At 36.2% G+C, this 283,483-nt stretch overlaps 9 protein-coding genes and 2 long non-coding RNA genes across 19 annotated transcripts; 5 read left to right on the plus strand and 6 right to left on the minus strand.

The window, feature by feature from the left end:
* Positions 1 to 1,186: 1,186 nt before the first annotated feature.
* On the minus strand, positions 1,187 to 28,561 carry LOC126829994 (U2 snRNP-associated SURP motif-containing protein). Of its 5 annotated transcripts, XM_050560195.1 has the most exons (24): positions 28,453 to 28,561; positions 26,909 to 27,010; positions 26,346 to 26,463; positions 24,741 to 24,847; positions 24,197 to 24,270; positions 23,409 to 23,545; positions 23,100 to 23,188; positions 22,353 to 22,518; positions 20,918 to 21,144; positions 20,540 to 20,583; positions 17,926 to 18,030; positions 13,719 to 13,785; positions 13,026 to 13,213; positions 11,155 to 11,317; positions 10,826 to 10,905; positions 10,566 to 10,653; positions 8,868 to 8,969; positions 8,127 to 8,265; positions 7,414 to 7,497; positions 4,592 to 4,676; positions 3,846 to 3,981; positions 3,162 to 3,272; positions 2,779 to 2,870; positions 1,187 to 2,449 (listed from the first exon to the last, which is right to left on the minus strand). In XM_050560195.1, the coding sequence occupies exons 1-24, from the start codon at positions 28,510 to 28,512 to the stop codon at positions 2,350 to 2,352; spliced, it is 2,664 nt and encodes an 887-aa protein (XP_050416152.1). In that variant the 5' UTR covers positions 28,513 to 28,561; the 3' UTR covers positions 1,187 to 2,349. The 5 variants fall into 5 exon arrangements, with proteins under 5 accessions (XP_050416152.1, XP_050416163.1, XP_050416153.1 ...); XM_050560206.2 differs by lacking the exons at positions 20,540 to 20,583; positions 22,353 to 22,518; positions 23,100 to 23,188; ... (4 more) ...; positions 26,909 to 27,010; positions 28,453 to 28,561 and having other exon boundaries at positions 20,918 to 21,055; XM_050560196.2 differs by lacking the exons at positions 20,918 to 21,144; positions 22,353 to 22,518; positions 23,100 to 23,188; ... (4 more) ...; positions 26,909 to 27,010; positions 28,453 to 28,561 and having other exon boundaries at positions 17,926 to 20,862.
* Positions 28,562 to 28,619: 58 nt separating this feature from the next.
* LOC126830022 (ornithine transcarbamylase, mitochondrial) lies at positions 28,620 to 37,908 on the plus strand. The gene is made up of 2 exons (XM_050560235.2): positions 28,620 to 29,282; positions 34,658 to 37,908. Exons 1-2 carry the CDS (start codon positions 28,737 to 28,739, stop codon positions 35,192 to 35,194), a joined length of 1,083 nt encoding a protein of 360 aa, XP_050416192.1. The 5' UTR covers positions 28,620 to 28,736; the 3' UTR covers positions 35,195 to 37,908.
* Positions 37,909 to 39,476: 1,568 nt separating this feature from the next.
* LOC126811392 (prostatic spermine-binding protein-like) lies at positions 39,477 to 43,062 on the minus strand. The gene is made up of 3 exons (XM_050536982.1): positions 43,056 to 43,062; positions 40,704 to 40,916; positions 39,477 to 39,763 (listed from the first exon to the last, which is right to left on the minus strand). The coding sequence occupies exons 1-3, from the start codon at positions 43,060 to 43,062 to the stop codon at positions 39,477 to 39,479; spliced, it is 507 nt and encodes a 168-aa protein (XP_050392939.1).
* On the minus strand, positions 42,711 to 53,718 carry LOC126814429 (monocarboxylate transporter 12). 2 transcript variants are annotated; one of them, XM_050539537.2, is made up of 6 exons: positions 52,510 to 53,718; positions 51,747 to 52,098; positions 48,359 to 48,502; positions 47,240 to 48,028; positions 46,082 to 46,132; positions 42,711 to 43,700 (listed from the first exon to the last, which is right to left on the minus strand). In XM_050539537.2, the coding sequence occupies exons 2-6, from the start codon at positions 51,931 to 51,933 to the stop codon at positions 43,567 to 43,569; spliced, it is 1,305 nt and encodes a 434-aa protein (XP_050395494.1). In that variant the 5' UTR covers positions 51,934 to 52,098; positions 52,510 to 53,718; the 3' UTR covers positions 42,711 to 43,566. The 2 variants fall into 2 exon arrangements, with proteins under 2 accessions (XP_050395494.1, XP_050395485.1); XM_050539528.2 differs by having other exon boundaries at positions 51,747 to 53,718.
* A 5,340-nt stretch (positions 53,719 to 59,058) lies between these two features.
* Positions 59,059 to 80,036, minus strand: LOC130010398 (monocarboxylate transporter 12-like). The gene is made up of 6 exons (XM_050539577.2): positions 79,742 to 80,036; positions 68,523 to 68,816; positions 65,621 to 65,764; positions 64,265 to 65,053; positions 63,810 to 63,860; positions 59,059 to 62,169 (listed from the first exon to the last, which is right to left on the minus strand). The coding sequence occupies exons 2-6, from the start codon at positions 68,707 to 68,709 to the stop codon at positions 62,048 to 62,050; spliced, it is 1,293 nt and encodes a 430-aa protein (XP_050395534.1). The 5' UTR covers positions 68,710 to 68,816; positions 79,742 to 80,036; the 3' UTR covers positions 59,059 to 62,047.
* A 7,580-nt stretch (positions 80,037 to 87,616) lies between these two features.
* LOC126819544 (uncharacterized) lies at positions 87,617 to 106,127 on the plus strand. The gene is made up of 7 exons (XR_007679650.2): positions 87,617 to 87,734; positions 87,909 to 88,008; positions 99,506 to 99,620; positions 100,180 to 102,540; positions 103,047 to 103,146; positions 105,260 to 105,374; positions 105,898 to 106,127. It is a non-coding gene; the product is annotated as an uncharacterized LOC126819544 (long non-coding RNA).
* A 3,963-nt stretch (positions 106,128 to 110,090) lies between these two features.
* On the plus strand, positions 110,091 to 116,662 carry LOC130014005 (uncharacterized). Its single transcript, XR_008789000.1, has 4 exons — positions 110,091 to 110,147; positions 110,570 to 110,669; positions 114,371 to 114,485; positions 116,425 to 116,662. It is a non-coding gene; the product is annotated as an uncharacterized LOC130014005 (long non-coding RNA).
* A 2,623-nt stretch (positions 116,663 to 119,285) lies between these two features.
* LOC126812043 (monocarboxylate transporter 9) lies at positions 119,286 to 129,000 on the plus strand. Its single transcript, XM_050538218.2, has 5 exons — positions 119,286 to 119,741; positions 125,184 to 125,327; positions 125,718 to 126,494; positions 127,577 to 127,627; positions 128,631 to 129,000. Exons 1-5 carry the CDS (start codon positions 119,567 to 119,569, stop codon positions 128,783 to 128,785), a joined length of 1,302 nt encoding a protein of 433 aa, XP_050394175.1. The 5' UTR covers positions 119,286 to 119,566; the 3' UTR covers positions 128,786 to 129,000.
* A 2,533-nt stretch (positions 129,001 to 131,533) lies between these two features.
* LOC126821943 (monocarboxylate transporter 9) lies at positions 131,534 to 150,208 on the minus strand. 4 transcript variants are annotated; one of them, XM_050550633.2, is made up of 7 exons: positions 149,581 to 150,208; positions 137,590 to 137,796; positions 136,732 to 136,886; positions 135,543 to 135,686; positions 132,945 to 134,021; positions 132,513 to 132,563; positions 131,534 to 131,807 (listed from the first exon to the last, which is right to left on the minus strand). In XM_050550633.2, the coding sequence occupies exons 3-7, from the start codon at positions 136,778 to 136,780 to the stop codon at positions 131,614 to 131,616; spliced, it is 1,515 nt and encodes a 504-aa protein (XP_050406590.1). In that variant the 5' UTR covers positions 136,781 to 136,886; positions 137,590 to 137,796; positions 149,581 to 150,208; the 3' UTR covers positions 131,534 to 131,613. The 4 variants fall into 4 exon arrangements, with proteins under 4 accessions (XP_050406590.1, XP_050406565.1, XP_050406574.1 ...); XM_050550608.2 differs by lacking the exon at positions 136,732 to 136,886; XM_050550617.2 differs by lacking the exons at positions 136,732 to 136,886; positions 149,581 to 150,208 and adding an exon at positions 143,074 to 143,205.
* Positions 150,209 to 150,348: 140 nt separating this feature from the next.
* LOC126821961 (vitelline envelope sperm lysin receptor) lies at positions 150,349 to 159,803 on the minus strand. Its single transcript, XM_050550641.2, has 10 exons — positions 159,712 to 159,803; positions 158,765 to 158,811; positions 158,157 to 158,205; positions 157,190 to 157,368; positions 156,218 to 156,366; positions 155,437 to 155,594; positions 154,675 to 154,762; positions 152,706 to 152,859; positions 151,179 to 151,271; positions 150,349 to 150,390 (listed from the first exon to the last, which is right to left on the minus strand). Exons 1-9 carry the CDS (start codon positions 159,776 to 159,778, stop codon positions 151,251 to 151,253), a joined length of 912 nt encoding a protein of 303 aa, XP_050406598.1. The 5' UTR covers positions 159,779 to 159,803; the 3' UTR covers positions 150,349 to 150,390; positions 151,179 to 151,250.
* Positions 159,804 to 192,484: 32,681 nt separating this feature from the next.
* LOC126821319 (transcription factor Sox-14) lies at positions 192,485 to 194,941 on the plus strand. Its single transcript, XM_050549726.2, has one exon. The coding sequence runs from the start codon at positions 192,771 to 192,773 to the stop codon at positions 193,659 to 193,661; it is 891 nt and encodes a 296-aa protein (XP_050405683.1). The 5' UTR covers positions 192,485 to 192,770; the 3' UTR covers positions 193,662 to 194,941.
* Positions 194,942 to 283,483: the final 88,542 nt, after the last annotated feature.

Genomic DNA, 283,483 nt, shown 5'->3' on the forward strand with positions numbered 1-283,483 from the left:
CAAACCAGGGACCTCTTTTTTTGTGAACCAGCGTCACACTCCCTAATCCACCTTGGCTTGGATGCTTACATATAACCACAGTAAACAATTGTTATTTTTTGTTTTTTTTGGGGTCGATTTTTATACACCCACATTTAAATGTGGCCGTATATTGTCGTCTCCCCCGTCTGTCGGTCCGGCGTCCACAATTGCTTGTGGACGCTCTAGAGGCTAAAGTTAATATCTGATTGAATTTAAATTTATACACAGTGTTACAGGTCTTGAGACAAAGAATCCTATTGATTTTCAGCGATTTCCGATAATTACTGCCAGATTTATGACCCTTGATAACTTTGAAAAAGCTTGTGGACGCTCTATAGGCCAAAGTTAATATCCGATTGACTTTAAATTTATACACAGTGTTTAAGGTCATGCGACTAAGAAGCCTGTTGATTTTCAGCGATTTCCGATATTATAAATGTTTCATTACCGAAAAAAGTAAAAATATGCGACAACTCTTGTTGACTGCTAGGACGATTTAGCTGCTGTGGGCGTATGTTTCGTTGCCTGGCAACCTATCTTTGTTTGTGAGGGAAAATAATTTGCAATTCAGCATTACTGATGATATACTTAACAGGTGACGAAAATATGTCCATGTGTACAAATCCTGTTGCTTTTTTTTTTTTACCTTGCAACCTAGATAAAGAAGTATATACTGTATTTCGTTATACTTTTACATAATTTGTATCAGGCCTAATTCAGTTAAAGATATTGGATTGGCAAATATTATTGATTTTTACTATGCCCTTATAGTGACATCTAGTTTGTTGGATTCTTAAATTTGGTTTCTTCCTCTCTACAAAACCAGATCTATCCTGCATTACTCTATTAGTAGTTGAGTGCAAATTGATTAACTGGGGGTTTGAGACAGAAATAGGATTTAACTCGACACAATCAAGGTTATTCTGGGACTAACATATGGTTTAATTTTATTTCAATAATTCCCTTGCATGCACTGGGAGGAAACCGGAGAGCTTGGTCATGTGATACTATTCCTGGTCAAATAAAAGTGTAGAGCATGAACCATGCTACTTGATTCGATGATGGACCGTATGACCTAACATGCAGACATTTGACTTTTGAGCCCCCCACAGAAATCTGCTTAGAGGTTCTTTTACCTGCAGACAGCTAAATATTGAAACGCAACTTTTAAATAATATTCTTTATTTACAAAGATGTAACAATGTATTAAATTTATACATGAAGGATACATTTATATATACAAGTTGTTAACTAGGATTCTGTTTCAGTGCCACAGTATATTATCAAAACATTAACATTTCATTCTGAAGTCTCTGATCTTCATTTGGTGGAAGTTTTTAAATCCTTTTAATATTGTGAAAGTTGAATCTCTACGATCAGTCAAAAATTGGTTCAATTCTATTCAGTATTTACTAAAAATATGATGAAGCTAAAATTTGGCATCCCTGCAGACAATATAGACGGGGGGGGGGGGGGGGGGGGGGGGGGTGTGTTAAACTGTGAATATCACAGTTGTAAAAGAGTAAAATAAATCTGAAAGCCAATATATTTGAAGAATTCCAGAAATTATTTCAAAGCAATAATTGATCATCTTAAATCAAAGAGTAGACATGCATAAAATTGAAGAAAGACTAATACTGTAAGAATGCTCAGAAAGTTATCTTGCTGCAGGATAATCATAGAAATCCACGAGCACCTGATCGTATCATTAAATTAATGCTGTAGAACATCATAAAAATTTGAAGAATATTGCAAACCATGCAAACTGCAATATCTTGAAATCTGAAAGGAATTTCAGTATTTACAGAGATTAAATGAATTGAAATCTTGCCACATTCATCACTTTTTGTCCACGATATAAAAAAGTCAGCTCCACCTGTAACTGTTGGGTAAAATTATTTGATATGCCTCTTTTATTAAATTCTGATTGAGATTATCTACAGATGATATTTTGGTTTTGTTTCCCTAAATTCAATAATCAATTTGAGTACATTTTAGCATAGATTACTTACTTATTGTCCTAAAAATTCCAATTACACATTAATTTCATGCATACAACAATAAATGTATAATTCCTTCTGCATCTGGATTATCACAAATATTATCAGGTAACATGAACATTTCAATTTCACTTCTCTAACCCATTCTTGAATAAAATCTCAAGTAATAATTTATGAACTGAGAAGAGAAATGATTTATTTGTGGTATATAAACATATGAATTTAATGGTTCAGCGATATCATTCTATCAATCACTCGGACACTTTCAAAATATACATAATGAAATAAACATTGACACAAATTATAAACACTCAATAAACAGAATTCATCATCTTCTATTTTTCTTATGTTTGTGACGATGACGACTAGGGCTTCTTGATGTTTTTCTCTGTGGTGATCGTGATAATGAATGACGTGATCTTCTGGGACTAAAATAAAGGGAAGAAAATAAATAGAATTTATCAGTCGTAAACTTCATCAACATCAACAGCGTTAAATCATCAGCACCCTGTGTCCTTGCATCCCAAAAGTCACATTTATTTTTATGGAACACAAAAATAATTAAATCTGATAGATTAGAAAACTACTGTAAAACATTAATGTGTATACAAAATTTCAAGATGTCTTGAACAGTTTATGAGATATGGTTCAGAAACAAAACAGAGCCCATATCAATATCTCTCACATAGCTTTATTCATAAGTACAAGAAAGTTCACAAAACCCAGGCATTTAGCAGCTGACAAAATAGTAACTAACCTTTTAGTACGCTTTGTTCTTTTGGGTGAACTTGACCTGGATCTTGACCTTCTTCTTCGTCTTGGTGATCGATTTGGTGAATCTGTACTCTCCTGTAAATCAAAGAGAAAAAAAATCAAGAAAAAAACAAGGAGAGAAATGTTATGCAAACTTAATGTTATGAAATTTCTCAAATTTAATTTTTAGCTGTAATTAAATATAACGGGGATGGGGTGTTCAGTGCCCTTGCTGTATGACTTCTGTTACCCCCCAACACATGTTTGAACTTAGATTTAAAAAGCATAATTTCGCTTCCTATTTGTGATATAAGCCAGATCAATCAACACCAGCAATAGTCGTAAACCACATCAATAGCTGATTTTCAGTTGCTATAACTACCATACCTTGTTTAGCAGTTTATTTCTGTATTGTTGTATCTGATCCAACATTGATAGGTTCGGTTTCCTCGATCTCCTACCAGCTTCAAGTTCATCTTGATATTTCATAACCTTCAACTAGAAAACAATATCAGTAATTTGTAACCAAAATAATAACTAATGTTGTTAATAATATGCTTAAATCTAGTACATACAGAATACAATTATATGACATAGACAGTTAGCAAAGTGTTAACTAGAATTCTCTAGCCATTGGCTCTGGTACCCATGCCCTCTTGAATTAACCCAATGGTGCGTGCTTGGTATTCGCATTCAAAATTGGCATATCGTTGCATCTTCCATAGTGTTCTACGCCCCAAGTTTTTTTAATAGCTAGATTTTATACAAATGTTTGCAGTGCACCATGTTGCATTCAAATGTTTGTGTTTGAGAGAAGAAATCTGTGGTGTGTTTACCATCATTCTGACATGTTACCATCGGGATCTAATGTTGTTATATTCATCGCATCTCTCAAACTAGATTTACAAGTGGTGCTTTTTCATTGCGTCTAGGTATAAATACTTTTCAAAAGAAGTGTAGACCACAACATACAATATTCCACAATAAGAGAACCACCAAATCAAACGAAATACAAATTCTTACCAAGAGAATTCAAACCACTGACTGAATATTCCTGACAAAATCAATTACCTCAATTTCTCTTAATTTAGCTCTTCTCCCTTCTGACATTTCTTGCCGACCCTGAGAACTTCTGGGAGGAGGGATATCATCTTCACTGTCACTGACATCAGATACTTGTGATCTGCTATTTTCATCTTCAATAGGTCTAAATTACAAAACATGAATATAAACTGAAATACATACCTTTATTGCCCAGTGTGAAACAAATCATTTTTCAAATGTCAGTGGGAAATTCTGTGATGGCTTCATTCCTACAATTTTTTGGGGTGTTTTTACCATTTTTTTCTGTTTGAAAATTTCAATCAAGCTCTTTGGAAAGAGGAACTATCGATATTCTGAGAATGGGTGTGTAAATGGAGGTGTGGCTACAGTATGACAATAGGTGTATTAGTTAGAAACGTAGTCATTAGTCCATACATAAAAAAAACCCCATTGATTATTAAATATTTGCCAAACATAGTCATTAGTCCATACATAAAAAAAACATTGATTAGTAAATGATTGCCAAATCCCAAGCCTTTAGAAATGGCAGTAGGTTCAATAGATCACCGAATTTTATCTATACGTAGACAACTGAAAACCAGTTTACAGTGTAAACTTTACACATTCTACGATAAGGCATTGAAGACAGATTTCCACTAACTATTGACATTTAAAATCAAAATAGAAACTAAATGAACATGGTAACAGGTACACAAGCAAACACTAATTAGTTGAAATTACCATGCACACTATATTTTAAATTAAGAACTTACTGTCCATCTAGTTCTTGTTCTAAATCTTCTGTTTTATTTCGTTCATCGGTTGGATCTAATTGATCCCACTTAGATGTTGTCATTGCTGTAAAAACACATCAACATATCATATAACAGTACAATAGAATTTGTTTTCCATGTGATATACCACAATAGATAAACAGTTCTCATCTATAGTGTTAAGCAGGGCTCAAACTAGGGACAAATTTTAAGGAGAAGTGACTTCTCCCTACAGACAGAACAGGGAGAAGTGAGGGAGACATGGGGAGACTTGAAGGAGAGGTCATATTTCATGCATTGACGCCACCAATTTTATTAAGTTACACAATATGCTAAATAAAATAACAAACATCTTTTAGCTGCAAACATATATATTTATCAGTAAATACGACAGTAGTGTGCGTAACTCCTGGTCACTCAGTAAGACATTATTTTTTGACACCCCACTCACACACTCGTAGTCATTTACCTTGTTTGTTATACGTTTAAGTGTTTAGATTAGTGGAACTACTAATATTGACGTAAATTTAATTATCAACCTGACATTATGCTTATCAACACATTCTAAATACATGTTGTAATCATTCTGATAAAAATTGTTTTACTATCGCCACCCGTCTACATAAATGTACGCCAACGCTATTTTCACTTGTCACACGTGTTGTTCTTTATTGACTGTACCATGTTGACACAACAATGTACACCTTTCGTCACCTTTCAATCACAAGTTTTATGTTTATTATTCTCTTTATTATTAAATTATTTCAAAGAAAGCGGACGAATTCAGTATTTTGTCTTCAGTATTGTATCCGCCGCCATATTGGCCATGATAGCTTTTGATTGGCTGTTCTTTCTGGACGAAGCCAGAGGTTCTAGCGGAGATTTATGGTTCGATTTCTTCGCTTTATTTTTAAAGAATTGTATTTCCTGTTGACATAAATTACAATTTTTACCATTGAAACTATTAAACATTGTCACAGCCAACAGAGAGAGAGTCGAAAAACAAAAAATTAATTCATGTTTTGCTTTTCACAACTTGTTTAATTTTCAGTTTTCCTTTCGATGCTCACAATGAGAACACGTGTGTTGTTTTGAAAATGCTTTGTTTACCGTTGATATCGATGCCTGTTAAATTACTACTTCGCCCTTGCACAAATGTACGGCGAAGTGTTTTGCTTTTCACAACTTGTTTAATTTTCAGTTTTCCTTTCGATGCTCACAATGAGAACACGTGTGTTGTTTTGAAAATGCTTTGTTTACCGTTGATATCGATGCCTGTTAAATTACTACTTCGCCCTTGCACAAATGTACGGCGAAGTGAGGGCGACTTCAACTTCGCCCTATTGCCTTTTAGGGCGAAGTCATCAATGGGTTATGCGACTATTTCGCCCACGTCGCCCGCTAATTCGAGCCCTGGTGTTAAGTGGTAACAGGTGTTCTTGAAAGAATAAGGATATAAAAAAATCTGGTTCTAGAATACTGACATGTCAATTAAAAAGTGTGGCATGATCAATTAAATGTTATCATTGATATTGCCATTTAGTAAATAATATCAATCTGTATAAATTTACCTTAAGGGCATTGAGTACTCTAAAATGCACATTTTATTTTAGCATAGATGATAGCTGCTCGGAATAGCTGGGCCAGCTCTGATCAATTTCAATCAACACCCTCTTTAACAACCCCCTTATTTCTGTACGTTGGCTTCAATTTCCTTCCCAAATATGGAATAAACATCCCCATTCTCCCAAGACCAGGGGGGAGAATATTACCTTATTTGGTCTACCAACCATATGTCATAAACAGATAGAATTTGATGGATATTTTGATAATGGTAAGGATTTTACCAAAATATCACAGTTTTTTTATATATAAACACGTCATACACTTTCATTAGTACGTGTGATTTGACTCTATAGACAGTATTATCCAATAATTAGTTAAAGATACACTATGGTTTTAAGGACCAAAGTACTACACTACACATTAACTACCAAAAGGATACCAATTTTATTTACCAACAATGTTCCAAACTTGGCCCAAAAGCATGATAATAAAGGGTGCTAAATTCAAGTCCAAGCAACCTACGGTGCATGTTTTGGCTTTAGTCCGTGTTTGTCTGATATCCATTAAAATGCCAAAAAATGATGAATTTTCTTGGAAATTCTATAAGTTCAGACCAAAAGGAGATGTTGATAATCCCAACCGTAGATCAAAAGTAGAGGTTATAAGCGACATTTCAACACCAAAAACATTGAAAAACATCAACTCAAGACTTCAAACCAGATTTGGTTATTTTGGGTAAATTCTTTGAATACGTCCACAACAAGTTTAAAAATACAACAATTCGGATGTAAAAAGTAAATATTTACTTTAGTGCATACTGCCGCACTCAAAATCATGCATTCAAAAATGGCAGTCTTTGACCATCCAAAAAAGAAATTCAGCGATGTTCCAGTCGCGATGGCTGGAGGAAGCCATGATTGTTTACTGCGGATAACGTGACCAATGTGCACGACATCACAATTTATTCAACAACTGATCTGGGTCAGGGGAAACCTTATCACTTGCTAGAAATAAGTCGGGGTTTTTTTTTCCGCTTGTATCTCCATTATTACACAACAAACAGTCGTAATTTTTATGTGTCTTCTGGGTATTTCACACTTGGAACAAGTATGCTAAGTTTCAATAAGATTGGCGCTGAAACGTTAGTGTGTATCTTCGACTACTTAATGCCCTTAAATCTAATATCATTTTATGGAAGTTTTATAATATGAAAGTTACCTCTCAGTCTAATTATTTAACATTTACAAAATCCATACCTTGTGCTTCTAAATCTGCCTCATCAACTGTCTCCCATTTTGAAGGTATAAAAGCTGCCATAGGTTTTGATTTCGGCTTTTCTACTGCAAATAAACATTGAATATATAGCGTATATTTAGTATGAAATTGTAACTACCAGTCAAGCTGAAATTTGCTACATTACATAAGCTGATCACACTTTATAGTAATGTATCAATAAAAACTACAGTTGACTGGTTCAGGTTTTAATATAAATGGTGGGTGGTTTATTAAAATATAATATAATAGTGGGTTTTGGCATAAAATACTGACTGACAATATACAAATGAAATAAATAAAGTTTAATGCGTTATGTTTCTTTCCCAACTGGGTTATAGAAGATGTGCATAAACCATGCAGTGTGCTATGATGAGGCAAATGTTGCTCAGAAAGCATCATATCCAAACAAACAGACGCTGTTCCTTGCCAGCTCATACATCCTACAGCACTGACAACCACACAGTATCATTCATAGGAACATTCTCAGTCAACAGAGGGATTGAACCAGGAACTTCCTTATTAGTTAGCCAGCATCAGGCACACACACACTGTATCTCAACAACAACACTTGTATTTCCATGTAGCAAAATTTATTGAATTTAATCAAATTGATGATTTATTGTTCACCCAAATTGCAGAGATCAGGTTCTCTTAAAGATAATTCATGAGAAAAATATAAAGTTTAAATTCTTACGTGGTTCACCATCTATATCATCTTTTAGTGGTTCACCATCGTAATCTTCAATTAAAGGTTTACCATCTATTTCAGATATAGATACTTCATGTACTAGAGGTGCGCCATCTAAATCATCTTTAATAATATCTACATCACCCTACATAAGCATACATGAATTATATCATTATTTATCATTTTAATCTTCTAAAACTTGCATGAATTGAAGGTGAATACTTTCAAAGGCTAATTGTCAGTTTCCTTTTAAATTTAAGTAAAATAAGGTACGAAAGGTGTACTTAGATAATTATCTTGGTGATTAGATGCTATTATGACTTCACTGTTCAAACATAGAAACAAATAACACTTCAGTGACTGGTTAACATCCTATAGTAAGTGCAGGAGGATCACAATACACGCACACAAAATCAATGGCATTAAACAAACCTGCGCTCCTGCAGACAATTGCTCACTGCGCTCTTGTAGACAATTGCCCACTGCGCTGATGAAATCAATAGAAAATAATAGGAGATTTAGACGGTTGGACTTTGTGATGTATGGACCAATACTCTTTTATATACATTTAAGACTAATTTTAAAATGTGTAGGGAATGAAAATTTACATTTGGCTTTTAGCCTGGAATATTGTGCCTCCAGTGTATTGTAATAGGGAATGTAACAAAAACAGATTGTATGAAATATGAGATTAATGTGTTGCTTAGTGGCATTATTATATTTATAAAATCTACTAGGTTGTTTTACCTTTGGAACAAGCCCAAGGAATATATTCTGTAGTTTAATCAAAAAGTCGTTAGGATAAATGGTCCAATCTTCCCATGCACGGAAACATAACATTATTTTTTGCTGAAAAATAAAATAAAGACTATTTTGAATAAATCTGTGCAATTCTACTAAAACTATAAAAATTCTAACTATCTGTCTTCATAGTTTTACTTTCTTTAGATGAACATGAAAGTTAAAATTAGCAAAAAGTTCAACTTTTGTCAAATATAACTACATGTTGACATAGTATTAAAACAATGAAGTTTTTAAACTATTCTATCTCTTTGCATTTAGATGGGAAGTAAAATATTAAAAAGTTCAACTCTGGTCAAATACCATAACAAGGTATACATGAAAAGACTTGACCATCAATTATTTGTTTTGGAAGGAACAGGATTTGCATACCAAAAACTAAGTCAATTTTGAATCCATATAAAGACAAAAATTGCAACCCTGAGAAGTGGTTCCAGAGATAGTCTCTGGGAAAAAAACCCAGGGATGGATGCAGGCCACGAAATTTCACACGAATGATACCAAGCTGTTACCTGCGATCGCGCCAGCCCAAAAACATGCGACCGATATCCTGGTTACGCAAATTGAAATATCAGTTACGTTAACAAATTTATTCACATTTGATAAATTTTTATACAGGATAACTTTGTGACACAGGTATAAATTACTAGTATTATAGCTTTTAAATTAAGGGTCAGCACAAACTCCTTTCATTCATTCATACTTGGCATTTCATTTTTCCATCTTACCGGTACTTAAAAGATCAGGTATTTTGACAGATCACATATTCTGACATCACCTTTTGACCAGTTGCAAGCAGGTTAATTTAAAAATGCCCTCCCATCCCTAATTCTTTAAATGATTAGTTATGCCATAAATATTTGAAAGTGTAACTTTGGATTTTCAAATATAAAAAAAGAGTTTGACTATTTAACATGTAAGCTATATTTCCAAAGAATTTACTACACGTTCCTTTCACTATAGCCATGCTGTAGGGTGGTACCAATGACCCGTATGTATGTCGTCAACTTTGACACCCACCTGCACATGGCAAAGTTGAGTGATAATGTAAACAGTTTTAGTGTCCTGTCTATTTTAATATTATTTCATCACAGGCTATTCGGTTTCCTTTTGAGATTTTGTTTATAGAGTGCCGAGGTTAGTAAATATTATTTGTCAATCAGTCGGTACCTGAGGTTGTATCTACTTTCTGATCAATAACAACAGACATAAGAAGTCAATCAGCTAGCTTACTAAGTTACTTAAAATATAGGGATTTAGTGAAGTGGAACAAATTTTTCTAGTGTTTAAATGGGGTCATCGTGGGGTTAAAGTCATAAACACTTAAATTCAAAATATAATATTAAATATAATACAATATAAATTAGTAAAAAAAAATACATTCACTGCAAGCGGAAATGAATAATAGCACCATATAAATCTGGATAAAACATGAAAATAGCGCAACCATTTTATGTAACCAATTGGTTACGCAATGGTCATCTGGCGTAACCCACAACCATTTTTCTAGTTATGCCAAAATTTGAAATTTCGACGCCTGTGGATGGGTGGATGGAATAAGTTCATTTTAATATCCCTCTCTTAATCTACTAATTTAAAACCACTGTCATATAAACATAGGATATTTTATCAACTAAAACATACCTTAAACTGTTCAGCTTTCAGACGACCTTCAATACTTTCATAGGTTTCTCGAATATCTTTAAATATGTCCATTAATTTTGATTGGAAACTGGAAATATAAAATATGTACACATTACAATTTGGTGGATGTTGGGAGTAGGTTTTCAAACATAAAGATAAACCCAATCTTATTTAGAAATATTATCAACTTTTTACAGATCAATAAAAAGCAATTAATTTGGTGAAGGTATGCAAAGACCAGAGAAGATTTGAGTACTTACAATTTTCGGAAAAAAGAAGCATTAGGAACTTTAGCACTACTGTTAAATAAAATATCTGACACTAGGAATATACGAGCAATCTGAAAAATACAACATAAAAAAAATACCAAATTACAAAATTTCACAGTGTAAAGAGTAGGTTCTCTCTAATAACTTCAAATTTTGCGGTAAAATAAATCAACAGTACAAAATTATAACTTGACATTTTGCCATAAAATACATGTACAATACAAAGAGTATCTCTAGTAACTTGACATTTTGCCATATAAAGTACAAAGTACAGTACAAAGTTATATATAGTAACTGTACAAAACAGAACATTAACTTACCTTTTTAGGCATAGGTGTTTGTAAAATTGACAAAGATTCTGACAAGCATTCTACTATTTCTTCTGCTGACTCTGCATGATCTAGACACCATACCATAGCATCACCAACTTTACATCTCTCTGGTGTTAGTTCTCTTAACATATCTTCTAAACGATCTCGTTGACTATATTAAAACAAAAACATTAACACATTTCTCAACAACAGAACTAAGCTGAGCTGAAAACTCCTGAGGATCTGGGATCTCATTAAAATTACAATCTAACAGTTATAACCACTTTCTTAACACTTTACTACTACAGCACTACTTCTATTGTAAAATGTTTGCAAGTGAATACACTTTTTTATAAAACAAATATATATATACTGACATACCTGTCTTAAAGTATATGGAAAATAATCAAATGTAAATACTTATATGCGAAATATTTTCTGCACCAAGTTGATTTAAGACATTCCTCTATCAAATATTTACAGTAAGTTTGAACATTCTACTTCAGTTTAGAAGCAAAGTTATTGTGCCTCAAAAAGTGTGAGACAGAAAGATGGACAGCTGTTTAGTAAACACAAACGAACATTTACAACCAATGAATATTCTGTCTCAATTAGAAGTACAGTGGACTCTTGCCACTTCCGACATCGTATGGGATCGATACAACATGCCAGATTATACAGCATGACGGAATACTTAAATTGTCTCAATTCTGGAAGTATTATTGTACCTCAAATAGCGGAAGAATTATTTCAATACACCTTCGAATACCCAGAACTTAAAATATGATAAATCTTTCTGTACATTCAAAACTTTATCACATAAAATTATTACGTTTTTACTTCGGAAGCGTACAAACCCCTCGTGCATCATTCTGTTGATGTCTTCATATTTAGAGTTCAAGTAAAATCATTTCTTACCCTTTCTTATATCACGATATTCATATACATCAAGAGTGACATGTCAGTTGCTGAAGTGACGAGTATTGAAATAAGAAGTGGTACCGACATCGCTAGCCATTTTGTAATTTAGTACACACGATATGATTGAAGTGACAAATAAGACAGGTTTCAGCCAATGTAAAAATTGATTACTGGGTGGCCACAGTATGATAGCGCCTGCCTACATGTATTATAATATGGTTTCTTATATTTTTTAGTGGTTTTTAACAAGTTTTTGGGGGGGCTTTCAAAAAGTAATTTGTGTTGTATATTGTGCTGCACTAATACAAGGAGAGTGTACATAGTTACCGTGAGTTGCCATATAAGATCGCGACAGGCCAAAAAAGCATCTACTGAATACTTAACGGCTAATTTCTTCTGTGTAGGTCGTGGAACTTTCTCAACATCTTCTTTAATTAGGTGCTGGACATCCAATGTCCATTCTGTACGGACACGCTTTTCTGGACAATCCAGTCTTCATTAGCCCAGGTTAGGAGCAGAACAGTAGGACGTTAAACCCCATTTCATTTCATTTCTGGACGATCACACATTATGAACACAATATTATAACGAGAGATTATAAAATTATTAAGCAATTAACACCCACTGATTGAAGGTCGGATTATTCAATGTTAATTTAGCACAAATCGTGTGACGGAACTGCTGATTGGTGTCGCAATTAAGAATATTCAAAATACCGGGTACTCAAAATTGTTTGGTCGAGGTAATAAGGACATGAAAATGAGGATTGATTTCACAGAATGTCATAGTATTCAGATGTCGGAAGTGACAGTCCATTGTAGTTATTGTTTTCCAGAGTCTTAAACAATCAAATTGCTGACCTCTGCTTAGCCTAAGAAACAAATGTTCATCATCGAAATCAGTCAAAACCTTCATCCAATGAACATCTACACCAAGTTTGAACACTCCATTTTACTCACCTATCAGTTAATTGTCCTTTCTGTATTTCTACTGGTTCTTCTTTAACTCTTGGTGGAGGTTTTCTTTCACTAACTACTAGATCTTCTGGCATACCTTGAGTGTAAGGATTCATTGGTGGTGGTCTCCACATAGATCCTCCATCAAACATACGGAACTCTTTAGTATTCCATCTGTAAGGTGTATCACCCTTGAACAACACATTGAAATAAATATTCTAGATTTCTATTTATATTTTTAATGTCAAATGTTTTGGATAATATTGAGTTAGAGCTACATAAATCCTACTAGTTAATCTCATATCTGTTAAAGGAGAACTTCAATTATTGCTGTTTGTTTACATTTCATTTATTATCTAATATCCAAATAATTTTAATAATACACACAGGATTATAGTGTAGCAACTTACTGAACAACCGCAGCTGTTAGTCCATGTAAATAAACAAATAAATGCTGATGTACATGTAAGGCTTGCCACCATATGTTTGTGTCAAGACAAATTAAGTATGTGTGCAAGTTCAAAAACAATTTCTAGGAGAAGCAATATGTAATACATGTATATCCTTATAAAAATGCCCTCAAAATTTTTCTATCCGAACATTGAGCTCATTATGGTATCATCTAAAACAGAGCATATTAGAAGTGAAGCAAAAGTTACTACGCATGAAATGACATACGCAAATGAAATCACTTACTTGTAATATTGAAAACATTTTCCATCTGTAGTAAGTATGAGCTGGTGTCTGGTTGTCAAATAAAAACCTGAAAATATTACAGTTAAAATATGTCATATATAAGTAATCATATTGATTAAAATATGATATATGTTGTATGTACATTGAATGAAATCTAATAATAAAATATCAATGCTTGATGATGGTGAGAGTATAAACCTAGTCAAGGTTATCATTAAAGCTGTTATTTATATAAATAGTTTCAGTACACACAATCATTTACAATTTATATTCTAGTACATTGTACAATCTTGTTTTTCAAATATTTAGAATTTTACAAAAACTATTTAAAATTGAATACGAATATCTTGACTAAATCTAAACATGTCTCTTTATAATAATTAATTAAATAAGTACACTGTTAATTAAGGATGTAACGAGTCAAAAAAAATTGAACCGGTTAACCGATGAGCAAAAAACCGACCGTGACCGGTCAACCGATTCACTTTTTAGTTGCGAAGTTATTAATCACCGGTACCGTACGCAGGATTAAAGTTTACTTTTTCACACTGTTTAACTTCGTTTTGAATATAAACTATTAGACCCTAAGTCCTAAGAAGAGTTTATTTATTGCAGCTTATTTTGTTTTTCATTCAAATTTCTCGGAAGGAAACATTGCGTCGTCTAACAATCAAAAAGGTCATGGTCTCACGTGGTCGTCACTCGCCGGGTACCAGCACATGCCGTTGTGTGACAGATCGGAAAATTGATACAATATTATTAGTGTTCGACCAGTTATAATTATAGGAATATTCTATGGCCCAACCTACCTCCATCTCAATGTGCAATGTTAAAATGTAATCCATTAATAAAATATTTAATTCGGCGTCTTTATTCGCGCGCACGGCATTACTTTCATTTTCATACGTAGTCAAGATTACCCAGCCCGAAGATACAACGCAATAAGTCGCTCTTTTCTGGAGAGTCTAATTAGATCACGGTCAAAACATTATTATAACTGTAGGCTTATAGTCCATGCCATTTTCTTAAATTTATATTTATAAATATTGCCGTATTAAAAGCTAATACTATAAAATTTGTATGTTTACCACACGTGACTGAACATGTGACCCCATCGAGCCAATGAAAGGACGAAAAGATTATACCATTTGGCCACGTGCCAGAGGGACGAAAGATACTTTGTTTATGGCATAATTTTTCTACTACGTTTTCGAGCAGCGAATACAACCGTTTTATTACCGGGAAAGTTTTGTATCAACGTGTAATATGAACAAGAGAGCCTGGGCTAATGCTAGTTTACTACTAGGTCGATATACACTGACATTTTTATATAGAACGAATAACGGTCACGGGAATATCGAACCGGTCAGGTTGCAGAACCGAACCGTAACCGGTCAACCGAGTAACCGTTTACATCCTTACTGTTAATAGATTGTTTATCACTATAAACTGTATTTTATGACCTCAGTAATAATTTATTTTCATTACAGATGTAAAGGATAAATCCCAGATATCTGTCAACAAAACTTGTGTGAAAACTCCCAGCTTATAATAGAATCTGAAGGTTACTGCCACGTTTAATAAATTATTTCTTGGAAGATGATACAAAAATTATTGAATAGTGGAACTTATTGTGTGATTAGAATGGAGGAAAGAGTGTATGTGTGTCTATAGTGAGATTTATGTTGACTTTGCAACTGGGAGCAACTAGGCTTATATCGATCAATTCAGCAACTGAGAGCAACCGAATTATGTTGACTTGGAACTGACAGTGATTACACATAACATGTGACTGTTAATTTATTCATCATGTGTGCAACAAAAATGGTCAGTCTTGCCACAATTCTATCATTACATTATTCTCGACATTGTTTGCTTCCATTTTGCCTATTTACGAGGTCACATGACAAATGACGCCAGTTTGTAAGAGCCCTTATGTCGACGGTAACTAGTTGCCACTAGTTGAAGCGAGTTGCAGAAAGTGAATCATGGTCACTTCAACTGAATGGAACTAGTTGCATTAAGTTGTGGAAGACGCTCATTCAGTTGAAAGTTGAAGCAGTTGTAAGGTCTATAGGAGACCCACTTAAAAAAAAAACCTAACAGTTATTTAACTAAAAAACCAGCGGCTGCCAGGCAGGATATGCCCACATTTTCGAGAGATGGATAGAGAACAAGCTAAAAAGAAAGTGATTTTTCCTACAATCAAGGGCCATAATTCAGGAAATTACAATTCGATATGCACAAATATGGAAAGGAACCGAGATCTTTGTGTAATAAACTTACATTTCAAGTTTCAACAAAATCGGATTAAAATTGTGACCTCTATAGAATCCACAGCCTTGATATACCATATTTTTACGCTATTTGAGAACGAAGGGCGGCCATTTTGTCTGTCAGTTTTGGGTGGATTTTCACGAAATTCGAACTCAGCCGTCCTTAGGGTGTAACGGTGATATAATAATTCATTTTTTTAAATCGGATAAAAATTATGACCTCTATAGGGTCCACAAGCTAAAAACGCGATTTTTCGTACAATCAGAGGCCATAATTCAGGAAGTTACAGTCCGATATGCGCAAATATAGGAAGGAACCGAGATCTTTGGGTTATAAACTTACATTTCAAGTTTCAACAAAATGGGATAAAAATTGTGACCTCTATAGGGTCCACAACCTTGATATACCATATTATTTGAGAACGAACGGCGGCCATTTTGTCTGTCAATTTTGGGCCGATTTTCACGAAATTCGAACTCAGCCACCATTAGGGTGTAACGGTGATATAATAATACGTTTTTTTAAATCGGATAAAAATTATGACCTCTATAGGGTCCACAAGCTAAAAACGCGATTTTTCGTACAATCAGGGGCCATAATTCAGGAAGTTAAGGTCCGACATGCGCAAATATCGAAAGGAACCGAGATCTTTAGGTTATAAACTTACATTTCAAGTTTCAACAAAATCGGATAAAAATTGTGACCTCTATAGGGTCCACATCCTTGATATACCATATTTTTACACTATTTGAGAACGAACGGCGGCCATTTTGTCTGTCAATTTTGGGCCGAATTTCACAAAATTCAAACACAGCCGTCCTTAGAGTGTAACGGTGATATAATAATACGGTTTTTTTAAATCGGATAAAAATTATGACCTCTATAGGGTCCACAAGCTAAAAACGTGATTTTTCGTACAATCAGGGGCCATAATTCAGGAAGTTACGGTCCGATATGCGCAAATATCGCAAGGAACCGAGATCTTTGGGTTATAAACTTACATTTCAATTTTCAACAAAATCGGAAAAAAGTTGTGACCTCTTTAGGGTCCACAAGCTAAAAACGTGATTTTTCGTACAATCAGGGGCCATGATCCATGAATTTTCGATCCGATACATGCCAATATCGAAAGCAGCTGAGATCTTTTGGGGATAAACCTATATTTCAAGTTTCGTCAAAATCGGATAATAATTGTGACCTGTAGAGAGTCCACAAACAATTGTGGACGGGCGGACAGGGGCGACGGCATAATACGTCCACATGAAAATGTGGGCGTATAAAAATGTTCAGAGTTCAATCATTTCCAAATGGATAATTAACTTAAGCTGAAGCTTTCAGACAAGGCATTTAAATTGCTATGTGAAACTTTTGGTTTTAGAATTCTTGGACTTCTTCTTTAATGATATGTTCCTTTGAAGCCATTGAGATTATCGATAGCCAGCTAAAATAAATAAATTTATTGACAGTTGTGGACTGAAAAGCGATGACAGTTAGTTAGCTTTAAAAAAAAAAGGTAAAGAGAGATCTAACAAGTATGAAATCATTTGCACAAGTGCTGCTCTTTCATTCAAATGTATGTAAATTATACATTAGTTGTAATGGTAGTGTTTTTAATATTGTCATAGAAAACACTCCCAAGACATATCTTTATACAAAAGTGACATAAATAAACCAATTCTTTTTAAGAAATTACTGAATTTCATAACAACAAGAGTATTACTGTAAAAACAATGCTCCTATTAAATTCAGTAATTGTATTCCATAATTTTTTTGTGTTTTACATATCCTGTTCATGTATATTTTCTAAGTAATAGGTACATGTACAGAATTAGAACCTTGGACAACAAGGGAACATAATTTTATATTTTATACTTACAATGGTATGATGTTTACATCTGATTTGATTTACGATAAAACTAATTTACTATACCTGAATACTGGATTACTAAGTTCTCGATTCATTATCATTGCTTCAAACATTGGTCCTTCACGAACAACAAATTCAACCATTCGATGTATTACGGCTAAAAGACTTCTGAAACAAGAAACATGGACATGGCAACACCTAAGGGGAACCCCCATCTAACCACAAAGACTACATACAAGCACATCTAAATTTATGATGTTTAAAACAAGTTTGTAGTAACTTGGACACAGATCAACACACATACCTAAACCCCCACAAAACTACAGTTTGTTAGTAATGAAATTTTGTTTAAGAAATGTACAGTGATCTAGGCTTTAACTTAATGTAATACCTTAATGTAATAGCATCAATTAGTTTTTAAATAGTTATCCCCCAAACAATCAACCTTGATTTTAAATAATAAAAGCTGTATTTGGAAATCCTTAATTACACAGACAGTTTAGAGAATAGTATTTGTATATAATATTGTATAAAAGTTTGAAGTTTAAATTATTTTCAAGACACAAGAATGAAAATTACAATGCAGTTTTATCCCCTCCTACTTTGATTCATCATAATTTAAAGAGTACAACAACAAAAGGCTAAATCGCTGCTGTATCTCCTGAAACAAATAATTTTGTTTTTTCTAAGTGCTACATGCTGTAACACAATTATTTTAAAGAAATACAGCAGACACCTATATGCAACATGCAATTTCTCTTCAATTCTTTAAAATGTTAGTAATAAAACCCCATAGTTAATTTTCCATAAGATTAAGAGAAAGGTATGAATTTACAAATTGATAGATACTAGCTTTAAAATTAGGCATTTCTAATTGGCAAAGGGTCATTGCTCACACAAAAACAAAACATGCAAATGTGATCTTAGAATTAATTCAATAAAATAATAATCATTACGAATCAATAATAATTAATTATACTAAATCCATTTAAAATGAATTTTTCAATAAATCAATTTTAAGTTTTAACTCTTAACAATAAAAGCCTAATAAAATCTTCTTGCATTCCCAAAGAATCCATCCATATTCTTGTCCAACCATTTCCGTCCACCATCCTTCTCCACTGGCTTCTTTCTTCATTACATTGGTATATTTTAGTCTTATAAGATTTTTTGATTTTTCAAACACCCATTCAGATATCAGACAAGTTAACATTGGCAATAGATCAAAATTGAGACAATGACCTATCTATTGGTGAATATTTCATGATTTTTGTGATAAAACAATTAGTAGATATTTTGTTTCAATTTTTTACAGCATAGAAAGGAAACTTTTATCTTATAAATGGTCACTCATGCCTCGTCAGTTATTTATAAACCTAATGTTTAGATTACATTCTCAAAACTTTATGAGTAACAGAAATCATATTTCTACGAATTTTTAAATTTTGTCTGACATGGTGACTTGTTGAGTTATAAACATACTTTTCAAGTGTCATCAAAATCGGATAAAAACTGTGACTTCTAGAGGGTCCACAACCTCGGTAATACCTTGACAGTTTAGGTCTGAAATTGGAACTCAACCGACATTATGGTGTAACGGTGATATATTCGAATGGTTCTTTAAATCAGATAATAATTGTGACCTGTATAGGGATCACAAGTTAAAAAGGTGATTTTTGTACAATCAGGGGCCATAATTCAGGAAGTTACATCTGAAATGCACGAATATCGAAAGAACCCAAGATCTTTTGGTTATAATCATGCATATCAAGTTTCATCAAAATCAGATGAAAATTGTGACCTCTAGATTGTCCACAAGCTAAAAACGTGATTTTCCATACAATCAGGGGCCATAATCCATAAAGTTATGGTCCAATACATGCCAATATCGAAAGGAATCGAGATGTTTGGGAGATAGACCAATATTTTAAGTTTCGTCAAAATTGGATAAAAATTGTGAACTGTAGAGTGTCCTCACACAACTTGTGGACGGAATGGGGTGACAGCATAATACGTCCACATGAAAATGTGGTTGTATAAAAAAGTATTCCATCTAAAATGGTGCCGTATTTGCAATAAACAGCAATAGCCATGCTTCATTAGCGTGTAATGCTTCATTTTGAATTAAATTTGAATACAAATTTGACTGCCATATCTACTGGTATGTTAACACCACCAAACTGGTTATAACTTTCACTTATTTTAATCCTGCTATTATGTTTTACTAGTATTAAGGATTTATCCTACTTCCAAATGTGTAGTTTGGTAGCAAATTGTTTGTGTGTAAATTTTTAATTCATTAAAATACATGTTTGGTAGTTTAAAATCACTTATTTGAGGGATATATAATCCCTTGTCAACTACATGTACAATCAAGTGCAAGTTGAATCTAAAAAGAATATTGGCCTAAGAATGGTTCAATTCCCTTAAGATAAAGATATGATCAACAGCAAATTCATAAGATTTTACAATCAATTGCAGATGACAAAGACAATATTCCCTGTAAATGTTGGTTTAAATTTTTGGTAGGCCTATTTTTAGGGTATTTTAGTGTGAATTTAGATATTTAAAATTTAGATATTGTCTGAAAATTGTGTCGACTTTAAATGTCATGCCAACTTGTCTGATGATCATTGGGGGATGAAATATAGAAAATAAAAGAAATAAGGCTGTATACCTGTCTGCCGGAATTACGACTTTCACTACAGCATTGGCTAAGGTCTGTAGAAATGGCAGTTAAAAACATGGTCAGCTCAATTTTTGATCAAAACTTACACATAAAAAAGCATAAATTCTACACCCCACCCTATCAGACCCTTTTTGCACATCAAATATAGTATTTATACATAATATTCCTCTTTCTGTATTTACATCATTGAAATATTTTCACTATCTTACTTACCAGTGAAAAAACACAATTAAAAATAAATTAAGAAAAATTGGAGATAAATTGAGAAATATTTGAATGTAGCTAGTGAAGCAATGTTATATTTTTTTTATCTAATAGGGAACATATTAAAACAAAGTTCATGTTGTCATGTTCTTTGAAAATTACCTTCTGAAGATCATCGGGAATCTTGCTGCCATCCATCATATCGTAGTTGAGTGGTGGAAATTTATCTCGATCACCTGGTTTTGGTGGTTGTGCATTAAATGGCAATCCAGAAGCAGGTGGTGGCTGAGTTAATTCTGCTAGTTTGGGTGGAATGTAAACTGGGTGTGGTGGGATTTGGACAGCTTTTCCCCATCCTAATTTCATCTCATATCCCATTATATCAGTACCTAATAAATATTAACGGAAATTTAAATAGGGTTACAACAAAAATCATCAAATGTATTCAATCTGTTTCCTAGAAATATCTTAAAGAAACATTATGGGAGATTTTTATAGAAAGTTGGCCATTCTTGCTATAACAGTTCAAAAGTAGATGATGAAAGAAGAATATATTGAAAATTTCAGTCAAATTACTTTATTCTGAACATAGTTATCATCGTTGTAATATTTGACTAAAAATGGTATTGAAATGTGCCTTCACCTTGGCCGATCGTTTGATTGACAGGCGTTAACTCCACCTACATATCTCGATTATCAAGTAAAGTTTTCAATGGCATGCGGAAACGCTCTACAGCGGCCTCGCTAAGTACACTCTATCATTTAGCCTCGATCTAACTGACGTATTCTCATCAGGGTGCGCCATATTTGAATTAATTAATCAAGTGAAATCCTATTTAAATCCGAGCTGTAGCCGAGCCATCCGGGGGTCTACAGAGTTGATTTTGGGCTTGTTGTTTAAATAAAGATCTAATTTATAATTTCTATAACATCTGAAGCCTAAATTAAGACTTGCAATAATCAGATTTTGCTCTTGCATAATGTATGTTTAAGTCTTTGTCTAGTTAAAGGAATAAAACTTGATTTAGGTCAAAATAAAGTATTGAATTGGGTTGATTTGATACAATATATTGGATTAAAATAAAATCAAGTACGAACAATCCAAACCATTAGACAAAATTCGAAGTCCTAAAAAAACGGTATAGGCAAAATAGTGTAATAAGGCAAAATAGTGTAATCAGCATATGGATTGTTCACAGTGTACAAAATACATGACAAACAGTGGTAACAGGTGTCCGGAAGAGTAAGCTTACCCTGCCTAGCGCAACACCCGCCATAGCTGCATCCAAACTATTAGGCGAAGTCTTGGTATTTAGTTTGTTTACTTATTTTAGTTTTTGGCTTCTCCCCAAAAACATTATTGAAGTTTGCAAAGTGTAAGGTGATCACATTTTTGTTCTAGGATAGGTCATTTGATTTCAATTTTGTTTCATTAATTACCAATTTAATATTTGGTAGTCGAATATTTGAAATGGAGGAGGAATTGAGATCTCTAACTACTCTAAGATTCACAGATGTAGAGCAAGTCTCACTGTATCAATGGCATTTTAAATATACTGCTGTTCACAATTATGGATTTGGAATTAAATTTTCATACCATTTAGACCACTAAGGGCTCTGTCACCATCTTTACGATTCATAAATGCTACAAATCCACAATTTCTAGCTCTTGATCTCTCCTCATCTGTACGTGGCCACATTATCTTCACACTTGCTAATGGACCATATCTCCCGAATATTTCACAAAGTTGTGGTTCAGACATCTACAAATAGAATTAAATAACCTCAAAAAAATATAAAGCATTTTTGATGAAATCTTTTTGACATGACCTGTTACGAAATATGATCAAGACCCAATTTCTTCTACTCTTATAAAAGAAGGTATATTTCGAGTAAAAGATACATTATGGGAGATAAGATAAAGAGATGGCAGTTCTCGCTATAATAGTTAAAAACTAGATAGTGTAAAGGTAATTTGCTGAAAATTTCAGTCAAATTGATCCACTATGAGCCGAGAAAGAAGAGGGTGAAATTTTTGCATAGTCTCGGTCATCATTACTAAAATCATTAATATAAACAGCATAGTCTCGATTATATTATCCACTTTTTTTGATTTAATTATCAATGGCCGTTGGCGGCATATAGGAATCTAATCCAGCCAACATCGAAGGCTAGCCTTGACATCGAGAGTTAATTAATGTCTAATTGATAATTTAGATAACATTTCAGGCCTAAAGAAAGACTTGTAATAAGCAGATTTTGCTCTTGCATAATGCATGTTTAAGAGGTTGACATCACTGCTCTTAAAAAGAAATATGCAGCAGACAATAAAAATATTACTTGCCTTAGGATTAATATTGCCAACATATAAATTTGTTGTTGATTCATCGTTTGTCTCTAATGGACCTAATGCCATCAAATCTATATCACTCGCTGAAACAAAATTATTCACAGTAAGTACATTTACACAATCGGTCTGTCCAGATTTAACTTTAACTAACCAGTTGAATAGAGCAAAGTAAGTTTGATGTATGAAAATTTTGTACATCACTAGGGTGCTCCACCATAAATAAACATCTCCAAATATTTCAACAACCATACCGCAATATAATTATAATAAAATGGCAAATCAAGAAGAATAATTTAAGCATACCAGATACTCTAACAGGCGAGTCTGATTGTTCCTCTTCAAATCTTGGCATTTTATTTTCAGGAGAATCAGGTTCGTTAATGTTATCATTGTTCATACTTCTCTTTAATCTATGTCTTTCTTGTCTTTCAATCTGCATTCTATAAAATACAATATCATTTGAATCAATATATCTATTTTATCTAAAAACCTGTCCAACTGGAATATTTTATCTGTCAAAAATGTATGATTATGATTAAAAAACAATATAGCAACAAACGTGTTTCTCAGGTAACATATAGAACAATTATAGAGGAGCTTACATCCGACACACTGACTTTTGTTTCTTAGGCATAGTGATAGTATAATATGAAATAATAATGCTCGGATAGTCATGTTAATATATTTACGCATGCCATATGAAGCCACAGTAATCGAAATTCAAATATCAGAACATTTAATTCTCTTCGAAAAGAACTGAGTGCCATGGTGACCAAGAAAGATTCTCTGGATTTTTCAGAATGGTTCCCTTTTGTTACTGGTGCAGGACAGAGTGTCTGGCAAGGAACACCATCTAGCTGATCAGATGGGACAAAAAACTGGCCATAGAGTCGATGTCCGGACAAGATTTACTGACTTTGTGTTTTTACACTGCGTGCCCACTTTTCACTGGAAAGTTCTTAGGATCTCCATTAGCTGTATTTGACTTTCTTGTGTTGATAAATGTCTAGCCTACAAATATGCCAATTTATGGATAGGGTACAATTTTCTTGTAAACTGGATGGCACAAAAAATCTCCCTTCTATACTTACTGTTTTAATTCTTCCTTAAATAATTCTAAATTACTTTTCTTCTTTTCATCAGCTTTCTTCTTTTTAAAATTTGTCTGAAGTTAAGTAATCAATGAAAATACATAATAATTAATATTCGATGGGACTTTTAGCACTGTTACTCCAGCTATTTTTTCCAAAGGCCCTTCTGTGAAACTTTACTATTCTTGCAGTGAATTGCATTGGCTATAAAATAATCTCATTTATTAATATATAAAACATGTTACATGTTTCCATTCTATTAAGATATCTTGAACATGGAAATCCCCCCACCCACCCACAAAAGCGCTATTCATCTTGTTCTTCATGTTGTTTTTTGGGGGTATTGATCACAAAATGCCTAAGGGTCAGCCACTTCAAGTACGATCGACATGACACTGGGTATGTTTGTTTCTTGGACAACTTATGCATTGACTAACAGACTTCACTTTTTTATATGATGTCTCAATTCCAAGATGGCTGTGATGACGTCATACTCGGTTCCTGGTCCATAACTAATTCATGTATTGATTTCAAATTACATTACCTTATAAACATCGTCAACAAGTTTAGGGTCTTTTTTAGAGGAAAAAGTTTGAGATAGTTTGGATGTTGGTTTATAGATTCGGTTCTTTTCAACTTTAGTTACTTTGGCTAAAAAAAAAAATGTGACTTTATAAGATTTTTTATGTACATGTTTGAAAATGTTTCAAATAATAACTACCATAATCAATAAAACATGGCTTGCGAGGCAGGCACGGCAACATTTGCACTTTATAATAACCTCCAATAACCTTTTGCAGGCACATTTTTAAAGATGTAGCCACGCCGGGCGGCGCCTGCGATCGGCACTATTTTTTGCCACCCAGCACAAAGACAAAATCGAAGAAAGCCGCCCAGTCGTATTTAAACCCCTTCGTTCCTCTCTGTATACAAACTCGGCGCTCGAAATTTACCACGGTAATTAAACGGCAGAGCCATGGTAAAAGCCGACGTACGCAAACCATGCCTGTCACGGCATAATTTATTTTTGTGTGCCGTAGTAGACCCTATCATCCCAAATTAGTTTAAAGAAAGATGTATAGGTATTTTGTTTATCTATACTTAGAAGATGTGTAGGCCTAGGTCTATTCGTTTTACAATTAATCTACGGTCTTTATATTTGTTTATTTGCCGTAAATAGGTCACCCAGACCAATTTACGGCACTCCAATGACAAAGGTTTGAATGTCGTAATTGTCCAACACGTGCCTGCAAATTTTCACGATGTTTCTTATTTTATTTCTTACCTGTGTTGACCGTGGATTTGCTACGGCCCGAGAGTAGGACTAGGAGGACGATGAGAGCTTTCTTAGTTTCTGCCTGACCTGACTCTCATTCCACCGTAATAATAATAATAGACACGTACAACAACTTTACAAACAAGTCAAATAATACAACGTATTTTAATCATCAATATCTACCTGTTGTCATAATTCGTTGCACTCAAATAAAACACAAACGCCGTTTTAAGAATCGTTTTAATTTTTAATCTCAAAGTAATAAAGTAATATTTGAAAAAAAAAGCAACAAAACAACAAATACCGAAAGGTTCTCAACTTATCTATCCAGAGAAACAGAGTGGGGCGGGACAATTTTATGCTCGGTCGGGTGGTGTCAAAAAGTTTTTAGATCGCTGTATCATTGATGAAAATTAAGTGAATTTGGTAAAATTTGAATATATAAATGGAAATTTGATTTGCACTGAACCAAATACAAAAGGCAGCAGATGCTCTGAAAATACACCAAGAAGGGTTTAATTTTCATAAAAGACGACGCCCCCCTCCCAAAATTTTGGGGGGGTCTCGCTCCGCTCGCCCAATATATTTTTACACCACTCACCAAATCCTGGCTACATCCCTGTGTTTCAGTATGACCCTGCAGGCACATTTTCAAGTGTGTGCACAGGCACACTCAACTTTTATAGAGCCCTGCCTCCATCTCATGATTTTTCCGTAGGTTTTTATCAAGGTACAGAAGGATTTAGAATTATGAGGTGTGTATAGCAAATATTAATTGTGATCCAAGGTTCGTGACAACTGGTCAAGATATCAAGTACTTCATGCCGATGATGGTAATTTGTACAATTTTGTACAATATATGTTTACATATACCTGTTTTGCCAGCATTTACTACTTCTCCTTTAACCCATGTTTTTTGTAATGAACCTTTACTATCTTCAAATGATTCCACAAATTCTTCATAAACCTGTGCTGCTGCAGCCTCATCTTCCTAATTTACAAAAACAAAAAATTACACAGAGATTTGAGTTTTAAAACAATATATGATTAACATGGTGCAACCATTACTGGATAATATCAAATTACCATGTCTTAAATAATATTTTACAAGGTTTTCGTAAGATTTTAACAATATCTTCAGTTCTAATCTGCAAAATGACAAGTATCTGCATGCATATGCCAAGAGATTTTGTCATTCAAAAGCATAAATTGACAAATATCGTTTTGGTGGAAACAGACATTAAATATGTATTTCACAAATCTGGTGTCAAAATCTGTGGATGACAGGATGGCTTTTCCAGACTTGTATATAAAGGTGAAGCCTTAATCTAATTGTCCTCAAAGGAATGAATTTCCTAAGCTATTTAGAATTTTGTTTAAAATCTAAATGCACATGTACATGTAGGACTACTATAATATATCAATTATCACTTTACCTTTTTCTTCAATTCTTCTTGCTCCTTTTTTGACAATGTTTTCTTTTTACCAATATTCATACTTCCAATTTCAAATGCCTTCAACTTATTTTCTGATATGGTCTGGAAAACAAAAAATGTCTAAAGGACATGTCTAATGCAAATTTTTGTAAGTTTATAAAACCTGAAGCAAAATGTTCTACTCTGCAATCAGTTTCCATACGATATCAGTAATTGACAAATTTTTGAAAATTAGATTTGGTATCCATGAAAATTGACATATAGGAAAGAATAAAGCACTAGTCGTATTTTCCATCCACTTTTACAAGATACTTAACATGCTATCTTCTGAATTGTGATTTCAGTCTAGATAAAGTTTCCTATAGAAATAATCCTGATAATCCAGGAATGTCAATGAGTCAGGAAACATTCACAATACCGGTTTATGAAATGAAATGATATGGGCTTTAACGACAACGTCCTACTGTTCTGCACCGACTAGGCTAATGAACATAGGCAGTCATAGGCATACGCCATACAATGTGCTATGAGGGAAATTTTGCTTGGACATTCTAACTGCTAAGAGTTCTTTTATGTGCACAATAATAATTAAGCTTGTATAAATTAATTTTGAATTTGTTGGTGACTCAGAGAGATAATATATAATAAAAATAATGCAGTGGCTGGCTATTGTTACGACGATGCTCTCAGAGCCCTCCATCTGCAAAGTTTAGGGTTAACAGGCCCGGATCCAGGATTTTGTCGGGGGGGGGGGGGGCATACATTGGAGCAAAGGGTTATCATCAGAGTGCCACTAGCATTAGTGGTTTGCATTAGTGGCGTGGGCTGAGGGGGGGGGGCACGGTCCCCTAGATCCGGGCCTGGAATAAAGTTGAAATCCATTGAGTAATAGAAATCATCGATGGTCATAATTGAATAGCCACTAGGACTATTTTTACAACTATTCAGTTTGTAACTTCGCCGATGGAGGGCTCTGAAAGCATCATCGTAACAATAGTCTGAGAAATATTTTCACGACTCGTCGTAACAATAACCACTACGTAAAAATAATGCCAAGACTTTCTTTTTTTAAGATAAAAACTTCACATCTCATCTTTTTTTTTAAAGTTTTTATCTTAAAAAAATCCATCTACCGAGGAAGGCATGGCAAAAGATGTCCTAATAATATCTAAATATGATAAATGAAATAAATCAGATGCATTCAACATGACAAATGAAATGAAATGGGGTTTAACGTCCTACTGTTTTGCTCCGAACTGGGCTAATGATGACGGATTCAACATGACACAAAATCAATCACATTTTAGTCTGACTCAGTAGTACTTGTAACTAACGAATGTGACAATCTGAATTAGGCCTAGCCGCCTATTCGACATACTAATAGTAATACTGTCTAATATTAATAACTATAGCACTGACTTAGTACGCGATTTGAATATATGCGATATAGTTGAAGTTATTACTTATCATAATGTCTGCAAGGGGTGCTATATACATTTAGCTAGAATAATATCACTATAAATAGTTCTATATTTAATAATTACCGTGGCAGAACCCGGAAGAACGCCGTGAACATTCAATCCCCATGGCATTTTATCCGCCATTTTGTTATTTCTACGGAATAAAAACCGAAGAATAACGAAGTTTCCCGAAACACGGTGTGGGGATTAGAGTTATTTCCCTTGAATTAGAAAAACAGGTGCTCGTAGTCTTGATTAACACAGAAAGGACTGCGTATTGCTGACTGGGTATATTTCTAATTGCATCATCAAAACAACCACTGTGCCGTCATCAGGCATCGAGACAAGTGGAGAAAAATAATACTAAGATGTTGACTAACATATGTCGCCAAGCACGATTTGTGGCATCACCAAGAGGATTCGCAAAGACTACCACTTTTCACAGATGCAAAGAGGACTATTCGACAGAGAAACCCGTTTCGCTTGTCGGACGTGATTTTTTGACTTTGCGAGACTTTACTAAGACTGAGATACAACAGCTACTATGGACATCGCTTTGCTTGAAAGATCGTATCAAGAATAAAAAGGAGATTTTCCAACCATTGATAGGAAAATCGGTGTCCATGATTTTTCAAAAGAGGAGCACCAGGACTAGACTGTCGACGGAGTCGGGAATGGTATTATTGGGTGGTCATGCTGCTTTTCTCGGCCCATCCGATGTACATCTGGGAGTGAATGAAACCATCAGAGACAGTGCCAGAGTGTTGTCAAGAATGACAGATATTATTTTGGCCAGAGTCTATGCACATTCTGACGTGGAGGAATTGGCAGATGAGGCCAGTGTTCCTGTAATCAGTGGCCTGTCAGACATGTTTCATCCACTGCAGTGTTTAGCCGACTTCGTAACACTTCAGGTAAAATTTTTCAACTCTTAATTTAATTTTTTTTAAATACCAATATGATTTCATAAATCATAGTTACATAAAAAAATAAATACATAAACAATGGTCAAGCGTGTCAAACATGTAAAATATAAAACCGTATGTGTAGCCCCACCCACCCCCCTCAAAAAAATGAAAACAAAAAATAATAAAAGATATCACCATTTGAAGTATACTGTATTATATATCTATTACCCGGTATATAAAAAAAAATATAGAGAGGATATTTGTCGTTTTAGAGTGAATAACATATTTTATTTCATCGAGAAGCAAGAAAACTTATATTTTCACGAATGCTACGCATTCGTGAAAATATAAACGTTTTCTTGCTTAGAGATGAAATAAAATATGTTATTCACGACAAAACGACAAATGTTCTATTTATTTTATGATTTTACAATCATTTTAGGTAAAAACAACTAGCCAGTGGAATAACACTTTTATTTCACTGATAAAACGCGGTATTCCACTACTGATCATAAAATAAAAATTCACATTCGCCACGGTTGCTTGGGCCATATTAGCCAAGGATACTGACACTGTGAATAAGAAACGATATGAACTCGGTCTACTACGTTTCAAAATAATAACCCTATTGTTGAACGTTATATTTTTTCGTTACATGAATTGAATTGTAGTCAGTATAGTTTAGAGTATGAATATGATAAAAAAAATTATAAGCACTTGTTAAACTCCTTGATCATAATACCTATTTAAAGGGCACATGACTCTATTTTTGGAACCATAAATGGGTCTAAAAGCACATACTGTATTAAAGATACATTATGTAAGATTTAGATAAAAAAAACCTAGCCATTCTTGCTATAATAGTTCGAAAGTAGATGATGTAAAATAAATAATTTGAAAATTTCATTCAAATTACTCTATTGCAATCCGTCTTCATTAGCCCAGGTTAGGAGCAGAACAGTAGGACGTTAAACTCCATTTCATTTCTCTATTGCAAGCGAAGATATTAGCCTTTGAAGGTTTGATAGACGTGTGCAATAATTTCAACCACCGTACTGGTTGATCGAAGCTAAGTCTCGGTCCTCAATATTTGATTAAATCAAAGTATCGCTGAACCATTTTAATCTGTTTAATATCGGAGAAATCTGATGCCATCGAGAGTTGATTAAGGCCTGGATCAATTAATTAATGTCTAATTAATACTTTAGAAAACATATCAGGCCTAAAGAAAGACCTGCATAATGCATGTTTAATATAAAGTGTTTTATATTCAATTTTTAATCAGTTATGTTCGATGAAAAACGCGTAGGCCGTACAGTCTAAACTGAACGACAATCGTTTACGCCTAATTTTAGCCCATTCTTCAGGGGTTTTTTTATTATTGTTTTATCATTTGTGAATCAGCCATTACTTTTTACTACCACATTGTAATTTAGGATATGTTTTCTTTATTCATTCATTTTGCTTTCGAAACGATGTGAACGATTCGTGTACGGATTTTAAAATGTTAATTGTGTCTCAAATATAGGATCCCACATTTTCACGGTTACATAACAACAACAATATGGATTGAAATGTACCTCTATTGAATTCTAATTTGTGTTTTTAATTTCGAATATTATGGAAAATATTGAGTTAGAGACGTTAAAATCGAACCGGAAGCCTCTGAAAAATTATGTTAGTACATACACCTAATAACGTCGAGTCGGCACAAACCAGAAACTAGGTCATTTCGGGACTAATATAGGGTCTTTAGCCGTGCGAGGAAAACGCAGGACTCGCATAAAATCACGAGGTTAGACAGGCGACACAACTCTTTGTCACGAACAATCTGGAAATCTAAACCACGCCAGTTAAAACAGTGTCAAACCTTATGACCTAAAACATACGCGTAAGATCGTCTCACATATAATATTTGTGAAATTATACCACAAATTGACCATATACCGTTAGTACTTAGTAAATCGGTCTAAAAGTATATAGGTACGTGTAGTGTGATTATGAAATATGAGTTTTCTACAAAGAATACCGGCATTAATATTATTATTGAAAACAATATTATGACAAAATATATCATCATTTAAACCAAGATAAATGTTATTTTAGTTGATATCCACAACGGATTTTGTTTTATATTTCTTTGTTGTGATTTGATCATCTGGACACTCAATTGTTAATAAATTTGTAAATGGAATGAAATGGGGTTTAACGTCTTACTGTGCTGCTCCTACTGGGCTACTGAAGACGGGCAACTGTCAAAGGTTCTTTTACGTGCACGAGAATGTGTACGCGGGACCTCGATTTTTCGTCCCACCCGAACTACACCACTGACAAGGGGGAACCACTCCGAAAAACTTTTTCGGCAAACGCAGTAGGGACCTCCGGGTTAGCGATCCAACGTCCAACCTAGTAATGGCCTCGAATTATGTTGCATTATTTGAAAAATAAACTCGTGGATTTTGCACAGTAATACTTTGAACATAATTGAACACCCCGTACCATTCTCAATATCCCCAGGGCTAAATCTATTTGTTAAGGTCTGCTCAAGTTTCGTAAAGGTAGCTGAGATGAATATAAGGTTAGGGCACGTGATAGTTGGCGAGATTGTAGGTTAAGGTAAGCATTATGGCTAGGTCCAGGGTTAGGGTTGGGATTAGTGGTATCGTTCCGTTCTACTCCGCTAACCCCTGGGTCCATCCATTGTTTACTTATGGACGCTTTAGCGAAAATCATCATATTTGAATTTATATTCTTTGTTTCAAATAGTGATGAATAAAAATTACACCAATTGCTCATAGAGTTTTGGCGCTTCATAAAATTTCCATAAAATGCAGTTATATGTACCTAAAATTCACAATGCAACAACCTTTATAGGGTTGATGGAATGACTTGACTACCGTATGTGCACCCGTCATGCCCTGGCAACCTAATTATGAGTTTTATATTCGTATGCTCAATATGCTTAGTTAGCATATTCATTGCCATTTCCCACACAAGTCTCAACTGCAGGGGAAGACAACTCTGTTTGGGTGATCGATTCATTGCGTCATAACAGCTGTTCGGAAGTTATACACAAAATCCTTGCTTATTATAATTCTATTAAAGATGCATTAAGTAAGAGCTAATCTGCATATTGTATTATTTCCGTTGCCATTAAATATTATATAAATTATTAATTAGAAATTTTTTCAAATGACATGCCCATAATCAACTCCTTAGATCTACTTTGCTGCACTGACTGGGTTAATGAAGACGGGCGTATGACATACAGTGTGCTATGAGGGATATTTTGCCCGGACAGCGGCGCTACGGCCTACTATTATATCGAATTCTAACCGTCAAGTATCATTTTACGTGCACGTCAACGTGTACGCGGAACATAGGTTGTTCGTTCCATCCGAACAGATTGACACTGTCCTTGCCATGTCCTACGTCATGCACCAATGCTAAGGGGAAAACACAATGGAAAATCCCGGGGAACTTTCTCGACTAACACCAGGATCGAACCCCTGACCTCCTGACCCCCTGGTTAGTGAGCAGTGAATTTTCGCTGGGCCGCTACAATCACTGATAAGGATGACATCGATGCGACTTAATGAGCCAGAAATATTAACTTTCTTCCTGCGCCAAATTAAATTCTAAAACATTTTTTTTATGTATTGGAAAAGTAAATAAAGGCGTTTGACGTATTTCTAGGTAAAAATTATTTCCTATTTAGTGTAAATGGGTATTAAAATGACTAAAAGGCAGCATTCCGCACAAAGCAGTAACGTCTTATGTAAACAATGCACGCGCCATTCAGCCAATGGTTGACGCCGCGTGCTGTGACGGCACGTGTTAAGGCAGCCATCTTTGACAGAGATATTACTAGACTCGTAATTCTCTGTGAAACAGATTGAGTGAGCCAGCGCGTTACACTCCGAGCCAATGCTGCTCCCTATGGAAGGATAACGTTGCCAACATTATTTCAATGTTCACGGTGCAAAATGCATATTTCAGCAGTTCAAAATACGTATGTTAGTTTTACAATTTGAAATTTCCATTACAATACCAATGTCACAGTGTTAAAATACAGAATACCTATTTAATTATACAAAATACAATATGATAGTTATTTTGCATATTAAACTTTTCCATTCTGCATAATAGATGAATGCATTATATAACATAACATATTATATACCTTATGGGATCTACGACGAACTCATTTGCATACGGAAAAAAGTCCGGGCTAGGATGGAAAGCCCTGAATAGGACGTAAATTAAAAATTTACGTCATCAATCTACAAGGCCAATTTCAGTAGAAGGGAGTGGTACATATATTTACAGACCTTCGGAAAACGATCATTCAAATGAAATGAAATGGGGTTTAACATCCTATTGTTCTGCTCCGACTGGGCTAATGAAAACGGGCATAGTCATGCAGTGTGCTATAGCGGCGCTATATACGACATGTATCGAATTCCAACTGCCAAGGGATATTTTACGTGCACGCTAATGTATACACGGAACCTCGTTTTTCACCCCATCCGAACGATTAGAAAGTTGCCCTTGTCAGGCCCTGTGAGGTATCTAAAGTAAACATACCTGTCTTAATACGAATTCCAAATATCATTTTACGTATCAATAAACAAAACACATTCATTAATTATTCTTTTCAAATATTTTTCTGGCACATTTTTATTTTCATACTTCGAAAAAAAATGAAATGAAATAGCGTTTAACGCCCTATTGTTCTGCCATACGCCATACAGTGTGCTATGGTGGAAATTTTGCCCGAACAGCAGCGCCACGGTCGACTCTTATATCGAATCCAACTAAAAAGGGATCTTTTACGAGAACGCCAATGTATACACGGGACCTCGGCTTTTGGTAACATGATTTCACAGAAATCAGGGTCATCCAGTGATTTCCCTATTGCATGATATCTTGATTCGCCGTTATTGCATGGTAAGCCGACTTATTGTATGGTGACTTATTTTATGCCAGCTTGACCTCTGCCCATTGACCTTGTAAATAATTAAATTCCGTTTTTTCCGTATGCAAATGAGCGTCGTCGTAGATCGCATATAAGGTATATGTTCTTATATGCGAAGTTCTATCATGCATTTGTCTATAATGCAAACTGCAGAATTGAGAGGATGTGCAAAATAACTATTATACTGTATTTTGTATTATTGAAAATTGTATTCTGTATTTTAACCCTGTGACAATGGTATTGTGGAGCAATGAAAATTGCAGATAGTAAAACTAAAATACGTATTTTGAACTACTGACATATGCAGTTTGTACAGTGAACATTGGAGTAATATTGGCAACGTTATCCTTCCATAGCTCCCAAGTAACAGACTAACATAATTTTGTTTTCTTTATATATTCAGGAGCACTATGGATACTTATATGGCCTGAAGATCGCATACGTTGGTGACGGTAACAACATTCTCCACTCTCTAATGTATGGGTGTGCCAAATTAGGTATTGATCTCAGCATTGCTACACCAACAGGCTATGAACCCGATCCAGACGTCACCCAAGAGGTCATTAAGATGTATAAGCAAAAGAAGACACAGTTTTGTATGACGTCAGACCCACTAGAAGCAGTTTACAGAGCCGACGTCATTGTGACAGACACGTGGGTTTCCATGGGACAAGAAGAAGAAAAAACGAAAAGATTGAAAGATTTTGCAGGATATCAAATAGATCGAAACATGCTGAAAGAGGCCAACGCCAATTGGACATTCCTTCATTGCCTTCCCCGAAAACAAGAAGAGGTCACAGACGACATTTTTAACGATAAAAATTCTCTTGTTTGGCAGGAAGCTGAGAATAGAAAATGGACGGTCATGGCTGTTATGCTTCATGTGTTACAAGATTACTCCCCACTTTTGCCAAAACCCAAATTTGTACGAGGAGAATGATATTAGTCTGTTGGTCATTATCAAATTTCGGGAAATAATCGATATCCGCCCCCAAAGCACACGTCCCAAACATATTTCTATCACCCTCATACAAACTGGATATTGTTGTCGTTGGAGCGCTTTGCATGTTTTCTTGGGTAACATTCTTAAATATGCATTTGATCTGTTTTAGTCAGGGTTTGGAGAAAATAATGAACCTATTTCATGAAATATAACTGATCTCATTAATATCGTGGATGTACTAAGCTCTTGTCTTATAAGAATCTCACGCTTCTATAAATTGCTTTAGAAATAGGCCTCAGCGCGACCATCATAGGTTTATATTTATATTTATATATTATGATGTTAACATAAACACTATATATAATATATATACAATATATTTCTTAAAATGTACGTGCTTCACTTGTATATTGTAAAGCAAACCATTGTGTCTAACTCGTACGTTTCGTGAAATATGAAGCGTTGTAAATAAAAGCCCACTGTATGTCTTTTTTTAGAACGGTAAAATTGTACTTATACATAAGCAACAATGATGAAAACAAAGAGGATTAGACCCTACACATTTTTACATGTAACAAGCAAACGGCACAACTACAAGTATAAGTTGGTGTGTGTACACACGTTGATAAAGAGATCTCAACGGTTTATGAGATGTGCTCAGGAAAGAAACATAATTGGACACGACTAGAGCGCATATCAATATCTCACCCTCCCAACTAACAATCCCAACAAGTTTTGTATCTCATTTGTATACGCCGACATTTATATCCGTTAAAAAGGTGTGAAAAACGAAAGCGATTAATTTCTTGAAGCCAGATCTTTATCAAGGTTGGTCAACATCCAAGTTTTCCTTTTGAATAAGCTGCTGCATTTCAGCGCTTTTTGTGGCTATCTTTGTTAAAGATACATTATGGGAGATTAGATACTGGTAGTTCTCACTATAAAAGTTAAAAGTTTGATACTGTAAAGGGAATTTGCTGAAAATTTCAGTCAAATTGATCCACTATGAACTGAAATTTTAGCGATTGAATTTTCGGCCTTGCCTGGATCATCATTACTAAAGTCGGTAGGATAAAAAAAAACATAGTCTCGATTATCCATTTCATGATTTTATTATATGAATGGATGTCGAACATCACAGGCTAGCGATGCCATCGAGAGTTGATTATGGTCTGGATAAGTTAATTAATGTCGTCTAATTAATAATTTAGATAACATTTCAGGCCTAAAGAAAGACCTGTAATAGGCAGATTTAGCTCTTGCATAATGTATGTTTAACTTTAATTTTCGGCTAGAATCGAGTGGTTGAATGTACATTTTCTGCCCAGTTTGTATTACATTGACATGATGTTGAGGCGTAAGCCAGAGCCTATAGAATATTTTAACCGGTTATACCAAAATATCAACACATTTCAATCATTTTTATACCCTCACATTTTCCATACTCCTGCAGTGTGTCGTTTGATTGGCACTTATCCGACTAAACACTGCAGGACTCCCCCCAAATTTCTGTTCCAAATTATGACTAGTTAACAGTCCGGTCAATAACCGATACATTACAGCGTAATAAATCAATCGGGATCAATAAAAGCTCTATTATGTTAACATAATAGTATATAATGACAATCTTGGCTACCATACGTCATTACGCGAGAAATTTATTATGTTCAATTAAACAGTGCATAGGAAACTAGTGCAGAAATACTAATTGTGGGACAAACGAGGCTATTCAAAATAGCTAAAACCGTAAACATTTTATAATCACCACAAATTATTAATTAATATAACTATTATAATATCATATCTTGGGGAACTATGAACAAGATAAAATCTATTAACAAATTTAGGCCTAGATGTTTTGTGCAAAATTGTCGTAAGTGCAGGAAGTAACCAAAAAGGCACATTGACCCAATAAATAAAAGATAAATAGACTCAACCAAATATATTTTATTATTAAGAATTAATATAACTATTATAATGATTATGACATCATACTGTTGATGACCTCATAGCCTATGTGACATTGATGTTCTATCATGAAATCAAATTCAGCTTATAACAATCTGGTAATGAAAAATGTCACTTACGAAATTTTTGCTCCAAGAATTTGGTCAACTTTTCACTTACGACAATTTTGCACAGACAAGATTTCCGGTTTCCATGACAACATAACGGGCAAAACCATGCTCATCTGAAAAGTTGGTCATCCACTATCAATAATATATCGTAACATGGAAATCACTTACAATATTCTTGCTCCAACCCAACGACATGTGGAATCTGTTTATCATATTCGTTGGATCACACAGCAGACAAACAATATTTTCACCATCACCATGTTCCGTAGCCTATTGTATTTCAACGAACTGGACAGAAATACGGCTTCCAACAGTTTTTCTTACTTGTGCTTTTTTGATAAAATAATAATATTTCATGGATTTTCTTCAGAAAAATGGATTATTATTGTTTTCATAACAAAGGTACGTGAGCAGTAATTAATCCAAACTCAGTGTTTGTTAGTAGGCTTACTGATTCAAGTACAATTGTACGGCTGGATGCATCGGGAGCAAACATCGATACTCGCATCGGTAAATTGTGCCGTCGCGGAAGTTCGCTACTGGAACAAATTCTTTGACTCAAATCCCCGATATAAATTTTGTTAACATGAATATTTGTACCAACATTAAAGGACAATATTGGTGCCAGTCATTATCACATATGTGATAGAGCTGGTTAAACACATTCCAAATATAATTTTATGTCAGAGATCTTTGCTACGATAGCTGAGTAATACAGTTTTTCTGAATCGGAAGTGACGAACGCCAAAGGAAAACACGAGTCGCCTCTCTATATAACTGACTGATGTGACTAATGATAACGGATATAAGGAATTATTGGTGAGCAGAAATTCGCCCGTATATCCGTTATCATTCGTCACATCAGTCTGTTATATAGAGAGGCGACTCGTGTTTTCCTTTGGCGTTCGTCACTTCCGATTCAGAAAAACTGTATTACTCAGCTATCGTAGCAATGATCTCTGAGATAAAATTATATTTGGACTGTGTTTAACCAGCTCTATCACATATGTGGTAATGACTGGCACCAAAATTGTCCTTTAACAGGCCACCCCCGTTAAGCGGACAGGAGAGATTCTATATCAGGAGAGATTTGTTTGGACAATCAAAAACACAAGATTTTGCTCTCAGTACAGCAGTGGCTAGAGAGGGATTTCTCGGACCATTGCTTCAGGAATATGACATTTCCACGTGGACGTATATTGTCGTCGCCCATGTCCGTCCGTCTGCCCACAATTTGTGGACACTCTACAGGTCACAATTTTTTATACGCCCACATTTTCATGTGGTCTTATGCATATTGTCGTCGCTCCTGTCCACCCGGACGTCCACAATTTGTTTCTGGACACTCTACAGGTCACAAATTTTATCCAATTTTGGCAATACTTGAAATATAGGTTTATCTCCAAAACATCTTGGTCGCCTTCCATATTGGCATGTATTGGACCGTAACTTCATGAATTATGGCCACTGAGTGTACGCACAAAATCACGTTTTAGTTTGTGGACACTCTAGAGGTCACAATTCTTATCCGATTTTGATAAAACTGGAAATCTGAAGGATTTTTTCAAACTCGGATTTTCCGCTTTGATGTTAATGCTCTTGTCTTTCTGAAATCGCGATAGAGATCCAAGTTTTTATGGATCTTTTTAGGGGTGAAGGGTGAAAACTCAAAACAGACCCGGGGCGAGCATTTGGAATGTCTTTTTCCAAATCTCTTTACCGGAAATATTAGGTGTTTTACGCGCTATTGACACCAAGCCGATATGTGAATAAGAATATCACAAACTATTTTAATGCAACATGGAATAAATTGCACCTTTTAGAGGAGGGGTGCATAGTGACCTAGGGCGCAGCCCGGAAAAGGCGCAGAAGGTGTATTTGCTACCTTGATAAATCCCCCTTTCAGCGCCCGCCCACGTTCTGAACACAGGAAGAGAGTCGCGAAATTTGACGCAAAACCAACTCGGCACGCCACTGACACTACAAAGTTCACCAAATTTTCATTAATATTTTGGGAATAATTCGTATTGGGGTAACGATGTTGCTGATCAGCCTGACTATACTTGCGAAAGTTTCTTTTCATGATAATCAGTAGATGGTGCACTATCTTTATTATCATAATCAGTAGCTACTTTGTTATATTGTACAAACTGTAGGTTGTGGAAATATTGTACTTATATGTATACTGATGAGTTTTATATTCAAAGTAAATAAAGAAATTGAACTTGAGCTGAGGTATTATCTTGATCACCATTATCAGTAGCTAAATCATTACCCTTTTCACCATTATCAGTAGCTAAATCATTATCAGTAGCTAAATCATTACCCTTTTCACCATTATCAGTAGCTAAATCATTATCTTTATCGTCATTATCAGTAGTTAAATCATTATCACCATTATTAGTAGCTAAATCATTATCTGTATCATCGTAATCAAAAGTTAAATCATTATCTTTATCATCATACTCAGTAGGTAAATAATCAGCATCTTGATCACAATCAGAAAAAAAACAACTTTTGGTTGCAGACGTTTGTAGTTCCTGATAAAGGTAAACCCCCAAAATAATACTACCGGAACAATTACATGTATTTCAAAATATGAAAATCATGACAAAAACCCAACACAGATAAGGGTATAAAATGCATTACAAGAATAAGCATATTCCCGCCATTGTTTTTTCATTACTAATGTAACGAAACAAGATAAACGAGATGTTGAACATCAGAGTCGTGATTTTCTTTTAATGAGGGAGAGGGAGAAAACAACTTTGCAATCTTAAGAAAACTTTTGAAAGACTGTGTGGTGATATTATATATACTAAGCAGCAAAAGAAACGTCAGGTTTGTATGTTACTCTGAATAGACGTATCGCATAAAACTTGCCAAATGTTTTTATTGTATATTTGTGACCACATCTCCAACTTTACCTGAGCATGGGGACCCTTCCCAAACACAGAATTGAACCCAGAAAATGTTCTCAAAAACGCAACCTGACTTCTGAGATGGCATTGTGTTCTCTATGATTTTCATGTAACTCATGCTGGGACCAGCCTTATAAAGTGCACACCCATACCTGGTTGAATCCTTCACGCTACAACGTCAGCAGCATGCCACGACTCACGACAGCTCAAAGGAACCAGGCGTTTGGAAGACTCGACGCTGGCCACACTGTTGCCAATCACTTCCGGGTCCATGTTCGGACCATCTACGGGCTTCAGCAACGCTTTCGGGCCAGCAATACCACGGATGATCGCCCCCGAACTGGTAGACCTTCACACGGGCATCTGAGACGGCACGCCATACAGTGGGAACACACGGAAGACCCATGTATATGTATACTGATGAGTTTTATATTCAAAGTAAATAAAGAAATTGAACTTGAGCTGAGGTATTATCTTGATCACCATTATCAGTAGCTAAATCATTACCCTTTTCACCATTATCAGTAGCTAAATCATTATCAGTAGCTAAATCATTACCCTTTTCACCATTATCAGTAGCTAAATCATTATCTTTATCGTCATTATCAGTAGTTAAATCATTATCACCATTATTAGTAGCTAAATCATTATCTGTATCATCGTAATCAAAAGTTAAATCATTATCTTTATCATCATACTCAGTAGGTAAATAATCAGCATCTTGATCACAATCAGAAAAAAAACAACTTTTGGTTGCAGACGTTTGTAGTTCCTGATAAAGGTAAACCCCCAAAATAATACTACCGGAACAATTACATGTATTTCAAAATATGAAAATCATGACAAAAACCCAACACAGATAAGGGTATAAAATGCATTACAAGAATAAGCATATTCCCGCCATTGTTTTTTCATTACTAATGTAACGAAACAAGATAAACGAGATGTTGAACATCAGAGTCGTGATTTTCTTTTAATGAGGGAGAGGGAGAAAACAACTTTGCAATCTTAAGAAAACTTTTGAAAGACTGTGTGGTGATATTATATATACTAAGCAGCAAAAGAAACGTCAGGTTTGTATGTTACTCTGAATAGACGTATCGCATAAAACTTGCCAAATGTTTTTATTGTATATTTGTGACCACATCTCCAACTTTACCTGAGCATGGGGACCCTTCCCAAACACAGAATTGAACCCAGAAAATGTTCTCAAAAACGCAACCTGACTTCTGAGATGGCATTGTGTTCTCTATGATTTTCATGTAACTCATGCTGGGACCAGCCTTATAAAGTGCACACCCATACCTGGTTGAATCCTTCACGCTACAACGTCAGCAGCATGCCACGACTCACGACAGCTCAAAGGAACCAGGCGTTTGGAAGACTCGACGCTGGCCACACTGTTGCCAATCACTTCCGGGTCCATGTTCGGACCATCTACGGGCTTCAGCAACGCTTTCGGGCCAGCAATACCACGGATGATCGCCCCCGAACTGGTAGACCTTCACACGGGCATCTGAGACGGCACGCCATACAGTGGGAACACACGGAAGACCCATCAGTACCGATACAGTGCGCCGACGTCTCAGTTATATAAATATTATGCGTAGCTCGATTCCATTATATCGTCATTCTTCTACTCCTGATCTATGGTCTTAAACTCTCTAATCACTATCATATTAGTAGTAGGACTAGTGAGTGGGTCGTGGGGCGACAGGCTGTACAAATTGTCTGTCAACTCTCACAAAGCAGACAAAATTAACATGCCGCCCTCGAGGTTCGGTCCCATTTCTTATTCTCTCGTTCACAAGAATTTGCTCACATCAATGAACTCAGTTAGTAGTACCACTAGTGCGTGGGCCATGGGGCGACAGATTGTACTACTGTTCTGTCAACTTGCTTCCAGCAATGACCTCAAAAGACAGAATATTGACTTAGATTTTTAAAATTTTCTCAGATCGAGAACACTTGAAAATAGTGTGTAATTATTATAAATTTGTGTCAGATGTTGCCAGAAATGATTCCTTTTGGTGAAAAATAAATAATCACGGTGAAAAATAGAAGGTAGGGATTCCAAAATAGCCGTACAACAGAGGTAGGGAACCGGAAGAGTGGTATTTTCATATTGCAGCTTAATAGGGGAAGACGGAATGAGACCACTGGGGAAACCGAGGATGAATAGTGAAGTGTAGGAACGATCTGCGGACAGCGTCCAATCAGAGACCGTTCCTAAAGGAACTAGACTCAGATATGCTACAAAATACCCCCCCCCCCCCCCACCATTCCCACCGCGCTTCATTGACCTCAGATACATGAACGCATTATCTTCAACCCTAATGCACATCACTTGCATACAGTCCCTTTATTGTATGGCGATGCCAAAGTGGCTCACAAAATTAATGTCCGCTCACTGGATTGCTAGTTCTGGTGTTCATATTATTCATGTTCTGTTCAATAAGAATGAATCATCGTTAAGAACCAGTCTTATAAAAGAACTTATAAAAGAACTACAAATTAGGATGAAAATATTTACTTGAAATACACAAATTAATCATACTCAAACGAACGACCATCTGACCACTGTTCGGTTATAAACCGAGGCTTGATTACAAGATCGGTTGCCAAAAACTAAGCAATTCCCACAACTAAATTGTTCTTGGTACATGAAGATAGCATTGTGGGTGTTAGGTAAACGAAAAGTAAATGGGATTTGGCGTATATGCCATTTCGAGACTAACATAATAATATGGTATATTTCGCTTTCGCGTAGGCGTCTATAGCAATGGGTCAACGACGCGGTCAAAATGGCGACCCTACTCTTTGGCAATTTCAATCTTCCGGTCGCAACAACACCCCTACCCTCCATATAATTGTTACATAAGGCATTACTCGATACAACATTAATTTGATTAAGGTCATATGATGACTCACCCTATAACACTTGTGAGCAAGGACAAAAACGCTAGGAGTTTATACACGGGAAATGTTGAAATTTGATAAAAGGAAGAATTGAGCAAAATAAATTTTAAGCAGATAATTTTGTTACTAGATCCTCAATCAGATTTTACAAAGTAAACAAGGGCATTAACCCTGGAGTAAATAATGGACATAGTTGACATTTAATAGGATTCTTCATTTCCCTAAAACCATTCCATGATTTGTAGAGTGCTAACAAGAAATTGTAGGCTACGGACGGTGCGACGGAAGTGTGTGGTCATATTTCAATGGAGCGTAAAAACTATACAATAGCGATAGTAAAGCTACGACTTCGATGCCATCGTTCAATATAAACCAAACTCGACTTGACTCATACAGATAATATGTTACAGTTATATAAAATACAATCCAATTTCTAACGATAAGTTAACCATCATCTTTCTCCATCAATGTTTGCGATCATACAAGTTTGTATTTCTTCATCTATTTCAACTTCCAAAACGTCAATCTTTTTCGGGCAGGCCTTCATTGCAAATCCAGTTATTGACGCCAACATGAATAGGGCAGCTATAATAGAGAGAACGCAACATGGTTAAATACATTCACGCAAAGCGTATGAAAATGTGTCCATACAACAGCTATGTCACGACAGCAGCTTATCCGAAAGGATATCTTGGATGTAGACCAAATTTGTTACGGATACTTTATGCATACAAGGGGGTGGGTGTTTGTTGGTGGGGTCGGGGAGTAACATCTGAAACGGAACGTCAGAGAACGCTGAATATTTATGGATTTCGTACACTCGTGACCCCAGTGCTCCATAGCAATTTTAAAAGATATCCATTACAAACTGTAACCTTTATCGGGTACATAAGGTTTTCGAAAAAGGGGCATAACTCTGGAATGGCAGCCGGGGAATGCTGAATATTGACAGTTTCCGGAAGGGTTGGGCGGGGGCGCTGGCGTAACTCTTGTACGGAAGATCGCGAAACGGTGATTATCAATAGGATTCATCCTCTCATGATCAAAATGCTTACCGCTAAATTAGAAAAAAGATCCACCCTCTATCGCGTTCACAAGGGCCATAACCGGAACGGAAAGTCGTCGAACACTAAATATCAATAGGGCTGACCACATTTTCTTTCATTTACATTTTTCTCATGTTTACCTATTATTATTAGATCATCTTAGGTCAGTTGATTACTCCATTAAATGTTTATCTTTTAAAATGTCAAGGCTTACGTCTTCCTAAAGAATTCCCAATCTAAATAAATACAGACATATTCGAATATGTGGACAATGTTGACACAGATACTTGTGTATCCTCTTGTAGTTTGTGAATACATTAACTATATACTAATATTTGAGGAATTTTGTACAACGTACAATTTATTATTGTAGTCAAAGGAGTATGTGATGCAGACAGCCCGTGACAGTCTTACCTAGTCTAGCGTAAATGTTTCTATTCATCAATACATTCCAGTCCATTACAATGGTCGATCTGGGGAAGAAGGGGCAGTAGACCAACCCTCTCCAACTAGATAAGTTAAATTTTCCTTTTATATCCGAAGGTGGTAAATATAAATGTTGCTAAACAATAAAAAAGTAAGCGAAGAGAAAATGTCCTTTTTAGTTCATTTTGTTACAGTCCAACATTAGCAGCGAAGATGGATCACGGTGTCAGCCCTCCTCTATGTCTGTCCAAGCGTATCGTGTCAAAATAAATCTAGATGAACAACATTACAAAAATAAGAAGAGAAAATAGACCTTTCCCAGTGAGTTTTAATAGTCTAAAGGAAGGGGTGGGGGCACCGAAACAAAGTCAAAATCGACCCTAAAATTAACACCCTCGACCCCACCACTATTCTTTTGCACCTTTTCTATAAAAATAAATTCTTGGGTTTGATTAACATAGATATGTGGAGGATTCGACATTCTCTTAAGACAATATATAAAGGAGACATGGTGACAACAAGCCGTTTTTTATCCAATGAGATTATCTAAATAGTGAATTTGTTTTCTTATTTAAATGTGAAACAAGCCAACAGTGCGGCTGATGTCCCCGCCGAAATTCCACAATAAAGCCCGTCGTACACGAGCAAATTTTCTTTGACAAATCTCCATTTGTCAAAGAAAATTTTCTCGTGTACGAGAGGAAATTTGCCTCATTTTCATTTGCCATATGAGATTTGACAAAAACAGGCATGCATAGCTTTCCGTCAAATAAATGTGTTAAAGATTTGGAACTTATGTTCGTGTACGATAGGCCGTCAAATAAATTGCTGGCTTCGTACACGGTCAAAGAAAATTTGAAGAGACCGTCAAAGAAATTTGTCAAATTTTCTTTGCTCGTGTACGACGGGCTTAAATAGATGACATATTAATTAATCGCACGTTCATGTTTTTCAAACGTATCAAGCAATCAAACTGATTATCAACTATACACTAAGTTTCATCACTCTCTATGGGATAGAATCAAAGTTATCTTGTCCCAAAGCATCGACCAATGAGATTTCTTAGGTCTGCTTAGCTTTAGCACGAATTGTTAATCACTGAACTCAGTCAAGACATTCACCTAATGAACATCTACATCAAGTTTAACCATTCTACCTTAATTAAAAGCAGAGTTCCAAAGGCTTGAACAATCAAATTACTTATCGCATTATCCGGTTTCCTCCCATTGCTCAAGACCGCTACGCGCAAGCGAATTATTGAAATAAAATTGAACCATATGTCAGTCACGAAATGACCTAGTTTGTGTCGAGTGGACGTTAAACCCCATCTCTCTCTCTCTCTCTCTCTCTCTCTCTCTCTCTCTCTCTCGTATCGCATTAAGGCGTACAAAATAAGATATTCCCCGAAAGGTGCAAACGACGACCAGCGGCTGTTGGAGTATCCAGACATGTTGAACTAAATTAGAATATAATATATATAGATCCATGACTGACCTGTAAAAGCAAATGCGTAGTAATAATCACCAAATTTCAGCACAAACATTTCTAGGAAAAAAGGAAAATCAATCAGATCATATGTTATCTATATATATATTTGTGACTGTCGTTTGTCTGTCTGTCTTTCTGTCTGTCTGTCTGTCTCTGTTCGGGGTTGGCGGCTACACTAGGTCTGCCCGAGTCTGAAATTTGGGGTATAGGGGTAGCTCGGACCAGGGAGTAACATAGGCCAGGTGGCGTTAGTCTACCACTTCCGGTTTCGGAGTTATGACCCCCGAGCGAAGTCTGTCTGTTCGGGATTGGCGGCTACACTAGGTCTGCCCCGAGTCTGAAATTTGGGGTATAGGAGTAGCTCGGACCAGGGAGTAACATAGGCCAGGTGGCGTTAGTCTACCACTTCCGGTTTCGGAGTTTTGACCCTCGAGCGAAGCCGGTCTGTTCGGGGTTCGCGGCTACCCTAGGTCTGCCCCGAGTCTGAAATTTGAGGTATAAGGGTAGCTCGGACCGGGGAGTAACATAGACCAGGTGGCGTTAGTCTACCACTTCCGGAGTTATGACCCCCGAGCGAAGCCGGGATTCCTGCTAGTACATGTATATTCCACCAAGAGTTCGACAGACAAGGAGACACCCCCGGCTCAAACCAAAAAATTACAGTCGTCCTAAATTAACTCCCGAAACATGGATTTAAAATACATATGCTGCTATCCTGCCAATAGGACAAGCGTCCTAGTTTGTTTCTGAACCATTGCAAACCATCAATATTACTGAAACAAGGATATTATGTATCAACTAGACTTAAGACTTTATTTAAAATGCAACGATCATCATCACGATATCGGTGAACGCCTTTACAGTCTTGTTTGTCCTGTTTTGTTTCAGTTTTATTATACGCGGGTTTTAATTGACACAACAGCAGTTACATCTGGATGAATAGGATCAATGTCCTCCTTCGCTTTTATCACTATAACCTAAAATGTCATTGACAGCACACTAGAAATACAATCTAATTAAAATTATATTTGTGTGTCGTTTTGTCCGTTCGTAGGGTTTTACGTCCGCTTTCACCTTGGAATTAAAAATCAGAAAAAAATCAGAAAAAAAAGAAAAAAATTAGAAAAAAATGGAAAGACAAGCCAGGTAATTATATACAGGTACCTGCAATAGGCGGGCCGATAAGATATCCACCACCACACGCCATCATAGAAATTCCTAGAGCAGCGGGCACATCATATAATCCTACGATATCCACTAACAAAGTGTAATGTAAAGCCCAACAACCTCCCATATATATCCCAAACAGTGATGTATAGGTTAATTTACTACCTAAAGTCGTCATGTAATTTAAAAACACAGTGATAACACCAATTATTCCGAATGTACTACCATAAACTAGAGCAGTGTCCACTAATGTAACCATAAATCCCAATAAAACTCGAGATAATATTCCAGTAACACCCACTAATGATATAGCAAAAGCTGCTTCCTGGGGCGAGGACCCAGTATGTACAAAGTAATCCGGTATAAATAGATAAACTGTTGATTGAGCCATATTGAAAGACACCGAACTAATCAAAAATAAGAAGAAAGGTAACGATTTGCAAAATCTGAATTTTTCCCGCCAGTTACGTTTGTTGGTTTTTTTACCCGGTGTTGAAACAGTGTTTGAATTTTTATCGCAGCATATTTTTCTATTTGTGCGTACTTCATATTCTGTGGGTCTCATTAAGGCACCACACACCGACGCTTGGAAACCAAGAGCACCGAGCAGTAAAAATGCCCCATCTAAACCATAGGTCGCGATCAGAAATTGTGATAATGGGGGAAAAACGAAAGTACATAACCCACAGCCACTCAAGGCTATGCCAGATGCCATGCCGGTCTTCTCTTTAAAATAATACCCAAGCGTAACCAATGTTCCCGAATAACACATAGCTTGACCAATTCCTAAAATTAGAAATTATGTTTTAATATGACTGTTATACAATGAAAGAATAATGTCAATGAACGCAATTTCTAGAACAAATAATACACCTCACTGAATATTCAGAATCCATTAAAGTGTTACTATCTGCTGACGAAATGAGGCATGTTCCCGCGTATTTATATACGAAGGTCAGGAAATGTCTTTTATTATTCCTGACCCCTCCAAACTGGTTGACAGTCAGCAACGATCCAAAACGGTAAAGCCCCAAATATAGAAACAACCGAACAAACAAATGCGATTAAATTAATGCCACATAATCCAATTAATTCTATTACTTTAAACTAAGTCACCTGCAATTAGACTGTAGGTAATAAACAGATATTTCATGTTTACTACGAAACTGCTTAAAACAAATCCGATTAAAGTAACCAAACCACTCAGCATCACACATACTCTAGCATTAAACGTGCTTACAAGTATACTCCCCGTCCATCCTGAAATAGTAAAGATAAATTACCCCAAAGGTAACATAATTAGAGTGGGGTTGGCCGATACATAATAATGCGCTATGACATGCGGTAGTAGAACCCATCCCACGTCTTGTGAACAAGATACATGTACGAGGGCTAGCTGAAAAGCTATAAGCCTGAACAGAATAGATCAACTGGGTTGAAACAAACTTTTGCCACCAACAAGTAAAATGAATGAATCATAATTTGAAAACAAATTAATTACCTTTTTTAAAACAAGCGGTTGCCATGCAAGATACGCCCACATTTTGCAAGATATGGACAGAGAACAAGCTCAAAAAAAGAAGCGATTTTCGTACAATCAAGGGCCATAATGCAGGAAGTTACGATCCAATAATGCTTGAATATTGAAAGGATCTTTGGGTTATAAATAAGTTCCATCAAAATCGGATCAAAATTGTGGCCTCTAGATGGTCCACAACCTTGATATACCATATATTTACACTATTTGCGTGCGAGTTTTGTCCGGCAGTTTTGGTCCGATTTTCATGACATTCAAACCCAACCATCATAAGGGTGTAGCGGTGATATATTCAAACTTTTCTTTTAAATCGGATAAAAATTGTGACCTCTAGAGTGTCCACAACCTTGATATACCATATTTTTACACTGTTTGCGTACGAGGGGAGGCCATTTTGTCGGGGGGGGGGGGCAGCCATTTTGTCCGGCAGTTTTGGTCCGATTTTCACGAAGTTCGAACTCATCCATTATTACGATGTAACGGTGATATATTCAAACGTCTTTTTTAAAATCGGATAAGAATTGTTACCTCTAGAGGGACTACAAGCTAAAAACTCGATATTTCGTACAATCAAGGGCTATAATTCAGGAGGTTACGATCCGATATGCGCGCATATCGAAAGGAACCAAGATCTTTTTTTTATAAACATGCATTTCAAGTTTCAGCAGAATCAGGTGAAAATTGTGACCTCTAAAGTGTCCAGAAGCTAAAAACGTGATATTTGATACAATCAGGGGTCATAATCCGATACATGCCAATATCGAAAGAAACCGAGATCTTTTGGAGATAAACCTATATTTCAAGTTTCAAGTTTCAGCAGAATCAGGTGAAAATTGTGACCTCTAAAGTGTCCAGAAGCTAAAAACGTGATATTTGATACAATCAGGGGCCATAATCCGATACATGTCAATACCGAGATCTTTTGGAGATAAACCTATATTTCAAGTTTCGTCAAAATCGGATAAGAATTGTGACCTGTAGAGTGTCCACAAACAAATTGTGGATGGGCAGACGGACGGACAAGGGCAACGACAATATACGTCCACATGAAAATGTTGGCGTAAGAATTCTGTTATGCTGTGTAGTTATGGCTGTATATTAGATTCAAAATTCTACCATGCTCTCGTCTAACTTCTATTCATGTAATTTCTAATCAAAGACAATGTATAATATAATCTTTTTTATTTGTTTCGCGTAGATGTGGCTTCTAATCTTGCAATGCCTATTTTATTTCGTGTTATTGCTATTATTGTAAAGAAAATTTTCTTTTCAGCGACGCTTTACATCGAACAAGTTTAGAATTTTGATTATTCACCTAGCAACCATCATTATGACATCGTTTGGTGTCACCACTGCATGTGCATTTATCTGCGCAATTACAGAGAACGCGAGATAATTGACACAAGCGGCTTGTGCATTCGGAGTTCTTTGGTTGACCGAGTTGAACAAAGAAGCCTTTCGATTATCAATTATTTCCAAAACTATAAGCTTATAGTTTGTTGCTACATTATAAATCAGAAAGTTGTCTTTGAATATCATTAAAACTGTATGCAAAAAGTTCAAAGTCAGCTATTAAGTACGTGTCAAATTCTATTTATACAAAAACGGATTAGTTTAATAATAGTATGATTATTGTACCAGGAGAGCGAGGGCCTAGTAAGTGTGTGTTTCAAAACCTTCAGTAATTCGAAGCCTGAAAATCACGCAATTTCAAATTTGTACCTCAACCAATTAGAAAGAACCTCGTCCACACACACACATATGTATATATATATCCAAAATTATTAGCACAACCGCAAAGCTGCACTACTTTGTATATATATATATATATATATATATAAGACAAAAATATATAGATGAACAAGTAAAAAAATTAGAATTTTGAATCTCGTATACCGCCATATGTATAGCAATTTGTGTTATATCATTTTCTACTTATACACTTGAAATTTATAACAATACTAGCAGGATACCCGGCTTCGCTCGGGGGTCATAAGTTCAAAACCGGAAGTGGTAGACTAACGCCACCTGGCCTATGCTACTCCCCAGTCCGAGCTACCCCTATACCCCAAATTTCAGACTCGGGGCAGACCTAGTTAGCCGCCAACCCCGAACAGACCGGCTTCGCTCGGGGGTCATAACTCCGAAACCGGAAGTGGTAGACTAACGCCACCTGGCCTATGTTACTCCCCGGTCCGAGCTACCCCTATACCCCAAATTTCAGACTCGGGGCAGACCTAGTGTAGCCGCCAACCCCAAACAGACCGGCGTCGCTCGGGGGTCATAGCTCCGAAACCGGAAGTGGTAGACTAACGCCACCTGGCCTATGTTACTCCCCGATCCGAGTTACCCATATACCCCAAATTTCAGACTCGGGGCAGACCTAGTGTAGCCGCCAACCCCGAACAGACAGACAGACAGAAATTTTCCTAGGAACTGGGTGATCCAGACTGCACCTGCGGCCTCGCTTCGTAGGCGCGATCATTTACCGACCAAATTTCGAGTAAAGGATAGGTTTATGAGGGACTGGGTGATACAGACTGCTACAAACACAACTTATTTCCGGGCCGTTGAACATGAATTTCGGCAAGTAACAGCGCTTCACGTTTGATTTGTAATTAATAACGCTGTTAAATGGCCAATTTAATTACATCGGAAGCTGAATAATGATCAAATAAGGTCTCGTTGGCAATAAAAACGACGGGTAGTGTTAGAACTAGTGAGTATTGTGAGATGTTAGCAGACGTAATGCCTTGAAGACGTGAAAACAAAGATGGCGGCTGAAATACCTTTTATATACTATAATATATAGTCAAGCAATAGTAAGAAGTTTTATTTTAATCCCTTCAAGTGCCTGTGTCTCAAATATATATATATAGATGACAATATATATAGTTATATATAGTTATATATACAGCAATTTCTGATTTGACATTAGATTTAAATCATTAATAATATTCAACTTACCCGCTAAGGAAAACATACAGGAGAAAAGTGCTCCCAGCCATGATATCGTTGTGACGTTCTCTTCAGGGAATCTTTCTAATAAAGCTATATGTAGTACGCCAGCAGAATAGTTCAGTGAAGAGTTAAAAAAGAAAGCAAGAAAAGATGCTGTCAACACAACCCATGCCCATGGTTTTATTTTACTCATGATCAGCTGTTAGTTGTTCTGGAAACCACTTAATTTGTTGAAGTTCTTAATTCGTCTAGTATTTCACTATAGTTCAACCTCGGCAAGACCCTAACCTCACATATTCACACATTCGTGTGGTATGAAATGAGGTTGAACATTAGCCTATTACCACTGTGAAAGAAACTGGAGAGTAAATAAGAAACTGAATAGACGTGTGTACTTTTTATGTACTCACAAAAACCTTAATATTGTATTGAAGTAGACCCCGGGGTATACCTTAATAATACATTAAAGATGCATTATTCAAGAACTAAATCGGACTATTTAGGGGTTTTATTTTGGCTTCAAATGTTATATAAATTTAGACATTTATTCACAAGTCATGAATGAAATACGATCCCCATTTAATGATTTAATTTAAAAATGGAAAAGCGAGGCTGAATATCGATTAACAAGCACGTTGTTATATGATAACAAATAATCTAAATCTTACATAATGCAGCATTAAACTTATCATTTATTGGTAAACCGGTTTCTGTCCCAGGTTTGAAAGTGACAAGGGATTGACAGAGTAGGGTTGCCCCAGCTTCCTACCTTCGTGGTTTTTCTACGGGATTTTTCGGTTTCCTCTCACTGCTTAAGTACCCTTATCGAAAGAGATGTTTAGAAATAACGATTTTCCACAATTTAGTCTCACAATGACATAGTTTGTGTTGAGTGAACGTCAAACCTCATCTAAACCATAATTACGTAACCATTTTAAACAATTTTGACGACCATTCAGAGACGAAATCTGTTAATATAAGTAATTGTGTAAGTGGACAAAAATATATAAATTTAATATCACTTCATGCAGGTAACTTAAGGTGCAGCACTAGCGGAGTACAGTTTGTTCGTGTTGATTTAATATATCCGCTCGTTGCACCACATTAGGCGTCGCCGTAAAAGATGATCTTGCCTTTATTTTAGTATCACATTATGTCTGTATCAAAGATGTGTATCTTGAAGTGTAGTACTAGCTTGGTATAGTGTAACATTGTTGATATGATATTCACTCGTTCAATCACTTTTATCAGGGACATATGATGATGTTTAGTGTTCGACGGACGAAATAGTTCCCTATCGCTTGATATTTGTCACAATCATTATTAGTATTAATTTATTTATTTCGTATCTTATAGTCATTACAATATTGCCTGCGATATAATACAGGACTTATTGATAATCTTAGTATACTGAGAGCGCACATCGCCTTGTCCACAGAATAGTATTACTACGCCACCTCATTGGTGTGTTTATGAGTGTTAGCGTTCTACATAATCGCGATTTGACGGTCTTTGATTATCTTAATCGTCAAGTTAATCTCCACATCGATTACAACATAGTGGAAATTAGTACCACGTTTCTGTAATATTGATTTATGTAGTAAAACCTCATAGATCCAGATTAACTGCTCCACAGCGAAAGCTATTTTTCCGTCTGCCTTGAATCAGCGTCCAGTGTGAATGTTGACCCGATGGTTTACTGAGTCGTCTGGCATGTATAATTACTCATGCGCAGAAAAAATCGATTCAAGTATGTTATTTTCATTAAAGGCTTAACTTTCGGGCAATCTGACTTTTCGGGCAGACGGTTAAAGTGGAAACAAAAATTATTATTTCCTCTAGCTGGCAAAATAAAGTATCAAAAATCTAAGAACACAGTAATTTTACTTTTCTTTTAATTGAATGCCACGCATTTGTACTGAATTGACTATGGATTAAAGCATTTTGTCTAGAGTCACTCTACTTTGTGCGACATTTTTCGGGCATCGATTATTATTTGTGAATGCAGCTGCAACAGTCTGATTGGATGCTTGGAATTCAGTTCGGCATAGAGTCGGATTTCGGTTTCAAACCAATTGGAAACTTTGAAGTTGCTTAATTCACGGGCTAGAATAGCAAAAAAAACCTAATTTGCGGCGGTTAAATTTTCAAATTGTCTCGGTAAGAGGTCACCGGTGAAACGTGAAACACCCTTCATAACATAATATTATATTGCACCAACCATAGATTTATCGTTGATGTTATGCATGCGTCTACAATTTCACATACCGCCTTCTTTTATTTCATATAGTTGGGGCAGAACAATATATTATATATTATTATTGGCATACTTATTCAACAAGAACGTTACTCAAATATCTAATTCTTTATACATCTAGTCTAAATCATCTAGATTATCCGGTATTTTACATTATCATAAACAAAGTCTAAGGGAGGTAACTAGTCCTAAAACAAGAAGTTGACGCCCATGAAATTAATTTAAAGGAGATAAATCGTTAATATTTGGGACCCACAAATTGACACAAATGGGTCGCAACGTATATAATAATGTAATATGAATGTAAATAAACTGATTTACATTCAATCGTTTCCGTTTTTACTCTAATTTCAAAGCAGTTATGTTCGGCGAAATACGCCAGAAGTCTCAATCGAATGGCAATCTCTAGCGACTGGTTATTCCAGTCTATACCGATAATATTTATTGCGCATGCTCTCCAGATAAGAATATGAGGTCACCGTTTGACATGACTTGCTGAATATGTGTAACCTCGTTCTTCGGGGTCGCTTGTTACAAATTGCGCTGAAACGCATTATGGTACACGATTCGTGTACCAATCGTAAAATGTTTATTTTGTCTTAAATATTGGATATCAGAAGCCCATCTTTTCCCGGTAAGATCACAACATCAATGTTGATTAAAACTGACAAATAATTCGTGTTTTCTTTGTCGAAGATTTTGAAAGATATTGAGTTAGAGACTTAGCTACTTTAAATATGTATGTGAATGAATTGTGAAAAATAAACCGTGATTTGCTTATCGTGGCAGTATAAATATTTGCTGACATCTACAATAGAATGTCATCACAATGTAAAATTTTACAACTGAATTTAACGCAGCAAACTGTATTATATGACACGTTTAAAACATGATTAAGCCATTCGGACATGATAAATGATCAGAAAAAAAAATCCCTTCAACATCTCGGTGATAGTAACCGTATACACTATTATGGCACTACAACATTAATAGTCCGATTGGTGTAAAAAAGTAGGAAAATGAAATTAAATGGGGTTTAACGTCTTACTGTTCTGCTCCGACTGGGCTAATGAAGACGGGCATATATACGCTATACAGTGTGCTATGGGGGAAATTTTGCCCGGATGGCGGCGCTATGGCCTACTCTTCTATTGAATTCCAACTGCCAGGGGGTCTTTTACGTGCACGCCAATACTATTACTATTATTATTATTACATCATATTTATAGTGCGCCCTTTCTTATAACATGTTCAGGGGCACTTTACAAAGTGACAATATAAATAAACAACAAGATTATGGACATGTTAACGATTGTATAGAGCACTGGCCATTTGTACCATCGCTTTTCCCCTTGAAAACATTTTGAAGACAACCACCTGTAGAAGATAAATAGATATTATTACATATCCACAAGATTATTAGGGGCCACGGTGGCTAAGTGAGTAAGACGCTGGCTCACTAGACTGCAGGTCGTGGATTCGATCTCGGTACTGGCCGAGAAGGTTTATCGGCATTGTTTCTCCTTGTCGGTGGTGCAAGATGGGGGGGGGGGGCTGACAGCTATCGAGGTCCCGTGTACACATTGGCGTGCGCGTGAAAGATCCCTTGAAATTTCCCTCATATAGCACAGTCACACTGCAATGGCGTATGCATGTTTTCATTAACCAATAGTAAGACGTTAAACCATATTTGATTTCATTTCAGATTATTAGACCACGCTGTTTGATCATTAGGCTTATTAAATGACATCGGGAATTTTAAACAAACTTCTCTGTGTTTCGACCTTTATTTAAAAATTGTCGTAACTTTACATTCGGCAAGTTAAAACGTTTAACACAGTTAAAACATCATCAAAATGGATTTTTATCAACTAACGTATTATGTATTCGCAATACATTTGCACGACTGGGAAAAATATTTTAACTTTGATAGAGTCAACTATTGGTGATTGTTGCCGATCGAGCAGAACAAGTAGATAAAACTGCTATGACTTCAATGTGATTTTGATAATTATACATGCAAAACATCTTTGCATTGAATATATCTAAAATAAACAAACTTACTGAAATTCTTGATAAACACAGCTTAACGTTCACACACTCTTGTCAGATACACTATTTTAGTGTGACGACATCGGAAGGCGAGGACGTAAAATCTATCCATTTTGATCTTTCTCTATTGGTCTGTCTGTTCGTCAATGATGCATCCTATCGAAATCTGCATTCCACGACCTCTCGTTTCAACACGGAATGGAGGCTCAAAATTTGGCATCGCCCAAGGGTGCACCACTGGAATGTAGTTCCGGAGTAATGTATTGCCCCAGACCCACGTGATTTTTTTTATGAACATTGGGGAGTTGTTCAGGAATAGTTGGTATTGCGATATTTGAAATTGTAATTCCAGAGAGATGTTCAGATTTACACAATTTAGATTGTGACCATTACAGGTCACCGATCTTAACAACAGCTGGTGTATTGGAAAACAGGAGTCTCAAGAGTCGTATTACAGCTCGATTGACGAAGCTCCTGGTGGCCAGTGAGTGTACAATAAATCATGTTTTTGGCTTGTGGGCCCTTTAGAGGTCACAATTTCTGTCCGATTATACGTGTGTTTAGATCCAAACGATCTCGTGGTTATTGCCACGAGTTCGAATTTCATGAAAATCGGACTGAAATTTTCCGTGAAAATGGTCGCAACTAATTTAAAAGTATGTGATACCAAGGTTGTGGACCCTTTAGTGGTCACAACTTTTATCCCATTTTGACGATTCTTAAAATGTATCCCAGAGATATCAGTTCATGTATATATTGGCGGACCGTAATTTAATATATATAGCTTTTGGGCGCTCTTGGGCATCACAATTTTGATTTTAAAGACCGTTCAAGTATATCACCGTCAATATGACCGCTATCCTTTATGCAAATAGTGTAAAAGCATGTAATACCAAGGCTGTGTAACTTCTTTTTTCGATCAAACTTTAAATTTAAGGATCAAAAGTTCTTGAATGAGTGCGACTTTGGACCTTCAGTGCCGGAGTTGTGCCTCTGCCATTAATGCAAAATTTGCACCAAGTCTGTGAACCCTCTAAGTAAGGCGATAACTTGTATGAGTTTGAACTTACTGCGCAGGGGAACCTTTTGTTCTATAGTTATGGCCCCTGCTTTAACGCAAAATGTTAAACATGTAAGTTTGTGGACCAAAGTACATAAAATTTTTTGACTGATTCGGATATAACTTAACAAACATGTTAAGGATATAAAGATCTTGAATGATTTTGGTGCACCTCAAAATTCAACTTCTAATAATACTACCTATGTTTTTAATTCACATGTAATCATTTAGGCAATACACGTGTATTACACAACAAACAAATTTCTATTTGTGTTTATAACGAACACATTTGAAACACCGTATCGGGGTACTCCCACTGTGCCAGTTTTTAACCCCTGGATTATCCTGGATTATCGGATTTTAATTAACAGCCTTAATTGGCTTAATCAAGTGGGCCAATTTTATGGTGTAGAGAACTGTGTTCAACAGATTATTCGTTCAGCATATGGCATGTAAACTGTGTTCATCTTATTTTATCATGATGATAAGTAATTTTTTGTTAAAACTTACTTAAGTGGTGAACTCCGTTCAGAGGACACTATATATATGGAACCACTGTCATTTGTCAACAACATTGATCTGACAGATATCACAAGATGGCAAACGTTCAAGAAGATGTTAGTTTCATACCAAATGCTCAGGATGGCCAAAATCTGGTGTATAGAGGGCATAAATTTATAAAGATATTTCGTTTTATCCATCTAATCAAGCAAGAACAGGCATTCTTTGCTGTAACCCTGAAACAGCTTGCTGCTGGTGCCTCTAGCAAACCCAGAAAAAGGAAGTACCGGCAGTTGGAAAACAGACTGGTAACAGAAAAGCGGCGACTCCATGAAGGGCATTACACCTTCATCGAGTACGGGGATGCTGTCTCCCATTTAATTGGATTGTAAGATGTATTTTGTTGAAGATGTATTATTATAGGAAAATGTTTGATTAAATAAAATGTTTAAATGATAACTTGTACATTATATGCTTAAAATTTTTTAAATATTGTATTTTAGTATAATAATGTGTAAAAAAAGTAGATTTAAAATGGAATAAAATATTAAATTAAACTGTTAATCCTCTGGTAAACCCTTAATCCTAACTAATCCCCATTGTTGTATCGTTAATTATTTGATTAATCCCTAAACAATAAAACTGGCACAGTGGGAGTAAATCACCGTATCCTACAACATGAGTGTTATATATCATATATATTATTTGTTAATACACAGTAAACTGAAGAATAAGTTTAATCAGTTATTAAGCTTATTCGCCTGGCTAAGTATATATAAAAAATATTTAAATTCTGCAAAATAAAAACACGGTGAGTCAGACGGCATACAATTGTAGACAGAGACAGGTCACAGACACATAGAAAGACTCAAACTAAATAAAGAAAAACACAGCCATGAATACCAGCGCATACCCGAAATGGGATATCATGTGGTTTTTATAGCAATATCGTAGTGTGCCGTTCAAAGTTTCGAGACACACTTAGTAGTCCGGAGGCTGAAGGGGGGGGGGGGCAATCGCCACCCCAGCTGTGAATTTATGAGACCAAGTTTTTCTAGACCATTTTTTTGCGTAGATTCCGAATCTGGATGGTGATCAGGCGTTTGAGGGGGCGTTTTTGAGATGGGGGGGGGGCAGGGGCATCATAAACACTTATTTAGAGATGGATTATAGGAAGATTTCGCGGCACACTCGTTGAGAATCACTGCCTTAGTTGGTAATACTCAGTAAACTGGATAATATTAAACAATGTATATTTTGATCATTGTTCATTGTCCCCAATATACACAAGTTCCCTACAACTATGCAATAGCCATGGTCGATAAGGACACTATTTCTAAAACCGTGCCTTTACCAGCATGTGTATAACGATAAATCTCGAATCAGTTTTAACCGATATTTTTCAAATGTTGTTGTTTGTCACAAATTTAACGCCAATACCTTATGCATGATATTATGGACAGGTTTATTGAATTAAGATCATTGACATAATATGAAGGAGTAATAAAAAGATAGGTTGCCAGGCAACAAAACATACGCCCACAGCAGCTAAATCGCCCGTGCGGTCGACAAGGGTTGTCGCAAATTTATTCTTTTGTAGGTAATTAGGGGCATTTAAAGGGCCAATCCCGATAATATTTTGGAGAATAAAAATGCTTAATTTTGTGTTAAAATCCCTTAAAATCCTCTACCTTAGGGCCGAGAAACTAACTCAAGTTATCTGGAAATGGAAACCGGTGCCCCACCCTGTATAATGCAGTGTCTGGATAAAACCAGACTTTTGTTTTATAAAAATAATGTGTAGGTGAAATTTATCTTTCGTTATCAAGTACAGCACATGGGTCATTCATTGTATAGACTTTTGTTTAATAAAAATAATGTGTAGGTGAAATTTATCTTTCGTTATCAAGTACAGCACATGGGTCATTCATTGTATAGACCTCTAAAGGAACGGGAATGGATTATCAGGTCACTCAACGAACAATTTGACCTGAAATCTTAAAAGGGTTACGTGTCCGGATAAGCAGTTTTGACATTCACGTCCAAACGACTCAATATTTTGAGCCGAAAGTTTGAGACAAGGTAAATACACCATTCCTCTATATTTTGGCGTTTAAATTTCATACGTACTCAGATTTTTATTTTTGAGACTCTGTTTAAATCGGGATAGTCCCTTTAATAGACAATTTCATACAGATGACATTATAATTTTCGTCGTTTGAGGGTTCACATAGTTCTAAAAACTAAAATAAGGGCCATGACACTGGAAGTAATCTACAGAAATTGTTGAACTTCGACAGGCTTTTTCGTTTTACTAATTCAAAATCTAATGGAAGAGGTTCAGAGTGCTGACAGGAAGTTTCATAGCACCGAGACTGCTATTGTTCGGGTACACAATGATATCAACATGAGTTTAGATCGCCGTGAATGTGTGCTTCTAGTTCTCTTAGATTTATCCGCGGCTTTGACACTGTAGACCACGATATCTTGCTTCACATGCTACAATCTGATTTTGGTGTTACTGAAAACGCTCTGAGTCTGTTACGCTCTTATGTTACTAACCGTTCACAAAGTGTTGTAGTGAACGGATGATACACAGTTGTGCATTTCGTTTAAACCTATCAAAAGTGACTTCGATATTTCCAAGCGGAGTATTGAAACTTGTATTGCGGATATTAAAATCTAGATCAACAACAATGTTTTGAAACTTAATGCAGATAAGACTGAGTATTTGGTTATTGGGTGGTCTTACAACAGGAAAATGTTGAACTTTAATCTGTCAATACAAGCAGGAGATAGCTGCATTATTCCTTCTCAATCAGCCCGAAATATTGGTGTAATTTTTAACTCAAATTTTTCTTTGGAAAATCACATAAACAATATATGCAAAATAAGTTATTTTAATTTAAGAAACATAGCTAAAATACGTCAATATATGTCAGTGGATGCCACAAAAACACTAATAAATTCATTAGTTACTTCGCGTATTGATTCTTTTAATTCTGTCCTGTACGGTGCACACCTCAAACATCTTGAAAAACTGCAAAAATTACAAAACTCAGCTGCTCGCCTTATTTCTGGAACAGTATATAGGGATCATATTACACCTATTCTATATAAACTACACTGGCTTCCTATTATTTTCAGAATTGAATATAAGATTTTATTATTAGTTTTTAAATGTATAAATAACATGGCACCTATTTATCTTAGTAATCTTTTATGTTTTTATGAACCTCGTCGACAATTAAGGTCTTCCGGTGACAATCTGCTACTTATTGAGAAAAAAGCTAATCTCGTCAGTCTCGGCGAGAAGGCTTTTGGGGTAGCTGCCCCCAAACTATAGTATAAATTTCCTCATTCCATTCGGTCATGTACTTCTCTGTCATCATTTAAGATTTCTCTAAAAACCCACTTGTTTAATAGGGCTTTTAATTAATCATCTCTGTGATAATTATATCTATATTTTATACATTACTTCCTTTTACTCAACTTTTAGGTATATTATTTCACTTTTTTATGTTTTAATCTTATTTTTGTTTTGTCAATCATATTATCTTTATTGTAAAGCGTCATTGAGCACCTTTCTTTTGTGAAAATGACCTATACTATATAAACGCTTATAAATAAATAAATAAATAAATAATAATAATAATAACACTAGATGTAATTAACGGAAATTGCTGAAATTCAGTAGGATTCTTTTTGTTTTACTAATTTAAATGATGCATATAAATTTCATACAGATCGGTTGATAACTTTTGTCGTTAGAGCGTTTACAAGGTGCAACAAAGTGAAACAAGGGCAATAACTCCAGAAGAAATTAACGGAAGTTATTGAAATTAACTAGGCTTCTTCATCTCACTAATGCAAACAACATATATCAATTTCAAAACAATCAGATTGAGTGTTCAAAAGAAATTGTGGACGACGGACGGAATGACCGACAGACAGACGGACGGACCAACGGACGGACGGACGGGGGTGACGGCAATATACGACCACATTTCCATGTGGGCGTATAAAAAGGGTAAAAATATTTAAAAATATAGTACTCCCCAACTCTTAAGAAATACCACCAGGTGGCACTGTTCACATTTCGATTACTCTCACAAAACCTGTGTCAAAATTTTCTTTAGTATTCCCAATGACAGTATTGTAAATCCATATGAGTACTCATTTTTTGGGATTAACCCACTGCTGTGTCGATCAATGGTCGCCATTGTCATAAATGCATATCTTAGTACACATCTTCAGTACAAACACTATATCAAACTGTTTCTTGCGACCACTTGGGGAAATATAAATCCTATATGTTACAGTTATATAAAATACAACGAAATTTCTTACTACCATCTTTCTACATTACCTTTGTACGATCATACAAGTATGTATTTCTTTATGTACTTCAATTTTCAAAACTATGTCTTTGCATCATTAATATCTCTGTATTGCTTTATCTACATCGTTTATGTCTATTTCAATGTTTAAACCATCAACCTTTTTGGGCCAAGTCCTCACTGCAAATCCAGTTATTGACGCCAAAAGGAAAAGGGCAGCTGGAATAGAGAGAACATACCATGGTTACAAAAGTCCGCTACTTGCATTACCGGTTTCAAGGTCTGACCCAGTCACCGGCTTAACACTGTCCTTGAACACTGATACACTTCGCAGTGTTTAGTTTGATTAGACCATTGATTCTGAAATATGTTATTGGGTCCAGTCGTGTTCGTTGAGTACTGTATTGTGTATTATGCATGCCTAGTTTTATCAGATTGCATCCACTGATTCCAGAGTTATGTCCCCTTGGTCGATAACCTTGTAATCACGACATAGGCTAGACGTTTCAACATACTTTTGTTTAGAAGTTAGCGTGGCACATTATTAAGAGGAAGAACCCACCTTTGCCGAAAACATCTGAACATGACACAGCCTCCAGTTTTTAACGGATTTGGTGCGAAGGATTAGGCTTTTGAGACGACGAATCCTATCGAAATTCAGCCTTCCGTGGCCTTCCGTTCCAGAGCCATCCCCCATTTTTCGAAAACCTTGTAAGCACGCAAAATAATGCAATACAATAGCAACAAATAAAAGCAATACATTAATTTATCGTTTGAGAAACAGAATCCTTTCAAGGCCATATTTGAAATACTGAATCCCTTTCAAACTACAATATTGTGAAACTTGAACTTCAAAAGGGAATATTTGTTCAAAAATGGCTCAGTTCCCTTTATTATTTACAAGATACGATGAACTGCACACGATATAAATAAAATATGGTCAAAACGGACATAAACCAAATAGCCAAAATTCACTTACGGACATAAACCAAACGGCCAAAATTCACTTACGGACATAAACCAAACGGCCAAAATTCACTTTAGACAAAATATTAAAGAACACATATTTAACTGATAGTTTCCTAACCTATATAAACAATCAAGGGCAACCTACAATTTTAGCTCAAATACGTGAACAGTCCAAATGGAAAGGCAGCAGTTTAGGCCTTCTTGGTCCAGTCTACACATTTTGTATTATTATTATTCTGTTGTTTGTGAATAAGACGTTACTAATTACTTCAGCATTGTCTTGTACTAAGTTGTAGGATATATTTTTCTTTGTTCATTACAAATGCTCACTGTGTCTTAAATATTGGATATCAGAAATCCATATTTTTACAGTAAGATAACAACATCAATATGGATTGGAATGGATCAATATTGTCCAATATTGAATTCTAATTTGTGTTTTTAATTCTAATGTAATGGAGAGAGAGAGAGAGAGAGAGAGAGAGAGAGGGAGAGAGAGAGGGGGGGTTAAAGTCCACTCGACACAAACTAGGTAATTTCGGGACTAACATATTGTTCAATTTTATTTCAATAATTCGCTTGCGCGTAGGGAGGTTGGGCAGGCGACCCCACTCCTTGTCAAATACAACCGGGAAATCGAAACCTCACCAGTTGACTCAATGACAGACCTTTAGATACAGCGCGCACGCGCTAACCACTTAGCCGTCCACCCCATCCTCCCTCTAATATAATGGAGAATATGGAATAAGAGATTCATCTTCCTCTATGCATAAATTAATCAGTAAAACAATGGACAGTGTCCAAAAAATGAAAATGATGATCACCGGCTTTGAGGAATATCTATATCTTGATATAAATACAATCAAATTAAATATAGATTCGTAACTGACCTGTAAAAGCAAATGCGTAGTAATAATCACCAAATTCCAGCACAAACATTTCTAGGGAAAAACAGAAATCAATTCATATCATAAATATATGACAATCAAATTCTACACCGCTCTGCTTAACCGGGTCAGAAAATGTGCATTGTTGAACTTTGTTAAGAAATTGATGATGTGAACCATTACGCCCAATCCCCCTCAAATAGAAGCAGAGATTGGATGATAAAGGTTATTATTAGAACGTTCAAGAGATTCTACACCGTGAAACATGGGGCATAACTCTTAACAGTATTTAACGGGAATTTTGACTAATAATGCATATAAATTAAATACAGGCCCTATCTCTAACAGTAATTCAATAGGATTCTTCATGTCGCTAATTTAAATAATGCCGACCAATTTCATACAGTTTGGATGATAACGGTTGTCGTTAGAGAATCCAGATATTTTTACAAAGGTACCTGCAATAGGTGGACCGATAAGGTATCCTCCACCACACACCATCATGGAAATTCCTAGAGCAGCGGACACATCATATAATCCTACGATATCCACTAACAGTGTATAATGTAAAGCCCAACAAGCTCCCAGATAAAATCCAAACAGTGATGTATAGATGAATTTACTCCCTAAAGTTGTCATGTATTTTAAAAACACGGTGATTACACAAATTATTCCGAATGTACTACCATAAACTAGAGCAGTGTCCACTAATGTGACCAGAAATCCCAATAAAACTCGAGATAATATACCAGTAATTCCGGCCAAAGATAAAACCAAAGCTGCTTCCTGAGGCGAGGACCCAGAATGAACAAAGTAATCCGGGAGAAATAGATAAACTGTTGATTGAGCCATATTGAAGGACACCGAACTAATCAAAAATAAGAAGAAAGGTGCTGATTTACAAAATCTTAATCTATCCCGCCATTTACGTTTGTCAGGTTCATTACAAGGTGTTGAAACGTTGTTTAAATTTTTATCGCAGCATAATTTTCTATTTGTGCGTACTTCATATTCCGTGGGCCTCATTAAAGCACCACATACCGACGCTTGGAAACCCAGAGCCCCAAGTAGTAAAAACGCCCCATCTAAACCATAGGTCTCAATCAGAAATTGTGATAGTGGGGGAAAGACGAAAGTGCATAATCCACATCCACTTAATGCTACGCCAGATGCCATGCCGGTCTTCTCTTTAAAATAATATCCAAGACTAATCAATGTTCCCGAATAACACATAGCTTGACCAATTCCTGAAATTATAAAGTCTGTTTTAATATTGTTATAGTCTTACTCAAGTCTTTTAACTGTTTGAGTTTTATATTTAATGTGACGACATATATGATCAAATTCTAGTTAACATGCGTTATTGCTATGCCCATATCTTATCAAATATCATTATACAATTATGTTAATCTTACGTTTGTGTATTATGTTCGATATTATGATGCTTTCCCCTTTATTTGACTGGTTTAGGGCTAGCACATGGTTAAAACGATACAGCCTGTTTTTCAGAACCATGAAAAGCATGGATGTTTGGGTGATTTTTCACACGCATTTGGCACCCGTCATAGAGCAAACTCTACATAGGTTAAACTTTATAGCATTTACTGCCCCACCGTCATCAACCAACAGAACCAAAGAAAGATTCAGATATTTCGGACTAGAGTCATCCACTAATTGATTTTTTTACACCAACTGGTTTACTGATTAATGCGGTGTTGATATATAACTCTTACAATAAAATCACAAATATCTGAACAACCCGGTAAATTAATGCCACTTATTCGAATTCTTTCTATAAATTTAAACTAAGTCACCTGCAATTAGACTGTAGGTAATAAACAGGTATTTCATGTTTACTACCAAACTGCTTAAAACAAATCCGATTAAAGTAACCAAACCACTCAGCATCACACATACTCTAGCATTAAACGTGCTTACAAGTATACTCCCCGTCCATCCTGAAATAGTAAGGTTAAATTACTTAAGAGTGGGTTTGGCCGGTAAATAGATCGCTATGAAAAAAGTACCAGAATTCACTGCTACGTATTGATGACCCTTTCCGGAAATGATATGTGTTGCTTTAGTGGAACGAGGGCAACAGTTGACCGTTACATTAAAGTGTTATTGGCCAACTGCCTCATTTGACACCTCTACACAAAACAATACATATATTATATAATGATCCCTGGTCAAACACTGTGTGACCAACGATTCAGGGTTCGGGGTTCGATACGCGTAGTATGGTCGTCTGCCGAATCTTGTAAGTTTTCTCAGGGTCCTCCGATGGTCAGTGCTAAATGATAAGGCCAGCTCAATTGTTCGTCATAGGTCACGATATGTAAATAGGGCTAGCGCTAACCTTATTTGCATCTCAGCGACCTTGACAAAAATTGAGCTGGTCTTAACAAATAGTTCTAACCGTCTTCCGATATCCTCCCGCTGCACACAAGCGAATTAGTGGAATATAACTGTACCACGTGTTGGTCCCGAAATTACCTTGTTTGTGTAGTGCCGTGTAGCAGGTCAGTGCCACAATTAATTTGGAATCATTTATGACCATATTCTGTCATCTGGAACTTAATCATAAGCCTAAGTTGTTCACATGACAAGATATTATACAAAGATAGTTTGCCGAGCAACGAAACATGCGAGCGACCACAGTATTTTCAAAGTCACGGACCATAACTCTGGCAAGATTTATTGGAAAACGTTCAAAAGGCTTCTTTGTCTCATGACCTTAAAGTAGCTAAGTCTCTAACTCAATATCATCCAAAATCTTCGACATTGAAAACACGATTTATTTGCCGGTTTAAATCAACATTGATGTTGTGATTTTACCGGGAAAAGATGGATTTCTGATATCCAATATTTAAGACAAAATAAACATTTTACAATTGGTACACGAATCGTGTACCATCATGCGTTTCAGCGCTATTTGTAATAAGGGACTCGAAAAACAAGGTTAGGCATATTCCACAAGTCATGTCAAACGGTGACGCTATATTCTTATCTGGAGAGCAAGCCCAATAAATAATATCCGCGTAGACTATAATAACCAGACGCTAGAGATTAAAATTCGATCGAGAATACTGGCGTATTTCGCCGAACCTAACTGATTAAAAATTACAGTAAAAACAGAAACGATTGGATGTAAATCATTTTATATACATTCATATTACATTATTGTATGCGTGGCGACCCATTTGTGTCAATTTCTAGGTCCCAAATATTAGCGACTTAGCTCCTTTAAAAACTATGTATACAATGCAAGTTAATCTGACCACAGCAGACAACGTGCCAATTATTCATTTTATTACATGTATTTTTCTCGGATGAAAAGGGCACATAAAACCTACGAATTCTGCCAGACGGTGCAGTAAGAACAATACCGCATTCATACCGCGCACAGTTCCATGCTAGTATGCATGCTCACGGCGCTACAAAGTCTAGGTCCCATAATAGACCGTAAATATATTAATTTATCTCAAGATTTTCTGTTTATACACCTACCTGTCAATAGTCGCACAGTATTTTGGGTTTAGTGATTGGAAACTTTGCGACAAAAATGCTGTGTAAAGACTGCGAAAAATTCTCCCATAGTTTGCATGGAATCAACTCCATTTTTTTATATAAACAATATTTAACTGAAAGGATTGGGGAACAGGACAAGGCCTATATCACCCCTCTCCAAACAAAGTTATAACATATTTACATTGTAATAAGTGTTACATTTATAAATAAGTAAATGAGTAAAGTAAAGTACCCTATCATAAGTTTTATGAATTAATAATTCAATAATATGTACATGTATTGCTACCCTGTTATTATAATAAATATTACATAAATTAAAATTGATAATTAACATTATGGATTCAATTAATTAAAACGTTTCGAATATTCAATAAACCTATGCACCTGTTTAAAAATAGTAATATTTTCAGCATCTGAGAGTTCATTATTGCCAAAGAGTAAAGTAGTAATGTTAATGTTGGATTGGGTTACGCAATGAATCGTATTCTGTCTGATATCTGAATGTAAGGGGCAAATGAGAAAAAAGTGATAGACGCCTTCGAAATGATGTCCACAAGAACAAAAAGGCGAATCGGAGATATGGCGAATTAAGAATGAATAATTTGAAACTTACGTTTGCCGATAAAATAATAGGAAGGAACGGAGTTGTCAAATTTACATAGTTGTTTTTTAAATGTAGATAGAGATTTTGATGTTTTGATAGATGAATCTAAATTGTTCCAGAGTCTAGTTGCGTAAGGGAAATAAGAGTTGTAGTATAACGTTGTCCTACAATAGAATTCGGGAACATTATCTAATCTTAATGAATATCTTTGTGGTTTGTTTTTTAAGATGCTGGATAGGTATTCGGGAGTTTGAAGGTTTATTATTTTAAAAAACATTGCTAGTTTGTGTCGTTTGCGCCGCTCTTTGAGAGTTATAGTACCCGTATCTTTATAAATTAATGTATGGCTGGTTCCCTTCACAGCGCCACATATGGTGCGCAGTGCGTCTAAGTGAAGTTTTTTCTAGTTGGTTAGATAACTGATCAGTACACACGTCCCAGATAATGTCTGCATAATCAAAATGAGGTAAGATAAACGAGGAGTAGATAGTGTGAAGAGATTTTCTATTTAGACGATATTTGAAGGATCTAAAACAATTAATAAGTTTACTAACTTTCTTGCAAATGCCTGTTTAACTTACCCGCCAAAGCAAACATACAGGAGAAAAGTGCTCCCAGCCATGATATCGTCGTCACTTCCTCCTCTGGGAATCTTTCTAATAAAGCTATATGAAGAACGCCAGCAGAATAGTTCAGCGAAGAGTTAAAAAACAGTGCAAGAAAAGATGCTGCCAACACAACCCACGCCCATGGTTTTATTTTACTCATAATAAGCTGTGAGTTATTCTGGAAACCACATAATTTGGTGAAATTTTTATTCGTCTAGTCTTTCACTAAGAGTTTGGTCTCAGCAAGATCATATTCTCTTTTACATTCTGAAAAGGTTTAAAATGAGGTAGACGATAGTCTATTAATTACCACTATATAAACCGATAGAGCATAACAAATAAGCAATACAATAGATATAATAAGATGTGAGTTAATCTGGAAACCACCTAATTTGTCCAACCACTATATAAATCGATAGAGCATAATAAATAAGGACTGAAATAGAATATAATAAGCTGTGCGTTATTCTGGAAACCACTTTATTTGTTTAGGTTTTGTCTCGGCAAGATCATAATCTCTTATAATCTCTTAAATTATGAAAAGTTTTGAAATGAGGTATAACAAAGTGTACTACGACTATAAAATAAAAGACAGCATAATAAATAAGCAAAGGAAAAGATCTAGTTACACACCATCACAAACCGTACATAGAGCGATCTCAGGAAAAGCAAAGATATAGACAAGCCAACAGTGAGGCTGATGTCCCCCGCCGAAATCCTCAAATAAATAGATGACACATATTAATTAATCGCACATCTATTTTTTTCAAAAGTATCGAGCAATCAAACTGATTATCAACTATACACTAAGTTTCATCACTCTCTATCAGATGGAATCAAAGTTATCTTGTCCCAAAGCATCGACCAAGGAAATTGCTTATCTCTGCTTAGCTTTAGCTCGATATGTTAATCATTGAATTCGGTCAAGACGAACATCAACATCAAGTTAGAAGCAGAGTTGTTATGTTCCAAAGTCTTGACCAATCAAAATGCTTATTGCTCCTTAGCCTAAGCAGACAATTATCATCATCGAACTTAGGTAAGGTATTGATGTAATGAAACTATACACCAAGTTTCATCACTCTCACTTAATTAGAACTAAAGTTATCATGTCCCAAAGCACCAACCAATCAAATTGCTTATCTCTACTTACCATAAGCAGAAAATGCCCATCTTCGCACTCTATCAAGGCATTGACCTCATAAACACCTACACCAAGTTTGAACATTCTAGCTCAATTAGAAGGAGAGTTATTGTGTTCCAAAGTCTCGGCCAATCAAATTGCTTATCGTTCTGCTTACCCTCAGCAGAAAATGCTCAATATCGAACTTAGTCAAGGTATTGATGTAATGAAACTATACACCAAGTTTCATCACTCTCACTTAATTAGAACTAAAGTTATCGTGTCCCAAAGCATCAACCAATCAAATCGCTTATCTCTGCTTATCCTAAGCAGAAAATGCTCATCTTCGAACTCCATCAAGGCATTGACCTAATAAACACCTACGCCAAGTTTGAACATTCTAGGTCAATTAGAAGGAGAGTTATTGTGTCCCAAAAAGTGTGACGGACAGACAGACAGACAGACTAACCCATTTTAATAGTCCCCTGCTTTCTTCGAAAGGCGGGGGACAATAAAGTTGGGACAACTGTGAAGCCAGAAAATTCATATGACGTCAAGTGCAAAGCCCTGTATAGGGAAAGTTACGCACAACTCCACATTCTCCACGCAAGTCTCGCTATCCAGCATTCGATAGTGTGGACTGCAAGGGAAGACAACTCTGTTTTGGGAGATTGACAACTCATTACAGGCGTCATTTTGGGTCCCAACTATGACGCCACAAAAACTATGACGTCATATAGCTTTACTTAAAGATGGGTTCCCGCGTACAAACTGGGTGATTTAATGGTAGGCCTATATATGGACCAAAAACATATTCAAACTAATTAATTTGTCATAATTATGCTTCAAATCCTTCTCAAACATTATAATTGCGAAGGAATGCCCTGCTATTAAAATTCGATCAAACCAGGTCATGTTTACGTCACGTCTTGGGAGTTAGAGGAGAATTCATTGCATACATAAGACGATGTTGTCTTTAATCGCTTACTATTTATTACAAATATCGAATCCTAATTAAATTCTCGGATTATCCACAACCCGCGTCTTTTTCCGTCATTTTTATCTCAGAAAGTATTGTACGTCTAACTCTTCATAAAGTTTATCAACTTGTACATCAAACGCTCAATGTTCGCTTGTGACCTTTGACATTACGCGTGCAGAAGTTCCTAATCGTCGGGCTGTTGATTAGGGGAACCCTTACATTTTTGTCCTGTATACGCTCCATGAATGTTTTTCGGGGAATCCAGTATTTTTCTAGTAAGATTGGATATCTCTACTTTCCATATATACCAAAATTGCCATACTTTTATTGGAAATAACCACCCGATAAATACTTTTCTGGGAACCCATCTTTAACAAAACGTTTTAAGTTATCCTAAAAAAATTGCAAAAGAAACCAATGCAGTTTGGTTCAATGATAATATGTCAGACGAAATAATACTCAAAATCGGCCATGGCAAAATTACATGATTATCATAATTCAATTTGACGTTCTTCAGGAATTATCGAGAGCGCTATATCGTAATCAGTGTCTTTCAGTGGTGGTAGGATAAATAATTTATTTTTAAATTCCTCAAACACAGAGTGGTTATGCAAGCGAAGTGTGTCGAAAAATCGATGGCGGACATTTCTTTCAAAATGACTGCCAAATTTAAGAAAAAATTAAAAAACCCCATTAATTTGGTAATAAAAGGGCAGCGATAATCTCAAAAATTTAATTTCGAGAATTCTTGATGGTAGAAATTCAAAATGGTGGAATTTTCATTAACTGTCATTTCTTTCCGTTGGGTATGACTTGTAATATGTGGTATATCAATCCCGAAATGACATAGTTGCTCTTAAATGAATATATTGTTAAAGCGCTTTAAACATCTAGATGCAATAGACAAGGTGTAGAAAATTCAAGCTACATTGAAATGTTGGCAATAAAGATCGAATCATAGTCTTTAGTTATACACTGTTAACCACCCGTAGATGTTATAAATCACATAATTTATTCAGCTCGACGCAAGATTTAAAATGAATAGATGCGGTTCGTTTAACTTGAATGTAGATATTATATCATGCATACCTAGGACCTTTCGGTTGAATCATATCATAGGAATATCTTATTTGCATAGTTTTACGTGTTCTATTGTTCCATTTAGTAATTAATTTCCTTGTTTCACTTGACTAAACAAAACATTTTGTAGGAATGTAGGCTTTTATAGATTAAACAAAAGCTGATAAATGTTGAGATGTGTGGAACATGCTCGAGGCGATTTGTAACAAATCTCAGGCACGATATACTCTTCAAAAAAAGTAGGGGATATTAAAATGCAAATACCTATGCAGGTTGTAATATGATAAATAGTCATGGACACTAGACATAAGAACTTATCGCCCCAACAGAACCACTGAGCGGCACATGCAATAGCGCCATACACGTGGGTTCATTGTCAAATTTGACACTTCAAGGAAGGGTTGATGAAAACTGCCGCGTGCTGGTTTATCTATCCATGTTTGCTTTCCTAGCGGTTCTTGCACAAAATTTACTGTTTAGCGTATCTTGCTTTAGTGTATTACGTTTAATTTGATCGTCAACGTCAACCGACAACACTGCAAGAATTAGCCGTCGCACTGCAAGAGGAGTGGGTCAGATTGCCCCAAATCGTGACTGGATGGTTGATTAGGAGTATGCCACGACGAATTGCGGAATGCCTGAGGATTGGTGTATCTATTTGCGAGTGTAATGGGATCGTCAGATAAGCCGCCCATATGAAATATTTATATTCATGCGTAGGGAATTGGCCTGTTATTAACATACACTGGTTCCTCTAATAAAAACAGCAGTGCATTTCCGCAGTTTTGTATTGTTTCTGAATATCCCCTACTTTTTTTGAAGAGTATATATTTGATACTAGTTGAGCATCAGAACAACATGATTATTTCACTGGAAATGGGAGGCAAATACCCAAAGGTGTCGGACAAACTCTAAAGCAACTGCGTCTCCTTCACTAGGCCCCTTCGATGTATGTCTACCTGTGGAATAACATGTACATTATTTGTATCTGTTAAATTTGTGAGGTTTATATATTAGATTAATATTATTATTTACTATTGGGCGGGGAGAGATAACGTCTTACCCCAAACAAATTGCAAAAGACACCAGGAAGTTTCATTTGGGGTAAGACGTCATCACTCCCCGCCCAGTTGGTTTTGAGTTTGTCCGACTCCTTTTAGACCAGGAGCACAGAGGGTTGAGCCTAGACAAACGCGGTACCACTATATGACCATATAGGCATCCACATACTAATCTGGGATGTTTAGAAATGGGCGTCTGTCGGGGTCCTTTCCCTGGGTGTGGGCCTGGTGACCCCTAGAATGACCCCCCAAAATGGGTTAAACTCATACATTCGAGGTACCGGTCGAAATCAATTTTAAATATAAGAGTACATCTTACTGAGTTCGAAATTGCCCATAGCAGACGGTTTTGGCCATGGGACGGCCGAAATTGACACCCTAAATAAGTCCCTGCAATGACCCAAACTGACACCCCAAAGCCGAGGTGTGTGTGTGGGGGGGGGGGGCAAGAAAAGGTTATACTCATATATTTGAGGTACCGGTCAAAACCAATTTTAAATGGAAGAGTACATCTCACTGAGTACGAAACTTTTTTCCCCTTGATTCGCCTTGAATTTTAATGTAGGTGCAGTTGGGCTGGCAGAAAAGTTCTAAGCCTTTCTTTGAAAGACCTGTACAAAGTCGATGGTTTTCTACATAGTCCCATTCGAGGAAGAAATTTTCTTAAGCAACCCTAAAAAAAATTCTTTCACAGCTGACATGGCGTCATCATTACTAGGAAAATGACGACCGGCAAGTTCCTTTTTGAAATCGGGTCTCATCCATGGTTACAAATCTGGCCAAAAAATTATCAGGATCTGCTTCAAAACGGCGCAGATTGTCACGGGACGTCGGGAATCTGACACGTTTCTGATACACAGTCAAGAGCTTTGGCACCCATCTTGCAGAAACTTTTGTCATTCCTAACTCGTAGGCGATAATGTGCTCAACCCGCTCATGAGAGGTGCCCACAACACTGGCAATATGTCGAGTGGTCAATCTTCGACAGCCATGTCATGCACCCGGCTAATGTTTTCTTGAATGGTTGCTGTTGATCACCTTCCAGGACGCGCGTCATCGTCAAGGCTCTCACTGCCACGCTTAAATTCCGCAACCCACTTATTTACTGTGGAATAGGAAGGGACATCATTCCCCAAAATTGAGACCATGTCGGCCTGTATACTGTATCGGTGTTGGGGTTAGTTCGTTCAGTTGCAGGTACTTGATGACTGCCTTATAGCCAGTTTTGTCCTTTGCTGGTGATTTCAATGGGTAGGTTCATAAGATGTTTGGTACGAAGACAATAATAACACTACAGTTGTAGTTCTTATGTCTATGATTCATTCAATGATTGTACCTTTTGGTGGCAAAATTTTTGTTTCAATCTGGCCGCACAAGACCAATATGGCCTCACTTCATAAATACACTGACTGCCTCATGTTCAGGTGATACAGTGAAACTTGGAGGACATTTAGTTGTAGGTCATTTCGTACTCAGTTGGGTGTACTTATTTAAAATTAGTTTTAACTGGTACCTCCAAGCTCATTGCAACACGTGAACATGATGCAGTCAGTGTATTTAAGAACCGAGTCTTGTGAGGTAAGACTTCCTAAGGTTACCCTATTTCGGAAATACTTACATGATAATTACTCTTGCCAAATACGATATACACTGCACCTACATTCACATTCATGGCAAATGAAGGGGGAAAATTGTTTCAAAACTTCAGTATAACTTTTTTGAAACCTAGGGCGAGGTGGGAGGGGAGGGGCAAAATTTGGGGTGTCAGTTTGGACCATCCAAGGGCCAGAATCATCTATTATGGACAATTTCGTACTCGGTGGGATATACTCTTTCATTTAAAATTAATTTCAACTGGTACATTGGAAGTATGAATATAACCTTTTTTCAAGCCCCGGGGTCCATATTTAGGGCATGAGTTTGGGCCGTCCCATGGCCAAAACCGTCTGCTTTGGGCAATTTCGTACTCAGTGAGGGGTAGTCTTTCATTAAAATTGGTTTCGACTGGTACCTAGAATATGAGTTTAACCCATGTTTGGCCCATTTGGCTTTGGGGTGTCAGTTTGAGCCCACCCAGGGGCCTAATCGTCCGGCAAGGACAATTTCGTACTCAGCGGGATATACTCTTTCATTTAAAATTAATTTCAACTGGTACTTCGAATGTATCAATATAGCCTTTTTTAAGCCCCAGGGGTTCATATTTAGGGTGTCAGTCTGTTCTGGACAAAGTATATGAATTATTGTCATTAAAACATCTATTGGTGGTTAACAGTGTGTACCTAGAATTTTCTACACCAAGTCTCTTGCATCCAGATATTTTGAGCGCTTAACAATATATTCATTAAAGATAAACTATGTCATTTTGCAATTAACATATCGTAAGATTTATATTCATTTGACGATCGACCTCCTATTTACAAAACAATGGTGTTTATCCCAACTGCAGGGTAAACATGTTTAGAGATTATATCCGAACAACAGGGTACATGATTGTTTAGAGGGACTCTATACGAACGACATGATACATCATGGTTTAAAGACTCTCAACTACAGGGTACATCATGGTTTAGATATCCTCGACCACCGATCTGTCCCTGGTAGCATCAAGGCCGATAATTACCACGGGTTTATTTCTGTCTGTTATTCATTTCACGACAGGCTCTTGTGATTGCCACAGTAGTCATACGATTAATTAATAAAATTCCACCATTTTGGATTTCATTTTGCCGGCCATTTTGAATTTCTACCATCCGGAATTCTCGAAATTAAATTTTTGAGATTATCGCTGCCCTTTTATTACCAAATTAATGTTGTTTTTTTAAATGGTATTATATTACCAAATTTGGCAGTCAATTTGAATTCGACACATTCGATTTTTCGACACATTTGTATTACATAACCACTCGCTGTTTGAGGAATTTAAAAAGAAATTATTTATCTCCCCCCCCCCACCACTGAAAGACACTGATTACGAGATACTGCTTTCCGATAATTCCTGAAGAACGCCAAATTGAATTATGTTAATCATGACATTTTACTTTGGCCGATTTTGAGTATGATTTTGTTTGACATATTTATCATTGAACCAAACTGCATTGGTTTCTTTTGCAATTAATTTGTTTAGGATAAATTGTAGCCCGTAAAACGTTACACCAAGAAAAAAAATAAAACGTTTTGTTAAGTATAGCCATGGACGGTTGGTAGGTTTCTCTGCCGATCGCGCGAGACATGACGAGATCTAAATGTCAAGCGATGTGATTTTTGACATGGCAGGATTTTATACGGATTCATTTCTCGAACTCCTCCATAGAATTTACGGTATTCTTATAGTTACATGGTAATTTTTCAACCAGATAAGTATTCCTAAAAACCAGCTTCTGCCAGGCAGGATACGCCCACATTTTGCAAGAGATGGATAGAGAAGAAGTTAAGAACGTGATTTTTTGTACAATCAGGGGCAATAATCCAGAAAGTTATGGCCTGAAATGTGCAAATATCAAAAGGGACAGATCTTTGGGATATAAAGATATATTTTAAGTTTCATCAAAATCGGATAAAAATTGTGACCTCTAGAGTGTCCACAACTTCTACACAATTTGCGTACAAAGAAAGAGCGGTCATTTTGTCAGGCAGTTTCATTTCGATTTTCCCGAAATACGAATTCAACCTTTACTATGGTGGAATGATGATGTATTTAAACGTTTTTTAAAATCGGAAAAAAATTGTGAGCTCTAGAGAATCCACAAGCTAAAAATGCGATTTTTCGAACAATCAGTGGCCATAATCGCGGAAGTTAAGTTAAAGAACCAAGATATTATATAGACACGTTTTTCTTTTTTTAATCGGATAAAACTTGTGACCTCTACAGGAACCACAAGCTATAAACGTGATTTTCGGTTCAATCAAGGGCCATAATTCAGGAAGTTGTGATCCGATATGCGCGAATATCGAAAGGAACCAACGTATTTCAAGTTTCATCGAAATAGGATCAAAATTGTGACCTCTAGAGGGTCCACAACCTTGATTTACACTATTTGCGAACAAGGGGCGGCCATTTTGTCCGACAGTTTTGGCCTGATTTTCTCGAAATTCAAAATCAACAAACATTACGGTGTAACGGTGATATATCCGAACGTTTTTGTAAATCGAATAATAACTGTGACCTCGAGAGGGACAACAAACTAACAACGCGATTTTGCATACAATCAGGGGCCATAATTCAGGAAGTTATGGTCCGATATGCGCGAATATCAAAAGGAACTGAGATCTGTGGGTTATAAACATGCATTTCAAGTTTCATCAAAATCAGATGAAAATTGTGACCTCCAGAGGGTCAACAACCCTGATACACAAGATTGTGACACTATTTGCGAACGCGGCCTCGGTCCGATTTTTACGAAATTCGAACTCAACCATCCTTTAGGTGTAACGGTGATATATTCAAACGGTTTTTTAAATCGGATAAAATTGTGAGCTCTATGGGGTCCACAAGCTAAAAACGCGATATTTCGTACAATCAGGGGCCATAATTCAGGAAGCCATGGTCTGATATGCGCGAATATCGAAAGAAACCGAGATCTGCGGGTTATAAAGATGCATTTCAACAAACATTACGGTGTAACGGTGATATATTCGAACGTTTTTTTAAATCGAATAATAATTGTGACCTCTAGAGGGACCACAAGCTAAAAACGCGATTTTGCGTACAATCAGGGGCCAAAATTCAAGAAGTTATGGTCCGATATGCGCGATTATCGAAGAGAGCCGAGATCTGTGGGTTATAAACATACTTTTCAAGTTTAAACCAAATCGGATAAAAATTATGACCTCTACAGTGTTCACAGGCTCAAAACGTGATTTTTCGTACAATCAAGGGCCGTAATCCATGAAATTGCAGTCCGATACATGCGCATATCGAAAGGAGCCGAGATCTTAGGATGATAAACCAATATGTCAAGTTTCATTGAAATCGGATCAAAATTGTGATCTGTAGAGTGTTCACAAAGAATTGTGGATGGACGGACAGACGTACGGACATGGGCGACGGCAATATTAGTACAGTTCCATGCTTATCACTCTGCTTACCCTGAGCTGAAGATGCTCATTATTGAACTTTGTCAAGGTATTGATGTAATGAAACTATACACTAAATTTCATCACTCTCACTTAATTAGAACTAAAGTTATCGTGTCACAAAGCATCAACCAATCAAATTGCTTATCTTGGTTACCCAAAGCAGAAATTGCACATCTTCAAACTCCATCAAGGAATTGACCTATTAAACACCTACACCAAGTTTGAACATTCTGGCTCAATTAGAAGGAGAGTTATTGTGTCTTACAAAGTGTGACGAACAGACAGACGGAAGGACGAACCCATTTTAATAGGCCCCTTCTTTCTTCGAAAGGCGGGGAACAATAAATAGTTTCTATCCTTACAGGAATAAATATGCCAAGTTCCACGATGTTCCATTCTGAATTCCAGTCTGTAGACAAAAAACACAAAAATTGGGCGTGGCTCTGCCCTTGAGGATTGGACATGGACCAATATAAATAAGTGCAGCCATATGATGGATCATTCCGAATTAGATCCAAATCTGTTATTAATTGCAGCCTATATATCATAGACAAAATATTAACAAAAATGGGTGTGGCATCGCCCAAATGGAAGGGGGGGGGGGCATGCAACAACGCCAATAGTTGCCGTCCTTAGGGTATAAAGAATAAATATACCAAGTTCCAAGGTAATCCATTCAGAATTGTGGCCTTTGGGCTCCAAATACATACATTGGGCGTGGCTCTGTTAACAATTGCGGTCTGTTGGCGAAACACACACACAAAAATTGGGCGTGGATCTGTTCCTCGCGGGGTCGGGCATGCACCAAAAATAATAGAGGTTATCCTTAGGGCATAAGGAATAAGTACGAAAAGTTTTCAAGACCATCAATTAAGAATTGCGGCCTATAGGCGACACACAAACATAAAAAGAAAATGGGTGTGGGTCTTCCGCTGGGGGTAGGGCATGCACCACAAACACTAGGTATGTTCCTTAGGGTATAAGGAATAAGTATGCGAAGTTTCAAGACGACCAGTTAATAATTGCGGCATTTCGGCGAGACAGACACACACAGAGTCGGGGGAGACGGCAATATACGTCCACATTATGAATGTAGACGTATAAAAAGGGCTTCTTTATCCGAAATTAAATATATACAGCATAAGGGTCCAAAATATTTGGAATAGAATTGCCGATATGAGCGATGTTCTTCGCTCGTTACGAATGATTAATGAATTCTTAAATTTTCAATGTCGGATATCGGCTAGTTGTAGGGGATAGATTGAAGAGTTTTGTGTTATTTCTGCTCGGTAATTTCATACTCTTTATAATGGCCTCATCTTCTACCGTCACGATCTTTTTTTTATCCGCATAAAATCATCTTGACTTACAAAGGCAACCGAACAGACGGGCAGATTCCTGGCTTCACGGGGAGTTGGATGGCTGAATGGTTAGCGTGCGCGCGCTGTATCATAAAGTCTGTCATTGAGTCGACTGGCGTCGTTTCGAATCCCCGGTTGTACGTGGCAAGGAGTAGGGTCGCCTGTCCAACCTCGTGGGTTTTCTCCGGGTCCTCCGGTTTCCTCCCACTGCTAAAGACCCCTACGCGCAAGTGAATTATGTAAATAAAATTAAACCATATGTTAGTACCGAAATGACCTAGTTTGTGTCGAGTGGACGTTAAACCCCATTTCTCTCTCTCTCTCTCTCTCTCTCTCTCTCTCTCCTGGCTTCACCCACATAGCATTTGCACCCAATATGAATGTATATGGTTAGATTGTTCACACTCGTGACACCATCTAATATCTTAATTACATATTTAATGGTATATATCACGCTTGTAGCAATATATAATCAATGTACTCACATAGAAAAAACAAAAGTCACTCACCAAATCCTAATGCTTCAACTAACGGGGCTCATCCTTATCGAAATGAAATAGAGTATCGTGCGGTGACTGAGGTTAAAGCGAGTGTTGAACTCCATCAAAGTTCAACCAGCCGTGCTGTGAGTCTTCTACCGATAACAGTGTGTAATTCCATACATTTCAGTTCAGTCTACGTATGGTACTTAATGCATGACCAATTCTAACTCATTTTTGTGAGCGTATCATTATAATCACTGATGACTTAAGATTCACAGAAATGTATACTCCAGCATACTTACATACTGTTTTATTATTCAGCTTCTACGAATTTGCACTGTACGTTTTATATGTCAATTAATTGTGAGTGTATCATTATAATCACAGAAATGTATAATCCAGCTATACTCACAGAATGTTTTATTATTCAGTTTCTACGAATTTACACTGTAAGTTTTATATGCCAATCCTTCCAGACAGCTGGAAATATTATGTATTATTGTGTCTTGTAGAAAGATACCAATGGCATGCGATATTCGATAACCCGACGTTCAACAGTCACGTGATAGTATGTTAAGCTTAATTTGCCATGTGTGAACTCGGATTACCAACAAGGAGAGATTTTGCGTGGGAACTTTCAACCACCATAAATAAGAAACATTCTTTTTTATTTTTGAGTTATTACTGACACTAAAATTGAACGAAGATATAAGTACCATAAGAAAATTAATGTAATAATATTATGTGCAAACTTGATGATCTATGCCGACAATTTAATAACATATGATATTATGACATATACATATCAATATTTATATCATAATAATACATAATTTATACAGCCTGTCCTTTTCTATGGCTGTTCAGAAAAATAATTAAAGAGGCATTATGCTATAAAGTCCAAAAATAGTGGAGTGGAGGGTATGGTGGGCGGTTAACGCGTGTGCGTTGCATCATTAGGTCTGTCATTGAGTCAAGTGGCGTGGTCTCGATTTTCTGCTTGTACGTGACAAGGAGTAGGGTTGCCTGTCCAAGCTCGTGGGTTTTCTCCGGGTCCTCCGTTTTCCTCCCACTGCTAAAGAACCCTACGCGAAAACGAATTAATGAAATAAAATTGAACCATATATTAGTCCCGAAATGACTAGTTTATGTCGATTGAAACGTTATTTAGGCTTTCTATGTTAATAAATGTCCAAATAATAATTTGATGCGAGAAAAACGCTATCTATTAGGAAAATATGGGTCTTAGAAAATACCATGTTAAAACAAAAAGAAAAGAAAATATGTGGCAAGTATGCCCATCCTTTGCCGAGTTGCAATATTTTTAAGATTGAATTTACGTCATGTAGTGTTTCAGCGAACGTTGTTTTAAAATCTTTGCTCTAATAAGTAGACTAGTGCTATGATAATTACTCATAGGTGAGTCATTGCTAATTCTGAATGCGAAGGTATATTAATTTTTCCTGTTGACTGTTTAATACCTCATAGCCGATCCATAATTTATGAATCTATTCCAGCCGGTCCAGATTTTTTGATTTACATGCTTTACAAAAGAGCAACAATATATGGTATCTGTGTAAAATCTTTGTACATAAAAACAAAAAAATAATACCTACCCTGGTCACGAGATATACAGTGGACTCTGTTACATCCGACATCGTGCGGGATCGTTACACTAATTCGGATCACACAGCGTTTCGGAATACCGAGCTTTCTCCAAAACCGGAAATACTGTAACTTCGAAAACCGGAAGTATTTTTATATTGTAGCTTCAAATCACCAGAATGCTATTCTCTTTATAAATGATAAACTTTTCTGTACTTTCAAAATTTTATTATGTTAAATAATTAACAATAACAATGCATGCGTACAATATATTCATAAAATCGTTTACATGTAATATCAATGCATGCGTACAATATATTTATAAATATCAATGCATGTAATCGTTTAAAGTAGTTTGCTTAGTTAAGATTACCGGAAGCATATCGTAAGGCGGAGTCCTGGGCAACATCTTCTAACAAATGAATTGTTGCGATCGTCTTTTCGTCCTTAATCTGTGCGAAGTGTTTATTGTCGTTGAGCATGCGTAGGAATTTTGAATAGGTCAAGTCTGTCGTTAATGTATATTCTTCATCGTCCCCGTCTTCAGTCAATTGTCATTTATAATCTGTCGTTCTATGTCCAGTTTTTCAAGCCAATCAAAGTAAACGGCACCTGTCATCCAAGCTTTGCGATTGGCCGACCAATTGACTGGCAGGTAGATCTTGTCCACTCCCTTAAAACAACTCCGGTTCACTGCTTTACCGTTCAAAGTAATCAACACAGTTTTAATCTCACCGATAATTGATTGGTGATTACTTGTTAATCTTTTCTGGCTTCACACCCATTGAGTTTTAATCTCACCGATAATTGGATGCTCCACACCCACCGTTTGAAGTACGGATTATACGGTGTCGATTCAATGGAAATTATGTGAAGGGACGGCTGATTGATTTGGGAATCAGGAACATACAGAATTCGGATTTACCAGCGATTTTTTGGCTGAAGTAATAAGGAAATAAATCGGAACATGAAAATCATACCGGGTGTGACAGAGATCGGATGTGACAGAGTCCACTGTAACTGCTTAAAATGCAGCGCCTTGATGGAGGATAACACTGGAACCAAAGGTCACCAACCGTGTCACCACCTCATAGAAATGAAATGAAATGAAATGAAATGGGGTTTAACGTCCTACTGATCTGCCCCTACTGGGTTAATGAAGACGGGCATACGCCATACAGTGTGCTATGAGGGAAATTTTGCCCGGGTAGCGGCACTATGGCCTACTCTTATATCGAATTCCAACGCCAATGTATACACGAGACCACGGTTTTTCGTACCATCCCAACGACTAGACAGCTGTCCTGTACCATTGACAAGGGGAAACCATGTCGGAATATAACGACGAACTTTCTCGGCCAATGCAGGGATCGAACCCGCAACCTCCAGGCTAGCGAGCCTGCGTCTTACCCATTAGCCACCAACTCATAGGCCGGGAGCCCTGAGGGTCGAACCTAGACAAACGAGGTATTAATATCTAACCATATAGCCATCTACATGCAAACCTAGGGTGTACAGAAATGGGCGTCTGCCGAGGCTCGGTCCCTGGTGACCCCTGGAATGACGCCCAAAATGGGTTAAACTCATACATTTAAATGAAAGAGTACATATCACTGAATACGAAATTGCCCATAACAGACGATTTTCGCCGTAGGATGGCCCAAACTAACACCCTAAATATGGACCGTAGGATGGCCCAAACTAACACCCTAAATATGGACCCCAGCGGGTTTGAAAAAGGGTTGTAACTTGTATATATATATATATATATATATATTCGAGGTAACTTGAAAAATAATTTTAAATAAAAGTGTATATATATCCCATTGAGTACGAAATTTCCCATAACAGACGATTAGAACGCAGGGACAACCTAGACTAACACCCCAAAGTCGGAGGGCGCCAAAAATGGGGTATACTCATACATACCCGTCAAAACAAATTTTAAATAAAAGAGTAGGCCCTACATGATGACATCTCACGTCTACTCATGCTGAGTACGAAATTGCCCATGACAGACGTTTTCGGACCTGCGTGCGACCAGGTCCCTGTAACGGCCCAAAGTGACACCCAAGAGCCGAGGGGCAAAAACGGGTTAAGCTCATTGTTGAATATTACCACCTTAATTTAATCATTTATAAGGTTTATTCAATTTAGGAAAATACAGTATGGCAGCTTCCATATTATGCTTGTTATTCGATACAGTGGTCACGTGATATTAAGATAACTCTTAAGGTATTGTTTATGGAGTAGGAGTGAGACTACAATTGACTGTGTGATAATGTGATATCACTATATAGAGTCTAAATACACTGCACTCCTTCCTTATTTGAAAACATGATAAATGTTAAAGATTATGGGAGATTAGATAATGAGCTGATAGTTCCCGCTATACTAGATAATGTAAAGGGAATTTGTTGAAAATTTCAGTCAAATTGATCCACCCTGAACCGAGTATTTAGCTATTGAATTTCGAGCCTAGCCTCGATCATCATTACTAAAGTCGGTACGATAAAAACATGGTCTCGATTATCCATCTTTTGATTTAATCAGAAGCAGTAGATCGGGTTCTAATCCAGTAAATATCACAGGCTAACGATGCCATAGAGAATTTATTATGGTCTGGATAAATTAATCAATGTCTAATTAATAATTTAGCAACATCAATAATTCACATACAAACATAACATAACTATTTAACACAGCCGCATTGTTTGCACTTTAAATTGAAAACGTAATTAGTGTTTGTCCGAAATTTCAAATTCAGTCTATCAGGTGGTTTGGTAACTCTGGAAAAATGACGTAACATCTGGGATGACTGACTTAAGGGTTCGTTGTGTGATTATGTTCCAGTTATCTGGACTACTTTCTGTTGTCGTTGGTTTCATGAAGGTAAAGAGTGGTTTGGCGTCCTCGTTTGTATAGTTGGTTTAGATATGTCCATAGTATTAGAAATGTCAATATCTTGTTCAATATCATTATCACTGTCGTTCGCTGATGTTTCATATTGAGCGATATTTTGACGTTCATATCGACGTTGTGGTTGATTTCCATGTTGTACACGAGCGTCGAAACTTAACTCATATGCTTGTACTATACTCGCATCATATACTGGTTGAGTATTATAATAACTAGCTTTCAACAAATTGTCATTTGGAATGTCCACTGGATTTGACGATTTATAACTTTCATCACTACATGTATTACGCTTTGTTTTTTGATGCAAGTTTATGTTGTTATCTCCCTTGCGCATTTGGTCTCCATCAGGTTTCCAAACACGGCCATCATCTAACACGTTATATTTATAGCACGGCTTTCACGAGTTAGCAGGTTTAACCAGAGGCCGAAGGCCTAGGGGTTAAACCTGTTAACGAATGAAGCGTGCTATAAATGACTTGTAACATTGACAAATGCTCATCGTGCATATTGTTATTGCACAGAAAACCCATCCCACTTCTCTATATGATTTCTACTAAAACTAGTGTAAACCAGCAAAAGGGTGCAATAACATTGAACATGTCTAGTTATTGCACGGTTAAGCTCCACCCAATCTACTAGAGGGAAAACAGTCTGCTTATTCAACGAAAAGAACAAAGGAAGATTTCCTATCCATATTACAAGATAATATATGATTTCACCGCTGTCCTTTCTGTGACAGTTTCCGGCCACCATGTCTCTTTTTTCCTTAAATCTTTGACTAGAACAGGATCTCCAGGATAATATTCTCTTAAAGGAAGTCACTTGTTTAGAACATTTTCTTCCAAATTAGGTTTTCCAAGCGATAATCTTATCCTTAACTCACGTCCTAAAAACAGTTTGGAAGGAGTGCATCCTGTAGTGACGTGTAGTGTGAAACGATATGCAAGTAGGAGTGCGTCAATAATTTGTTGTAAGGTCCGGGCACTAGATTTAGTAGCAGTAAGTTCACGTTTGAATGACTGGACCATGCGTCCCGCTGCACCATTACTGACTGCATGATATGGTCCGACTCTTACGTGTTTGACACTGCTCTTCTTTAAAAATGTTTCAAACTCCTCACTAACAAACTGAAGTTTGTTATCACTCACAATTTGATACGGTATACCATATTTACTGAAGTTGTACTTTTCATATAAAACACTTCTGGCCATTTGGAATATGAGTCAACAATGATTAGAAAAATGTGTCCATTTTTTTCAGCGTAATCGATGTGAACTCTATACCACGATGCACCAGGGCATTAAGGGAGCAACTTATGGAGTGTTGTGTCGTGTGTTTGATGACAGCTTGAGCACTGATGTACTAAAGTTTCTATCTCTTGAGTGATGTTGGGCTACCATAGGTAGCTTCGTGACAACTCCTTCATATGAACCATACCTGGATGAGATGCGTGTAGCTCGTTTAGAAGATCTTGTTGATATTTCTCTGGAACAACTCCTCTTAATCCCCATAAAATACAATCTTGATCCACCATCAGTTCATGCTTTCGTTGAAAATAAGGTTTCAAACGTTCATCGTGAACCTCTATCGACCATTCATTCCGAATAAAATCTAAAACTCGAGAGACAACCTTATCATTGCGTGTGGAGGCAGACCACCATTAATTTCCCCATTGACTTCAATGTTAATTCTGGCCTCTTTGCCCACCTCCAACTTTTCCCCAAATTTTCGTTGGACTGAATGCTTTTCACTACAGACAGAGGAACAAATGGTCATGTCTTTGCACTAAGATTTGTATGAGGTTGACCACCCAAATTTTGAGATACACAAACTTGAAGAAGCATACTAAAAACATGTAACTAGTTGCCGTACATATCACCGTAGCCAACCTGATAACCCCGTTATCCTTCCGCCTCAAAATCATGAATATTTACCAAAACCTGGCAGAAAATGTTAATTCAAACCCTCTTCATCCATTCTAAATCAAAAAATCAACAAAAATGTGCATGCAAAAGGGGAGAAAAGAGACAAAGAGAGAATTGTTATAAATGGACGAACTACAATTTGTGGGTACCGAGATGGTGAAATTTAATGGTGATCTTCCTCCGTGTAGCATACCTGATCTCTTTACTTGTCACTGGGAAACTATCGAAAATCTTTTCTCCCGTATTGAAAAAAGTCTCTTCGAGATCATATGATTTACTCGTACACGGTAACGGTAACCTTGATAAAGCGTTTGCAAAGACATTATCCTTTGACGAAATATAATGGAGTTCGTAATCGAAAGCAGATAACTGTATTGTCCACCGTTGTAAGCGTTGTGCTACAAGAGTCGAGATTGCAGTCTTTGGTCCTAGGATACGTTGAAATGGTTTATGATCTGATAGAATCTGGAAGAAACGACCATACAAATACGTTCGGAATCGTTTTAATCCAAGGATAATTGATAAAGCCTCTTTATCCAACTGGGCGTAACCCTTTTCATGTTTGTTCAGACTACATGATGCTTACGTTATCGGTCGCTGTTTACCATTTCTATCCGTATGAAATATAACGGCACCTAATCCGTAAGGCGATAATACGTTCCTTAATCTCATTAAGGGAACGCTCACACTTCTGCGACTACTTCCATGGTTTATTGCCTAACAGTGCATTTAACGAGTACATCTTCGATGATAAGTTTGCTAGAAACTGTGCATGGAAATTCACCACACCCAACCATGAGCGAAACTCTGTAACGTTGGTGGGTGTCGGGGCCTTACGTATAGCCTTCACTTTATCTTCTGTCGTATAGCCTTCACTTTATCTTCTGTAGGTTGAATGCCCTGCTCAGATAGTCGACGTCCCATATATACAACACTTTCTCTCGTGAAGCCACAATTGTTTTCAGGTTTAACTGGTTTCTTATTGCGAACAAGATGTATTACAATGTAAACCAATATCGCAATAAGCTGGGAGAGGGGGGGGGGGCATCATCGTTTATTATAGTGGACAGTATAAGTCGATGGGATTTGAGTTGATCGTATCTTTGTAAATACGAAAGTGAATTCAACCGTTTTAGACTGATATTACATTTACAGATTCATCTTTTACAATACTGTAGTTTGGAATACACCCCAGATACTTTAAGTAGCGACAATATATATTAAACAATCGGGTTAACACAATTTGTTAAACTGCGCATATAACTGATTATTAATTATTATGACATTTAGTGTCTGTAACTGACATTTTCAACTTGCAATGATTCAGCTGTTGTTAATTATATTAATATAAGATTTAATTTGACACATATATGTCCTTGATTAGGTATTAGTTCGGCAAATAAAAGTCAACAAATTATTGCTGTTGCGTTAATTCATTTTATATCTATCTTAATCGCTATTATAATTTTGCAGAAATGTCAAATGTATCCAATAAATAGGGGTATAAATACCATTCCCATGTGAATTGTAAAATATTAAGTGTTAACGTTTTTGAAGAGTATTCCGTAAAAGTAAGTTATTCAGTTTATATATTTTATAGTGTGTTAAGCGTTTAATAGCTCGGGTGATATTCTCAGGGTCTGAATCCAGCAAACTACGGACCCCCCAGCCCCTCCACCCCGAGTATTTTTTCTTATACCTGGTGGTTGATTTTAGAAAGCAATACATATATTTTATATTTTTAGATGAGGAACTGTGTGTGCTTTTTTCTGTATACTCTATGTTTAATGCTGTTTGTCTCCAAGATATGTGCATTTACAGGTCGACAAATGAAGGATCCACCTGGTAAGTTTTCCATAGCGTCAATTGATTCTGATGAATATATTTTTGTCCGTCGCCTTGATGGGAGTTTGAAGATGGGCATTTTCTGTTTTGGGACAAGATAACCTTGATTCTAATTGATGGTGATTGATGAAACTTAGTGTATATTTACACAACATGCATGTACTTCAAAACTGACTGAGTTCGATCGTGAATATTTCCTGTTTAGACTAATAGGCGGGATAAGTTAATCTCAAACTTGGAGTGATCCCAAACAAATTGCAAAAGAAACCATACAGCGGGTTTCAATACTTATATTAGACAACACCAAATTCAAATTCGGCCGAAGTCGGCCAAGGCGAAATTGCGTAATTAATATAATTCAATATGTTGGTCTGCGGGAAGTTTCTGAGAGCAATGTCTCGTAACCAGTGCGTTTCAGTGGGGTTTAACGTCTTACTGTTCTGCTCCGAATGCAAATGAAATGAAATGGGGTTTAACTTCCTACTGTTCTGTTACGACTGGGCTAATAAAGACGGGCATTCGACATACAGTGTGACATAAGGGAAGTTTTGTCCGGACAGCGGCCTACGGCCTACTCTTATATTGAATTCCAACTGTTAAGGAATTTTTTACGTGTACGCCAATGTGTACACGAGACCTCGGGTTTTCGCCCCATCCAAACGACCAGACAGGTGTCCTTGTCAGGCCTCCATCCTGCAACACTTACGAGGGTAATCCACGCCGGAAAATCTCGATGAACATTTTCAGTCAACACCAGAAGCTAACCCGCGACCTCCGGGCTAGCGAGCCAGCGTTTCACTCACTTAGCCACCATGACTCCTAGGAAGGTGTGACAATACGGTGTTAAATAGATGAATTAACTCCGACTTCCACGTTGTGTATATGATCAATTAACATAGGGACACTCTGTTTTATAACTACATGTATGTTTATATATGAAATACAAGAAACTACAACATCTTTGACAGTACATGAGGAGTTACTATAGTATCTACAGTAGGGCTTAACATGCCTAGAACTCAGACCTAACGGCTGAAACACTACATTGTCTCTATCCCAGCCTCGAACCCAGTATGATGTCCTCGCCCGCCAGGCTGTAAGCCGAGACGGCTAACGGTATGACTCACTAAGAAGCCCATACGATGTCTTCCCTAGGAAGTCCAAATGATGTCTGAAGGGAAATTTAACCTTGCCCCTTCTCACATAGAAAGTATAGAGGCGTTAGCTTTTAGGGCGGGACAATTACCATCCCTGGGTAAGTGTCCTGTATGGGCACCACCTTACGTCAACACCTATCTATTTAATTGGACTAATTTGTGCACGAGATGACTGGACAACAGTACCCTACCCCCAGCAATTGATGGTGCCAAGAACTGTATGTGAGTTAGTCTAAGAAAGATGAATCTTGCAAAATACCTACTTAGCCCATTTCTCGATGTCACCACCACCAACCACTTCAATATATTAAACAGAGCACTTTTCATAGAACTAAAATAACAAATATAGTAGTATTACATGGGCAATAAATGTATTGGTTATAGAGGTGGAATGTTCCAAAAATAACAAATTTAACAAAGAAAAGGGTATTTTGCACATGATGCCGGTCAACACAAGCGTGTAAGCACTGATTCTATATGAGCGTCTACTGTTCCTTTCCCCACGACATAGCAGCATCTAACCGTGTCATAAGAGCATGAGCTGACAGGATTTCAATGATAATTGACATGTGTTTCTCCGTATTTCAACGGTTGTTCTGTCTTTGATTGTTAATTCCATTGTAACGCGATTCTTGTCAGCTTGTTATTGACAGAGTTATTGCAAATCGATGCTAGAAACACGCTGGAGGATACATATAGGCATCAAAAACTGGAAACGTATCGTCATCATACCCCTCTAAACCATGTAGTCTTGCTCCAACGAATGATGCATTTGCAGGGGATGTAAAAAGATGTCATTACCAAGCTATTGTGTGGCGTTTACTGGAAGATCGTAATCCGCCGGAACTTGATCCAGAACTGTATTGCTGGGTTAAGAACATTAAATTGAGAAAATTACAATCGGTCAACTTGCTCCGGAGTCTGTCATGTGGCTCATCAGATGTGGATGCAAGACCGACACCTCATGTAGTACGCGCGCGTGTAGTTGCACTAGCGATGCCTTAGAATGTATAGTATTTTGCGCCTGTGCTGAAGGATTAAACTGAATATTACCACGTTTTGTGGGGGTTATTTTCGTGTTTTGCTGGTAGAATTTGTTTTTTTAAGTGTTCAAAAACAGCTTGTGCCCACCTCCTCCCGTTTTTAGGACCCGTCCATATGCCCCTGGAATCCCCGATAGACATGTATGTGATGTTACTGTTATCGTGTGCTGTTATGTCCAGAAATATATAGTTTGTCTCTAGTTTTAGTTTGATTTAGTGAAATAATCGCCCCCAACCGCCGCATTCAAGTTAAAGGGCCATATTGTCTGACATTTTGGATTTTACTATCATCTAATCGCCCCACAATATAATAATATTCCTTGGCCCCAAAACATACGGTTAGACACCAAAAATTTTGTCCTAGACTAAATACTATGGGAGTTATAGGGGATTATTTGAAATGGCGGCCGTCTTGGACGCCATCATGAATTTCTCAAAACGCCCAAGGGTGACCGAGGTTCACCTAGAAGATTCTGAAAGAGGACACCCTAGGCTACTTAAATCAATCATACAAAAAAACTTTGTATGCATTTTTCAGGTTTAGCCAGACTAGTACCGTGAACAGGCCCAATTCAAATCACACTGATCATTATTCAATGAAAGGTGTCCGTGTGTGTGTGTGGGGGGGGGGGTAAAGTTTAAATACAGGTAATCATTTAATTCATCGCCAGAAAGTATTTTCCTATATATCGCACTATTAGTTATTCCTTCGCACATTCATGATTACATAATTTAGAAGAGATAAGAAATGTTGCTATCAGACAATAATCTAATTACTGAAAACAGACCACTTTCAATTTATTTTCTTTATCGAAGGTCCGGCCCGATTAGCCATTAGTAGCATAGGGTGACCTCTTTCAGATCAGCCGGGTGAACCTCGGTCACCCGTGAGCGGTTTGAGAAATCCAAGATGGTGTCAAATAATACCTTATAACTCCTATAGTATTTAGTCTAGGATGACAATTTTAGGGTCTAACCTATGTTTTGGGGGTCAAGGAATACACTGAAATCGTTCATTATGTTGTGAGGTGATTGGGTGATAGTAAAACCAAACTTTCCAGATAATATGGCCCTTTAACTCCTTAGCGGCTATTGAGGGCGATTATTTCACGCGGCGGATTCCGAAAGTATGGAGCGGAATTTCCCCCATAATTCCAACTCCTAACCTAGTTATGTGTATGCTAATATGCTTACTTCTATGCATGTAACTTCTTACTAACACATGTTAAATTGGCTATTTACACATGTAAAAATGCTAATTTATATGACTTATTTCTTTAAATATTGCAGTTAGAATTTGTATTTTGTTCTATTTCCATTATTCCTTTAATTTATTGTAGGCAGTTTCGCTTCGTTAACATTTTGAAATGTTTCGCGGTAAAGGCGCCATAATTCTAAGCCCATTTTGGTAACAGACGGCGCTGTTTACAATTGTATGGTGGCTCATTGGGAACATGAACAATTGACCCGACAGACATGACGACATTTTTTGTCAAAAAAAAATACAAATATTTTACGTACAAAAGCAAAGTATTCTAAACTATTTTCGATAAATAAATAGGCTATTTTATCATGTATTTCCACAAACAATTAACTGTCGATTGTTTTGGCCTATTTGTTTTCTAAAAGAATAATATATACGCCATGCATGAAATTGAATACATCAATATAAATCGGTCATGCTTAGTTTAGCTTTTCTCTTCCCCTCACAATTATGAAATATTTTACGTACACAAATATAGAATTTATGATATCATTGAAGTAATCTATAGCGGGCCAGGTTTCCAAATCATCGGGAGCCGCGGTGTCTCGGTGAGTAAGTCACTGGCTCGGTTACCAGAAGGTCCCGGGTTCGCTCCCGGAGATGGAAGAGAAAGTTCCTCAGGTTTTCCGGCGTGCTTTCCACCTGTCACAGCCTGACAAGGAACACTGTCTTAATGGGACGAAAACGCGATGGCGTGCACCAAGAGTAGGCCATCGCGCCCCTGCCCGTACAAAATCCCCAGAAATTGCACACTTCATGACGTATGCCCGTCTTCATTAGCACAGTCACTGCGTAACAACAGGTCGTAAACCTTTATTTCATTTCCAAATCACCGGTTTTGTGTTAGGATGTAGGAAGACTTTTAGGGATTGGGCGAAAGATTCACCGCCCTTATTGACCCCATTCTATAGGGTCATAACTAAACGAATTTAAAGTTGGTATAGTTCTACATTGTTTACACTCTCTCATCAAAGTCCCATATTATGCTCCTGTTGATGGGTTTCGGGGTAATTATCACCACCCTCCCCTCTTATATTTTAATGTTTCCAAATGAAATGAAATGAAATGAAATGGAGTTTAACGTCCTACTGTTCTGCTCCGAACTGGGCTAATGAAGACGGGCATACGCCATACAGTGTGCTATGAGTGAAATTTTGCTCGGACAGCGGCACTACGGACTACTCTTATATCGAATTTCAACTGTCAAGGGATCTTTTACGTGCACTCCAATGTGTACACGGGACCTCGGTTTTTCGTTCCATCCGAACGACTAGACAGCTGTCCTTGTCAGGTCCTTGGTCCTGCATCACTGACAAGGGGGGACCACGCTGTAAAATCTGGATGAACTTTCTCGGCCAATGCAGGGACCCGATCCCTATCTCCAGGATAGCGAGCCAGCGTCATACCTACTTAGCCACCGTGACCCCCCCCCCCCCCCATTAATGTTTCCATAGGGTAGTATAGATAAATATGGGTTCGATTTTGGCACTTATCTCACGATAACATTTTGGATTATAGCTCCTGATCGTACGAAAATCGCACAAATAGCTTGTGGGTCACAATTTTTATTCGATTTATTTTAAAACTAAAATTGTATGTTATATCCGAAACAACTCGAATAGGTTCAATTTCCTGTATTTTAGCCCCGAAGAGATCATAATTTTGATTCTTTTCCGAAAACATTGTGAACGCGATTCAGGCTATAGTTTTTTTTTTTAGTTTTTTTTTTAACAAATTAGGTTATGGCCCTTTAGCCGAAAACCCTTTAATATTCAATATATAAAATATTGTTTATAAACCAAAACAAACACAATAAAAACTTTTTTACTTTACTTTTGCACGTAAAATACTTTATTTTTTCTTTTAGAGAAAAAAATAGCCTAATTTCTTTTAAAAAATTGTCGAGAATGACTTACTTTTGTACCTATGTTTGAAAGGAAAAATGCCGTGTTTTTGGGTTATATAAAAAGGCACAACTTCACATGTCCTCAATGGACCACCATGTAATAAACAGCGCCACCTGTTACCATAATGAGAGTTAGAATTATGACTTATCATAACGGGTTAAAAGGGAGTCATAATTTTAACGCACATTATGCTAACAGATGCCGCTGTTTATTATATGGTGGCTCATTGGGGACATTTAAAATCTCGCCCTTTTCATTACCCGTCAGACATGACGACATTTTTCTGTCAAAAATACTAAAATATTTTACGTACAAAAGCAAATTATTATTTTCGTGCATTTGCCCTAATACGGCCTTATCGATTGATTTAGGCTTTTTTCTTTGCAATATTCGTTTTCGATATTTTTGAGAGAAGTAATAGGCTATTTTTTTCTCTAAAGATAAACAGAATATATTACGTACAAAAGTAAATTATTCTGATAATATTTAATTAATATAGAACTACACCAATAGAAAAAAGTTATTATGTGTGTTTTTTTTGGTTTATAAACAATATCTTATTTTATTTTAGATTGAATTGAGAAACAGGAAATGATAATTCAGATATAAAATTAAAGCAAAGTGCCCCCCCCCCCCCCCACACACACCAACCCAAATTCGTTTGGCCTTTATCCAATTAGTTATGACACCAAACTTTGGAATGAGATTAATAAGATCAATTCAAGCGACTAATCCGATGATTTGAAAATTTAACATGCAGAGCTGAATCTGCCTATTGCCAGTCTTTCTTCAGGTCTGAAATGTTATCTAAATTAGTAATTAGACATTAATTAACTTATCCAGACCATAATCAACTGTCGATGTCATCGCTAGCCTGCGATATTAACTGGATTATGATCTGATCTGCTGCTCAACGCTCATTCATGATTAAATCAAAAAATGGATAATCGAGATTATGTTTTTTTTTTCGTACCGACTTCAGTAATGATAATCGAAGCTAGGCCCAAATTCAATCGCTAAATTCTCGGCTCGGCCTACTCTTATTTCAAATCCCAACGTCCATGGTTCTTTTACGTGCACGCTATTAGAACGACTAGACAGTGTTCCTTGTCAGGAACCCCGTCTTCCAATACCGAGAGCGAACCCGAGACCGAGTCAGGGACATACTAACCGAGCCACCGCGGCTCACGATGATTTGGAGGCTTGATCCGATAGAAAGCTAAAATAATATCAAAAATACTTTAATTGTGTGCGAAAAATATTTCATAAATTTGAGGGGAAAAGATACGTGCTAAGCTTATCATTACCTATATATTCATTTATTCACTGCATGACGTAATGAGTTCTTTCTGTATATTTTATTGTTCTTTTAGAAACAAAAAATGCCAAATCAATCGATATAGCAGTATATTGGAAAATGCACGGCATGGAAGCCTATTTATATATTTTAAAAATATCTAGAACAGTTTGCTTTTGTACATAAAATATTTTATGATTTTTATCTGTCGGGTTATGAAAAAGGCGAGATTTTACATGTCCCTAATCAGCCTCCATACAATAAACAGCGCCATCTGTTACCAAAATGAGCTTAGAATTGTGACGGCTTTACCGCGAAACATTTGTGAAATGTCAAAATGTTAACGAAACTATACAGACTACAATAAATTAAATGTAATAATGGAAATAGACCAAAATATAAATTCTAACAGCAATATTTAAAAAAAATAAGTTATATAAATTAGCATTTTTACATGTGTAAATAGCCAATTTAACATGTGTTAGTAAGAACTTAAATGTATAGAAGTAAAAATATTAGCATACGCATTACTAGGTTAGGAGTTGGAATTATGGGGGAAATTCCGCTCCATACGAAAGAGGACATCCTAGGCTACAAAAATTACTCATAAAAAAAACTCAGTATACAATTTCAAGGTTCACTTGAAATATTGGGTTTGGCGATCGGACTATGTTGAATATGCTTGCTCGATTCCCCATTATTGTATGGTGACTTATTGTATGTCAGGTTAATTTCAATTCATTTCCGGTTCGATGAATTTCGAGAAATGTTTTTGGAGAAATGTTTTGCAAGACTTTGGAGATTTGTATTTGAAAATCTTTTGTTCAAGATTTTTTTTCGTTATATGTCCCTGATAAAATGTAAATGTAGGCTGTTTTGTTTATTTTCTAACATAAATGTTATCTTTTTTTAATTAAAGTACAATTAGATTTTAAAGAATACAATTTACAAATCAGATAGGTCAAATGTCTGCTTTGTAAAACAAATGTTGATTATAGGGTACATTGTCGAAATACAGCAACAAATGAAGAATTGAGAACACTGAATAAAAAGCTGTTTGGTCTTCCATACGTTCGCCGGTTGGAAGAACCCCTCCGGACTCCACCACTGTGTCACTACAGGTCCGTGACTGTACAGCGCAGTGGACGTTTACGGCTGGCCGCCGGATCCATTCACCTGATTTGATATTTGTTTATTTGGTGCAATGTCTATTTTCTGTCTTGTCCGCAGGTTTATCTTGTAGATTTTTGTTTTGCGTGTAGTGCGGTCCTCCTGCACTTACTATTAGAGTAGAATTTTAACCCTTCGTGCTGCAGAATGTTCTCGTTGTTGGGTTTTGCTCCTGTTTGCTCACTAAACTTATTATTTTAGCGTTTTCCGAGATTCTATCCCGATTATCACCCTTATTGTTAAAATTGTATGACGTTCTTACTCATGACGTCAACTGGCAGACTATCGCCATTGAGGAGACGACCACTGTCAAGATTGGTCGCATTATTTCTGTTACGTCTTTTTTGTATTCCTGATTGTTTTCAAATTTGAGTGAAGTTTGTGTCACTACAGGTCCGGAACTGTACAGCGCAGTGGACGCTTACGGTTGGCCCCCGGATCCATTCACTTGATTTGATATTTGTTTATTTGGTGCAATGTCTATTTTCTGTCTTATCCGCAGGTTTATCTTGTAAATTTTTGTCTTGCGTGTAGTACGGTCCTCCTGCACTTACTAATAGAGTGGACCGCCCCCCCCCCACGGCCCCTACTCAGTTCTGGATTAACCATAAGGCAAATAAGGCACGTGCCTTAGGGCCAGCCAAAAATCCAGGCCACAAAATAATAAAGTAAAATTTTTTTGATAATTATCAAGTGGTGACAAAAATGCTTGCCTTTATTTTTATGTAAATAAATTGCACTCTTCTTCATCTACACGTTTGTCCTTAAAAGCTTTCCATACTCTGGCAAAGGGTTGACATGATGTTTCGTCCTTTTACACACGTGAGGTTTGTTTACATTTGTTGTGGGAAAGAATCTCGTAAGTAATTTCATATTTTTTAAAAATTTTCATTGATTTCGCAATTGACATTAGATGTATTTCACGTAATTATAAACATGCATAGACCAACATAACGAGTGAAACATTGTCGAAAACTAGCTAATATGACTAGGGAAGCCAAGGTGAAAATTCCGATGGCGGTTCTGTGAAAAGACAATCCTCACCCTGGTCAGCCGTTCGTAAATCTCTAGTCAGAAGTAGAAGTGTGAGTAATATTTCCAGTGTTAAATACTCTGTTATGATTAATGATTATGAACAGTGATTATGTTGAGAATTTAACTTATTTCATTTTGTCAGTGAGCCCAACATATCTGTATTTTCAGGCTACCTATCAAAATGTGCCTTAGGGCCAGCAGAGCCTTAATCCGACACTGCCCCTACCCCGCCCCTAGTATCAGTATCATGTGGCTCTATAGTAACCATAGGTTCATTTAAATATGGTCTACCTCCTGTAGCACTTTCCCTTCGAACTAAAGATAAATTGTTTATTGGAATTTTAGATGAAACGGAAATGTTTGTTCCGCATAGGATTTTTCTGAGAAGGGAGTCATTTTCTCGTGGCTCGTGATGGGTACAAAAGAAACCCTCTTGCCAAAATTGTAGAACCGATATTTGATGTCAATGAACCCATTTGTATTCAGGACACCTATTTCACACAAAATGATATTTTGTCTACCATCTGTAGAACTTTCCCCTCGAACTAACAATGAATTGTTTATCGGAATTTTCGATTAATGGAAACGTTCTTGTAGCTGTCAAGTACTCGATCAAAATACCATGTGTTAATTTATTTGATAATTTAAGGTCTACATTGTAATGCAGAAATTTGCAACACGTTTTAACATACTATCTCTCCCCCTCCCTTTTCAAGGATGGGCTGAAAAGGAGTATGGAGGTAGTTTCAGGGGTCCCGAAACTAGTTAATGTTTTTGTTTGGCCTGGAGTCCCCTTTTAGTCATGAATTAGCGTAATTTTTTGATGAATTGCTAAGGTTGCTGCTAGAAACACCAAGATTTACTCTATAAAGCACCATTTACAGTCTGTTTTTCTAAAGAAATTTTACGCCTGTTCAGAGAGAACCTCACCTGACGCCCGCCCTCATAGAGTGGGAACCCCTCGCGGAGGAATGATCACTCCGCCCCTGGGGTATCATTAGGATCGACAGTAACTACAGGTTCATTTTTGCCTATTTTGTTTTTTGTTTTGTTTTGTTTTTTTGTCTAGTGTCCATTGCTGATGAAAATCAGTATTGTTCTGGCAATCACAAGAACTTGTGAAATGAATAACAAGACAGAATGACCCTGTGTTTTTAAAACTTACTGTAAATGATGTTTTCTCTGGTATGGCATGATATTTCCAGTTTAGGCACTAATTCTATGTCTGCCAATCTTATCGGAAATTAATTTATGAACCCCATATTGAATTCAGTATCTCTGAAAGTTTTATTTTTCAAGTCATGTCCACAAGAACAAAAATCGCCGTATTGGATTCTATTTTCATTGACGTTTTAAATTTACCCCATCTGGGCTATAATTCATAATCAGTTTTTTGGATAGAAATTTAACTCGGCAACCTCAAAACCCTGATATAAGACATATTACAAGCCATATCTAACGGAAGTAAAAGATTTAATGACGTTTATTTGAAATTCCGCCGTTTGGGATTTCAGTGTGGTGGTCATTTTGCATTTCTGCCATCATGAATTCGCGAATTTTATTTTTGAAATCAGAATTGAACCCATCGACACAGAAAACCAAATAAATGACACGTTACAAGTCATATCCAACAGGAAAAAATGACGATTAACTTAAAATCCGCCATTTTGGATGCCATTTTGAATTGCTGCTGTATTGGATTTTCAAAATGTGTCTTTATATTCAGAGACATCAAAATATCATTTAAAAGACATATCTTAAGAGGTTCTCGCTGGTTATATTGGGAAAATACCATTCCTTTATAAAATTTGGCAACCATTTTGAAAGAAATAGCTGGCCGGCACCATGTGAAAAACACATTGTTGAGGGTTTTTTTTTAAGCCAATTCGTTTTTCAGCACACTTCGCTTCTATCACCTTTTCAATTTCAAGATATGAAAAAAAAGTTATTCTCCCACCACTAAAACACGCTGATCACGAGATAACGCTCTACGAAACTTGTTGAAGACCGCCATATTGAATTATGTTAATGACGTCATTATTCGAATATGGCCGAATTTGAGTATGACGTTGTCTGACATACGGATCATTGAACCAAAACGTATTTGTTTGTTTTATAATTTGCAATAAGTTTAGATAATCTGTTTGATTGCTCGATAATTTTCAAAGAGATAAATGTGCAATTGATTAATATGTATCATATATTTATTTTAGGATTGCGATCGGGGCCATCAGCGTCACTGATGGCTTGTTCATTTTGTCTTCAATTTAAAAATATTGTCAAAATATTAAATATGCGTCAACTGATTGGAAAATATTTCCATATTACTGGGCATATATATTTCTTTTTACACTTTCAATTATAATGCATTAGCAATGTTGAAAACATGTATTTTAAACCGTCCAACTAATCACTTACAAGAACCGACAGGGGTTTTTCTTTTACAATGGCGTCCAAAGAATTGCCAAAAGTAAACGACACTGAACAATATTATTGATATACATATTTTACATTGTATATTCACAAATTAAATGATTTCATAACAGAATGGTCATAATTATGGATGTGAAATCTTAACAATGCGTTGTATTAAAGATGATTTAAAGGGATGTTATTGTTAATAGGAGCTGAAGTTCCATGTACAACAGCAGTTGGTATGCTCAAAGTAGGAGAATCAAAGAAATCTTACACAGACTGTATCGAATATTATTGTGGAGCGGGTGACATTAGCATTGTTGGGTAAGTTTAACTTGGTGCCATGCTTTCAATTCGACTGTAGATTAGATGTCCGACACCAAAGTTAGACATTTTGCATTTTGACGTTGCTGCCGTCAATTTAGTTGATTGCTTTAAAAAGTACAACGAGTAGATAATTTATCTAGATCCAGTCGATGTGTCAAATCGTATTATTACGTCAGGCCGTACACATATTTGCTAAAGTATTTTTGATTTTCGTTTCATAGTTCTAGCGGATGTCATACACAAGGTAGGGTATTGATGTTTTTCCGCACCACCCTGTAGGTTTATTCTGCTATTTTGTGAATTATATTTAGATGGCTTGATTGCAATATCCGTTGCCATTTCGCTGGTTTCGATTTCCATAGAATCAATTAGTACAGTTTATTGAAAGAAAAACGCGTAATGATTTTAAACAATGTTCAATGCTTACTTACATAGATGTTTTCAAGTTTTCATCAACCGTTTCTATTTTATCTATTTGATAGATTTTCTCAAAGTTTAAATATTTATACCGAATGTCGACGATAGATATATTGTAATGCACGTTATATCTTTTCAGCATCGGTTACAATGCCGGGAAGTTTGGTATAGAAGGATGTTTCCAGGTAAATTTGGATAACTGTTGTTATATGTTTATGAATTCTACCAATCCATCTGAAAGCTGTACAGAACCCAGCTGTCCGTGAAAAGATTAAAAATGTACTGGTTGTTAAATGCTTCTATATTTCAAAATACTTTTCTAGATAAAATAATTGAAATATAGATTGCCAAATAAAGGTCATTCGTGAATTCGAGAATTGAGTTTTAATTTTGAGGCTCGAGACAGTGGCGGAATTAGATGACGCGAGGTCCTAGGCTATTCCATTAAGGAACTATTGCCTCATAACTGGGGGAAGATGAAAGTTTGTTTTAAACACAATTCAGCAATGCCGAAGAGGGTGGCGGTTATTCAACACTGCAGTACATGTAACAAATGCTTATGAAAGTGTCAAAAGTATTATACACCTTGGTCGGGGGTCTCCAACATGTTAATCACCATGTATATGCATACGTGTATATACTGCTAAGGAAATACTTAAAGTGCTGCGGGAATTTTTTTTCACGTCCATTCATCTTGTACTGTCGTGGATGCAACAGGAACAACCCTCCTGGTTCTTTCATATAATGGGGATTAGCTTAACTGTTAAAAAAATCTACTAGTCAGAGAGTTGAAGATTAATGTCTTCAAACTTCCTGGGATTGTTCTACTAGCGATAAAATGAAACTTCCCGGTGTCCCGAATCGTGGGGGGGGGGGGGGGGGTTGGATGGTCGAATGGTTATCACGTGCTCGCTGTATCATAAGATCTGTTGCGCGTGGTTACAAGGAGTAGGGTCGCCTGTTCAACTTCGTGGGTTTTCTCTGGGTCCCCCGGTTTCCCCCCACTGCTAAGGACCCCTACGCACAAGCGAATTATTGAAATAGAATTGAACCATGTGTTAGTCCCGAAATGACCTAGTTTGTGTCGAGTGGACGTTAAACCCCATTTCTCTTTCTATCTCTTGGTTTCGAATCCCCGGTTGTACGTGGCAAGGAGTAGGGTCGCCTGTCCAACCTCGTGGGTTTTCTCCGGGTCCTCCGGTTTCCTCCCACTGCTAAAGACCCCTACGCGCAAGCGAATTATTGAAATAAAATTAAACCATATGTTAGTCCAGAAATGACCTAGTTTGTGTCTAGTGGACGTTAAACCCCATTTCTCTCTCTCTCTCTCTGTTCCGAATCGTGTATAAGTATAGGGTAGAATGATAAAGTTTAATAAAACAAAAACGTGCTGCGCCAATCCATATATGCTCTTCAAAAAAAGTATGGGATATTGAAATGAAAATACTTATGCAGGTTGCGATATGATATGGACATTTGACATGCTTTGAGAGTATGTTCACAGATGAAGAACTTATCGCCCCAACAGAACCACTGAGCTGCACATGCGACACGCAATAGCGCCATACAAGTGAGAGGTTTTCATTGTCAAATTTGACACTTCAAGGAAGGGTTGATGAAAACTGCGGCGTGCTGGTTTATCTATCCATGTTTGCTTTCCTATCGGTTCTTGCATAAGATTTACTGTTTAGCATATCTTTGCTTTAGTGTGTTACGTTTAATTTGATCGGGGGACGTGTTCGTCGACGTCAACCTCAACCGACAACACTGCAAGCATTGGCCGTGGCACTGCAAGAGGAGTGGGTCAGATTTCCCCAAATCGTGACTGGACGGTGATTAGAAGCATGCCACGAAGAATTGCTGAATGTCTGAGGATTGGTGGAGCAATTACTCATTATTAAGACAAAAATCAAAAACGTCCATTTTCACTTTTGAAAATTAGACATCATCACTAAATTTCTTGTAAAAAAATGATTGTGATTAAGTTAGAAGTTCAGTCATTGGTTTTCTATTACGAACAACCATTTTTAGACTGATATCACATTTACAGATTCATCTTTTACAATACTGTAGTTTGGAATACACCCAGATACTTTAAGTAGCGACAATATATATTAAACAATCAGGTTAACATAATTTGTAAAACTGCGCATATAACTGATTATTAATTATTATGACATTTGGTGTCACTTGTTTGTAACTGACATTTTCAAATGAACAGAGGTGTACAATGTACATGCTGTGATGATTCAGCAGTTGTTAATTATTTGTTAATATAAGATTTAATTTGACACAGATGTGTCCTCTGAATAGGTACCAGTTCGGCAAAAAAGAGTCACCAAAATATTGATGTTGCAATAATTGATTTAATATCTATCTTAACTGCTGTTTTAATTTCGCACAGATGTCAAATGTTTCTACTGAATAAGGGTATAAATACCATTCCCTTGTGAATTGTGAAATATTAACTGTTCACGTTTTTGAAGAGTATTCCGTAAAAGTAAGTTATTCAGTTTATATATTTTATAGTGTGTTAAACATACGTTATGCAAGAGATAAATCTGCTTATTGCAGGTCTTTCTTTAGGCCTGAAATGTTATATAAACTATTAATTAGACATTAATTAACTTATCCAGACCATAATCAACTCTCGATGTCATCGCTAGGATCCGATTTGCTGCTCAACTTTCATTCATGATTAAACCATGAAATGGATAATCAAGACGTATGTTTTTTATCGTACCGACTTTAGTAATGATGATCGAGGCTAGGCCGAAAATTCATTCGCTAAATTCTCGGTTCAGAGTGGATCAATTGACTGAAATTTTCAGCAAACTCCTTTTACTTTATCTAGTTTTTAACTGTTATAGTGAGAACTGCCAGCCCTTTATCTAATCTCCCATAATGTATCTTAAAGCGTTTAATAGCTCGGGTTTAATCTCAGGGGCTGGTTCCAGCAAAGTACGGTTGATTTTAGAAAGCAATACATATATTTTATATTTTTAGATGAGGAACTGTGTATGCTTTTTTCTGTATACTCTCTGTTTAATTATGTTTGTCTCCAAGATATGTGCATTTACAGCTCTACAATGGAAGGATCCACCTGGTAAGTTTTCCATAGCGTCAATTGATTCTGATGAATATATTTTGTCCCCCGCCTTGATGGAGTTCGAAGATGAGCATTTTCTGCTTAAGCTATAAGCAGAGAAAAGCAATTTGATTGGGTGATGCTTACAATAACTCTCCTTCTAATTGGGGTAGACTGTTCAAACTTGGGTTAGATGTCTATTGAATGTCTTGACAGTGTGCGATCATGCGAATTTTCCACTACGGCTAAGCAGAGATACGCAGTTTGATTGTTTGAGACTTTGGAACATGATAACTTTGTTTCTGATAGGGTTAGAGCAGTGATTCTCAACCAGTGTGCCGCGATCTTCAATAGAAGGCTTAATCTCGCCTTAACTACGTACATCTTATGAAGCCCTTCACGTAATACCCCGCATATTTTGGCACTATTTTTGATTGGGTATAAGCCCAGCTTGAGATCCTATCAGATTCCTTCGTTAAAAATATCGTTACGATTATCAAGTCTCGCGCTTATAGCTAAAATGTCTACATGTGACAATCTAGTTGCAAAGTTCAAGGTTCGATCAATGTCAAGGTTGCTGGAAATCATACCTGATCAACAAAAAGTTTCGATGGAGGCCGCCATATTTGTTTACAGTGTGTTATGTGCGACGACCCCTGATTGGACAATGCTAATTGGTCACGTGTAAACACAACGAGCGCAAAATTTCGGGAATTGCCCAGTACTGAAGCAAGGGTTAGATGTTGTAAAACTCGCGATCGTTGCTTCAGGAACATGGTGTGGCCCGGGATCTTCCTAAGTGTGCTTGCTTGGCCTGGAGTCCGCTTTTAGTCATGAATTTGCGTAGTTTTTTGATGAATTGCTAAGGTTGCTGCTAGAAACACCAAGATTTACTCTATAAAGCACCATTTACAGTCTGTTTTTCTAAAGAAAGTTTACGTCTGTTCGGAGAGAACCTCACCTGTTTTCTCTGGTATGGCATGATATCTCCAGTTTAGGCACTAATTCTATGTCTGCCAATCTTATCAGAAATTAATTTATGAACCCCATATTGAATTCAGTATCTCTGAAAATTTTATTTTTCAATTGATGTCCACAAGAACAAAAATCGCCGTATTGGATTCTATTTTCATTGGCGTTTTAAATGTAACCCATCTGGGCTATGATTCATAATCAGATTTTTGGATAGAAATTTAACTCGGCAACCTCAAAACCCTGATATAAGACATATTCCAAGCCATATCTAACGAAAGTAAAAGATTTGATGACGTTTATTTGAAATTCCGCTGTTTGAGATTTCAGTGTTGTGGTCATTTTGCATTTCTGCCATCATGAATTCGCGAATTTTATTTTTAAAATCAGAATTGAACCCATCGACACAGAAAACCAAATAAATGACACGTTACAAGTCATATCCAACAGGAAAAATGACGATTAACTTAAAATCCGCCATTTTAGATGCCATTTTGAATTACTGCTGTATTGTATTTTCAAAATGTGTCTTTATATTCAGAGACCTCGAAAATCATTTAAAAGAAATAGCAAAAGTCATATCTTACGAGATTCTCGCTGGTTATATTGGGAAAATACCATTAAAAAAAAGTTATTCTCCCACCACTAAAACACGCTGATCACGAGATAACGCTCTACGAAACTTGTTGAAGACCGCCATATTGAATTATTATATGAATTACGTCATTATTCGAATATGGCCCAATTTGAGTATGATGTTGTCTGTCATACGTATCATTGAACCAAAATGTATTGGTTTGTTTTACAATTTGCAATAAGTATAGATATTAAATATGCGTCAACTGATTGGAAAATATTTCCATATTACTGGGCAAATATATTTCTTTTTTACACTTTCAATTATAATGCATTAGCAATGTTGAAAACATGTCTTTTAAACCGTCCAACTAATCACTTACAACAACCGACAGGGGTGTTTTCTTTTACAATGGCGTCCAAAGAATTGCCAAAAGTAAACGACAATGAACAATACGTTATTGGTATACATAGTTTACATTGTATATCCACAAATTAAATGATTTCATAACAGAATTATGGATGTGAAATGTTAACAATGCATTGTATTATTGATGATTTAATGGGATGTTATTGTTAATAGGAGCTGATGTTCCATGTACTACATCAGTTGGTATTCTCCAAGTAGGAGAATCAAAGAAATCCTATACAGAGTGTGTCGAATATTATTGTGAAGCGGATTACATTAGCATTGCTGGGTAAGTTTAACTTGGTGCCATGCTTTCAATTCGGCGGTAGATTAGATGCCAGACACCAAAGTTAGACATTTTGCATTTTGACGTTGCTGCCGTCAATTTAATTGACTGGTGCGTTTAAAGTACAACGAGTAGGTAATTTATATGGATCCAATCGATGTGTCAAATCGTATTATTACGTCAGGCCGTACACATATTTGCTAAAGTATTTTTGATTTTCGTCTCATAGTTCTAGCGGATGTCATACACAAGGTAGGGTATTGATGTGTTTCGGCACCACCCTGTAGGTATTTTTTCGGTTTATTCTGGTATTTCGTGAATTATGATTTCGATTTCCAAAGAATCAATTAGTACAGTTTATTGAAAGTAAAACGCGTAATGATTTTAAACAATTTTCAATGGTTACTTACATAGATGTTCTGAAGTTTTAATCAACCCATTCTATTTTATCTCCACATGATAGATTTAAATATTTATACCGAATGTCTACGATAGATATATTGTAATGCACGTTATATCCTTTCAGCATCGGTTACAATGCCGGGAAGGTTGGTTTCAACGGATGTTTCCAGATAAATTTGGATAACTGCTGCTTTACGTTTATGAATTCTACCAATCCCTCTGAAAGCTGTACAGAACCCAGTTGTCCGTGAAAAGATTGATAATGTACTGGTTGTTAAATGCTTCTATATTTCAAAATACTTTTCTAGATAAAATAATTGAAATATAGATTGCCAAATAAAGTTCATTCGTGAATTCGAGAATTGAGTTTTAATATTGAGGCTTGAGACAGTGGCGGAATTAAATGACGCGAGGTCCTAGGCTATTCACCTTAGGATGCCCCTCCCATAACTGGGGGGGGGGGTGAAAGTTTGTTTTAAATACAATTCAGCAATGCCGAAGAGGGTGGCGGTTATTCAAGACTAAAGTACATGTAACAAATGCTGATAACCGTGTTGAAAGTATTATACACCTTGGTCGGGGGTCTCCTACATGGTAATCATAGACAACTCGGACCAAGATCTCGAGGCAATGTTGTTTCGGTAAAGGATTCGCTTGATTTATAATTTTTGAAAACATCGGTGTTACTCTTGGTAAGAAAATGAACAAGACTTTTATTGTTTGCTATATCTTTCCAAATCGACAAATTTATATGAAATATAGCACACTTATTTTATTGTCTGTGTCCTGCATCACCGCCCTGGGTCGTGTTATAACACTGCAATGTCTAGGGTCGTGTTATAACACTGCAATGTCTAGGGTCGTGTTATAACACTGCAATGTCTAGGGATTGCTAGGATTGGTACCATATGGGACAATAAATATGTGCCTAGTCGGATTGTATGAGAAACTGAAGCCCACCAGGTACACATTGACAATGAACGTAAAATAAAAGTTTGAACACAAATACATCAATGCAATACTTTTATACTTTTACAACTAATGGTAGTTTCTATTTCTTCACCTACTGGTTTAATGAAGATGGGCATACGTGTGCTATGGCGGATATCTTCCCCGTGAAATGACTCTACGGCCAAATTTTATATCGAATTCCGAATGTCAAGGGCTTTTTTTTTTACGTGCATGCCTATGTGAACGGGTGCTCTCGGTTTTTCGTCCCATCCGAACTACTATATATTGTCCCTTGCCGGCCTTCCGTACTGCACCACTGATAAGTCGGAACCACGCCGGAAAATCCCAATGCACTTCCTCGGCCAACACCGGGATCGAACACGGGACGTCCAGGTTAGCGAGCCAACGTCTTAATCACCGAACCACCTCGGCTCCCGCATTTCTATGATTACCTGTACAATCTAATGTAGGATAATTCTACCCCAGATCGAGGAATTATTCCATACCCTTACTTGATGTTAATTGTTCTTTTATGTGCACGAAAATGCGTGTACGGGTGGCCTCGGGTTTTCGTCCAATCCCAAACACTATGTGTATTTCTACTGAAAGCCTCGCATGGCACCACCACTGAAATGTGTAGGCTAAGGTTGTAAAATACCGAATTTTCGTCTCGTGATTCGAAACTGGAACATTATAGCCCGAGAGTCTAGACCACATATAGTGTCTTCACTACTCGGTTACACAGAAAAGGCGCTAGACATATTCAACAATGACGTCTTTTGTTAAGAAGCTTTACATAGATAAAGATACATTCTTGAAATATTTATCAAACCAGAGTAAAATGTAAGTGGAAAATATGCTCGACTTTCAGTTATTGTGGGATGTTATATTGGAATACTTTTCTACCTGACACGCTTATAAATGAAAAGCTGCGTTTGGTCATTCAATCTCATTTATGAGCAGCTAAGCCCTCTTCTCGAACATTTTTGTTTTTGTCGCGTCAACATATACATATACAAACTGATTAACGAACCACGCACAAAGATACTCGTATTCGTGAGCATTAACTCTTAAAGATACCACGTGTCACAATAATTATAAAATTAAGTCCATAAATAATTAAACGTGTTCGTATATCAAAGACATAATATTGGTCTAAAAAATCCCAGCTATTTTTAATAGGGTTTATGACTTCGGGTGTTCGTTTCTTTCGAATTACTAGGCACTGTTGTGTCAGTTTGGACGTATACATGTGGATCTATAATAAATCCCGATCTTTTTGTATATAAATATTAAGATTAAAAGGAGCTTGTATGATTATCTAACAACTACCCCTTTAAGTCTCGCTAACAGTGGAAAACTTTTATCAAGGTTCAGTCATTTTAATGTTAACAGTATTTCTGTCTATATTGGATATAGACCTAACGGGTTTTTTTTATTGATGTTATTATACTATATGTTCACCAAACTGTAAAATACCAAGCCTGGTGATGTGCTTAAAAATACATAAATATGCATTTTTGAAATAACACCCTTCTTTTTTTTAAATGAGAAACGCAGTCGTTTTAGCGTCTGGTACACTCACATGTTAGATTGGAGCATGTTGTCGTCACCCTGCCTGTCCCTCGGTTCGCTTATAATTCATGTAAGGTTTCCATGTGTACATATTTGCGACGGGCAATGAATATCCTCGATCTTAATCACCATGTATATGCATACGTGTATACACTGCTACCATAAGTCCGAGGAAATACTTAAAGTGCCGCGGGATTTTTTTTTTCACGTCGAGGATCCATCGTGTACTGTCGTGGATGCAACAGGAACAACCCTCCTGGTTCTTTCATATAATGGGGATTAGCTTAACTGTTAAAAAAATCTACTAGTCAGAGAGTTGAAGATTAATGTCTTCAAACTTCCCGGGATTGTTCTACTAGCTATAAAATGAAACTTCCCGGTGTCCCGAATCGCGGGGGGGTTGGATGGCCGAATGGTTATCACGTGCTCGCTGTATCATAAGGTCTGTCGCGCGTGGTTTCGCTTCCCCGGTTTTACGTGACAAGGAGTAGGGTCGCCTGTTCAACTTCGTGGGTTTTCTCCCGGTCCTCTGGTTTCCCCCCACTTCTAAGGACCCCTACGCACAAGCGAATTTTATTAAAATAAAATTGAACCATGTGTTAGTCCCGAAATGACCTAGTTTGTGTCGAGTGGACGTTAAACCCCATTTCTCTTTCTTTCTCTCTGTTTGGAATCGTGTATAAGTTCTAGGTCAGAATGATAAAGTTTCATAACAAAAACGTGCTGCGCCAATCCATTTATACTCTTCAAAAAAAAAGTAGGGGATATTGAAATGCAAATACCTATGCAAGTTGCGATATGATAAATAGCCATGGAAATTTGACATGATTTGAGAGTATGTTCACAGATGAAGAACTTATCGCCCCAACAGAACCACTGAGCTGCACATGCGACACGCAATAGCACCATAGACGTGGGAGGGGTTCATTGTCAAATTTGACACTTCAAGGAAGGGTTGATGAAAACTGCCGCGTGCTGGTTTATCTATCCATGTTTGCTTTCCTATCGGTTCTTGCATACGATTTACTGTTTAGCGTATCTTTGCTTTAGTGTGTTACGTTTAATTGGATCGGGAGACGTGTTCGTCGACGTCAACGTCAACCGACAACACTGCAAGAATTGGCCGTGGCACTGCAAGAGGAGTGGGTAAGATTGTCCCAAATTGTGATATTACGGTTGATTAGGAGCATGCCACGACGAATTGCTGAATGTCTGAGGATTGGCGGCGCAATTACTCATTATTAAGACAAAAATCCAAAACGTCCATTTTCACTTTTGACGGTGTATCTCTTTGTAAGTGAAATGGAGCCGTCAAATAAGCCGACAATATGAACTGTTTATGTTCATGTGTAGGCAATTGGCCTCTTATTAACATACACTGGTTACCTCTAACAAAAACAGCAGTGCATTTCCGCAGTTTTGTATTGTTTCTGAATATCCCCCATTTTTTTAAGAGTATATATTTAAAAATCGGGTTAACATAATTTGTAAAACTGCGCATATAACTGATTATTAATTATTATGACATTTAGTGTCACTTGTTTGTAACTGACATTTTCAAATGAACAGGGGCGTACAATGTACATGTTGTGATGATTCAGCAGTTGTTAATTATTTGTTAATATAAGATTTAATTTGACACAGATGTGTCCTCTGAATAGGTACCAGTTCGGCAAAAAAGAATCACCAAAATATTGATGTTGCAATAATTGATTTAATATCTATCTTAACTGCTGTTTTAATTTCGCACAGATGTCAAATGTATCCAATAAATAAGGGTATAAATACCATTCCCTTGTGAATTGTGAAATATTAACTGTTCACGTTTTTGAAGAGTATTCCGTAAAAGTAAGTTATTCAGTTTATATATTTTATAGTGTGTTAAACATACGTTATGCAAGAGATAAATCTGCTTATTGCAGGTCTTTCTTATATAAACTATTAATTAGACATTAATTAACTGGATAATCAAGACGTATGGTTTTTTATCGTTCCGACTTTAGTAATGATGATCGAGGCCAGGCCGAAAATCGATTCGCTAAATTCTCGGTTCAGATTGGATCAATTGACTGAAATTTTCAGCAAACTCCTTTTACTTTATCTAGTTTTTAACTGTTATGGTGAAAACTGCCAGCTCTTTATCTAATCTCCCATAATGTATCTTTAAGCGTTTAATAGCTCGGGTTTAATCTCAGGGGCTGGTTCCAGCAAAGTACGGACCCTCTTGGCGGTTGATTTTAGAAAGCAATACATATATTTTATATTTTTAGATGAGGAACTGTTTGTGCTTTTTTCTGTATACTCTCTGTTTAATGCTGTTTGTCTCCAAGATATGTGCATTTACAGCTCTACAATGGAAGGATCCACCTGGTAAGTTTTCCATATTCTGATGAATATGTTTTGCCCCCCCCCCCCGCCTTGATGGAGTTCAAAGATGAGCATTTTATGCTGAAGCTATAAGCAGAGAAAAGCAATTTGATTGGGTGATGCTTACAATAACTCTCCTTCTAATTGAGGTAGACAGTTCGATGTCTATTAGGTGAACGTCGTGACAGTGTGCGATCATGCTCATTCTCCACTCCGGCTAAGCAGAGATAAGCAGTTTGATTGGTTGAGACTTTGGAACACGATAACTTTGTTTCTGATTGGGTTAGAGTGATGAAAGTCAGGTGTAGAGTTTCACCACATAAATACCTTGACTAAGGTCGATGATGAGAGTTTTTGGCTTAGGCTAAGTAGCGATATAAGCAATTTGATTGGTCAAGGCTTTTAAAGATAACTCTGATTTTGATTGAGGTAGAATGTTTACACTTGGTGTAGATATTCATTAGGTGAATATCTTGACCGAGTTCAATGATTAACATTTTCCGCTAAAACTGTGTAGAGCAAAGCAAATTCATTGGTCGATGCTTTGGGACAAGATTACTTCGATTCTAACTGATTGAGAGTGATGAAACTTAGTGCATAGTTTCACTACCAGGTACTTCAAAACCTTGACTCGGTTCGATCGTGATAGATAATCTGTTTGATTGCTCGGTAGTTTTCAAAGGGATAAATGTGTCATTAATATGTGTCATCTATTTATTTTAGGATTGCGGCGGGGGACATCAGCCTCACTGATGGCTTGTTAATTTTGACTCCTTGATTGTCGAAATATTACATACGCGTCAACTGGTTGGAAAACATTTCCAATGTCAAAGTTTGATCGTGAACATTTTCTGCTTGGACCAAGTATATAGATAACCTGTGCAATTGATTTAATGTGTCATCTATTTTTGGGATTGCAAAAACGTTTAAACGAAAGTGGTTTTGTGCACGAAAAAAATATATAAGAGTGGATTCGTGCACTTAAGGGGCTCCGTAGTTTTACCAACGGCGCCCAAAGTATTGCAAAAAGTAAACGACAATGAACAATACGTTATTGATATACATAGTTTACATTGTATTGTATATCCAAAATTTAATTGATTTCATAACAAAATGGATATAATTATGGATGTGAAATGTTAACAATGCGTTGTATTAAAGGGAGAGATTAACGATTTTCAACAAGGTTTTCATAAATTTTAAAAATATATTCAGAAATAATCCCCTCTGTAACACAAGCAAAAAGTTTTTGTAACCAAGAAGTTAATTTTTTTTATTAAAACCTGAAGTGATGTAGTTGGTTCAACACGCTCACTAGTCTCTATACAAGGCATACATAATTGGCGTATGTTTAGTAATATATTATGTTCACACATCGTCGTTTGGATGATGTGGGGATGTTATAAATATGAAATTATACGGTTTTTTTAACGTTTAATACAAAAATCCGACCGACGCGTAAATTCACACCACGCGGCTAATTGTACATCACGAGAGTTGTTTGAAACCCGGTAAGTGCGATATGTTTCGTCTGCTTGAATGTTTTTGTGCGTGCTGAGTCTGCTGACAAGTGTTTTTATTTATTTCAACGGACTTGTGGCACATAAATATTCTAATAAATATACAAACTTCTAAAGTTTGTCAACTTCAGACACTAACGTATCGGAATATAAGACATCTCTTCTATGAGTCTACACTAATGCCACATATATATTCGAGCCCAGCCATTCTCAAGAGGAAATGGAAGAAAAATAGGAAAATGTCGTTCACGTCGACATTATGTGCCAAAATAACTTTGGTCTGTTTATGTGGAAAAGCACTGCCAGCAAGCAATAAAATATCGAAGCAGATGAAATAGATGCCACTTGCAGGCTGCTCAACAAACCACATGATCTTAACAAATAGCCATTTGGCTTGAATTGGGCCAACAGGTACTGTAGTGAATTTACGCGACGGCTTTTTGTACTAAACGTTAAAAAATATAAATTCGTGTTTATTATATCCCAATAAACAGCCCATTTGATTATATATTTTGCCAAACAACGACGCATGCACAAAATACAGCAGTAAACATATGCCAAATCTGTATGCTTAGGATAGAGACCAGTGAGCGTGTTGAACCAACTACATCACTTCAGGGTTTAATAAAAATGAATTTCTCGCTTGTAAAAGCATTTTTGCTTGTGTTACAGAGGGGATTATTTCTGAATATATATTTAAGGTTAAAAACACATCAGAGTTTATATAGAAATACAATCACTGGTTTATAGGCATAGCACGACGTTTCGACGAGTAATCTCTTATCGTTATCAAGCACAAATGATAATTAGTTAAACTAAAAGGTGATATTTATAGTAAAACAAAAAAGAAGCTTCGTTCGTTCGTTTCTAGAGTTTTACGTCCACTTCCACCTAAGGTGATATCACAGACAAGAAAAAAAAGAAGCCATAGACATACGCTGTTATAATACAAGATAATAATTGATGAAAGGATAATTAAAACTTAAATAATAGTTTAATTGATAGGGGTTAACAATAATCAGGGAGTAACAAAGACATAAATGTAATATAGACAAAATAAACACAATTGTGAAGCCCTACTAATAAGAAAGGTGTAATAATAGATGTATACAGTATAACATCTTAATTGCATAATTACAAATTTAGTTTAAAGGGACAATAACACTCTTGCTGGCTTGAAAGCCCCAGAAAATAAATAATATCTCTATCTAAGTACTATATGTTTATGTGTCCTACCTGTTGTGTAAATTATCCATTACATCCTATTTTACTTGTCCAGAGGGTTCGAAAATATTTTTAAATCGAAGTTTCATTTGAAAAGGTTTACGTTAGACGTTTCAAACCATTATGTTGAATTTTTCAAAATTTTTAAATAAGGTGTGTTAAGATGAAATTTGTATCATCAATTAATTGAAATATTCTAAAATAGTACAATTTGTTGACCAGAATAAAGATTGGGACATATTATTCAGTTACAAGAAGAGTGGTATTGAGCCTTTAACTAATCATCATTTGTGCTTGATAACGATAAGAGAATACTTGTCGAAACGTCGTGCTATGCCTATAAACCAGTGATTTGTATTTCCATATATGTCAATGGTTTATAGGCATAGCACGACGTTTCGACAAGTATTCTCTTATCGTGATTTGTATTTCCATATAGGGGACCACGTGGCTAAGTGGGTAAGGCGCTGGCTCGCTAGCCTGGAGGTCGGGTGTTCGATCCCTGCATTGGCCGAGAAAGTTCATCCAGATTTTCCGGCGTGGTTCCCCCTTGTCAGTGATGCAGGACGGAGGGCCTGACAAGGACAGCTGTCTAGTCCTTCGGATGAGACGAAAAACCGAGGTCCCGTGTATACATTGGAATGCACGTAAAAGATCCCTTGGCAGTTGGAATTCGATATAAGAGTAGGCGATAGTGCCGCTGCCCGGGCAAAATTTCCCTCATAGCACACTATATGGCGTATGCCCGTCTTCATTAGCCCAGGTTAGGAGCAGAACAGTAGGACGTTAAACCCCATTTCATTTCATTTCATTTTGTATTTCCATATAAACTGTGTTGTGCTTTTAATGTGTTCAATCGCTAAATGCCACTCAAGGATTATATTTAAGGTTGATGGAACCTTGTTGAAATCGTTGGTCTTCCCCTTTGAAGATGATTTAATGGGATGTTATTGTTAATAGGAGCTGATGTCCCATGTACTACACCAGTTGGTATTCTCCAAGTAGGAGAATCAAAGAAATCTTACACAGAGTGTATCGAATATCATTGTGGAACGGGTTATATTAACATTGCCGGGTAAGATTAAAATAAGCTATGTGTTCAATTAGATCTCAGTCGGAAACCAAGGTTAGACATTTCGATGTTGCTACAGTCAATGTAGTTGACTAGTGCGTTTAAAGTACAACGAGTAGATAATTTATCTGGATCCAATCGATGTGTCAAATCGTATTATTACGTCAGGCCGTACACGTCACAGAGTAAAAATACACAGAGTGGCGACTGCTTCATTTGCATACAAAGTAGGTCGCGCACTGCATCTTGGGGTTTGTCTGTAATGTCACTAAACATCACAGAGTAAAAATAACCAAATCTCTTTAATTTCGTAGTTTTATAGTATATTCGGTAACATAACTACTGAGAATTATCACATACAATCATAATAATATGTTAGTTGTGTGTGTGTTTCGGGAATTTATAAAACATGATTCATATTTTAAAAATATGGATTAACGCAGCGTGGGACAGCCAGGGCTGAAGTGAAAGACGGCAATAATTGTGACGATTTACGAATTGGTCTAGGCTGTAAATTATAGTCGATTGTTAAAAGTTTTTATTAACTTTAAAACTTATCCACCAAATACTTGTAGTTTCGATTTCTAGATTTGAAATGTAATTTCCATACACCTTAAAATGGGCCATTTGAAAATGTTAAAGTGCCAATAATAATAAAAATCGACAATAATTTACGGCCTTAAATAGACCAAATCGTAAACCGTCACAAATGCCGTCTCTCGTCTCAGTCTCACTTCATTCCGGGCCGTACCACGCTTTATGCATGTTTTAAAAATATGAATCTTGTTTTATAAATTCCCGAAACACACACACAACTAACATATTATGATTGTATGTGATAATTCTCAGTAGTTCTGTTACCGAAAATACTATAAAACTACTATAAAACTACGAAATTAAAGAGATATAGATATCGTAACGTCGTTGAGCGAACTGTCAGTGTGTGTTTATTACAGACAATTCCCAAGATGCATTGCGCGTCGCTGTGTTTCTATGCATGGGCCGTAATGCGAGTCGCCACTCTACTCTACACATATTAGCTAAAGGTAGGGTATTGATGTCGTTCCGCAACAACCGATACTACTTCTCACAGGACTTTTCTGTGTGAGAGATATTCTGTACGTATTGTTTCGGTTTATTTTGGGATTTCGTGAATTATTTTTAGTTGGCCATATTTTAATGTCCGTTGCCATTTTACAGGTTTCGATTTGCGACCATATTGTATCTTTAACCGATTTTTAGATTCGCACTTTGTACAGAGTCATATCTCACGCACTCAAATGAAATTGACTGATGTGTTTGTATATCAAAGCAGTGATAATTTGGTAAAAACACTGGTTTTGTCCTTTCCATTGTCAGAATATCCATCAAATACTATCTTGTTATGACACGTGTTTTGTGGACCAAATGAGGTAATGTTGTTTGGGGTTGGGGATGTTTATTCCATATTTGGGAAAGAAATTAACGCCAAGGTCAGTCTATGGCGTAAAGAAATTAGGGGGTTATCGTAAAAGAGTGTGTTGGGCGAAATTCACAAGAGCTCACCCAGTTTGCTAGAGCAGCCATCAAAGGCTATAAAATATACACTTTATTGAGAACGAGGCACATTGATGCCAAGCAGTTTTAATAATAATGAAGTTGTATAAACGACCTAACCTGTAGTTATATTTACGATCATAAAGACAACACAGCAAACAAGTCCAGTATTACTACAAATTAAGTAGTACAGTTTATTGAAAGAAAAACCCCTAGTGATTTTGAACAATTTTCAATAAGTGCTTACAGATATCTCCATGTATATATTTCCATACGATAGACAGATCTTCTCAAAGTTTAAATATAATCTGACTTGATCATTCCCCAATGAATTTTCATATCTAAAGAAATATTTATACCCATTGTCGACGATAGATGTTTTGTAATATACGTTATATCTTTTCAGCATCGGTTACAATGGCGGGGTTTTTGATTATGAAGGATGTTTCCAGGTAAATTTGGATAACTGTTGCTTTAAGTTTATGAATTCTACCAATCCATCTAAAAGCTGTACAGAACCTGAATGTCCGTACAAAGATTAATAATGTACTGGTTATTAATTGATGCTGTATTTCAAAATACTTTTCTAGATAAAATAATTGAAATATAAATTGGCAAATAAAAATCATCTGTGAGGTTGAGAACTGAGTTTAATGTTTTGGCCTCGAGACCGTGGTGGAATTAGACGACTATCTCAATCCCAAACAACTGGAGAAAGGGGAACGTCTTGTTTTAAATACAATTCAGCAATACCGAAGAGGGTGATAGTAATTGTTTAAACTGCAGTGCATGTAACAAATGCTTATAACCGTGTTGAAAGTATTATACACCTTGGTCGGGCGCCTCCTAGATGGTATCCAGGCAACTCGGACCAAGACCTCGGACAGAATTTGGTGATGTGGAATATTTCGAGGTAATGTTATGTCGATAAGACAGGATTCGCTTGATTTCGAATTTTTGTAAACATAGGTGTTACTCTTGGTAAGAAAATGAACAAGACTTTTATTGTTTGAGATCTTCCAAATCGACAAATTTATATGAAATATAATTAGGGTTCAGCGATAATACAAATTAAAAATAATAGCACACACATTTTATTGCCTATGTCCTGCATCCCCGCCCTGGGTCGTGGTAGAACACTGCAATGTCCAGGGATTGCTAGGATTGGTACCATATGTGACTCGCTCGATAGTTAATAAACTAAGGTTCGCAATGCATGTAAAATTAAAGTTTGAATTCGAATATACCAAGACAATACTTCTATACTTTTACAACCAATGGTAGTTTCTATTTCTATTAAATGAACTAGGGTTTAACGCCCACTTTTCTGTACCTACTTGGCAAATGAAGACGGGCATACGTGTGCTATGAAGGAATACTTGCAGTGACGCTAAGGCCAAAGTTTATATCGGATTCAAATTGCAAAGGGTTCTTTTACGTGTACCCCAATGCGAACACGTGATCTCGAATTTTAGTCCCACCAAACTATACGTTGTCCATTACCGGTTCACCGTCCAGCACCATGCCGGAAACCCCCAATGCACTTTCTCGACCAACATCGGGAACGAACACGTGACGCCCAGGTTTCTATGATTACCTGTACAATGTAATGTAACATAATTCTACCCCAGACAGAGAATTATTCCATACCCTTACTTGATGTTAAAGGGGCATTAGGTAAGATTAGATAAAGAGCTGACAGTTCTCACTATAATAATTATAAAACAGATAATGAAAACAAAATATGCTGAAAATATCAGTCAACTTGCTTCAATCTGAACCAAGATTTTAGTCTAGTCTCGGTCGTCATTTCTCGTTGGTATGATAACAAACAAAGTCTCGATTATAGATTTTTACGTTAAATTATCCATCACAAAATGTATTCAAATCCAGTAAATATCACAGGCTAACGATGGCATCGAAAGTTGATTATGGTCTGGATAAGTTAATCAATGTCTAATTAATAATATAGATAACATTTCCGGCCCAAGGAAAGACTTGCAACGGGCAGATTTAGCTTTTTGCATAATCCATGTTTAAGTGTTCCTTTATGTCCACGTTTTCGTTCAATCCCAAAGAGTGTGTATTTCCATTGAAAGGCCAAGGTTGTAAAATACCGAATTTTCTGCTCGGGATTCGAAACCGGAACATTTTTTAGTCGAGAGTGAAATTACCAAACGCATTTATAAAAATATGTTTCATAAAACGAGAAAAGATTTAATATATGAAATAACCGATGAAGGCACGAGTATGGGGGAAGGGGTGGGGCAGATAGGTAACAATTTGTGTTGTACTTAGCCCATGCGTTTACCTTCGTTTCTGAAATCCACGTTCAATCTGGAGCTTCATTTATGCTACATGTATAGTATGCTACATGTATTTTGTCTGGGGAAGAGTACATCCTTACTGTAATATTTATTAAGACTTTCATTTCATTTGGGAAACAGTATCGCAATTTATGTCTTTCCTATGGTGGCTGTTAGCGGCCATTCAAATGAATCTAAATCGTCGCCTTGTGAAGAAGGCGACAAGTCGACAAGTCGACGAAATCAACCCGCCGACACGACAAAATTACCCGACGATCGTCGCCTTCATTTTGTCGTGTCGGCGGGTTGATTTCGTCGACTTGTCGACTTGTCAAACTCGAGCATGCACATTTGTTGATTGGATAACTTGCACGCGCACAGATTAACTTCCGAGGCGACAAGTCGCCGCACGACAAGTCGAAATAATTGTATTTCGTCGACTTGTCGCCTTGTCGTGTCGGCGGGTTGATTTCGTCGTGCGGCGACTTGTCGCCTTGTCGGGTTGTGAATAAGTCGAAGGCGACAAGTCGACAAGTCGACGAAATCAACCCGCCGACACGACAAAATGAAGGTTGATTTCGTCGTACGGCGACTTGTCGCCTTCGACTTATTCACAACCGACAAGGCGACAAGTCGACGAAATACAATTATTTCGACTTGTCGTGCGGCGACTTGTCGCCTCGGAAGTTAATCTGTGCGCATGCAAGTTATCCAATCAGCAAATGCGCATGCTCGAGTTTGACAAGTCGCCGCACGACAAGTCGACAAGTCGACGAAATCAACCCGCCGACACGACAAAATGAAGGCGACGATTTAGATTCATTTGAATGGCCGCTAACAGCCACCATACTTTCCTACAATTTCCGTTGGTATTTCCCTGGTTGGCTGTAAAACACTATTAGCTGTTTGAATCTTTAAAATCTAAATTAGTGTGTACCTAATCATGTGGATTCAGTCAACTTCGTTTCGCTCTAGATAACAATCACTCAGTCAGGTATACGTATGGCACATAGACCATGTGACTTTTGGACAGAAAGGGCTTTTTATAAATACATACACATATACATTATACAATGTATAGTCGAATACTGTTTAACGTTTTTGGGGGTTGTTTTTCAAACTTTATTTGTGTTGTTAAGGTACATATGAAATATTTATGACTTAACATAGCTGGTTTTCAATCGGTAAGACCTCTGAACCAGAACATTTGATTGCATCCATAGAAGAGACAGAACGGATATTATGACGAGGAAAAATGTTGTGCTTATAGCCGCATTTCTAGCCATGTTTTTCAACACATCTCTGAATTTCGTGGCTGGGGTAATTCATGTGGCGTTATTAGAAACGTACCCAGATATAGACCCGCTGACAATATCATGGATTGGTGCACTCTTCTCGTCTATGTTCAGTCTAGGAGGTAAGTACATACATGTATAGAACATGTCCATTAATGCAACAGTTATTTATTTGTGTTGTTAAGGTACATATGAAATATTAATGACTAACATACATGTAGCTGGTTTTCAATCAATAAGACCTCTGAACCAGAACATTTCTTTGCATCTATAGAAGATACAGAACGGATATTATGACGAGCAAAAAATGTTGTGCTTATAGCCTCATTTCTAGCCATGTTTTCAACACAACTGCTAATTTCGTGACTGGGGTAATTCATGTAGCATTATTAGAACGCGTCCATTAATGCAACAGTTTATAAAACATAATAGCGTTTCCATATATAGTAATATGTCCCAAAGTATCGATATCAGCCCTTAGTTGACATCATGTGAGAAGATCCGAATCAAGTCTGCTCGAACAGCTGGAACAACTGTGAAAATGAACAGATGTGAACGAAATTTCCTGTAGGTGTGGAATACTGATATGCAGCAATCAACATTACTGTATCTGTCGGCCTGAAACAATTAGAAGCTCAGAACTATGTAAAAAATGAAAACAAACGTAACAGACAGAACTTCTTATTTAAAAGAACGGAAATAATATACTATTATAAGCAGCAAAAGAAACGTCGGGTTGGTATGTTACTCTGAATAAACGCATTGCGTAAAACTTGCCAAATGTATTTATTGTATATTTGTGACCACATCTCCAACTTGACCTCATGCTGCACGTGCTGTTCACCGGGACCACCCCTATAAAATGCACACCCATACCTGGTTGAATCATTCACACTACAACGTCAGCAGCTTGGAAGACTCGACGCTGGCCACACTGCCCAAGCCGTTGCCAATCACTTCCAGGTCAATGTTCGGAGCCCGAACTGGTGGACCAAGGGTTACCACAATGCAACAAGACCGCCATGTTGTGCAACAGCACGTGCAGAGTCCCTTCACACAGGCATCTAAGACATTACGTCAGACAGTGGGAACACACGGAAGACCCATCAGTACCGATACAGTACGCCGACGTCTCACCAGAGAGAACATCCATTGCCGTAGACCTTACAGTGGACCGATCCTCACTCCTCGCCATCGACGTGAATGTCTACAGTTTGCCCAACAACACTAGAACTGGCGACACAGACAAAGGAGAACTGTTCTGTTCACAGATGCGAGTCGGTATTGTGTATCAACTGCAGATGCCAGGACCAGAATATGGCGTCGACGTGGCCAGCGTTATTCTGACCAATGTGTCATGGAACGAGACTCATGGGGAGGTCCAGGCATGATGGTCCGGTGTGGAACCAGAGAGTGCGTCCTGTAGTGTTCCAAAACCTTGGCCCAGGGAGAGGAGGCGGCATCACAGCAGTGCGCTACATCGATCAAGCTACCACATTTCGCAACAACGTTTTCCAGCATGACACCGCCCGTGCCCACACCGCCAGAGTTACTCGGGACTTTCTACAGAGGAACGGTGTCAACGTTATGCACTGGTCAGCCCTTAGCCCGGACTTAAACCCGATTGAACATCTTTGGGATGACATTTAGAGGAGACTTAATAACGTCGTACCGAGACCAAACGCAGTCGATGGATTGCGCCAGCCTTTTCTGAGAATGTGTTTAAAGGTGCCAATGGCGTTCATCAATTGTCTGGTCCACTGCATGTACAGGCGCTGCGCTGCTGTTAATGACACTGGTGGTGGACACACCCGATACTGATGTATAGATTGTGCACAGACTCTTAACCTTCTCGTAATGTGCCTCTCTGATTTTGAAATCGTACAGATGTTTTTTATTGGTGTTTAGTATATAATCAGTATGTAACATTAGCTTCATTTCAGAAATAGACCTTATCATCTCTAGCTGACATCTGATTTGAGAAGTTAAAATCATTTAAACCTGTGGCAGTTTTATAATTTGTTTGCTCAAGAACATTTCTATCAGTTCCCATAAGACAGGCATCAGAGTTTAGTCAATGGAGCATAGAAATGTGTCTTTCAGTTGATGATCCAAAATAGCCCGTAAATGTAACTGTCGCGGTAGTACAATCAGCACGCACTTCTCCGAGAATAGTTCCGATAAGCTCGTTTTTTTCTCGGTATTTATGAAGTTGAGGTTTTGTTTTGGCTTAATTAGTGACATAATAAAACTGATATCAAACAGAAAAATGACGATTAGTTTAAAAACATCGGTTTATTTTGGAGAACATTCAGACGTTATTTTGAATTTTCACCATATTTCATTTTGGGATCTCTTATTTGTGGTTCTTTAAAGGATCAGTAACACCGAAAACCCTATAAAAATTTTCTGAAAAATCGTCCATTTTTGGGAATTTGGGGCCCCAGACGCCGTTTTGATTTTACGCCATACTGTATTTTCAACATTCATTTTTCTTATGCCAAATAGCATCTGTTTGGGTATATTGTTGAATCAGATTGACCTGCAAGTTTAAATCTACGCCTGAATCTGAATAATAAATATACGCCTGAATAAAATAAAATTTAATCAAATGAGGAGGTCTGAATCTAAAGCCTAAGAATATTTTTCTCTTGTTTAAAATCACAATCACTAGATCCATAGCTGCAACTGTGCGTAGCAGAGCAGTGCGATACTTATCTCAATGGGGGCATTTTGCCAATGGTCGGAGATGTACATGGTTTTGGTCCAAGAACGGCAAGTTGATGCATTCACACTGTTGTGCAGGTGATTTGTGGCAGGTTAGACCGCTTTATTCAATGGTCTGACGCTGATGCGTTTTACATGTGAAACAGAGGTTCTATAAAAGATACAGATTTCGATGTATTCTCGGTCTTATTGGCGGAAGTCAGTTTTCAATCAACGGCCCATTTCCCCCGTGCTCGAACTCGTTTATTAGCCATTTTCAGATGTCTGTTCACAATAGATGCTATTTCCTACTCAACAAAAAAGGGAGTGAATTTTCATATTACCCGTGAGTATTTCGTTCAAGCGCAGGGTCCAGAATATCAAACAACTCTCCTCAAATAGGTTCACTCAAGGCCGTAACACTCTCAATGGACCGCTACAATTACATGTTGCTTAATGCCTATTGGACCTCTAGAAGTGTTGTTGTTAGGGGGGTTTTTTTTTTGGGGGGGGGGGGGTGTTCGACAGAAAAATCGCCTGTTGGCCTTGGGTCCGATAGGGCGTGGAACCTGTCGGTGTTTCTATGCACCCTCCCCAGTCGTGGTATATCAGACTTTCTATGCGCCCGCTGTCAGCTTTTAAACAAGGCCGATAGTTGGACCGTTAGAACTTAGCCAGTTGCTATTTGGGTTTCTTGACAGCCGCCCCAGATAGAGCACACCCGACGTGGGAAAATCTGACCGTGCCCAACTAATATTTTACAACGCCTCCAGCCATCGACTTCGAAAGATCGGTCATAATTACGAAGAAGCGCTATAAGCCGAATTGTTCGGTTGAAAGGAGGTGATGTTACAATACCGTGTCATTAAAAATAATTATTTCCCTTAAAGGGGTAGTCTTGTTTAAACAGATAACCGGAAGTCAAGACGGCTCGAGTTTGTTCTTGCTTTTATCACAATGTTTCATTCTATTGTGTTGTGCTTCTATCTTGATAAGAGACCTGCGTTTCATAATTATTAGATACCACTTGTATAATTTTGAGCTTTAATAGTAGATACTGCCATAAGTCAGGTTAAATAGCTACTGTTGTTACATGTTAAACATGCCAAGAGCTAAAACTGCCTATTGCAGGCCTTTTTTAGGCCTGAAATGTTATCTAAATTATTAATTAGACATTAATTAACTTATCCAGACCATAATCAACCCTTGATGTCATCGCTAGCCTGCGATATGTGCTGCTCAAGCTACATTCATGATTAAATCATGAACTGGATAATCGAGACTACGTTTTTTATCGTACCGACTGGATCAATTTGACTAAAATTATCAGCAAATTCCTTTTACATTATCTAGTTTTTAACTATTGTAGTGAGAACTGTCAGCTCTTTATCTAATCTCCCATAATATATTTTGAACTCGACTAATAACAGATGTATTAAACCAAACCTAAAACCCAGATTTAACAGACGTGTAAGAACAGTAGCTATTACAGTGCACTCTGTCACATTCGACCTCTGATCACTCCGGCACTCTGTTACATCCGATACCATTTTCATGTCCCGATTTATTTCCTTATTACTTCAGCCAAAAAATCTCTGGGTAATTCGACCTCTGTACGTTCCGGATTACGACATCAATCTGCCGTCACGTCATACGATTTCCATTGAATCGACACCGTATAATCTGGCCTTCAATCGGTGGGTGTGAAGTAAACACTTACCGATCAATTATCCGTGAGATTAAAACTGGATGGGTGTGAAGCCACAAAAGATTAACAAGCAATCACCAATCAATTATCCGTGAGATTAAAACTCGCTACCGTGGGTCTTTGTTGATTACTTTGATAATTTTAATCTCTTGTACGACAGTTGTGACAAATACTCAAGAATATCCACGAATTTTCCCCCGAATTCACAGTCGTAAAAATATTCCTCGCACCTGCTGGAAACATTCGTTGCGCATGCCGATTGAACCTGAATAACCTATAAGTTTGGTCACCCTACGGATGTCTTAGAACCGTGTGACGATGCTCGATTTACAGTCCGGAACGTCCCAAATTGACAGAATTGCAATCGAGTGACGCGGAAGTCAGTCCTGTCACAGTCCTGTTAGTCCCGACGACGGATGTGGTGTGAGTAGAATTGTGACGTAATTAAACACGACGAACAGGTTTCGGCTGCATAGTTGGATGAGATATTTATATATCCAGTCGACGCATGCGTTGTAGCCCGAAGTACCTATTTTCACTCGATTGTCAATATTTTTGGGATTGAGTACGCCCAATTATCAATGAACACGTGATAGCAAAGACAAGAGTGCGATCAACTTAAGACGGCGAAGAAGACAAATTAACGACAGATTTGACCTATTCAAAATGCCTACGCATGTTAAAAAAAAAAAAGTAATGTAATAAAATTTTGAATGTACAGAAAGGTTTATCATTTTTAAAGGGAATAACATTCTGGTGATTCGAAGTTCTATTTTCGAAGCTACATTATAAGTTCCAATTTTTCCGGTTTTGAGAAAACTGGGTATTCCGACACTCTGCGTAATCCGACATATTGTAACGATCCCGTACGATGTCAGATGTGAGTCATCATGTGACAGAGTGCACTGCAGTATTAAACCTGTAACACCTACTTATTACAGCTGTATATAAAACCTAAAACCCAGATTTAACAGACGTGTTTGGTTTAATACACCTATTATACGTCTAGTTAACGTGTGTTTTAGATTTAATATATACAGCTGATAAGTCTTTTAGGTCTACTCTATACAGCTGTAATAAATATGTTTTACTTGTATTTTTAGGTTTAATATAATACAGCTGTTATAAGTCTATTTACCTTGTATTTCAGGTATACTAGGTACCATTGTTATACGTCTGTCTAGTACTAGAATTTGTGTTATGTTAAGTGGTCTTCTCACGTTGACTGGTTTCACATTAAGCTTTTTTGTGACAGATATAAAATATTTGTTTATAACGTACAGCTTAATAGCAGGTAACGTGACTTTTTTTTAGCTAATATCAAAACTTTTTTTTAGAAAAAAAGAATCTTTTAAATTTGCATTAATTTAGAGGAAGAAATTCAGTGAGCATGGCACTCGCTGACTAAGCATTGGGTCCCAAGGTCGATACCGGTTCTGTCAGGACGAAAAAAACCGCTCTAGTTGTTCGGATGGGACGTGAAACATTGTATTAGTTGTCGTGTACGGAAAAGAACGCTTGGCCCCCGGATCCATTCACTTGATTTATCTTTTGAGTTTTGTTTATTTGTGACGGAGTCTCACTGCACTCATTATTAGAAGATTAAAAAGCGAATATTATCAATTTTAGGTTAGGTTATTATTGTTATTATTATTATTATTATTATTATTATTTTTACTTTCAGGATCTGGACAATCCTTGTGTTCTGTTGGGCCATTTGTTTCTTTAAGTTACCATTTTCAAGATACACTCGGTATAGCTTCAGGTATAGCTATAGCCGGAAGTGGACTGGCTGCATTTGTGTTTCCTCCTTTAACACAATTATTTCTAGATACCTATGGGTTAAATGGAACGTTTCTGATGCTTGGTGCACTTGGTTTTCAGAGTTCAGTATTCGGGGCTCTTATGAAGCCAACTGAACAAGAACTAACGCTAGCACCTGTTTTCTGTTGCAACCGATATAGCAATGTAACTCAACAAAAAGAAATGAGTACATGGAAGGATAGATTCAGATTTTGTCAATCATTACACTATAGGTTGTTATTGATTAATTCTATTGCGTTTCATATGGCAAATTCCACAGTTTTTCTCTTTTTGCCGGACTATTTCGGGCATCTGGGGTCAACAGCTCAAGAAATTGCCATACTTTTGGCTGTTGCTGGGGTAACTGGGACTATAGCTCGGGCAATATTAGGAATGTTGGCGTCTTTCATGGGTGCAGGCATCGCGTTTGGTGCCATGTTTGGCATAATCGGAGTGGCGACATTCTTCGTAAAATGGATGTCTACCTTGGGAAGTAAAATTTCATATGTACTTATTTTGGGATTCTATACCGGTGGTAGCTGGTCGCTGCAGTATGTACTTTTGGTGGAAACTAATGGACTTAAAAATCTAGAGTCTCATATGGGTGTAATGATGTTTTGTGGTGGTTTGGGATATTTGTTTGGTCCCCCTATAGCAGGTATGCTTGTTAGATTATATACCCTGATTGTTTTTTTTAATGTTAACAGGTATTTGTCATGCAAGATGTGCCCATATTTTGTAAGAAATGTATTGGGAACAGGAAATATCGATGGGGCTCATCCTCACATTGCCCCAGTACTTGACAATCGAATTTGAACAAAATATCTGTTATAAACTGTAGCCACGGAACGCTGAACATTTAGAGGTTTCATCCTCTAATGACCCCGATGCTTCACACCCACCAAATTTGAAATAAATCCGCCTTAAACCGTTAGTAGAGTGGCTTATTATAAAAAAAAGTTCATCTGATAAATGAACCATGAAACTTTGCACTGTGGTACTATAACACCTAAGGGCCATTTAAAAAAATGGAGCCCCCAAAATGACGCGTTCTGGTGGCCACCAACTTGAATTCTAAAATAGACACCGAAATTACCTAGTTTTGTCCGTATCTCCGATTCTACTTCACTTTGGACAGTAAAGCAAGCGTCTATAAGCGTGTTTGCAATGTCAAGAAACAAATATGGAAATATCAGAAATGCGATAATGTATGTGTATCTCAAAAACTGTAAATACTAGAAACAAACTTATAACGTTTACTGCATAATTATGGTGAGTATATCTGACTTAATAAACTGTTAAGATTACCTACATAGACCGCCATATTAGATTTCAATCATTTTGATTCGTTATAGAAATTCAGTTGTATCTCAAAAAGAGTAAATGACAGAAACATACAACTTCATACAATGTTAAAATACATTTACAATTTCCACCATATTGGATTTTATGTTCGTCACTGTATACGGCTCTTCGGTAACTAGATTCATATTTCAAAGTTACCAAACTCTTCATGATTTTATTTCTGTATGCCTATTATGGACTAACGATAGTTGGCCATAGTACGTTGATTTCACCGATAGTCACACCTACCAGCGCCCATTATCAGTTCCGATACCCCAGGAATGCCTAGACCTTTAGAACCAATACCATTATGAATTGCATTTTTCACGTCAGTTTTATTTTCCATCTCTTAAAACCTTTTATTTGTATCTAAACTTATTTTCTTTTTTTTTTCAGAAATAATAGCAATTCATTATCAGGATTCTTACATCGTTTTTGTTTTTTCTGGTAATTATACGTTATTAGAAATCTTAGTATACATGGACACTACAACATTGAAATAATCTAAGTCTTCTAATCGCTGACTCTGGTGATCAATTCTGGTATTGAACGAGAATGTTCCTCGTGATTTTCCAGTCCCGATGTCCTCTGGTCAGGGGGTTAAGGTGGTCTAGTGGTATAACGTGTGCGCGTAAAATCATAAGGTTTATCATCGATTCAAGTGGCGTGGTTTCCATTCCCCGCGTGTACCTGAATAAGGAGTAGGGTCGTCTGTCTAACTTCGTGGGTTTTCCCCGGGTCCCCCGTTTCCCTCCCAGTGCTAAAGACCTCTATGTGCAAGCGAACTATTGAAATAAAATTAAACCATGTGTTAGTACCGAAATTACATAGTTTGTGTCGAGTGGACGTTAATCCCCATTCACATTTTAATCCTTAGGAATTGAACACAACACTTCGATCATTTTGAGACTAACGTATGGTAAATGAAATGAAATGGGGTTTAACGTCCTACTGTTTTGCTCCGAACTGGGCTAATGAAGACGGGCATACGCCATACAGTGTGATATGAGGGAAATTTTGCCCGGACAGCGGCACTACGGCCTACTCTTATATCGAGTTCAAACTGTCAAGGGATCTTTTACGTGCACGCCAATGTACACGGTAACCTCGGTTTTTCGTCTTTTCCGAACTTTCTCAGCCAATGCAGGGATCGAACACCCGACCTCCAGGCTAGCGAGCCAGCGTCTTACCCACTTAGCCACGTGATCCCCTAACGTATGGTGAAGGTTATTTCAGCTGTTACCCGTGCATTGTGGGGGTGACGGATTTTGCCTGGACGCAACGTTTCCACTTACTCTGTATCAAATTCAACTGTCATTGTCAATGATTCTTTCATGTGCACACCACGGCTTGGTTTTCTTGTCAGCCCCAATGGTGACCCCCCCCCCCCGCCACAAGTGAGATTCGTGCTTGAAGATTGAAGAGCAGTAAATATTTTCTCATTTTGTAGGTGTGTGTTTTGCAACTGCTTCCGTGTCAGGTCTACTAATTCCAGCGACGGCCAAAAGATATAATCCTCGGGACGTTACAGAGACGGACATAGGAGTAAAAGATGAATTGTTTCTGGAACAGGGTGAGAAAGAGGCCTTTATAGATGCAAATTAAGAATAAACTCTCGTGGTTGATGTTAGTTCGTTAAAAATATAATCGTTAATAAATGGGCATTCTGTTGTGAGCCTTAAATGTCACTCAACTACAAGAAGACTTAGTCCTCAACTCACCACACCCTTATAGAAGGGACAGGGATAACATATTTCTGTCTCTGTGTTATTAGTAATCAACAACCACATACCAGCAGTGTACATTTTATAAATTTAGTTATTGAGGGCCCTTATTTCTAGATATATGAATAAAGAAAACAAAATTTCATAAAGATATCTTGAATGGTTTCTGAGATATGCTCTAGAATGAAAATTGCATACAAGAAACTTAAGTCAATTTCATGGAAACACAACGAAAATTTTACTTTCTATTACCTCGTCCTAAAAATACTAAATATTTTTCAAAACCTAGCGAACACACTCCCCGATTCTAGACAAAAAATTACCATGTAAAATGCGCAAAAAGAAGAAAAGACAGAATTGCTATATTGACGAACTGTGTAATCAGAGTAGATGTTTAAGTAAGTTATTTCCCTTGGATTGTTGTATCGGACACAGTACACCATTAATTTCCACATTGATCCTAATGTTGATTCTCGTCTATTCGTGGCGTTGAACGCCTTCTATCACAGAAATAGCAGCATCAAAGGTATGTATGAGGTTCACTATGGAAATCTTGAGATACACAAACTGAAAGAAGCATACTATCACATATGTAACTGTCCTCCCTACATTTTATCCTTTATCCTTCCGCCACAAAATCATGAATATTCACCAAACCCTGGCGGAAAATGTATATCCAAACCCTTTTATCCGATCTACACCAAAACGTCAACATAAATCGCCATACAAATGGGGGTAACCAGCGCAGGAATTAATGGTGTCATGTGTTCATTTAAAAAAAAAAACGGTTTTATGTTGGCCGGTCTAAAATACAATAGGATGTCTCGATCACTTTGTCTAAAAAATGACGCATATCCGCTTTAGTCATTTAATATCAAATTTAAATACGGGTAATGTGAGTGGGGAGAAGATTTTAATGTCAAGTTTTGAAAGATCATTAATTTAGTTTCTGATAACACGTATTTCCTCAGGATTTGTTTCAAATGACCTTAATTAACTCTCTGTCTCCCAGTTCATAAGTACTAGATATACCTTCCAGGAGTGTGTTACACGATAGTAAAGTGTCGCCAAACCGAAACTTTTTTTCCAGCAATCTGATTAAAATACAGACCAATATTTCGTTTCGTTTTTTGTACTTTCGCTTTCGATAGCTTTCACTGCATGGAGATCTGGCCGGTTGTAGTAGGAGGTCGCTTTTGATTGGCTAATCCCTCATGCCAACCTTAACCCTGGTTATTTAACAACACTTCCAGCTCCTTGTGTAGTGAAGACAAGGGAAACGAAATTAAGAGAAATAAGATCTGTCTTTTAATCAGATTATCAGGTAAGGATCTATGGGAGAGGTCTATCTATATCAGATATGCAAACGAAGGAGAGAGAGAGAGAGAGAGAGAGAGAGAGAGAGAGAGAGAGATGGGGTTTAACGTCCACTCGACACAAACTAGGTCATTTCGGGACTAACATATGGTTTAATTTTATTCCAATAATTCGCTTGCGCGTAGGGGTCTTTGGCAGTGGGAGGAAACCGGAGGACCTGGAGAAAACCCACGAGGTTGGGCAGGCGACCCTACTCCTTGTCACGTACAACCGACTCAATGACATGCCTTACGATACAGCACGCACGTGCTAAACATTCGACCATCCAACCCCCCTGCAAGTCTTCAAAATGGGTCATTTACTTGTCCGGTTCAAGATGCATTATGCCTAATACAAATCTTTCGTTTGGTCTCAAATGTTATATAAATCATTAATTAGACAGTTATTCACATGCCATATTTGCTTGACATCTAAGAGAAATTTGAATATATTGAACAGTCCACATTGGACGTTTAAATGGGTTAACTAATTCTGGATTAGGACAGTAAACTAGACAACGATTGGCAACATACAAAATTCCTCGATAAATTGTATTGTTGATTATAACCGTAATAAATTGTTGATTGTGTATTATTGCTTTCTTGAATGAAATACCGGAGTAACCATGGGCGTTTTAATAGAAATATTGACCTTTGATCGAGGTCATTATCCGAAATAAAGATTATAATTATAGATCAAAGATTATTGTGCCATGACTTGTATATGATCGTTTCTCTTTTCGAGTGGGGTTTAACGTCTGGATATCACACTACATGGGCCACTTTGATCCTAACATACCGGCATGGATTTATGCGCAGTGGGACGATTGCAATTTTGATTTTGCCACGACGGTTTCCGTCAATTCTTCTTAGACAACATTTCCTTTAGTTGCGTTTTTAAAGAACACAATTTCTTCTTAGTGATATAGCTAATGACCATGCCCAGAAAAATGTATTTCTTTCCTAGAGCAGGAAGGTCGTGGTTTCCGGATTTATAGACCCAGTCCATATTATGTGTATGACATAACAAATAAGCGATTGCCATGAACGATACGGACATATAAAAATTGTAACGTGTAGGTGATTTTCGTAAAATCAAGAGGCAATAACCCAGAAAGTTACCGTGCCAAAATCGACAGCATCCGACATATTTTAAGTTTCATCAAAACCGGATGGAAATTGTAACCGCTAGACGGACCTGCGGACAGACAAGGGCGACGACATAATAGCGTACAATGAGCGTATAATAAAAAAGGAGATACTGGTAATTAATTGTATTTTTTATAAAAAATTCTAAACAATATAAACATTAACAAAATACATTTAACAAATATATATATCACAGTTCATTTAACTACACTGCGCTTATTTTCTTATTTAAAAGATTTAAAGTTTCTTCACTTAAACTGGTTATTATTTGTTTCTCTGGTTCAATGATAAATTTTTCATTTTCGCTGTCTTCTATATTTATCACTGATAACACATGCTGTTTATTAATCTTCGGTCTAATCATTAAACCTGTGCCTGCTGCTACCAAAAAACACAAACCTGAAAACAGTTATTACATTCTATAACTTTTATAGCACACTGTATAGTCTGATAAAATTCTAAATATAATAGCCACATCCATCCAGCTCAACTAACCAACTTTTGAAAAATCGATTTAATTCTGGGCGAATCCGGACGACGTTGACCCAGTGAGTAGGACGCTAAGCAGGAGACCCGGCGTCAATTCCGCGTATTGGCCAAGAAGTTCCCTGGGATTTGTCAGCATGGTACCCCATTGTAAGTGTTGCAGAATGGAGGACCTGGCAAGGAACAGTGTCTAGTCGTTTTGGATGGGACGAAACCCCGAGGTCCCATGTACCCTTGACGCTTGGAATTCAATTCCTATCCACGCAAATTGCCCCCCACCCACCCCAGCACACGGTACGGTGTGTGTCTGTCTTGGTGCAGAAAAGTGGGACGTTAAACATGCATTTATCCATTCTGAACGCATCTCCTTTAAAGCATCAGTACGTCAAAATAGCTTATATATTTTAAGGTCAGTATGTTTTGGCGATCGTTTAAATTTTATCGATTTTAACTTAAGGTAGGATCATTTCATTTCAGGTATTAATAATCCTTCTATTGATTTTGTTATTGTTTAGGCAGATCAATGTTATCAACAAATAATTAGACACTAGATTGTATTTTTAAAACATTAATCAAATGAAAGTGTTCCGTAAAGGATCATATATAAAACTTACTTACCAGCAAACACGAAGGCATAATAATAATCATTAAACCACACAACCATCATTTCTGGAAAAATAAACAAAAGAAATATAGATTTAACTCTCTTATCTGTTATCTGACTTATCCCACGAATATACAAGTTGGGATCTATTGGTGGACACACACACAAAAATAAACAAGCCTGATGCTGACAAAATTCTATACAATTTAAGTTACAGTTACCACTTCAAGAAGTTTTATCATGTGTGATCCATTACAATGACCTGGTTGTAAAAAAAGTTTCCTGTCTTCCATTGACATCCCCTGGGCTTGATATTCATGGGTCACTGATGCAAATCAATGAAGTTGCAAGCTTGACTGGTTAAGTCACCATGAAGAGCATGGGACCTCTGGATAACTACATTCCTATCAAGATTGCAAACAATTTCAGCACAAAAATTTACATACCTGCAAATGGAGGTCCCAACAGATATCCCATACCACTAAAGAACATCATGACACCATAACCGGTAGAGGCATTTTTTAATCCAACTATAGTCACTAGTAGAGTATATTGTAGAGCCCAACTACCTCCAGTATAAAACCCTAATAAAGCTGTATAGGCTATTTTGCTACCCAAAGAATTCATAAATTTCACAAAAAATGTAATCACGCCCATAATACCAAATGTACTTCCGTAAACGACAGCAGTGTCGACACTGGAGGCTAAGAATCCAAGTAAGACTCTGGAGAATATTCCGGTAACTCCTGCTATAGAAAATATAAATGCGGATTCCTGAGATGAGGATCCCAGATATTTGAAGTAATCCGGAAGAAATAAGAACACTGTTGACAGTGCCATGTGAAAGGCGGCGGAACTCATAAATAACAGCCATGTCGGAGCTGATGTGAAGAGTATCACCCTTTCTGTCAAGAAACGGGACGACGTTTGGTCGTGTTTGTCAACCAGGTCTTTCTTTGGAAGTTTATCCTTGGAACTATTTAAGAAAAGAGTTTTACTTGATCCGATGGCGTAGCCAGGTGACATTCCAACTCTGTTTTCCAATCGGTTCTTCTTTGGAAGTTGTCCACAGGAACTACTTAAATACAGAATTTTATTTAAACCACTTTCAGTCGTTTTATCGTCGAGATGATTCTTTCGAAATTGCTGGTTGATATTATTTAAGGAAAATGATTTATTTGATACAATGTCGTAACAGGATATATCACCTTTTTTGTCCACAGGGTTCTTCTTTGGGGGTTGTCGTCTGCAAATGTTTAAAGAAAACGATTTTGATCGCTTTTCGAATTTAGTAGGTCTCATTAAGGAACCACACACTGCGGATTGAAATCCGAGTCCACCCAGAAATAGAAAGGCACCAGACAGGCCATACGTGTCTACAAAATACTGAGTTAAAGGTGGGAACACGAATGTACACAGTCCACTCCCACTAGTAGCTATTCCTGTAGCTATACTGGTTTTACCTTTAAAGTAATAACCAATAATCACCATAGAGCCGGCGAATGACATGGCTTGACCACTGCCTGAAATGGAAGATATAACGCAAATAACACCCAGTTCATTGTTTAAAGTTGTCGTTTCATATTAAAACAAAATCATTTCTATATCTATTGCTTAAAGATACATTATGTAAGATTTAGATAAAGAGCTAGCCATTCTTGCTATAATAGTTCGAAAGTAGATGATGTAAAATGAATAATTTGAAAATTTCATTCAAATTACTCTATTGTAAGCGAAGATATTAGCCTTTGAAGGTTTGACAGACGTGTGCAATAATTTTAACCACTGTACTGGTTGATCGAAGCTAAGTCTCGGTCCTCCATATTTGATTAAATCAAAGTATCTCTGAACCATTCTAATCTATTTAATATCGGAGAAATCTGATGCCATCGAGAGTTGATTAAGGCCTGGATCAGTTAATTAATGTCTAATTAATACTTTAGAAAACATTTCAGGCCTAAAGAAAGACCTGCAATAGGCAGCTTTAGCTCTCGCATAATGCATGTTTAATAGTTTGTCAAATAACTATTATACAAGCATATAAATAATTAATTCTACATACACTCATTACGCATGTGTGTATAATCGATGCACAATGTCTGTGGTTAAACATTTATGGATAAAGATGACTGGATGGCTGAGGCATTAAAAGGTATTCCCAGCCTGCACACGTGATATTGTTCTAATAATACCACCAAGAAACTTTCATACCACAGCCTAAAAATTAGCCCAGTCGGAGCAGAACAGTAGGACGTTAAAAATGATTTATTTGCCAATTTGTCAACTGACAATAGCGAATTATATGATTATTCTTTAACAAGGTAGAACTGTGTATAGATTCCGTGTGTTTTTATGCTTTATTGACATGCCAGATTAGACCATTCTAGAGCTATAGCCAGAAGGAAAATATTAAAATTATATTTTAAAAAGCGGCACGTCCCTTAAATATTCAAAACTATGTGAATTCTTTGAGGACAGCTATATTGCCTATATTTGAACCTATTAATGTAACTAGATATGGCGATATATCAGCTATAACTCCTTGACATATATGTACTTGGCTAGGTTACTGATACAGAAGGAATTATGACAATGACCTCACTTGACTTGTGCTATCTCCAGAATGTGAATTGAGAGTCGACATACTAATTGATGAAGACAGAATGAAAGGATATCGCAGTGGTAACTGAAACCAAACGTACTTTTCCTATGCAGTACACATTGGCGTGCACGTAAAATATCCCTTTCACGTTGAAATTCGATATAAGAGTAGGCCGTAGCGCCGACGCTGTCTGGGCAAAATTTCCCTCATAGCACACTCGATGGCATATGCCCGCCTTCATCAGCCCAGTCGAAGCAGAACAGTAGAACGTTGAACCCCATTTCATAATTATTTTAGCTGACTAGATATTCTTACTATAGTGTATGCTTCGGTAATGGGCATATCAATATACCTAGTAACCATACACCACCTTGACAAAAAAAAAATAATAGTATGTATAGACTTTCGTTGAAATTAACTATGACATAATATTGTAACTTACCTGCTATTAAACTGTATGTGACGAACAGTAGCTTTATATCAGTTACAAAACTGCTTAAAGTAAACCCAATTAGAGTTAGAACGCCGCTTAACATAACACATGTTCTGGCATTAAACAAATTTATAACTATACTTCCTACAAACACTGCAAAAAAATAAGAAACAAAGATCCTATAAATTCTTAAATTATCACATTCCGGTTCTGTCTACGAGCTAGTAGTCACAAACAACCTGTCGCAATAGTCCGGATCTGATGTCATACATCCTCACCTCCGGCGCTGTTTCAGATTCATGTATTTGGTAACATGCCGACAAAAATAGAATCTTAATCTAGATTCAGAAGGCGTCAGCCAGGTAGACCTTGAAACGTAATGTTCACAAGTCTATCATTGTCACATTTTGAATATTTAGGCAAATAAAAAGTAAAATCTTTATACTGTATAATATCATTGGGGCCTTGGCAAGACAATAGACAATAGAGGGCAATAACGCTAAACAATTAGAAAGTATTGTCTATATATCTTCGTTTCACTAATCTTAACAATTTGCAGGAGATGGGGCGATAATATCTGTTAGCAGAACATTCACAAGGATTCTCGTTTCGCTAGGCTGAACTTTTTCAGATAAGACTATAAATTTTGGCAAAAGAGTGTTCAACGGCAGTAACTCTCAGAAATTGAGAACATTCAATAAGGTTCTTTGTATCCCTCATGTATTTCACATATATACATCTCTTATAAAGATCGGGCGATAAATATATGCTGCAGGGAGTTTAAAAGAAATCGTCGACAACGGACCGACAGTCCGACATACAGGGTAGACGACAATATACGGCAACGTTTCGATGTATGTACATATATAATAAGTGACGGGGACAACTAGATTGGGGAATAGTTTGGACAAGTATAAAGCCATCAAGAGATAAATTATGTACCTTGCTCAACAACTTAATTCAAGTTTTTGTCGGATATCTATCGGGTCAGTATAATGCAAAAGAGATCACAAGCTGAATGAACAGAAGTGGAAAGCAAAGAGCTGGGTGTGTGGTAAATAGTATGAAAAATCAGTATGATTTATTATGAAACAGACAAGAATTTCTAATTCCAGTGTAGAAATAGATTGACGCATGACCTTATATAACAACTGTAGACATAATCAATGAAATGCCAAGCACCAATACAATAGCTCACCTTCACCATTAAAGGTCATGAACCAGTTGTAGACGAACTTAGATCCCATTCACTTTTTTGATCACTCATGGATCCCAAAAGATGGTCTCAAATCTCACCCACATATTGATCACATGGATCCCAACATGTGCCAGAAGGTGCAACCCTGTGTGATTCTGCAAAGCATACAATTTCGCTAAGTGCGCAACCGTATTTAAACATTTATACATAAAGCGCAGCACACACTGCTGTCAATGTGGTTATAACTTAGTTGTTGATAGCATAGATAAAATCATTAGAATGAAACTGAACTGAGCAGAGGAGTTTGGATAAAATAATACCAAAATGCACACGGGGACACGTTTTTTGTCAGTCCCACGCGCAGTCGTTTATACGACGGTTAAGAATGCCTAAAAAATTGTAATATTCAGAGATGTTCAGATAGTAATGTATGCTCAGCTGATCGACATCTGTGTGTGTGCTACGCTTTAAGCATAATTCTGAATGACAATACCAACTAACTATGCGTGGAATAATAGATGGAAAGATAGCTGAATGGGGTGTAAGCATAGAATCTAAATAAGGTTTCGAGTTTCTCCCCCCCCCCAAAAAAAAGTATATTAATACTTATAATTTATAACTGAGACAAACGATTTCTGTAACTGAAAACATCAGTTCTGAATATCTTCATAAATGGATCTTTAACCGGAGATAAACTAATTAATCCTAAGACAAAACTATATAGATAAAAAGAACGAATACATTAACCGGCAAACAGGCCCATTCTATGGTGCCAAAATTATTTATTTTCGTAATAATAATATTAGATGCCAAGAGTTCTCGGTATTGTAATAATGGTAACAAAAGTATGTTACATACCTGTTAGTGCAAACATGCTTGAGTAGAGTGATCCCAACCATGCTATAGTGCCAACATCAACATCCGGGTATTTTTCTATTAAAGCTATATGGATAACTCCAACTGCAAAAAATGCAGAGTTGAAGAACATGCTACCGAAGGAAGCGGCTAACACGACCCAAGCCCAAGGCGTAATATCCGACATATTTGCTCTAGTTTCCTATAAATCTGAAGAAAAAAAACACAATCAGAAAATATAACCAAATGGTCAGTACTAATGAAGGAATTCTCACTATTGACATTCGAAACACAGCAGTGTTAAACTTTTCCGTTAACTACCAAATAAATCGCGCTTGCGACCGTCCGACCATCGTCCTTTAGTGGTAAATCAAAACACTGAGGTAGATGATATATTATACACATATTCAATAGATGTAGATTTTTCTAAATGACTTGACACCAATGCAAACAGTTTCTTATATCTGCGGAATCCGTGAAATGGTTCTTTTGCAAACCGGAAACTGAATCCCAGTTTCGATTTTGAGTTACGTTTTGACATGACAGTAATGTTTCTATTCGTTCCGCGCTAAAAAACAATATTTCTCGGCAAAGAAAAAATCCACACTCTTTAAGGAATATTAAGGAATATTCGCTCACATTATAGCAAACTTGAATGTTCGGTGTCTCTTATGGTCTTGCGTGCTTTTAAATGAATTGTCTGTCGACTATGATAATTGACATCAATATCCGATAACTTTAATACAATCATACGTTTATAATGTATCAATGAACTGTAATAATACAATATTTTATGATATCACCTGTTATTGATATACAATTGCATTGCAGAGATAATTACATAGCAGAGATAATACAGTGAAAGGGTAATTGCATGATATAATATCATGCAATTATCCCTTCACTGATTGTTGATAAGCGCGTTGAATAATAAATAAATAGATAAAAGCTGCATTGCAAATGCTAATCTATTATATAATGTTAAAAAATAACCTTATTTTAGTATTTATGCTTCCAGTAGTCTCTCTCTCTCTCTCGCATCATCAAAGCGAATAACAAAATATTGTATTAATTTTTGTTTTTATATATTATGAGAGGCAATGGAAATTTTTTAAATCCAACACCCCTCCCCCTCTCATGTTTGCCCTGCGATACCATTTCAGCCGCGTAGTAATAAGTCGCACATCTAAAATAGGTCAGTAGACTACTAAGCTGTGCGCACAGCTGATGTATACTTCGTGTTGTTGGCTTTCTCGGGGAAACTAGAACAGGGGAGCTGCAGCGTACATTAGTCTATTTACTGCTAGATGACTATTTTGGCACCATATCATTCTACAGATTTGGTTGATATGCACTTATTTAGTATCGTCAACTTCGGCCGATGCACTTTGTTTCTTAATTTTATTAGCTTACAGATATGATTTGCAGGGAATGTTTATTTGATCATAAAATAAAACCATGTAGAAATTGATTTTTTCTGAAACCCGCCAACATATTCATTTAACAGCCAATTTAACCCTATTTTTGCGTTTGCCACTTCATTGGGATTTACCTTAAATATGAATGCATAGAAGAAAGATTGAATAAAGTTTTAAACCGTGTAAAAAGTACTTTATTAAAAATGATTTGTCAAAAAATATCCCAATCGCTCAATTATGGTTTCTATCGATTTCACACTCTGAAATGAAATGAAATGAAATGGGGTTTAACGTCCTACTGTTCTGCTCCTATGCTGGGCTAATGAAGACGGCCATACGCCATGCAGTGTGCTATGAGGGAAATTTTGCCCGGGCAGCGGCACTATCGCCTACTCTTATATCGAATTCCAACTGCCAATGGATCTTTTACGTGCATTCCAATGTATACGCGGGACCTCGGTTTTTCGTCTCATCCGAAGGACTAAACAGCTGTCCTTGTCAGGCCCTCCGTCCTGCAACACTGACAAAGGGGAACCACGCCGGAAAATCTGGATGAACTTTCTCGGCCAATGCAGGGATCGAACACCCGACCTCCAGGCTAGCGAGCCAGCGTTTTACCCACTTAGCCACGTGATCCCCTTCACACTCTGATCTTTATCGGTCTTACAAGTAAAGTCATAATAATTATGTTATCATTTTCGTTACTTTTGTCGTGTTTTGATTACAAACTTAAAATTTATTTGGACAATCGAATCTGGCATTCGAGTTAAAATTTATTGCGATATTTTCAAGTCGGAAGTACATAATTAACCTAATTATTTTGAAACTAGGGGGTTATTTCGACACCAAGGAAGATAATAACCTACTCCCTAGATAATCTTCGTGTCAGTATTAATTTGTCCAAACTGGTTTGTAAGCCGCGGTGTAATGTAATACAATATCATTCGGGATCTATAGAAATTTAATATTGTATTATAGCGCTTGCTCAGTAGCATATCCAGGCGTCGGCTTGCTAATCTGGAGGTCCAGAGTTCGATCGCCGGGATCCTCGTCCGTAATGCAGGACGGAGGGCCTATATAGGACAGCGCTTAGTCGTTGGGATGGGGAGCAAAACCAAGGTCTCGTGTATACGTTGCTTAAAATAACCCTTCACATAAATCAATTGCTTTCCGGGCCAAATTTCACTCATAAAACACTGTATGTCCGTCTTCATTAGCCCGAAAAGCTCAAAAGATTAGGACGTTAAACCCAATTTCATTCATTAACAACGTTCACAACAAACTTCATGCATTGGTAGTAATGATAAATAGGATAAATAGGTCAAGGTATATAAACATCACGCTCGACCTACGTGTTAACATTTCACCATATAAATAGGATAAAAATATTTCATGGCATATCATATACTATACATCTTTATACACAGTGTACATTAACGTCTTGATCTCATTGATATCAATTATCTTGATCCTAATATAGGTATATTTGTTAAACCGCGGAGAGTACTTCACCGACCTCTTTAATAGGTTATAATGTTATTTTATTGCGTATTCCTTTTATAGACCACGATAGTCTACATAATATATAAACATAAACAAACCTGAATGCGTAGGGTAGAATAGGGGAGATTGGGGTTGTTTGGTTCAAAGTTATTTTATTTATTCCAATTGTTTCAGGTTTGCAATATAGTTTAAGATGCTGACTATCAGTATCATGCATGGTTATAATATTGTGGACTGGTTCATTGTTATATTGATTTTACTGTAACCATTCATAGATATTTTCAAGGAAACACACATAGTGGAAACGCTTTTTGAGCGAAAAAATGGGGTTTAACGTTTACTCGACACAAACTAGGTCATTTCGGGACTAACATGGTTCAATTTTAATTCAATAATTCGCTTGCGCGTAGGGGTCTTTAGCATTGGAGGAAACCGGAGGACCCGGAAAGAACCCACGAGGTTGGACAGGTGACCTTACCCCTTGTCATGTACAAGCGGGGAATCGAAACTACGGAACTTGACTCGATGACAGATCTTATGATGCAACGCACACGCGTTAACCATTCGGCCCCCCAACCGCGTTTTGTACTAAGACTTTTAACAGTCAGTGTAGCAGGATCACACAACACACAAACAATGCCCTTAAGACAAATCTGCAGACACAGAAACTACACATTGTAAATCAATAAAGAATAAGAACTCCGAGTACTAACTGGAGAGAGAGAGAGGGAGAGGGAGGGAGGGAGAGAGAGAGTTTAACGACCACTCGACACAGACTAATTATTTCAATAATTCTCTTGCGCGTAGGGTTCTTTAGCAGTGGGAGGAAACCGGAGGACCCGGAGAAAACCAACGAGGCTGGACAGGCAACCCTACTTCTCGTCACGTACAACCGGAGATTCGAAACCACGCCAGTTGACTCAATGACAGCTACAGCTAGCTTTCTCCCTCTCTCTCTCTCTCTCTCTCCCTCTCTCAACACTGTTGTCCTAAACACTATATATTGTCGAATGTGCCCCAACCTACCCTATTACATAATAAAACATTCTCACATGTTTTTAGAAAAGTTACAGAAGCGTTTTAAGTTGTACATTTCCCTAAGCTTCATGCAATTGGTCATGTGTTTCCAACACCCCGGAATGGCTATTTAATATAAAAGGGCAAAGCAGAACAGTTGGATTAAAAATATGTATGCGCCTAGTTCTGATATTAACGAATCAAAAGAAAGAATACATCTTTGAGATATCGAGTGTGTCAAATCATCCCCGCTTACCCTTATTGGTAGTTCCTAAAGAGTTTAGACAGGGCATGTTTACTATTTTTAGACCACCTGATGCCACTTCAATTTCCAGGGAAGTAGAAGGCATAACGATCAATATCGGATCAATATCAGATAACGTTCTATAGGCTACGCTCTGGTAATTAGCGGAAACCAGAATATAGACAATGTAATTACTAATAATCAGCACATACAGTGCTATCGATTTGTAAGATATATCCAATAAATAGAGGATATTTGTCGTTTTAGAGTGAATAACACATTTTATTTCATCGAGAAGCAAGAAAACTTATATTTTCACGAATGCGTAGCATGAGTGAAAATATAAACGTTTTCTTGCTTAGAGATGAAATAAAATATGTTATTCACGACAAAACGACAAATGTTCTATTTATTTTATGATTTTACAATCATTTTAGGTAAAAGCAACATGGACTACTTTGTCCGCTTCTAGCCAGTGGAATAACACTTTTATTTCATTGATAAAACGCGGTATTCCACTACTGATCATAAAATAAAAAATCTTATTTGCAACAACAATGAATTATAGGATGTTCCGGGAAATGTAAGCATGTTAAGCCAGTGAATGAGACACGCGTCTGTTTATAGTGCTATACAGGAATATATGAAAGGTGAACTATGCTCTTGCCGTCAGATTCTTTCCCTTTTAATCTAAGTAAAAACACGATAGAATAATTATCATGTATATTGAGAATATGTAACTTTTTTATATACTGGAATGAATTTGATATTGCTCAGCTTTGATACCGATCATCTTCCTATATATAGCACTCTATTATGGAGTATCATTAGAAATGGTTCCACTGTGATAACTTCCGTCTTTAATAACTCCACCCAGAGAGACTTCCTTTGAACAGGTTTTGTAACCATTTGATTACAAAAAGTTACAGACTTTGTAATTTCCAATTAAGGTACTACACATAGCTTAAGATATAGTTAACTAATTCACATTGCAATAAACATGAAACCGTACCCAATAATCCTATGATATTGAAAAATCCAAAGGCTACTAGATTTTATGTGGGTAGCCATTTACGTATATAAATATGTCGCTTCGAAAATGTTCGGTGACTAATCTTTCATACTTCATTGTTTGTGATACAAGCATTCATTTCGATACAACTGCTATGCATTGAATATTATTCGTCTGAGACTATTTTTACTTGCGCAAATGAATGTACCAATTGTAGAGTGGTTCGTGCAAATAACAAATCAAATAAACGAGCTATATTTGGGGCTTATTTTAACAAATATGATAAGACTTACCATTAAAATCATCATTCGTTAACAATTAAACTATTGCTAAGTTGGATATTTGTGTGATTTGGCCATTTGAATGGGACTTTCTAATTATATGGAAAAGTTGATCGCCCAAGTAGCGTTACAGCCGTAGATTTTTTCATTAAAAAGAGTTATGTTTCTTGGTCACATCAAAGTTTCAAATTTTGTTCTGGAAAACGAATTCTTATTTTCCGCAGTCGGCTTTCTTCGTGTTTTTACGTAGAGAGAGAGAGAGAGAGAGAGAGAGATGTCTGTATTTCGAGCTGATTTTTTTTAACGTTTACATGCAATAGACTATAGTTGAAACTTTCTAATAAGGGGTGAATTTCGTGGTTTACAAACGCAGTACGTAGAGAGTGCTTACCGTACTCATATTGTAGATGTTAAATATCCTTTATGATAATCCTATTTTGTTTCAAATAATTATCACAAAAATAAAAATCATACAAATCAAAAACAGAGGAGCACACGACATGCGCAAAGAAAAAAAAGCCTTAAGCATTTTCAAATCGGTTCGGCAGCAGTGGTCCAAATGTCTAGCATTGCATCCGGAATTCCGTATAAGAATCTACTTAGAAGTCAAAAATGCGACTCCTACACATTGTGCTCTAAACCGTGTTATAAATTATAGAATAGACCGTAAATCAATTGAACCCACTTCAAGGTGGAACTGCATGCTTTTTGATACGATTGGGCTATGTGTGGCGCCAGATAATCCAAAAATAGAAGTCGATACGTGACAATGCGTCTCAAAAAAATCTTTGATCTGTTATATGACTGGAAAATTCTGTTATTAAAAACAACCGGCATGACAATGACTACATAATAAGTTGGGAGTTTTGCAACAGGGGTCTTTTAGTGAAATGTTAGAGAAATTTAAATATATCCTTTGTGTTTGAATTACCACTTATGGTTGGTTGTGTCGTATTATGTATCAATCTGGAAATTTCTGTTTTATAGCTATTGTTCTCGAAAGTAAGACGCACAATTTACGCATCGTGTCGCGTTTTAATATTTTTAATAATTATCATAGGCGTACGAGCCGGGGGGGGGGGGGCAGCTGCCACCCTAACTTTCGGGCAAGCTGAATTTTCGGGCAGACGGGTAAAGTGAAAAAGAAAATTATTTCATCTATTTGGCAAAATAATGTTCCCGAAATCTAATAAAATCTAATAACATTAAAACGCACTTGCGGCCGTCAAGTATTCCAAAAAATTTTTGGGGGTCCAGACAAGGTCAGCTCCGCTTCTTCGCCTCTCGAAGAAAACGGGCGCCGCTGGCTGTAAACCTGAATTTTTTTCGGGCATTTCTAGTTTTGCTTCCCTAACTGTCATCGATCCCTAATAAAACACTAATTTTACTTTTTTTTTAATTGAATACAACGAATTTGTACTGAGTTGACTAGTACAGAGCCATTCTAGAGCCATTCTTTGTGCGACATTTTTCTGGCATCGATTATTATTTGTGAATGCAACTGCAACAGTCTGATTGGATGGTTGGAATTCAGAATGGGATTTTGGTTACAAAACCATTGGATACTTTTGGAGCTGCTTTCACAGGCTAGGATAGCAGAAAACGCATTTGCGGTGGTTAAATTTTCAATATTTTCTCTGGGAGGGTGAGGCCCCCATAACCCGCGACGATTGATTGATTGAATTCTGGTCAGCCAGGTAGGCTATATTGGACCGAATTGAAGTTGCTGTATTCACAGGCTGGAATAATAGGAAAAAGCGTTTGCGGCAGTTTTTTTTCCCAACGGTTGATCTTTTGATTGGAATTCGAGTCAGCCATTGTCATTAGGCTATATTAGACCACATTGAAGTTGCTTGTTCACGGGCTGAAATAGCAGGAAAACGTCAAATATTTCAAAATTTTCTTGGGGGGGGGGGGGGCATACAAGGTCAGCTCCGCTTCTTCGCCTCTCGAGGAAGACCGACACCGAAATTTTTTCGGGCATTTCGGGTTCTGCCCCCCTAACTGTCATCGAGCCCGTACGCCTATGATAATTATGAAACAGTCAATGCGCGTCTTTTTGGTTATATTTCAGTTCTACAAAAATGAGTTGTTACTGGATTTATAATAACTGAAACGTTTTGTAACCACCATGTTAGAAATGGCAAATGCATAAGGATACTAAACACGAATGGCATAGCAATAATGGCACATCCTCCTATTAAATTTGACACAAAACCGGAGGCCAAATTCGCAGCGCCCTAAAATGATTAGAATCCGAGTCTTGTGAACAGTACCGTAATTTTATTTTAATCATACACGTCTGGTTAATCGAGACTAGGGAAAATAATTTCGTTCAATTAATTTCCAGTCTCAAATTTTTTCTGCGTATTTAGAGCTAGCAACAATGTAACTTCTAAAGTAACTAAAGTGCCCACTAACAACAGAGTTTTACGGTTAAATAAAAGTAACTTTCACAGTCTTGCAGTGTCGGCATGTTGCCACGAGAATGGATTTAAAAGATAGAAAAAGGGCGAAACTACATGAGTTGACTCTGAAACGAGAACCGTTACAATATATACGTCATTGGTTACAATCAACTAACTTAGAAATTAAATCGCCGAGTTTTAGCCAAAATTTTAATCTAGTTCTTAACTTCTTATTTTTAAAAGTCCAACGAGTAAAGAATAATTATTTTACATGGCTTCATTGATAAATAAGTGAATGAATATTGTCACGTGAATGTCTATTTTGGGCGACTGTTTGCTGCTTACAGTGCACGAGCGAGCCCGTGGGAGCACTTTTCTCATAATCGAAGTTTTGATCCGCGTGACAACATGCTGTTAAAACAGATCAGTTTATATAGTACAGATAATAGAAGCTGTGGGCCACTCTACGGCAATTGTAGCGGAACCCATCGACGCTACAATGTTGCAATTATGATATGCAAATGTCAGATCATAGTGTGCTGGTAAACAAAGTCAACTATGCGTGTTATCGACTCAACTAGATAGACAAATATGTCAGACAAATATGTCAGGTATTATAATGTATACAAACATTAAAAACATAATATTTGTCGTTTATTTTATCACAACTACTGCAATTAGCTCCGCTTGAGAACAGGCGCAGATCTAGTTGACCAAAATGTTAATTCACATTTCGACGATTTATTTCGAAAACACTATTCATTCAGGACGGATCTATTTCGAAAAAATGAAATGGGGTTTAGCGTCCCACCATTCTACCCCGACTGGGGTAGTTTGTCTATTCTTCCCATTCAATCAAATTTATCCCAAGTAGAGCAACATGACAGCCCTTGTTTAATCTGGGGTCTTCCCTAAAACTTTGGACAGTGATTTAAACATGAATTGTGCAAGAGCAAAATCTGTTTATTACAAGTTTTTCTTTAGGCCTGGAATGTTATCTAAATTATCAATTAGACATTAATTAACTTATCCAGACCATAATAAACTCTCGATGTCAAGGCTAGCCTTCGATGTTGGCTTGATTAGATTCCTATATGCCGCTTAACGGCCATTGATAATTAAATCAAAACAGTGGATAATCGAGACTATGCTGTTTATATTAATGATTTTAGTAATGATGACCGAGACTATGCGAACATTTCACCCGCTTCGTTCTCGGCTCATACTTAGTGGGTCAATTTGAAATTTTCAGCAAATTACCTTTACACTATCTAGTTTTTTAACTATTATAGCGAGAACTGCCATCTCTTTATCTTATCTCCCATAATGTATCTTTAAGGTATTAAAAACGGTTTAAGTATTGTCTCCAAACAGTATTGTTTACATTGTATCCATGTTGACAGCCTCGTTTGTCACGCAATTGGTTAATTGGGCATAACAAAATCGTGAGTCGTGACGTAACGTAATGTAAACATATTTGGTCCAATTTGGAGCTCTGTTTAAAGCGTAATGATATTGTTAGCCTTTGGTTGTTAATCGGACTATTGACCAGTCATAATTTGGAATAGAAATTTGCTTTCTTTACAGCAGTGTTAAGTGGGATTAGCTCTAATCAAACGAAACACTGAGGAGTATGATTCATAATTAACCGTAACCCACTTTTCTTGTTCACAAAATAACGCCTCTTCGCCTATACGAGCATAATGAATAAAATTGTTTACATACTGATATAGTTTCTGGTTCCCAATAATTTACTTATATACAAAAAAGGTCAACGTGAAAGGTTAAAGATAAATGCATACCTTGTAGCAATATTACAGCAAGAATAATTTATTACACAACTCAGCCACGCATACAAATCCCTTGCAGTTATTGCAGTATATAATGAAAGTCTCGTAAAAACAAATTAAAACCAACCAAGTAATTCCCTTCCTGTAAGTGTACGGATGTTAACTGTCGCTAAAGAATTTTGCGGTCGGGTGATTTCATGATATTAATGTACTTTTGGAGGTTTACTAGAAATAAGAAAACCATACAACAGCCACTCGAAATGGACCGAAATCTAGATTTCATAAAATAAATGTGACACATGTTGGTTAGAGATCTAATGAAACCGGTTAAAAAGAAAAACTGGGAACATTCTACTCTTTTTAAAGAATGACCCGATTTCAATCGCGATACAGAAAACCTTGAATCTTCATGATTCTCATCAGCCGCAATCATCCAGAATCTAGTTCATCTTTAAAGATTTATTGTCGCATATTTATGAATTAGAAACGGAAGACTTGATATGTCTTGTTGACTTGAAAATAACGCCACGCTGAAGCTGAATAATGTACACCACCTGGCACCAGCGGTAGGAATGTGGAGGGTGGGGTGGGGATATTGTATGGAGGCTAACCTAAATAAAATGGGGTTAACGTCCTACTATTCTGCTCTGACTGGGCTATTGAAGACGGGCATACGGCATTATGGCCTACTCATATCGAATTCCAACTGCCAATGGATCTTTTACGTGCACGTCAATGTGTACACGGGACCTCGGTCGGTTTTTTGTCAGGCCCCGCGTCCTGCATCACCTGGCACTAGTTGTAGGAATGTGGAGGGTGGGATGGGGTGAGGATTGGGGTATCGTGTGGAGGCTAACTTAAATTAAATGTGGATTAACTTCCTACCATTCTGCTCGGACTGGGCTAATGAAGACGGGTATACGGAATACAGTGTGCTATGAGGGAAATTTTGTCATGGAAGCGGCAGTACGCCCTACTCAACGAATTCCAACTGCAAGTGGATCTTTTACGTGCACGCTAATGTGTACACGGGACCTCGGTTTTTTGTCAGGCCCTCTGTCCTGCATCACTGATAAAGGGAAACAACGTCGGAAAATCCAGATGAACACGCGACCTCTAGGCAAGCGAGCCAACCCCTTGGCCATCGTGTTTCCCTTGTTCATTAAGTAAATGTGTCCACCCGAAGAACTAAATGGTCAGATTTGCTTTATTACATTAACAGCGGGGAAACACGAAATGACCTAGCATGGCAAGTGATTTATAATGAAATATTTCCTTATACAATATGTTACTGAATTAATTGACGTCGACTTATTTTCGTGCTAGTTCATTGATTGTGAGTGCGTTTTGTATACGTCTGAGGCAATATAACAACAGCCTCAATAGCTTTCTCGTATACAGAATATTCAGCTGGTTGCCTTACTAGAAACAGTAGTTCTAAAATAGTTATTTGGGGTGGGCTTGTTGACCCGAGATATTGTATAGTCTCGTACCACTTGTGTTTAAGACATTCATATGACAGTAGTAAAAAAACACCAGGCAAATATTTTTGAGGGTAAATAATGGTTGGGTGTCCAACACAGCCAAATACTTGTTCTAATAAAAGTTGATATTTTGTTAATGTTCGTCCTCAAATGACGATTTTCAAATTGCTGCTTTATCAACAACTAGACACTTAGGAACGCCATCTTTGGATTTATTACAAGCTGAAGGTCGACTAGAAATTGGACAAACTCGTGACAAACTCGTTACAAACAATATAGCCTCTACCCCGTTAACGTTTTAGCGTAAAGAGAGAGAGAGAGAGAGAGAGAGAGAAAGAGGGGCGGGGGGGGGGGGGTGGTGGTCTAGGACCGACTGGTCGAGGAGATCTGAACATGGATAGGTTTCATCATTTCATGACCCTCTAGAGCCAATAGTTGACGACATAATGCGTCCACATAAGTGAACAAGTATAATGGTAGTTTATAACTATTATTCTAATTCTGAATTAATTTTTACAGATTGTTTTTTTAATTAAAATGACGGTATCGCATTATTCGAACCTGAAAATAATAATTCATACTAATACTATTGCTACTATTGGGACTAACTCTACTCTGCAGTGTGTACGATAGTATAACATTCATTACTTCAGTATTCGGTATGTTCAACTGAAAACGAGTAAACGCTACATAAATTCTACAATTTTCAATCCAGACAAATATTACAGTAGAGACAGTGTTAGTGTATACAAATTGTATTTAGGTGGAGAAAACGCCAATATATATATATATATCGAATATAAGTCTCGTGCAATACAAAGATCAGTACGTATTTACCTGTATTTATTGGCTTCGGTTTACCTTGCATATTATATCCTCTGTGTATAATGGCTCCAATAATCAGCTGATTACACTATGAACCATGCTATCTGGAGGAATGGTTGATATGTATACTTGGCAATTGGTTGCAAGTAGGTAGATAGTATACTATAGACACGTATATATATTTAGATATATATATTTAAGGTATACATTGAATTATATATACAGCTATACGATGTCTAACACTGATTGCAAGTAATCAATATTACCACACTAGACCTGTTTAACAATACGGATGACCTGCAATAAACTAAGTTTCATATTGTTCCGATTAGGCTCAAATTAATCTGTCTATTGTACAGGCCTACAGCCAGTTGGGCTCGTTATGTCATCTGTTGACCTTGAGAGTAAGTACACGAATCCCCGACAACATAGACTATTCTATTATTAATACACTTGGTCACAGAAAAAATAAAACACATCGGTCTTAGTACACCTTGTATCTATGAGCAAATGTCAAGAGGATACAAATCTAAGTTCGGGTATCAATTGAAATAAGTATAATCACCACAGATAGCAGTCGTAGATTTGAGGGATCCGGGTGATGTATAGATGAGTCAGTCGTAAGAGCGCGGAGACCCATTGTTTACAGCAACTACTGGTTACCACCAGTTTTATACGCTTGATGTTTATAATAATATATGACTATTCCTTCAATATCTGGGTGCCTAGCTGGCAGTATTAATATCTGTCACATTGCAAAAGATATAAAACAAACCAGAATGACAGTCCAAAAACATTTTATTTGTCCGCTATCTAGGTCGACTGAAAAAAATAATTAAAATTTAAAATGAACACATTAACACAACTATTACATTCAGGATGATCGTATTTCAATTTTATGGAGAAAATATGATGAAATATTTGGACGAAGACCCATCTGCTTTTAAAACTTGTATATAAATCTTATTATACTAAACACACCTCCGTGTATAATTGTATTAAGCATATAATGCGACAAAAGCCGTGAAAATCATAATCCTTTACTTCCATTTTGTGATTGAGCACAGTAACCAACAAGCGAACTCAATCTATACAGAAGACAATTACTAGTTTGAACACATTTAGCACGACGTTTCGACAAGTGTTCTCTTATCGGCAACATGCACAGATGAGATCGCCTACGATCAGAGATGGGTAAAGACTGAAAAAAAAAAACGGTTGGTCGGGATTGTAAATGATCTCAGCTGCTTCAAACACGGTGGTGCTCCCATTTCGAGGTAGATGCGTGACCTTGCTCCCCATTTCGAGGTATATGCGTGACCTTGAAACTAGTTTTTTTTGACTTGCTAACACTTGAAAGCCAATGACGAACTCGGTCACCAGCGAAAAGGATAAAAACAAGTCGCAAAAGTAGAGCATGTATAACTCGCTCAAAACAGCTTTTAGATACACCCCTTGTTCTGAATGATCAGTTGTTCGTGGTCCTTGCCAGCCGCAGATAGACTAGTTAAAACTAGTTTTTACTCGTCAAAAGGGGTGAGATATGCCTGACTTAGTTTTAAGATGAAGTGTGGTGTGTGATCATGTATATAGACTGCAATAACACTTACGTATTAAAAATACATATTCGAATGTTAAATCCCCGACGTTTCTTTTTCTCGCGATTCAAAAATCTTCAAGGTTTAATTGGGTTTACACGAACTCTGAAATAAAAAAAAATCAGATTAAAAGGTGTCATGGGCTAGATAAAGTGACCAATATTTCATTTTTATACGCCTACTTGGAAAAACATGGGGCCGCACTCCTTTCTGATTGCTCTAACCAGCGGCTGCCAGGCAGGATACGCCAACATTTTCGAGAGATGGATAGAGAACAAGCCAAAAAGAAAGTGATTTTTCCTACAATCAAGGGTCATAATTCAGGAAATTACAATTCGATATGCGCGAATATCGAAAGGATCCCAGATCTTTGGGTTATAAACTTACATTTCAAGTTTCAACAAAATCGGATAAAAATTGTGACCTCTATAGGGTCCACAACCTTGATATACCATATTTTACGCTATTTGAGAACGAAGTGCGGCCATTTTGTCTGTCAGTTTTGGGCCGATTTTCACAAAATTCGAACTCGACCTTTATTACGGTGTAACGGTGATATACTAAAACGTTTTTTTAAATTGGATAAAAATTGTGACCTCTGGAGGGACCACAAGCCAAAAATGCGATTTTTCGTACAATCAGGGGCCATAATTCAAGAAGTTACGATCCAATATGCGGGAATATCGAAAGGAACCAAGATCTTTGGGTTATAAACATGCATTTCAAGTTTCATCAAAATCGGATCAAAATTGTGACCTCTAGAGTATCCACAAGCTAAAAACGTGATTTTTCGTACAAACAGGGGTCATAATCCACGACGTTATGGTCCAATACATGCCAATATCGAAAGGAACCGAGATCTTAGGGAGGTAAAGCAGCTGCTATATTTCATGTTTCGGTGAAATCGGATAAAAATTATGACCTGTAGAGTGTCCGGACGGACGGACGGACGGACAAACAGGGGCGAAGACAATATACGTCCACATGAAAATGTGGGCGTATAAAAAGTGGGGACGGGGGTCCAAAATTTGCTTCATAAGTAATGCTTGAAATTAGTACAAAATGTGAGCTATCTATGAGTCTGATTCAGTAGGTCAAACCCCTAATCTGACCACTTAAATGTGTCTAATCTGTCACCTCCACAAATGGGCCCAAAATTTGCCTCATAAGTAATATGACTTTAATTGGTGACAAATTTTATAGTTATGTATTAGTCGATTCTAAAAATATTAATGGGGCAAACTCCTAATCTTACCACTGAAATATAACTAAAGACACTCCATCGGTAGAAGCGCCTTGCAGTCTACCACGGGGCACTAATCTCTTAGGGATTGTTACTTGTTTCCCATCGCAGAGAAAGTTCGAGTCTGTTAGTCGAGGAACGACAAGCTCTTCTTAGGACAGTTGATCACCCTGTCCAGTACCGATTACCTCGACGTTCATACGTTAGTGGCTACGTGTCCGTCTTTCTCGCTTGGTTAAATGCACGACCTATACGGTTACGGTATGACATTGGTCGTATACTGTATTGTAACTTACCCCTTCACAAGAACTGGAACAAATCGTAAAATTACAGACAAAGTCTACATATTTATCACCTTCGACATAGAAAGGTTTAAAATACGGACTTCTTGAAGTTCTTCCTGTCGTTATAAAACCTTCTTGTTTCTTGAATATTTGACCATCACCACAACTAAATAACAGTAAATATTGACAAGATACAATATTGACAAGAAGAAACAAGATATAAAAAACAACCGGTGGCATAAGATTTCCAGAAAGATCTATCATACACTGCCTTGTGTCATATCTTGTAGCCATAATGAAATCTTTTGCTCCAACTGGGCTAATGAAAACAGGCAGTGTGCTGTGAAATTCTGCTCGGGCAGTAGCCTTCCACTTGTTAATCTGTATAAATATTGCGTTTCATACTTAACTTTATTTATACGTGTGGCGTCACTTCCGCCTGACGGGTCTCGCGAGACGTGCGAGGCGGGAGTGGGATTTGACAGTTGCATAGATGGCAACCAGAAAATAAAATACGTTAGAAATATGAGTCGTGGGTAATTATCAATTCGAACACCCTTATATCTAATTCCAACTGCCAATGGTTCTTTTTAGTTCTTGACCACTAACAAGGGGAAACCAAACTGGCGAAGCTATTATGAGACCAAGAATTAGGTCACTTTAACGCATACATGTTTCTCAGTAATTTACGGGTTGCCTTACCGAGTTATCTACATTCCATAAAAATGTAGAAAATTAATCGCTTGATGAGGCAGTTACAACCAAAAACAATTTAAATTTTAGATCCTTGGGACTTTGATAATACGATGTTTTGTAAATGTAGTCAATCAAAGCGTGGAAATCGTCCTACACAGCAGCCAAATTTGAAAAACATCCGTTAAAATGTTCAGCCTCGATTAGGTGCATATCGATGGGGTTTGTTCTCATGACCCCAAGGTTTCCCACCAAATTTGAAAAACATCCGTTGAAAACTACAACCTATATCCCATTCACAGTGTTTTCGGAAAAAGAGGAATCGCAAGGGGATGCTCGATTGTTGTCTGAACCGACAGAATTGCAATCGATTTGCTCGGAATTTAGTCCTGTCACAGTTCAGTCAACGGGGTTGGTGTGAGTAGAATCGTGACGTAGTTAAACACAACGAATATGTTGGTTGACAAATTTCTTAGTATTCGACGCATGCGTTGTAGCTCGATTTGAGTTGCTTTTCGGCAACGGGTGATAACCCCAGAACGGAAAGACACGGAAAGAAAATCGATAAATGAAATGAAATGGGGTTTAACGTCCTACTGTTTTGCTCCTAAACTGGGCTAATGAAGACGGGCATACGCCATACAGTGTGCTATGAGGGAAATTTTGCCCGGGCAGCGGCGCTACGGCCTACTCTTATATCGAATTCCAACTGCCAAGGGGTCTTTTACGTGCACGCCAATTTGTACACGGGGCCCCGGTTTTTCGTCCCATCCGAACGACTAGACAGCTGTCCTTGCCAGACCCTCCGTCCTGCATCACTGACAAGGGGAAACCACACCGGAAAATGAATCGATAAATGAACCCCAAATGTTTACAATCAAATTTGAAAAAAAAATCGTAACAAAAATGTAGCCTCTGTGGCATTCACAAGGTTTGCTGCAAAGGGGGAATAACTCTGGAACGGAAAGTCGTAGAACGCGAATTATCGATAGGGTTCCTCCCCATGACCACACTGCTTCGCATCAAATCTGAAAAGCCTATATATCGCGTTCACAGGGTTTTCGGGGAATAAGGCATAACTCGGGTATGAAAGATCAACAATTTGAAATGAATCCAGCAGGCAGGGTGGCGACATAAAAAATTATATCTAGTAATTCATAGACGTATGTTTAACTTTTCTTTGAGTCAAGTTTTGGGTGTGTGGGACACCCTACGATTTAAGATCGCCAATTGATTGGGTGTATGTTGGTCTAGTCCCGTCAAGTTAAAATAAAAGAGTGATATTTACCCTGCTCTCAAGATAGCGTATCGTTTTCCTTTTCCATTTTTTCCACCAACTGCATCACAACTAGTGGCACGGATGCCCATTTCTTTGTCTAGAATAAATGGTATGATATATCGAAATAGACATGTATACAATAGTCTAACTATATGGAGGAAGAGGAGAGTTAGGGGCGATACATGGGGATTGTCAGCTTCTGAGGGACATTTTCCTAAGAATAATTTGCATCAATAAGCTCGGCACGCCATGTACTGTACTATAAGTATATTATCGTTATGTCATACGGCATACACCATGATTTGAAATGGATTAAATTTGCATATAGCATTTAGACATCGATACCTTAGATATCAAAAATCAAATCTATTATAAATCCGAGACCCAATCCATTGACAAAGCCAAACTTTCAGGAACTGATTGCGGTTTAATAAAGATTATACACGAAGAAATTGTATTATAGTAGTGTTGGACAGGGCATCGGACGCGAGGACAGATTGCATACTTTTCTCTTGTAAAATGTTATGGTTTAACATCTACACCAAACGGGCAGTTTACTGATGGAAAAATTTGCCATCAAGAATATTGCAGGTGTCACGCCCGGTCTCTGGCAACTCTGGCAAACTTGGCTAGAAAATCCCGAGCCGAGGAAATTTCTCGACCACCAAAGGGGCGGAACCCGGAAGCTCTTAGTGAGTGCCGTACTTTCTGGGCCATCCTGGCTCAAACGTCGATTGTGGTGTAGAATAATGTATTTTACTTTCTACTTACTTGCACCGTTGGATTTAGCGAACAAAGACACCCAGGTATTGTCTGGTAGCATGCCCCCTTTGATATCTATGTTATTTACGTTCTGTAGAGATAGACTGAGAGACGATGAACTAATTTGTTTACCAGTATTAATCTGTATCTGTTGTCCAGACAATCGTCTAAAATGGAAATTAAAATCACGACTTGGAAATAGGAATTAAAATCACGACCCGGATATGTAAATTCAAATCACGACTTAAGAAACAGTAATTAAAATCACAACTTAGCAAATACAATCACGACCGGGTGTTTTTGTTTCTAGTTAATACTTCTTTGACATCATCCTTTGTAGTGTGGTTTCGAATCCCCGGTTGTGCGTGACAAGGAGTAGGGTCGCATGTCCAACCTCGTGGGTTTTCTCCGGGTCCTCCGGTTTCCTCCCACGGCTAGAGACCCCTACGCGCAAGCAAATTATTAAAATAAAATTAAACCATATGTTAGTCCCGAAATGACCTAGTTTGTGTCGAGTGGACGTTAAACCCCATCTCTCTCTCTCGTTTGAGAATGAAATCTACGTACAGGTATAACATTAGTTTCATTGCGGATCTGTCTTTGAAGATCAACAACAGACAAGTTAGCTTTGCGATACAGGCGCGCACAAAACATAATGTACACTGCTCTTCGGAAGCCGTAGGTAACAAGGTAAGTAACACACAAGCAATGCAAATAGATACCAAATTGATTGTCTGGTTCCTGGAAATATTCTCAGCCTTAACAACACGGCCATGTATATAGAGCTTACCCTTCAATAACTTTATGGCCACGTGATGATTGTTTACCATTTTTGTCAAAAGTACAGGATACGGTGTACGTTTTCTCGTGACGTAATAGCTTAGCTGACGTATCTCCATACAGCACAGCTACTTCAACAGCAAATGTATTGCCTCGACGCTGCAACAGAAAAAATAAAATGTAAGTCAGTCAAGTTGTTTCAAAAACTATATAATCACACTTCCCAACATAGAACATTTAAGATTTCGGCTATTTTTTTTTCTTTGTGGCAATTTCAAAAGGTAGTGTCTCAAGATTACTAGGGAAATGAAATGTGGTTTAACATCCTATACAGTGTGCTATGGGGCAAAGTTTGCTCGGACAGAGGCGTTTTTGTCTAGTCTTATAATTATACTGCCTAGGATTTCCTGTCCCATCCGAAAGACTTGAGCGTTGTTCCTTGTCAGGTCCACTGACTAGGCTAAGTCAGGATGGAAAATCCCAAGGAACGTTCTCGGCCAACATGAGAGATCGATAATGGACCTCCTGGTTTGTGAGTGAGTGTCTTACTCACCGAGCCACCACTGCACACACTATGGCCTCTTTAATTGTTTAAACCGCCTCTGCTAGAAAGAGGCCATCTTTACTATCTCAACATCTAAACGTTAACTCAAATTCTACGTTTCCACATATAAAAGAACATTACAAGAGAAGACCATTCAGACAATTACTTATTTAAATTGTTAAAACTCATGACGGAAATATTCTGATTATTGTTCAAATTATTACAGACAGTATAAAGATGGCCGTAATATAGTTGTGTTTTAAAATTATGTGTGAATATTTATGGACCAATATATACATCTTCGTAAGACTACATTTTCAGACTATAATTATTGTGTACAAATATACATCTTCGTAATACCACATTTCATACTATTTGAATATCGAGCCTTTTGCATCTTGTTTATGATAATAATTAGAATCTAACCAAGATACTTACGTAAAACAGGCATCTGTTATTGCCTGCAGTGTAAGAGGCTGGAAGATTATAATGGACTCCATCTATTGATGTAAAATTCTGATCACCCTGAGCACATCTAGCTACAGCTGAAATACTGTAATCTGTGAGTATATTGAGTATAGGACGATTTCCTCGTACAGAATTACAAGTAGATGAAACTGAAAGTAAAAATAATATTTATTAAAACAATACGTATACTCAGATATTGAGGGCAGCAAAGCTTACTACCTATGAATTATGGTTTAAAATAATCTGATATACTGGTATCTGTTCAGCATTAATTGTACATAAATAAGTCAAATAACATTGTTTACGTGCTATGCTATTATTGTTATTGAACTTTACATTATTTAAAAATTTTACTTTTTGTCAGTTACTTTATGGTAAACTCAAATTACCGAATAAAACAGAGTGTGAATAGTTTGCTTTAGAAACTTGTCTAGGAATATCGATATACAGTGTATAAAATATTCAATTAAATGTTTTTATCAAATCCTGATCGGTCCTCGAAATTATGACCCCACAAACCAGTCGGGCTCTTATAGTTATGTGGCACTTAAGGTCTGGACAATTTAATTTCTGTTGTATAATTTGTGATTTTTGTTGCCTAATATAATTAAATTTACCAATCAATGAATCTGCCAAATATCCAAAATTCAAAATAGTTCATGCAAATTTTAATCAAAATAGTTCAAAAACTTTGCTTATTCGTTAAAAAGCTCAAATCGGTCTTAAGGGAGATAACTCAATTTTCTGGTGTAAAGTTTGGGCGTCGACATAACAAAAGTTCTTAACTTGAATGCAATATCACGATAAACACAATCCACATAAGGTCTATAATCACTCTGTGTAAGGTGTATAATTAAATTGATCATTCAGTGCAAGTCATCCTGCTCTGCGGAACAAATAACAGTATCGATGACTTTAATAAAATACATTTATTTACCTTCAATTATATAGCGACTTAAGTCAACTCCCTTGCAACTTACACTACCCTGTAAAGTAATCAAACTCTTAAATGAACGGAATAAAATGGGGTTTAACGTCTCGTCAACAAAATTGCGGTTGAGACTAATTTCAAATCAAAAGTTACGTATGTAGTGCGATGAGGGGAATGTTGCTTGGGATATTGAAATCAAGCTGCGAAGGTTGGGTTTTTTTTTTGCATACATGAATGTTAATGTAAACATGGGGTGTCCGTCTCTTTTTTTGTGCCATCCGAACTACTGGGGGCATTTTCTTTGTCGGCGTCTCGGGCTCACACCCCTGCCACGTTAGAGCCTTTAAAACGAACCCTTAGATACGAAAACAGGGCATTCTGGACCAAAGGCGAAACGACAGTTATTCGTATGATCATCCTAAAGACTACACGCTGCCCCTTGCCAGCATGTAAATTGAAGAACACAACAGAAATATTCATAAATAAACATAGTATTTCATTTACAGGATTATATATCGTAACGATGTATTTGTACCCTGTTCGAGAAAGGTAATATATGGTAAACAGGTGTTTCTTGTACTAAAGTATTCAAAAAAAACAAAAAAAAAACTTACCGCATTTAGAGCCAAGGAAACCAGAACTAAGGTTCCAAAATACATGGCTGTAAACAAAATTTGGTTAGATTTTGTACAATGGGCACAATGTTATTGTTTCAACCACATGAATTTCAAAACATATAAAACTAGAACTCGGGAAAACCGGGTTTTTTTATATATATTGAAAAAATGCATTACTTTTCACAAGCGATGAATAAGGACAATTTATAAATACATATAGACTGTCAAGATTTGTTTTTTTGTAACCCAGGTGGTAATGACATGACCGTATATCATAAGCAGATTGGCACTTTGTATTCACAAATCAATCAGTATATTCTGTCGGCGAGTTAAATACAGTATGATAACAGTATTACAGGTATAAACTATTGCTCAACAATTATTGAATAAATCCTGTCTCTCTTTCCTTCAGATTTATATCTCTGCTCAAATACAAGTTTCACCTAGCAACATTCAAAATAACGCAATATTCTTGAATAATTGTCAATTTTATCATTAATACTGCACTAAATATAAAATAAATAGCATCATTAATTTCTTGTAAAAACTGGTTATTATGAATAAGGTATTTTAACAAATTTAAGTTTAATCGTTTTAGTTTCTTATTGCGAACACGCTTAATAATATAGGAGGAAATTATAACTACCCGTGTGGGGACCGCCATATGTGACTTCGTCACTGTCTCGGGCGCGAGAAAATTGTTCATGAATAACTACTGTAGTAAGCTCTGTGCCATATAATATTGGCAATTACAACCGAGTCTATTTACTCTTCTCTGGGTCCTCGTCAGTTCTATATATAGCTTTCTAAGATAATACAGGCAGACGTCTTTGAAAAAACATTATACCAACGGACCCGTAACTATAGGAATAACAAAGATAACGTTTTATCACATCATATTGGTATTGGTTTGATAAATGAAAGAATTTAGCTATACGCCCTACCTGTTGAAGGCTTGTGGTGCAACTGAAGAAACCGAATCGTCTCGTTGTCGTGTGTTGTCACGTACATTCACGTGACCCGCACGTGCAACTTTCCATGGATACACATTGAAATGACTATAGGACCGACCACTCTGATTTGGTTCAAAATGACTGAGCTATAAGGAAGACGGGCATAGAGGAACTTTTGCCCGGACAGCGGCGCTAAGGCCTACTCTTATATTGTATTCCAACGGCGAAGGGATCTTTTACGTGCACGTGTACACGGGACCTCGGTTTTTTGCGTGCCATCCGAACGGCTACTTCTGTCCTTGTCAGGCCCTCCGTCCAGCACCACTGCACTGACAAGGGGAAACCATGCCGGAAAAACCCGGTAAACTTTCTCGGCCAACATCAGGAGCGAACACGCGACCTCCGGGCTAGAGAGCCAGCAGCCTACCCACTTAGCCATCGTAGCTACCCGATTTCATTGGATTTAAGGTCTGTCATTGAGTCAACTGGCGTGGTTTCGAATCCCCGGTTGTAGGTGACAAGGAGTAGGGTCGCCTGTCCAACCTCGTGGGTTTTCTCCGGGTCCTCCGGTTTCCTCACACTGCTAAAGAAGCCTACGCGCAAGCGAATTATAGAAACGTTAAACACTCTCGGGATGTTAGTCCCGAAATGACCTAATTTGTGTCGAGTGGACGTTAAACCCCATCTCTCTCTCTCTCTCTCTCTCTCTCTCCTCCTTGACAATTGTACGTATTTAGATAGAGACTGGATTTAATCGAAACAGACTAGTAAGCCACAGATACATAACTCAGATTAGCAAACAAGCCGCTTTTCTGCCTAATAAAACATCAGATCAACCCAAGCAAATTAATTCAATACTTTATTTTTACCGAAAAAAAGTAGCGTTCACTTATGAAAAATACAAGTCATGTCATTATCTGTAGAACGTGGCTAGAATATTATATAGTAGGCATTAATTAGGAAGATTTTTATAGCTGTAAAACTGTCCATTCTAGTGTGAAAGAATGACTAATTCTAATACACATCATTATTGGATATACAAAGTCAACTTACAGTGACGTAATAACTTACTGACATACAGTTACTTAATGTCTATCATCTAATTATTAATCGTTTAAGATGTATTACTCCTATTAACTATACTGGCATAAATTATATAATAGTCAAACTTATCAACTGATTATAGACACTACCCATTTCTAGGTTTACTCTGAATTGTACCATATAGCTAGTTCATGTTATACGAATATTATTTACAAACAATATTGTAAATGTTATACAACACAGCAGTGATGGCAAGTCAGGGTTTTAATATAACTGACAATGAAAAATACGTAAAGTGGTATGTAACCTGTTAGTTTCCATCGATTTACCTCCCTTTACATGTGTCTCGTGTCAAAACATTTTGCGAATTTATTAGCACTGTAAGTGTAATTTATAAAATATTATTACGATTTAGCAACGAAATTATGATATACGTGTTTATGACTTTACCATTAAAATCCGTTAACCAGTGTTAACATAAAACTGGTGGTTATTGCCTTAGTCAGGTGTCATTACATCGGTTTGTTAAGAAATGTATTATAGGGAGATGCTAATTGTATGCCGGTTTGGGAGGTTCGGGAATTTTCGGAGTCCACAATGACCACTTTATATAATTGAGTATTTTGGGGAATATTGAAAATAACCCAAACCCTAACCCTTTTAAGAGGGGAAAAAGATAAATTGGATCCAAGTCCAGTCTTCTATAAAGGGTTAGGTTTAAGAATTTGGAGGGGGAGGTTAAGTCTCTACTTCAGCACTGACCTAGTCTGATGAAAATGTGGTTCGTGATATTTCATAGTTTTATATAAAAAAAAAATACATACAATACATTAGATTTATATACAAAGTTGATTTCGCTGTTTTTTGGTGTTGGTGGCGCAGATGACCTTCCTTCGATGTCGCTTGTGGTATTCTGGTATTTTTGTTTCTGAAGAAAAAAGAATAAATTTAAGACTCTCGGGTGAGAGCTACATTAGTGTGTTTCCTACTAAGGATTGATTTTTCTAAACATGTGTTTTTTCCACAATCCCGGGGTTAGGGCTGGGAATTCTTATAACTAGACTAGTTGATTTTATTTACTAAGGGTTAGGGCTAGGGCTCGGGCTTGCTATATTGTTTGCTTTGGGCGAGGACTGGTGTTATTTAGTCTAATTTACTATGCACTATAATGCCGTTCAGATTTTTATTTTTAGAATATGCAACTATAAGTTTCTGTTGTGAAGATTTTCGGGTGATTTTTTTGGAGGTCAGTATAGTGTTTTCTGATGATTTTGGATGCCCCTACTGCTCTTGCGCTAAATGGGAGTACAAAAGGGGCTTATGAGCTAGCCGTATGAATATTCAAACCTAGGGGATTTTTGTTTTCAATTTGTCAATCCAGAATTTTTCTCTTGTTAACCTAAACGTTTTAATTTCTTTTGTAGTTTTAAAGTCGCTCTTAGTCCTTTCTATTGGCGTGACAATGAGATCGGAAATGTCATGATTTGGTTGGTTGAAGTGAAATGATACCGGTTTGTCTTTTTTGGTGACTATGTCTGACCGGTGGCTGTTAATTCTTTCCCGAAGTGCATTTTGGGTCTCCCCTACGTATTGTTCTTCACATTGTCTACATGAAATTAAATAAATTATGCTTGAACTACTGCGTGAAAGTCTGTCTTCTGAGTACAAAACATATTCTTTGAACAATAATAGATGTGTGTCGGTTTCTTTGAAAAATACTTTAGTTTCCAATTGGGTTGTGTTTTTGGTGTTGCTACTTTTAAAAACGGTAGTGTCAAGGAAATTTGTGCTATTATGACTTACATTAACTGTGGGTAATTTGACAGATGGATGATGATTGTTCAGAATGTTGAAAAACGTCCAAGCTTCATCTAGTGTGTACGTCCAAACTATGAAGGCGTCATCTAAAAAACGTCCATAGAAATCTGGTTAGAATGGGCAGAGTGGCAGAACTTCCCATTCCCACTCCGCCATGACGAGATTTGCATAACTCGGGGCAAATTGTTTTTCCATCGCAGTTCCGGAAGAATACATGTATACTTGGTCGTTGAAAGCGAAGTCATTCCTCCTGAGACAAATGTCGAGTAATGTGAGGATTTCTTCGTCCGGTCTAGATGCTTGCGGGTTCCTAAAAATGTTTTCCTAACTGCTTCAACTCCTGTGGTATTATCGATGTTCGTGTACGTTGTACATGCTCAGTACGTCGATGGATATTAAAATGATGTGCTCAGGGACTCTTAACTGTTTGATTTTGTGAATAAAATCGTTAGTATTTTTAAGGTAGGATGGGTGTTGGCATGCTAGGGGTAACATGCTAGGACTGTGTTTGAATCGCTGCCACAGTCTGATATTATTATGCGTCCCTTGAGTAATTTATTAGGTATAAACCATTCCGTTTCTGGATTTTTATGTATTTTTAGTAGCGTATAGAGATGTCGTTGTCGGCAGTCAGATTTAGTGAATAGATAATCATATTGCTTTGCTGTTATGTATTCCATGTCTTGCAATTCATGTAAGATGCTGTTTATTAAGGCTGTGATGTCTTTAAAGATGGGTTGGTCTAATTTATTGTAAAGTTTAGGATATTTAATTGTTTTTCTGCCTCAGAGATATAGTCTGTGCGATTGATTATGACACAACACGAGCCTTTGTCGCTTTTCTTAATTATTATGTTTTTGGTTTTTTTTGGAGATGTTTAATGCTATCTTTCTTGCTCGGTTGAGATTTGGGTTTTGTGATTGTGGTTAAAGTGATGATATTTCTGTGTTCATTTCGTCGAAAGTTTTTAGGATGGCTGGTGATAATGACTTTTTAGGTGGTTTCTATGTGGATGTGTTTGTGAATAATTTTTTTACCCCTGTCCGGTTTCTTCCTAAATAAATAAGGGTTCTTTGGAAGCGATCGGTTGCCTGGGTTATGGGGTCTATGGATGTTATTGTGGGGGTTGGGATGAAGTTAGGGCCTTTGTCAAGAATGTTCATTTCTAGGGGGATGAGAAGTCTGTCGCTCATTGTCAACTGTCTGTCATAAAGACGGGTTCTCATTTTTTTTTCCTAATCCTAGTATAAATTCCTCATCCAGCAGTTGATGATCATCTCTGGTCATGTCTGGGCTCCAGTGGATGGCGTCGTTACCTTTCAGTTCTATTTTGCCCTTAAAGTAATTGGTAGTGTGGTGGTGTTTGGGGAAGGTGCAGTGGAGATCAACTGGTTGTAGCTGGTGGCGTTTTGGTAGGATTTTCTTGTCGGAGTCGGGATGAAGTGGGGATCTGTGTGGTGAAGAGCTTGGTTGTTGGGAATACTGCTCTGGTCACCTTGGGTAGATCTAGCATCTGCTGGTGTATCCTTGGTCCACTTCCCTCCCTGTTGTTAAGTCCCATGTAGTTCTGGAGGATCTTTTGGATAGGACGAAAACCCGAGGTCCCGAGTACACATTGGCGTGCACGTAAAAGAGTACTTGACAGTTGGAATTCGAAATAAGAGTAGGGCATACTCCGAATAAAATTTCCCTCATTAGCCAAGTCGATGCAGAACAGTTGGACGTTAAACCCCATTTTATTTCATTTATTAATGGCCCATTTGAAACAAGTTTGGCCATGTTTAGTTTATGATAGCCTCTATTATACAGACGCTTTCAACGCACATCGGAGATAAGGTAGTACGCTTATACCTGTTGAAATGTACAATTTTTTGTGTCTTTATTTGCTTCATTTGGTTGTAATAACAGCCTTTCCAGTGACATAATTCCTAATTTTTATGTTTGAAATATATGTGGAATGTGCTGTTTTTGCCGCTTAACGTTATTAATTTAATTTGAATAGTCTCCCTTTTTTAATAATGAAACAAATATCACACCATGGTTTACGTATTAGTCCTTAGATTATTAATATACGGTAGCAATTTCAGGTGTTGTAGATTACAACTATCAATCAACGTCATTGTCGGGGTGCTTATTAATTCTCTATGATACAATGTAAAAGGTGTATTATCACTTAGATTATTATACAGGTGATATTGTATATAAATAAATAATTATCTACTTTGTTTAATGTAGGGTATCCTATTTACTCTATTGTTATATTGCAGCATAAAGGTCTTCAATAAAACGCATTTATGCCCTTTCCAGGGGTTAGTCTGATTTGAAAATTATCGTGATAGCATCGTCTCATCTAATTTAATAATGTTAGTACGGTCGGCGGTGGATCAGAAATTCTGTTAAAGAGACATTAATACTCTCTCCTAGAGAACAAATGCAATTAATTGGTATATTGTGATGCCTGCAGATTAATCTACCGGCTAATAAATTACTAGTGCATATCTTTGTGCTGTTAATGATGGATGGATGGATGGATGGTCGATCGTTGGATGGAAATTTCAAAAAATTTTAAATCTCCAGATTGAAGTGTTGTAGTGACAATTCTTTACTGCCTTAGGTTCGGAAAGCACACGAATGGAAATCTGGGAGGGGGGGGGGCTACCCAAGAACATTTGGTGAAAATGGAAAGCTGCAGTTGCCATGTCCGACTATATCTGGCCCAGAACCCCTACTCTGGATTTATAGATATTCAATTTAAATAAAACTTAGAAATAAAAGAACTACGTGCAGTATAGAATAATATAACTGTCACATGCTCTATTTTAATCTAGGATAGATAATAAAGTTTAATATATAGCGGACGTTTTTACAACTGCTCCTTTTAATGGTGCATTTGAAGAAAAAAACAGGGCGCCGTATCTGAAAACAACTCTTGAATATTTTTACGACTCCTAAATCATTCCTCTTTACATTCGATAAAATATACATTGACCTTACTGTCGAAGCAGACACATATCTGATGACGCCATTATTTATACAATAGTAACTTCATAATAGTAAACACATACATAAAAGACACATTACACACGGACATAGTAAATAATAAATAAATGTACTATCAGATCAACTGAATATATCCATTGCACTGTGCAGTCCTGAATCTAGAGTCAGGGCATGATTTACCTATAGGCCCTAGTAGGCCATTGGTCTAGGGCCCAAGGGTATCTGGTGGCCCACCGAAACTAATGTTGTTTAATGTGTACACCGGGTATTTGATCATAATATATTCAGAACCATAAGGGACGTTATAAATAAATACAGGGCCCATATACAACATGATAATATTTGGGGGTCCTGCAGGGACGTGTTCAAGAGTAGGCGCTGAAATGTTCCCGTGGTTCTTGCCCTGTCATCACATAAAATAATCCAAATGCCCTTTTCGATTTGTTTGGTTTCAGTGAATAATAAATAATTTGCTTAGGTGTACGAGACCCTATAAGGCCACTTAAGCATGTATGACTTTTACACGAGTTTGTTGATGAAATGTAATAGAAAACAGTTATTTTAACCGAATATCTCTGATTTACAAAATAATAGCTCTTAAAGTTTGATTTGCAATTATTAACGCTGTGAACCGACCAATTTAGTTACATTGGAAGTTACATAAGGATTAAATAAATGTCGTTGGCAATAAAAAAAAACGAAAAAGAAGTGTTAGAAGTTGTGGATATTTTGAAAGGATGGAGGAAGAAATGACTTCACCGTGTCAAAACGATATGGCGGGTGGCATGCCTTGTTCCTAGTATATTACATAGTCAAGGTAATAAAAAAGCTTTATTTTATTCCCTTTAAGTGTTTGTGATATGGAAGACCACGGTTGAAATTGATAGTTATCCCCCTTTTTAAGTGGAACTTGTGAACACAAAATGAATTGGTCTGTATATTAAGTTTAATCGAACAAATAACCAATGTGTTCTATTCGATTTTTTTCTAATAATCCGATGGGCACGTACAGGTCCATCGTATAATATTTAACAATTTGTTGGATCCGCTGTAGCGACGAATAAGGCAAAATGCTTTTTATAAGGAATCCGAGGCACTAGGGCTTTTTTTTTAATTTCGGCATAAATTGAGAGAGAATCTGGCGTTTTACATCGTGGTTTTGAATGTTTTATTATAATAAATACTCGATTTATTATATATTAATGACTGGTCTCGTACTATGAATTATATTTTATTTTGTTCAGTTCTTCAATCTGTATGATCTACAGTATATTAAAACATAGATAAAGTATATAAAGGTAAATTTGATTTATATTTTGTTGTTGGTACCGTGCATCCCACATTTGTTTCAATTTATCTACTGGATTGGTATTTGTATTTATATTCTCATTTACTTTATAGGACTAATGCACTGACGTAATAGGAAGAGTCTTAGAGGCACCGTTTGGAATTTAGAAGTCACGTCAAAGGCATTTCTGTTCTTTGCTAAATTATACCTAAGAATGCTTTCAAAGCACACATTATAGAAAACATTACAATAAAAAGAATGAATTCTATTTTTTGCCTGCTCAGAAGGAAAGCTGGGTTCTCATGTAAAAGACTTGTGTCCTTTGGGAAGTGGTCGCATGTGGCCAAATTAATGAAAGCTTCTTGCAGAAAAGAAACGAGAATGTCATTTAAATCGTGTTTGTTGAACTATCAAATATGAAGTCGATGTCGCTTTTGTCCATATTGTAATGGAATGCTAAGGCTTTTGTCATAACACTGAACGGAAGATTGGAACTTTTTGGCATCGGGCTTCAATAAAGTCACTTTGATTGCCTTTACTGGTGTCTTTGTAAGAGAATCCTCTTTTCGCATTTGCTTTCCACAAAACATGGTTCAATATGAAAACGTACTAAATTAATGATTAATTTTTAGACGGGAATATTTGATATTTTTGGAGTCAGGATGGGTCTTCATTTGCCTTTGTTTATATTTTATTAGTTTATTTCTAAAAAGAAGAAGAAGAAAAATAATAATACAATTTTGCAGTACCATATTTATTTATAATACACAGATCACAATTCAATAGATTACAATTACCGTTTATTACGGAGCGACGTTTCGACTACAATTGTATTGCATAGATTTGTAGCCTGTGTAATTCCAGTTCAATTATACTAATATATATCAAAATGTCATACGCCCCTGAGAAGTTGAAACCCGCCTAAAAAATCTCCAGGAACGTTCTTGGATCCCTTAGTTCGTAGAACCAGATCCTTACCCACTAAGTATGGAAGCCTATAACTACCATTCATAATTTCTACTTTTCGCCTCTTCAGAACACAAAAGTCGAAAAGTCGAAAAGTAGAAGTTACGACAAAATGTGAAGCGACAAGACGGTATACAAGCCAAAATCAACTCGAAAATAGGAAATTAAGAAATAACACACCGCGATAATAGCGTCCCCCGTGTTTTCTTAATTTCTACTTTTCGACTTGCATTTTGGCTTGTATACCGTCTTGTCGACTTTCGACTTAGTCATATTTTTGTATTTATTGATGTCAGTAAGAAGGTCACATTTGAATACGCGCAATTCCCGTTAACAAAAATGTTGGTGTGATAGAGTCTAGTAATGATGGCGATTATTTTATTAATATCTCGATCCCTATGTTACGGAAAATTTTATGCAGCCGTCAGTAATAATATTACAAAACTTACAATCTAAGCTTGATCGAGATAATAAAATAATCGCCATCATTACTAGACTCTATCACACAGACATTTTTGTTAACGGGAATTGCGCGTATTCAAATGTGACCTGCGAGGCAGAGACTACAACAACTTCCTAGGCGAAAAGTCGAAAAGTCGAAAAGTCGACAGTACGACAGATCATAGGTCGCTAATAGCGCAGTGTGTTAATAGTTAAGTTGTTGTAGTCTCTGCCGTCCAGGTCACATTTGAATACGCGCAATTCCCGTTAACAAAAATGTCTGTATGCGGGTATTCAAATGTGACCTGGAAGGCAGAGACTACAACAACTTCCTAGGCGAAAAGTAGAAATGTCGAAAAGTCGACAGTACGACAGATCATAGGTCGCTAATAGCGCAGTGTGTTAATTTCCTAATTTCTACTTTTCGAGTTACATTTTGGCTTGTATAGCGTGTTGGCGCCTTCTTACTGACATCAATAAATACAAAAATATGACTAAGTCGAAAGTCGACAAGACGGTATACAAGCCAAAATGCAAGTCGAAAAGTAGAAATTAAGAAAGAACGCGGGGCGCTATTATCGCGGTGTGTTATTTCTTAATTTCCTATTTTCGAGTTGATTTTGGCTTGTATACCGTCTTGTCGCCTCACATTTTGTCGTAACTTCTACTTTTCGACTTTTCGACTTTCGTGTTCTGAAGAGGCGAAAAGTAGAAATTATAAATGGTAGTTAGAGGCTTCCATAACTAAGCCACCGTGACTCAAGTGTCTGAAGAACATATAAAACAATGCTTTCAATAATATAATCTTAAGGAATTATTCTGGTATATTCTTTTTAAAAAATAAAATCTATATAAACAATTTACAACTTATTCATATTATGGTTTTATTTTATTTATTTTTTTTTGAAAAAGACATACAAAATATATTCATTTACCAAGAAAGACTTTGCCTGAAAGAAAAGAAATATTTCATCTTCAATTATGAGTAAATTGAATGAAAGGTATTTTAGGTAATTGGTTGAAATCAATAAAAGACTAGACGGAATATTGACGGGATGTCATGTGCAGTAGTCAACTCTATCGACAGAAACGACTCGGTAATGACGGCTACAATACTTTTCTTTTAATCTTTGTCCGCTCCTATTCTTCGACATCATTTCAGATAAAAACACGCTAAAGGATTTTGTGAAAGAAATGGAGAGAAACGTTTCTAAGAATTATAGCCAAACGATGTAGTGCTTGATGTTCGTCTCCTCCGAGCCACTTTATATGATTACATGATTTAACTTCTCCCCCCCTTCATGTCTAAAAACGCCATTGATATTCCCATTCAATCAAATAAAATATTCGACGACTGCTTGAAAATAAGACTCGGCAATTAATTATACTGATGATATTTAGTAATTGAATTTAACCCGGCATTATGTCTGAATGCTAGTCACTGACAGCCAGTGTGAAGCTAACAATATAGTTAATATCATATTTTGCCCCCAACTCGCAACCTTTGCTTCGCTTCACCAGACTGTTTTCTGCCCCATCAGTTAAAAACCTTCCGCCATCGACATGCTTGTTAAATGGATGACTGTGCGTAGTGATCCGGAAAATAGTTTTATGTAGTAAAATAGATTGTACTTGTCCTGGAATTCTGTTTCGCGACAATCAGAATTGATAATAGGATATTTGTAGACAGAATAGATATCATAAAAGGGATCTTATATTTAACTGATTGGTTTAATTAATTTGAAACAAAACAATAAACAAGAATAATAAAATGCAGGAATGTTCTCAGAACATAATGCAAATGAAATGAAATGAAATGGGGTTTAACGTCCTACTGTTCTGCTCCTAAACTGGGCTAATGAAGACGGCCATACGCCATACAATTTTGCCCGGGCAGCGGCACTACGGCCTACTCTTATATCGAATTCCAACTGCCAAGGGATCTTTTACGTGCTGGAAAATCTGGATGACCTTTCTCGGCCAATGCGGTGATCGAACACCCGACCTCCAGGCTAGCAAGCCAGCGTCTTACCCACTTAGCCACGTGATCCCCTAGAACATAATGAATCCTGAGCTGAGAAAAACCCAGGGATTATGTTAACACTCAACACTCGGTCACCTGAAATGTTTATTTATTGTATAATTTTGATTTTTATATTTACGTACAACAGGAAATTATATTTAAAAAACAAAATATCGATGCAAATGTTAATTGACTGAATTTAGTAAGTTAGAGGTTGTATAAGATCGGATGTTCTTGTATAACTAATTGAAAGAAATAAGATTTAACGTCCTATTTTTCTGCTCCATTCTCTAGTAAGAATAACCATATCATGCCCAGTGTACGGTACACAATCCCTACTAACCGTTAAATTAAGCTATACTTTTTACTTGGATTACAGAAACCGGCACTATTTAATGCCAGGAAAGGAATATAAAATGCTTAACATAAACAGTATTTTATGCCAAAATAATCCCCATCATCCATTCCTTTTCATATCTGGAACTTCATATTTCGGTTTAAAGAAAGGTTGTCAATTTGTTAATTGACAGATTCAAGTTGAATGGGTACTCATAATGGAATAAACAAATATTAGAAATTCCGAAAATTGCGATTACAAATATGAAGCCGTACAAATAATGTCACCTCTCAAATTAATCAGGATAGCAGTTTGCTTAAATTAACCACATGATGTATTGTCAAGAAAAACAATACACCGATACAATGAATGATTCTTGTATGCGGTTGCGAATACAAAGTGTTAATGGATTAACGTTTTACGAAATAAAATCATTCCCATACAAAATGTTTTGTGTATGCGGTTGATAATACAAAGTGTTTATGGATTAAAGTAAAACCAAAAATATATACAATCAGTCTCATACAAAATAGAGTCGAATGGAAGTAAAACCCAACTTCAGCGGTTGAAATCAAGATGTTAAATATCAAAATGACATTCATTGATATTTTTTTTGTAATATTGTGATTTTAAAGTAGCTAAGTCTCTAACTCAATATCATCCAAAATCTTCGACACTGAAAACACGATTTTTTTTTGTCAATTTAAATCAACATTGATGTTGTGATCTTACCAGGAAATGATGGGCTTCTGATATCCAATATTTAAGACAAAATAAACGGTTTACCATTGGTACACGAATCGTGTACCATAATGCGTTTCAGCGCCATTTGTAACAAGGGACTCGAAGAACGAAGCTAGAGATATTCCACAAGTCATGTAAAACGGTGACGTCATATTCTTATCTGGAGAGCATGCCCAATAAATATTATCGGTGTAGACTGCAATAACTAGACGCTAGAGACTGCCTTTCGGTTGAGATTTCTTATGTATTTCGCCGAATATAACTGATTTGAAATTAGAGTAAAAACGGTAACGATTGAATGTAAATCAGTTTATATACATACATATTACATTATTATATGCGTTGCTATCCATTTGTGTCAATTTCTAGGTCCCAGATATTAGCGATTTAGCTACTTTAATGATGCTAGTGTTTCAAACATTGTTAATTGTTAGGAAATCAGAATGGGTCTATCAATCTACAAAAGTTATTATAGGCATATAGTATTATATGTTCTGAAAATCGAACTGACACTCATCACAATGTATGGCCGGTACTGTATATTGAAAAGGGTAACCGTATGTCAAATTATTGAGTTTCAAACTCAAACGATCACCAAAAATTGTTAGTAATTTAAAAACCTTAAATAAAAAAAGCAATAAGCATACCCTGCCTCTTCCTGTACATCTTTTTCTTAAAGGAGCTAAATCGCTAATATTTTGGACCTAGAAATTGACAAAAATGGGTCGCAACGCATATAATAATGTAATATGAATGTATTTAAACTGAATTACATTCAACCGTTTCTGTTTTTACTGTAATTTATAAACAGTTATGTTCGCCGAAATATGACAGAAGTCTCAATCGAATGGCAATTTCTAGCGTCTGGTTATTCTAGTCTACACCGATAATATAAGAATATGACGTCACCGTTTGACATGACTTGTGGAATATGCCTAGCATCGTTTTTCGAGTCCCTTATGACAAATAGCACCGAAACGCATTATGGTACACGATTCGTGTACCAATCGTAAAATGTTTATTTTGTCTTAAATATTGGATATCAGAACTCCATCTTTGCCCGGCAAGATCATAGCATCAATGTTGATTTAAATTGACAAATAATTCGTGTTTTCAATGTCGAAGATTTTGGATTATATTGAGTTAGAGACTTAGCTACTTTAGCAAGCGTATACCTACTAAATTTCAACATTTGTACTGTCATAATTTCGATATTAATCCCAACAATATATATATTAGATAACATCGCTTAGATTGCAGAAACAAACACGTATTTGACATCCAAATCATAAATTTATTATTATATTTCCTTTCCTTTTATCGCATAGTTTCTATTCAAAGAGGGTTATTCAACAGATCGGCTTGATTTCAATTAATCTCTGTTTTAATCTGGACCCAATTGGGAATATTGTATACTGAAATCATAGTAACATATTTTAGCTTCGTATCAAATATTCATAGCTCTGTATAATGCTAGTTCTGTTGGCATAAACAATAGCCTTTGTTTCGTAGTTCAAGTGTCATTAAGTATATGAAAACGCTGGGATGTAATGGACAAACAGTAATTGATATCATTGTGGAGTTGTATTAATTTTTAATTTATCTACTTGTTTCCATTTACGATTATTGTTTTTCTGCATGTGATTTTAGAAAATGTTTATTGGGTATCAAGTGTTAAGCGTGAATAGATACAAATCTCCAGAACAACAGAATTCACAGTTCAAGTCAAAAATGAAAATAATATATGTTTTCACGTGAAAGTTTTGATAAAATTGCATACTGTAACTGTAATATGGTATGCAATGAGATTGTCCTCCAGTCGATGGCTAATATGTAGTTATCTTACGGCAATGTACTAACTCGATACGTTTCGGTCATTCACCACGGGGGGTTGGATGGCCGAATGGTTAGCACGTGCGCGCTGTATCATACGGTCTGTTATTGAGTCAACTGGCGAGGTTTCGAATCCCCGGTTGTACGTGACAAGGAGTAGGGTCGCCTGTCCAATAGCATTCAGGACTGGTATTCTATCACTAGCAATCTGGGTTGGCATTATATCAGTAATAATTTCAACGAAATCTGTATGGTAAGAATCACCACTGCGCAAAAGGTTAAGATGATGTTGTTAAGTGAGAAATTTGAACAAAACGAAAATAAAAAGACACCAAATAGTGATAACATTCGTGAGGACTAAAGACCATGTGGTATGTACCCCCATATTCTAGGAGGCAACGAGTAGGTTTGTTTTCCGTTTTGTTCTCAGGCCCTCCCCTTTTAAGACTTGTTATGAAGATGTTCCTGGATATTAAGGCCTATTTTCATACTCAAAACTTAATCTTCTGCCTTCGTGTTGTTTCATTTTTTTTATTGGTATACGTTTGACCGACCTTAGTTTGGTACAATAAACAACTCGACTTATAACTACGATGGTGTCTACTGCAAGAATTTTCACGAAACGGGTTTTGGTGAAGGATGGTTGATTCTTATAGATTTAAATTTAGAAATGCACTAATATTGCTTGACATTTGGCTGTCCTAGCTTTCTTAATTCATTTTTTTTATTTTTTTGCTTTTTAGATTCTTGAATAGGCATTGATTCATTGTAGAGCAAACCGGAAGAAGCTTTATGGGAACTTCTATTAGAGCGACAAAGAATCACTCAGATTTATTACAGTTGATTTCAAGAACGAACTTTGTAAACTCAAGAAACTTAGCGAACACCATTAAAAGTCTGGTTGAGCAAACTTTCTTGTTGCCATCTTGAAAATGGATCCCGAATTTTATGTTTGCCGTCTGCTACATGGTTAATGGAAAATAACGCAGAAACAAACATGGCGGACATTACGCTTCGTGAATCATTTCGTCTGCTTCATTCTTCCACAACTAAACATGCTTTAGTATCTTTTCTCCTCTAACCATTGAAGAGTTGCAAGTAACGAGTTCTCGACCTTTACGAGATGGAGATAATAGTCGCGACTGTTTGTATGGCCAAACGAGGGGATTCAATGGTGGTAATAATCACTAACAAATATTAATATTATCCCGCGCTTTTATCCCTCACATCAAAATCGGCTTTTTGTGTCTATTCAAGCAACGAATAACTCTGCACGTTTTTAACCAATTCTCGGCCATCTTTCAGTAAATTAATGGGGAGGAAATGAAACTAATTTCCACGTAGATTGAAGATTTCTTTTCTTAAGTGTTTGATGATAGCATTCGGCTTTAGTAAACCATGCAATTCCATGTAAGAAGCTAACTAACTTCATTAAATAAAGTGTTCCAGAGATTAATATACTAGTGAATAAAACACATTCCCAACCAAAAACACCCCAATAAGATGACCGGTATCAAAGAGAGTGGGGATTTGTGTTGGACCGAAAGAGTTGATAATAGTGTCTAGAAAATTCGTCCTTTTTCTATCCATCAAGTCCATTTTACACGCTTGTCTAAACAATTATACATACCCCTTCTTCGTGCTTTTATAATATTTTCCTCTTTTTGTGAGTAGACTCTGTATCAAAATATGATTAACCCCGAAGACCAGACGTTTTTATTCGGATTTGACCGATTCCGGTTTTTATAAATTACTGTCTGCGGTCCTATAATACTTATTATCTCCCACCTTTAATCTTAATCAGAGGCTTTCGGGCATTGTCCATTTTTGGTTCCTTGTTTTTGTTGGAAGTTTTCATCAGACGACAATGTGTCTATTTTCTATAAACACCTCACTATGATATTTGATTAGGACATGAAATAAACAATATGTCGCTTCCCCGACATTATTGTTATACTGTTTAATTTATTATTTTCTACCTAGATTGATGCCAAAGATATAAACATTTTATACAAAGTTCACTTTTAATGCTTTATTAATTAAATACGTGCTAAAAAGGATTTTTTTGTGATTTTACATGATATCTTTAATAAAAGGGAAGCGATATATTTCACATAGAAAAAGAATGTCCTTATCTTTTTTTTAATTAAGCAAAATCAGGTAATTATTGAAATTACAAATCCCGTGCTAAAGTTTCACAGTCCTTTATACAACCCTTTCTTAGACATTCAAAAACACTGTCTCTTTTAAAACATTTGCTTAAATTCGAGGGTCTGTTTTTTAGTTTATGATTTAACCCTGAAGCATATTCTAGAAATCAGCAAAAAACATTGTCCCTTCAAAACACAAACATTGACTAAAGCTGTTTTAGCTTATCATTTAACCCTAAACCTTTATTTGGTTTTGAATTAAGCTGTCTGGAATGGGAGAGGCTAATTGTAGGCCGGTTGGGGATGTTCCGGAATTCCCGAGTCCACAATAGCCGCTTCTTATAAATGAGTATTATGGGGAAAACAAACCCTAAACCCTTTTAAGAGGGGCAAAAAGTAAATTGGATCCAAGTTCAGTCTTCTAAAAAGGGTTATGGTTAGTATTCCCAAAAATATAAAGCGACCATTGTTGACTACGGTAATTCCCGATCCTCCCCAACCGGCCTAAAATTAGCATCTCCCGGTCTGGAATATCACACCACACTTTCGCCTTCACACTTTTCTTTATCATTAAAAGTATTAAAAAGCAAAACTATGTACAGTGGACTCTGTCACTTCCGACACCTGAATGCTACGGCATTCTGTGAAATCCGTCATCATTGTCATGTCCCGATTTATTTACTTAACCAAAAAAGTTTTAAAATTCTCCGGATTCTGAAAATTCCGAATCACGACATCAATCATTGGATAATCAGTATTGAGGCAAATAAGTATTCCAATATGCTGTGTAATCCGGCATAGTGTATAGATCCCGTACGATGTCGTAATTGAGAGAGTCCACTGTATTTATTTATAAATACAAACCTAGGAACCAAGTCTTGATTTAACTTGGCTTCTGGTTTTTGTTCCATTGCTTCAGGTTATATGTTTATTCATTTTTTAAATCAATTTTATTTAATTTACGAGTGGTTTTCTTAATCAGTGTATAGTTAAGTCTATTACCACGATTGGGGAATATGCGTTGGAAGATGGGTTTCAATTTTGTTGTTGATAGCTTTGTAGCGTTTATAGGAAAACAAGGTACTAATGAAGGCATACCCCTAAAGGAAATATTCCATTGCTCTTATTTATAGTAAATAAAATCCTTCGCAACAAACAGGTGTACTGTAATATTCAGAACTAGAATAGTTTTACTGGCGTTTCTTGCTAATCTGTATTATTAATAACGCACAATAACGTAGGTGTGACATTCTTATTAATAATTGCTCAAGCAGAATTTTTTCAAGATTGGGAGCGTCAAAGGAACACTAGCTAGACCAGTTTTGGGGTCACACTAAGTGAAACAGGCCACTCTTATCCAAATCAGGAAAGTCGGTGATTCGAAAGTTGCTGTTGGCAGAAAGAATCTTGGAATTTTCAAGCCCGAGATTCCAATTCAGGCATTTTAAGTATGGTCACGCTGGTGAGCATCTAAAGGGACAATTGACAGTCAGAATTCGATGAAGAACAAGCGAAAATGTCGTTGTCTGGGCAAAATTTCCCCCACAGCAATCTTCTTCATTAGCCCGGTTGGTGCAGAAAAGTAGAACGTTAAATCTTTTTACATTTCATTTCACTCATCCGGCAACGCACTTGTTATGGTTTTATGTTCATCGGGAACAGGTAAGTAATTGTGCCGTGTTTATCACATTTACAACAGTTTTATGATATTCAATCTCATTTATTTCTCCAACTGGTAGTCAAACGCCCAAATACACACGACTAGTAATCATCGTCATCAGGCGCCATGTTGTTTAAAATTGGGATTATAATTCTCCTTACCAGTGGCTTTCAGCTCATTTATAAAAGCATTATCAATATAATAATTTCTTTACGAACCATTGTCACCAACCCGTCGATACATTCTTTAGTCGGTATTTAATATATCCCTTATTATACTTGACAACGGCGCTAATAATCCATTTCATTTACTTTCCGCCGCTCTAGCCTTAGAGGATTTTCCGGTACACGCGTCATATCCGTTTCCTGTAAGAATACATTTTGAAAAGAAGAAAAAGTTAAAGCCGGGGGTCAGTTTTGATGAGGTATAATGAGTGATAGCAGTCATTACAACTCAAACTTTATCCGACTTGGTGCTTTTCTTGTCTCCTTCTATAGGGAAATAAAAGGGGGGATAATTCGCTTAAAGACAAATGATACAATTTGTGATAATTGGTCTGTTATGCCAAGACCTGGTTTCCGTTTCTAATTCTGCCCGACAGACATTTTTCAATGACAAGGGCGACAAATAAACGTTTGTTTGATACACCGCTAGAGGGCGCTGTATATAAAGTTGTTATGATACGAAGTAATGGTGAACTTTAACATTTATCTGTTACGCTTAAATAGATTTAAAAGTTGAAAAATATACAGTCAGAATGTACATAAACAAATAGTTATTAACAGTGTAATTAATGTTGGACAATTCTCTGAGATAATAGTATCTGAATGTCGTTTGGGGGGTTGGGGTATCCCTATGATCTGATGAGCTGAGGTGATGAGCTAAGGTCAAAAATATTTCCTTATTAATTTATTAAACGAAAGTTCGTCCTTTCCTTGGTTTAAGTCTCCGAGTGTCATTTCGGGGATCGGGGAATCCCTTCCAAACTACAGTACTGTGGAAGATGGATCTCTAAAGGGAATGTCAGTTCCCTTCAGTATGTACAAATAATGATATGATGAATTGAAACATTGTCAACATTCGGCATCCTCTCTACAGACGATACAAACGTTAAAGTCAGCGCCACGTATAATCTTCGGGAAAATCTTTTGATGTGCTTTTTTTTTTATCTGTTTGTCTACCATTGATATTTTTTTTTATTTTGTTTTCTTAATCAATGTACATGTATGTGCTTTTGAGCGCGGATTAAGCCTTTGTTGAAAATCTGATATTTTGCGAGACACCAAGACTTTAATAGTTTCCTATCATTTATAAAATTTATAAATATTTTCCTTCTCTGCCTTTTGTATCTTTGTCGTAATGCACACTCTTTTTTTCAGGGCTTTTTTTTTTCGAACACGCTAGAAAAAACAGGATATATCATTTATTATTTGTTATTTACATAGAAGCAAATCGTCCTTGTACTAAATCCGTGATTTGCGATTGAGTTCAATTTCAAATCAAACACCTAATCCACTATGTCAACTAATTTTTCATTAGCGTTATTTGTTCATATATAATGATCCTTTCAGCTTGGTTCATCCTTCAGGGAATGCTTTTGTCATGATTTATAAAAACAAAGAGATGAAGACGGGATAAAAATTTTATTCGTTGTGCAAAACTCAGTCATGACTGTGCATGTAGCAGAATTTAATCAAAGGCCAGAGCTACAAGTTATTGTAAAAATATCGATATTATAGGTCGGTATTTGTAAACATGGCGTCGTTGAGTAAACACTTTGAGGTAGTTAATGACCAAGGGAAGAAATGGGTCTGTATGATTGAATATTTCATCATTCTACTTTATTTGTGTGGATATGTTTTTATGATATTCTCGAATAAAATGCTGGATAAAGCATCGTTAATCTCGCTGTGTGTCACACGAATCAGGATTGAAAGGCCTGTATAAGATGGTCTCATCTCGCCATAGTTTGTTTAGGTAAACAATCGCCCATGATATGTGGAGATTAAGAGCGGGATATTTAGACATAAAGAGAGAATAACTACACTATTGATGTTTCAAAAGGTCGCAAAAATGGCGGGACGCTATATATTATTGTTCCTGCTGACAAGGCTCGCGCTTCCCGCCAAAATTAACCATCAATCGCCATGTTTGTTTTGTAGAGTATCGGGATAGAATGAAGACCTAGGAGCGAGTAATCTGCCACCTTGGAGTTGTTGAAGATGATTTAGTGTTGTTCTGGGCACAAATGAGCTGATAATTGTGCTCGACCTTTAGCAGTTAAGAGGCAACATGGCGTCTGATGATCAATGGTCTTATAATAGCTACCATTGATGCTATGGTCTCCAACTATACTCATAAACCCACCCGTCGCCATGCGGCCATTTAAAACTTTATTACCCCTTTCTACTGCCTTTAATATCTGTGTATTCATATATTGGAAATAGATTTTGTAGTATGTATTTCTTCTCTTTGGTTGCTATCTTTGTGATTGAAAGGAACCGGCATTTTACATTAACATAGCAATTTGATTAAAATACAAACCTTAATTTCGTTTCGTTTCTTATACCTTCAACAGCCTCCACTACCAATTGTCATGAGAGACCACACCTGGGGTATTTTAGGTGAACGTTTACAAATCAGTTTCAGTCCTTAACATGTCATTTGGAACCCTTCAAAAGAACCCTCAACAATTCCGTGTACATTTCACACAAAGCGCAACTAAACAGATCATTTGATTTGCCAACCCCTTAAATAAGTAGAACGCAGTTTATTTTAAAACCATTTCAACCCTTCTGTCTGAATGGGATGTAAAAACGGAATTTGAACAAAGATATTATAATTAGAATAACGTCTGTGGCCTAACAAATTGACCATTTAGGGAATTATTGGGAAATGTATGCTCTCGAAAACGGCAAATACCTACCGCTTCTCTGTCGATCCGCTATTGCGCCGATATTATCTTCAACCAAATAACATCTTTTAGCTTGCAACAAATCAGACTATAATTCATTTCATTCGTTTAGGACTATTTGGCAATCTTTTGTTGCGGTGGTTGTGGTGGAGTATTGTTGTTTGTATTGATTTCATTTGGATAAATAAATATCTTTGACTTTTAACTCCTTCGTCGTCATTCGACAAAACAAAACAATTTTGCTCGAATACTTTTAAATCATAAATCAGACAATCACAGTTACATTTTCTTCTGGCACCTAACAATGTTACCTCTTGTGATCATGGTTTCTGGGAAGATTGGAAGCTTTCTATATGATATCAGGTGTGTTAGAAGGGACTTTTTTAATACATGAGAAATATTCTGATTTGTGTTGTCTAGTCTCTACCATTTCTTTACTACATACGTTTTACTAAAGTGTACAAAAGCCTTGGTATGGAGCTCTTTTGTGGACGATGCAGTGTTCGTGTCACTCTGTGGAAGATGCAGTGTTCGTGTCACTTTGTGGAAGATGCAGTGTTCGTGTCTAAACAATTTGGATGGGTATGGCAGTAGAGGATGCCGATTTGGTGTGGGAACATTTTATGTTTATGTTCTGTTGTCCTCATCTATAATCGTTTAACTGCTTGGTTGAATGATTACATAACATTTCTATCAGGCGACATTTCGGACTGACGTGGGATACTTTATTAGCAACTAGATTCATTTATCAACACGAATTGTTTGTTAAAATTTAATAACGATTTTACATTAACACAAGTTTTTGTAATCACCACGGTGGTCTGATTCCTTTAATATATTTTCTTCTATCAAATTAAATATATTTTTAATTTAATACAATATACAATATTCCGTATATCACATCACAAAATATGCAATTAAGATTACTATAATGACTTAGTTATTTAAGCTTCCTTCAGGGAAATTTCTTTTTAAAAGATATACTGGTTACAAAGTATACATTATAATTAGTCTGAATGAAACCGGATGTTTGAAATAAAGTTTAATGAACCAGATAAAATACTTGTTTAAAAAGTTTATGAGTTCTATCAATTATAAACGCTATTAAAATTATTTAAATGCGGGGGAAAAAATCCAAACTAATCTTTACATTTACTTCATTAAACATTATGTAGTTTTAAAATACGATAATAATAAACTGGAACAATTGTACACAATGAGTTTAGAGTTGTTAAGAGTTCTAAAGCTATTCTTAATGAATAAGTATAGAACACTTTAACTTCTAATCACCTTCTAAAAAATATTGTGCTCAAATCATTAGGAAAGCAGCGTAAAGAGTTTAGGAAAAAAACGACAACAATAAATTACATAAAATCCTTATGGAATTGAAGAATAAAATTGTCTACTTTTAAAAGAAAATATCAAAAGAAAAAAACATGTAAATTTCATTCCATCCAAATTCTTACCATCGTGGTTTTATTGCTTGTAAAACATGTTAAAAGATGAGGAGTGAAAAAAACCTTATCCATTTTATTACAAAGGTTTAATTGACTCATGCGATGTTAATTAAATATAGCTTGGAGAGGGCATCGTGCTTCCATTGTCAATCCGTTTAAAATCAATACGGAGCTGAGAGTCACAGCCTGTCTCTATGATGATCCAATGAGTGGCTGGGATTAAACTAAATCCTCGCTGTTTCTTCAGTCTTTAGATAGGAACAGAGAACATGGAAACCAACACACGGGGAACAAAAGGCTTCCATTCCTTCGGGAACCCACATCAGCGGATTGTAATTATTCTCTTCAACAGAACAGACTACAAAAGGAACAAAACCCCAGTTGCCGATTCTGATATCAAAGGGTTGAGAACGCATAACGTATCACAGGGTTTAAATAAGATCATTTAGTTGTTTATAAGTGAACCCCGAGTACCAAGTCATGACATCTTTCTTACTCAGGAGAAGGATACAAGTTCTTCTGATCACTTTTGGCACCTAGTAGAATTAAATATAATTGTTTAAATTTTCAAAATATTAACAACAAATTTCAGTACTAATTTTCTAGGCATTAATAACTTTAAAAGAAAATAGCTTAAATTTGTTTTTCTGTTTTTATTTTCGTTTTTGCCTAGAGAACAAAACTAACAATAAAAGCTTGTGTGCTTAAACTGCTAAAACCAGTTATAAAACGAAATTTAAAAAAAAATGTATGTATCATTACGCATTCGGCTGTGTCTACATATATATGGCCTATGGAACCAATGTTTTTCAGAGGCATATTTCAATATTCCATATTGTAAACGTTAATGCTGAGAAATAGATACGGCTCCTGATACCAATATATGCCACCATACTCAAAACGATTCTATTAATGAAACAAAACAGGAATAGCCGTGGTGAGGGTGTTTTGTTAGTGGGGAGAGGGCAGGTGGTGGTGGTGGTGGTGGTGATGGGGATGTTTTTGTTCCTTTAATTTTACTTTAATATTAGATTCGTGTTACCAATAGTGACAGTAAAAATTATTTAATTGAAATTTAGATATAATAAACAATATATATATAGAGAGAGAAATGGGGTTTAACGTCCACTCGACACAAACTAGGTCATTTCGGGACTAACATATGGTTTAATTTTATTTCAATAATTCGCTTGCGCGTAGGGGTCTTTAGCAGTGGGAGGAAACCGGAGGACCCGGAGAAAACCCACGAGGTTGGACAGGCGATCCTACTCCTTGTCACGTACAACCGGGGATTCGAAACCACGCCAGTCGACTCAATGACAGACTTTATGATACAGCGCGCGCACGCTAACCATTCAGCCATCCAACCCCCCACAATATATATAGACTATAACGTATATATACCCATATCTTTAATAGTAGTCTATATTAAATAATATCAAATTCAACTACCACAAAGGCGTTATACCGACGAATAACATTACAATTAAATGCACAAAGAGACCAAAAGGAATAATTCTCACTATTTTATATTGGCACCATATTGTATGAAACATTTTAATTCTAATCTAAGTTTGATGGCATGTTTTATTATCATAAATACTGAAAAGATTTTTCAAATAAAAGTCATAATAGTATGCTTTAATATATCCCTCATTATGACAAATATAATGCACTTGAAAAATTTCAACAATTTCCATATTTGTCAAAACCTTGTCAAAATCTTTTCAAGCATTCGTTATAAATCGGAGACAATTATAAAGTTTTCATCCAAACCGTTCGATTTCCTGAAAAGAATATTCTATACTGTTTATGCTGATTTAATGTGAAATATCGAATCTCATAAACGCCAAAGCCGCGAACAGTTGTCACTGAATTAGCATGTGTGCAAAATGAAAGAAAAAACCAGCGCATGATAATTTACATTTCAATATTCAATAGCCAAGCAATAAATAAAGAAACGGCAAAGAATTGAGAGAGCAAAAATTAATTTGCAGAGTCTAATACAAATCAAATTTGAAACCCACCTGTTCCGCAAAATATTCATAAAACATTGGAAGAACCTGTCGCTCAGTACAATATGTTCGACAAAAGAAGGGTGTATATATTTTCCAATGAAAAAAAGACAAGAAACTGTTGAAAACAATGCGAACGTTGGTGAATAGAAATATTTGTAAATATGTATTATATGAATATAATAGTCAGAGCAACAGGTGTCGGCTACATGATATTTTAATACTAATATTATATATTGCTCAAATAACTGTTTCAAGACTACATTATCCAGTCTCTATTGATTAATACAGGGTTTAAACAGTCAGTAACATGCGCCTACTTCCAAATCAAAAAAGGAGAAAATTATGGTCTTTAGCAGTTTGAAAATGCTTGAAGCAGGTCTGGGGAATGATTGTATTGACAGATTTCTAAAATGAAAACCACGATAGCTGTACAAGTACAAGGCTTCAGATACACAGAAACCAGAATTTCGCTATCTAAAATATACAACAAATATTTAATAGGCTTCCCTCATTAAAACAACTGTCTTTTTCTTGTCCAAAAGACTGTCTTCCCAATTACCCAAATCTATTTGCTATACCGTCGCCAGAGCTTTTAATGACCCCGTCAGACCGGGGTGGCGTCCTTACTGCGCTGCTCCGACCGTATGGCGACAGAAAAATGCACAAGGTCGCCGGTAAACGTGAACACAACGCGAGAAAATGTCCCAAAAAATTACAAAATTGAAAAAAGTCGCGTTGTCACAGCTTTCCAGGTCAGATCGCAGGAGCTTGGGGTTTGTTTAAACATGCTCAAGCAAACGCCGTGACTCGGCGATCTTTGGCGACCATGGAGAGCAAAGCACGATATCTGGCGTTTCCACCACGCTTTTAGCACACTTATGGTCATCTTGACGCGCTCCGAGACTATTTTTCGTCGCCGTAGCAGCGCAGTAAGGACGCCTCCCCTGTCTGATGGGGGTATTAGCGAACGCATTCGTACTGGCTTGATTCTACGACATCGCCTTGTCGCTTATTGCTTCGTTTAGTTACATGGGTATCAGAAATTGTCCCAGAAGCTTGGAAGACAGTACGCTTCCAGCGGTCTTGTAGAAGCAGAGTCATTTGAGACGTTTTCGCTGTTTCAAAACTGATTATTCTATGGGGTTATAAACAACCATCGATTCAGTAATTTGATATTGTAACCCGCTCGACAGTTGGCCTTGAACCTGATTAAGTTAAGTTTTTTCCATAGTTGTAAGCACCTAGAAGCTATGGAACTTTGTTGCGGACGTTGCGAATATATAGTGCATTGGTTGCTGCTTGTAGAGCAGCGACATAGGGTATATGGGGATTGTGGGTGTTGCTACTTTAGTAATTTGGCTATGTTAAAAACTAGATGTAATTATTTAACCATCCGTCATTACCCAACGCAATCTTAGGAAGAATAATGTGTTTTACAGTCTAAATTTTGTCATACCCCTCGCAGTGTTTCTTTTGATTATACCTAATCCCACTAAACACTGCTTTAACGAAGTCAAATTTCTGTTCAAAATTATGACTGGTCAATGGTCCGATTAACAACTACGTTACAAAAGCATTACGCTTAAAACAGAGCTCCAAATTGAACCAAATATGTTCACATATGGCTCACGATTTTATTCTGCCCTCGATCCCTGCATTGGCCGAGAAAGTTCATCTGGATTTTCCGACGTGGATTTCCCTTGTCAGTGGTGCAGAACGGAGGGACGTTAAACAACATTTCATTCATTCATTTATTATTCCCAATTAACCAGTGCATAGCAGAATATTGCAGAAACACTAATTACGTGACAAACGAGGCTATCAAATCGAAAACAATGTAAACAATACTGTTTAGAGACGAACATACATTCGCCGTTTTTAATACCTTAAATCACTGTCCAAAGTTTTAGGGAAGACCCAGATTAACCGAAGGGCTGTCATGTTGCTGTACTTGGGATAGATTTGATTGAACGGGAAGAATAGACACACTCCCTCAAAAGCTCAAGTATCAGAATCCAATCCAGCAATGGCCAGAGAGGGATTCCTTAGACCATTGCTACAGGAATATGAAATTTTGTAAACTTTTGCAAATTTTTGACAATATTTTCGGCCAAGTATCTTTCAATGGAGATAATAATAAAATAAAACCAAGTACGAACAATCCAAACCATTAGACAAAATTCGAAGTCCTAAAAAAAACGGTATAGGCAAAATAGTGTAATAAGGCAAAATATCGCCTATGATATTAGTCAATATAAATCAACGAAAATAGTCTATGTATCTTATACATTTAACGCGAAGAATGATGAAATCAATCTGGACTGCGGTAAAGAATGGTGATATGGGCCTGGACAGCGGTAAAGAATGGCGATATCTGTCTAGACAGCAGTAAGGAATGGGGATATCAGTCTGGACAGCGGTAAAGAATGGTGATATCCGTCTAGACAGCTGTAAAGAATGGCGATAGCTGTCTAGACAGCGGTAAAGAATGGCAATATCAGTCTGGACAGCGGTAAAGAATGGTGATATCAGTCTGGATAGTAAGATATAATAATGACATTATAAAAGAGTAAAGGAGAAAACCTATACCAGTCTGATATCAATCTAGAAAGCGAACGAGATTAATGGCATCAATATGGAGAGTTAGGAGTTAAGAGAGAATAATAATATCAGCATGGAGAGTTAGGGGTTAATGGAGAACAATAATATCATCATGGGGATTTAGGGGTTAAGAGAGAATAATAATATCAGCATGGGGAGTTAGGAGTTCAGAAAGAATAATAATATCCATATGAAAAGCAAGGAAAAAGTGGATAGAATAATAATATCAGCATGGGGATTTAGGGGTTAAGAGAGAATAATAATATCAGCATGGGGAGTTGGGGGTTAAGAGAGAATAATAATATCAGTATGGGGAGTTGGGGGGTTAAGAGAGAATAATAATATCAGCATGGGGATTTAGGGGTTAAGATAGAATAATAATATCAGCATGCGGAGTTAGGGGTTAAGAGAGAATAATAATATCAGTATGGAAAGTAAGGAAAAAGTAGGGAGAGTAACAATATCAGTATGGAAAGTAAGGAGAAAGTAGGGAGAATAATAATATCAGACATTTGATTAACCATTTGATCAGCGTTGATGTTTCTAGTGGGATATCCATAGTTCCATGCATCCCACAACAAGAACTCGCTGTAACAGACCGTTTCATTGGCAACCTGAACGCGGGTTATATAACAACTCTTTCAGATCCTAGTGTAGAATGGCTGGTAAAACGAAATTTTGAACTATAATAAACGAAATAGGATCTGTGTTTTCATCAGCTTGCAATTTGCAAGCAGTAAAGCTAGGAAAGGGCAATAAGTTTGAACATCATACAGTAATATACATGTGTATTTATAATATCTCTCAGTTATTGAAATAAATTCGCAGTATCATATATTTGTGTTACTTATTTTCATTTTGTTCGCAAAATTAGGTCTTTCTATAGTAAACAGCCTTTGGCCTACAGTACCCTTAATCCGGCCCCCTGTTCGTCGAACACAAAAATACCTCCCGCGAGATTGTTTGCGTTGATTCGTCAAACACAAAAATTGTCCAACGGGAGATTGATTGTTGCTGCATACCCAGAGCGACGAGCAATTATTTGTCGCCGAATTTTAAACTTTCTTGATATTATTTGTCAACTCCTTGTCAGTGTCGCGGTAACAATGACACGCAAACGGGCGATATGGATGCAATTGATAATCGCTTACAAATTATCTGAGAAAATCGCCCGTTTGCACCGGGCTTTAGGTAAACGACTATAGATTATTACACATATTGCACAAATACAAACCCGCCTTTACAAAGAAATTTATAATTTGATTGTGTCAATCAATTACCTTATCGAAAAACCGTATATGCATAATACAAATTAACAATAACCAAAACACTTCGTGTATTGAATCATAGAAATATAAATGAGTATTTGCAATATTCTGTTTCGCAATAACAGCATATTAGTAATTTTAAAATGAAAAATGGTATCCAAAATATAAAATATGTGTATTTTCATGTCAAATTTGTAACAACATATTAGTATGAATTTTCTTTAAAGGCTCAATACCACTCTTGTTGTTTACAAAGAGATTCCATATTGCGCCTTAATAAATGCTGTTTTAAAGACCCCTTACTTCAAACGGAATGGTTTCTATTAAACAATGATTTGGTGGAATTGGTTATATTTGTTTATGTTGGCCTTGAGACAATTTTCGTCTTTATAATGCTGTGTGGGTTTATTTCTGGCTGTCTCTTCACACTGGTCAATTCCTATTTCTATAATTTGTAGCGGAGTTTATTACGTCGTCCATGATAATTATTCTTAATGGCAACTCTATCGTTGTTGACCATTAACCGTCCATTGGTATCCATCTTTGTGTACAATAATATTAGTCTATTTCGCAACCAATACTTTTAATTAGACATCCTGGATCTGATGTGAATATTACCATATGAAGTCAGTAGACAATATAGATATCAGAAGATAAATACCTACAACCCTATTAATTTAGCCATATATTTTATTAAATAATAAAGCAACCCCAACAGTGCGCGTTATAAATCTTAAAGGAGCTAAATCACTAATATTTGGGACCTAGAAATTTACCCAAATGGGTCGCAACGTATATAATAATGCAATCTGGTTGTATATGAACTGATTTACATTCAATTGTTTCCGTTTTGACTATAATTTCAAATCAGTTATGTCCAGCGAAATACGGCATGAGTCTGGTTATTCCAGTCTATTGCGCATGCTCTCCAGATAAGTTAAGGCGTCGCCGTTTGACATGAGTTGTGGAATATGTCTAGCCTCGTTCTTTCTGGTCACTTGTTACATATAACGATGAAACGCACTATGGTACACGATTCGTATACCAATGGTAAAATGTTTATTTTGTCTTAAATATTGGATATCAGAAGCCTACATTTTCCCGGAAAGCTAACAACATCAATGTTAATTTGAATTGACAAATAATTAGTGTTTTCAACGTGTAAGACTTTGGATGATATTGATTTAGAGACTTAGCTACTTTAAGGTCTGTCATTGGTAGGCGTGGTTTCGATCGGATGCGTTTACCTGATAAGAAGTAAGTGTGGCCTGCCAAACCTAGCTGGTTTTCTCCCACTGCTAAAAACCCCTACACGTAAGCGAATTACTGAAATAAAAGTGTACCATATTATGTTAGCACCAATATGACTCGTGTGGGCGTTAAACACCATTTGACTCTCGTGCGCAAAAATAACTGTCGTTCTTCATTCGAGATTGTCTAGTAGGTTGGATGGTACGAAGAATGGACGGTGACGCTGGTCTACGAGAATTGTGTTGACGTGACGTTTAATTCTATGTTTTTTCAGGAACTAGACTATCCAAAACCTAAATCTATCCAAACAGAACTACCACACCGTGGCGAGCCTATAAAAAGGTTATCAAGACACTACTGTATGATTGTCTGCGATATCAGGTCGGTGGAAGCGGGCATTAAATCAAGATATTAGACACACTACTGCATGATTTAGGTGTTTTTTTAAAATATAATTTCTTCAATAAGAAAAAGATTGGGGAATAGGCTCGGCCTATGTCACCCCTCTTCCTACTGCATGTTGTTTGTTAGTTGTATTTTACGTCCGCTTCCACCGAGGTGATATCGCAGACAATACTGCATGTCTTGATAATCTTTTTATAGGCTCGCTGCATGTGAGCTGAGACTAGTGGTCTAGGGTGTCCCCCACCGGAAATACCCCTGCGCGTTCGCTAAGCATAATAAAAATATATGTGGAAGCTTGCGTTAAACACTAATACAAGAAGACTACTGCATGTGCGTATATGTGTTTGGAAAAGTCAACAATCCGTAAGGAAACCTGAAAGTATCACAAAGCTTCAGATAGTTTCGCCGGACTAGGATAGTCTTTCAAATAGAATTAGCGCAGTTTATTAACTATAATATTGTAGAGTCGACTTCCGTAAACTGGTATTTAATATTTTATTAATACAGGTTAGCCTGAAATTTAAAAAGAAAGATTGAATAAATATTGTTGAAAAATACCGTCAAACTGATGAAATTATGGCATTTGTCTTTTCGATTATGAGTTTTATTTCTTATGACATGAAGTTAATGGTATAATATTCTTTTCTTGTATTGATATTTTTGTCCACATATTCAACACATTTTTCACTATAATAATTAGAAATCCTATTTTTATTATGAATAAATTATTGCAGTAAAAAAACACAAATCGGGCAACATGTGTAAATATTCATATGTAGATTAGTCTGTTATTGTTCGGTCCGAGGTTTGATGACCTAGTCTACCACATAGACAATAACCACCAATCATTGTTGAGTTTCTTTAGAAATATCAAACAAAACAACATTGATCAAATTACCAGAAAAAAGGATTTGCAACAAAAGAGAAAAAGATGTTGAAATTGGAAAATCGAAATGTATGAAAACAATATGATCGTCGGACTTATTAAACATAGATTGACAATAAGTATATACATGTATATGATTGAAGTCGTCAGGTGGCTTAAGGCTCCAGATGCTAATTCAAAATGAAAAGAAACCAAACCTGACACGGGCGAACTCCATACTTATTGTTTATATTGATTGGTCCTGGTTATACTTAATTCTAAAATCTTAATTCGGCTCAACAATTTAAGTTTTGTAGATATTTTAGTTTCAGTAACCGCCATTTCGTATTTTTTTTTTTTTTTTTTTGTGTTCTCGTGGTTCATAAATTCTCATTTCACGTTAAATATGTAATACGCATGCGTGGAAAAGGGACGAAGCTGGGGGGCATATCAGCGATAAACTTATAGCTTATATTACGCAATATATTATTCAGACGACTATTCTTTTTTTTTTTGGGGGGGGGGGGGGGTAACAAGTAAGGGCTGTGGAGCGCTATTGAAATAGTCCTATAAACAGTGGACGGAGCCTATATGGGTGTCGTGAGAAAAACATAGCCAAGTAAAATTGAATATGAAATAGTTGGTATAAAGAAAATGGCCATTAATTGAAATGACACCACGTACTTATGGAAAATGTGGTGGCACGCGCCATAAGTCCCTAACATCCCTAATATGGGAAATCCGACTGAACAGAGTAAATGAAGGCATGGATGTTCTCAGAGATTTACACAATGTTCAAAGGGGTAAAAAGTTTGCAACCACTAACCAATAATATTTAACCTAAGGGCTAGAACACAATGTACGAAATAATAATCCGTCTATAGACACTAAACAGACTCTCTTGGTTTATTCTAAATATAGATACAGAAAAGACTTATCTTGGTTTATAGTATTTATATTACATTCTAATTTTAAACATCACCGTTATTTTCTTGGTTAGCTTTATATCGTCTATTTCTTTAAGCGTTAATAGAACTTTTCAGGAGCACGTGATCATTGTCTTCAGACACGTGCAATAATTGACACAGCACACACGGCTTCTACAGAACATCGATCGAATAGGATTTTTTTTTTTCTCTCAAAAGGGGAAAAATGACATCTTTGCGTTTTATAAAAGAAGATATCACAACTGAATTATTAAAATTGAAAATTGCCAAATATATTATAAATAAGTAATAGGTCTATATTATTATAGTTTGTTCTTGTGTTTTTTAATAATTATGTCATGGTTTAATAATTGTACATTTAAAGATTGTGAATAACTGTTTTAAGAGCATAATGTTCCTTTTCCCAATTGAAATCCTTACGTTCTAATGTAATCTAAATAACACAAATATCTTATTTCGTTTCATTTTTTTTTTTTTTTTCATATAGTTGAAATTATCATTTTTGTCTTCTGTTTTCACTACTACATTTAGTGGGGGCTATAGAAAGTATAAAAACGAAACGAAATATAGATCTGTATTTTTGATCAGATTGCTTTTAATGTAGTGTTTTTGATATGATATTTTTGATAGTTCTCACAGCGCTTAACCATAATATTAACCAAATGATAAAGAATTATTAACTATCGGAACAATAAAACAATAATTATTTCGGAGGTAATATATGGTTCAAAATTAATTTCAATAATTCGGAAGCGCGTAGGGGTCTTTAGCAGTGGGAGGAAACCGGAGGACTCGGAGAAAACCCACGAGCTTGGACAGGCGTCCCTACTCCTTGTCACGTACAAGTGGGGATTCGAAACCACGCCACTTGACTCAATGACAGACCTTGTGATCAGGCGAGCCCGCGTTAACCATTCGGCCACCAAAGTACCCCCCCCCCCCCACACACACACACACAGAAACAAGAAAACACACAACGTGACATTTTTTCCTGGTGTATATTATGTTTGAACAACAAGAATGTGCTTCAGTGATATTCATTGATTTCTACACAGTCACTTATTTACACAATAAGTATGTATACTTAGACATAAGTAATTACCTATTGAATATAATTATGGTATATTGTATTATATTCACAATATGTAATTTGAGTTAATTGATCGATACATGTATATATATTTAGGTACATAATTTCGGTTTTACTGAAAGTAACAAATTCAAAATAATATTTCTGGCACATCTACTATTTGTGAGTAAATGTTACTTTCTTAGGCCATAAAGTTAATTTCAAAGTAATCAAAAACATATTAAAATACCTTGTGTATCAATCTGCACGCGCATGTAATCCCTCGATTAGATCAGTTAATATGAAACACACGCTTTCCACGCCCTTTCTTTACACCAGTCAACACGGTATTGATATGTGGGCGTTTCTTATCCCATGATTGACGTGTATTGAATCGCTTCGAGTGTGACGAATATCACTGTACTGTTTCCCATGGAGTCATTAGATGTTTAAAGTAGATTTATTAGTTCGGTTATTCTCCTTTATTTGCCTTGTGAAACCCCGACATACAACAGACTGTCTTCACTACTGCGGTCGACCATTAGAATTGCGAGAGGCGGAGTCAGTTAACACTGTGATGGTAACGGCGGCCAATAGCTGAGATCTCAAGCAATGATTGACATGAGCTCCACTGTGCCTCTGTATCCTAGGGCAAGACTTTTAAAATATTGAGTAGCGGAGATTAGAATGGTTTGTTGTGTGATTGGCTTGAAGAGATATTGTATAGTTAGGGAAGTATTAGTACAAACGTGAACTTTGTCAGCTTGTCAGAAGTGGTTAGATTCACACCCGAACACAATAACAAGACAGGCAGGATATTTGACAAATAGCAGACGACAGTTATCAAACAAGTTTAAAAGTTAACAGCAAATGTGTTGGCAGTGATCGAAAAAGAATTTTAAAGTATTGGGATTTTTAACAACGTTTTGATAATTGTGAAAACTTCAAAAAATGGATTCTATGTCAACGATGCCGTCACCCGACGGAGCTGGTTCTCCTCTAATGTTTAAATCGGACGGGAGGAGTATGTCACCCTTGTCAAAATCCGAAAGTGTTTCACCAGGAGTCAGAGATGATCACGTTAAAAGACCCATGAACGCTTTTATGGTGTGGTCCCGTGGACAAAGAAGAAAAATGGCACAGGAAAACCCTAAAATGCACAACTCAGAAATCAGTAAAAGATTAGGAGCAGACTGGAAGTTACTTACCGAGGAAGAGAAGAGACCCTTCATTGATGAAGCTAAAAGACTCAGGGCATTGCATCTTAAGGAACATCCCGATTATAAATACAGACCAAGACGAAAACCTAAATCTTTATTACGGAAGGATAAATACGCATTTCCCATCCCTTTTGTACCAGGCATGGGTATGAATATGGGCATGGGCATGGGCATGGGATTAAGTGGAATGAATGCATCAGCTTTAACAAGTATGGCTCACAACTTTGTCTCCATGACCGGACATCAATCGGAATCTCTACACGGGTCATCATTAAGTAGTCTCAGTGAAAAGGCGAGGTCATTTCTTCCACCCACCTCACTCGCCAACCACATGTACTCTTTCCTGGATCCAACTGGAAGTAAACTAGATTCCAGTTCTCTCAACCTCCGTCATCAAGAATTATCAGGGAACCCTCTTTACTCACCGTACTCTCTACCCCCTCATAGTTCTTCCCTGGGAAGTTTACCTCCGGCAGCTCACAGTCACCCTGGACTCCCTGGACAATATCTGGTGCCGTGCTGCCCACCCACTTACATGCCATCCCAGGACGTTCACAGGCCGGTCGCTTACCTGTTGGTAAAACCAGATGAGCATTATCCTCGACATCCGGCCGTTATATAAACTCTTAAAAAAACATTTTTTTGAGGGATAAACCTTAAATCTCACCCCAGCTTTGTAGAATCGAAGCGGGGCTTCGGATCTCAGTGCAAGGAGCTGACCCAGTGACTGATAGTGTGTATAGATTAAAGAAGGGAACATAACGTGAAAATACCTGTATTTGGATTTTTAAATGTATATATTGACAAAGAAATGACTTGGTATCCAAGCGTGCTAACTAATTATTGCTTTGTCAAGAATATTCCTTCAACTGGGACTCATAGATATTTAATAATAATGTTGCAATTAAAACTAATTAAATGACGTCATTATCCTTCATGTGTGAGACTGTGAGTATGTGCTTTTCATCCTAGTGTTTGTTATTATTGTTAGTGTACATATTACATTTATATATATCTTAAATCGTCTCTAAGTAAATTACATATTTAGTAAATGGTTAAGTGTAATGTTTAATCAATTTATAGACATTAAAGGGACAACTTGTATTAGAACAAATCGCCAGTTTGATCATTTAAATTTATTAATATAGTTCAAAGGGATACTACGTTGGAGAAATTATTTTAGGTGTAATAAAACATAAATGAATTTCTGTAGATTAACCGTTTTATAAGGAATTCACGAATGGGTTACATAAGAAAAAAAACTGAAATTTATGTCCTTATTATTTGTATGAAATAGATTCAATTTTTATTTCACGATAAGAAATAAGGAATAGATTAAGATCAAATTTATCTGGTATTTTGTTTATTTGATCCCAGTGGATCGTTTTTGCACTGATACTTGTCTGGCTTGCTCGGATAAATAATCTGAATTCTAATATGTTTCGTGCTTTTCAAACACTGATTTAGAATGATCTTGTCCTATTCTTTATTTACAATAATTTAATAATTATTGAAAAGTTGTGTTAATGCATCCCGTGCTATAATTTAATTCGAGATGGTTCGAACGCGTCTCTTCCTATTGTTACATCTTTTAGTGTTTTATGTTTAAAGCGCCCAAGGCGTGAATAATTATTTAGTGCTATAGTATAATAATACCTGAATAAGACATAAGTTTTATTAATAATCATTGTTATTAGTTGGTATTGTGTATAAATTCTTTTCTTTTGTTTAATTCTTATAGAAATCCACACTTCATAATTCACAAAGAATGTCATAATTTTTTTTCTCTTTTTATTTCTGAATTAATTCAACAAAAATATGAGAATATGTTTATTATTTGATGGATATATTTGTTAAGTTTTGAAAACTTTTATGGCGATTAAAAATAATTCTTAACGTCTATATAGCTTTTGTGTTTACTTTTATTTGAGAGTTAAAGGGCTGTTGAGCGGGATATGTTTATTGACCACGAAGATAACAGTTTATATCTGTTTGAATTAATGATCCTATCATAGTCGGCCGAGACTAAACTTATATGTTCGGAGGCACATGGATCGGCGAGGTTAAACGCATCTTTAACTCCCCATGGCACAAGGTCACAAATGCTTTCATTCAAATTATGTATTACTCAAATTCCACACGTAAAATATGAAATTTAAGTTTCAATGCTTATCTTATAATAAATTTCATCAAAGAAGTTGTTGCACGTTCAATATAGACCGAGCTAAAACAAATTTGAGATAATCATAAATTGGGAGAAAATATTGTCTATGATCCTGTGTCCATTACTGACGGGGTTAGATCGACGAATATCTCGTCTTAACCATTTACTGGAAAAGCCCCATGTTAGTCTAAGCAATATTTAGATGGAACAATACTTATGGTTTATGAGAAGCTGTATGTCATTCTTGAAGTAATAAAATTTCAACTTTTCAAGAATTTAAATTGAAGAAAAATATCTTGAAGTTCATTTTAACAATCTACAATTTTATCATTTTATTCTGAATCAGATTACAGTATTGCATACCCCGTGTGATTTAGCAAGTAGATGAGATAAAATATTTCTATTATATGCTCTCCTTTTAACAATGATCGAGAGAATAAAGCGTATGCCACATAATTGGTTTATATGACGATGTGGAATTCTGATAATTCCTAGATCTTTGACTACACCCTTTACAATCTGAACTCTTAAGTAAACTGAACTATGAACTCAGTTTATGTTGAGCGCTTGGTTTGAATATGATTATCAGAGGGTCATACTCATACGTTACAATTGCCAAATGATTAAAAAAAACTGTTCAGCTTAAAATAAAATATTGGGCTAAAGGTTTTTTATGGGTCGGATTTGATTGAAACTCTGAAAATAGAAAACCTTTCAAACGAGACTACAATTAGTGACCAACATCTCCAAACTCTTCTGACCCTATTCATTACCTTGAAAACAATCAGTTTTAAAGTTTACTCAATGGAATTTGAAGGAAAGCATCTACTGAAAAAATATCGAAAGGATACCACGTGTAATTTAATTTTGTAGAGTGAATTTGTGTGTGTTTAAACATCGACATATCAAAAATCCCTCTTCTTTTATAGATATCGTTTATTTATGAAAAACAATCTCTACATATTGATATTACAGACCATTTTCTCAGAAAAGAATACACTAATAGAATACAAATGATGCATATTCAATACTCACCGTGGTTGGCAATAAACGGTTATGACGAACGACTTTAAATCTTTAAACTTGCGGTATGAACCGTTATAACGGGTCCATATTGTACAGATGATATTTTATCGCAGTTTAAATTCAATTATTAATGTATATTAAAGATATTGCGTGTTAGTGAGTCAAACTGTGTTGACCTTTGAAAATAAACGCATCTCAGATTATACTGATGATAAACAAATCAAGAACACAATATCGCCCGCTTACTTAAATAATTATTATAAGCCTTTTTATGTTTCACTTAAGAACTATTTAATAAAGGATTATCAATGTCAATTGGATAATATTCAAACCTTTGTTAAATATCGTAATATACAAAAAAACATGAAAGGATTTTTTTCCAAAAAAAGAAGCCTTTGAAAATTAATATTTGTTTAGCGTGGATACCTTATTATTTTCTTCTCTCTGCCAATATTTTTTCCACCCACTAACGCACACACAATTTACGCATTTCCCAAGAATAAATATCAAAGTCATCGCATAAGATATATTTTTTTGAAAATATTTTAAAGATTAATAGAAAACAACAACAAAATTCAGTTAACTTCTTTAAATGCGAAATAGTAGGCCTATATGTAGATTGATAAAGAATAACTTATTACAAAGGTATTCATACATTAGGACAGACCATAGAAGTGGCGGGTGTGGTGCATCCCATAGAGTAAGCTTACCCATTCTCGAACATTTGATACCACTTCTACTTTCTATATAACATTATATATTATGCCAATAACAAAGAATTACCGTAACAAATAATTTCATATAGATGTACATTATATTATTGTTATTTTCATGACATTGCAAAGTGGTATTACTTATATACTAGGATAACAACAGATTTATACATGATGGATCAATACTTACTCTGATATATACTATACATATGTTCAAAGTTTATATATTAATAATCTACATATATTGTATATATTCATAATATGTATATACATATAAATGGCGCTGGTGTCTGAATACGTATCAGGTATTATGCTTTGTATTATTCCAAATCGATAATTTGATGAAATCTAATTTGCAGATCGAAGGGGTGAAGGGGTGGGTGACATGGAAATTAGGAATATATACCAACGTGTATATGTAAAATAAATTTTAAAAATTAGACCGTTCTATAATACGGAATAATTTATATAGATCTAATAGTTAAGGTAACGTCTGACTGGATCCTTTTGAGGCTAATATATAGGAAGTTAATCGGCCAAGGCAGTGGTTATTCATCTTCAATAGAAGGCTTGATCTCGCCTTACTCGCGGTCGTTGCTTCAGGAACACGGTGGTTATTAAGATTACCCGTTTCCCTCTGGATGGATCCTTGGTCACTGAAGAGCCTGAGAGATGTTTCATGCTAGCTCCTTTTTTGCTTGGTTTGGGATTATGATTGTAGAAGAAAAACTGACATTGGTATACAGTTGTACTGTCAAATTCGTCTCAGTGTTGCACCGTAACGTTTACAAATGTCCACTTCTTCATCAAAATCCTAAATCAAGGGATCCTATAAAAGATTTAATTTGCTGATTCTGGATTCGTACATTTTTCTTCCAATATTATATAATCTTAAAACACTAAAGCTGAAATTGGAAGGAGAATAAGTGAAATAACATTGTTATGTGATATTAATAGCGCTTTCTAAAATCACAGTAATATTACTAACAATATTTTTTAAATTTCACCTTTGCCGGTTGCTTAATCATGATGGAAGTGTGTACTTGAATAAAATAGGCTGTAGATAAATTTACCTTTGAAAACGAAAATGAAAAGTTGGGAAATCCCTGATCTAAATCTTGACGTTTTGATTTAGATGCTGTTGACAAAACAAAATACCATTTTCTTGTAATAAATTTATTACCTAGCTAAATAATTCAATTTTTTCCGGATTAGAATTTAGTATCGTACAACGTGATGCAGCCAGTGTAGATTTTGTACGGGATAAATCCTTTATTAAAAATGATCTACTATATTTCATACACTGTGACCGGAATGTGATGAAATTTGATAAACAGGGTGTCCAGAACATAACAAAATTCCCTGCGATATAGTGCTATGCGCTGTAGTGTATATTATGGCATTAGAAGAAATTTGAGCGGTATTATTTTTAATCCCATGGAAGAAAAGACTTGAAATATAAACGGATTACACTACCGCCCTCGCAGAATAGTTTCTATTTAGTAGTATGTAGATCGAATCGTTACAGTAAATGTTAACGTTGTTTATTGATGTTACAGATATGACTAATACAACTGACCATTTCATTCAGTCAATCGGTTTTTGAAACTGTAAAGTCAAAACATTTTTGCTATCATTTTGCATTTGAAGCATATTACACAATAATCAAGGACTATTAACAAAATAATCATCGCTGGGGTTTTTAGAGTGGTCAAAATTGAGTTATTATAGATACAGTGAAAATTATGATTGATCGTATCATAATAACCAAATTAGCTGTACGGAGCACATTTTCCATGATAAGGTCAAATTTTCTCATTCTACTATACCTGTACTGTAGCTAATCAGTAAATATTGTGCCACATAGTTTTATCTATCATTGAATTTAAAGGCTCAATACCACTCTTGTTGTAACTGAATAATATGTCCCAATCTTTATTCTGGTCAACAAATTGTACTATTTTACAATATTCCAATTAATTGGTGATATAAATTTCATCTTAACACACCTAATTTAAAAAATTGGAAAAATTCAACCAAATGATTTGAAAAGCCTGACGTAAAGCTTTTCAAATGTGACTTGGATTTAAAACTATTTTTGAACCCTCTGGACAAGTACAATATGATTTAATGGATAATTTACACAACAGGTAGGACACTAACACATCTAGTGCTTAGAATAAGGCTATTTTTTATTTTCTGGAGCTGTCAAGCCAGCCAGGGTGTTATTGTCCCTTTAAGATAACCAATTAAATATTTGTATATTAGATGCAAATGTTAAAATAACCAGCTACAAAGAATATAACTAGGTAAAAAACCACAGATTTAGGTTGTAGTCTATTAGCAAATTCTAGCAAATTTGTTATCCATAACAAATAAACTATAATAGGCTCCAGTCTACATTTAAACAAAACAAATTTAAACCACCTACAATAATATATTTCAGTTTGTGATGCTCAAAATAACATATTCTCAAAGAATTCTTGATAAATATCTGCAGTTAGAGTAGACATAGTACACAACTTTCGGGGTCCCTCCCCCCGGTTTCCATTTGTCGGTAGCGGTGGCTGTAGGACTGACTATAAAAGGACTGACAAAACAAGGCCCAGTCCGGGTAAATTTCTTTCCATGACACTACACACGTAATAGATAAAAACGATCAACGATTTGTCAGTCTCAAAAGTAGTGTTGAATTTATTTTCTTTGCGACAAAAATGGGGTTTTACATTTTACAGATATTAAAGAAACATTATGGGAGATTAGAGCTGGCAGTTTTCACTATAATAGTTAAAAACTAGATAATGTAAAGGGAATTTGGTGAAAATTTCAGTCAAATTGATCCACTCTGAACCGAGATTTTAGCGATTGAATTTTCGGCCTAGCGTCGATCATCATTACTAAAGTCGGTACGATAAAAAAAAAACATAGTCTCGGTTATCCATTTCATGATTAAATCATGAATGGAAGTCGAACTAATCTAATAAACATTGCAGACTAGCGATGACATGGAGAGTTGATTATGGTCTGGATAAGTTAATTAATGTCTAATTAATAATTTAGATAACATTTCAGACCTAAAAAAAAGACCTGCAATAGGCAGATTTAGCTCTTGCATAATGTATGTTTAAGTAATATCTGTTTTTATTTTACATGCGGGGCGAGGGGGGGGGGTCACAATGGCTCGCTAAGTACGCTGCTGACTACCAAACCCAGATTGTCTTGGGTTTCGATCTCGGTGTTTGTTCGGGATTTTCCAGCCTTAATTGTCCTTGTCAGTGACTGAGAATAGAGGACCCATCTTTACGATTGACGGTAGATTAAAGATCCCATGATAATCAAGAAATGAAATATAAGTAGCGCAGCGGGCATGGGCAAATTTCCCTCAAAGCACACTGCATGGCGTTTGCCCGTCTTCATTCGCCCGGCGAGTCCAGAAAAACTAACACGGTTAACCTCATTTTATTTCATATTTTACATATCAAAGTAGAAACAATAATTCTCTTTCTCATAATACCCCGTCTTCACTAGCCCAGTGTGAGTAGAACAATTAAAAGTTAAACCCCATTTCAATCGTTATGTATATATGTATCTATTATGCTGTGTATAATATATGAGGAATGTAGGAAATCGATTGGTATTACTATGTGTGTTATTTCACAAGCAAGCAATGAAAGTTTAATATATATTACATGTATATAAAAACCGTGTCTTTACACTAATGTCTATAGTATGCATTGTTTAACCTGTTGTATTCTTTATCTTTAAGAGATCCATAAAAGGTAGTTTTATGCACCATGAAGAATAATATACAGCCCGAATTAACCTTACAATTACAAAGGGCACATTATTTATAATGGCTGTATATTCTAAATGATTCCCCATAAAAGAAGATGTAAGTGCTTATTGATAAGACATGTAGGTAACTAAACATTGCCTATTGACTTTTTCCAACCTAATGTTGTTACACAAGAGCATATAAACACATGTAATACTAATATACAAGAGCTTGTTTTATGATATAATAAAAGTTGTCAACTCTTCAAAGCTGCATATCTATTTTTTTCTGATTGTCTTCTTTTAAACGACCGGCATTGAAATATTTTTTTTTTAGTTAGACTATGTCCTTGCATTGTAGATTATATTTTGCTGAATAGGTGTACACGTATTTTTCAAGAAACTTGAATAACAGTAAGCGGTCGTTTTAAACTCGATGAGATAATAAAATTTGTCCACTTTGTTTAATAGGTTTAATGTAATTGTTTTTCCATATAATAAAACATATACTTCAGAAAGTTATAGCATAGGTTGGCAGTTTGTATGTTTGTGTGCAGGGGGTGGGGGTAGGGGTAGGGGTGGGTGGGATGATGTGGGGAGCGGTAACTTTATTTAACGTTCGCTTCTACAATGACTTTTCGTTGGACTTTTGCAGTGCACACAATATGCAAATATAGACTTTCAAATATAGACTCTAAGATTCAAGGATTATGGATATGCTATAGAATAGGATATGGGTTCAATGTCTTTAATACTTTGGTTATGTGTACATATGCGTTTCCACCTACATCGAATTCCAACTGTCAATAGTCTCTATCATCCAGACAAATATCCTCCGTACGTTGAAGACTAGGGAGTTCTGGGTGACCGAGTCTAACTGTCAAGAGCTATTTTAAGCGCCCCAGGCAATACTTTCATTGACATCCCCAATGGGGGGGGGGGGGGGGTCCAGTGCGCTAACCTCTTGACTAACGCGAATTAAGGAGAAACAGTCAACGACGATTTTGTTCGATGTGGGGAACGATAAGGCATACCAATAATGTACCCACGACATCAAAATGTAAAGATATTGTATAAATGATGTACAGAAACCCAAGAAGATGTATATATAAAATATATGAATACGCCAATAAAAGTGTAAAGAGCTTAGTAACTTTAATATTTTTATTTTCATACACTTGAAGAGAAAGCTTTCAAACAATACTGAAAAAGAGGGACAAGACCTTCAAAACTTTGAACGAAATGTAGAAAATCTGTCAAGAAACGTCAGAAAAGAAAAAGGTCTCTTACTTCATTGTTGATTTTGGTCCCCAAAATAGCCGTAAATAATCGCTTTATTTTGACTTAAGAGGAACATGTCTTTGGTTAAACCCTGTTGGTAGTGTGAATCACACGTAGATTTCTTGTCAAGTAAAGTATCGTCTTTACTGTGAAACAGAATTTTGTGAAAATATGTCTATATACATTGAACACCTTGTGTTTGTTTACTGATGTGTACTTTCTTTTATCTTCAAATACATACTTTGTCCTTACTTTTTGTATTTCTTAACAATATTTTTAAATCGAATTGAGAAACATGTGTTACTCTACAGCGATTGTCAATAGCCATTTTCATAGTTTTGTCAATGTTCATGAATTATAGTACATGTATATGTTATATCAATTTCATTATATTAGACACACAGACAACCATCATAGCAACTTGAACCAACTTTTAAAAAGATTCATAAATCTTCCGTTCAAACACCACACTATAATTTAAGACTGGGTGTAAAAATATCAACTAATAGTTCATTTAAACACATGAAATAAACAAATTTTAAAAAATAATATCGAAATATTTCAGTCTTATTGAAAGATCTGGTAGTACTGATGAAGTCACTAGCGCATACTCTAACGAAGGGTGGCGCTTGGAAATGGACACCTAGACCTGCAGCAATTTTCGTAAAGTTGATCCCAGTAGCCACCGAGTATTTATCTTTTCTTTCTGTCGTACATACTTTTTAATTTACTTGTAATTAAAGTGTATGCGTGAAATGCACCCACTCTTATACTGGGTAGTTATTTCTCTCGATTAATTTTAGAATTTTGAACTGTAACAAGTAGCGATGGTGGTAGAGACAGTTCGATTTCTCGTCGCAGATAAGATATTGGTCCACACCCGCACTGATATTCTGATCGGGGTAGTTTACCTTCGTTTAAATACCGATAAAGTTTTTTGTTTAACAGCCAAGTTGTGGGTTCTTTAAATCTAGATAAATTTATCAATCGAGTGTGACTTGTTAGTTGGCGATCTTTCATTCATACGTTCGTTGAACTATCGGCGACAAATTCCTGATAGACCAAACTGCTTTTTCTGTATCAAGTTGCCAAAAATTGACTTACTAGTATTTACTAGTCTTATTTCCACTCTTCTACTGCAACTGTTGATATCCAACATTTGTCGGCCTTGGCTCATCAAGGTCATATTAATAGAACCGGATAAATATCCTTGGAACAAAGTTAGCACAATTTGATAACAGACAACTTTATGGATAATATTCACTAGGTGTATTAACTGCAACGTTTCATTGAGGATCCTCTCACCGTTATCAAGCAATGGTAACAGTAAGAGTATCCTCATAGAAACGTTGCAGTTAATAAATCCAGTGAATTTTATTCATAAAGCAGTCTGTTCTTACTTTTAAAGGCTAGTAGCGTTGTAAGGTCAATATATTTTATTTACTTAAGAAAAACTGTAGTGTTTTCTCTGCAAAATTAGCTCCATAATATGAAATAAAAGAATACCTATACCACATCTTGTTATTAAAATCACCTTAACTTTAAATATAACTGTGTTATATTATTTCAAAATTAAATTTGTAATAAAATTTATTCCCAGTACTTATTAAATGAAATTTTTTCCTAGTACTTATTAAATATAGTTCATTGCCATTAAGAATCGATATTTAATTCTTGACATTTTCCTTTAAAGACTCAAATTAAAAGAAATGAAATGGGTTTATAATATTATAAAGAGAAACAACCTTTTTGAAAACAAGTAATATCCAATACATGGAATGTCTCAATATATTTATTTTCTATAGATTTGTCAATCAAAAATCTCAATAACGTATGTTCAACATCGATAATTCTTAGCCAAGGTCAAGGGGTATGATCACTTTGTGCTTAGTCGTTATATATCGGACAATAATGAGTTATAAGTATATATTGAAGTCAATACGAATACAAGATATTAAACATTGAGTAGCATAGGTAAAAATCTTATTCATAATTATTGTCAGCATATAGGTATTAAAGCTCCTACATGTCAATGGTAATATCTCTAATTTTTCTATAATGAACTGTGAATATAAAACATGGGCTAATCGCTTCTCTGATAGAAAGAACCGCCATTAAGTGTATCCTCTTTTTTAAAAGACAGATATTCACAAACGACTTGAGAAATGATTCATCTAAATCTACTTTAACCTCTTAGTTGTCAAAAAGCTTTTCTGAAGAAACGACTCCTTTTCTACCCATTCAAAACCTTTGATATCAATATTTTTTTATCCATAAGCAATAACTTTAGAATGACAATATTCTTTATGTGGCGCATTGTAGAACTTTTGTAAAGAATTTCTAAAGCTTTCTTTTTGTATACAATACCTACACAAATACTATAGAACGCATTTCTAAACCCAGTTTTTGTCCCACTGCGTTTCAGGTAACGAGCCTCAATTGAAAAATTCAGAAGACTGATTCTTTGCAAGTAAACAAAAAGGTCATTCAATTTCGGTGGTTTTTATTTGTGCTACGCTATATATTTTTAGAAAAAGGTGAAGTTTTCCGCCAAAGCTGACTCACAATTGATATTAATAAACTACTATATATTTTTATATAGAAAACTATGTTTTCATTTATGTATAGCCCTGTCATTCTCTACATTGTGCTTTATTGTTAATCATTATATTCCACATAAAAAGGGGTTGGCTCGATCTATGTGTGAGTAAAAAAGATTATTAAAGATTTTCAATAGACGGTATAGAGGGGGGTGAGCGGGATCGCATCAACCCAACAATTAACGGTTTCGCTCCGTTACGCAGCGCTGGCTTAAGCGATGATTTGTCGTATTTTCCCATCAAGTTGCAAGACCTTGCTCAAAGCAACGAAAACACTTAAAGCAAAAATAAAATATCAAAATGACTATCAATTACATTAGTGAATATTTTGTAAAGAGTTGTATGAATATGACAAAAATGCCGAAGACATTTTAATAGTCCCCTGTGTTTCCCAAACGATTTGATACGCGATAAACACTTCTAAAATAAAAACAAGAACAGAAAATCAGAAGCCCATGTCGATCATAATGAATAAGCTATATCTACATTAAATATCAACTATTTCGTTTCGTTTCTTTTATGTTCTTTTAACACTATATACCATTATACACTAAAAAATAAGATCATATCATTTTAAAAATTCTATTTTAAAAATAGGAGTGATTTATAAAAAGAAATTACTTTAAAACGTCGATTTCTTTTTTCGAATTTATATAACATCATGCTTATCAATGCATTGCTTTCTTTTTTCCATGTACAATTTTGAGTTTCTTATCAGAAGCTTTCATTTCATCTCATGTTACTAGCCAATAAAAAGATTTCTTCTAATTTTCCTCCTTGATGACCCAAATGATCATTAGGACGCAAGCATCAAGGCCCCGTTTACACTTGGCTGTGATAAGCGCGCCTTCTCGGCACGGTACCAGACCGGCATAAACCTCAAGAAATTGGCCCATTTACATTACTCTACAATAACATGTGGAACCCCAAATGTGGAACTCTTCACAGAAATGTTAATTTCTGTCCCTATGCAATTTACTTCGATGAAAACAATTATGGCGGTTGATTTAGTCTGGACAGTCATTTTGACAGAACTGATGAAAAAACTGCCAAAGTTCGTGGGGAAAAAAGGTCAAGGTTCATTTGTCGCCTGCACAGTAATCCGTACTAAGAACCGTTCTCAGACAGGATAGCGTTTACATAACGAAAATTTAACCGTGTCATGCCTGGCACCGTGCCTAGACTACCTCACTTCAGTGGGTCAAATTGGCACGGTACTCAGTACGGCACACTTCTGTTTGACCCGTTTACGCTACAAAAAAGTAACCTTGTCTGGAACCGTGCCTGGCGCGCTTAAAATTTGTAATGTAAACGGGGTGTCGTGGGAAATGGACGGTTTTTATATAACTGAATATCTTGCAAAACACACTGTCGTATGAATAGATTTTGGTAAGAATATATCGTCGTGCATTTCTGATTTTTCCTTTAAATCTCCAACAAGAATATTTACTTTGTACAGGAAAAAAAACGAATAAGTCTTCCCGATTTAACCAAAGGTTAGGGCAGTTACAAGAGTCAAGTACCTTGCAATTGGATGACAATTATGTATCCTCTTTATGGTTGAATCTTCATCTTCTGGTGCTGTCATCTGTCAGTCGTCTCCTTGAAATCAAATGGAAATTAATGAGGTTGTGTGTCATGGCACGTCCAATTGCGTTCTTTAAATCACACTGAAAGTGCGTCTTTTCCTCCTGCTTTGAGGAATTTGTATAAAAAAGAATGTTTTAAAAGGCCTAATAGTTCATAGATCTTATCAATGTATAGTCTGTTGATCGCGCGATATAATTTAGATACATGTATAGGATTCAGTATTCCTCTAAAGTTCCAGTAACCTCTCATTTAATATGTGACAGGACAAAGTCACGGTAATCGACAGCGTCCTTAAAAAAATAACGATATACTGAACATTACACAGGATCGCTAATTGAGTGGATTAACCCGAGATAAAGGACCCAGGAACTCGCCAAAGTCGTCCACCTCAATGGTGCATTTTCAGTACAGTATCTAATTTTCCACGTCTTAATCCATGCTATAATGAACTTAGACTGATAATTTAAAATTGAACAAAACAAAACCAAACTATCAACGGCAAATAACTTATCCTGCTTCAAATGACGGCCAGAAGCTTTAACTGAAAAATCTAAACATTTAGAAATTGTAAATTTTATATGAACAAGAATCTTATAACATTTTGTAATCTCCAGGGACAAATCAAAGGGTAAATTTAAATGATCGCACGATCTGGTTGTTGGACAGATTGATCTTACAAACTGATTACACTAAAGAACACGTAATGACACTTCTCATCCAAGCTGGGGTTTTCTGTCCCCAAGTGCTACTCATCTCGTAGTTGTAAGATCGACATGAAACTACTCGCAGTTGTTTCTCGGACAATTGCGCATCGATTGGCGGACTTCGACATTTTCTATGTGACGTTACAATATTAAAATGTCATGGATGACGTCATGCTCGGTTCCTTATCCATAAAACTATCGTACTTGTTTTAGTTTGTATTGACCAATTATACAAATAAGAAACTATTGTTAGCTATATTAATTCTTCAAAAAAAGAGTATGTAACAGACATTTCAAATCGTCATACACTGATACTCTTCCCTAATTGGACGTGGTGGGAGGCAACCTTGAAGTCAATGGTCGGTTTTTCATTGTTTAACCAATGCTATCTGAGACACGATAATACGAATTTCTGACTTAAGAGATGCAAATTAACCAAGGAAAAATAAAATGATAAAAATTGTCACTTTATACGCGAACGAATCTGTCAACAAAACATAATTATATATTTATTTATGTTGGGTTTATATTAAAAGTCATTATAAAGATTAAAAACAGGTGCATGTTATCTGTCCATCAGTATAGAGACTAAAGTGATTTTTTTTTTCTGAATTCACCTTTTTACGTGAAGTAGCTGTGAAGACAAACCTGAATAATATCTAAGTACCTTTACTCAAATATCAAAAGCGGTTTTGTTGTTAATAAGAAAACGCATGAATAGGGATGTATATCTCACAGTGTCTATTCTTATTACTTAGTATTTAGATGAGTAGATAATTGGGGAATTTCATTTATGATGTAAATTCTATTCAAATTTATGCATTATTTAATAGCTACTTATTTGTATTATGGAGGTATAATTTGGAGTTCATACTTGCTTGTGAATTCATAGTGAACAATATGATAAATATTTTAATATAAAATGATAACTATATGCTTTCTGTGCATCAGTGTTATCTTGAATTCTTAAAAAGAAATCTCACCAATTATTTCCATTTTTTGTGTGGTTACGGTATTGCAGTTTTTTTACAGAATATACTTAATATACCAACAAAGGGAGCGTGAAAATGGGCAAAAGTCGAAAATATCTGTTAACAAGACTAATTTTTTTTTATTAAAATGTACCGACACTCTTGCTAAATTTCCCGTGTGGGGCAAAAATGGAATGACGTTTAAGGTCTCGTTGGGAGTGGCGGGGGACCCCGGTGTTTGAATGCCACCATGCCTCCTCCGCGCGCATTAAACAATACCATTTTGAGATAGATGCTTGGTGACAGCTGATTTTACACGAGGAACATGATCCAGTTGGGCACAAAAACTCAATAGAGTCGATTTGTTGTATATCTGAGCTACGGGGTATATGTTTGACACCACGTGATATTCCATTAGAGAGGGTGGGGGGTGGATGGCCGAATGGTTAGCGCTGTATGATAAGGACTGTCATTGAGTCAACTGACGTGGTTTCGATTCCCCGGTTGTACGTGACAAGGAGTATGGTCGCCTGTCCAACCTCGTGGGTTTTCTCCGGGTCCTCCGGTTTCCTCGCACCACTTAAGACCCCTATTGAAATAAAATTGAACCATATGTTAGTCCCGAAATGACCTAGTTTGTGTCGAGTGGACGTTAAACCCCATCTCTCTCTCTCTTCCATCCTCCCAAACCATACAAGTAACATGTAGCGATGGAAACTTTGAGGATATCATACTGACTGTGAATGAGTCCGTGGTTATTTCTTCTCAAAGATTACCAAGTAAAAGATTTTGTAAGCGAACCCAGAAGAAGTGTTAACAAGCATTCACTATTAAATAAATGGGTACCAATGTTAGTCAATGCATTGAAGCAGAGGTAAAGTTAAAATTGATAATGATATTTTACAAAATATTTATATAAATACAATGACATTCCCCCTTGTTAAAAGCTGACTGCAAGAACAGAACTTTGCTTACTTTATTTACACTGACCTGGCGATTATAGAATTTCAGTATTTTGGGATCTTGACAAATTATCCAGGCTTTTCATGTACCGGTATTTAGAAATTTTTAAATTAAGTTTCTGGCCTTTGAAAGTTAAGAAAAGAAAACCCTACGGTTTTGCACGTGTACTTATAAGAGTTCGACCTACTCATTCTACCGTTGTTGTCTTCATTATATGACATAAAAGAAAGTAACTATTTGCAAACGTTTGTATACATGTCTGAGAGCTAGTTTAAATGTAAGGTTAATTCCGTAGGCGTCTCGATTCCTTAATAACCATACAGAAAATTATCCTCCTTGTTTGTGAGTAAATAAAGGAATAATTAGAGTAAGAAAAGGAACAAAGGGGGGATAATTAGGGATAATAATGTGCTGTTGACTCTACTGATAAAGCAGAAGACATATTAAGTCTGTCTTCGGGGTAGAAAGAAAATGAACCACCAGTAATAAGGCCTCTTGAAAACATTTAATCTAACAAAATACATAGAAAATAAAGCCCCAACACAATCTAACTACATCATACTTCCGCCATTTTTAATATTGGTCATTTTCAACATTATGACTAATAGTACATTTAAACGTCTTAAAGGACTGCAGGCAGATAGTTCAAAAACTCTACTTGGCAGAACTCATTTAGTATTCATGCCACTAAGGGGGAAAAGATGCAAATTTGAGTTTCTGAAAAGCCACTGATCATCATTTGTATGTATTGAACAATATAAAAATTTTCACGACTTAATATACACTAAAATGTACTCAAAGATTATTGAACGGTGCATTATCTCCCCGCTTGGATCGAGTCTAATTAAATCGAAACCCAGCAAAAGATTTTAGCAAAACTTAGCTGGTTTTGCCCATATCCTATTTCTGCAGTGGAATCTGAATGTTTACATATTCATCATATCTTTGTAAATACTGAACGGATCTGCATAATTTTTGAACTGCTATTCCTTTTGGAAATTCAACTTTCATAACTTTGCAAATGCATATACTATGAAACCAGTAGGCAGAAGACGGGGGGCAACTCACACGTTCCAGATCGCTGACTGAATGATTAAAGAACCCGGTGTTCGAAAATACAGACCCAAATCATAATCATACATCAGCATTTACGATTTTCGACCAGGTTTTCTTTACAATATTCTACACTTCAGATTTAAATAGACGAGCCTACAAGAAATGATTTATACCCAAGTACATGTTTGACCCACCAATCCAACCAATGTGGTCATTACTAAAGATGGAGGCTGTATGGAGTTGCTAGAAATCTTATATTGATCCCAATAATGAGACTTTAGTCAAACATGGAAGTGTCTTCAATAACAGCCTGGAATCAGTGTCTCAACATTAGATCTATTGTTATCCTTCATTATAATTCTTTGTTCCCAGTTCTTTGAAACCTTTCCAAATCTGCATGTTTACGTTTTGCCTTTGTATGGCTAATATTCGTCTATTGTCAATTTCATTTCTACATTTTCTAAAGCCAGCATTCATCCTCTTCTCTTCTCATCGCTGTTATTTGATTTCCCTGAAAGCATGTATTCACATTTTCTTGTTTTTCTTTTCTCCTTTTCATAATAGAGGGAATTAAATGGAAAGCCTCGTGGACTAGTCAGAGGCATCGTCTCATGAACGTCTATTATACTAATGCACCTCGAACGTTGTTCCATGTTATTCATTTCCCAAACATCCTCCATTCATCCTCGGGATATACCTCTTAAGTTAAAATAAAACTCGCAACAATTTTACTCTATATAATAAAATAAATAACTAACGGCACTATTCTATGCAAACTTCTGTTAAAAGGAAAATGTTTATCTATTTTTCAGTATTGATCTCAAATATGGTTTCCGGCTATTCTTTTGTTTTAAATTGAGTTTTTCCAATATCATTGTGCTGTTAAGAATAATGAAAAAGGTTTTCTTTCTCAAGTGCTAAACTGATCAGATACTAAAAGCGTGTTAAGGAAGTCATAATTTAAAAATCCCCACTTTTTCCGCCTATCTCTGCGCATGTAACTTATTACATAATAAGAATAGTATATTTTTTAATGATTGTTCCAATAACAAGACTAGATCATTAGATCACCATATTCTTCGTAATCATCGGCAGTATCATTGTCCAGAAGCAGAGATATTGGATTTAAGGTTCGCTGGTCCACTCCACAACACTATGTCATTTTGGGATTAAGATTTGGTTCAATTTTTTATTTCAAAAATTCGCTTGCGCGTATGGGTCTTTAGCAGTGGAAGGAAACTGAAGGCCTCGGAGAAAACCGACGAGGTTGTACAGGCGACCCTACTCCTTGGTACGTGCAATCCAAGCGGAACCTTATTTGAAGAAAGAATGCAACTAATTGGGTTATATCGGAAATAATATCACATACATTTTTCAATAATAAACACCCACTTGACAAATTAACAAAGTAGCCTATTTCAAAACGTTATATAGATAGCACTGACTTGAACATACCTGTGATTTGGACAGCGGTAATGACGGCACCATGGGGTTCTTGAATCTTACGATTAAGTTAAATGACCTTGTCCACCTATTTCTTTATGAGGACTTCAGTGGCGGATACAGAACCAGCAATTGTCATCTGAGTCGAGAGAGAGAGAGAGGGAGAGAGAGGGAGAGAGAGTTTAGTAACCACTCGACACAAACTAGGTCATTTCGGGACTATCATATGGTTCAATTTTATTTCAATAATTCGCTTGCGCGTAGGGGTCTTTAGCAGTGGGAGGAAACCGGAGGACCCCTGCCCTTGTCATGTACAACCGGGGGATCGAAACCGCGTCAGTTTACACAAGGACAGACCTTATGGTGCAGCGCGCACGCGCTAACCATTCGGCCACCCCCTCCCACCGCAGAGAGGGTAGAAACACAAGTAATGCTTATTTTCTAGACAAAATAACATAAACATTCCCGATTTAGCATTCCCACCGGATAAAAAGATTCCAGAACAAATAAAATACACTAGCGGCATATCAACTGATAAATAATGAATGCATTGAAACAGAAATGGTGTCTATCCTATGGCATGCGTTTTCAGTCATCTGTGCCATCTTCCAAATACAAGCTCGAAAATCTGTTCCAATGGTAATTTGTGTATACTTTGGTGACATTTCTGACCTCTTTCTTGATATGCAGTCCTTACAGAACAGATGCTGGACAGCTCTGTTTGGTTATGATTCCAACTGTCCTGGCTGTGTGGCACTACGAATTAAAACGCGAAATTGTTGAATCCTGATGCTGAAAATTATCTTTGGAATGTAAAAATGCAGCATTCGCCTCTTACTGGAACTTTGTTTAACTGTGCTATCTTCCAAACGACATACGATAGAACTTTCTACAATGGTGTCGTGCAAACGACAGGGTGTACTTAGACTTTCTAGAACACCCATATCGCAGAGTTTCACCTAGTAAATAAACTTTAATGATAATGATAATTTCGTACAGTGGGGGATATTAAATTGATTTGTAGCTCCTCAAAGAACATATTTTATTTTCACCTTAACGAAAATTATATTTCTGTTCAAAATTTACACACAAGAACGTATTGCTTGTGACATCACAAAGCATTCAAATAACGATCCCAAAATGTAAATTGAGCTAATGTAAAACGGCCGGTTTTCATTTAATATGTTTTAGTGTTTATGGGGCTTCGGTTGGCTCAGTTCAGAATCTCTATTATAACCAACAAGTACTTCATACAAAAAACCTTTAACTTCATTTTGAGCTGGGGTTTTGTTCGGTTAGAGCAAGTCATTTCAACAAATTGCCATTCTTTTGTGTGTCTGTTCAGCGAATTGGCGGCCATTGTTGGATGTTTTGAAACGGCGTGAAAGGGAGTATAGAGAAACACCAGGTAATAATGCATCAACAATGGCTCGTACATGCTTCATAAAAGAATATGACCCTCTTAGTATAAAAGAGTGATCAGGCATTATAACTTGAATAAGGCTGTGTTATAACGTGTATTCTTCTTGAACAATACAACTAAAGTGACTAATATACATGTGTATGGGTGTATTGTGGTTCTTTCTTTTATTCTGTCGAAACCTGACGCATAAGTAAATACAGATCGGAGAAAACACTATATTCGTGAAAAGACTGTTATTCATTTTAATTCACGCGACAATGATCGCTTATAAAACTCTATACCTGCATTAAAGGTTTCTTACAAATTCATCCAAAAACATAAAAGGAGAGAAATAAAAGACGCTTTAAGTGGATGGGAATCTTTGTACGAGGGTACAATAAGTTAAAAAAAGACCCCCTCGTGGTTTCTTTCACTATATGATTGAAGGAAAACAAATCGGTTTAGTCTTCATAAAAGGCAGAAGGTGTGGAAAGCCACAAAAAGTTGAATGGCTGTAAAAACGAAACGAAAAGATAGACGACGGGGGAGAAGAGCTCTGATGCGTCTAATGTTACAAGTCGAGCAATAAAATCGCGATCAGGTTTTAGATTGATGGACTGACTTGTACCTTTCTTATTTATATATATATCATTAATATACGCTCTCGCTTCTACTTTTATCAACAAATAGTCCAAGATCATTTATTATATATAACGTTATCAATTATCATATATAAAGAGGACTATAAAAATAAACGATACAGAAAACCGACCCCCACTAGTTTATTTTTCTCTCGTTAGACGTAAATAAAGTGTGTCTATTATTTTCAGTGTTCTGTTACTGATTTGATCACAGCCATTCATGGCGGATTTTGGCACCAGCTAATCTTGCTAATAATTTTGATACCTTTTAACATTTATCAGATATTCGTAAATTAAGATGATGTCTTGAGGTGGTGCCTAGTTTGTGGATGCAATTTCCTAGAGTGGAAAACGAAGGGACCTATTTTGTAGTAACTGCATAAACAGTTTTCGAATTGTAACCATTTGACGTCTTTCGTTGACGTGTTTCACATTATTCAGCGGTGAACCGTCATTAATTAGGATTATCCTATTAATCCTCGAAAACCACAAAGTGTACACTAATTTGATATGCGACCATTGGTAAAAGCTTGCGCCTTCGTTTCATATGTTTCCCCGAAGATGTCGCCAGGTAAATTATTGACAAATGTACTTTGAACTTTTATTTTCCTCTATTCCACGTGGATTACCCAAGGGTCTGTATTTTGGCCATTAGCAATGCAGGTATTCATTAATTTGACACAGTTTATTTTGTATGGTACCACGATTCCCAATACTTCCCTTTTCCATTCAAGGACGAGGTAATGCCGAATATAACATAAAGATAAGTTAAATACCAACGAATTGAGTTAAAGAAGAAAAAAAAACACTTGTAAATAAATTACACAAACAATGAAAACAAATATTCAATTGGTTAGTAATTTGATGTTAAGTGAAACGAATTCGCCTGCTTCAGCCATCAATTGCACCTTTTAAATACGATAAAACAAATCTCATCTATAATTTAAATAAATTTTTATGACTACAATTGTTATTGTGCGTTAATTGCTTGGGTATGCACCTGTGGTTATTTTTAGTTTAGACATTTGTAATTAAAAGCATAGAACTTAAAACAAACACTACGAACATAACACAAAATTGTCTTGTTTTCGCTACACAAATACTTCTATTAATGGAGGGTTTTTTTTTACAAAAAGATACGATACATTGGGATTTCACTGTTATTGGTATATGTTTTCATAAAAGCTGCGCGTGATGTATTATTTATCACACTTCGGTAAAACATTAGTGAACAATATCCAACAGGTGAACACACACAAAGCATGAATAGAATAATATATGATGAACATTGTACGATATAATAGGCCAATGTGTTTGCTTATTACAAATCACATTGTATTATTCAATTTATTTTATCTTTTTTGTTCCCATTATCAGCATTTAATTTGCGATCAAAAGACAATTATTCCTATCACAATTCACAGCATTTCGATAACAACAATTAATTATTTTTCTTTATTGACAAATAGAAAACTGAAGTAGAATTCCGGCATTGTTATTAACCATTTGTTCTATTATCTATTCGCGTTTTTTCAAATCATGGAATTATCTTTACGCTTAACAAATATTTCAATTATTTTTAGTTTGATTCAGTATTTCTATTTTTTGAAAATGAATTTAATATCAGTATTGTTTGCTTTTAGTTTTAAATAAATTATAAATAATTTGCGTGATTGTATGATTGTATTCTTAATGCTGGTGACTCTTGAAACAGCAATTATAATGAAAATGTTGTATCTATAGCAATCCTATTATGAAACTTGTTATTATGCAATTTAGTTTTTCTGTGTTTCTAATGGAAAAGGAAAACAATAAATATCAAAATCTTCAAAAACTACTTTAAGATACATTATGGGAGATTGGTTGTTCTCGCTATAATAGTTAACCAGCGGCTGCCAAGCAGGATACGCCCACATTTTGCAAGAGATGGTTAGAGAACAAGCTAAAAACAAAAACTATTTTTTGTACAATCAGGGGCCATAATCCAGAAAGATATGGTCTGAAATACGCAAATATCAAAAGGGAATGAGGTTTTTGGAATATTAAGATATGTTTTAAGTTTCATCAAGATTAGATAAAAATTGTGACCTCTAGAGGATCCATAACCTTTGTATTACATTTACACAATTTGCGTATACAAAGAGCGGCCATTTTGTCGGGCAGTTTCATTTCGATTTCCGAAATTCCAATTTAACCTTGATTGTGGTGGAATGGTGATATATCTAAACGGTTTATACAATCGGAAAAAAATTGTGACCTCTAGAGAATCCACAGGCTAAATATGCGATTTTTCGACAAATCAGAGGCCATAATTCGGGAAGTTACGTTCGGATATGCGTGATTATCAAAAGGAACCAAGATCTTTATGATAAAAACATATATTTAAAGTTTCATCCAAATCGGATAAAAACTGTGGCTTCTAGAGGGTCCACAACCTCAATATACCATATTTTAACACTATTTGTGTACAAGGGGCGGCCATTATATCCGTCAGTTTTTGTCCGATTTTCACGAAATTCAAACATAACCATCATTAGTGTAAAGCTGTGATATATTCACACGTTTTTTTAAATCAGATAAAAATTGTGACATCTATAGGCACCACAAGCTCAAAACGCGGTTTTTCGTACAATGAATGGCCTTAAATTTGGAAGTTACAATCCAATATTCGCGAATATCGAAAGGTGGGGTTCAGCCAAACCAAATATGCTGTTCCTGTTTTTTATATAATAAACGACGGGTTTAAGATGAAAACGTATCATGTATATTGAGTTAGTTGCTCGGTCCACAGGTAGAAGATTGTAATGGCTTTTAACACAAAATTAAGCAGTTTTATTCTCCAAAATATAGTCCAGATCGACCCTTTATATAAGAATCCAGACGTAGGCCGGTCACCTGAAGGATGAAAATGTAATTATCATTTTTAATATAGTTGTTCGCATCGCCCCGCTTTGCATGTCATTACAAAAACATAAATTGTGTCTATTTCATTTTTCGATGGATTTTAATTTAATTGCTTTTGAAATTTTTAAACATACAACTGAGTGCCAATTACATAAAATTTCATGAGATATATTAAATATAATATCGTTTATTATATAAAAACAGGAACAGCATATTTGTAATTAATAATATGTAAAGGCCTAAGAAACAATTATTGAGTTCGCTTCGCTTTGAACTTGGCTGTTTTTCATTTCTAACATCTCTTTGTTGGGAATATTGTGTGAACATATGAAACTGCAACATAGAACTTGGCTGTTTTTCATTTCTCACATCTCTTTGTTACAACGTGGCAAAATTGTGGCAAAAATTTTATTAGCACGTTTTTGCCACGTTTGGACAAAAATGCCGAACGAGGCATTCTGAGGTTTATAGTGTTATGGTCCTATACATGACAATATCGAAAGGAATCGAGATCCGTGGGAGATAGACAGACAGGGGCGACGACAATATGCGTCCACATGAAAATAGATAACGTAAATAGAAGATGTTGAAAATTTCAGTCAAATTGCTCCACTATGAACCGAGATATTAGCTTTTGAATTTTGAGCCTAGTCTCGAATATCATTACTGAAGTCGGTACGATAAAAACATAGTCTCGATTATTCAATTTTGGATTTTATCATCAATAAGCGTTGAGCAGCAGATTGGATTCCAATCCAGTGAAAATCTGACACATAAGATGACACCGAGAGTTGATTATTGTTTGGATAAGTTAATTAATGTCTAATTAATAGTTTATATAACATTTCAGAGGCCTGTTTCACGAAATTTTAACTAAGATAAAATCCAAATTTTAGTAATTTGATTGGATAATATTAGACTGATTTTAGTGCTTAGCCAATCAAAATTGACGCATCTACTCAAATTTGGATTTTATCTTTAGTTAAGATTTCGAGAAACAGGGCCCAGACGTAAAGAAAACCCTGCAATAGGCTGATTAAGCTCATCAATATCCAGCATCCATGGACATTTGTCAGTTTCTTATTAAAAAGTTTTAAAACGTTACTTTCTTTATTTAATCATGATGAGGGTGGACCCTATCAAACATTAGCGATCTCTGCCGTTATTTACATATTATTGCCCTCGTTTCGAAAATCTTGTAAGCGCGCTATACAGGATGTTTCGGCACTCTTTACAAATTTACGAATAAATGGAATCCCCTTTCCTTTGATAAACTGTCACCGGGCAATTGCTGATAATGTACCGCCATTGGGTGGATCTTCGTTTTACAACTGATTTGATTAAATATAACGTATTTTGATTTAATTTTCGACTCAGGAACTGGTACCCAAGCACTACTTATCTTCTTGTTGTGGGAGGTTTGATGGTCGAATGGTTAACACGTGCTTGTTGAATTATAAGGTCTGTTGTTGAGTCAGTTGGTGTGGTTTCGATTCCCCGGTCGTACGTAACAAGAAGTAGGCTCGCCTGCCCAACCTCGTGGGTTTTCTCCTGGTCCTCGGGTTTCCCCCCCCCCCACTGCTACAGACCCCTACGCGCAAGCGAATTGTTGAAATAAAATTGAACCATATGTTAGTCCCGAATTGTGTCGAGTGAACATTAAATCCCATTTCTCTCTCTCTCGTCTTGTTCTTTGGGAGCCCCCTTCTCAGTGGTGCAGGGTGGTGGGCCTGACAAAAACAGCTGTCTAGTCGTTTGGATGGGACGAAAGACCAAGGTACCGTGTACACATTGGTGTGCACGTAAAATATCCCTTGGCAGTTGGAATTCGATTTGAGAGTAGGTGGTAGCGCCGCTGTGAGGGCAAAATGTCCCTCATAGCACACTGTATATGGCGTAAGCCCGTCTTCATTAGCCCAGTTGGAGCAGAACAGTATGGCGTTAAACCCCGTTTATCTATTGCTTTCGACAGTATCTTGTGAGTAGAAAACAGTATATTTTAGTTAATTGTAAATCGTCTGAATCTGTTTTGTGATCTGGGGTTCCTCAAGGTTCTGTTCTTGGTCCGATTTTATTTACCCTTTATACGTCACCATTGGGTGATATTGGCAGAAAATATGGTCTCAGCTTTCATTTGTATGCCGATGACACTCAATTATATATTTTATTTAGGCCTAATTGTCCATCTTCCCTTCAATTTATGAAAATTGCCACTTGAGACCTGTATTAGTGAAACTGAATGATGATAAAACCGAATATTTGTTTTAGGCTCAAGGTATCAATTAAGTAAACTTGCACATGATAATCCCCCGCCCCCCTTTGTTGTAATTGGTAATTGTGATATATTTTCATCTTATTCTGTCCGTAATATTGGCACAATCTTTGATAGTTTGATGCTTATGGGAGTTCAAGTAAATAATATTTGTAAATTGTAATATAGGTAAAATACGTAAATTTGTAACTATAGAGGCCACTAAGTCGCTTATTATTTTTTGGGTCACTTCTCGGGTAGATAACTTTAATTTATTTTTAGTTGGTTACCTTTAAAGATCATAGATAAATTACAAAAAGTACAGAATACTGCAGCTAGACTTGTTACTTTAACTAAGAAATGCGACCACATAATTCCGGTTTTATATAATTTTCACTCGTTACCTGTTAAATATCGAATTGATTTTAAGATTTTATTACTATTTTTTAAATATTTAAATAATTTAGGTCCTGTTTACATCTCAGATCTTTTAGAACTTTATGCACCTGGCCGAACATTACGTACATCCGACAAACTATTTTTAAAGCACAAAACTGTCTCTTATGGTCAGCGCTCTTTTAGTTTTCAAGCACCTGTTTTATGGAATAATCTACCATTTATTTAATCAGGCTTTTAACTGACTCTGTAAACAACTGTTAACATGTCCATAATCTTGTTGTTTATTTATGATTGATTACATTGTCACTTTGTAAAGTGCCCCTGAACACATTATAAACAAAAGGGCGCACTATTAATATGCTGTAATAATAATAATAATAATAATAATTTCATTTCTTGGGGAGCCTAAGACTCTGTCAATTCATGTACGATCGACTTAACACCTGGCAAGCTTTTTCCCTGGACATCGATTGATGGACTTCAATTTTTGATATGACGTCACAATTCCAAATGGCTGCGATGACGTCATAATCCGTCCATGGTTCAAAGTACGATGGTACTTGTTTCTTTAGTCATTTAAGTATAATTGTTATTTTTATCTAAACATATTATACAAAATTTAAACAATTCATTCTTCTTTAAATTTGCTTTTGTTTTGTTATTTTGTTTCGTTTTCTACAAAAAAATGCTTCATTGATATTGTGTGGTAACTATTGAAAGGTCGATATGAATAATTGAGTAAAGTTTCTTAACCATGTATATGTGACAACAACCATCTTAGCTAATGTTTGTACGAGACATGGCTCCAATTATGGGTTTTATCGTCTTTACAACATCTTCGTTCCGTGCTTTGTTTCCCGTCTGTCAATTAATGAGTTATTTTTAGCACCTGTGATTATCTTTCGTTTCACGTTTAGATACCATACACAAAGCGATGAATCCAGAATTTGACTGCTATTTTGTAGGTATAATGAGGATAAAGAAAAGTTAAGTCGTTAAAGTCCAGTTGTCAAATACACGTGGAGAATGTACCTGTCATCAAAAACTGGGATTTATTTCTAAATATGGAACGAATAAGATTTTTCTTTACAAAGCGGTAAATGTAGAACTTTGAAGGGAAAAATGTTTTTGTGTAAAAAGATTCGTGTTAAGTTCACATTACTGGTGGAAATATTCGCGTTGTGAAATAGTATTGGTTTCTTTTTGTCAGGTTTTATTCGTTTAATTCCTTTGATAAGCTTATTTCTCTTATACGTCACATCCAAAATATCATAGACATTATTTTTTCAGGTTCCTCGACATAATAGTTGGTGCTACACAGAATGTGGCCTTGATTTCTATTTGATGCTTTGTATTTCTTTCGGGTTATTTTTTCTGGTTCAAGTTTTTCAAAAAATAATTTACGGTGTAGTATATGTTTAAAACTTATCAAGGTCATACGTGTCCCAATAAATTGATAAGGATGCCTTGCTCGCTGAATGGCTGAATGGTTAGCACGTGCGTGCTGTATCATAAAGTCTGTCATTGAGTCAACTGGCGTGGTTTCGAATCCCCGGTTGTACGTTACAGGGAGTAGGGTCGCATGTCCAACTTCGTGGGTTTTATCCGGGTCCTCCGGTTTCCTCCCACTGCTAAAGACCCCTATACGCGCAAGCCAATTATGGAAATAAAATTGAACCATATGTTAGTCCCGAAATAACCTAGTTTGTGTCGAGTGGACGTTAAACCCCATCTCTCTCTCTCTCTCTCTCTCTCTCTCTTGCTCGCTGAAATGGGATTAACGTCCCCATTGTCTGTCAGTGTGTACACGGGACCTCGGTTTTCCGTGCCATCTTAATGACTAACATGTTGATAGTTCTTTGAAATGCATGCTTATTTTTGTTAATAATTAAACCATCCATATTTTGTTTTAATTTTGATATGACGTGCAGAATGTGCATATCTATAAAATATCTTTACTTTTCGATCACCTTTTTTCAATATTTTGAGCGCTATTCAGAAAAATAACGCTAGTGTCGATGATTAGTGGGGCCGCTTATTTTTGCTTACTTTCGAAATCGGAGCTGTAAAGGTTGTGCTATTTGGAAACTTAATTTTCCGACGTTCTAAAGTTCCCTGTTCTAACCAAGGTGTGGCATAGGTTTATATTTTATTATATATTTAGCCCTGTTTTTTTTCTGACAAGATTTATATTCACGTAATTCGAAATCAGGAACCATGCTACCTAGTTTGTAGGATACCACTAGATATTGCATACAAACCAGGATCCCCCGCTACCTAGTTTGTAGGAAAAGCCAATGCTAGAGGTTCGCTTGAGAGGAAACCGCTAGATATTTCAATCTACGTGACTACAGGAAGTTTTCAAATACGCACCGTTTATTAATCTCAAAATATATTACAGTAAAACCCGTAGGAAACAATACGAACGTTGTTATTGTTTATCTCTTTACTTTGGATTATAAATGTGCCAATTAAGCCATTTAAGATATTTATGCCAACCAGTTACGTAACACGTCGTTTTGTGCGTATATACAGCAGTAACTATGAGCGGTGTTTGTTTATCCAAATTTAAGTACATATACAGAGATTCAGAATGACTATTTGACTGACGTCAGCTATGGCGCAGGACGGAGGCCCTGACACGATAAAGCGTCTAGTCGTTTCAATGGAACTAAAAAACGAGGTCCCATATATACAATTCGTGTCACGTTAAAGATCCCTCGAAATAAGTGTAGGTCGTTATGTCGTTGTCCGGCCATATCCGGTTGGTGCAGAAAAGTAAGACGTTAAACTTTATTTCACTGTGTTATTCTTATAGTCTAATCAAACGATTCTGTTTGTTTTAAGTCTATTATATGAACGCCATGTTATCAAATTCTGTATTTATCACTAGACAGATAATTTGACCTCATTGATTTTTAAATAGTATACATATTTAGTGTCAAATTGTACATACGCGTATTGATTCTTTATTAGATAGATATAAAGAGTTTGTTTGATCGTAAGATTAAAGTTTGTTACTGTTACTGTATATTGTTATTATGTAAAATGAAATTATAGTTTAACGTCTTACTTTTCTGCATCAACAGAGCTGGTGAAAACGGGCGTATGCCATGCAGTGTGCTTTGGGTTTCATCATGCCCCGTCAACCGTGCTATATGGACTACTCATATTTCGCTTTCCACTGTCATGGGTCTTTAATGTGCTGCAAACTGTATTCACAGGACCCCGGTTTTTCGTACCATCTGATGTCTTTAAGTAGGATGGATTATGGTTTTCATTTTATATATATTAAAGATCTGTGAAATACAAAGCTCCCTCAGTCATAATAAACCTGGGGGGGGGGGGGCTGAATGGTTAGCGTGTGCACGCTGTATCATAAAGTCTGTCATTGAGTCAACTGGCGTGGTTTCGAATCCCCGGTTGTACGTGACAAGGAGTAGGGTCGCCTGTCCAACCTCATGGGTTTCCTCCCATAACGCCCCTTTGATTTATACACTTAATAAACGGAATCGGGTTTAACGTCTACTCAGCATTTAAATTACTAAGATTTGGGAATTATTTCAATCATCATTTGGTGGCAAAATGATACTCAGACCTTTCTTCCAGTTCTCTACTGAAACATAAATAACGATCTTTAAATACTACCACCAAAGATTAAATGATATGAAATGATGTTTAACGTCCTACTTCCCTGCACTGATTGGGATAAGGAATACGGACATAGACCATACGGTGTGCTATGGGGGGCATTTTACCCGACAGCGGTACTACGGACTACCCTTATTTCGAATGTCAAGGGTGCTTTTATCGTGCATGCCAATGTGTACACCGGGACACCAATGAGTACGAAGGTCATTGGATTTTCGTCTCATCCGAACGACTAGGCACTGTTCCTTGTCGACCATCCATCAAAGAAACAAATGCCATAAAATTAACAAATTCTGGTTCAGAAATCAAATTTTAGTTCAGAGACTATGAAAAAACTGGACTTCAATATCAATGAATAAACTCAATAAAGCCGACTAATTTTTAACAAAATAAACCAATATTTGTGATAAGAGCAGTTTTCTTGTAATAAGTAAAAGACTATTGATCCGACATTTTTATAATTATGGCCATTATTTTCGCGACGCTTTTGATGTTTGCTATGAAAAGAAATCCAAACAATGAAGGAATAAAAGCCATGCCCAATTTTTTCTATGATCTGAGAATTGGTAATAATGTCTAATTCACCTTGTCAATGTAAGAGACCAGTTCCATTTCAAAGGTTCGGCTCGAAATATCACAATGCCAACGAATTATACCCTTCTTGTCTTCCAATCGGCCTTCCTGGCAATTCTTTTACAGAAGAATGCCAACAAAGACCCTCCTTTCTTCCAATTATCTCATATTGTGCATTACAGGAAGTTTAATTTGCAGTAATTATATTCTGGCATTTTCATTGGCTTAGAAACATTCTATTTGTAAAAAAGGATTTTTGTTGGGTCTCTTTCATGGTTTTGTGATTTTTATTTTAATTTTTCTTGGCTATAATTTTGATCCGGTATATTCGGTTTACGGTATGGATGTTTAAAACGGTACTTTAATAACAAGTAATGATTAGAAACGTATTCAGTCGGATTTTGATTTTTAAAACGCAAATTATGGCATTGTTTCAACAATTTGAAACATATTCTATGAAACTATCCTTAAATTTGTAAGATAGGTTGTCAGGCAACCAATATATACACACATAGCAGCTAAGTCTCTAAAAAGTCCATAAACGTTGTTCATTGTTACGTTTTGATTCCTCAGATAAGACAGTAAAAAGCAAAGTCTGTATGATACCATTGTAAGATTCACAATTTTCTACGATATAATCATGGACATTAACCGTATAGGAATTTTCCGAAATTGATGCAATTTAATATACCTATTTGTTTCAATGATAGCAACAAAGTTCAATAATCTAAAATAGATCAGATGATGAGTTTTGTGGTTTAACGGATCACAAAAGTTCTACAAAGTAATCAAGTACTATAAGCCTAGTGTTTATATTAATCTTAACAATACATACGAATATTAAGAAGATGAGATGATTTGTTTTGTCGCCCGAGCATTTTACATAACCCTAAAATTCGGGCAAGGGAAATAATAGACGTAATCAACACGAATGGGAGCAGTGCATATACAGCTCAGGCAGATCGGACAATTTTGATCACGATATCCTACAACATAAAGAACATATATAAATCTTAAAAAGATCGAATGAAGTCTCTAAATTGTACACACGAACGACGGAAGAATAAACGGAAGGTCGGTCGGAGGTGCCACAGTATTCGACGTAATGTGTGAAATCTGTGCATTTGAACAATTTCAGATGGAAGTTTATGAAAGTATAAAATTTTATTTTTTAATGTAATTAATATTTTAAATGTTCACATTCAGAGGAGGAAGTCACAAGCGTGTTAGTGGTGATCCTTGCAGCTTTCCAGACATTGTGTTTTGTCCTCAACGAAGATCAATATGATGGTCTAATTACACAAATTAATTTCATTTTTCTTAATGAAAAAAGTGTCTTTTAAGTTCTCTAAGAACCTTGAAGAGTTGATAATGAGGATGAATAGAATCTTTGTTATCAGAGAAATAATATGATTAAATGGGTTTTAATCCCCAACATGGATTTGCAAAACAACACTTTGATGAAGAAAATGAAATGAAATGAAATGATTTAAGAAAGCTATCAGAAAGAAATTGTACACGACAAAACAAGTCGGATGAAATACAAATCATAAAGGATTTTTCTACAAAAGAGTTATTAATTAGAAACTAGAGTATTATTATAAAGACCAATAAAGTAATCAACCTTTATTTTCATCTAAGAAACTCGACTACGTATAAGATTAAGGCGACCTTTATGGTTGATATCTTTTGTAAAAATGATGACATGAAGTCGTGTCAATGTATATTGTAGCATAAACAAAATATATATTAAAATAATGAAATCTAAACATTGTCCTTTTTTTAACATTATCAAGCACGACACTAATATACTAAGAGTTGATAACTGTTTTGGTAAACTGGGGTAATATGTCCGTTAACACAAATCCTGAAATTTGAAACTTTAATCAACGTTTCCTTACATTAAAGATGCATTATGTATGATTTAGATAGACAGTCCATAGTTTAAAAATGCATAATGTAAATTGAATATATTGATAGTTTCAGTCAAATTACTCAATTCTGAGTGAAGTTATGAATATTTGAAGTTTAAACAAGAATAGCGAAGTCTCGAATGCCATTGCTACGATAATAAACGATGTCTAGATTTTCTATTTTAACATTGACCAACTAAATGGCACAGATAGTCTAATATACTAAATATCCAAGCTATCCAATGGTCTAGGGGTTGAAGCCTTATCGGATTGTAACTTTGGATGATATATATCGACTAATACTTTTGTGTTTTTATTTTACAGTGATATATTTTATTCATGTTTTAGTATTATCTAAGTACAAGTTTTATCCTTGTTACAGAGTTATTTAGTATTTAGTTAGCTGGCTGTTGATGTAGTTACAGTGGAGATGATGTTGCCAAGAATGTTGTGAATATAGGTTGCACAAAACCTGTTTATCTACAATACAGTTTGGATTCTCTATTTTTAGTTTTCGCCATACGTTTATGAAAAACAATATAGGGAAATACATTGTTTTCCTCGTGGTTTTCATAACTACATATCAACACTATATTATATATCTACATATAGTTTACAAAACAGCTATATTAACCTCTTCTGAAAGGTCTGGTTGACGGAAGCTAACGATATGACGAAAGGCTGGATGACAGGTGATGAGCGACATTTCAACTGGGATCAAACACTAATTCATTCTACAAACTTTTCGACTCGGCGATGTGTAAATCAATCCTACCTGCTCGATTTTACTAAACGTTTTACCAAAATTCAACATCATCTACCAGAACAATCTGGGAGACTTTAATTATCTTACCATCTTAAAGAGCCGTAGTATCCATGTCGCTGGAGTTACCTCCCCCTGGTTACCGATAAAGGCCTTGTTTATGTGAGATATATTATACGCTAAATTGGTGATTGATTGACTTTCAAAAAACTTCAATAGCGGTAATTAAGAGAGAAAACTCGGCTTGACATCGTTCGTTTTTCGTTTTTATTCCGGTTCAAGTTATGCTGACACCTCGTGTTTTTCCCTTCTGTGTGTTTGATTGTGGTATTTACGTTTTCTTGTTAACTTGATTTCGTCTGTATTACTTGTATCTGTTGACAATACCCGACATAAGGTTAACTTAACCACACAAAACAACATTTACAGCACGGATATATTTCACTGTTTCGCTTTATTGCCTTTCTTATTGGAGGAAACCTCGTTATTCGGTGATGAAGGCTACAGTTCTAAAGATTGGGAAGTAATTTAGAATTTTATAAAAAAAGATAATCTTCGTGTAATTATGAGTTGTATGAATGTTTAAATAATGAACTAAATGACACGGGAAGATCGATTAGTACTGACCATAAAAGGACATTGCCGAATGTTCTCGTTTATAAAATAAGTGGGTGGGATTACGTGATATACCCTAGCTAAACCTTTAACATTTTCGACTCCCACAAAAATTCGAAAATCCATCAATGTCTCGTTTGAAGTTTATCGGTTGGTTCTCAAAAGACATGGAGTTTGGGTGGTCGAATGGTAATGTGTAGCGCTGTGGATCATAATATATTATTCGTCCGGGGCATCTTTAAAGGAAAGTGAAGCACTGGAGCAAGAAGGGTTTTATGCGGTTGTCTCGGCGCGGGCGTGACAAAACTTTGGTACATTGGCAAGCTTTAGTGGAGTTTTAGGATATGAACACCCTTTGCTTTGTGTTCCAAGGATGATGTTTTTTCAGACAAATTAAATGCTACATTCCCTCTCATGTATCAAAGGCTGGTGGTTTTCATTTGACATCATCGGTATTGGAATGCCCCCACTGCGTCTTTGCTTTTTGCAAAGCAGTTGGGGCAATTTCTTACTGTACTAAAAAAAATGCCCCGTAATCATTGGTGCAAGTCATCCAACGATTATACATAATTATAAACTTGTGAATACTCCATTCTTATTAGGAATCCATTAGAAATGAAATGGGGTTTAACTTCTTACTGTTCTGCTCCTACTGGGCTAATGAAGACGGGCATACGCCATACAGTGTGATAATACGGCCTACTCTCATATCGAAATCCAACTGCCAAGCGATCTTTTACGTACCCGCCAATGTATGTATACACGGATCCTCGGTTTTTCCCATCCGAACGACTAGACAGCTGTTCTTGCCAGACCCTCCGTTCAGCACCATTGACAAGGGGAAACCACGCCAGAAAATCCCGATGAACTTTCTCGGACAATGCAGGGATCGAAGAGGCGACCTCCAGGCTAGCGAGCCAGCGTCTTACCAACTTAGCCACCGTGACTCCACAGGAATCCATTAGACTACATTGTGTTCAATTAGTTTTCGAATTTTTTAATTAATATGTTTGACACCCACTAAATCACTGTTCAGTTTCCGAACATGTGACAAAAAATATGTAATCGAAAATTATCAGCATACCATGTCCCGTCTACGACCCCGGTCACTCCATATATCTAAGTATTGGGTTATAATATAGTAACTTTACATTGGCTTCAACTGAACTCAGAACTCACGTGTCCGAAAAAAAATGATGGCTTCCACGTAGGTGACAAATTTGTGTGGGACAAATCTTCAAAAGTTGCTTCGATTATATCTTTAGGGTGGCTTTTGGACTAATCCATTTCTCTGCCCCTAATTTCTGTAATATATGCACTAGCTTTTCTGGCTTTGTATATTGCAAGGTAAAACTGGACCGCCTTCCTTCGTCAATGTTTCCTCTCTTTTTTATAAACAGCTCTACCGATATAGAAGCCGGAAAACTAACTATGGCCCGATGAACACGTCTTTTAGGTGCAGCCATGTAGAAAAAAACTCCGACTCAATAGCTGAGTGCATTGCTTTTCAAATAGAGAGAAAGCCGTAGTGTGTATGAATAGCACTGAATGATTTTCAATTTTCTCGTGAACAATGTTAAAATCAGTTTGAATAGGCTGTGTGTTGATTTCATTACGAGAGCTAACAATAGAAGATGTATGAGAGAACAATGGTGGTTGAATAGATGTCGATAAGCGCTCAATATACAGTATTTGTCCCCGTTCTTTCATTATGTCACATACAATACACGGCTTTCAGTCGCCATTCGTGTCCACACTTAGTCCCATTGTTACTACTCAATTGAGCTTTCCGAGACTTCAGTCATGCATTATGGCTGGATAATAGTCTATCTTGTGTGCGGATTATCAGGGTATAATGGGCCATCTTGGCTGGTATTATTCATCTATTGTATAGGCCTTGTTATAGTAAATTATACAGCCCACATTAAAAGCAGATGGAGTATTAGGTCTATTCATCGTTTGTTGAATTTCGTTTCAGCTTTAAAGCAATGATTCCGTATGTTTGCGCTTTTTCATAATAGTTAGGGATTAATTGAATGCTATTATGAAGCGATTTCGTCACCTCTTATATGAGTTTCAGCGAAAGTCTAAGGAGTTCGTCCAGCACATTAGGGCCACCGCGAAACTCTGTTATTACGCTATTTGCTCCAATTCAGATGTAGCAGATATTCTTGAATATGGAAAGTAATTTTACCAAATATTTACAAATCATAATCACTCCAAGTAAGATGATTATCAAATTGCGCTACATTACTTTCCGATTATCCTTTATTCATCTATATCAAATAAAAAGGAAGTCCACTTTTCGAATTAGCAGTACTTGGTCATTCAACCGGAAGTGTATTGTGTAGATAACGTAGTATATGGTCTGTTTGACACACAAGGAATGTCAACGCGTAGCATCTACAGTAGTTTCAAGCTTTCATGCAAACATTCACGTCAAATTCTAGCGTTAGTATGATTTCATTTTAAACAAAATTTTAAATATGTCAGAGGATGGAGTAGCCTCGTTGTCGTTGTTCTTGTCCTTCTTCGGGTCCACTCGGCAAACCTCAACAGGCTCCGGTACCCTACATCTAACCTCGGCTGTTTGACGAATTCCGCCATTGGAACTACTTTTAAGTTCCCGGATCAAAAATGGCGGCGCCCTTGAAGACACACGTGAAAAGTGTTTTATTTCAAGAAACTGTATTTTTCCTTTTAAGTTTATCCGTTTTTCTTTAAACAATGGACAATTTTGCAGTGAAAACTATATCCACTCTTCGAACGACGCCATTTTGAGAACTTCTTTCTAAAAGTGGCAAATTTTCCTAAAAAGTAAACCGGTAGCCGCATCACAATTGTATGGGCGTAGCTGCATATCATACAGCCGAGATTACATTAGGGTACCGGAGTCTGTCGGGGTTTGCCGAATGCTTCGGGGCGACTCTCTTCGATTTTTGATATGACATCGGAATTCCAAGTTGGGGTGATGACGTCATGCTCAGTTGGTTCTTGGTTCATACAGTACTAACCTTGTGTTTAAGATGGGCTTTAATAACCATTTTTCTTAACGGATATTCGACACCATTGTCACAAAGACCGTATCATTTCTTTGTCAAAATATCCCGACTTTTTCCCTCTTTTTTTTGTTGGGTTTTCTTTGTATCACTTTCATAGTTTTGTAATCCAGTCTCATAAATTATTTGGTATTACTTTAAACCATTTTCACTTTCGTTAAAAGCCCGTTGTTCGCGAAAAGTCGGAGCAATGCTCTTCCAATCACGACCAGTCGCTAAAACTCAATAGAAAAACACTTGATGACCCTCAGCGCATTAAAGCAGTAATGTATATAAATATGAGAGTTGTATGGTATAAATAGGCCGTGGAATGAATGGCGTATTATAAGAACCCATTGAAGTCTTTCTTCAGCCAAATAAAGTCACAATGCTACCCATCATTACAAACGAATGAGTAAAAAGCTTTGTTACGACAAATATTGAATTGAGTATATTAAGTCGCTATACAATTCAACCTCCGCTTAAAGGGAAAATAATCGTAATTGCTTAATGTAAAGTTCGCTTGATAAAGCTATATTCGTTAGTTTACGTGATTAAAGGCAGTTATAATAATATCTCATAGAAATTCCTTTGGTTTATTGCAAAAAATAAACTAAAAACTCTTACGTTATTAAAGTCGTTTTCAATTAAGAGAGAAAAGATTTTATTCACTGAAATGCTTTCAACCATTAGACAAAAAATGCAAAATTGTTTTTCCGACCTATAGCGATTTTTCGCGTCATTATCCTCAAAGCAAGCAAAGCTAAGAGTATTTTCTTACTTACTCGTGAATAAATATGAAATAAAACAAACATGCGAATTATGTCATTGTTAATATCGATTCATTAGTAGAATTCTTAATTTCCCGAACTTTTCAAAAAGTTATTTAACACATGACACGTCGAAGATTTCATTTTATTACTGACAAACTGATCCCAGAAGAGATGCTTGTTTGTTTTCGTTTTTTGGGTTTTTGTTTTTGTTTTGGGTGTTTGTTGTGGCCGGGGAAAAAAACAAACGAATATGAGCTATGTTTTATTCGGATAATTAATAAAGATGTCCCCCCCCCCCCTCGTGTACAAATTGCGTGCTTTGATGATATATTTAGGTTAAAGCCATTTTCAAACTAATTTATCTATCAAAAGTTTGCATCAAATCCTACTCAAAACAATTTAATCGCAAGAAAACTACCCCATGCCACTAGAGTCTATTTTTATCAGTATTTTTGTCACATGACTTGATTGAAGGACAATCCATTCTTAGCTTTTATTTGTCGCTGTCCAATTACCATAAATATCGAAGCCCAAGTAAACTGAATTATCCTCTGCCAACATCTTTTTCTGCTGTTAAATCCACTGGACGTTTAAGCCTCGAAATGTATCACAACCGTTAGCCCATTAGATCAACACATAAGCAGTGCTCAAATTAGTGACACCCTTACATGTTTGTCCCGTGGGAGTCCCATGGGTGTTTTTCAGCGAACCAAGTATTTTTCCTAGTTAGATTGGGTGTCTCTACTTTCCATAAATAGATATGCCATATTTTTATTGGGAATATCTACCCTATAAATATTTTCGTTGGAATGTATCCTTATAGACTTACAGATTGTAAAATACTCTGTGAACTTCCACAAAGAAATATGCGAAACAGCATGTTTTACAAAAGGTATGTATATCCTGTCTTGTACAAGATATCTGGCATTAAAAGGTCTAATGTCTAAATGCAACAAGACTCGATAAAATATAGCCTTGTGAAAATCATCTGCTGTTCTGATTTTCGACGTGGATTGGCTTAAACTTCGTCAATGTTCAGATATTTTCGTACGATTAATTTATATGTAAATTGAATATGTGGATTTGAAGTCATACGCCAATCATGTTTATTTTGGGATCTGTCGGCTGAAAATATCTTTGTAAACGATTGGATATTACAGCTCGATTTTTGATTTCAAGCCATGGTACATTGGCATGTCTACAAGGCCACATTTAAAAATATTTTGATCATTTTCTCCTGAATAAAAGATATCATGGGTACGTGAACCTTTGTCATTGCATTGTATAAGGTTCACAAAAACCGTTTTCTTCAAATCTGTCTTTCTATGAGGTGATAAACGTAAAATCACCTTTCATTTTTTTAAACCATCAAAAAATCAAAATCTTGGGTGGGTTGTAAATTGTGACCCCATAACAATACCGAAACGAAACAAAATTTCACGAATTTTCATGATCTTTAGTAGAAAAGAATGATGTGTTATGCGGATGAAATAGTTAGTCACATACCCGAACCATGGTTTATAAATCAGAGAATTATTGAGATGTTGTAAATTTGTCGGAAAAACAATTATTTGGAGTTTGGGTCTGCAGCCGACTGGAATAGCGCTAAACGTCACTCATCTAGTATGTGTGTGTTCTGTATAACGGAATAATAACGATATTAGCAGAAACGTGTTCGAAATGCATCGCTTCATTGAAGACAGTGCCACGGTGCGGTAGATCTTTAAACACGCGTTTCGGTTTTCTCATTGTGTTGATGATTCCAAGATTTACAATAAACCGAAGTAGTTTAATGGTATATTAATAAAGAGATCATGTCAGCTGTTTATGTTCGGTGGGAGTGTCTATAGGGAATGGAACAGCTGATTTAATGACTTTAAAGAATGGCTAATGAGGTGACTTGTTTATTAATATGTTACTCTTAAGAGGAAATTGTCAGTAAATTTTTCCGCTGAACATAATTTTGTTGTGACTGAAACAAATGAATGAATGAATGAATGACATGGGGTTAAACGTCCTACTTTTTCTGTGCCGATTGGGCTGATGAAGAAAATTTGTTCCTGGCGGCAATTGGATTCCAACAATTATGTGCACGCAAAGGTGTACATGAGACCACTGTTCCTTCGCAGGTCCTGCCTCCTGCACCCAGGGAACTTTCTCGGCCAACGGCAACACCGGAATCGAATCCTGGAATTCTTAGCCAGTGTCTTACTCGCTAAGCCACCGCGTTCAAACAATTTTAGTTCATTTCTATAAGAACGGGAATAATCGTACGTCATATAACTTCATATAAAATCGTTTATGTAGCAAAGAAAATAGTGAAAAACATAATTCAACTGTTTTTAAGCATATAAGCTGCACTGTGACAAGAATAAATTCAATATCATCTCATGAATTGTCAACTAATTTCGATGTCAAGATTATCAATGACAATCGTGTCATATATCTGTAATTGTTATTGCAGGCACGTGGACTGATTAGGGATAACATCCGCTCTGGAAACTTCAGATCATATCAGTACAAAGGGTGATTTATTCGTTTTTGATTTTTTCACGCACACACATCAACATATTTCCAGAATGCTTCTGGTGGTTATAAATCAAGATAACTAGACGAATGAAATGAAGGCTACTTTCGCTCTGGTTAGATATAAGAAGGGTTGGTTCTTTAATAGATAAACAAGAGGTCGCTCTACAGGAAGGTGCGCGCACCTTGTACGATGACTAGTTTGGAAGATTGGCTTGTGAAAGCACAATCTAAAATACAGATCCTATTTCATTTCGTTTTATATAGTTCAAAATTTCGTTTCACTTGTCGCCACTACACTAGGATCTGGAAGAGTTGTTGTTATATAATCCGCGTTATGGTTGATGTGAGGGATGGGTCAATAAAACGGTCTGTTGTGGCGAGTTCTTGTCGTGCGGTGCACAGTATTGTGGGTAGACATTAGCAAAACAAAAGTTGTATTTCCAAATACCCACTTGAAACATCAACGCTGGCTGGTTAATCAAATGGCTGACGTCATAGCGCGGCGTATGACCCCTGACGCGACCTTCTACTACAACCGGTCAGATCTTCATGTAGTGGAGGCCATCGAAAGTATAAAAAAACGAAACGACATATAGATCTGTATTTTAATCAGAATTGGTGAAAGCAACACCCAACCCTGTAATATCAGATGTTTCGTTAAGGGAGCCACGGTGGCTCGGCGAGTAAGACGTCGGCTCGCTGTAGGTTCCTTGTTCGATACAGATGTTGGCCCCTTTTCATTAGTGCAGGACGGAGGGTCTAGCATGGGACAACGTATAGTTGTTCGGATGGGACGAGAAACCGAGGTACCGTGCTCGTAAAATAATCCTTGACAGTTGGAATTCGAGATAAGAGTAGGCCATAGTGCCGCTATCTGGCTAAAATTTCCCTCATAGCAGACTGTGTGACGTATGCCCGTCTTCATTAGCCCAATCGGAGTAGGATGTTAAACCCCATTTCATTTCATTTTATTTTGTTTCGTTAAATTTGAATAATTCTATTAATATAAGATGAGAAATGTAGGTTGAATGCGTTGGGAATGAAATTAAATGATGGTCAACACCCTACTCTTCTGCACCGACAGGGCTATTGAAGCTGGGCATTGGTGTTAATGCCTATACGTCATCGAATTCTAACTGCCAAGGATACTTTTATATGCACGCCAATATATACATTAGAACTCGGTTTTTCTTCTCATCTCAATGACTAGCAGGCTGTTCCTTGCCTAGCCTCTCGTCCTGCACCACTGACGAGAGGGACCCACGCTAATAAATCCCGAAAACATTTCTCAGTCAACATCAGACTTCCTGTTTACTGAGCCAACACCTTACTCACTGGGCTACTATGGCCCCGCCGACGGGCAGACGAACGGACAGGAGTAACAAAAACTTTATGACGTGTGCGTTAGATGTGGGCATCTGAAAATGCTAACAATTCATTGATTTATAGTCTGAATTTATTTACCACGTGGATTCTTTTATAAAGTTTTGACTGCCAATAAGTGTCAAGAGCTCTGTCCTGTCCACTTTTTATAATGAACGAATATTTAATTTTAAAAAAATAAGAACTTTTTGATACTTATTCAAATAATACAATTAATCTTGGCAGTCATTTAAAAAAAAACTTGATACATGTTACACGTTTCATTATGTTTAAAAATAGACTTTGATTCGCCACTTGATCCAAGCGTGGGTCGCAATAAAATTACATTACACAAAATTACCAACTATTGTTGTTTTGTAATATAAGTGTAAAACATAAGAAGAAATAATAATAGATGGCAATAATACCAAACATAAGCCCTATTATATTTTCTAATTAATTATCTACACAATCTACAGTATCATATATTAGTGTAAAATTGAAAGCCAAATACAAATTAATTAAATTGAGAGTCATTGAGTTCATTGATTGTTTGTTGGCATCGATTTGGCTGTTTTTCAATCAGTCGCCGTTATAATATGTGTTCTTTGTAGCAATAGAGGCATTAAGAGGTTTCTATTTATGATTTATAGAACGTAAAAGGAAGGAAGTGCTTCTAAAGGCAGTTTAGAAATCAAAGCCAGTGTTTTTGGTTTGATTTTTACATTTAATTTTATAGCTATCAATCATTCATATTCACAATGACTCAAGTAAATAATATACATTTGAGGATCAACAATTTTACATACAAAGTCACTTTTAATGGTTTTATTTGGAAGGAGGTAGAGTTTGTTTGGGTGAACAATTTGAGACGTAGTTAATTTTTAGATTTTAGCATCCATTTTATCGATGTTATGATTCTATAGTGTAATTCAGAATCGCAGAAATATATTATATATATATATATATATTGTATGACATATCTTTATGTTGTGTAGATATTTACTGAATAAACATTTGAAAAAAGAATCTCAGAAATAAACAGAAACTGTAGAATTGGCTGTAAAGAACTAAGTCCATCAAGGGTGTAGACTCATTTTACTTTATTTATGTTTATTTAGTTCCTGTTAGATATTTTAATACCCCCAAAGACGATTTAAGAAATAAATGTACGGACTATATATCAAATCCTCTCTTTTTGAAGTAAATACTATCTTTCTTGCTAAAGTTTGTTAAAGTTTCTATAGTAGATTTTATAGCGATTTTATGACATGCGTTTTTACGACATAAATGTTTGGACATTGGCTTTACAACAGCATACGTATTAAGTAATAATTACATCATTGGTGTTACAATACAATACTTTATAACATTATAGTTCATTACACTAGTTTTCAATAGTTTATAACATTATAGTTGATACCATTTGTTATACCATAGTTTATAACATTATATTTCATGACATTAGTTTAACAATAGTTTATAATATTATTGTTCATTACTTTAGTTTTCAATAGTTTATAACATTATAGTTCATACCATTAGTTTTACCATAGTTTATAACATTATAGTTCATACCATTAGTTTTACCTTAGTTTATAACATTATAGTTCATACCATTAGTTTTACATTAGTTTTACCATAGTTTATAACATTATAGTTCATACCATTAGTTTTGCCATAGTTTATAACATTATAGTTCATACCATTAGTTTTACCATAGTTTATAACATTATAGTTCATACCATTAGTTTTACCATAGTTTATAACATTATAGTTCATACCATTAGTTTTACAATAGTTTATAACATTATCGTCCATGACACTCGTTTTAGAATAATACATAACATTATAGTTCATTACATTAGTTTTCCAATAGTTCATAACATTAGTTTTACAATAGTTCCTGGCTTTAGTTCTACAATAGTTTTACATTGGTCTTTGCAACAGTTTATGGCATTAGGTTCTTACAAGCGTCTGTGACATTTGTTTTACAACTCTTATGGCATTAGTTTATATATTAGTTTATCCATGACTTTACTTTCTATTGTTGTCTTCAGCGCCAACAAGTAATGGTCATATTTGTCACACATTTGCCACACATTTGTCACACATTTGTCACACATTTGTTCAAATTATGCAAATAAAACGTATGTCAAACATATACAAATATATTACTAATTTTGAGTTAACATAGGAATAAACAGTTATTTGTATAAAATGTTAATGCGTGTATCTAAAACTATATCTCACAAATTATTTACTTTAAAAAAAACTGGAACAAAAACAAACACAAAACAGGAAGATAAAAAAAACAAAGAGTTTGTTTTTAATTTTTTATGACTCGAGAACTAAATAGTCAATTTTCTGATCTGTTCTTGAAAAAATTAAAATAATAATGGAACAATACTGGCAGAAAAAAAAATTCAACAATATTGATAAATAACCAAGTACTTTCTAGTCATCCGAAAAAACGCTTTGTAAGACAACTTAACAAATATGTTGAAATCAAACAAAACGTGAAAGATAATAGACCTGGGAAACAATAGAATCCATTATGAAGTTGTAAGGAAAAACAAAAGGTAGTTAATATTTAATGGCCGAATACATTTCGGTATTGTTCGTACAAAGAATGGGTTTTAGGCGCCCTTTATCTCGGTAACACCGATTTAATATTTATCTATATAGTTGAACATGCGTGAAAAGTCATCGTATGGCGCTTTTGTTTAGTTGATTGTTTTTATAATAACAAAAGATGGGCAGATATAATGAAGAAGTGGTAATTTTGCGAAATTATTGATTGAGCCTCGTCACTGCGTGTGATCGTTTACTTGCAGCAATTTATTAGTGGTTAATAAAGAGAGAGAGAGAGATAGAGAGAGAGAGAGAGAGAGAGAGAGAGAGAGAGGTGAGGAGGGTTAACGTCCACTCGACATAAACTAGGTCATTTCGGGACTAACGTGGTTCAATTTTATTTCAATAATTCGCTTGCGCGTAGGGGTCTTTAACAGTGGGAGGAAATCGGGGGACCCGGAGAAAACCCACGAGGCTGGACAGGCGATTCCACTCCTTGTCACGTATAACAACCAGGGATTCGAAACTACGGCAATTGACTCAACGAAAAACCTTATGATACAACGCGCACGCGTTAACCATTCGCCCCCCCCCCCCCCGTGGTCAATAAAAGATTAATAATATCACATTAAATAATGCGATGGTAATTATATACAGACACAAATAACTGAGAGGTGTTATCACGTGTTATTTAAATACCGCCCCATAAACAGTGATCGTCGGTAGTGATTTGAGATATCGCTTAAAACTGAGATGACATGTAGATAGGGTAGGCAAATAAAACTATTATCTTTTCAAAATGTCGACGATCCATGCGTCTTTTTTTTATATACGCCCACATGTTTATGTGGACGTATATTGTCGTCGACCCTGTCCAGTCGAGTTCGAATTTCGTGAGAATTGGACCGAAACTGCCGAAAAAACATTGCCGCTGGGTAGGGTAGATAGGGTAGGCAAATTGAACTATTATCTTTTCAAAATGTCGACGATCCATGCGTCTTTTTTTATATACGCCCACATGTTTATGTGGACGTATATTGTGGTCGACCCTGTCCAGTCGAATTCGAATTTCGTGAGAATTGGACCGAAACTGCCGAAAAAAATGGCCGCTGTCTGTACGCAAATAGTGTTAAAATATGTAATATCAAGGTTGTGGAACCTCTAAAGATCACAATTTTTATTCAATTTTGATGAAGCCCGAAAAGTGTGTTTATAACCCAAAGTTCTCGATTCCTTTCGATATTCACGCATATCGGAATGTAAATTTCTGGATTATGGCCCCTGATTATAGGAAAACATCGCGATTTTAGCTTGTGGACCTTTTAGAGGTCACAATTTTTATCCGATTTTAAAAATCGTTTATGTTTATCATTGTTACACCCTGATGATGGTTGAGTTCGAATTTCGTAAACATCGGACAGAAACTGCCAGACGAAATGGCCGCTCCTTGAACGCAAATTGTATAAAAGTATGCAATACCAAGGCTGTAGACTCAGTAAAGATCACAGTCTTTCTTCGCTTTTGATAATATACAATATGTTTATATTCCAAAGATCTCGGTTCCTTTCGATATTCTTGCAAATCAGATAATAACTTCCTGGATTATGAAAAAAATCACATTTTTAGCTTGTGGATCCTCTAGAAGTCACAATTTTTATCCGATTTTAAAAACCGTTTACGTATATCACCATTACACCATAATGAAGGTTGAGTTCAAATTTCAGGAAAATAGAAACGAAACTGTCCGACAAAATGGCCGCTCTTTGTACCCAAGTTGTCCGATTTTGATCAAACTTAAAGATAGGTTCACAGAAAAGTAATTATCGGGTGGTTATTTCCAATAAAAGTATGGCAATTTTGGTATATATGGAAAGTGGATATATCCACTCTTACTAGAAAAATACTGGATTCCCTGAAAAACACCCATGGAGCGTATACAGGACAAAAATGTCAGGGTCCCCCTCATCGACAGCCCGCCGATTAGGAATATCTGCACGCTTGACGTCAAAGGTTGCACGCGGAGATTGGGCGCGTGATGTACATGTTGATAAACGTTATGGAGAGTTAGACGTACAACACTCTCTGAGATAAAAATCACGGAAAAGAACGCGGGCAGTGGATAATCCGAGAATTTAATTAGGATTCGATATTTGTAATAAATAGTCAGCGATTAAAGACAACATCGTCTTGTGTAAGCAATGAATTCTCCTCCGACTTCGCACCCGTAAGTCACGTGACACAAACATGACCTCTTTTGGTCGATTTTTTTATAGCAAGGGTATTCCTTGACAATTACAATGTTTTGAGAAGGATTTGAAGCAAATTATGATAAATTTATTAGTTTGAATATGTTTTTAGGCCAAATATATCATCAAATCACCCTGTTTGTACGCGAGAATGTATCTTCAAAATATATCTTTGTATCCCAAAGATCTCAGTCCCTTTCGATATTCCCGCATTTCAGACCTTTACTTCCTGGATTGTGTCCCCTGATTGTATGAAAAATCACGTATTTGTTTTAGCTTGTTCTCTATCCATCCCTTGCAAAATGTGGGCATATCTTGCCTTGGAACGGCTGGTTTTACTAGTTTCCAACTGATAACAAATAACGAAGAAAATTTATACGATTACCGACACCTAATATTCCCGGTTTTCAAGTTGAATTTGGCTTGGAAGGTTGCGAAAGATCCAACGAGGGAAGTAATCCTGAGATACTTTTTAAGAAATCTAAAAACCGTTTCCGAGTATGTTAATCTTGTCGCAATCATTTAATCATAACAAGGCTAATAAATGAACAAGTGAACATAATATATGTCTCTTGGTTTTAACATTTTATATATAAATATACATTCCCGTGTACAAACTGGGTGGTTTGATGATATATTTGGACTAAAACGTATCACTGACAAGGGGAAACCACTTCGAGAAGCCGATGAACTTTCTCGACCAATCCAGGGATCGAACACGCGACTTTCAGGCTAGCGAGCCAGTGTCTTATCCACTTAGCCACCGTGGCTCCAGCAACGGGTGTGAAGCCGGACGAGAATTCATTGCATATACAAGACGATGTTGTCTTTAATCGCCGCCATTTATCTTAAATATTGGAGCCTAATTAAATTCTCGGATTATCCACTGCCCACAACTTTTTCCGTTGTACGTATAAGCTCACCATCAAGTTTATCAACATATACATCAAGCAAGCGCTCACTAAGACAGACAATCTCCGCGTGCAACCTTTGACGTCACTCGAGCAGACATCCCTAATCGTCGGGTTGCCGATTAGCGAAACCCTTATATTTTTGTCCTGTGTGCCCTCCATGGGTATTTTTCAGGGAATCCAATATTTTACTAGTAAGATTAGATGTTTTTACTTTCCATATATACCAAAATTGCCATGCTTTTATTGAAAATAACCACCCGATAAATACTTTTGTGGGAAGGTCACTTTAACGTTTACGCAGTACTAAATGGGTCGTTTTAATAATTTGCTTGCGCGCAGAGGGAGATCCCCCTCCCCCAACCTCCCCCCCCCCAAAAAAAAGCACCTAAGATTTTGGCCAGTCCTTGTCACGTACAAGCGTAGGATGGAAACATCGACACTTGACTTAACGACAGACTTGTTGATCTGAATATTTATTGCAGCCTGACAAAAAAAGCTCAGTCGGACAATTTAAAATAAATGGACTCTCGTAATAGGGGAAGAATTTTTTTTTTCAAATTACTATAATAACTGTCACTTCCTGAAGTAAGGGTTAGTAATTATGATCTAGGTTCAATAACAACGACCGTCAACCGTCAGTATTTGAACTATCCCAGGCAGGCTATATGGAGCTTGATATAAAACATTGATCGAGGAATCAATTAGTTATTGAAATATACGAGTTATGTTGATCTTTTTTTCTTGACAATAATAGAAAGATAATAGTGATAGAACAACTAGGTTGTTTAGCTGATAAATATTGTCTAATTGAGTTTGACTGTAGTACGCGTTAATCTATATACTCATACAAATAAAATAATACCCTATTGTTTCTCCAACAGCCATTCTATCTTTTGTTCGTTTCGCATTAAAACCGATTCTACATTTGTACAGTCAATTGTTAAGTCTAAAAATTCGAAATGGCTCTTGTTGAAATTAAAACGAAACGAACAATACCTGTTACTAGAATAATATTTAGTTTGCATTGCCTTTCACAATAGAGAATTGAAATAGCCGTTGGCGAAAAATGATTATCTTTTGTTAATTTCCAGTTACATACAGACGAGCTTTTATTTTAGCAGAAATGTTTTTGAGTGGATATGGATTTTTTTTACAAAACGATTTCTAAACCAAACAAATAAGAGGATATTCGCTCGTTAAAATTGAAAGAATCGAAATTTCACACATTAGGTTTTTTTATCGTCTTGTTTATTTATATTGTATAGTGACAATACATCACATATATATCAGCTATTTCCGTACAAAAGATAGAAAATTGACATCGTGTGTTTTTATAACTAAAATAAAAAGAAAGAAGTGTTGTTTTCATATGGAACATGAAAAAGTAGACCAAATTGGAAATATGAATATTTTATTATGGTGTACTTCACGCGTCAATTTAGAGGAGTTTATTTAACGATACATCATAAAGATGAACGGCCTTGTAATAGGACAATCGTTACTCCTATATGTCTGGAATGTTCATAACGACTTTGTATTTTCCGGGATAGAATTCAACCAGAGGACAAAACATTTCTGTTTCTTAATTACACAAATTCTCCCGATTTCTAACATTGTATTCTTTTACGTATTTGTAAGTACTGGGTTATTCTTAAAGTGTTTGTTTGAAGGGTGGGGTTGAGGGTGTGTGTGTGTTATTGAGGCTTGTTTTGGCGAGGGTTATATCGGGAGATAACCGATGGCGCGTTTCGCCACCGCCAACGAACTGCTAGCGCAGAGAATATTTTTTGTTTCCAACATTTCTGGAGATAACGCCGTCTGTAATCGTATACATGTATGTATCTAAATGAGCAGAAATATTGTCTCAAAACTTCTGAATGTATCAAATTTACGGGTAGTTCTCCCCGACCTCGACCTAACACCAAACATGACGTTGTCTCCACCTTCGATCCCCCGCTGCTCCAATTCCTGGACACGCCCCTGAACCGGAATATATATGTATGGTCATAATTGTCCACATTTAATGGCAAATATAAATCAATTATATCTAATGAAATAGTTAACATAATAAGCATTAACACTGCACTTTCAGTATGAAGCGAATTTCAAACCAAAGGCTTGCTCACCAACCAACACGTTGACATTAATTTACTGTTATGGTGGAAACAGGGCTTTATGGTCTAATGATTCTAGCACCAGGTCTACACCATTTTATTAATTCTATACACACACATATATATTAATATAATCATTTCTAAATTTAAAATCTGCTAAATTCCCCTGATTGCTTCATTTACGCCAATTAGACTATTATTTATTTACTTATTGATATTAAACGTAGATTTTATAGGTGAAAGATTTAAAGGCACTGACTGTATTTTTGTTGGCCATGATTTTAGTAATAACCAGACTACTCCTAGAGTTTTATTTAAAAAACTTACACCGCTGTATCAAGCCATCTTTTCCCTTCTTTCTGTATACCGGTAATCACATATTCTATTTGCGGTTCTAATCGTATTTTTTAAAACATACAGTTATCTATAGCACTGGTTAATCTCGTTTTGATTTGTTACGCGGGAATAGTTTGGTGGTTAAAACGCTTGTTAAACAATCGTTAGTTGGTCACGTAACGTCCTATTTATTTATATTCATTCCAATATTATTTTGATTTTTCAAGAATCAATAAAAATTTTAAACATAAGAGAATAAACACAATTAATAACTGCTTGAAACACTTCTTGTAAGTTATATACGGACTCTCCCTACGTAGCCTTTACAAACATGCTACGGACTTAAAGTAGCTAAGTCTTTAACTCAATATCATCCAAAGTCTTCGACATTAAAAACACGAATTATTTGTTAATTTAAATCAACATTGATGTTATGATCTTACCGGGGAAAGATGGGCTTCTGATATTTAAGACAAAATAAACATTTTACCATTGGTACACGAATCGTGTACCGTAATATGTTTCAGCTCCAATTGTAACAAGAGACTCGAAGAAAGGGACTAGACATATTCCACAAGTCTTGTCAAACAATGACGCCATATTCTTATCTGGAGAGCATGCGGAATAAATACTGTCGATGTAGACTGGAATAACCAGACGCTAGAGATTGCCATTCGATTTAGACTTCTGGCGTATTTCGCCGAACATAACTGATTTGAAATTGGAGTAAAAACGGTAATGATTGAATGTAAATGAGTTTATATACATTCATATTACATTATTGTTATTCTCTTTATAGCGCACTGTGTGGCGTATGGCGTTAAACCCCCATTTCATTCATCCATTAGAACAGATCTGTATTGTGGTTCATAAAAGTTAATTTTATATTTGACTGAGAAGGAAAAGTATAAAAAGGGAATATGCCAGTAAATAACACCCTTGTGTTTATTCAATCGGTTCGACATAGGGGGTTCTATTAAACATTTTTATGTATAGGATTCTTTTTTATGTTCAGTTTTAGTTTTTAGCAATTGGGGATTCATCAGCTTTATTATTATCGCTTATCTTTCCTATCAAAGACGAGTCGGTGTAAGACACTTGGGCGGTTTATTGATAAAATTAAACGCCAGATTAAATTTAAAAGCTTTAAATGAGAGAATGTTAAAGAAATATTATTTCAACACCTTGGGGAAAATATGGTTTTTGAATCAGTACCGAGTTCTGTTGATTATTGCTGATATACCACTGTGAAGTTATTGGCAATAACACTCCGCACGTGAAGCTGTATTCCCTTTGGGAGAATTCAACAAGTTAATCTATTAAAGAAAAAACCAGGAAAGATCTTTAAAGCAGGTTTACTCCTAGTATGACATCGGGTCTTTTCAATACTTTATTGTTTTTCTTTGAGAAGCAAAATTCATTTGTATTTATTTCTCACCGAATTACGCTCTTTTTCTGAAAATTCCACACAAAAAGCTTGGTAATGAACACACAAGTGAAAGCTGTTAACAGAATCAAAAATTTAAATATGTGGAAAATTAGAAAGACAAGTGCTTGGGTTGGACTCGTTTATTGCAGTCGATGTTTTTATCTGTAAAAAAAATGTGTTTGAATGGAAAAACATCAGATGTTTTCAAATTAAAATTAATTTAAATAGCAGTTTGCAATAAAAACGAGTTTACATAGGACATGTAATACAAAATATTTTGAAACGCTTGTAGAAAAGAATATATTTCAATAAAAGAACAAGTGTTTTAGCTTCCATTTTTTTTCTTCTTTAATTTATTTGGAAAAACTGTAGAAAGAAATTGAAAGAAAGCAAAGGAAACGAAACACACAAAACAAAACAATGCTAAACAAATATGTGGCTGTTGATTATAAATAACGTGGAGTATTCCATCTATAACTTAAAATATTTAGAAAATACATGTACATGTATTAATATATATCCAGTTAAACTCCCTCTCCCCCCCCCCCCTCCCTTCAATGGAAAATGAAATGAAATTAAATGGGGTTTAACGTCCTACTGTTCTGCTCCTAACCTGGGCTAATGAAGACGGGCATACGCCATACAGTGTGCTATGAGGGAAGGGATCGTTTACGTGCACGCCAATGTGTACACGGGGCCTCGGTTTTTCGTCATTCTTTGTGAGTAGGGGATTGACTCTCATCTACACTGATAAGGACGGTGAATTTATCGACCAGAGATAAGATCTACATTATAACTTTGGGTGAATATTTGGGTGAATATTTTGTCTTGAGAATGGTTCGTAAGGAATGAGATTTTTTTCCCCGGGTAAAATGAACTTAGAACTTCACAACTGCCAAAAACTCCGAAAATGAACTGATCAACTGTATTTATAGGAAAGTTAAACTGTTTCAAAATATTAATGCAACCCTAGAAGTAGAGAATTTATCAAAGCTTATTTAATAATAAACTAGTATTCATTCCTTTTATATAATACAACCAAATTAATACTTTAAACATAGCTATTAGCAAGAAGAATTGAACTCGAAATGAAGATCATCATCATGATCACCGACGGATCCAGGTGGGGAAGTATGGGTCCTGACCCCCCCACCCCTAAATAACAGCCTAAAACAGTTCACTGATCATTATGTTTCTTTAATTTTTTTGTTGACGGAAGAGAGGTGTGTTATATTTGGATCTAGCTATGCGCCATAGATCACGTTTGATGCCCCTATTTTAAAGACATTTCTCGAATGACTACCACCGCTACTGATGGTGGTAATCCTCCTCCTCATCATCATCATCATTATTATTGACACCTTTTCACCCTTTAGTGTTCCTTACAGTTTAAAAATGGATATTATGTCTACATTCCGATACCCATTGTATTTCGTTTCGCTTAATTTAATGACAATCAATATAAATGAATAAAACTATAAAGAGGTTTTTAAAGGATAAAAAAGAGATAAGAAAGGCTCCTGTATCACCTATATTGTCAGAAGGTGGGGAAATAATTAAGCGCTAATTAACTTTTTGCTTGATGGTTACATTTCAAATGATGATCGAAAACCGGAACGGACTCCGCTCAAAAGATGAAATGTCGGTTTTAAGATTTAATTAAGTCTTAAACGACTTAAACATCACGACTGTCAAGAGATGCGAGAAACCGTTTTTCTTGTATATATCTTAATTTATGGCCTGCACGGGCACTTGTCTCCATTGCACGCGCTCATAAGAGAGCAATTTTCGTAATTAGCGTGAAAATGCCTGGTGGAGAGATAACTATGGTAGGAAACACGCTGAGACAAAATACTGTTAAGATAGAATGCTAGTCATTATGGAATATTCTTAAGGCAAGTCACCCCTATGAGTAGTTTCTGTACTTAAGTACAACATATGCCAATACTCTTCTAAGAGTCCTATCACAAACTTAACTCTAATTGGTTTATTTTTTGTCTTCTTCGTTCCGCATTTTAGCGCCGGGGCGGAAACTTACTAATCAAGCTGTCCCTATAGACGTGTGTTGAAGTCTGAATAAAGTTTCATTCAAAGCTGGCCAAACATCCAAGTTTACACAAGTGTAAATCGTTAATTTTACAAATATGCTACAAGAGGCTTAAATTGCACGAAATGTACCCACTAATTTCTCCGTTTCGTTTTATTGGAGACAGATTAATGATGACAATTTTTGTATCAACCCTTAATGTTCTTAATGGGTTTGTAATGATCGTGTCTTGACCTTCTGCTCATACAGCACTTGAGTCCGCTTGGCCGAGTCCTCATGACATTGCTGGTTTATTTTACACCAATTAACTAGTTCTGATTATCATTACAATTAGTAACATTTAATGGAATTTCTGTGGCCAATGGTCAGGCTTTGTAAAGGTATCTAAAAATGGAGTTACGATGAGAATTTTAAAAGTAATTTCGGTGTGGATGAACTGTAGCTCCACGGTAAAACAATTTGTAGAAATATGCTTCTAGACAAATGACCAACTCGTTAACATTTAAGAACCTTCCTTAGCTAATGAAAAATAAGATTTATTTTTAGCGCAAGAGTTCATTGTCGTCAAACAAAATTAAAAACTGCTTAATTCATTTTAAAGGAATTTTACAACGCAAACCGACAAATGTACAAATAAAAAGTTAATTTCAAGCGGAAGAAATTGTTTTATTGTAATAACTTCGAAGTAACTCTGATGCCGCTTTGTAGATAATGCGTATGGTTTATTTAACTTTTAAACGGTAAACTAATAGTCTATGAAAATGCTTCAAGCTTATGTCTTTTGACATTAGCCACAATTGATATATTATTATTAGGAATAAAACGATTTAATGGAAAATAATAAAACCTTCAGTAAATAAAAATCATGTATTTATGATATGTACCTATTAATGGACTAAATTAACACACAAACGATTTTTAGCAAGTGGATAAATTTTAGATTACATTGTTTAAATTGCAGATGAATAGGTCGGAGTAGCTATTAGCTAAAGATACCATACACTGATTATAATAATGAATATGTATTTTTTATTTGGATTTCTGTACACTTAAATTCATCTATACCATAATTATTGGCTCATTTTAATATCATCTTAAGGTAATATGTCATAAAAATAAATAAACATTTTCTTTTTTGTATCACTGTTTTGTATCTATTTAATTTACATATAAATATCCCATGATTTAATATATTGATAAATATCATATTAGAATTGAATATTAATCACCAAAAAGTAATTGAAATTTAATTAACAATAGACATGCATAATTAAAGTCAAACCTAATAATATTTAATTAACATAATAGATCTATTTATAAAGAAAGGAACTGCTGCCTGGGCGAAGTTCTACATGTACATTGTACTGATATCTATCTACCTATTTACATTTTGTAAATAATAGCCTGTTTCTCCATCATAAAATATCCAAGTGCAAATTATATGATAATATGGGGGGTTGGTTGGCCGAATGGTTATCATAAGGTCTGTCATTGAGTCAACTGGCGTTGTTTCGATTACTCGGTTGTACGTGACAAGGAGTAGGGTCGCCTGTCCAACCTCGTGCGTTTTCTCCGGGTCCTTCGGTTTCCTCCCACTGCTAAAGACCCCTACGCACAAGCGAATTATTGAACTAAAATTGAACCATGTGTTAGTCCCGAAATGACCTAGTTTGTGTCGAGTGCACGTTAAACTCCATTTCTCTCTATATATATGATAATACGTTTCCGCGCATGTTAAATGGATATTGCCAGCTATTATAGTAGGGTTTAATTGGTTTCGACATAAGACAAAAGCTAACTATATGAATTGAGAATTCCCGAAAATTGCGTAAATATACCTTAAATTATCCTAGAAATTGCTGGCGGAATTAGTGCAAGGTTTAAAAGTATTAATTCTTTTGTAGATAACTTATGCAAGGGGTAATATATTGAAATGATTCAAAATCGGTGATACAATATCCTAAGTGTCTAGATTTGGAATTTCCCTTTAATTGGGAAATGCGCAATTGTAACATCTTGAAATACAGTTAATCGCAATTTTTTTATGCATTGATTGTCATTTCAGAAGCGCACTCTATACCTTATTTATAATAATGTCGGAAATATTTCAAGTAGCAATATTTTATTTATTAATTTATATTAAAAAAAAACACATACAAAATATTGTATAATATATTATTTCCATCTACAAACTCACTGAATCTTTCACGTTTTTCCAATACAACGTTTGAAAATTTCTTAAATTAGTTGGCAATCAAAATATTGTTTCATTTGTAAGTGTCAAATGGCTGGCTAATTGATATCAACGAATTATTCAGACTGTCATCGACTCAACGTTTGTCTTTAAAAAAAAATGTAGCTGTACAAAATTCTAAATTGTTTTCCCCTTGAATTGCAACCGGAAAGTTACATGGGTAGATTTGGTCATGTTCGGTATTCGATGCCTCTACCGAGCCAGATCTTTGGTTGTGTAGAAAATATGGTAACCCCCTTTAAATTTCTGTCTGAATCAAAGATACACGTGACGCACTTGTGCAGGATGGTTTCAGTATTGAGTAAGAAATTATTTATACATTATTGTATTGTCGTTTATTCGTCTTGTTCTATGTATAAGATTCCCACCAACTTTCTTTAACTGGAAACCACACTTGTTGAAAGAACGTACCCAAAACCCTTCTTTTCTTCTAACACACAGGTGCACGAATTCATGATCAGAAAACAGCTCGTTTTCACACCCTTCAGAGGTCATTTCTTTAATTTGCCCACACGTGGTAACAAGCGAGCCTTATTAGTCTATTGCTATTGTGTATCACTTCCAGAATATAAACACACAAAGAAAGACTTCAGTGCTCAACTCTTCGTTTCGTTTGTTTTCATTTTCCGGCAAGCGTTTAGAAAAATAAACGCAACCATTGAAGCAAGTGTATCACATTCTGAACGTTTCTCACCGATATCGTTTTAGTTTCGTATCAGTCTTTAAACACGAGTTAATTAGATGAGACGTTTTGCCAGATACGGTTTCAAAAACAGAGGTAATGGGGTCTCTTTTTTCCTTTATGCAAAGCAATGGCTAGAATGTATCAGGACACAGGGGGCAGGATTCTTTAAATTGGCACACTGTGTTTCCATACAATACTTGTATGGCTATACCTCCTTTACGACAGTCTGAGAAAAGTTATAAATCGCAATATTCCCGCTGTGGCTATTATTCATATCTTTAAAAAAATCAAATTAATTTAACATCAGGTAGTATTTGTACTGAAAGTAATATATTTTAATCGTGACATGGTCTTTATTCATGATCTTTAATAGAAACAGTGAAGGCATGTCCCCACCCCTCGAAATGATCAAAGGCTATAGGTCTGATTTAATTATGTTCATACTAAGATTACTGTTATTCTAAAATAACACTACTCAGATTTTAAAATATTTCTTCTGCTATTTTGTTTTTCGCAATACTTTTTTTTTAAAAAAACATTGCCCATTTTGGCGATACAATCATTAATACATTTTCTTAATCTTCATAAGGCCTTTAGAGTGGGATTAGTATTAAAAGTTGTGGGGAAGTCAGCGTCAGTGTTAGTAAGTCAAAGGAGCGACAACTCCGGCATGAAAACTTGTGAGTTTTCAATGGCAAGTGCAATAACTACCAAAGCAGATATTCTAAATCCTTTATAATTTTGAAATCGACAGGTTGACAACTCCACTACACAACTCGCTCTCTTTCTCTCTCTCTCTCTCTCTCAAATGTATTTCTCATCGTGTGAACTTTAATATATTAAAGTGTATTAATCCTACATCAAATATCACACGAGAAAGGTAAAGCCTTGTAAAGGATGTGTATTACCATTGTGATATGATAGGGGATTAATGTAATCCTTTCATTGTTTATCCTATAGTTTGTATTATCTAAACTCAAACCTTATTATATTCAACATGCTTAAAACATTCATTTAGACGTGACCCCAATTCTTTTTGTAAGGATGAGCTTTAGAAACCCGACCCTCCTTTAACACTTACAGTAAGGGAGTGATGTAATCTGAGGTCATGGGCCAATCCGTTAACAGAAAACCTGAGAAAATGCATCAATTTCAAGTAGTTGAACTGAGATCCTTTTTGTATCGACTTTATCCATTTGAAGTCAAAGAACGTTACTATTAGCATGATTAAACTGTTTCAGAAACATACGTTTGATCCTCATATCTCTGTACAGGATACAATTTTGAAATTAATCAATTTATTATTGAATTAATGAATGCCTTGATAACAAAAGATTAACATTGAATTAATAAATGGGCGGATGACTGAAGATTAACGTTGAATTAATGAATGGGTGGATGACCGAAGATTAACATTGAATTAATGAATGCACGAACTGACACTAATGGATTCATTTGAATTCCAACAGCAGTAGAATCTTTTAGACGCACTATCCCCATGGGTGGATGCGGACGTTAAGTCCAATTGACAGACAAACATGTCTCAACCGGATAACCAGACACACCTTGCTTGTGAGTTCTATAAACGATAATCTTGAGAATTAAGAGTCAAAAGAGTGGTTTAATTCAACTCCCTACTTTTCTGCACCATCAGGGATAATGGCGATGGTTATAACCCACGCAGAGTGCTATGCCGGTAAATTTGCCCAAACAGCAGCGTTTCCCACCACTCATCATCTGGGGCTAAGTGAGAGGAACGCAATGACGAGCTTTGCGTCATGGTTTTGAAGGGTTTTTTGGGGCCCCCTTCAGTTTTTGCACCCCCTTGCAAATGGCAAAAAGTCACACGGTTTGAATGCGGTTTTCAACATTATACCCAGTGTTAAACATTTACCGTGGGTCAGATATGCTACAAATCGACTCTATCGTGCTCCATACGGCCCAATATTCCCCCCCCCCTCCCCCTCCCCCGCACCCATCTTAAATATAAACTGGATCATTTTTAACAAACAAGAAGTGTTTTACGAATGGGACAAAAAATAAACCCAGATTGCACAATACTCGGTTATTTCTCAGCACAATACTCGGTTATTTCTCAGCGATCATCTTCATGTTTTCATTTTTGGATTCTTTGGACGAATCCCACATGTGCTCAAAATTCGAAAGTTCACTCGATTAGTTCTAGCATCAAAGATTTGCGGAAGTTTCCGTTACTATTTGAGGTATCAAATTGAATCTAAGTAGGAATAATGAACACATCGATGCCTTTAAATGGCATATTCAAAAATTTTGTGACGGCTTCCGGAAACTTCCGGAAGTTACCGAGGCCTTCCGATTTTAAAAATAGACCAAATATGACATAATATGGTAGTGTTAGCCCCAGATATTATCTTTCATTTTCAGAGGTCTGGTCCCATAACATTTTCAACCGTTTGTCCGCCATATTGGATTTTACAAAAAAACTGTCAAATCGATATTCAGCCACATTTTTAATCCGATTTTCAAAAATTGATGACCCTGATGTCAACTAACAGTTAATATCAAAAAGTTCGGTTTTGTAGTATAACTTCCTGTCTTATTTAAGAGTTCAAAATCACAGGTTTTCCCACTTATATAGGTATTGGATATAACTATACTGAATAATTCAAGTTGTAACTTGATTGTTGACGTAATGAGTCGTGGCCTGGCGTGACCTGACGTCCCGAAACACGTCAGTACTCCTTTTAGAGTTCTAGTTATTCTTATTATAATTTATTGTTCTTCATAAGCCCAATCGGAACAGAACAGTATGACGTTAACCCCTATTTCGTTTCATTTTTTCTGTTTTGATTAAATCTTAGCAACTGCTTGTCGCATCGTTACGGTGTCTACGGTTTTAAAAACAAATGCCGTATAATTTTAACAATAATCGACGGATTTTATCTTTCGATACATTTTGGTATAGCCGGAGACAAGGCACACAGCTACGCTATTTTTTTATTTTCGGCAAATCTCCGTAGATATTAGGCGCCAAATTTAGAAAATTTTAATTTTACAAAAAAAAAAAAAATGTTTACTTATAAATATTTTTTGATGGAATTTTAAACAGGATTAAAGGGTCGTCTCATCTGACTTGAGCAAAAATGTGAAAAAAAAAATGTTTCAGTAATTTGCGTTAGCCGCCATTGGCTAATTCAGTTTTTCAGTCCTAGATTATATATTTATTGTTCGATTTGTATAAAACAAAATTCTACAATTCTACCAAAATCTACAATTTTGACAGTTTTGTATTTTTTTTTTTTTTCGAAAGCAAACATTATTTTTTTTTAAAATCTGACATAAGTAAAAAGGTGTGGTCCTGTAAAGGCGCAAAAAAATTCTGAATCAGTTTTTTTTTACATTTCGATTTCATTTTTAAGTGTGTAAAATAAGCTATTTACAGCCCATTCAGACTTTTCGTATTTTAAAATACTCCTTCGTAACTTTAATAAACTTGTATGAGCAGTTGCCGAGAAAAAGCAATTTTGCATGAGTCACCTTTCATGTTATTTTAACTGTAAATGAGTCGTCTTTGTTATTTGTTTATAATAAAGATTTTTGATACCAATCAACAAATAGAATGAACCCATGCGGTCAAACAGATATCACAAAATGGTTTCTAACTGGTACAGTTGCGGAGAAATAGCCGATTTTATACAAGTCACTTTTCATGGATTTTAGTACATGACATTGTCAATTATTATTCGAGTTTCATAAAAGTTTCATTGTATGATACCTCATGCCATTTAGGAAAATAATTAAACATTTTCATTATCACCGGAAGTGATGACATTTTGGCAAAAAATGTATTTTTAGCCTCCAAAACAAATATTTTGTTGTAATGAGTTACATTTATTATTCGTTTACAATTATGATATTTGGTTCCAATGGACATATACATTGGATCAATACGATCATATACATGTCACAAAATCGCTTCTAACATCTTCCCTTGTCGAGAAATAACCAATTTTGTCAGGATCACTTTTTAAGATTTTTCGCATTTTAGTTTCAGTTTACGGGTTTGTGTAAAAGAAAAGCTAATATGATCTGTGGTGCAAATTCTCAACTTTTTTCTACCAATAAAGTTTTTGTCGGGACCGGAAGTGACGTTATATTGCCCAAAGCTGTCGTGCTCATTTTTTTTTAATTTCGGTTTTGTATTTACATAATTTTAAGTTAAAGGTGAAAATGAGCTATTTACAATGCATTCGGGCTTTTCATATTTTCAGATAACTTTCAAAAACTTGTAACTGTAATGCATAGGAAGAAAATGTATGTCAAAATTAGTTTGTAATATGAGTCGTTGCCTTTCAAAATTTGAATATTGATGCCTAATGCTATTTATTGTTTTTACTGTCACCGAAAATGGCGTCATTTGAGCAAATTTGTATGTTTAGCGTTTAAAACAAATATTTTATTCAACTGTGTCGTATTTATTATTTGTTTATAATTAAGATATTTGATTCCAATCAATAAATAGAATGAATCCATGCGATCATATAGATATAACTAAATGGTTTCTAACTTGTTCAGTTGTGGAGAAATAAACGATGTTTTACAGGTCACTTTACAAGGTTTTTGATCCAAACAAATGTCCATTTTCATAAAATGGTCACCATGTGATGCCTAATGCCATTTACGATTTCATAAAACTAATTTAAGATTTTCATTATAACCGGAAGTAATATTATTTTGACAAAAACTGTATTTTGACCCCTCAAAACAAATACTTGTTTGAAGTGATATTCGATTCCAATTGACAAATAGTATGAATCAATACGATCATATAGATATGAAGAAAGAAAGTTTCTAATATCATCCCTATTAGATAACCAATTTTAGCAGGGTTACGTTTTAAGATTTTTTTGCATTTTAATAAGGCTTTATAAAGGGTTAATCCTGTTCAAATTTTAATCAATTTCCTGTCATTAAGCTGATTTCGTAATCCTTCTTTTCTAAACATCGATCACTATCAACACTTTTGAAATGAGAAGATATTGCCTAATTAACATGTCCACGTTTTATCAACTTCGTCCATTTCATTTAGTGTTTTATTATCACTTACAATTGATTGTAATTCTTTTTTATTATTATTATTTGATACATTGGAATGTTTTTTCCTCAATTTTAAGAGAGAGAGAGAGAGAGAGAGAGAGAGAGAGAGAGAGATGGGGTTTAACGTCCACTCGACACAAACTAGGTCATTTCGGGACTAACATATAGTTCAACTTTATTTCAATAATTCGCTTGCGCGTAAGGGTTTTTAGCAGTAGGGGGGGGGGGGAACCGGAGGACCCGGAGAAAACCCACGAGGTTGGACAGGCGACCCTACTCCTTGTCACATACAGAAAAATGATTATAAGGTTATCAATGGCTACTTTTCATTTCTTGCCATCGCAGATTTTATAGATTTTTTAATATGAAAGTTTTTAAAATACTATTCAAAAGTGTGGTATCGAGACTGTATTGTAACATTTTCAAGGATAGATATTTTAAAATAAAGCCGATATGCATTACGAATATATTCTGATTCCAGTCTATATGTATATATACTATTCAAAAAAAGTAGGGGATATTTGATTTTGGGGGCATAATACTAAAATATGCAAATGACTACGAAAAAAGTCACTATAGAACCTAACAGAAGAAACATTTCCAGATACATGTGACGCCTAAACGCACCAATAGCTACCGCATGGAATGCAGGTGATGCTTGGGATCATCATGGGGGTCCAACCCAAGATTTGCACGACTCTGACTTTGAATGTTACAGTCATTGTGGCATTGAATTCCAGGATGGAAACATCAGTTTAATTGTTTTAGTGACCAGAAAACAAATTTTGATATGCGTCGGCTTACCCAAAATGAAAGGGTTACGTGCCCTTGGCATGCTACAGATCGGCACAACACAGGCGGTTGTGGCGCGGACGATGAATGTTTCTCAGTCTGTCATAAGCAGGCTATGGTCCAAATACCGTGATACACAATCTGTACAGGACAGACCACGCTCAGGTCGACCAAGGGCGACAACTCAAGCCCAGGATCGATTTATCCGTACCTTGGCCTTGAGAAATCGTGTCATCACAGCAAATCAGATCAGCGCTCGTCTTCAAACAGACACTGGTGTGAGAGTGAGTGGCCAGACGATTCGGAATCGACTGCATAGGGGTCACCTTCGCGCCCGACGTCCTCGCGTGATCCCTTGTTTGAGAGATCATCACATTCAGGCAAGACGTCGTTGGTGTGGGGATCGTCAACACTGGGATAATCGACGCTGGAGCAATGTGATGTTTTCAGATGAGTCAAGGTTCACTGTTGATTTTTTGGACAGACGTAGGAGGGTGTGGCGTCGTCGAAACGAGCGCTTCCAAGACGTTAACGTCATCAGACATGATCGATTTGGGGGTGGTTCTGTTATGGTGTGGGGAGGCATCACTGTTGCTGGAAGAACGGCTTTACATGTTGTTGCAGGGCGTGTTACAGGCCAGTACTACCGGGACAACATCTTGGCAGTCCATGTTGTGCCGTTCGCACGACGTCATGGCCGCCGTTTCATCTTCCAGGATGACAACGCAAGATGTCACAGGGCCAGGATCGTTACAGGTTACCTCCAACAACAGAACATCACCACATTACCTTGGCCAGCACTGAGTCCCGATCTCTCCCCCATCGAGCATGCTGGGACAGAGGTTACGTCAACGTCAACAACGTCCTGCCAATGTCCAAGAACTTGCTGCCTCGTTGCAACAGGAATGGGACAATCTGGACCAAAATGACCTTAGACGTCTCATTAGGAGTATGCCACGTCGGATCAATGCTTGTTTGGCAAACAGAGGAGGATTTACCCGTTACTGACTTGGTTGTGATGCTGTGGTAACTTTGCTGTTTGACCCCGGGTATCATTTTACCCTTATAATGGTCAGTCTGTGCCTTACTTAGTCTAACGATCATTTGGAATAAATCGATGAATGTGAACTTCATTTCATTTTGTCATTTGTTTCTTCGTCAGTTTCATTAGGTGACTTTAATAACACTTAAAAATCAAATATCCCCTACTTTTTTTGAATAGTATATCAAGCCTTGTCGTTATAACGATTAGCTGTCACAGAACTGATAGGAGTTAACTCCCCTCCTATTGTTTCCGTGTAGGATAAAGCACGAGATTGAGGTTATCCTGGCAAAAGAAGGACTGAAGAAAATAAACTGAGAAAAAAAAACCGAGGCCGGCAGACCGAGGTTTATCATTCGGGGGCTTTTTTCTGAACTCTTTCTTCTCCAGCATAATCGAGGTCGAGGGCTTTATCTTGCTTATAAACCGTCTATGTTACATGTACGTCAAATGAGAATATCCCAGAATTTCAGTAAGAAAATCTTATATCATATTTTCTTATGGAAAGAAAATTCCTACCCTGGAAGGAAACCCCGTTACAGGTTTAAAGAAAAACTTTCAGAAGAATAACCCCAAATTCCCCTGTATACATGTATATTCAAAGCCGCCGACTACTTTCAGACCGCAAGTTATTCCGGGCATAGAATATACCCTTAAGATCAAAGAGGTTTACGGTTATAGGTTTATAATAGCTAATAAAGTCAATCTGTTCCAAACAAATATATGTCTAATACCGCATTTATTAGAAAGGCATAAGTGTAAAGGTAATGGGGGTCTTGGAGAGTCACGCCATGTTCTGGATTAAACTGTTTTTTATGTACAGTGAGGTATTTGATTGTCAGCACCGTTTCTGTTAAATGAAATGGTGCTTAGCGGATTACTTTTCTGCATCGCTCGGTTTAATTTAAACAAAGGAGATACGTCGTACATTGTGCTATGAGGAGAACTTTTCGTTTTCGATTTATAACTGTCAGGGGGTCTTTAGTATGCTGTCAATGGGATACACGAAACCTATGGTGTTCGTCCTATCCGAGTGATTATCCTGTTCCCCCCCCCCCCCCGACCTCCACACACACACCCATACACACACACACCCACACACACACTCGTCCTGCACCATTGACATTGGGAAAAGAGACTCGAAGATTCCGAGAGGAATTGTCTTGGGCATGACTTGGATCGAACCCGAGACCTCCAGGAAACTTAGCCAGCACCATACTACTTGATGCACCGTGGTTCAGTGTCAAAAACCTATGTTAATGTTTACCTGTTGCTTTTCAGCTATGATACACTTAGGGTTAAAAAAGGGGAAAACCAATGGATGTATGAGAAACTCATGAGAACTACAGAATGTCAAAAATACGATCTATATCTTTAACGTCTTGCAAAAAATGTATATGTGGCATTTATTCGTTCGTGTGTGTGTGTGTGTTGTCACATAACCCGATGTTTCTAACTTATGCACAAAATTAACTGTTGAAATCATAAACGGCGTAAATTTAGCGTGTTGAAATCTTACCAATTCATCAAAAACGACGGAAATTCAAGTCGGAAACTGGTCCCAAAACAACATGAGAACATTGATTCCTTTTGAGGATCACGGGTCTACCATACTCACAGGCACATTCTCGGCCACCCCTGGTCATCAGGAAGGAATACAAACTCGGGGTTAGAGGCGAAAAATGACTCTCTGGTCCAAATCAACCCTCTCCACCTTTGTAGTCCATTCATGCGGACGTAGATAAACTAGCTTAAAACAAGGGATAATTTAAACTAACTTAATACACCAGTGTGGTTTATCTAGCTTAGCTTTGATGTCTTAATGCAAACATGGGGAAATAATTAGCTTAAATTCACCTGCTCCCGATGTAGCTTGAGAAAGTTAAGCTAGCTTAACCGTCTGAAAAGGGTTGTCTAAAAGTTGCCAGCTTATCTGCAATCTAGACGCACGTAGTTAAAGGAGCTAAATCGCTAATATTTGGCACCTAGAAAATGACACAAATGGGTCGCTAAGCATATAATAATGTAATATGGATGTATATAAACTGATTTACATTCAATCGTTTCTGTTTTTACTGTAATTTCTAATCAGTTATGTTCGGCGAAATACGCCAGAAGTCTCAATTGAAGACAATCTTTAGCGTCTGGTTATTCCAGTCTAAACCGATGGTATTTATTGCGCATGCTTTCCAGATAAGAATATAGCGTCACCATTTGACATGACTTATGGAATATGTCTAGCATCGTTCTTTGAGTCCCTTGTTCCAAATGGCACTGAAACGCATTATGGTACACGATTCGTGTACCAAAGACAAAATGTTTATTTTGTCTTGAATATTTGATATCAGAAGCCCATCTTTTCCCTGTAAGATTACAAGACCAATGTTGATTTGAATTGACAAATAATTCGTGTTTTCAATGTCGAAGATTTTTGATGATATTGAGTTAGAGACTTAGCTACTTTAAGCTAGCTAAAGACACGAGATATTTAAGCTAACGCCAGCTAGCTTAACCGTCTGTACGGGTTGGCTGAAAGATGCCAGCTTATTAGCCTTCTTGTATATATACGATCTTCGCCATCTTCTTGGGTAAATGGCCGCCGCATATCCCACGCGCATGCGTTCTTAATAATAACATCTGACTGATAACGTCAAAAACATGGGTCAGAATAGTTAATCTAGTTTGACTGATAGTCCAATAGTCAAGAATTTTAAGATAGATCTTTTTTGGCCACCTGTTGCCATCGAAATCCGATAAAATACAATATGTTATTCTCAAAATGAATGTAGTATTGTGTTAGAACCCCCTTCCATTATTCATCTAAGTGTAAAATCATGCATGAAGGGTGTATGTATAACACAATTTTATTATAATTTATATCTTATCGCCTTCAAAATTGTACACAATCTTTCAAAAGCCTATTCTTACTCAAAACATTGTTTCTTCCACATGAAAGCCATACTTGACAGGCTCATTCAAATTTCTGTTATACATCTTTCAATCTATTTAGTTTACTTTTTCGCGGTTCAGTAAATTTAACATAAAGGGTATTTCATTGCAGAAATTATGAATAATAACCATAACATCGTGTTACATAGAAGAGCCAAAAAGAAAGGGTTCAAAGGCCAGTTTCTATTATACAAATGATATTAGTTACATGACATACCAAACAGGGGGTAAATATATATTACTAGTAATCACACTGTGTTCTCGGGTTTACGACATTTGAAAAGACGTAGATTTTTCGATGTTCGAAAAAAAAAGCAGAAGTATAAATCGTTGCCTAATTTTGTATACAGTTAGCCATTTAGAATGGTTCTTTTAATCGATGGTATTTGGATTCTAACACCCAAGCTCAGGTATCATATTCATCCGCCCTCGATAGTTGTAGACCAAAATGTCCGTCTCCGTCCCAGGATCTTAGAAAGATAATGGCTTCATTTTATACAATTACAATGTTACGTAATTACCATAACCCGTGATGTCAATCTATTTCTGAAATGTATTATAAATGATCAACATAAACATTACCGAAAATAATAATAGTGACGCCATTGAAACGAGTTGGGGACCGTTTGCCGTTTCAATAAATAGTACAAGTTTAGGCAGTATCAAAATGGATGAGTTAGCCAGGATCAGTTGTTCTGTTGGTGTGTATGCCCCTTAAAGTTATTCCTGGAGAGAAGAGCTAAATGTAAATAGGGTGTAAAAGGTCACACACACAACGTAAATCTATTTATCAAAAAGGTCACATTTCATTTAACCATTTAACGAAAATTGTAATTAACTACTTATGGCTTAATGAAAAAGACATATTGCTTCATCAAAGTCGCATTTGTTGGGACTGTGATCCGCATTTCAAAGAATCTGTAAAAAGTTTAGCATTCAAGCTCCTTCTATCGACAAATTAAATTGAATCATGTTGTAATAGGCGCCAGTAGCAGTTGTGTGGTCATTTAAACCTCAGCTGAATACAAATTCTATTCATTCCATTTCAATTGGTGACAATCGTGTTAGAATTGAGAGAAATGGGCGAGAAAAGAGGCATTAGCGGTAAATTATATTAAGGATTGTAGTTATTGGACTTAATGAAATATAAGCTTTAGTTTGTAACATTAATGACAGTAAGCGAGAAATGACGAGCAGGCGATTAAATCAAGAGGATTTCATTCCATAGAAAATCATAAAGAAGATTTCCTGGAAATAAGATTGCTTTTCAAAATGATTGTTCGCTATTGTTGCTAATGGCAACATCTCTTCATTGCAAAAGTCCACGAAAAGAAAAGCTTTTGGCGAATTAGCTGCCACTGGGGCCTTCTTCCATGAAATACGACTTGGAGTTCATTTAGGCAGAAAATGGAAGTATGCTATTGAATTAGACAAATAACTTTTTCTGTTATTTTGCTTGTAGAAGGTGAAGACTTTAGACTATTCCAGGCTAGAAATAATTGCTACTTAATAAAAACAACCTTAAGCCATTAGGACCAATTAAAGCTGGAATAGTACGAAAATTGTCTGCCAATTGAATTAAAGGAGGGGAAAAAACCTCTGCCACGCGCTTTACATGGTAATAACTTTCGTTTATTTGTTTATAAATTGTTTCGGTGAATTAGACTGCCCTCTAGGAACCTTTAATTGCTCTAGTCCCTAAAGGGGAGTAACTCGGGTACGACGTCAGTATTCAATACTGAAACCATAGACAAAAGTTTTGCGTATTTATTGAAGGGCAATATAACTATTTGACCAATTAAGATGTTACATTTCGTAAGATGTGATTGCTATGATTAATATAATAGTACGATTTATTAACGATCTGTCGCGTACAATGCAGTCTTGCATCATTATGGAATGCAAATGACTCAATCTTGTAAGAATACAAGACAGGGAGAGTGTGAATGAGAAATATGGTTTAACGTCCATCCGACACACTCTGGGTCATTTCGGGACAAACACATTATACTTTTTTTGTGTTATTTCAATAATTCGCTTGCGCGTAGACGTCTTTAGTAGTGAAAGGAAACTGGAGGCCCTGGAGAAAACCCGCGTGCTGAGGCGGACAATCCCACTCCTTGTCACTCACACGCTCGGGATCAAAACCATGCCACTTAACTCAATGACAGCCATTGCGGTCTAAATACCACACATTAGATCTCTCGATCGCTCAATCTCCCTTGGAATAATAAAATTTGAGGAAGAAGTACTATCTGTGATAGGAATTAGCAATATAACAAATAATTTATCATCGAAACATATAATATTAATCAATTACAATTTACAGTTTATCAAACGTCATCAATAAACGGAAAGTAAGACTAAAGAATGAAATATGCAAGAACATATGATTTTTATGTTCGTGTAGCTCAAGGGTTGTCTTTGTGCTCCCTCTTTTTTACATTTTTGCGTATTGAATTTATCCACATAAAGGTCAACACTGAAACATCAGCTATTTGAATTGACATAATACTCCCCAAGGATCTTTCTTTTTTTTAAAAAAAAAAAAAGACTCATTGTGGTATAGGATGTATAACGTAGCACAGGAAGTTAATTGTTGTCGGGTTATTGCAATTTTTAAATAATTATACCTACAAAAAGCAATACTTTTTCCATTATTTTTTTTATATTCCAATATTGAATAACCTCTTTTATTATACTATGCAAATTATTTTGTTGACAATAGTAATTCCAATTGTATGTAGATGTATGAGATTACTTGCACGATGTAGCGTAAATAATGACATTTTTATAAGCGATTTGGGTTTAAATTGAACAAAAACCTATGTGTTATAAACCCATTATCTATTATCCCCTGAACAAAAAGCTAACAGGTATGTTTATAGTGTATTCTATAGAACAATACGTTATTACTTGTCTTAATGGGCTATTATTTGAGATCCTACATGTTTTAACTTACGGTTGAAATCCTTTCAATAAGATCCACCCATGGATTCAATCAGTGTATTATAGTTTGACCAGAGACGAACACTACAACAATTGTTATTTTAAATCTGTTATTATAAATCGTGTTTATTGTTACTAGGTTTTATGCCTCCATTAATATACTTTAATAGCTTTTATTAAGTAGAGCCATTTTTTATACCCCCCGACATTATATATTTGATGTGGGCAGATGGTTTTCACAATTCGGATGGATTTGCGTCAGGGATATCTGCCCTTGGTCACAATTTGACAGGAATTATCCTGCTACAGGTATATAAAACATCACATTGAAAAATTATGCATATTAAGTAGACTGTACAATAAATATGTAGGATCCCATTGTACAGGGCGGAGGATCTAGGGAGGAATAGCACATAGTTGTTCGGATGGCGCGAAAAAAACCTTGCATGTAAAAGAACCCTGGACAGTAAACTCGAAATAATAGTAGTTCGTTATTCCGCTGTTCGGGCAAAAGTTCCATCATGGCACACTGTATGCCCGTCTTCCTTCATTAGCCCATATAGAGTAGAAAAGTAGGGCGATAAACCCCATTCAATTTCAGGTGCTTGCTGTGTGTCACGTTGGCTCAGCAATCCGCAGACCCCGTGTTCGATACAGGAGTTGGCCGAGATAGTTCCTCGAGATTTTCCAGGATTTCCCCTTTGGCAAAGAAAAAGACGCTTAGTCGATCCAATGGGACCAGTGTACACATTGGCTATATGGATGGCATTGATGACAAAATACGATCTTGCATGACACCATATTGGTCATCTTCCTGAAATATATTTTCCAAACTATATTGATATCTATCACTGTTAAATCTACGTAAAATTATGTTTTTGATTGTATCACACATAGTGTTTTGACAAATTAAGATCAACATGGAGTTTCTTACAAATTGCATTTTAAAATACGTTTTGATTTGTTACCTTTCTATTTTTAATTCTGACTGTAACAACAAGTCTTTATTGATTGTTATTTTATTCATTTTTTATATGATAGTTTGTAAATACTTTTTTAAGCAACAAGTATATACATTGCGTCTACAACAAAAACGATATAATATGCAATAATCTTTGTTAATCCAAACTACCAACCATTCTCACAAATAACTAGATAATATTATGTAGTCCAGATTAGCAGGGATGTGAAAACCGCGCGAAATCAAACATGTCTGAGATTATGCAAGGGGTAATCCTAGTTACATGATTGTTAACTGGCTCACGTATGACGATTTAGTAATAGCAAGAGAGTCAGGTTAATCGGGGCTATTGTTTATCTTTGTATCAGTTATCCGGACCTACCCGTCAAGTCGTGACCCTAATTTTACACCTAGTATTTAAGATCCTAAATAAATGTCCCCTTGATTGTCTCGACTTGAGGGTAGTGTTCCTCAGAAATGTGAGTCGACAGCTTTTCATTGTGCTGAGCTGTAAGAGAGCCTTTAAGGCACAGAATAAAACAATACAACAATTGCTACTCCACACGCTGGAGATCTGAAAATAAATGCAAGGAAATACGAGACTATACAAAGGTGTCAACGTAAGCCTGATTATCAACATAGTCTTGCAAAACTAAAGTGGTTCACATTGTATTGTCAATGGCTATTGTTAAACGATGCCGTAACTTGACGGATAAAGTTACATCAACCCTAAAGAATTGTTAAAAGAATAATAGAACGTATAATCAGCCAATTGAGACAACAACTTCTATCGGGGTCTTTTGTAGCTCATACAATGTGTCGTCGTTAAAGGAAAGAAGGAAATTTTATATTGAAGAAAAAATGTCAATCAAAACAAATTTATGACTAGAAATGCAAGATTCACCACAAAATGAAACATGTGAATTTATAAACATGTGAACATTCCAAATCATTATTTTCCAATGATATTCTAGAAATGGACTAATACGCTCAATCTGATTAAAATACAGGTCTATATTTCGTTTCGTTTTTTATACTTTGAATACACGTAAACCGAAATTTTGAATTAAAAGACGAAACGAAATAGGACCCGTGTTTTAATCAGATTGTAATACGCTGTTATTAAAATGCAATCGTATAATGAATCTACCCAAATATGAAATTTTTCATACATAATATAGTAAGTCATTGAATGTTACCACGGTTGCTCCTGAAGTTCGTGATATAATTTCCACTTAATACATCCATCTAGTCCCCGCTCCAGTTATTTAGCAAATCCCTAAAACGCATCACTCCCGCCTCTTGGAATTTTGCTTTTCCATTTAATGTGCGGTGGTTGTTTGAATAAGGGTTAGTTGAAGCTGACAAATTAAACCACAGCTCTTGAGGAATTCCAACCGGCCAGATAAATTATTCCAATCTATGGTATTTGTTCTCTTCATTCGAGTTCTATTAAAGAATTCCATGGCCGGTAATGACCCAAGTTTCTAATAAAAAGAATAGAAAAATGTCTGAAAATAAGTTAGAACCAAGACGATCACGAACTCCATTAGAAATGAGAACGTCGGGAAATATTTGGTCATTGACACAAGCGGCCACGGTCATTTAACTAAGAAAACATTGGAGGGACTTGACGTTAAATGTAATTACATTGATACAACACATTGATTCTTACTGACAATAGCAACTCGCCTATAACTAGTTGATGTGCTTCTTAAACTAACAATTCTCATTTCAACATCGCTTCATTCGATCATTTATTCATCAAAATAAGGAAACAGTGGCTCACATTGATTCCAATCGAAAACTTGTTATTTGAACAATGAAATTTAGGAAAGGCATCGCACGCTCTTTGCATTTGCTTTCGAAACAAAATCATATTAAGGCTTCAAGAGTACACTTCCGGTTTACATGGCGCGCAGACAACATCCATTGATTGATTGTCTGTACCGGAAGTAGAGACGTGTTAAACGTTGAACGAGTGTTAATTTCTTTATTATGAGATAGTAAACATCGAATCAATTTTTAATCACAACTTGTGTGTAACATACACGTTATATGATCATCAAACCATTTCAAACCTGATTGAGAAACACTTCTATTATCCGATCCTCATATTGCCATTAGGCAACTTTTCTATAGCAAATCATCTCAACATTATTAAAAATATAATAGAGTTCAGAAAAGTTAAAACTTTAATATGCGTAAATGAAGAAAATCGACAGATGGGAAAACCAATGGTAGCAAACACAAGACCAACAACTAAATTTGAAACAGCATTGCAATGATTTATTAAATTAGCGAGAATTGTTTCCCCACTTCAGATAACCACCGTATATTATGAATAAAACTCGATTTGAAACTCAATGCATACAAAAACGTACAAAAGAAATTGTGAACATAACGAATTTCCTAAATGAGCGAGCAGTGGTACTACGTCAAGGGAAGTAACTCATGTATTTGAAGTCGATGAAGCTCGATTAATTCGCGCCAAACATATATTTAAAATATAGACTGGGTGAGGCCAGTATTCTTACAGAGCACAACCCCGCCTGTTATTTCCATGAGGAAAATGGCATCTTTTGTACAATATAGCTACTTTCCTTGACAGCATTACAAATTCAGTATAGGCTTCTTTTCTACAGATTAAACCTTTATAGAATACGATGGGTTTAACAGCGTGACTCATTTAAAACTTAGGGTCACGGCGTCATCTATTGAAAACTACAATAAGTAAATATTTATGAAGTTGTTTCTTATGATCTGGCTTGAAGGAAAACGCTTTCCATTTTCCATTTACAAGTAACGAAACTCAATAATTTGTAATTATTATAATGCAATTATTTAGAACGAATTTTTCTTTTACACGTTATTGTTCAACAAGAATATGCCGGCGGCAGACATATGCCTGCTGTTAACAAATTTGCCTAAACGTGTTTACGAATGAAGAAAGTGGGCTTTAAGATCTGCTGTTGAGTTGTTTGAAATAACACCACAACACCACATTAAACTCCGTTTTGAAAAAACACAGAAAACCCCTGACAAAGCACTTATAATTATGACAAAGCAATGAATTAGTAGAGTTTCCTTTTCTTGTTCTCACGCTAAAATATAACCAAACGTACTTCAACCATTTTGTAACACATCGTATAATAGAACCCATGTAATCGAGACTATTTGCAATTGTCTTCTAGAGCCCTTATATTAATGTCACTATCGATATTTCGAGGGAAATAACCACTCACGAGCATACTTCTGTTTACTGCGAGACCCGATTTAATTTTCACTCGAGTTAAAACCATTTCCGGTATTTTGTTATAGAAGAAAAGTATTTTGAGTAAGAGAGAGGAAATGAACTAATGAAGTATGGTTCTCTAACTCTTTCACGCCGCGTTTACTTCTCGCTTATTGAACGAGATCTCAGATGGCGCAGCAATCACCCAGAAACCGGAAATTAGACTTGATGTTAATAACTGGTTTAAACAGTGCTGTGTGTAGTTTGAGTATTACATGGAACAGAAACTTAATAGAGATTATAAAATCCTCTTTTATTCGGCTTTATCCTAGCGTATATGGCTTCAGAGATTCCATTATTCTTGTTCTCGGCTTGAAAGACACGACACAATGGCGGAACAAGGTGAAATAAAGAGTTTATTCTTCGTCTATTCATTTACTTTATTCCCAGCTAAATGAGTTTCGGGCTAAAGAATGGATTAAATGTTGACTGATGAAAGAACTTTCAGACTCGTGCTGGGGTTTATAAACGGCAAGTCAACATCAGATATGACCCCAGGCCGGCTTCCATCCAGCTTCGTCATCCATCCGAGGCTTTTCTTCTCCATGTAAATTAATCTCCGATTTTACCCCTCGATAGAATAACCAAATAACAGTCTTCAATAGAGCATGCATTTGAGTTCGTTTTACGAGCTTTTTACCCATTGTGCTTATTCTACAATACGCGGCAATTATTAGACAACTTTTCAATTCAAGAAACTCACAAAAATAAAATTAGGAATTGAAAATGATCAGTCGTGCGATGATGATTGACCCCTTATTTGAGAAGATATATTATTATAAACTGTACTATTCTCACCCAAAGCAACAATACGGCCCCATGCCATGCTTCAATGATATCTGCTATGTCGTATTGTGGGTCTTTAAAGTCCCCCGTGGAGCTGCCTTTGTCCCCCGACTGGATGTTGATATTGTGAAGTCAGTGAGCAATCAGTGTTTTTGACAATAGCCCTTAAGAGATGTCCAACAATGGTTATATTCTATAAAAGTCCAGATCATTTATCTGTTAGAAAGTGACCAGCCATTGTTGTTGTGGTTTGAGGGGAGGTCATGTTTTTGACCAAACCTTTATGGACTATTATTGTGTTGCCTGATTACCCACCCGCTGTGAACAGCTTGGCCAAGTCCAAGGGCTTTATCAGGTTCATTAGTTGTTGAAATAAAGCCTGAGAATACAATTTGCAAGAAAATACACTTGAATCGGAGTAAAAGGAATAGCAACAGCTCTTATTATTAAACTGTTGCCCCATAACATTGGTGTTCTTAAGGAATTAGGTAGCAATGTATAGTTACCTTTATAGTTTATCCTTGAACCAAATGATCACCACAGCCTGCAACGTTGCCCAAACACACACTGCAGTCCCACGGTTCGTTTTACGGAAACATAGAGAAATGGGATTTGGATTCGATAGATAACAGTTTTATTTAATTTGGCATTTAGTGTAGACTACTAAATTATGTGTAGATTATTTTTATCATTCATGGCTTTGTCTGTAAAACCGTACATCATTTAACCAAATTAAAAATATTATATCAAAAGTAAGGCATAAATTTAATAGCCTGTTGAACATCTCAAATGAGAAATGGTATCAGGAGTTCTAGAAAGAGAAGCATACTCTGACTTTTGGACATTTAAATATATACTGGTTGTGATGTTTTGTTGGCCTACCGTGTCGCACTATTGAGAAACTCTAAAAATTGCAGAATTCAGCAGCAAGACTGATCACACGCACGAAATATAATGAGCATATTACCCCAGTTTTATTTGAACTGAACTGGTTGCCTATTGTTTTTAGAATTAAATATAAAATACTTTTATTGACTTTTAAATGTTTAAATGGTATGGCGCTCTTTTACTTGTCCTGTCTTTTGGATATTTATAAACCTCCTCGAACGTTACGGTCATCCAGAGACAACTTTTTATTAAAGGAAAAAAGAGCCAACCTTACAAGTTATGGAGAGCGGTCGTTTTTCGTTTCAAGCTCCAAAGCAGTGGAATCTTTTGCCTTTTAGTATCCGCAGTTGTACCTCTTTAACAACTTTTAAATCTAAACTTAAAACTTTCTTATTCCAAGAGGCTTTTAATTGTTGAATTAGTTTTAAATCTTCACCATATTTATTTTTGTACTGATTTTATAGATATTTAGTTTCTTACTGTTTCTATAATTATTATTTCTTACTGATTTTATATTTTCTATACATGTATTTATTGTAAAGCGCACCTGAACACGTATGTGGAAGATAGCGCTATATAAGTGTTGTATAATAATAATAATAATAATAATAATAATATTTATTATAAGTTATTTTCTTTATGAAATTTCAACAAAATGCCACCCCTAAAAACCGGAAGTATGATTGTTATTAATAACAATGCTGGGTGGATTTGGAACCGAAATGCATACGTCATCTATGTGATGGGCTTGTTCTATTATAATCTCAAAAATTTAAATTATTATCAGCACCATTCTGATTAATCCTTTTGACACTCCCGGTTTAACATTTCTATATAAGTTGCAAGAATCATTTTTGACAGTTTTCTATACATGGTAGTTGATTTATTTGTTTGAAACGACCTCACCCTTTTTTTTATGTACAAACGATTTAGCCAATTTGTCAATAGAGGTCGCAATCTGCTCGATCTGCGAATAATAATAGCGAGTAACGGCCCTTAATCACTTCATCTTCTAGTATCAGGTGGTCAAGAGAAAAGCAGATTAACAAATGTTTTCTTAAGTCGCTCACAGAGTTAAAATGTATTTATTATACGATCTTCACTGATTTGTGACACTTTAATATACATTATTTTAAGACTAGATAATGGTGTCACGCTGTGTTAAAGAGTTATCACTCTCATTCAATAGCTCTTCACCACAGAGTCGTAAATGTGGGCGAAACCCTTAAATATTGAAAACACAAAGAATGGTCATTGTGTACAGGTAACCTCCGGAACAAATTGTTTTGTTTAATGAAAAAGGAAGCTGGGTATCTTGTTGAATACCTGTACTAAAGCAATTCAAGCGATGAAAGGGATCATCTCTGTATTGTGATCTGTGTATGTTTGTATTGTTATTTTATTTACATCTATCGTATCGTCTATATTAATAAATAAATCTATTTTGTGGATTGATAAACATGTCTGTGAGAAAACTTCGTAAATGCGCAATTATTGGTTATAAAATTGACGGGTGAACTGACGAACTCAATAAACTACGGTAACGCAATGACAATAATCGGAAAATTTGAAAATTCATAACCTGCCTAGCAAGCAAGTAATTTAAACCGGAACAAAATGTACTTGTATCTCTAATCAGCAAGTTGGTGTTATATTTATGTGGTTTGATTTGGAGCCACAGTTGCTAGGTGGGTAAGACCACATTTGGAAATGTTATCCTCTCGCCTCCTTATATTGCTTTTTTTTAACTTTACTTACACTTACAATACAAGATTTTATATTGTAAATAGATTATTTTATATTGTAAATAAATTTACGATTAATGAATAATTAATGATTCTATTCGAATTGTAATTGTGTAAGTGTCTTTCTGTGAATAAATAATTATTTTTTTAAAAAATAAAAAGAGACTCTGGCTCGCCAGTCTGGAGGTCGCGTGTTCGATCCCTGCATTCGCCGAGAAAGTTCATCGTTTTTTTCCGACGTGCTTTCCCCTTATCAATGGTGGAGGACCGAGGATCTGACATGGACAGCTGTCTTGTCGTTCTGATGGGACGATAAATGGTACCTTGGCATTTGGAATTCGATATAAGAGTAGGCCATAGTGCCACTGACCGGGCAAAATTTCCATCATAGCACACAGTATGGCGTATGTCCGTCTTCATTATCACGGGGGTGGGGGGTGGCTGAGTCAACCTGGTGTGGTTTCTAATCCACGGTTGTATGTGACAAGGAGTAGAGTCGCCCGTCCAACCTCGTGGGTTTTTCCGGGTCCTCCGCTTTCCTCCCACTGCTAAAGACCCCTACGCGCAAGAGAATTATTGAAATAAATTAAACAATATGTTAGTCCCGAAATGACTCAATTTGTGTCGAGTGGATCTTAAACCCGTCTCTCTCTCTCTCTCTCTCTCTCTCTCTCTCTCTCTCTCTCTCTCATTATCCCAGTCGGAGCAGAACAGCAGGACGTTAAACCCCATTTCATTTCTGTGTTTTGATTATTCTTTAAAATCTACATTATTCTAGTTTTGTTTTTGGTCCATTTATGAGGGATGTGCTTAACGAAACCGGGAATGCCTACTTTTTCTAGAACATCTGACACCACTTTTCATTGAAAAGTTCATATATTTTAGAAACTTGTGTTGCACTTTTGTTGGTGTTATTCCGATATTTCTGAGTCGCAATAATTTTATCGTGTCTGCTATAGTAAAGTATTTCCGCCATTATCCTGCATTGGAAGCTAAAGGCTAGAAATACAGGTTGGTATTGTTAAATTAGGCGATTAATTTGAGTAAATTTAGGAATGAGTGCTGAGTTAGATATTGCAATGATTCCTAAACAAGAAACAAACTAATTTGTTATCACTTTAGATGTAGCATAAATATGGACTGGACCTGATGATGGTCTGAACGGTGACAATGTCATATACTGGACCCAATGGTGGACTGAACGGTGTCAATTAAATGTAGATTCAGCACTAACTTTGATATGGCTGCATAGCCTATTGTTAAATTTATATAAAGAGTAAGAATGGTTTTATATATTGTTTTTTTTTTTTAATATGGCAGTATTTGTAGTACGTACACCATACGTTACAGCTTTTGTTTGTTTTTATATTAGCGGAAATTCAACAACAAAACCCAATGTAAAAAGTAGAACAACAAAACCTAATATGAAAAGCAGAACAACAAAACCTATTATCTCCTAAATGGAAAATATAACAACAGAACCCAAATGATAAAAGAGACCAACAACAAAACCTAGTGGATTTTAAAAGTATAACAATGGATATAAAAGTACAACAACGAAGCCTAATGGATATAAAAAAATACAACAACAAAACCCAAAGGAAAAACTACAACAACGAAACCTAATGGATATAAAAAGTACAATAACAAAACCCAAAGTATATAAATAATAAAACAATGAAACCTAATGGATATAAAATCTACAACAATGGATATAAAAAATACAACAACGAAACCAAATGTATATAAAAAGTACAAAAACAAAACCCAATGGATATAAAAAGTACAACAACAAAACCTAATGGGTATAAAAAGTACAATAGTGGATAAAATTATGTCAACAACAACGCCTTATGGATATAAAAAGTACAACAACGAAACCTAGTGGATATAAATAGTTCAACAACGAAGGTACAGCAAACGATTATGGATACAAAACATATACAACAAAATTTGTTTGCAATGACAATATCCCGAAATAATAAGAATTGGGTTCAAATGTTCTAGAAAGATTAAACGTATCCAAGATGTACGACGAGAGATGACTTAACAGAAATTCAATAAATTTAATTGTCCCCCGCCTTTCGATGAAAGCAGGGGACTATTAAAATGGGTTCGTCCGTCTGTCTGTCTGTCTGTCTGTCCGTCACACTTTTTGGGACATAATAACTCTCCTTCTAATTAACCTAGAATGTTCAAACTTGGTGTAGGTGTTTATTCGGTCAATGCCTTGATGGAGTTCGAAGATGAGCATTTTCTGCTTAGGGAAAGCAGAGATAAGCGATTTGATTGGTTGATGCTTTGGGACACGATAACTTTAGTTCTAATTAAGTGAGAGTGATGAAACGTGGTGTGTAGTTTCATTACATCAATACCTTGACTAAGTTCGATAATGAGCATTTTCTGCTCAGAGTAAGCAGAGCGATAAGCAATTTGATTGGCCGAGACTTTGGAACACAATAACTCTCCTTCTAATTGAGGTAAAATGTTCAAACATGGCGTAGGTGTTTATTAGGTCAATGCCTTGATGGAGTATGAAGATGAGCATTTTCTGCTTATGGTAAGTAGAGATAAGCAATTTGATTGGTTGATGCTTTGGAACATGATAACTTTAGTTCTAATTAAGTGAGAGTGATGAAACTTGGTGTATAGTTTCATTACATCAATACCTTGCCTAAGTTCGATGATGAGAATTGTCTGCTTAGGCTAAGGAGCAATAAGCATTTTGATTGGTCAAGACTTTGGAACATAACAACTCTGCTTCTAACTTGATGTTAATGTTCGTCTTGACCGAATTCAATGATTAACATAACGAGCTAAAGCTAAGCAGAGATAAGCAATTTCCTTGGTTGATGCTTTGGGACAAGATAACTTTGATTCTATCTGATAGAGAGTGATGAAACTTAGTGTATAGTTGATAATCAGTTTGATTGCTCGATACTTTTGAAAAAAATAGATGTGCGATTAATTAATATGTGTCATCTATTTATTTGGGGATTTCGGCGGGGGACATCAGCCTCACTGTTGGCTTGTTTTTGGATTATTTTCATCCGCATTTTATAATAAAACAATATAAATTCCTATTGTACATACATGTCGATAGTTGTCCAAATACAAAGTAAAATAGAGGGACTATGCAAAACTGAACAAAAGTAATGCTAATATATCTAAAAAAAATAAATGAATTTATTCTTTCCAGATATGGATGATGTGTGGGGTTTCATTTCATCAATTTGTATAATAATCACAGCCAGTGGACGAAGATCATTGATCACTTTCTTAGTGGTGTCCACAATCTAACAATAATATTCATAGTCACGGTCCACAACCAAACTCCAGTCCATATATATAATTTAGTGCAATCATCAAAACGAAATCAACGAAAGCTCATTGATGCAAGAAAAGCGTCCATTTTAACGCCAGAAGACTCAATCAAATTTACAGATCTTCAAACACTCGTAATGACACAGGGTAATCCAGTTATCAGTTTCCTTTCACATTCTGTCCCTCACAACACAGCGACTTGCAATTCCTTTCATTCAATTCAAACCTTGCTATTTTATTATATTAGGTTTACTGTGTATAATTCGTGTGGCCATTTACGGTTGTAATTCTATTGGTTGGAGAGCCATGGTTTAGGAGTCTGAAGAGACTAAGGGTGCCTTCTTGTGGCTCCTGTCTCCCTAATTCACTTACGCTCGTGTCATTTCTACAACAAACGATAGGGATAAAGGGGCCGAGAACCGCGACTCAGTGCCGTTTATTCGATTCACTGGTAATTGGAGTTTTTCTGCTCGATAATGCCTGGTTCTGAAATACCTAATTGGACAAATTGAATGAAGATAAACGAAGGATTGAGAGGAGAAATAATGGTGGACAATGAAGTCTGTGAAAGAAGAATCGAACTGTGTAAGGGTCCATAGATGACTGTAGAACCAAGATCCGATTAGTAGCTTGTCTGAAAGAAGTTCAGTAATAGCGTCTTAAGCCGGTGCTAAATAGCTCATTCAGTGTCGACTACTGCCTGTCAACTCGCCTTTTTACACACTGAAAGCAACTACATGCGCTAAATGAGATCTTTTCTTGCTAGTTAAAGACGAGCATTGAAGTGAAGTGGTGGGATAATATGTTATAGAACTTGTCACATGACACTTGTTTCTCTAGCAGACGAGATTCCAAACCATTATCCGGCCAAAGAGCGTTCCGTGTGAACATGAGGAGTTGTTGATTACGCTCCCAAGAGCTCGTGCTTCGATTCCAAATATTGACTTAGAACGCGCGGAAACTAAAGCTGATGTTAAAGTTGACACGATGCCGACATTTGATAAACATGTAACGAACTTATTGATTGGTTGCTTACCATAATTATTACATTAGTATTTATATCGACAGTATCTTTCTTCATGTGCGGGAATTTCATTTCCGATTACGTTTACCATAATACCTGTACTAGGTTTATTAACTGCAACGTTTCAATGAGTACTAGGTTTATTAACTGCAACGTTTCAATGAGGATACTCATTGAAACGTTGTAGTTAATAAACCTAGTGAATGTTGAGAGTATCCTCATTGAAACGTTGCAGTTAATAAACCTAGTGAATGTTATCCATAAACCTGTCTGTTTATTAAATATCGCTTTCACTAAATGCCTTTCAAAGATACTATTATCATATCAGAAGAAATTTTTTGAAAAGATGACATTTTTCAATTTTCAATAAAAGGTGTGGGGGGGGGGGGTCTTATTGCATTAAATTTATCGCAACTATGCATTTGAATTGTGTGTCTCAAAACGTTAAAATAAAGGATCTCTCTGTCTGCGGTCATGACTATGATTTTTTTAATATATATATATTATAAATTATTAGATATGTGATCGGCAGTTATATTAATATAGCTTATACAACCACTTTTTTAAAAAAAAAACAAACAACATTAGATACAAGGAATTGTGATCTTTGAAACAAAAATGAATATGGTAACATTTCTATTATCATTAGTACTAAACATTTTTTTCATATTTCTAATTTAGGATCTATGCACAGCTGATCTCAAGTTGGTGTGATGTGGGACCAAAACAATTTCACTTTTGATTACTACTGTTATATTTCAGCAAATACTTTTATTATGATGACGTGTGCAATACAAACAAATTCCTTGCATTATATCCGTATTTTATTCCACATAAAGACGAGATTTACACTCAGTTCTGAACATTTTAAGTGCCGGATTGTTCATCCATTATATCGCCTCCCTAGCGATTCCATCGACACAGTCGATAATTCGTCAAGTTTACAAATCGAGTTTTGACAAACGCGCATACAAATCTTTCAAGCCCACCACTTTACTCTTAATAATTGGCGGGAAAGCTCTCTAAAATCAAACAATTACCAGACATTAACATTGTCGTCTGATAATTAAATATATTTTCCCCTGGCACCAGCCATCTTGAATTTATGACGTCTCCAGGGAAGGGGGGACAAATCTTTATAATTCCTCGGATTAATTTGAGAGTTAAAAACGTAATGTTATTGACGACTTCATTATCCCGGTTAACAAGTCTTACGGCTAAGTCATTATCGACTATTAATGATCCGAATTGTTAGCTTTACAAAAATAGTGCCTTTAGTTGATTCGATAAATTGACGCTGAGACAAAGGGTTTAACCAATTGTTTGTCTGTGGATAGAATGAAGTCTGATCATTTTAACATTCTGTCGGTAAGTAAAATATTCCCAATAACACAAGATACGGTTATAATTAGCTTTACACAGTCTAGCTTTGCGGTTCATATCAAAATAAAGTTTTCTAAAAATTAAAATTGGTGATATATGACAAAATACAAACGATATCATTTATATTTTTAAAAAAAATCTCCCCACCCCAAAAAATAAAAAAAAATATAAAAAAAAATAAAAAAAACATAAAAAAATTAGAATCTGTGGTTTCGGCTATTTTTTAAATTTTATTCAAAAATAATTATCTTGGTTCTGCTTATAGAGCATATTAATTTAAATTTAGCGGCAGCAGTTTAAACGTTGGATTCTCAAATAATTCCAATTATATATTTGAGCTAAAAATCAGAAAAAAGAAAGAAAACATTGTTAAGGACTGGGGTTAAATTCCTGGTTCCAAGCTCAAACTAATATTTTGTTAGCCTTTTTCTTAAAAACATTTTCTATTTATCAACACCTGTTTGTATGGCGAGAGAAGTTTTGATATACTTATGGTATCAAAATAACACACGTGCAAAGAAAGGGATACATTTACATGATGAGTATTATTGAAAATCAAGTACAACCACGAAATCCATTTGATGTCCTTAAAGAAATAGCTTTGTTGGTGGCGAAACTTTTTCCCGTGGGACAATAAGAAAAATATACATGTATATTAAACCAAGCCGACAATCAAAATCTAGGAGAGAGAGGGGGGGGGGGTATCCACTCGAGACAAACTAGGTCATTTCGAGACTAATATGGTCCAATTTTATTTCAATAATTCGCTAGCGCGTAGTCGTCTTTAGCGGTGAGAGGAAACCGGAGGACCCGAAGAAAACCAACGAGGTTGGACAGGCGACCCCTGCTCCTTGCCATGCCTTGACTCAATGACAGACCTTGTGATCAAACCCAGACGCGTTAACCATTCGGCCACCCAACCCCAAAAACTCCTGAAGTAACAGTGGTGAAATAGAAGTGAGAGAGAGAGAAAAATGGGGTTTAACGTCCACTCGACACAAACTAGGTCATTTCGGGACTAACATATGGTTTAATTTTATTTCAATAATTCGCGTGCGCGTAGGGGTCTTTAGCAGCGGGGGGAAACCGGAGGACCCGGAGAAAACCCACGAGGTTGGACAGGCGACCCTACTCCTTGTCACGTACAACCGGGGATTCGAAACCACACCAATTGACTCAATGACAGGCTTTATGATACAGCGCGCACGTGCTAACCATTCAGCCATCCAACCCCCCGTGAAATAGAAATGAAAAGGGTTTATCGTTCTACTGTGTCCGCACTGACTGGGCTAATGAAGACCGACAGTAGTGAACCCGAATCATGCTCATTAACAGTGTATAATGGGAATGTGGTTTCAGGTCTTGTGGAAAAGCATGCCCTGCCTCATATCTTTGATGGTGGCAGACATAGACATGTTGGCCTCATATGAAGGATGAATGGAACTAGGGTTATCATATAAGGTGCTGAATTAGAGATTAAGTTAATATATCCTTACAGCAATGAGTTTGACAATGAAATAAGACTGTAAGTAATGTGAGCTATACAAGAACCACTATTCAATCAGCTATTAAAATTGATCCCTCAACTGTAATGCATCGGGAACAACTAAATTTGATATTTACATATATCTGAAAAATAACTCATTTATACTATGGTTTGTGTTTACAGAAACAAAAGCTGCCGTACTGGATTCAGTATTTTGTTCTATACAAAACTAGAAATACAATAGAAGAAACTAGAGCTGTGTATTAACTTTACTGTATATTACTGTATCTAAGCAACGTTTCACGTCATCTAGATCTCTTCTAACTCAATTTAAGTTTTAAAGCATAAATGATTAATTATAATTGTACATTTATTAATCACACAGTGTCGTGTCTGCCATAGCATTATTTTAAACATGTTGTTACTGACAATAAGCTACTAACAACAATCAATGAAACAATAATTCCAAAGTAATGATGATATAACAATATAATCGTTGAATTTAAACAATGTTATTGTCATGGATGGTTGTCCAATGATAAATCTAATCTCTCTTAAGAACAATAATTAGTTAATAAAACAAATATTCTGGAAACACACTAATAATCTTTTAACAAATAAACGAATACACTCACAAAGGAACAGTAATACATAATTGAACAATCGTAATAATATCTGAACAATGGAAGTAAATATGAAATCAATAATGATATTAATATTTGAACAATAATAACTATTCAACTGTGTCATATTTGCACAGAAGAAAATGTATAAATAAAATAATAATTGGACGAGAATATGATATATAAATGCTGCAGGAAATTAATGCGTTTGGTGAATGATGCACTTAAGGGTAACAAATACGACTCGGCATCAGTAATAGTGTTATAACGGCACTGTCATATGAGGTAATAGCTGACGCAGTCCGCCGAAGGTCACCTGGGCGGGCGACTAGCTGGGAGTCTCAAAAGCGTTGTAAGCCCCCGTAAAGGTTTTGAGCCCTTAAATTTGTTTACAATTCTATCTGTGAGTGAATGGAATGAGATTTATTAACGTCCGAATTGCTGCTCCAACCGGGTTAATGAAAACGGTAAATATTATCTCGCTATCAGTAGAAACATATTATTTCCGCGATCTATATATAGGTTGCAAAGCCCCTGGGAAAAGTTCCAGCTTTGAGCGCATTTTGCTTCAAAGGTTGCTTAAATTATATTATATGCCCTTTGCATATCTTCTTAAGAAACCAAATATCATTCTACAAATGTATATTCAATAAGCCCAATAAAATGTGAGAAGAATATGTCAGAGCGGCAATAATATTGGTGACATGTTGTATTAATGGTCATACTGTGTTCATGATATTAATGGTCATAGAAAACATTTAGTTAAGATTTTTCACTCAGCCGTAAAAACCCTGTAATCATTATGTGTAACGCGGATATTGAATAAAGACTGCTTTCAGCTCAAATTAATTACTTCAACTTCAGAGAACAAATTCCATTCTAAGTCTCAAACCACTGGTAATAAGGGTTTGTTTTGAGTGGTATTCTAAGCCGATTCTCCAGGTCTATTTTAGTTAAAGCCATCATTTCTTTAATTAAATTATTTCAATATAAGGTTAATTAATTACAATACTCTAACTGCTTACATGCACACAGGTAAATACAAACTGTTTGTTCTATATGGCTACTAGAATTTGCCTATAAGACGAGGGCTAAGAGTTAACATTAAATTAACAGTTTTAAACATCATTTTCGTAAAAATTATGAAGAAGGGTGAAAGAAAAGGCACATAAATAATATGAGAGAGAGAGAGAGAAAAAGAGAGAGAGAGAGAGAGAGAGAGAGAGAGAGAAATGGGGTTAAACGTCCACTCGACACAAACTAGGTCATTTCGGGACTAACTTATGGTTCAATTTTATTTCGATGATGCCCTAGCGCGTAGGAGTCTTCAACAGTTGGGGGGGGGGCACCCGGAGAAAACCCACGAGGTTGACTCAATGATAGACCTTATGATACAACGCACACGCGCTAACCATTCGGCCATTCCCCCGCCCCCATAAATAATATTTCTTGAGAAACTATTCTTACATATTTTCTTAACAAACCAGAGTTGAATGTCAATTATAATAAAGTTAAACTAGTAGGTTTATTTAGCTGAGGGCGCAATGACAATCAAAGACAAATCTGGGTAAAAAAAAAACCTATCCAATTATGAAAACTGCATGTGCCACTATATCTTGGATCCCGTACGCTAATTGCTCCTCTTTACATCAATTTATTCACAAAGATGGCCCATCAATTACTTCATTTATTATTTAAACAATCTGTAGAATGCATTATACGGAGATTTAGTTTTGACACGGGGTAAAAACTACCATCAAGGGAGCATCGGGTACATTAAACCTAAATCGAAATAAAACAATTTTTTGCCAAACTTAATCCCGTTTCAATAAACAATTTGCTTTAATTCTTTAATTTAAAATAAATTTTGTAAAACGAACTAAGAATCGTGTTATTTCACATGATCCTCGTTAGGACATTTGTAAGGCATTAAACCCACTTCAGGAAACAGGAGATGCGCTCACGTGCAAGAGCCAGCACCTGTTTTAGCCAATCAGGGATCAGAGTTTCATGTAAGCGTCAATCACGAGCTGCAATTAACGAGATCGCAATGGCGGTTGAACAGGTGAAATGAACAATCTAAACAAACGTTAGACTTTCCCGCCAAATATCCGCCATTGATCAGCTAATTGTGAAGAATCGGATGAAAAGAATATATTATTCTCTGCTTGCAGAGACTCATTGAGCTGGGAAGAAACGATAAGAAATTTACAGAATAAATTCAACAGAAACGAACAACCGCTTGATTAGTGCGAGATGCCAGATGGCGCAAAAAGTAAGGAATGGCAGGCGACAGGTGAACTGACGCTTACAACATTATCATATTCTTAATGATTCACAAATTTCTGAACGTGAAGTTTGTTTAAGGTTTCAGCTCTGTAGAAATTCTTTGATTAAATGAATAATGTCATAGTCGCTTTCATCAAGACACATCATCAATCATCAAGTGTAAGGAAAGTAAGACTTGTTTTCGGGACTTTCAATTTTGGTGCGTTACCCCCGTCATGGCAACACGATATTACTGTCGCTTACATCAATAGGGGTAATAAGTTCTACAGTTTGGTTAATGTAAACACCGCCCATTTGAGATAACTACTAATACTGATTTCAATTGTACACGTTTTTTGGTTCATCCTATCCTCAAAATGAGCAATAAACATATTATAAATTCATCTGACGTGTGTCTTTTTTCACCTAAGCCCGATCTTTTTTTTCTGCTTAAAATCCACGGAAATCCTTTTCTGAAACAGCATCTTCGATAACCAACACCAGTTTTACTTACTCATAAAGACGAGCTGATCCAACGCCTTTAAAATAGCAGTATGTTTTGTTGTTCTAACATTCAAGAAAAATCACAGAAACAAAAGTCTATTCTTCCCAACCCCACCACCACACATACCTAAGTATTGCCCTCTGTTACCAGAAAGAAAAGAAATTAAAATTTCTCGAGATGGGGATATAGTGACTGTTGGCGGCCTTTAGTTCCAAGTTGGGCTCTGAAATGCGGGCCCAAACGATCGCTCTAGGTAGTGGGTGTCCTACCCAAGGATTACAAGGGCTGGCTGGAAAGTTCTAAACCTATCGGTGAAAGACGTTTATAAAGTCGATGGTTTCAATTTATTTTCTACATAGTCCCCTTCAAAGTGTACACACTGCACTAAGCCAACGATGTTACATGGCCTGGATGCCGGGCAGACAGAAATTTTCTTCAGCCACCCTAAAAAAAAGTCGTTCACAGCTGTTATGACGTCATCATTACTAAGAAAATGACGACCGACTAGTTCATTTTTCATTTTTGGAAACAGATGGAAGTCTGATAGGGCTAAATCTGGCCAAAACATTATCAGGATCTGCTTCAAAACGGTGCAGATTGTCACGGAACGTCAATAATCTGACACGTTTCTGATCTGCATTCAAGAGCTTTGGCACCCATCTTGCAGAAACTTTTGTCATTCCTAACTCGGCGACAATGTATTTACAACTATCATGAGATTATGCCCACAACACTGGCAATATGTCGAGTGGTCAATCGACGAACAGCCACAAGGCTCTTTCTCTGCCACGCTTAAATTCCAGAGCCCACTTTTTTACTGTGGAAAAGGAAGGGGCATCATCCTCTAAAGTGGTGTACATGCAGTTGTAGTTCTTGATTCATTCAATGATTGTACTTGTTGATGGCAAAAGTTTGTTTCAACCCAGTTGATCTATCCTTATCTGTGTTACAACTTTTCAGCCAGCCCTCGTATATATTTTCTCTTCTAGAACACCTGATACCATTTCTCATTTTAGTACTTCATATATCTATGCATTCATACTGGCAACCAAGCTGCAGATATCCCGTTATTTGGTTTCTGGAAGAGCATAAAACATTTTTATGTGAATGGATTATAGGATTAGTATTTAATCCTGTGGGCTATTCAATCTCAAAGGTTCGTAGTAAGAATTTTAAATGTAAAGGGACATTTTGATTAAGTATTTGATGAAACGAATTTCTAAACATTTCTTTGAATGGAATAGAATGTTCTAAACATTTAACTCTGATCTTAATGAAAAGGAAATTTAAACGACCTATCGAGGAATAATAATGGGATTGTTACACATGCCCACAGGTGTATTCCCGAATTTATTTCATACTCGCGAATTATCTCCAGCACGCGCTGTTAATCCGCATGATCAATGCGGTGGTTATCTTCCAACAAATGATGGACACAATGACCTCGTCATCCGAGGGATCAGACCTGCTATTAGGGGACGGTTTGTACATACCCCGTCTAATTATGGACACAATCTGTCCCTCGCTTGACCTCTCATTTTGTCACTGTTCGTTTGTGACCAGTGGTCAGTTTTGTCTGCGAACAATGCTAGATGAAGTCCAGTAAGACAATACAATGTTTAGAGAAAGATTAGCACAACCTGGGGTACCTCAGTGCACCCTCATCCCAACCTATTTGTTAATGTAATTTATATGTATTTCACAGACCTGTTATATTGACTAAATACTTATATAGACTACAGGGACTTTAACTTGGTTCTATATAACATTGATTTAGTTAAATTGGTATTCTAGTAACAGTTTGAATGCTTTCTGTCATTTTTAAAATCAATCTAAAGTTCAGGAACACTAAGTGTGAATAGAGTGCGCTATGCATCCTGCATGTGTCGACGAAAATTAAATTGCTTTCAGTCACATGGAGTTCAAAGTTTCCCTAAAGTACATATTCAAACATTGCTTCTAGTGATTTGGCAAATTGCAAGAACGAGAAACGTTGTTAATACAATGCCAATATATGTACATATGATTTAGAAATATAAGACGTTTCGGTCACAGAGGTTTTTAACCCTAACCATTTAACTCATATTAGCACCAATTAGCACATAATCTCTGTTGTTTTAACTTTTGTGGCCGAAACAACGGTGCACCATAATTTAATTGTGTAGGAACTTTTCCCCCGGTTCTCTGACCGCCAATGAAAATATCTATTTTAATACAAAGTTAAAATTTCAAGCGGATTTTTGTTCCGATTTTGTACGAACACGACAATTTATTCTGTTTTATATTAAAGGTTACCCAGTGTCAAGAAAATTGCGGCCGGGGGGGGGGGGGGGGTGTGACCGAATGGTTAACGCGTTTGTTTTGCATCATAAGGTATGTCATTGGGTCAAGTGGCGTGGTTTCGATCCCCCGCATGTACGTGACAAGGAGTAAGGTCTCCTGGTTTTGCTCTGGGTCCCCCCTCTCTCTCTCTCTCTCTCTCTCTCTCAAGCAAATTCCAAATTCGAAAATGTTTTAATTTGTCAAATTGCATTCTTGTGATAATAATTGCTGGCCGGAAAAGTTCAATGTGTCGAGTCTTATGATGCACCTTCACCGTCGCGCATTCTTATGAATTAAGGAGGCGGGGTGCTTCAGTGAGTAAGATGCTTGCTTGTAAATCGATCCCGGTGTTGTCTGAGAAAGTTCCTAGGGATATCCCGGCGTGGCTTCCCGTTATCAGTAGTGCAAACGGTGTGCATGGCAAGAAGTGTCTAGTCGCTCGGATGGAACAAAAAACCGAGGTCGCGCGTACATATTGGCGTACACGTAATAGAACCCTTGACAGTTGGAGCGCCCCTGTCCTGTCAAAATTTCCCTCATAGCACACTGTATGTCGTATTCTCATATTTATTAGCCCAGTCGGTGCAGAAAAGTAGGACGTTAAACTCTATTTCATTTCTTATGAATTACCATCACCGTCGCCCATTCTTATGAATTACCATCACCGTCTCCCATTCCGGATGACGCCCATCAAACATTTTAAGAAATTCATTATGCGATATCAAGTCCCCTTATAACAATGAAAGAAAAAGAAAAACTCGACGCGGTACATCATAAAGTGACAAAACTAAGTTTACGGCTATTATTCTTCTATAACGTAACACGCTGACCGTGTTTGAAGAGAAAATATGCCATACATAGAAATTGTTTAATTCTATAACCAACACGACTAGGAAATCCAAGACATTGATACAAGAGAAAGTGATCCGTCATCTTTTTATTTGTGTACATTTTATCAAGAGTAATTGTTGGGCATACCTGGCGACCTTTCAGACGCATTGACCAGTGTAATATACTGAATAAATACAGGAGTGATAACAATGGTCAAGCCTTTTAGAAAGGTGGCCATCAGCAGGGTCTTATAGGTGCAATTGTCCAATCGGCAGGTCAGCTATGTGGCCTGAGTTAAGTGGACATGCTTTAGATATTGTGTGCTAAAGTGTTGTCAAAAGAAAGACTCAGATGTTAAACTGTTTAATTCATCAACTAATCTTCATCACTCTTGGTCACACGTCTCGCGGTCTTTCTTCATTTGTATTGACTAAATACCTAAGCTTACGTTACTTACTTCAATGAATTAGTATAGACCTTACCTATCTATATGTGCG

Source organism: Patella vulgata, chromosome 1, assembly GCF_932274485.2.
Source record: "Patella vulgata chromosome 1, xgPatVulg1.2, whole genome shotgun sequence".
Lineage (NCBI taxonomy): Eukaryota > Metazoa > Mollusca > Gastropoda > Patellidae > Patella > Patella vulgata.

What these genes read in the sequence shown, in the direction of transcription:
- LOC130010398 (XM_050539577.2), bottom strand. Translation starts at nt 68,709, where the DNA reads ATGAGTAAAATAAAACCATGGGCGTGGGTTGTGTTGGCAGCATCTTTT. An exon ending in TACCTACAGTCTAATTGCAG is followed by an intron (nt 65,054 to 65,620) that starts GTGACTTAGTTT and finishes TTATAATTTCAG; the next exon opens with GAATTGGTCAAGCTATGTGT. An exon ending in CTACGCATTTGCTTTTACAG is followed by an intron (nt 62,170 to 63,809) that starts GTCAGTTACGAA and finishes TCTCTATTCCAG; the next exon opens with CTGCCCTTTTCCTTTTGGCG.
- LOC126812043 (XM_050538218.2), top strand. Translation starts at nt 119,567, where the DNA reads ATGACGAGGAAAAATGTTGTGCTTATAGCCGCATTTCTAGCCATGTTT. An exon ending in GTCTATGTTCAGTCTAGGAG is followed by an intron (nt 119,742 to 125,183) that starts GTAAGTACATAC and finishes CTTGTATTTCAG; the next exon opens with GTATACTAGGTACCATTGTT. An exon ending in CATCGTTTTTGTTTTTTCTG is followed by an intron (nt 127,628 to 128,630) that starts GTAATTATACGT and finishes CTCATTTTGTAG; the next exon opens with GTGTGTGTTTTGCAACTGCT.
- LOC126821319 (XM_050549726.2), top strand. Translation starts at nt 192,771, where the DNA reads ATGGATTCTATGTCAACGATGCCGTCACCCGACGGAGCTGGTTCTCCT.
- LOC126821961 (XM_050550641.2), bottom strand. Translation starts at nt 159,778, where the DNA reads ATGTACGTGACAACACACGACAACGAGACGATTCGGTTTCTTCAGTTG. An exon ending in ATAACAGATGCCTGTTTTAC is followed by an intron (nt 156,367 to 157,189) that starts GTAAGTATCTTG and finishes TTTCTGTTGCAG; the next exon opens with CGTCGAGGCAATACATTTGC. An exon ending in GGCCATAAAGTTATTGAAGG is followed by an intron (nt 155,595 to 156,217) that starts GTAAGCTCTATA and finishes TTTCCATTTTAG; the next exon opens with ACGATTGTCTGGACAACAGA.
- LOC126830022 (XM_050560235.2), top strand. Translation starts at nt 28,737, where the DNA reads ATGTTGACTAACATATGTCGCCAAGCACGATTTGTGGCATCACCAAGA. An exon ending in CCGACTTCGTAACACTTCAG is followed by an intron (nt 29,283 to 34,657) that starts GTAAAATTTTTC and finishes TTATATATTCAG; the next exon opens with GAGCACTATGGATACTTATA.
- LOC126811392 (XM_050536982.1), bottom strand. An exon ending in TACTGATAATGGTGAAAAGG is followed by an intron (nt 39,764 to 40,703) that starts GTAATGATTTAG and finishes ATTGTGATCAAG; the next exon opens with ATGCTGATTATTTACCTACT.
- LOC126821943 (XM_050550608.2), bottom strand. Translation starts at nt 137,773, where the DNA reads ATGTCGGATATTACGCCTTGGGCTTGGGTCGTGTTAGCCGCTTCCTTC. An exon ending in CACATACAGTTTAATAGCAG is followed by an intron (nt 134,022 to 135,542) that starts GTAAGTTACAAT and finishes CTTCCATTTCAG; the next exon opens with GCAGTGGTCAAGCCATGTCA. An exon ending in GTTGGGACCTCCATTTGCAG is followed by an intron (nt 132,564 to 132,944) that starts GTATGTAAATTT and finishes TTATTTTTCCAG; the next exon opens with AAATGATGGTTGTGTGGTTT.
- LOC126814429 (XM_050539537.2), bottom strand. Translation starts at nt 51,933, where the DNA reads ATGAGTAAAATAAAACCATGGGCATGGGTTGTGTTGACAGCATCTTTT. An exon ending in TACCTACAGTCTAATTGCAG is followed by an intron (nt 48,029 to 48,358) that starts GTGACTTAGTTT and finishes TTCTAATTTTAG; the next exon opens with GAATTGGTCAAGCTATGTGT. An exon ending in TATCGGCCCGCCTATTGCAG is followed by an intron (nt 46,133 to 47,239) that starts GTACCTGTATAT and finishes CTTTTTTCCTAG; the next exon opens with AAATGTTTGTGCTGAAATTT.
- LOC126829994 (XM_050560195.1), bottom strand. Translation starts at nt 28,512, where the DNA reads ATGGCGGATAAAATGCCATGGGGATTGAATGTTCACGGCGTTCTTCCG. An exon ending in TTTAAGGAAGAATTAAAACA is followed by an intron (nt 23,546 to 24,196) that starts GTAAGTATAGAA and finishes TGTATTTTATAG; the next exon opens with AATGCAGATTGAAAGACAAG. An exon ending in TGATATAGATGGTGAACCAC is followed by an intron (nt 7,498 to 8,126) that starts GTAAGAATTTAA and finishes GTTTATTTGCAG; the next exon opens with TAGAAAAGCCGAAATCAAAA.